The 288358-nt window shown below is 40.2% G+C and overlaps 2 protein-coding genes and 1 pseudogene across 3 annotated transcripts; 2 read left to right on the top strand and 1 right to left on the bottom strand.

Moving 5' to 3' along the window:
• The first annotated feature begins 15862 nt into the window (after positions 1-15862).
• JAG1 (jagged canonical Notch ligand 1) lies at positions 15863-51416 on the top strand. The gene is made up of 26 exons (XM_045832996.1): positions 15863-16458; positions 16888-17193; positions 25487-25538; positions 30719-30973; positions 32734-32794; positions 36650-36780; positions 37202-37321; positions 37762-37875; positions 39038-39151; positions 39747-39860; positions 40264-40310; positions 40645-40818; positions 41345-41495; positions 42361-42525; positions 42962-43075; positions 43609-43722; positions 43821-43934; positions 44047-44163; positions 44640-44667; positions 45154-45239; positions 46591-46704; positions 47350-47459; positions 47551-47784; positions 48005-48136; positions 48439-48589; positions 49431-51416. The coding sequence occupies exons 1-26, from the start codon at positions 16378-16380 to the stop codon at positions 49886-49888; spliced, it is 3657 nt and encodes a 1218-aa protein (XP_045688952.1). The 5' UTR covers positions 15863-16377; the 3' UTR covers positions 49889-51416.
• Positions 51417-65791: 14375 nt separating this feature from the next.
• On the bottom strand, positions 65792-279180 carry LOC123814674 (SLX4 interacting protein). Of its 2 annotated transcripts, XM_045832609.1 has the most exons (11): positions 279015-279180; positions 264734-264844; positions 262974-263074; positions 261818-261864; positions 258893-258947; positions 139820-139909; positions 135785-135905; positions 91643-91720; positions 88861-88946; positions 67678-67778; positions 65792-66389 (listed from the first exon to the last, which is right to left on the bottom strand). In XM_045832609.1, exons 5-11 carry the CDS (start codon positions 258917-258919, stop codon positions 65852-65854), a joined length of 1041 nt encoding a protein of 346 aa, XP_045688565.1. In that variant the 5' UTR covers positions 258920-258947; positions 261818-261864; positions 262974-263074; positions 264734-264844; positions 279015-279180; the 3' UTR covers positions 65792-65851. The 2 variants fall into 2 exon arrangements, with proteins under 2 accessions (XP_045688565.1, XP_045688566.1); XM_045832610.1 differs by lacking the exons at positions 88861-88946; positions 135785-135905.
• LOC123814687 lies at positions 259340-259986 on the top strand (annotated as a pseudogene).
• Positions 279181-288358: the final 9178 nt, after the last annotated feature.

The raw sequence follows: 288358 nt of genomic DNA, 5'->3' as shown, positions 1-288358 counted from the left end.
TACATGCAAAAGTAATTTTAATGTGGGAAACGCCATCCACAAGAAACTCATTCTTCTAAGGACTCTCCTACACTTTCTGATTTCTCCATTATTCAGTCTCAGTCCCCACTTGACAACTGTCAATGTGGCATTTTCTCAGTTTCTCCTTCACCACAACTGCAGATATCAGTCTTCTTATGTGTCCTAAAGCTTCCTCTCACCTAATTTTCCCAGCCCATTGTACCACAAAACACACATCTGATGGGCCCTCTGTGGAAAAGGAGGCTCTGGTAATGTCATTAGCTCATTCACCTACTTAGTACATGGGTGTCCAGAGCCAAATTTCAACCTTGGCTACATGTTGGAAGATTTAAACAGTTTTGATGCCCAGGCTCCAACCTAGACTTATTAAACTGGGGTCTCTGGGGGTGGGGCCTACTCATCAATACTTTTTAAAGCTTCCCAGATGATTCCAATGTGCAGCAAAATTGTGAACACTGACTATAGGTTTAACCTCCCTGCTACTGTTCTCATATTGTTTTATGTTCCTTAAGATTACAAAAACCCCCAGAATTGCCCTTACATCTATGTTTCTCCAGTGTACTTCCTGGACCATCCAGCCTTTGGAAGCTCATTAAATGTTGGGGATTGAGACTTCATGGGGGTCTTATAATAATTTTCCTCACAGGGAAGTCATCCTAAATTAGTTACCTGGGATAATTTATTCTTCAGATCTTGCTTGGGTGCCAAAACAAGCCAGAAGGAGTTTATTCTTTGACACATGAATTAAATTTCCTATGTTCTTTTGCTTTTTCTGTAACTGCATGAACTATGGAACTCTTATGCAGAGCCTTTCCCAGCCTGGAAAGACCTGAAAAAGGTCTAGGAGCATGAGCTCTGACATAAAAAGAGTAGGTTTGATGCTTACTTTGGATATATTAGTATCTTATGACCAAATTTCTTAAAATTAAAGAATTTGGCTATAAGATCACACTTCTTGGTGGCAGGGGAGAAATCCAAGATATGTGGCTGTGATTAGCAATAGGGTAAAATGTTCGTAGAGTTTGCTTTCACCATGTCTAAGACAAATTGTAAAAAATTTGGTAGGTCCTTAAACTGAATGACCCATAGGTGAAAGGTTCCTTCAGCACCCTGGAACCATTTCTGCTTTACCCCTCCAATTTTGCTATCTTTTCTGAAGTGAAATCACAGTAAAGGAAAATCCAAATGTTACTTTTCATTGAAGACCTTATTTTAAACACTCTCAAATGGAGTTACAAATCGAAGCTTCTAGATTAGAGAAGGGTCGGCTTCCAGGATAGGATGTCAAATCATGTGACCACTTTCATCTCCTTTCCAACATATGAATTAAGCCCAGGTTTACCTCAGCGACCGCACCTCAGTGAAAGAGAGCGAAGAGGATTTTCAACAGGATTAAATGATATGAATAGCTTTCAGGTTTCCACTGGAGCAGAGTTGGGAGGGGGGGGGGGTGGGGGGTGCTGCAGCAGCTGCTCCTAAGAGAGAATAAAGGATTTGCTGGAGCTTTGTGACTGGGTGTATCTGCTGAGGATTGATCTGAGAGCCTTTCTTAGCCTCCTTTTCAGGGGAGGAGAAGGGCTTCTTTTCAAAGTCACATTATCTGGCAACAAAGCCTGACCCAGGAGGGTGGTGTTTGGGGGATTGCACGCTTGCTGGGGAGAAAAGTAGGCTCAAAGCCTCGCTCATGAAGAAGGCACACAGGCCTCAACAAATGGGTCTAGAAGCTGGGAGGGGCTGGAGGAGGGAAGCCCAGCCTTCCTGACTTTCCCCAAAGAACTCTAACCTCAGCATCTCCCAGGTGGCTCATGATCCTGGTAGCTACCTCTATGAGCTCCTGAAGTGAAGGCTGTACCATGTGCCTGGGAGCTGGGGCAATGTGTAGCATGAAGATCAGAAAGATCACTCAGCGATTGCAGGAGACAGTGAAAAATGAGGCAGTTACTTCTCAAAGCACTTTGGCAGTTTCTTATAAAGATACATTTACCATCTGACCCAGAAATCCCACTCCTAGGTAATTACCTAAAAGAATGAAAACTATGTTCACAAGAAAACTTGTACACAAACTCTATTTACAAGAGCTACTTACAGAAGCTCTATTTACAAGCACACAGAACTGAAACAACCAGAAACCTCTCAGCTAGGGAGGGATTAACACACAGTGGTACATCCCTACCACAGACTCACTCCACAACAAAAAAGAATCAGACTGGTGATATACTGAACCACATGATGAATGCCCAATGCCTTATGTTAAGTGAAAGAAGCCAGACTCAAAAGGCTATGTACTGTGTTCCAACTACAGAACATTCCAAAAGGCAAAGCTGTAGCAGGAGTGTCCAACCTGCTGACCTTGAGCTGCACGTAGTCCAGAATGGCTGTGAATGTGGTCCAACACAAAATTGTAAATTTACTTAAAACAGTGTGAGGTTTATTTGTGATTACCTGTCTCAATGTATTTCATATGTGGCCCAAGACAACTCTTTTTCTTCCAGTGTGGCCTAGAGATGCCAAAAGTTCAGACACCCCTGCTAGGGCATAGAGGAAAGGCATTGACTATGAAGGGGCAACATGAAGCGATCGAGGGAGGTAACAGAATATTTGTATCGCCATTGCAGTGGTGACTACACCACTGGATCATTTGCCAAAACTCATAGAATTGTGCAATAAAAAGGATAAATTTTACTCCATGTAAATAAAGAAAATAAGTCAGTAACAGTTATGTCATGAAAGGTGTGAAGAGAGGTTTTAAAGCTCCCAGCTCTTGTAGTGGCTTTCAATATACTGCTACACTCCCTTTCCCTCTTGGTGCTAACCAGGAAAGCAGAGTTGATTGTTCAGATTCCCATCACATTTTCTTGCAGCGGGTAAACAGGTAATCGAATCTCCTGATTCTGTCCCAGAGGAGATTGTCGAGGGCACAAGCAGTGGGTATTCTGACTCTGACAGTCCCAGTTCCCTGTCTCAGCTCTTCCTCCTTTCTCTCAAGAATGTATGACCTTGGCATTCCTTCGGGGATTTCTTCTTTTAACATAAATTCTCCTTTTGTTCCCTTTTCAAATTATTCATTGGCAAATTGAAAGGCAAATTGTTTTGTGTATATGACATGATCAAAGGACCATTCAGAACCTCTACTTCCTGCCAGGGGACATCCCAGGTTGTGCCCCAATGCCAATGGGACTAAGAACCTCACTCCTCTGAGTGTGTTCCAGGACCAGCAATATCAGCATTACCTGGGTCCTCATGGGAAATGCAGACTCTCAGGCCTACCCTAGGCCTATAGAATAAGTACATAACTTTTAACAAGATGCCCAGGGACTCACAGGCACATTAAAGCCCTGTGTCAGATACAAGTGTCCATCTTAATGATGTGATCATTTGGATCAAGAGGACCTTGGGTCTCAGCCAACCCTGACTCTTAGCTCCATTGCTTACTAGCCATGTGGGGGTGATAAAAGTATATAAGCTTCTGAACCTCAGTTTTCTCATCTGTAAAATGGAGATATTAATGTCATTTCCATAGCATTGCTATGGGTGTTAAATTATGTAGTATAGGAAGGCAACGCTACTGCGCCTAGCCCAGAGCATAGGTTTATATACCTCGGTTGCCCCACCCAACTCTTCAGCCTACTTGACCAATTTGATATTCGTTGCCTTAACACTGAAGTCAAATCCCAAATCAGATGAAACATTTGAAAAAATTAAATGCACTGTGGGTAGGTGGGCAGGGGAAGAGACAGATGACTTTGGTAATTGCCTATGTTCAGGGTATGCTAGATCAGTGGTTATCAAAGTTTGGTTCCTGGAATAGCGCTACCTGGGAACTTGTCAGGAATACAACTTCTAGGGTCTTACCCAGACTTACTAAATGGAAACTGTGTTGGACCCTAGCCAATTGTGATTTAATGAGTCCTCTAGGTGGTTTTGATACATGCTAGTGACACCAAAAGCCTACAATTTTGGCCTTTGTTGAAGACCTGTGTAAATAAGAGCTATTTAAAGAGGTTTGCTGGAAAGCCAAGCTATTTCTTCATCTTAGAGAGTACTGGTTTTCAAACTCAGTACAAAAACACATTGATGTGTGAAGACATGTCTGGCTCTGTTGTGATGCCTATTGCCAGCAATTTGCAACTGATTTGTTCAACAAATTCATTCAGCAACTACTTACAGTGCTCCTGTTACATGTCAGACACTGTTCCAGGCTCCACCAATAGAATGAAACCTTAAGTGATGCAAGTACAACTGGTATGCACAGGTTTCGGAATCCACTCAAACATTTCACTCTACTTGGTAAGAGAAGTCAGTCCATTAGTTACAAGAGTGGGTAACAGTCAGTATTTATTAAAGAAGGGACAGAGGACATAGGTCAACGATTAGGTGAAGGAAAAAGGGTTACAGGAGTCTCTATCATGATTGTTTTAGGGGAGCCTGCAAATAACATTTTTAAGATAATTTGAGCAGACTCAAGATTATTCCTATAATTATGCCTCCTTAACTCACATTTCAGCTTGCTTTCTAAGCGGTGGCTATTAAGGATGGTCACCCCAGGCTAAGTTTAGCTTACAGAAGTTTACTAATGGCAATCATTACTCATTGCATGCTTGTAAGCAATTTTTGTGGTTCCATTTTCTTTAAAATTTCACCCATAGAGGCTGTATTAGCTACCTAGTACCACAATAGTGTGCATAACAAAGGAGGTCCAAACACTGACTTAAAAAAAAAACAGTTGTTATTTCTCACAAGTCTATGAGTTGGCTGGGCCAATTAGGCTGATCTCAGTTGGGCTTCCGGTGTGTCTGCAGTCAACTGATGAGTCAGATGGAGACTGACTGATTAAGAAAGATTTTGGCTGTGACCACTCAGTTCTCCACTTAATCTCTTATGCTTCAGCAGGTTACCCAACTTGTCCCTGACAATGGCAGAGTCTTGAGGCAGGAGGAAGAATAAAAGTGCACAAGAGGGGTATGCTTAGAATTGGCACCATCACTTCTGCTTAATTCTGTTGGCCAAAGTAAGTCATAAGGCCAGCCAATATCAAGGGGTGGGGAAATAGGCTGCACTCTTGGTGGTAGGAACCAAAGAGGTGTGGATAGGAGCCAGGAGTAAAGTGTTGGGGTGATTTTTGCAATTAATCAATCATAGATGCATTTGTAATTATGACAGCAGGAAAGGATAGGTGAAGAAGGTGTTAGAAGTAAATTTAAATTCTCTGAATCTAAGTTTGTAACCCTATTACTATTATCTGTGGATGGAGGTCTGAAAGAAATCAAGACATTTCAAAAAAACCTGAAGTCTAGTATCATTTGATATCAGATAGCCATATCATCATTTCTGCTTATAAAACTCAAATTTTTGAGAAAGCTAAATGGTTTATTTCACTACTTATGTGCTTATAAAAGGCTTTTTTATAAGTACCTTACCTCACCAAAAGAAGGGGCTTATATCTCATTAGCTTTACTTCTCAGAAAAAGTTTACAAAATTTCATCAACATCTATACATTTACATGAGACCTCAATTGAAAAAGAAAAGAAGAAAGGAAAGAAGAGGAGGGAGAAATAGGGGTGTATGCAGGGAGGGAGGGAGGGAGGAAGGAAAGAAGGAAGGAAAGAAGGAAGGAAAGAAGGAAGGAAGGAAGGAAGGAAGGAAGGAAGGAAGGAAGGAAGGAACTGTGTCACTGACCTGGGAAATCACAACCATGTCAACTAGAAGATTAGTGAACTCGGGAAAACTGGGCTGATCTTTGGACAGGGTGATTTGTGAATGTCTTTTGAACAAGAACAATTAAATTGTTAGGAGTTTAATCTATAATCGTTTCCTACACATGAGAATTTATTCAGTGACTCAATAAATAGTTGCTGAACAACTATTCAAAAACAAAAAAGCCACTGCACTAGATATTTAGAGATCATCTTTGGATTAAGCAAAACTATCATCAGAAAAATATATACTTGGGTCAATTTTATCTTTCCTTCATTACTTCTGTCACCACCCCTGTCCTCACTCCCACCTAGCTTTTTTTGAGCAGTTCTTCAGTGTCCTGCCCTTGATTTAAGTATGCGTCATTCTAAGAAACAATTGCATTTCTCAGCATTCCATAATGTGAGACCTATGCCGCCCCAATGTTAATAATTACATACCCACACATATGTGAATGTCTTTCATTATGAAATGCCAGGAAAAGCCTTCCTTCATCTGAGAAACTAGCTTGTTGTCTCTGCATGAGTTAAGTTAGTCTTGAGGCTGTGTTTTTTTGGTCACTCTGGTTGTCTGTGAGCTTAGCATACAATTTTCAATTCACCTAATTATGTTTGATCTGCCTGTTTCCATGTATTATTGTTCCTTCCTAATTTTGGTTTTCTACATTTAACTCTATTTTCATTAGTCCTGATATTTATTTACTTGAATATTTCATTGGAAGTTGCCTGTTTTTGTTGTTGTTGTTTTTAAATATACTGGTTTATAAATATATGCTTGGGTAAATAACTGTGAGAATTCCAGTTATAATACTGAACTTGTGATGGGATGACCCAAATGTAGTCTTGACTAACCAATACTTAGTGATACAGCATGGCATCATTCAGTGGAAGCACATTTAATAACATCTGCCTAACTGTAAATTTTCTGTATTCAATGTGGGTTAGACCTTAATGTGCATACAAATCACTTGGGGATCTTGCAGTCTCTGATTTAAAAGGGGCAAGGGGTGATTTGAGAGTTTGAATTTCTATTGAGCTTCCAGGTGATGCCTGGTCTTCACCTGAATGCTGCTGGTCTTCACATTGCATTCAGAATAGCTGGAGATAGAGTTTATACAACCAGCCAAGCTACAATGACCAGCACTGCAGCATTTAAAGCTGACTTATTTGCTACAACCATTTGGTAAATATGCAAGTGATTGGTCCTTGAAAAATCAGTTCAGAAAGCAGATGGGTCTGTGCCTTCTCACCCCTGCATGCCAGGCTCTGCTAATCCTGTCAGTAGCATCAACATCATGTTTGCCTAAAATTGAGGGAGGGGAGGAACAGGGAGTGGTTTAATGGGTACAGAGTCTCAGTTTAGAAAGATAAAGTTCTGGAGATTGGTTTCACAACAAAATGAATGCACTTAACTCTATTGAACTGTACACTTAAAAAATGGTTGATGGCTGGGTCAAGACTAAGGCATAAGTAAACATGACTCACTACTCACTTACTCATACAACCACAGCAAAAATTACAACTAAACTATAAAATAACCATTACCCAGAATTGTTAGAAAATTGAGCTGTACAGAAGTCTGACAATCAAAGAATTGAAGAAGTCACATTCATTCAGATGGTAGTAGGGGCAAAGATGAAGAACAGACCACTCCCATACCCATGTGCGGTGGATAAAACTCAAGAGAGATATCCCGGGAGCAAGGGATCCCAGTGTCACACCAGACTACCCAGCTCAGGGTTCCAGTGCTAGAAAGATAAGTCCTTATAACTTCTGGCTATAAAAAACAGAGCAGTTGAGATATTGGAAGAAACTGTGGGCTTGTTAGGCAATTTATCTTAAAGGGCCCATACCGGAGTTAGGACTTAAAAGGACTCCCTCCCTCTGGGCTCTAGCACCAGTGCAGCAGCTTAAAGGGCACCCGAAGCATACAGAGAGAAATTGAAGTATCTGGCATCAGGTCAAGGGCTAGAAGTGCGCTTCCTCTCAAACAAAACTCCAGAGGCCAGACAGTGGCCATTATCCCTTTTCTGAGCCCTTCTGGACATGAACCACAGAGCAGCTACAACATTTCTGAGACTCCACCAGCTTAGTTCAAGGGGTTGCCTGCCCTGGCAATTACCTAAGGCACCACTCCATACAGCTTCATGGGTGCACTTTCCTACATTAGGCCATGCTACTAAAATGGGGAATCAAGGCAGCTCTATTTAATACATAGAAACAAACACAGGGAGGCTGCCAAAATAAGGAGACAAAGAAATATGGCCCAGACAAAAGAACAGAACAAAACTCCAGGAAAAGAACTAAACCAAGTGAAGATAAGCAATGCAGCAGATGCAAAGTTCAAAACACTGGTTATTAGGATGCTCAAAGAACTCATTAGGTACTTCAATAGCATAAAAAAGGACCCAGGCAGAAATGAAGGTTACACTAAGTGAAATAAAGAAAAATTTACAGGGAACTAACAGTGGAGTGGATGAAGCCAAGAATCAAGTCAATGATTTGGAACATAAGGAAGAAAAAAAATTCAATCAGAACAGCAATAAGAAAAAAGAATCCAAAAAAAAAACAATGTTAGGCTAAGGAGCCTCTGGGAGAACTTGAAACATACCAACATTGTAATCATAGGAGAGCTGGAAGGAGAAGAGGAAGAGCAAGAAATTGAAAACTTATTTGAAAGAAATAATGAAGGAAAACTTCCCTAATTTGGTGAAGGAAATAGACATACAAGTCCAGAAGCACAGAGATTCCCAAATTCTTAAAAGCAGCGAGAAAAGCAGATGGTTACCTACAATGGAGTTCCCATAAGAGTGTCAGATGATTTTTTTAAAAGAAACTTTGCAGGCTAGAAAGGACTGGCAAAAACTATTCAAAGTGATGAAAAGCAAGGACCTACAACCTAAATTGCTCTATCTAGCAAAGCTATCATTTAGAAAGGAAAAACAGATTAAATGCTTCCCATACAACGTAAAGTTAAAGGAGTTCATCATCACCAAGCCATTATTACATGAAATCTTAAAGGGACTTATTTAAGAAAAAGAAGATCAAAACTATGAACATTTGTTCATAGAAAATGGAAACAAATTCACAACTATTAACCATTGAATCTATAAACCAAACTAAGCAAACAAACTGAACAGAAACAGAATCACATATATCGAAATCATTTGGATGGTTACTAGCTGGGAGGGGGACAGGGGAGAATGGGGCAAAAGGTGCAGGGTTTAGGAGTACAAATTGGTAGGTACAGAATAGGCAGGGGGATGTTAAGAACGGTATAGGAAATGAAGAAGCCAAAGAACTTATATGCATTACACATGGACACGAAGTAAGTGGGGGGGGTTCAGAGGGAATGGGAAGTACTGTGTGGAGTGGGGCAAAGAAGGAAAAATTAGGACAACTGTAATAGCATAATCAATAAAATATATTTTAAAAATGGTTGATGGCAAATTTTGCGTTGTGTATATTTAAATTACCACAATTTTTTAAAAAGTCATTCTCAGAGCTGATCAAATTTCTCAGCTGTGTGAAGGCTACAGCAGAATATGCTGGGGCTGTATTTTTCCTTAATTGCTAACCCCTTAGATTTCTAGTAATGTAGCCTCAGACTGTGTCCCTAGAGTGTTAGACTGTGACACTACTGTTCTTCATAGCTACATTGCACTATTAAGGCAATTACACATATGATCTATTAAACATTCCACCTCTTCTTCACAGGAATTACTGCTAAACTATCATAAAATAATGTAATTGACTTCTCTAGTTTTTACCTGTCTCTGAAAAAAATAACACTTCCATGGAGCAGTAACCATCTTTCAGAAATTAAACTTTCTCTTTAACAGTCATTCTAAGTTTTGCATGCCTTAGTTTATTTCCAAAAGGAAACTTTGGGAATCATTTCTGAATAATGCTTATGAAAATCTGTCATCAGTAAACTTATGTTATGACTATGTTGTATAATATCTAAGGATCTAGAAATTTACAGATAGCACTTGTGCCATTATCTCTGTGCACAAGTTAATGTTTCTTTAGCCACCCTTGAGCACTCTTGGCATAAAGACAATAATAAAAAACAACTATTTACCTTCCAAATGAAAAATTGAGCATTGCAATCATTCACTTTTTATGTTCTAAATAACTTCAAATTTTGAGAAAGCCGTCAGTAAAGAAATCATTGGCTTGAGAACAGAAGTGTCAAACACAGACACAGGCTTGTAATTTATTGAGAACCATTAATTGAAACATGAAATCCTGGGATGTAAAGTCCTGTGGCTTTTGTGCCATTGGCAGGTGTAATCACCTTTCTTTGACTCTCACATTTATGTTTTGAAATAAGTGTGAGAGTATTTTCTCAGATAACTGAATATATTTAGCTCTCCTTTTCACAAGTTCCAACAACTACTTTGATTTTTTTTTAAGATCTGGAGGCAGATTTTGGTTGGCACAAGTTTAGAAAGCTGAGTGCAAATGAGAAGAAAAGGTGCTCATGGAGTAAATCATATTGTGACAATTTCTGTGGGGGCCTAAAAAAATAATCCTTTTCCTCCACTTTCTAAATTCTTCTGGCTGGGCTAATCAAATTAACAGTGAGAAATTAACAGGAGAAAATAAAAATTTCAATACATGTGCACGGGGAATTCACACAGCAGGAAAATTCCATAGACAATGAGGCAACACTGGGTATATATGACACTTGGAACAAAGAGAGAAAGTTGGGGTAGGGGAATGGGGCTTAGATTTCAGAAGTCAGAATAAGCAATTTACAGGTGGTTGAGGAAGAGCAGAAAGCACAGGGCAGGTAAATTTTTGCTAGGCAACCCAGAAACAAAGGGACACGGGGTAGGGGGTGAGCTAGTAAACAGGCTTGGAGTCATCCTAATTCTAGGGTGAAAATGCTTCAAGTAATTATGCCAAGGTTCCCTTCCTGAAACAAGTTTTTAAAGCTCGGAATCTCTTTAAGAAAAGGGGCAAGTAAAAAACCACCACCACCACAACAAAACAAAACAAACAAAAAACCCCACAACCCCCCCCCAAAATAAGGCTTCCTGAGTTTGTTTGGCTTTAATTGATTTCAATTTGAAATAATCTGCATGTCAGGGTGGCACATTCCAGAGACACAGGCCCCCAGTTCTCCCTGCTTCTGGATGGGTAATTTCCAGAGCTTCTTAGGGGACAGAAATGTTCGTGAGAGTTCAGTCATACTTTGCAGTTATAGAAAATTGTTAGTTACATTGAGATCAGTCAACTATACAAATGAATCAATTTGGTTTTTAAAATGCTGTTCTGGAATATCTGTGACTCAAGTCATTTAGGTGTCATTCTCAGATCGGACAGCCCTCTACATTATCACCAAGAGGAAAGTGAGTGAATCATTTACAGTTGTGTTGAGAATGCCAATTTAACAGCAATTTACAGGATTTTTAATTTCAAAGAAGACACTCACCTGTAAGAAAAGAATACATTTTATAAATGGCTGGAACTTTTTCTTCCCAGCCCCAATAAAACTATAAAAGTTCATAAAGAATTTTAGGGTTTAATTCAAGGAGTGAAATGAGGAAATTAATCGCAAGGTTCCTGAATTTTGCATCTTTGGTTTTATGTGACTTTCTCTGATTGGCTTGTTAAAGGCAACGTGAACACATAATTCTGTTTGTCTTGCTAGGTTTCCAAGTAATCACTATGAGATAGGATTGAGGCAGGACAGGCAAAATTACAAATGTCTGAGCTCAAAGCAAAACCAAAACAATGTTTAAAATGAAGCTCATACAAAATTTATTGTTGATAATGCAAGAAACTCGTGGTTCTGGTTTCAAAAGAAAGTTAATTAGAATCTCTTGTGTATGTAAAATGAAGTTTTGAAAAAAAAATGGTCGGATCTATTCAATTTATGTTTGAAAGTATAAACTTGTGGCCTGGTTATGGTTGCTGTGGGAACTATAACTTAATTCTGCTTTTTTTTCATGTCTAATTTTGTCTAATTTGTTGCCCATAGGTTGTCTTTTTGTGTCCTTTTTCTTGATAACTTGTGATGGAGTAGGAAAATAATCCACAGAGGTGGATGTGTTTCCTTGGGGAGCTGGCTGGGCAGAGTTACCAGGGCTGGCATTTTCTGCCATGATAATGTGGTGAAACAAGAGAAGAGCTTGTGGGACACAACAGTATCCTTTGGTTCTTCTGGAAAAGAACAGAAAGATATCACATCTGCTTTTCTGTAGAATAGGGCTTATGAACTTGCCTTAACTTTTCTGCAATATTCAAACAAAGAAAAAGGAAGATATCAAAGGATGTTTTACATGTCCCTTAATATTTGACTTTCCTCTTTTATTTATTGGAAAGAAGAAAGGAACGAGGAAGAAATGAATGAGGGAAAGGAACCATATTTCTTTTGTTCATTACTACAATGTGAACTGTCATTGTTCCAAACATGCCCTCCAGTCTGTAGTGCTGAAGTCCCAAATTTTGAGCTGTCCACCATATTCTTTGCATCCTACACAATACCTGGTACATCAATAACTATTTTTCTTAGCATTTTTTAGTGGAACATTTCAAACATAGAGAAATTTGAAAGAATTTTATGTGAATACCAGCATGCCCACCACCTGGATCCAATCTTGAGCACTTTGCTTCAGTATCTATCTATCCATCCAGACATCCTCTATCTCTATCCATCCATTAATCCCTCTAATTACATATTTACAAGTTACAAATATTTTTTCACTTCCCTCTATGTACTTCAGCACTTTCCCCAGACAGTATGGTTCGGCTTGTTGCATGTTGTCCTGCAAACCGAAAAGTTACCAGTTCAATTCCTGGTCAAGGTACATACATGCCTGGGTTGCAGGTTTGGTCCCCCATGGCGCATATGGAAGGCTGATGTTTCTCTTTCACATCAGTGTTTCTCGCCCTCTCATTTCCCTTCCCTTCCTCTTTCTAAAATCAAAAATAAAATATTAAAAAAACGAATACTTAAGCACTCATATAATTAACTCAAGTTTAATATTACGTTTTCTCCTTTGAATATATAACAAAATACAACTTAAGTGTACCATTTAATAAATTTTGACAAGTGAATGCATACACCTGTGTAACCCAAAGCCTTATCAAGATACAGAGTATTACCCGAACCCCAGAAGTGGCCTAAAGCCCATTCCCAGCTATCTCCACGCCCCTATCTCCCCAAGTGATCAGTTTTAATTTTTATTTACTGTAAATTAGTTTTGCCTGTTTGAGAACTCCAAATAAATGGATTTTTACAGTATGTAGTCATTGTGTTTAGCTTCTGTCACTTAGTATACTTTTTGAGATCATCCATATTGCTTAACGTAACATAGTCCTCAATAATGATTTGCTGATTTTTATCAGTGTTGATTAACCAGGGGTTTATTTTAGGTTGACTAAATGTACTTAAATACAATTATAAGAGTTTGAATGTCTCTTAAGCCTTTGGAGGGGTTCAGCACTGCTGTTTTGTTAATGATTCAATAAAGGAAAGGCAAGTTTTTCAGCAAAAGAAAAATGAGGCATCATCTCTTTAAAGTTAAAGAGGATACCCAAGGATGGTTATGGTTTGAACACATGACAGGCCAGAAGTGACTGTATCTTCTAGTCACAGGTATGGTGTGATGGTACAATGTGGTATTTTTCACAGGAATGGTTTTTGGAATGTTCACTTACTCCAGGCTATACCCAAAGGCAGGATGTGACCTGGCCAAATCTGCGTGAGTTCTTTCCACAGTAGTTCCCCATTCTCTAGGGAGGGAGGCTGAGAACTGGCTGTGGGGAAGTGGAGCTTCCACTTGATGTCTGTTGCGGTAAATGTGACTGGCTTTTTGGGGGAGTACCAATTAATTGGAAGAGTCCCAACTGAAAATTTTCAAAAGAATCCCCTCAAGCTCATAAGTGTCTTCTCTAAAAGTGGGTTCCCAAGCTCAGGGAGAATGAGGGACACTGTGCTTTATGACATGAGAATTTTATTAAGGATTTGATATTTCTGTTAGGGTTAATCAGGTAGTTTTAACCCCTGGGAAATCTATGTTCCCTTTCCTACTAGTCAAGGGGGCTAAATTCACCTGTAGCTTGGAGCTGAACCTCCCACCACCCACCACTCCCACCCTGCCTGTTTACACACAGCCCAAATTACAACCGGGAGGCACCTGCGTCTCAAGTAGCCCTCTCCGGTTAAGCCAGGTGGCTGGATCTAAACTCTTCAATGAAAGGCCTGGCTCCACAGCCTCCTTCCTGAGAGGTGTGAAGGCGTCTGGGGTTGGGGGTGGGGGAGGGGATGGTCCGACGGGCCATGAGGTACATAATTAGAACAGGTTCAGGCAATAGGAACTCCAAAGTTTGCATTTTTAAGACTTCAACAGCCTTCATAAATTGTGCTTTTTCCAGCACGAGCATTTTCCTTTTAAGCCATCACTCAACAGCCCAATTGGGAAATTTAGGGATAGAGGTAAGAAGGGGCAGACAGGAGGTGGGGAACATTAGTTTATGGAAACTAGTAAGAAAAGCCTGTATAGGAATCCAGTTGACCACTGGATGCCTTTTAGGATAACTAGGGGAAGCAAGGACTGGAGCACATTAAGACAAAATGTCCAGGTTGCTACTACCTATGCCAGTTGCACACTTGCTCTGCTGTTACATATGGCCCTTTGAATTATCTCACCAATGAGCACTAGATGAGACACATTACCCTTAAGAAGGTGCCTTTCTTAGATGCACTTCTTGGGTTGATGAAATGCCAAGATTCCTAAATCAGACTTGGTGGCTTTGAACAAATCTAGAGAGGTCAGTTAGCTGCCTTATTTCCCTGCATGAAACGTAGCACTGAATATACTGTCCATATTCAGCCACCCATTAAGTGTAGTCAGTAAATGACCACAAATGACCCATCCTTTTATGCTCTCATCTCAGAATGTTGGAAACTATTTTCCCGTGACCCACTGCAGCACATCATGTCCCAAAGCTCGAGTCAGGAGCTGGTCCCTAAATAGTCACGCTTTTCTGCAGGACATACCCAATACAAAGGCCAAAACTTTGTCCATCCTTAAAGAGGTTGCCTCAAATGCGGCAGTAGGTTCTCTGGAAGAGGGGTTGAGAAGCTTCGGCCGGCCCGCAGGTGTTTGACCTTGTTTATGACCGTTGGTTCACCTCTAAGTGGAAAATAGAATTCGTTTCCACTACCACCCCAGAGAAGCCAAGTTTGGCTGCAGAACGATGGCGATAAGATGGTCCCTTCCAGACTCATCTATTGCCACCCAGAAAGCTGCTCGGAGGCCGCCTACAGGTGCAATCCCGGCACTGCGGCCAGGGTAGAGGGGCTGGGAGAATGTGAATCCAAGCCCACCAGCATCATAGACTACCCTTTCGAAAGCTCGAGCAGGGACCCAGTGTGCCCCGCCCCCACCCCGGTTTCCCGTCGCCTCTGCCCTGGCGTGGTTTGGGAAGGAAGCTATGAGCCCTGCCAGGCTACACAGACTTGGATTTGGGAGGAGGTGGGGCGCGGCCGAAGCATTCCCTCGAATCTGCCGCAAGCCTGGCTCCGGGAAAGTTTTTCAAAGTTCCCAGCAGCGCCTGCCCAGGTCGCCTCCGCCGGTCGAGCAGACGGCGGCGAGCGCGCCAGCCTCGCCGCCGCCTCTGCGGATACCGCCGCCAGCAGCGCGCTTTGGGCGGCTAGCTCGCGGGAAGCGGGCCCGGCTCCCAGCGGGCAAGCCCTCCTCCTGGGGTGAAAGCCGCAGCTGACGCAGGCAGCTCGGAAGGCGGAAGCTGCCCCGCTCCGACCGCTCACTCAGCGCGGCATCGCCTACACCTGGGACCCCCGACGAGCCCGCAGAGGCGTCCGGCCCAAAGCACTAAAGAGGGGCGGTCGGTGCGCAGGGCCCCCGGGCGTCCCTTTGCAAGGGGCACTCCTGAATTGCTGCTCACGCCCTCCCCCCATTCCTGTCTGACCCACAGCTCCCGAGGGCGGGAGTCTGAGATGGGCCCCCGGACGTCGACGCAGTCCTACGTACCCCGAACCCCCCAGCCCCTTCCAAGTTCCTCCCAGTACTCCCCCTACCCATCAACCCAGAGGGGAAGGGGAGTGTCTCTGGTGGCCACGCCCCTCATGAATATTAATAGATGCGCATGCGCCTGTCGGGCGCGCTGGGTAAAGGTGGCCAGCCGGGACTGCGGCTCCCAGACGGGCTCTCCGAGTCCCTCTCTGAGAGCCGGGTGGGCACGCGTCATTGTGTTACCTGCGGCCGGCCCGCGAGCTGGGCTTGGGTTGTTTTTTTTTTCCTCCCCTTTCTCCCTTCTTTCTGTGCAGCTGATCTGAAAGAGAATAAAAGGCCGCGCATAATCATAATAATAAAAGAAGGGGAGCGCGAGAGAAGGAAAGAAAGCCGGGAGGTGGAAAAGGAGGGGGAGTGCCTCAAAGAAGCGATCAGAATAATAAAAGGAGGCCGGGCTCTTTGCCTTCTGGAACCGGCCGCTCTTGAAAGGGCTTTTGAAAAGTGGTGTTGTTTTCCAGTCGTGCATGCTCCAATCGGCGGAGTATATTAGAGCCGGGACGCGGCGGCTCCAAGGGCAGCGGCGACGGCAGCACCGGCGGCAGCACCGGCAGAAACACCAGCGCGAACAGCGGCGGCGGCGTCCCGAGTGCCCGCGGCGCGCGGCGCAGCGATGCGGTCCCGACGGACGTACGGCCGGCCCGGGCGCCCCCTGAGCCTCCTGCTAGCCCTGCTCTGCGCCCTGCGAGCCAAGGTAGGAGCCCGCCGGGCCTCACTTTTATGGCCCGCCCTCTCTATTCCCTCGCGACGCCCAGGATGCCTGCGGTTGAGCGTCGCGAACGGGGTCAGGAGTCCTCGGTCGCCCGCCTCCCGGCCGGGCCTCTGTGCTGGGGCTGCCCCTGGGCTGCGGGAGCCCCCGGCTTCCTAAATGTACCCCCCAGGCTGGGCAAGAGGCGCGTTCGCTCCTCTCTTGCAACCCCGGGGCAGTCGTCGGGTTTATTTCGCATTCGTATTTTTTTTTTTTTTCCTTGCTCGGGAATCATGTTGAGTCTTTGCGCTCAGTTTTGTAAAATTATTTCCACTTGGCACCGAGGGCTCGTCGGGGCGGGAGGGAGGGAGTCGGCACTTACACCCTCGAAGAAAACAACTTTCCCCCGTGCTGACCTCCCTTCTTCGCCGGCAGGTGTGCGGAGCCTCCGGTCAGTTCGAGTTGGAGATCCTGTCCATGCAGAACGTGAACGGGGAGTTGCAGAACGGGAATTGCTGTGGCGGCGCCCGGAACCCGGGAGACCGCAAGTGTACCCGTGACGAGTGTGACACGTACTTCAAAGTGTGCCTCAAGGAGTACCAGTCCCGCGTCACGGCCGGGGGGCCCTGCAGCTTCGGCTCGGGGTCCACTCCTGTCATCGGTGGCAACACCTTCAACCTCAAGACCAGTCGCGGCAATGAACGCAACCGTATCGTTCTGCCTTTCAGTTTCGCCTGGCCGGTGAGTGACGGACGCAGGCAGAGAGGCCGCGCCGAGGTTCGCACCCGCGCCTACCGAGCCCTTTCTCTTGAGAGAGGGATATAAGGGCCTTGGCTTAATGCGGCGCTGAGGACTTTTTTTTTAGGGTGGGGGGTTAGGAAGCAATATTCGGCAGGCCCCATCCCCGCTGCTTTTTGCCCAGCTCACAAAAACGGGGTCACCAGAGATTTGGGGGCAAACTCAAGGAAAACGGGTTTAACTTTGCAAATTGAACGTTCGGAAGTAATCCTCCCCCCCCGCCTCGGAGGTTATTGTAGATGATCTTTGCTTAACTAATTAAACGCTGTGGAAGGCGACTCGGCTCAATTTTGGCCTTCGAACGCCGTCCAAATTGGCACACTCCCCTTTCCCGTGAACGGCCGGGAGGGCGGGTGTGTCCTTCCTGGAGGGTGTGGAGGGAACCCGTTTCCCGCTGCTCCCCAGGAGATTTTGGTGCGTGCGGGGGCGCTCTCCGGGCTGGGAGAAAGGGCCAGGGGGTGGGAGCAGCCACTGGAGGTAGGATGCTTGGGGAGGGTCTCTGGGCCTTTGCCCGAGTTGCCTCCGCCCCCTGCCGGCCCTTTCCTGCCCTCGCCCCCGCTGGTAACCTGTGGCCTAACTTCCAGTGTTTCTCAGGCTCTGGAACAGCTGTGTTTTGCAAACTTCCTCGGGAAGGGCCGGGGGTATGCCCTTGTCCAGCGGGCAAGGTCCCCACAAGCCTTCAAGAGTGCCAGGGCCTGGAAGGGGCAGGCCGCTAGACGCAGTGTTTGTGGGTGCAAATACATGGATGCCAGTTTGAGAGCCACCCGAGGCCTAGTCCCCCGCTGGCCGACCCCACAGCAAGGCCCTTGCAACATCCCGAAATGGGTGGAAGGAAGATGAGTGAGATTGCAGAAGGAGAGGAAAGGGGAAAATGTTGGTGCCCTCTGTCCTGTTCCTCCTGTCGGGGAGGCGTGACTCATTGCCAGGACCTCAGCTTGGCCCAGCCAGTGCTGGGAGGGTGGGTGGAGAGAGGGGGAGCTCTGTGCCTCAGGGAATACTCTCCACCACGTGCTCTGATGGGGTGCACTCTGCTGCCTCCTATCCGCGGGGCGGGTGCTGTGATTCCCAACTCTCAGGAGAGGGTAAAACGTCTGCCCTGGTGTGTGTGAGCTTGGGGTGTCTCTCACATTTACAGGAGCTGACTTTAGAAAGTGCCCTCTCCCCTGGGGAAGATAAGACAGTTATCAGAAACATGCCCTTAAAAGGGGTTTATAAAACCCTGTGATATGTGGATTTCTCTGAGAATGAAGGGCTGCTTCAGTTTCAGGATTTCATTTTTATAAAGCAAGTTTATCTTGTTTGTTAATTCCCTATTAGGGAGAACTTTAAGCTAAAGAGGTTAGCCACATTTTTAATCTGGCTGGGCCCAAGTTTACTGTGAATACTGACTGCCCTTGAACATGTGTTTGGAGTTTCAGGAAGGGGCCTGCAGGTGGTTCCACCCTCCAAGAATCAGTCCCCAGCCCCTGGCTTTTCACAAGACCATAAAAGGAATCTTATTAGTGATGTGGAAAAGCTGCAGGCCTGGCTGAGGTTCATTTTAGAGAGTAGGGTCAGAGGATGGATGGAAACAGGGAGCCTTGCTCCCCAGGCTGGCTGGGGAAAGTGACCTAGAAAAGGTGTGTCTGTCTCCTTCTGACACCTGGCAGAGAGTCCTGAATGGGGAAGAAGCAGAAGTAGCATGTGAGGGCAGAGAGATGATTGATTTGCTGGTGCTCTTCTGTGGTTCCAGGCCCACAGGTCACTAACCATGAAATAGACTTTCTAGAATGAAATGGGGGGTGCCCCTTGGGCTGCACTGCCCATGTGGTTCTTTTGAAGTTAGGCCAAATGTATCTATCACTCATAAACAAGTCTCCACCCTGCTGCCCCCAAAAAACCTGCTGTGAAATATAAGCTTTACTTCCCAAGAGTAATCAGAGTTCAGGTGTGTTGTTTTAGTTTATTTTTCTGAGTGTGGTTGGAGAAACACCACAGTCGGTAACTTTCAGGAATGATTTCCAGGCTGAAGTGAAAAGCACTCAGGTAGACAAACGAGCATGGAAGTAAATAAGCTCACACCTTCATTCAGTTTGGTGATTAAATGTTAATAAGCATGTCTAACTGACTTCCTTGAATAGCTAATGACTGAACTTAGCATTGAATTCAAGATGTAAAGGATAATATGGCTTAAAACAAATCGAACCTTGAACTTCCAGCCCTCTGAGTTCCCAATTCCCCGTTATGGGTGTTCCCAAATTTGCTGACAATGGAAGAGCTGTGGTTCAGAGGCATGGTCAGAGTTCATTTTAGAAGGTCATGCTACTCATGTCTTTTGTTTGGGATGGTGACCCCAATTAAACAACTGCTCCTGTCTGTAGAGGAAGAGGAGGAAGCTTTTCGGTCAGATATGAAATATAATCCACATCCCCATGTCCGTGTAGGAAGCACTGTAGAGGTGGGACTGCTCGCCGGGTACTATCAGATTATGTCCCACTTGGTGTCCACTGCCCCAACCCCAGTCTTCTGGTAGTTTTCATTGGTGGCTTGTAATCCTCATACCAATGCTGCTTGGGGCTTGAGTCAAAGCAACTAGCCTGATTTATAATCCTCCAATTGGGGACCTGGTGATAACATAACAAAGTGAGAGATAATTGGGCTTTAATGAGAAATAATTTGGGAATAATCATTTAGAAATAACTGAAATGAGTGAGTTGTCCCTCTCAAACTTAGTTTTAAATCTTAGTAGTACCTGCTTATTAAAAACACATTACCAGTGTAATTAGTACTACTGAGCCCCAAAAGCTTTGTAGGAACTCAAAACCCCTGTTTGTGGTAGTGACACACTGCTGGCTCTTGGGTGAAATAATAAATCTAAAGATACTTTGGGGGAAGCAATTGAGGTATCTGGTCTCTCAGCCTACATTTAAGTGCCACTGACATTGATGAAAGGCTTGCTGAGATCAACTTAATTTTTAAGGAAAATCCAGTGAAGTGTGCTTCTTACATGTTAGGTGCCAGCTTAAGGCCTGAATGAGCAACTGCCAACGGTTTGGGTAAATTGAATGCCACAGGTTAATCAGAATATAATTGACAGTCCTTGCCTTTATGCTTTCTGTGTTTATAGTTCCTGAGTCTTCATAGATGTGGTGTGGACATGGGGCGGTCAGAGGAAAGGGATCCCATTTGAGTTGGCGAATTTCTGCAGCCAGTGTGCGTAGTCTGTGTAGTTAGGACGCACACAAACAGTGCACATGTGTGCATGTACTCAGCAGGGGACTTTCTGTCTGTGTGTGGAGAAAACACCCTTTGCCTTAAGACACCCATCACAGGAAAGTGATGAAATGACATGTCTGCATTTTGCAAAACTGGGCTTGGGAACACAGAGCTGTGCCCACTTTGCACCGAGTGTCTGCAGCATGGTGCTCCCCAAATGGAATTCTGATTCTATGCAAGGTACTTGACTTCTAATAGCTTTTCTCTTTCAGGTGTAACCTTCTCTCTGTGTTTTCTTCCTCCTTGTTGTCTTGTTTCTTAGCAACTTAATCAAATCAAACCTCCAGTACTTACGAGTTTGCAACCCACCAACTCCCCACCCATAATTACCCATAATTCTACAGGGACTTCAGACATTTTTAGAGAACTGTGAAGCTTTTGGCAAAAGGACTTTTGGGGGAGTGGGATGGGTAAGGAGGAAACTCGGCAACCACACAGAGGTGTGTAGCCTCCTAGAAAACCGGTTATCCAAATACTGCCTAAAAGTAGTTATAACGTAAGAACAGGTAATCAGTCTTTGGATGTATATGCAATTAGCATGGTCATCCATAAAGGCAAATATTTCTGAGACTTCCCTCTTGCTGAACTTCAGAAGCACATTCCTGACCCCTCCCTACCCCCTGCAGCAACCCCGAGGTTAGGTTCTGAGAAACTAAGAAAAGTGACCCTTGACTCCAGCTTTTCTAGACATTTAAAAAATTAGAAAAATAACAAACTATTTTTCAACTTTAGGAAGATGTATTAGGATGCATGAAAAATGATGATTCTTATGTTTTCTAGAATGCTAGCAGGGCTGAGGTGTAGGGATCTGGGTTCAGAAATGTGCCACCTTTATCTTGGCTCTTGGGGCAGTGTAGCCCTGTTATGACTTCTTTGCTAGTTTCTGATCACTCGTGGACTGCCCTGTGGTCCTTGTTTTATGTGTCAGTGACATTTGTCACTGGTACAGTGCATATACAGGGAAGAAATTCCACAACATGGCTCCCAGTGGTTAAAAATGATATGTAAATAGTCAAACATTCAGAGCCCTCTACCAGATCAGCCCAGTTTTTATGCACTTTTGGTAAATAAGTAGAAAGGCTTCTTGTTCAGGCTTGCTCGGTGTGAACCAGTGGTTTTGCTTGGCTGGCTTCTCGGTATTCTATCTATTAACCTCGCCACCCTTTTGTAACTGGTGCATTTAATTATCAGTGGGATGCTTTTCAAACAGGTAAGGGTAATGATGGGAAAGGGGTGGGGGCATCTCATTGAGTATCAAATCTGGATATGAGTTCAGGGACCCACTTGGTGGGTCTTTGAGGTGGGCTTTCATGAAAGAATCACCCTTTGTAACCAGATCAGACTTTATTGAAATGTCAAGCCCTTGCAGACTAAATGGCTTTCTAATGACTAAACTCTTTTAGATTAGATGCTGTGGGGTAGTCATCCTTTCTCCACACCTTCTCACCTAGCCAGAATCCTGTGGTACGTGAATTGTTTGTGTGAGTGTATTGTGTGCCCACACATGGAATCTCTGACGCCTTTATTTAATGTTTGTGACTGGAGTATTTTATACTCTGGCCACCCAGACACAGACAGGACAATAGTGTGGCCGAACTGACTGAAATGAGGATTATGGAGAATAATATGGCCTCTCCAAAAATAATGCTAATACAGGGCCAGCAACAGGAAGTGACAGTTGAGTCAGCAGAGTACACGGCCCCAGACAAACCCGGGGCAAGTGCCTCTGTACAATGGCCCCGTGGGCACATGGGGCATTCCCAGGGTGTGAGTTCCTCGGGCCCGCCTGTCACAGTGGCCTGGGGTTTTGGACGCTGCACACGTGCAGTTTGGATGGCGGTTTGTTTGTGTCCGTCAGCTTGGCAGGAGAGGAGGCAGCCACTTCTTAGGGCTTGGTTTGGCTGCCACTGTTGCCAGGAAAAAAGGAAGCTCCCAGCTGCCAACACAATTACCTTTGTTTCTTACATCCCCCTTCTTAATGTGGCAATTAAGTGCTTACCACTCTGCCCAGTGCCAAGGTAACCACTGTGGAGTGGGATGGGCACAGCATACAGCCCTCCCACAGCCTCAGTGCTGAGGGCAGGAAGGAGGTGTTTGGAGGGGACCTGGTGGCCCTGGGATGCCTTTGGGTTTGGATGCCAGGAACCTCCTAGGTAAAATTCCACGGAAGTGCTGCTCCCCAGAGGCCATTCTGAAAGCTGACCATTCCTCCTTCCTGCTGCATGGGAATGAGAACCTGAGAACCTACCGATGTGTTGCCAGATTTCCTTGGGCCTGGAGCTGGGAAGGGACAGAAATGATTCACTCTGCAAACCCAGACTGAAGGTCTGTTAGCAACCCATTGCTCCTGAGGCTTTGCCCCCAGGCCATTCTCCTGGGCAAATTTAAGAGAGGGGAGGGAGATAAAAATCAAGTGATTCTTTATAAGAGTCTTAGATTTATAGCATGAAACCAAGAAAAATCCAGGTATTTTCTTTCTTTTTTTTTTTTTGTATGAACACATTAAGTTTGAACACTCAGTGGTCTTCTTGGCTGGGACTTTTTTTCCAAGCCCTTGGGAGAGCCTGGTGCCTCTGCTCAGGGTCAGATTTGCAGTGGCTAATTGGGTGCGATGTGATCCTAGCAGATTATTGATTTCGGCCTGGTACCCTGCTTTGATGACATAAGGTGTGCATAGTCTGGGTCTCAGACAGAGTCAATGTATATTCTGGGATGTACAGAGGTCAAGCGTGGGCCTGGGAAAAACTAAAGCTCCCTAGCAACTAATAATCATTGTCAAATTATCTTGATTGTTGATCTCCAGTGTGGGGATGGAGTGGGTGGTAAGAGTGCCTCATAATAGGGGCCTTGCAGGGAATCCTTTTGTCTGATGGCTGGCAGGAGGGATCCTCCTGGTCCAGGAGGTGAATCCTAGGACCATAGTCCCTTCCCTGAAACAAGGGAAAAGAAGAAGGTCCAGGGCACTTTAGTATATTTTTTGGCAAGGCTTTGTTGCCAATGCTGCAGTCCCCAGCCCTCACCTCACATCCGTCTCTGAGAAGACAGTTTATGGAAAATCAGGGTGTGCACCATCCAGAGCTCTGCAACTCTCTTCCCTCCCAGTGGGACAGTATTGGTTAGCAGCTTCTGAAGTCTTTCCAGTTCTGGCAGGGATGAGCCTGGTAGACAGCTTGGTCTTCCAAGTTCTTGTGCAAGACAAGGATGTCTTCTCCCTTGAGCACGAAGCAGATTTAACACAGTTGCACCAGCTCAGTCCCAGGATGCCTTCCCTTTCCATGGAGTTTGTGGGTATTATGTGTTTAGTGCTGTGTGAGTCTGTCATACTCTGGGTATCAGTGCATCTAATCAGAGGATTAATTACAACAATATGTGGAAGTGAGGAACGTGGGTCTCAACGTGACCAGAAAATGAAGGGCTTAATTATACAGAATCAGTCCCACATCTGGCCTCATTTTGACTCTGCTTGCTTCAAATCAGTAGAGAAATATAATTTCTTGCTATGCTCAGGGAAGAGTCCTGTAATCTGTAGGAAGTCCTAGGAAACTGAGAGGCTGTAGGTAAGGTATAACTTTCACTTATAAAATATTAACGACAACAACAATGAGTCTGGACCTATGGCCACTAACAGGAGAGGGCTGGGCATGTGCCCTGGCTTGCCCAGTTTTGCTTGCTTTTCTGAGTATTTTCCCACAGTTATCAGTGAACGAAATGGAATCCTGCTCTGCTTTGAGTATGAAACATATTTCGGCTGAATTCCAAGGCAGAGTCTATCACAAGATATTTTTATATTCTGAGACAGCCTGCTGTGAACAGTAAGCTAGCTTGCTTTGAGTTATGAATGAAGCTCTTTTTTGCCCCCTCCATTTTTGCCTTTACCTTGCTCGGTGCCTTTTCTTGGTGAGTGTGTTTCTGGTGACATGGCATTATTTGATCAATATACGCCCGTTTCTGATGCATTGGCACCTGCCAGTGTGCGACAGTGCAGGGGCACATAAAAGGACACATGTGCCTTTTCTCCCCACCCCCTGCAGATATATTTCTCCAGTGCCAAGACAGCAGAGAGAAAGTTTATTTAAACCCTGGTGTTTTGTGAGACTGACCTCATCCTAAATTACAAACAAAGATTTGAGTAAAAGCGGGAGAGTTTGCTAATGGCTTGGATTTTGGGGGGAGGAGGGATTCTGAGATAAGCCTGGAAGATAAAAGGTGCCTTCAGTATAATAGCTGGCACCTTGCCAGTGTCCGGGGACCTTGTTTTGTTAGGGAACTCTGATTATTCCTGGAATGTTAGACCACATTGACAGATAAGTTCATCAATAAATATACCCTTAGATATGTGGTTATTTCTCCCTTTCTTCCCCAGGGCCTGCCGCCCCAGGCACCCCAAGTTAGGCTGCTGCCTTTGTCTTGGGAGCCTCTGTACCTACCCCCTCTTGCTTCCTACAGTCACCTGATACTTGTGGGAGCCGAGATGGTCTCACACAGACAGGGCTTTCAAAGGGGTTCTGAAAAGGGAAAGGGGGCCTCCCTGGGGACTGCCCCACCAGGGCCCAAAGTGTAACCTTAGCAATACCCGGCCCTCCTGGATGGGTCCCCCTCCCCTGTTGGAAAGACCTGGTTTGGTTAGCTTAGAATAAATTCTTTGTGTGTTTTTCTCTGTACCAGAATAAGGGTCTGGGAAGTTTTGGAAAACTGTATGCTAAATGCTCACCTATAGGAAGGTGGCATTTCCAATGAGGACTTTGAGCTGCCTGCATGATGACCACTTTGGGCTCCCCGCCAGATGAGAGGAGTCAACCTGCCAGATGTAGGGTGGGTACTGCAGTGGGGAGGGGAGTTTGGTAACCTCAGTTCAACAGCAAACAGTCTTCATTTGGCTCTATGGTTTTGTTTGGTGGGGTGTGTGGGGAGGCCAAGAAAGTAGGACATTGAGAGCCGACCCCTATTTCTTCTGATGACTATGTCATTTGTCTATTTGCAGAGGTCCTACACTTTGCTTGTGGAGGCGTGGGATTCCAGTAACGACACTGTCCGTAAGTATCACAGCAAAGGGCTTGTTTCCAAGTGCATGTTTCTGGAAGTGCAGTGCTTGGCATACAGTACCTGTCAGAGCTGGACCTGACAGGGTGCCTGACAGGTCTTCTGGGTGTCCTAGGGAACTTTTACTGCACCCCGCCCCGGCTCTCCAGGGCAAATCTCTCAGTGGAGTCTTTTCTATAACTTCCCTTAGACTTGCTTAGACTATTAAGTGGCCAGGACAGATTCCCGGTTAACTCAGTCCCTGAATATGGGACATAGATTATCTTTGGAATAAAGATCTTAATGGTTTTACAACTTTAAAACCTTGTAGACTGCTGAAGGATCAAAGTAGTGACTTTTTAGAAGTCCATTTAAACTTTAAGTGAGCATTTAATCTCTCATCTGAAAGATAAAGCTGGCAAAGGTGGCACTGGGCTCTAAAGACCGACCTTGAATTTCACTTGGTGGGCAGGTGAGCTTCCAGCCGATCAGGGTTTCCCACACTGCACACGACAGAGCTTTCATTGAAGCGGAATTCCAGAGCCTCCCAGCCATTACGCTTGCCTTGTCCCTTTCTGAAAGATGACTCTGTTTTTAGTGCAGGTTGCTTTACAAAGTAGCTAAGGTTGGGTTTTGGTGGGGAAGCCGTGGAGGGTGTCTACGGAAATGGCAGCAGTCTGGCTTATAAGGTAATCTTTGCTCTTTATGATAACTTTAAAAAGTCTGTTCCTCCTCACTCGCCTAAACTGAGTTCCCTTTTTGTCAGCAGGATCTGGGTAGTTGTCATTGGAAAACTTGATTCACACTGAAATCTGAGTCTGCTCAGGAGGAAGGGTTGATCCAACTTTTTGTCTTTGCCCTCCATTCTCTGTCTCATCCCTTTTGTTTCTCTGCCTCCCTGACCTTTTCTTTGTGGTGTTACTGCTAATGACATTTCCTCTTTTGCTCACCTTGCCTTTGTTTTTTACTGGCCCAGTAAGGGCTTGGTATATGTTAGGTGAGCTGCTTCTGGGCTGTCTGAGGGGCACCCCTGTCCCACTGAGGTGTGGCAGGACGGAGGGGTGTGGGACCAGCCTTGGTTGTGGCTGATGCCAGTCAGGGTCATGGACACGTGTTTGCTCCCTGTGTGAGTGTTATGTCACTGTGACCTGCTCACAATGGTAACTAAGCATTGAGGTGATGTGGGGTGGAGAGAAAGAGAAATACATTCTTCAGAAACTCTGGAGACCTCCATTTTAGATGTCAAAACGATCTGGAGTGAACGTCCTCGATGTGGATCCTAGTTAATAGTAAGGACTGGATGAGGACACCTGTTAGGGCCTGCAAGGGACTCGTGGGCCTCCTATCACCTCGCAGGTTCAGTAGCTGTTTCCTGGGAAGCTGGAGCATGTGTAGAACTCCCTGCTGTTGTATACATTTTGGGGTAGCCCCATTTTGGAGCTCTGGGGTATAGCTCATCTGTTACAGGGGGTAGAACCAGTTCTCTGGAAGGGCACAAGGAGGACTTGAGGTTAGGGGTAGGGCTTTGTGACCTCTACTCTGGAAGAGAGGGGGTGCCACACAGTTACAAAAGGTCTGCAGGTCATTGAAGCTCACTTGTGAACCCCAGTGGGGAAAGTGAGGGTTTGCTGGGAGTGCCTTATCTACTTGTTTATTTATCTACTCTTTTGGCATTTCCAAGTTACTGAATTCAGCACATTGAAAACCAAATTTGACGTCTTCTCTCCAAAAGCAGGACCTGCCTAGGGCCCTTTATGGATGACTGGTATGGGCATTTGAACATGAGCACTGAAAGCCAAAAATCTGGAGCGCATCCTATGTACTTCTCTCTCTCTCTCTCTCTCTCTCAGCATCCTTATTTCATCTATCTCCAAGTTCTGGAAATCTCTCCAAGGCAGCAATAGGATCCTGCTGCCTCCCACCATCCCCTGCTGCTGCACTGGTCCAAGTCACCATCAGCTCACACCTGGACTGGAACAGTAGTAGCTGAATTAGTCCACCCAAATCTATGCTGGTCTGCTTCCAGTGCCTTCTCCATTCTCTAGCCGTCTTGGTCTTTTCGGAGTATAGTGTTTTGTTGCCTTTGCTAAGAGCTTCCTGTTGCTCTTGGGACAGGCCTCTGGCCCATAAGGCCTTGCAGAGCCCAGCCTTGTCTCCCTGCCAGCCCCATCTTTATATGCCACATTGTCGCACATTGTATTTGTATTCTAGTCACACCCCACCAGTCACTTTTCTGTCCTCAGGTACATCACATTCTCCTGCCTGGTGCCTTTGCACATGCCCTTTGCTCTGCCCAGAATGTTTTACTTTTCGTTCTTTCCACCCTCTGTCCCTCCCAAGGGACTGTCCTCCATAAAGGCAGACACTGAGGGATATATAGCAACCTAAACAGAGTTGGCTGCTCTCTGGGGCCCAAATAAGTTGCAGACATCGTAGCTTCAGACCAGAGGGAGAATGCTGAGTTTTGGAACAGAGGATCTCTTCTCACAGCAGCTCTGCAGTGAAGCCTCATTAGTAGGGCCTGGCCCAGACGAAACCCAAATGTTGTTCATGTGTTGGAAAGTATTGCTGGCCCTCCTGACATCAGCCCTCCAAAGTCAATTTTATTACATTTCAGGACTGCAGTATAGAAGGGTACAAATTTATCTTTCTGTCCAAAAGCAAAAGGCTTTAGTTTATTGTCCTGTTCCATAGATAGGTAAATGAGAACAGGCGTTCTCAAGACCAGGTTTTCCTGCCCTGTCTAGGTCTGTGGGTTGGCGAGGTCCTGGGGCTATGCTCAGACTTGCCTCTCATTACCTCCTCCTTGGATTGTTGTGGGTGCTTCATGCTCCACCTTCGTGCAGTTGAAGATTGCAGGAAGGCTTGGTGTCATACCCTTTTTCAGTCATGAAGTTTGACTATCAAGTGAACTACCCCAGATACATTTATAATGCCCCGAGCTGATAGGAAGTGTGATTCAGGCAGTTTAGAAGAAGCAGGCGGCAATCTTGTTTTCTGTGACCCAGAAGCCAGGAAGCATGTCACATACACTCTGCCTCTCAGCTGTTAGGAAACATGTGTCACACAGGTGTGAAGTGAGTTACACAGATCTCTTAGACTCATTGAGGAGTCTGAAATAATCGCTTCACAGCCTTTCTTCCTGGAAATTAGTGGAAAGCATACTAACCCATTGAAAATGACTAAGCTGTTGAAAATGGCATGCCAACCTGTGCCTGTCTGAATTGGTTATTGTTAATACCTGCCTGAGAGAAGCTGGAGCCTTTGAGCCATGGTGAGTGTGTTTAAATAATTCATTTATTAGTAGCTCATAATCACATGGTAATAGCTCACTATGCTTTTTAATTGAACCAGCAGAGCAAACACACAGTTAATGGAGGGACATTTTTGTCATTCTTTGGCTGGTGTTTATTTGTAAAACTTAAGTTAGTAAGTGTTTTCAGCATGTGGTTCTTTGCATGCTGGGGTGTAAGTCTCCCGGTATGCAGTCTTGTTCAAGGCTTGTCTTGCCCACACGACAGTTAAACCCAGAGGGTGAACACTGGGGTGATGTTGGAAGTGGAGTGTGGATGAAGCCACTCAGGCATTCTTCCTCCTCTGGTCACCTGTAGGGTTTGCATAGGCTTGTAAATGAGCACAGGCCCTGGGCCTGGAAAAACAGAGGTGTGGGTGGGTAAGAATCACAAAGACATTGCAAGTAGGTCCTAACAAGGTCTCTCCAAGGTGGCCTTGAATTTGACAAGGGGGTGAAGGGTTGGGGCTGGCAGGTTTAAGAAAACAAACATAAGACCAGGCTGGGGTGCTGACTTAGTGCCTTGCTTCCTTTTCACATCCCTCCCCTGGACTCCTGGCACCTGGTGTTTGGAGCTGCTTTAGTACCTGTCTGATTCTGGATTATAAGTGGCCTCAGGGCAGGGAACCACTTCCATTCCTCCTGAGAGCTGCTTGGGCCCTGGGCTGTTTTTCCTCACTAGGCACTCTTTAAGGAGCATAACTTTCTCAAAAAGCAACCCCAATCTATCTAAAAACTGGGGGTGAGTTCCTTTTTTTAATCTGTTCTCTGGGCAAAAGGTAAAAGGTGAAGTACATCAAGTTCTTAGTCTTGCTGTTTAAATGTCAGCTTAAGGTGGTAAAGTCCTGGCTGGTGTGGCTCAGTGGATTGAGTGCCAGCCAACCTGCAAACCAAAAGATCGCTGGTTTGATTCCCAGTCAGGGCACATACCTGGGTTGCAGGCCAGATCCCTGGTTGGGAGCATGCCAGAGGCAACCAATTGATGTTTCTCTTTCTTTCTCCCACTCTCTCTCTCTGAAAATAAATAAAATCTTAAAAAATAAAATAATATAGAAATCAGCAATATTTGAAAAAAGGGGTAAAGTTTATAATTTTTAGAAAACATAACTTCTTGGTTTCCAGTGAAGAGTCTGGAAGTAGATTCTTTCTAAAGCAAGACACAATACTCTTAAAACTTGAAGTGAGATTGCTAACCTTGACCTGGAATAATGGAATTTCTATAGGAGCAGCATTCCATGATGGGCTACTTCTATGATGTATAAAGAGCCTTTGCAAATCACTGTGCCCAACAGTGCAGCAGAAAACTTGATAAAGAATAGAAGCAAGTGACAGTTAACAGTAATAGATAAATGGCTCTGTAAACACATGGAAGAGTGTTCACTGTCACTTAGTTAGATGCTAATTATAAGAGATAGCTCTTTACCTATGAGGCAAAGATCAGAAAGTGTGATAACACGGTGTTGGGAAACTCTTTCCTGTGCTGGTGGGCGGACGAATTGACAGGATTCATTCTTGGTAATTCAGGGTTGTCTGGGGTTGTGTGTAACCTGAGTCAAGCACTTTCATTTCTTGGTTATTTCTTACTGATTGAACCACACATACGGGCATATATTCAAGAATGTTCGTGTGGCGTTGCTTAATAGCCAAAGGCCAAAACAACCTCACTGCATGTATGTCAGGACTGGGGAAATTATTTCATTGTCTTTCCAGATAGTGAAATACTCTATACCCATTAAAAGGGTAGATGGTAATGGTGGGGATGGGGATTTTCATTCTGTGCCCTTTTTGTGCTGTTTGAATTTTGTACCGGGTGCATCTATTATTAAAAATAGCCAAAAATGGTCAGGAAAGAAGGCTCTGATGTGAATGTTAATGCAATTAATCTTTGTTGTTTGCCTCTAGAACCTGACAGCATTATTGAAAAAGCTTCTCACTCGGGTATGATAAACCCCAGCCGGCAGTGGCAGACCCTCAAGCAGAACACAGGGGTTGCCCACTTTGAGTACCAGATCCGTGTGACCTGTGATGACTATTACTATGGATTCGGCTGCAATAAGTTCTGCCGACCTAGAGATGACTTCTTCGGACATTATGCCTGTGACCAGAATGGCAACAAAACTTGCATGGAAGGCTGGACGGGCCCCGAATGTAACAAAGGTGTGTGGGTGTATGCTGGGTGGGTTAACTAGCTCTGATGGTCGAGTTTGGTGTCTAGTTCTCACCTGCCCCAGCCCCCCTTGCCGTCAGGTGGCTATCTTAGGTGGGGTGAAATTTTGGCTTTTTTCTGTGCCCTAGCTCCCAGCTGCTCTTAGGGTTGACTGCTAACAGCTCACAGTTGCTCCTTCTCTAGAGCATTGTTGTTGGCCATACAAGAGCTACTCTATGTCCTGTCTCTCCAGCACTGTCTGAATCACTGACATTGGGGTGCAAAGGCCAGGCCCCTTTGCTTTAAATCTGTTACAGTTCATGCTCTAGAGCTTCCCCTGGGGTCAGGTGGAAGCCAGACTCCAGCTGAGGCCATGCCCTTGCTCAGCTCCTACCACCGTCCCATCTGCTGCCCTCTCCCCCTTCTGTATTGAGTCCTCTTCTCAAGCTCTGCTTCTAAGGACTGACCTGAACAGATACCAGGTGGACTGGGTTAACCCCGTCAGCATCTGAACAGATGACCCTGTAGTAAATGACAGTCCCGGGGCTCCCGGTGGCCTTAAGGCAGACTTTCACTGGGCAGTCTGTGGGGCTGTGGCACTGAGAGAGCAGGGCTGGTGGTGGGCCGCAGCGCTCGTGCTTGTGTAGAGTTGAACCCATCCTTGGCGATACTGGGGTTTGGTTCCAGACCACCACAATAAATCCAGTATTGAAATAATTCCAGTCTTAGTCTTTTTGCTGATAAAGAGAAGTGCATGACACGAGATATGCCTGTATAAGCATTCAGGTGTGCCACCTACTGCCAGCCCCTTATACTAGAATTCAGTGAACTATCACATTCACAGATATCCACAATTATCTGTGGTCTTTATACCTTTACAACATTTTAAGGCATGGCAAATTGATGGGTAATTCTAGTTAACGATAATAAGCCCTCATGGATATTAATGTACTCTGCTTGTTTCACATAATTTGATAAATTCTTTTAAGAAACTCACATTAAAAATGAACATCAGAACTGTGGTTGAGGGGCAGGCCCAGAGTAATCTGCAGGTGTTCTTGGCCAGTACTGTTTTCTTAAATAATGAGATAAGAGTTTTAAAAGGATGGCATTTCTGGGATCCAAATGAAAGACAGAATTGATAAATATATTTTTAGTTGGTATTCTAAAAACTTGGTAACAGTTTTAGCTGGTATTTTTTATGTCTGTTCAAATCATTTTTTAAAATAAAAGAGGCAGGATTGCTTTTTGAGGATACTTTGGGTTAGCTGCTGAATTAGCCCAATGAAGGCAGCCTGGTCCTCTTTGTTAGTCCCATGGGATTTTTGAGACACCAGGCAATTGGTGGGGGTGGGGGGGGGGCATTAAGGAGGCTGGGGCTCATCTGAACTCTGCCCTGATGGGATAGAGTGGGTGAGATAAGTAAGGTTTACACCTCCTTTTTTCCTTTGGTCAAGGGTGGGAACTGACAAGGAAGCAGGGTAGCTGTTGTGTAGAGAGACTGGATAAAGATCCCCTTCCCCCATCAGCTTCCCTGCATTTTTTTTTGTCCCCAAACAGTATCATGTTTTGAGGATTTGCTAGCGTGGCCTTGAAGTTTAAAGCTGGGTTTGTTATTTGGGCACCTCCCATCTTCCTCTCCTTACAATGGACTTGATATGAGATCTCTTAAAATTGTGGATTTTGTAGGCTTAATGTACTAGGCCATTCTCATGCGGTGGCAGGCCAGAAAGCGCAGAGCACTGATGCACTCCTTCTGTGTTTTTTACAGCTATTTGCCGACAGGGCTGTAGTCCCAAGCATGGGTCTTGCAAATTCCCAGGTGACTGCAGGTAAACGACTAAACTTTTTTTGTTGTTTTAAAAATAATAATTTTTTAATGCAAGAAAGGGGACTGACTTTATTGTGAATACGTTTCTTTGGAGGACGAGAAAGCTTAAAATTCAATTAGGCACATCCGAAGCTTATTAAATTATACCAGCTGTCCAGTGGAATGCACACACTTCTCTCATAGAAAAAAAGGAAACTCTTGTGGGCATAGTCAGTGACTTCATGTACTAACTCTTCTGTAAATTGATAACACGTTTTTTTTATAATCTTCCCCTTAATGTGCTAATGGACTAGATGGAGGGATGTGGGTATATTTCTTTGCGTCTGTGTCTGCACACTCCCCCCGCAGCACCCCCCCATACCCCGGCCCGGTTTTCTGTCTCCCAACCCTCCCCCACTTTTCCCATCAATAGGGGAACGTGGAGCATTCTTTAGAATGGGATTAGTACAATCTCCTGGCCCTTTTGCAGGCGGGAGACAGGCCGGTGCTGAGAGGTTAATGGCTGCGCTGGAATCTTGTCAGTTGAGCCTGATGAATGTAGACTTTGCTGCTGGCCTTTGAAGTCTGTTCTTTTATGGTCCCAGACAATGCAGAAGCCAAACCGAGACCTACCCAACTGCTTCATGATTACAGTTTTTGGAACTTTTTGAAATGTACATCATACCGATTTGGGAAAGACTTGCTTTAGCAAATAATTATTGCTGCTGTGGCATTTTGACACAATCACATAATTTGCCTTCTCTCATATCATAAGGATTAGCAGATTTAATGTGACATTAACTGGGTCCTTTGGGTCTGTTACTTTTGTCCCCAGAGCTACCCTGGTTTGAGCTAAGGGAAGTTTACAACACATACTGCAACCAGTGCATCTCAAACCGGTGTTACATGGGGCTCTTGTCACAAGGCAGATCCTGAGTCCATAGGTCTGGGGTGGGTCCAAGTCACTGCATTTCCAACAAGCTCCTTGAGTGATGCTGCTGTTGCTGGTAGGACCATACCTTGGGCATCATTGGTCCCCAAACTTCAGTAGTCCTGAATGTAATTCCCCAGGTTAACCAGGAAACTGTCAAAACATAGATTCTTGGGTCCCCTCCCCACAAAGCCATGAATCTCAATCTCTGGGTTTGGCCCAGGAATCTGCATTTTGAAAAAACAGCCACATGATGTGACTCTCAGTAGATTTTGAGGACTGCTGCTTGATAGTTATCTGTGGCCTTTGCGACCCCACCGCTGCATCTGTTCCCCTTCCACGCAGTGGGGAGCACTGGGCTTTGAGCCTGGAACCTGAAGTGGGAATGAAGGCAGCTGGAAGTAAAAGAAAAACAGGCTGACCTGAAAATTGTCTCTTCCTACACTTCAGAAAGATAAGATTATTTTCTGGATGGCGGAGGGGGTTTGCATACTAACCCCAGTGGTGGCGGCTGACTGTAACTTTTTTAACAGCATTGCTGTCAAATGTTGAGCTGGCGTCCACCTTCTTTAACTCTTTGTAATTAGGGGTGTGTGTTCTGGAGAAAGTCAGATCAGCCGCACTATTAGCGACTCTGGTCCTGCTCTGCGTCCTGCTCTGCGCTCAGATGGGTATCTGGGAGGCCAGCCTCGCGATTCCTGCTACTGTCATCAGAATAAACACTGCTGCTCAGGGGAGGGCCCTCCCAGCCAGAACAACAGGCTTTGTTTCCAGAATTTAGCCTTTTCTCTTTCGAAGTCTCACCTCCCACTCCCTGCCCAGACACGCACCAGTGCCCTTATTTACTTAAGGTGCAACTTTCCCACACGTAATTTGCATAGTCTCTCAACCCATCTCCCTGCCTTGAAAGAAAATCAAAACAGAACCTTCTAGCTGAGGAAGTTCAGGTTGTGTCCTGCACCAGAAATAGTTGAATGGCAAGTTACCTGTAAGTTGTCTTCTGGATTATGTATTACAGAAGTGTTTTTTTTTTTTCTTCCACATGAGGAAACTTGACTGGTTTTGTGGTTCCCAAGTAGACTTAGAGTCCTTTTCCTGGGCCCATATGCTTGCTTTATTGCAAGCCTGCCAATAATATCAAACTTAATTATGAATCATCATGTGAGGAAAGTCACTTCAATTTCTCATGAGAACCTTAATCATATACTATTAAACTGGGATGACTTTCTGATGCCTCTTATAGGGTCAGTATTTTTATTTGTTTTCTTTTGAAGTCATCCATGGCCTCTTGTGGTTCCTTTTTTTTATGCTTGGGGATCTAGCTCTCATTAATTAGGAGGTGAGGTTGGGTCCTTAGCTGCCTCTTCTTGCTTTTATTAGACAAATGGAAGAGGTGTAGCAATCTTTAATTTAGAAGGGAATAAGAGAAGATAAGAATATTGCTATTTCCAAATCAGTTCCCTTTTAATGTTTTTCAGGTAAAAATACCAGTTTTTAATCAAATGGTTCCTCCCACCTCCCACTGCCTTGAGTATTCAGTCTTTAAAATTTTCTACCAGATGATTAATTTAATTTTACTTCTTTAAATAGTCACTTGTTTAGACTGATGTTTCATTTTACATAAACCAGAATCCTGTCAGATTAATTTTAAACCACACAATCTGGTGGTTCTTTGTATTGGGGTGTGTATGGCTCATTGGCAAAGTTAGGAAGCAGTTAGTCAGTCTTCTCAGGGGTTAAGTTGATTCTCGGCGTGGGTGATTAGCTATTAGCTGGATCCCTATAATTTTCCCATGACAAGGATTTGCTAGTCTGCCTCCAGCTCTCTGGAAACCAAAAGCCTTTGCTTCTGGGGGATGCTTGTTTTCCAGTTACAGCTGAGCAGCTTGGGGGTGGGGGAGTTGGTTCTGACCAAGGCTTTTCCTAGGTCCCATTATGGAAATACTTGCCTCTCCCTGCTCCTCACTCACCCCACCTTCTTTCCACCATCAGGCCTTCCCCCCCCACCCCCCCATTTGAAAGCTTGATTTTTGAGAAGGCAGTTAAAGTTTCAGAAGGCTTGAAACTTGAGGGGTGAGTGGTTTAGACCCTGCCCTCTCTCCCACCCCAGGTGAAGGTTTATGTTTGTGTTTTTGTTTGGGGATCAAAGGCACCATTTGGCCTCGAAAGAGTCCGATTAATGAGGCGCTTATAAAGGTAACTCAACTCCCTTCCCCAATACTAGATAAACTGAGTTGACCTTTTTTTTTCTTTTTTTGGCAAAGTGAGAAATAACTATAAAATAAATTAGCATAAGCAGTCACAGTTGCAGGATATAAATTACTATGGAATTGGTTCTGAGAGCTCTTGCTTCCTTCTCCCTCCCTGCAGAAATAAGTTCAGGGGTCCTGTCCTCATCTGTGCCAAACGACATGCCCCTTTCCCTTCTTGTTTGAGTTCATAAAACCTCATCGTGAGGCCGTTTCCTGCTCCACTTGGTGTCCTGTTGCATTTTTGTGCGTGACTTGCTGTTTGGACAAAGGGCTGAGCCAAGCTGCTGTGTAAAAGTTGCCCAGAGTGCCGCGTTTGTGGAGACTTTCACATGGCTATTGTTGTCACCCGAGAGTCCTTCCTTCCCCTCTATGGTCTGCCCCAGGATTGATTTATTCCACCCTCGGCTCATTCCTGTGAGCCTGAGAAGAGTGGCTTTGTGAAGGGTAGTCCCACACTGGCCTCTCTCCCCAAACAGCCCTCCCTTTGTCTTGAGTCCCCTAGGAGGGGACCTTGGCCCAACTAGGAAAATGTTTGTTTAGAGGCAGCCCCAGACAAACCTTGAGAGTCTACCATCCTGTCACCAGAAACAAAGCAAAACAGAAGAACCCTGCACCATGCATCATCATCTTTTAATGGCACAGATTTCCCTGAGTGTTCCACAGACTAAAGGAGGGTCTCCTATCTGTCTCCCAGGTGCCAGTACGGCTGGCAGGGCCTGTACTGTGACAAATGTATCCCGCACCCGGGGTGTGTCCATGGCACCTGTAACGAGCCCTGGCAGTGCCTCTGTGAGACCAACTGGGGCGGTCAGCTCTGCGACAAAGGTACGCCCCTCAGGGATGGACCTGGCAGGGTGGGGTGTGTGGGAGGGAACGTGAGGTCTTGGGGGTGGGACAGAGGTGATTTGGTTTTATTGTTCTTTGTTTGTATTTTCAGGGGCTTTTTATTTTAGCTCATGAATCTGTTTAAAATTTGCCCTCAATGCTCCTGTTTGGGTTTTTTCTCCTTTTTTTAAAAGTTAACGTGTAATTGACTTACAGTAGTTAGGTGTACAACAATAAGTGTGGTTTCCACCTGTCACCTTACAACGTTAATACAGTGTTACCGACTCTTTTCCTCATGCTGTGCGTTACATCTCCTGACTTATTTATAACTTCTGGTTTTTAAAAGAGGAATGGGACTAGACTGGGGCTAGCAGCCTTTTACATCTTTGAGCGACTGACTGCTCTGGGGTCTCCTTGGCAGATCTCAATTACTGCGGGACTCACCAGCCGTGTCTCAATCGGGGAACTTGTAGCAACACGGGTCCTGACAAATACCAGTGTTCCTGCCCTGAGGGCTATTCAGGACCCAACTGTGAGATTGGTAAGTGGTCCAGGCAGAATGAAATCCCTTTGTTTAATTTTTTCATATACTCAGCTTTAAAAATATACTTAAAGGACTCATAAAAAGATGAACAGATCCTCCAGAGTTAAGACTTGTTATCTCAGCAGCTCTTTGGGTCTTTGAAACTGCCTTCACGTTGCTCACGTGTTTTGGGTGATGCCGATGAGCGTGAGTGTGGGAGGCACTCTGTGCTGCCATGGCCCCGGCTCTGAGGTGCCTTGGAATGTGGCTGGAGACAGCTCAGTGAGAGAGATGACTTCCTTTCTTTCCTGGGCACAGCAGGGTTCTATCACAGGCTTGCTTTTGTTTTTTGAAACAACCTTGAGCTGGTGGCCCAGGTGTGGGGGACTGGGGTGTGGAGAGAGGTGTGGGTAGCCCAAAGTGGTGTCCCTTGCTGACTGCCATCCTGGTTTTTGCAGCGGAACACGCCTGCCTCTCTGATCCCTGCCACAACAGAGGCAGCTGCAGGGAGACCTCACTGGGGTTTGAGTGTGAGTGTTCTCCAGGCTGGACTGGCCCCACATGCTCCACAAGTAAGTCCGGGTTTTGGCCTGTGTCCTTTCTCAAGGGTCATTGTGTCGACGTACAGGGTTGGGGCAGATACCTGGGCTCACGGTCCAGCGTCAGGTCTCCGTCGTGAGGGTCTGTCCTTGAGGGAGGGGATGGATGCAGTCTGTAGTCTGGTGGGGAGTCAGGCTTAAGCTTCCAGCTTTTGTACTTGGAAGTCCACCCATCCTCTCTGCTAAGTGAGCACACGTGTCTGCCACTGGAAGAAACTTGCTCGTGGCATAGCTCCTAACTTTGCATGTACTCCCTGCAGCTCAGCCTCCTCCAAATTGAATTATGGAGAGTCTTCCCACAGGGGAGGTCGTCACTACTGAATTTTTGTCATGGGGGCAAGTGGCCTGAAAGGGACACCATGCCTGCCAGCTTTGGCTGTGCATCAGAACCACTGGGTGCTTGACAGTGCAGTTCTCCGTGTCCCAGTTTCCCTTTGGAACTGGGGAGTCCATATTCTTTAACAAGTTCGTGGGTTTCTGAGGTACCACCAGGCCTGAGAACCACTTTCATCAGCACCCTGAGTGCAGCACCACACAGCATGCATGGTTCAGGTTGTGGGTTCTGGGGTCCGATGGCCTGGGCTGGCTCCAACGCCTGCACTAAACAGCTTGTGGAAGTCTAGCCACATAACCACCCCATGCCCTGTTTAAACAGCTTGTGAAGAAGACTCAGTGAATTCGCAGCGAGCCTGGCACTTCATAAGTGGGCAGTGGATGAATGCTTAAGAGACCTCTATAGTCCAGGGCAGAAGTGGGGAGTCCCTTCCTCCAGGTGTGCTATTTTGGGACAGCTCTGAACAAGTATAAAGAATAAGGTTTTCCGCCAGTAAGGAAGTTGTTTTTCCTTAATTCTTAGCTACCTCTGAGCCATGATAAAACTTTTCTTTAAAAATAACCAAAGGGTTGATCCTCTGGGGATCCAGCTGGCCCTCTCCCTGCCTGCTTAGGTTGGGGATTAAATGATCTGGGGCAGTGGGGGATTTCAGGCTAAAATCAGGCCTGCCTGTCATCAGAGCAGTCACTTAGAGCAGGTGTCAGGCCCTTCAGTGACGGCCCCTCGTGAGGCATTAAATTATCTTAATTGTCAAACGGATTGAGATTAAACTGCCAGCCCTCTTCCATTTTTGTCAAACAGACATTGATGACTGTTCTCCAAATAACTGTTCCCATGGGGGCACCTGCCTGGACTTGGTTAATGGATTTAAGTGCGTGTGCCCGCCCCAGTGGACTGGCAAAACGTGCCAGTTAGGTAAGAAAGTTCCTGCACCAAGGGCTTTGATACTCAGAGCTGTTAAGGAAGGTGAGCATGTGGCCGGCGCTGTGAGTTTGCACACAACATGCTAAGAAGTAATTTATTATCTAGAGTCCAGCCAGAGGGCCTGGGAGAAATCACTTGAATGCAAATGGATGAGCTCTTTTAGGCCCTGTGGGAAAGCTGTGGGACTCCGTGAACCATGTCAATCGCCTGTCCGAGGAGTGTTCAGCTGGGCTCCGAATGGGGATGATCTCATGAGGAATGAGCTGTCTGCATTCTTTTTGCCACATTTAAATCCCAGCAACTAGGTTGTGCCAGGTTTTGCACAGAAATGCCTGGTGGCTTTCTGCACTGCTGTTGGGGCCCGTTGTCCACCAGCAGCCACAAAGTTATCAATCAGCATTCCTTATTGGATAATGACAAGGAAGAGGGATCAGATCTTCAAAATAAAGGGGACCCAGTATCTGTTATTTAGCTAGCTTATCCAAATGTCTCCTATTTCACAAACTATTAGGACAGTATTCTTGGGAGTGAGGGGCAGTTTGGGGGGGACCTCCATTCCTCCCTGCTCATCCTCATTTTCTTTCAGATGCAAATGAGTGTGAGGCCAAACCTTGTGTCAATGCCAAATCCTGTAAGAATCTAATTGCAAGCTACTACTGTGACTGCCTCCCCGGCTGGACGGGTCAGAACTGTGAAATAAGTGAGTGGTTTTGTTTTGATTTTGATTTTCATGAAACTTGGGTGTTGAAGGCGTTTGCCAGTCCTTAGAAGGCTACAGTGATAAAAAGGAAAACTGTATGGAGGGGTGTTTTAGAAGCGGGAGTGATTAGTGCTGAAATGAAAACATGGCTTTTATCAGGCTCATTAGCTGGTAAAAGGGCCATATTCTGATAAGATGGCTAAAACAATGATGTGAAGTTTCACTCACTCAGTCTGGAAGAATTAGGGAGGGAGAGTTCCCACCCAGTGCAATTACCTTATCTCACCGGAAGCACACTGCAAATCTGATTTGAACAGTTTATCTATTTGAGCTGAGAAGGCTTTTCAATTAAGCCCAATTTCAATGTAAATTATCTCTTTAATATGACTTTTTTTTTTTTAAGATATTAATGACTGCCTTGGCCAGTGTCAGAATGATGCCGCCTGTCGGGTATGTAAATCTTTGCTTAAATCAAAACTTTAATGAGTGACAACCAATTTAAGATTGACATGACCCTGGGAGAGCTGTGCCCCTGTGAGATTTAAAAATGCAGGTGAAAAGTGAGTCTCTAGAAGTTTCACTTGGTCTCATGTTACCCCCAGCCTCCTGGGAGTCATCTTGAAGGCACGCAGCAGGAATTCCTCCCACATTTTGAGAGGCTTGGCATTTGGCTATTTTAGTGAATCAGCTGAACCGCGACAGTCATGCTAAACCACCGAAGCCCTGTGTTTGTGGATACATAGAAAAAAAGCATGTGTTTCTCCCCCCTCCTTCTCCTTTTCAGGATTTGGTTAATGGTTATCGCTGTATCTGTCCACCTGGCTATGCAGGCGATCACTGTGAGAGAGACATCGATGAATGTGCCAGCAACCCCTGTTTGAATGGGGGTCACTGTCAGAATGAAATCAACAGATTCCAGTGTCTGTGTCCCACTGGTTTCTCTGGAAACCTCTGTCAGGTGAGCAGGGCTGGAACCTCTGGCCAAATTTTCTTGGGGGAGTCTCTTCCTGTTCCACCCTCTCTCCTTCCCTGCCTCCTCCTCCCTCCTCTCCACCCCTACCTCCTCCTCCCTGCTTTCCCCCCTCTTCCCCCCTCTCCCTCCCCCCCGCCAACCCATTCTCTCCCTTTTCTCTCCCTTCTCCCACACCACTCTGGACTCTGACTGGAGTCTCTGTGAAATCTAGTACCTCCCATTGACTAGGGATCTCTGCTAGACAAATGGCGGTGGAAAGAGATGGAGTGATTTTCTTGGTAGTGTCCGTTGCCTGTCTACTTCACACCCCCACCTCCCAACTCAGCTCTCTTACTCTGTCCTGTTTTTCCAGTGCCTACTGGACAGTCTCTCGGACACAGCTGTGTATTATGCAGGGTGTTCTGAGATAGACGAAATGGCCAGATTCCAGTGTCTGCTGCCCCAGAGATGTTATAATCATACCTTTGTTTTACTGTTTCCTCTCCCACTGCCTTGGTCCTGGTCCTTGCAGCTGGACATAGATTATTGTGAACCCAATCCCTGCCAGAACGGTGCCCAGTGCTACAACCGTGCCAGCGACTATTTCTGCAAGTGTACTGAGGACTATGAAGGCAAGAACTGCTCCCACCTTAAAGACCACTGCCGCACAACCCCCTGTGAAGGTACCTCCCTCCCCCAGGCTCATGGCTTATCTCCAAAGCTCACCCCTGTGTCCCCACTTGTCACTCACTGTTCCTTGATACTCTGAGAAGAGTATAGGCGAGGAGATCAGTCCCCTTAACATGACTGCTTGGAAGTCAGGACACATGGAAGCAATTGAGTTGGGTCCGCTGGTGGGAGAACCATGTCCAGGTAGCCCAGGGCAGAGAATGAAATTCATTTAGCATTCCCCGCCTGGGGCGGGCTGATTTGCAAGAATGAGACAGATTCCTCAGAGCAGTACTGTCAGGAAAACTGGGGTGAAAACGGTCCGCGTCTGTGCTCTCGGGGTAGTGGTCACAGGCCATGTGTGGTCAAAGGAAGGAGCATTTAGAGTGTGACCAGTGCAATGGGAAACTTATTTAATTTCAAATGATTTAAATTTAAATGGCCACATGTAGCTTGTGGCTGCTATCTTAGGTGGCACAGTCTTGCAGGTTCCAGAAGTTTGTCCATCAGCCTTGCCTTAAGCATGATGAAGTAGGAAGGAAAGCTGGTTTTTCTTCCTTTCAGAAGCCTCTACCAAAGAGATGAAGGGCAGGAGGACAGGGGCCCACAGACATTGAGACTACTCAGCCACGTAGGGAGAAAATGTTTTTAACAAACTAATAAACTTAAAAAACTTCAGTCTGCCTGGCATCTCAGTGTTGTCACAGTGTGACAGGGCATGCTGCCAGAGTCTTGGCCCCACGGTGCCTCTTGATCTCTTCCCCTCATTAGCCAAAGGTGCCTGTGTCTGGGAAAGCAGGCTTGGCGTGTGTCCTTGGCTTAGGAACGCCATGTCTCATGGGTCAGTGGCCATAATCTGATCCTGAGTCTGTCTTCTAGTGATTGACAGCTGCACAGTGGCCATGGCTTCCAACGACACGCCTGAAGGGGTGCGGTATATCTCCTCCAACGTCTGTGGCCCCCATGGGAAGTGCAAGAGTCAGTCGGGAGGCAAATTCACGTGTGACTGTAACAAAGGCTTCACTGGAACGTACTGCCATGAAAGTAAGACCCTCTCCCTGCCTCTGCCCAGCTCAGGGAGCTTGCGGGTCTGGATTGTTTCAGTCGAGACGAGTGTGAAGGTTTGCCATTATATCTAGGCTCTAAGACTGAGTTGTGTTTAACATATGAGATCACTGATGCCTCTGAGCCTTCAGCACATTTTAGAATGTTCCGGAATCTTAGTTTGGGTGATTCTTCTTTCTGTGGGAATGTCTTCCCCACACCCACTGAGCAGCTTAGCCTGTAAGGACATCAATAAAATGCATGTGGCATTTTCAGGAGAGCCCTGCTTAGTGGGCTGCCTGCTGAATTCGAGACAGTCCTGATGGAAGTGAGGACTTTGAGGTGCCAAGCGCGTGTCCTCAGATGGCAGCTTATAGAGCAGTGCCCGGCTCTACTAGTACTTCATTTACCAGACTTCTGTTTCCTTTTCTCTTAGATATTAATGACTGTGAGAGCAACCCCTGTAAAAATGGCGGCACCTGCATCGATGGTGTCAACTCCTACAAGTGCATCTGTAGTGACGGCTGGGAGGGGGCCTACTGTGAAACCAGTGAGTCTGGTCTTCTTGGGACAGACAGCTCTGGCATTGTGGAGGGTGGGGGAGTGGGGTGGTCAATCTATGTAGCCTTTCTTTCTCATGGAAATTTCTGAAAGGAAGACCCCAGCTGTGTTCCTGCAGTGGGACAGCATGGCCTGGCTGCTATTTGTATTTCTTAATGTGGGTGACAGCCAGTGGGAAGGAATTGCTGCTGCGGAGCTACAGAATCCGATTGTGTGATTGAGATGACAGACATCCCTGCTTGTAATTGATTGTCAGTTTTGCCTGTCTTGATTTCAATTTCATGGGAATGACAGGCCTGCTCCTGACTTCACTAACTTGTGTGGGATTAAAAGTAACCTGGTTGGGGGCTCCTTTACTCTCCTACAAAGGGTAATGGTGTTAAAGTCCAGGGATTTCTCAGCTGGTCTTGGAACTTGGGGTGGAAAGCAGGGGTGGGAGTGGCCATAGGAAACGTGTGGCTCTCATGGGTTGTGTGGGGTCCTGGGTGCATGTTCAGCTGGGGGTCTCCTCTTTGGTTCTAGACATCAACGACTGCAGCCAGAACCCCTGCCACAATGGGGGCTCGTGTCGAGACCTAGTCAACGACTTTTACTGTGACTGTAAGAACGGGTGGAAAGGAAAGACCTGCCACTCGCGTAAGTGGTAGCTGACTGGGATGCTGTCCCTGGGACCCCTCTGTCTCTTCTGTGAGGGGAGCTGGCCAGGGGCTCACACTGAGGTCTTCCTCCTCCAGGTGACAGCCAGTGTGACGAGGCCACATGCAACAACGGGGGCACCTGCTATGATGAAGGGGATGCTTTCAAGTGCATGTGTTCTGCAGGGTGGGATGGAACGACCTGTAACATAGGTAACTTTCTGCCCCACTTGATCCCCTATGAGTGCTTTCCTGGCTGTGGCTTTTGCCCCTTCAGACTGTTTTTGGATCCTCAGGGAGGATGGTCTCTGCTCCTGTTTTACAGCCCGAAATAGTAGCTGCCTGCCAAACCCCTGCCATAACGGGGGCACCTGTGTGGTCAATGGCGAGTCCTTCACGTGTGTCTGCAAAGAAGGCTGGGAGGGGCCCATCTGCACTCAGAGTGAGTGTCCCCCACCCCGTGGAACTCTCCAAGGGCTGTGGGAGCACATCCTGACACCCTCAGGGACTTGAAGTAGAAACCAGAAGCAGAATAGCTGTTTGATGTCTGCTTCTGCATCACCTGGGTCTGTTCTAATGACTTGATGGGATGCAGCCCTGACCTGGGCATGAGAAAGTCGCCAAAGAGATAAGTGGAGACAGATGGCGTCTCGTTCCCAGCTCTGCTCTGACCAGCAGCCTGTCTCCTTCCATTCTCACACCCCGTCCTCAGCCCTGCCAGGGCCTCTTCCTGTGTACATGTGTCCCACGGTGAGCGGAACAAAGTGTGGTGCAGGCCTGGTTCCAATTGAGCAGGGGCCTTAAGTGCATTTTGCTGGTGTTAACTACGACGTTATCATCTGGGTATTAGGGAAATTGGCAGTGTTTTCACTCAGGGCTGAGACTGCTTTGCTATTAAGTTGTCTTTTTACTTTGCAGATACCAATGACTGCAGCCCTCATCCCTGGTAAGTGTGACTACCTTTTAAGCCAGCACTTGTTGGCTGTAATGTGCATGTGCCTCACCCAGGATCTTGTTTAAAATGAAGGTTCTGATTTAGTAGGTCAGCTGGGCTGCAGACCCTGCCTTTCCAACAAACACCCAGGGAGTGCCCATCCTGCTGGTCTGTGGACCACACTTTAATTAGCCAGGTTGTATTCATTTAGAGCAGTGGTTCTCAACCTTCACTGCCCACACAAATCACCTGGGAGCTGCTGCTGCTGCTTTTTTTTTTTTTTTGAAATAAGATCCAGTGCCTGGGCTGCAGCTGGGACCTGTCAGATGAGACACTGGGGGTGGGATCCATCAGTATTTTTAAAGCTCCCGGGCAGTGGTGAATGTGGCCCGGGTTTAGAGCTGCTGTGGTCACTGGCGAGGCTCCCTATGATTGGCTGGTAGCCTATGTCTTGGATAGGGAGGTTGGTAACCTAGGTGGTCTTTGCTCTCTTCTTAGTTACAACAGTGGCACGTGCGTGGATGGAGACAACTGGTACCGGTGTGAGTGTGCCCCTGGTTTTGCTGGGCCTGACTGCAGAATAAGTAAGGACTGCCTCTAGCTGGGTTTGCAAGGGCTTTTTTTTTTTAAAAGATTTATTTTTTTAGAGAGGAGAAGGGAGGGAGAAAGGGAGAAAAACATCAGTGTGTGGTGCCTCCTGTGTGCCCCCTACTGGGGACCTGGCCTGTAACCCAGGCATATGACCTGACTGGGAATCGAACCAGAGACCTTTCGGTTCACAGGCCAGTGCTCAGTCCACTGAGCCACTCCAAGCAGGGCTGCAGTGGCTTTATTTTCCCCACATCACCCCTCAGCCTGAGAGTTTACATCTTTAAAACAACTAAGGCCATGATGCCCTTTATTTGCCAGGCAGAGCTCTGTAATCCCTGCCCCCTCCTCCAGCTGTCTAGATCCTCAGGTACCTGTTGGCCCTTCGGTGGGTGGCACAGCCCTCCTTGTTTAGGGAAGAGAGCACCAGGCACAGAGCTTGACAATTAAGCTAGTCTGAGCCCCTAAGGAAAGAGTGTGCTTTTCGCCACAACTGACATATTATGGGCAAGTGGACGTTGACCACAGCTGTGCTGGTGGAGCACGGAGCTAACACCGATGGAAGGGACCAGGGCTGCGGTCTCCTAAGGCATGATCAGGCGCTGGTGGAAGGACTAAAACGAAAACTGGGGGCGGGCAGTGCAGTTTCTCAGGAACCTTAAAGTTTATTCTTTATTTTGAGCCTTTTCTGCTAGTTTTTTATAAGCCATATCTTTTACAAAAGCAATAGAACAGTGTTTTTTTCTTTTCCCTAACTTACTTGAAATTTTACTAGTTTGCGATCCCCTATTCTGGGACTGAGTGGACTCCAGCCCTGGGTGGGGGTGCCTTGTTTCTTTTTCCTGTTTCTAAGGTTGACATATGGCCTGGGAGCCACATCTGGCCTGCTGCCTATTTTTATAAATAAAGTTTTATTGGCATACAGCCATGCTCATTCATTTACACTGTCTAGGGCTGCTTTTAAGCTATGATAAGAGTTGGGTAGTTGTGACAGGGACCACATGGCCTACAAAGCCTAAAATATTTGCTGTCTGACCCTTTTAAAGAAATTTGCCAGCCCTTCCGATAAATTGCACTCAGAAAAAGGAACTTATTTTGGGAGGTAGCAGTGTTAAATTAAATGATCCTCAGCTGTTAAAAGTCCAGCTAATGGTGACTGGGGGGAGCAGTGACGGGTAGAGCTTTTGGAGCACTGATCCTGTTTCTTTATTTGGGTGCTGATTACATGAAAATTCATCAACGTTACACTTTTTGTAGGCCTTCCTATGTGTATGTAATGCCAGTGAAAGCTTAGGAAAACATCGTTGCCTCCAGTTGGAGCCTAAACTTGAACTCCATTTCTCCTAGACATAAATGAATGCCAGTCTTCACCTTGTGCTTTTGGGGCAACCTGTGTGGATGAGATCAATGGCTACCGGTGTGTCTGCCCCCCAGGGCACAGTGGTGCCAAGTGCCAGGAAGGTATGTGGGCCAGGCCCCAGCTTCCCGTGTGTCCTGTGGGGTGAGTGGGTGCTCCAGTCACTGCAGTCACCATTTTGACCATGAGCAGACACTGTGCCCAGGGAGAGAACACAGTGGGGACATACAGTGGGGATAACAGGGAAGGGGGGAACTTTGAGAGGTCCCCTGAAAACAGGGTAGCTGTTGCCTTGCTGTAATTGTGCTATGTAGCAAACCACCTCTACACTCAGGTGGCTTACAATAGGCATTTATTTGCATTCATGGGCACACAGAGCGGGCAGAGTGCTAGGTGCTGCAGGTTGGGCTCAGGTCTGTTCTTGGTTCCTCCTCACCCTCCCGGGCCATCAGTGGCACCTGGGGTGTGTGCTTTTTCTGGCATATGGCAGGCTTTCAGGAGGCAGAGCGCTCTGTGAGTCAACTGTGAGAGACTGCTTACAACACATCCCCTGGTGTGGCCTTGGCCAAAGCAGGTCACGTGGCTGTGGAAAAGCCAGCAGAGGAGGAAAGCATACTTGCCTCTCCTGGAAGGAACTTGTAATGTGACAAAGGCCACGGGTGTGATCATTTCCTAACAGGGAGGGAGTAAAGAATCGAGATCCGTCTACAGGAAAGGAAAGTCCTTCCACTCATGTCTCCGCCTCTCAGTTTCAGGGAGGCCTTGCATCACCATGGGGAGTGTGATACCAGACGGAGCTAGGTGGGATGATGACTGCAATACCTGCCAGTGTCTGAATGGACGGATTGCCTGCTCAAAGGTAGGATGTGAGGGCTGCTGCAGGTCACCTGAACTCTGCAACAACTGATGGGCATTTCTCCTGAGCTGCCTGCTCCTGTCTCTCCCTCCAGGTCTGGTGTGGCCCTCGACCTTGCCTGCTCCACAAAGGACATAGTGAGTGCCCCAGCGGGCAGAGCTGCATCCCCATCCTGGACGACCAGTGCTTTGTCCGCCCCTGCACAGGTGTGGGCGAGTGTCACTCTTCCAGCCTTCAGCCCGTGAAGACCAAATGCACTTCGGACCCCTATTACCAGGATAACTGTGCAAACATCACGTTCACCTTCCACAAAGAGATGATGTCCCCGGTATGGAGCTTCTTTTTCAGTTGGGAAATGGTGTGTGGCTGCCTTTACTAAGGCAGGACCATTGTAAGCTAGGATTCAGTTCTCTGTAGCCTAAGTTCTTGCCTTATGGAACTTAGTTCCTGCAAAATGCAACTGAATATAACCTAACTTCCAAGGAAACATCATCCTTTTTCTCCTTTGAGTATCTTACATATGCGTGGACTTTTCAATATTGTTCTAGGGTCTTACCACAGAGCACATTTGCAGTGAATTGAGGAATTTAAATATTTTGAAGAATGTTTCTGCTGAATATTCAATATACATAGCTTGTGAGCCTTCCTCTTCTGCGAACAATGAAATACACGTGGCTATTGTAAGTATAAGATCTATTCACATTTAATAATTAATTTGATTGCAAGATAACTAGCAACCTTCAGTTAGCCAGGAGCAAATACATCAGAAGAGAGTTTGGCCTACGTATGTTGTCAAATGATTTTGAATAAAAGTATACCTGGAACATGTAAAATAATATTGAATGTAAATGATAATTGAAAAACTTTAAAAAATAATGAAATGTTACATGAAATTTTTGAAAAAGCTACTGTTGAAAAACTGCTAGGGAAAAGCTGGTTATTCCCTGACCCTCCAGACTGACAATCCCCCCCTCCCGCCCAGTCTGCTGAAGACATACGGGATGATGGAAACCCTATCAAGGAAATCACGGACAAAATTATAGACCTCGTCAGTAAGCGTGATGGAAACAGCTCGCTTATTGCTGCAGTTGCAGAAGTGAGAGTACAGAGGCGTCCTCTGAAGAACAGAACGGGTAAGTGTCAGGTGGGAACAGTCCCTTTCACTGATGAGTGCCAAAAGGATCTTATCACACTGTGCAGTAAAACCACCAGGCGGGCAGTTACCTCAAGGAACTCCCCCGCCTCCTCCCCTGGCCCCTCATTTCACTGGTGAGGAAACAGGCCAGTTGACTTGACCAATGTCATATTGCGATGGGCCCAGGTTGGCCTGACTTGTTCCCCTGCCAACAGGCTGTGTGCTCACAAGCAGGCCCCTCTGTAGTGCATGTGCTAATCCTAGATCCTTGTGAAGCCCTAGTGCAGAGAGCTTCACGGTGCCTTGAGCTCTGGTGTGCAAAACCTGCCTTGGTGTTCTGGTGTCGTGTGACAGCCTGGCCTAAGCACCGTGAGACACTGGTTTGATAGGCAGCTCGAAGGCCCTGCAGTATGTCCAGACTCTCCTTCAGACCATCTTAAGCATCTTTGTTCTAGCAAGGCGAGAAATTGGGCTCATGACCTCTTGGGGCATCGGAGCCGTCTGTGCTCAGATCGGGTTTCTGGTAATTCTGAAAACCAGATCTGTAATGAGCTTTCTAAGTCGCCAGACTGCCCTTGACTGAACCAGACACTGCTCTCCCCACACGAAGTTGGGGAATCGGTAGGAGCTGCTGCTTTGCTCAGTTTCTCTGGGGACAATAGTGTCAGGGTCTCCAAGGTCCCAGGTCCCAGCACTGCTAATCAAGCTGTGAGTTACAATAGGCAGTTGTGAAAAGGATCGTGTCCCATGATGCCCCTTTTTAGGGACTCAGGGCAGGAGAACCACTGTTGGTACTCTTTCGTTCCAAGAGGGTAATGGGTTTGGGGCCTGCCTTGCAGATTTCCTGGTCCCTCTGCTGAGCTCCGTGCTCAGCGTGGCGTGGGTCTGTTGCTTGGTGACGGCCTTCTACTGGTGTGTGCGGAAGCGGCGGAAGCCCAGCAGCCACGCGCGCTCAGCCTCAGAGGACAATACCACCAACAACGTCAGGGAGCAGCTGAACCAGATAAAAAACCCAATCGAGAAGCATGGGGCCAACACAGTCCCCATCAAGGACTACGAGAACAAAAACTCCAAAATGTCAAAAATAAGGACACATAACTCGGAGGTAGAGGAGGACGACATGGACAAGCACCAGCAGAAAACCCGGTTCACCAAGCAGCCAGCGTACACGCTGGTAGACAGAGAGGAGAAGCCCCCCAACGGCACACCTGCCAAACACCCAAACTGGACAAACAAACAGGACAACAGAGACCTGGAGAGCGCCCAGAGCTTAAATCGGGTGGAGTACATCGTATAGCAGACGGCGGGCGCCACCTCCGCCACTAGGTAGAGTCCGCGGGCGCACGGGGCTGTAGTTCTTTAACTGTCTAGTCCAGTCTGAGGGTGTTGTTGGCTTAGAATCCCTGTGTTAATTTAAGTTTTGACAAGCTGGCTTACACTGGCAATGGTAGTTTCTGTGGTTGCCTGGGAAATCGAGGGCTGCGTCTCAGAGCTATGCAAAAACCAGTCCCATGTGCCCTAGTGCACGGTCCCTGCAGCCAACAGGTCTTGGATCAGGCGCCCAGAAGGCCCCACCTCTAGGCCTTGAGCTTCCACTTCCGCCAGGTGTCCCGAGGGTGATGCAGTCTTAGGATCATAGTTTTATTTATATTTATTGACTCGAGTTGTTTTTGTATATTGGTTTTATGATGACGTACAAGTAGTTCTGTATTTGAAAAGTGCCTTTGCAGCTCAGAACCACAGCAACTATCACAAATGAGTTTATTATTTATTTTTTTTATTGTATTTTGTTGTTGGGGGAGGGGGGACTGATGTTGGCAGTTGCTGGTAAAATGAAGAATTTAAAGAGGAAAAATGTCAAAAGTAGACTTTTGTACAGTTATGTAAATAATTCTTTTTTTATTAATCACTGTGTATATTTGATTTATTAACTTAATAATCAAGAGCCTTAAACATCATTCCTTTTTATTTATATGTATGTGTTTAGAACTGAAGGTTTTTGATAGCATTGTAAGCGTATGGCTTTATTTTTTTTGAACTTATTTTCTTACTATGTGTTGCCTATAAGCCAAAACTAAGGTGTTTGAAAATGGTTTATTTTTAAGACAATAGATGGGCTTCTGTGCCTGGAATACTGGTGGAGTATTTTTTTTGTTGTTTTTTGGGGTTTTTTTTTTTGTCCAACATCAAGATGTTTAAAACACCTCCTATAGCATCACTTTAAAACACGTTTTCAGAACCGACTGAGGCAGTTTCAGAATTAGTCTAGAATAGTTTTTTGGGGTTTTTTTTTCTGCTTTTGACTTGAAAAGAGACAGGCAGGTTATCTGCTACACAGCAGTTTAAGGGAACAAGTCGAGCTATGACCTAAAGGTAGCCAAAATGTTGAGTGGTCAAATATCATTAAAAATATCAAATTAATTGTGTGAAGTTGGAAGCGCACCAGTCTTATTTTGTAAATTCTGATTTTTTTCCCCACCATTCGTATGTAATACTGAACCACCTGTAGGTTTGATTTTTGTTAATCTACTGCATTTAGGGAGTATTCTAATAAGCTAGTTGAATACTTGAAGAATAAAATGCCCAGTGAGATCACTGTTTAGATTTGCCATAGAGTACACTGCCTGCCTTAAGTGAGGAAATCAAAACGTTATCACAAAGTTTAAGATCCAAAAGGCTTATAAAACAGTAATTTTGTTGGTTCATCATTGAGACCGTGAAGATACTTTGTATTGTCCTATTAGTGTTATGAACATAAAAATGCATCTTTGTGTTCCTGGCAATAAATTTTGAAAAGTAATATTTATTAAATTTTTTGTATAAAAACCTGGAACAGTGTGGCCTCTTCTGAGTTTATGTAGTGTGGTGCTGCTGATAGTGATCATTAGGGGCACACAGAACAAGAGCTCAGAGCCTTTTCAGCCACTAAGCTCATCTGAAGTGGGGCTGCTGGGAAGCTGAGCTGTGAGAACCCCATCTTGGAGGCCTTGATTCCCTTGTCACTCAACAGCAAGTGTGAATACTGCTTGAATCAACACCACTGGATCAATGGCCTGCAGCGTGGAGGTGAATTGTTTGTGACCACTCAGGGGAAATGCGTACCTTTCCCACTACAGTGAAAGGGTTTTTTAAATAGCTTGGAATTGGTGTTGGGGGCTGAAGAGGGAGAGTGAGTGCTTTTTCTCATTTTTTTCCTGGCTACTTGGATTAATACATTAATGTCCTTCCATCATTATAGACCTTGTAGACTTTGTTCACTTATGCCTCACTGCACAGGCTTCTGGGGTCCAGGCCCATCAATCTACTTATCACTTTGTACCCTGAAGTGAGTATTCTGTTGGCCTTGCCACGCTGCTTTGGGGTGCCAGGTGCCTGGCCTTCTATGAGGCTCCAGAGTTGGGCTGTTTCCACCTGTTAGGGGCAGGAGAGCTGTGGTTCTCCCTCTAGGCTGCTGGGCCAGAGGCCAACATGGCCCTGCCTCCACGTCATGGGTGGGGTGGGGAAGCTTTGCCTCTGGCCCCTTCAGCAAGGGATGAGCTGAGGTGACACACACAGGGCCAGCTCCCAGCAGCTGCTTGGAGTTGCCTGGTATTCGCTGCTTCTGGTTAAGACGCCAAAGCTCACCCTCCTGGGGGCACTGTCCCCAGAGCTTCACCTCTCAGGCCATCCACTCACCTCCAGTTTTCAGAGTGTAACTCAAACTGGAGCAACAAACTTTGAATGGAGAAGCCGACAGGATGTCTTCTTTCATTGGGAGGCTATTTTCCACTCTAGGCTATAGGCCAAGAGAATTGTGTTCTCTGATGGGCATCTTGGTTACGAGTGGATGGTGGGCTTTAATTACCCTATCCACACTCCTTGTGCATGAACAGAGGTCTTCAAGGGGGTCAGAGCTCACCCATGGCAGTGCATTTTGGCTTGCTGGGGCAGCAGCCCTGAAAGAGTGGATTCCCATGACATTTCCCTAGCATAGCAATACTTCTGTCACTAATCCCTGCTGGTGAACAGCAGGTGGTTCCCACAAGGTGGGGTCAGGGAGGGAGATGTGGTCTCCTAGTACACAGACCCAAGGAGCCGGAAATGGTCTGGTTTCGCAGCACTGAACTCAAACCGTCCTAAAGCAATACCTTGCTCTGGTGGTTTGTAAACTTGGATTATGCAGGACCCCGGAATTCTTCGGCTGGTTGCCAAATGCTTTTGTGCCAAGAAAAAAACAGTTAATGAGCCTTTGCAATTTTTTATTACAGAAGGGACATGATCTTGAGACTCACATGTGTTTTAAGGAGTCCTGTGTCCAGGACACTCAGCGGGAAGGTAGAGATCAGGCTCCTCAAAACCAGGACTGTAATTGTCAGAATGTTTTCCCCCTTCTTCCAGGTAGAAGGCATCAGGCAAGGGGGCCTTGGGTATCTTGGATATCCTGGGTACAGGGAAGGGGAAAGGAAGGGACTTGTTTAGCTTTCCTGTTCCCCATGAACACTGGGGGCCCTCTGTGAGCAGACCCTGGGAGAAAACTTGGCTAACTAGAACTCAGCATTAGAATGTACCATGAAACTCCAGGAAGGAATTAAGTGGAAGATGATTGTTTTTAGATAGGAAACTCTCCTGAGATTCTAGACTTACGTGACGTAGAATCAGAATAGAAAAGGGGAGGGGGCTATATCTTAATTGGCAAAAAGCCTAGTGAGACTGGGTGATAAACAGAAACAACTTGAAAGCTACACATTTATCTTAAATGCAGATTCCTAGGTCTGACCCAAGATTCACCAGGAGTGGGGCTGGGCAATCTGCATTTTCAAGAGCTGTCCCCTCCCCTCCTCTCTGCGTTTTGTATAGTTAAATTTGAGAACTCTACTAAAACCCTAAAGTATAAGCTCTTCATTAATTATAATGTTTTTCCTCCTTGTTAAACTGAATTAAGTAGCCTGGAAGCCAGTTTGTTGCTAAATTGCCACCTGACATCATTTTTATGTAAAATAATTATGCTGCCCTCTGTGCAAGTTGTGGTCTTAAGTGCTTCGTGTTTATTGGTTGATCTGAGGGGCCAGTGAGTGAAAATTAACTTATTTGTGTATATTTTTTAGGTAGCAAAGGAACCATGGTGGGCTTCCCACCTTTCTAAATGGTGTACACCTGGGTATCTGAATGCGAGGGAGCATCAGCTAAAAACTGGTTGCCTTTAAAGAAAAAGGTCTCATGGGTGTACAGAGGTTTGCAACTTGGGCTGAGCAATGTTACAGCATTTCCGTTTTCAACTGTGGGTCTCGTACTTGCCTCTACTGGGAATGAGAACCAGGAGTTCAGAGGTTCCTGGGCTGGGAAGACACAGCACATGGGTTATGGGAAGCCTCCTCCTGCTAATGTGTATTTATACTTTGTAAGCTCTGATTCATCCAAGCACTGGAACAGAAATCTGCTTCCTGAGGTTCTGTTTTTAAATAGATAGTTTGCAAAAACAACAATTATTTTTCTTAACATTTTTTTCCACCCCACAAGCAGCTAAACACCCCAGCTCAGGCTATGTCAGTCTCCAACAATGCCAACAGACAGCTGGGTATTCGGGGACAGAAGGGTACCCTGAGGCAGTTCTGTGGGGTTCTGGCCCTACAAGTCTTCAGAGTGTAGAAACCATTAGAGCAATCTTGTTGCATCACTTGAAGACTATATTTCTGGGTCTATTAAAAATAACCAATTTACCTTTGTGAACAGGTGCCTCCTGATGGTTGTTACAGTAACGGCAAGAGGGGTGGTGCTCCTGGGGCTGCCGGGGCAGCGGCGGCAGAGGGCCTGCTCACCTGCGTGCACCCTGAGAGCGTGTCAAAAGGCATGGTTCCCTTGCTTTGGACATAAATTCTACCTGTATTGCTTGCTCTTGCATGCCTGGCACAATGTTCCTGGCGTGGAGTGTTTCTTTCAAGTCTCTGGCAGCTTTTACAAGTCTTAAATTATGTGTCATTATCACTGGTCCGGTATTAACCTGTGATATGCCAGTCTGGAAAATTGGAGAGTAAAGGCTCTTAAATCCAGTAAGAACCTCGAATTGAGGCCTGCCCACCACCTCCCTGACTCCCACCCTGCCCCTCCCCCTGCAAACATCCACACCAGGGCACCCAAGGTTTGAATTATCCAGGAGCAAAAGCTAATGCCAAGGACATGAAAGCAACAGCTTTGTTTTAAAGGGAAGCTCTCCTGGCAGGCCTGTGGGGCTCCTCCAGGATCTCGAGCGGAACACAAGTCTGCAGCTGGCTTCCTAATGACTACTCAGGCCGCCACAAGAACAGTGCCCTTGATCTGAGCTGTGCCTCCTCAAGGTTTTAAGTAGAAAGTGACATCTTTGTAAATCTGAGAGCAATAGGTGTTTTCCGAACCAAAGGCAGATTAAGCCCCGTCCCTTGGTAGGTGGTTCCTTTGTTCTTGGGTAGCTTCAGATTTTCTTGTTTCTGCTTCACAGAGTTACAAAAATGAAGCACAGGAAGAGGTTCAGAAAGGAAATGGACAGTTCCACTACATCCTACACCTCCCTGTGCATGGCACACACATGCATGTGTGCACTCATGCACACACCACACATGCACACTCTATAGGGGTTTTCAGGACAACACGCTACACGCCATGGCCAGTGTCAGGTGATTGCAATTACCATCAGGCTTCATCCCACATCCCCTAACCACTGTGGCTTCCCCTGATAGGGTGCTCTGCAGTTACCATGGAGAAGTCACCTGAGCATTGAAATATACTAAAATCCAAGTAGCTTGAATGTGATTGAGTTCACCAGGTCCAGTGGGCAGTGGCACCAGCACAGACAGATCTGGGGTTCCTGAAACTGCCTGTGGGCGGCTCCATTTCCTCCACCCAACACCCCAAAAGCCAGCTCTTCCATGCTCTCCCCACCCACTGCTGAGGGTATCCCACAAGTCATCTTTAACCTGTTGTTGGGTCAGGGTGGGCCTGAATTACATGTTATGCAAAAGTTTCCTATGTACTGAGGCACCCACATTGAATGGCTTGGAAAAACCCCATCCTGAAGGCAGAAACGTAAACCCTGCAAGTTCAGGATATGAACAATCAGATACTCTCAGGGGGCTCTTTCTGGCTTTGCAGGGATGTTTTTTGGAGTGCTTTTCAAAGAATCCACAGCTTAAAACAGAAAGGAAGAGCAGTGAATGAAACAGTTATAGTTTGCACAAAACTAAGGCAGAAGTGTCTGTGATGGAAAGGAGTGACAGGAGTGTGGGGGGTGGGGGCTGGGCCTCACCACAACCTCCGGCTTTCCCCACAGCCATGGATCTGTTATTCCTGTGTTTCCTGTGAGCTCTCAGTCCAACACTCAGCAGAAGAGGTCCTGGACGTTTCCTCAGGGCGTTCTGCGTCCACATGAGCCCGGCCAGCTGCCAGGCAGTGTGTGCCCAGTGGTCAAGGGCACGCACTCTGGAGCCAGACTTCCTTGATTCCAATCGCAGCTCTTCCTTCCCAGTTCCCGGTGTTGGTAGTTTCTGCCTGCGTGGTGCTGGGGTCACCCAAGTTCTGGGCTTGGGAGTCAGACAGACCTAGATTGTGGGCTCTGCCACTTACTAACTTGGGAAAGTTTCCGAAATCCTTTGCGTCTCAGTTTCCTCATCTGTGAAATCATGATAGTGAACATGTGCTGCAGTTAGTAATCATGAAAAGGCCTGCAGGAAGAAAGTACAGCCCTCAGCATTGCTCCAAGCATCCTGTGATAGGATATAGAGTCCATTGAAAGGGTAAGGAATCCAGCTAGATTCCAATGATAGTGTCTGCTCTCGCCATGACACTGGGCCCCTGTCAGAGAAGAGCTAAGGGCTGTTGGATCTGGTGCTAGATGGAATCCCAAAGTGGCCCCTAAAGATTCTTGACCCCTGGTTATTTGCTCAAACATTTGCTCAAACATGAATCCTGGTGGTCTGAAAACAGGGAGATTATCCATGTGGAGTGGACCTGATCACAGGAGCACTTTAAAAGCAGAGAGTTTTCTCTGGCTGGTCACAGAGAGACCGAGGACTAGGGAGGTTTCTCCATCACTCAGATGCAGGGCCAGTGGCAGGGACCTGAGAACAGCCTCTAGGAGCTGAGTGAAGTCCCCGGTCTACCACCAGCAGGGCAGTGGGGCCCACAGGAACTGAATTTTGCCAACAACCTGAGGGAGCTTGGAAGTGGATCTTTCGCTGGTTAAACCTCCAGATGAGGATACAGGTGGCTGATACCTGGATTCCAGCCTTGTGAGACCCAAGCAGAGGACCCAGCTAAACGGTGTCAGAAACTGTTCCACAACCAATCTGCATTGATGTTAATTTGTTATGCAGTAACAGCAAATTTACACAGGCCTCTTCTGAAGGGAGTCATATCACACTATGTCATGTCTAGGTGCTATGTTTGGTTTTGACTCTACAGATCATTGGCTTTTTCCCAGATCAATTAATTATGTGCTTCTTATCAGCATAGCAGGAGCTCATTCAAAACAAGCCTGAACTACAGAACCGCAAGAAAACCTGGTGCCAATTAAATTCTGTGACAGTGCGTGGTCTGTGAGAATAGATGGCTCTCTAAGACCTCTAAATAATAATAGAACATAGTTCTTTCTTCTATATCCCCCCAATAGTTTTATAAAATTAGGGCTGAATGAGGTATGCTCAGGTGTCTGGCCTAAAGGATTCAAGGACAGTCTTGGGCCAGTTCTTAATCCTTATGAAACGTAATGTTTGACTCTTGTTTTTTTGATGAGGTTTTCAGTGGATTAACTATTTTGTCATCTCCCCTTCCACACCCTCAGCAGCCTCTGTCTAGGAAGAAGTTCCCTCCTTGGCTGTTCTCACTGTACAAGGGCCACTTCCCCTGGACCAAGGAACTAAATAAATGTCAAGCTCCACTTTATCTCCCACCATCTCCTCTCTCCTAGGCTCATCCTCCTATGATGGGCAGCTGGCCTAGGTGGACATGCATAGCCAGTGTCAAAAAGTTAAGGATTCTTTCAAGTTCAGTGAGTTTTTCTAAAATATTGCCAGGATCTGGAGTTAGACCCTAGAAATATGTGGAACAATAGCCAAAATTGTTTCTATAACCAGGACCCAGAACATGCATTTTGATGAACCAGTAGTAAGAAAGATGGACAGTTCACTTGTAGACATTTTAGGTAAGATCCAGAAGGTTCCTGCAGCTGGAAATTTTTAGTATCAAAATAAGAACCCCAACAGTAGATCCCCTGAATCTCTGACATGGAGAGCTCTTCCTCCCAGAGGTGCTTTCACGTTGTCTGGGCACTTGTCGCTGGGGAGCTATCCGAGGGTGCTTTTCTAGATGGTCCTGGCTCTGCCCGGGGGTCCCCACTCTTCTCTGGCTGGTCACCAAGCTGAGCAGAAGGCACAGGGAAAGGATCGCTAGGGGAGCATTTCAAGAGGAATATCCAAATGAAAGCAGTGCTGCTGTTTCACAAGTCCAGTTCACTCTGCCAGTATTACAGGAAAGTCCTTCCAGGCTCATTACTAGGACACCTCCCGAACGCCCAGCCCAATCTGCCACATCAAGGCCGGAGGTCGCTTTCATTTACCATTCCACCTTCTCCCTCTGACAACAGGAATGGATGGCTGGTATTAATCCTCCCCGGCACCCACAGTGGGTTTGGGAAAGAGCCCTCTGCATTCTTCTCACCAATTGAGCATGTTAAGGAGGAAGTGAAAAGGCCTTAAGAGCCACTGGGCCTAGAAAAATTCCCAGTCAATCCATCACCTGCCTCTTCTGCAGGAGGGCCTGCCAGCCCATTCCACAATTCCAGGGGCAGGTGGAGAGGGCAGTGAGCTGTGTATGTCTGTGAGTCTGTGTGTCCATGTGCGCTGGTGTGAGTGTGTGCGTGTGCCTGTGTGCGCTTGTCTAAGCACAGAGACAGGACTAGTAATAGAAGAGCCGGTGAGAGGGCGTGGGAGACTGAGAACTTATTTATAAAAGCTCTTCTGCCCTAAAGCAAGTCAAACTCCCCGCTGAGGAGCTGCTTTTTCTTCCTCCCTTTTGAGTCTTATGTGCCGAGCTGACCTCTCCCCGGCAGAGGTCAGCGCTCTGCTCACCCTGTGTGCACTCGGCCTTCTGGGGCTCGGTCGCCTTAGAAGCCTGAAGAGGAGAGAATTCTTCGGCTCTAATTTCTGAGAGAAAAGCTGTTGTAAATCTCGTGGAAAAGCTGGTCTTTTTTTTTTTTTAAGAAATATATACATTATGATCTTTTGGAAACTGTAGAAAACATGAAACTGTACATCACCAGAATCCCTCCCACAGTCTACTGCACCCCCTAAAATAAATCAGGCTGGGGAATGAATGAGGTCTTAAGAAATGTAACTGAACTTAAAATACAAGGTCAGCATCTCATCCTAGGTAATCCTTTGGAGGATGAGAAATTCTCCTGATTTTCCCACAGGGTTATTTCAGATGTGCTTTCTGAGCCAAACTATTTTAAAAGCATTCATTCTTCCACTGCCCTGCCAAATGTGAATTTGAGATTCACATGCACTTTTTGAGAGCTTATTAATGATATTAATGATCATGGATCAAAGGCAAACCCCAGACAATTATTTAGGTGCTTTAAAAACTCATCTTCTGTGGGAGGGAAACAATTTCTCAGTGCTGCCAAAGATGAGGCTGCGGCCTGATGTGGCGGGTCTGAAGCAGCACTACTGACTGGAGGAGCCAAACAAAATACATCTCTCTGCACGATTAAAATGTATGCTTATTCACACCATGCTACCAAAGCCTTTCCTATTCAGAAAGCAGGTAGGTACACTTCTGATTTGCAGAAAGCCCTTCTCCTAAAGGATTCTCAGCTCTTAGTGGGTCCTGCCTCTTTTAACACCCAGTATTTAGACACACACACCTCCTATATTTTTAAATAATAATTCTTAACTATGACTTTTTATGAGAATCATTATTTAAGGATCTTTTAAAATTACCCACACCCAGGACATTATCTGAAGGATTCTGATGTAAGTAGAAGCTACCCAGGTAATTCCAATGTGTGGTCAGTTCAAGAACCTGTTTTAAAACAGATGGAGAAACTAATGCATGCGAATTATATCTTTTACCTCAGGACTCTATAGAGCCAAGTATGGCACTTAAAATATTAATGATTGACAAAGGAAGAAACTGAGGCCCACAACATTAAATGACTTGTCCCAAAACACACAAACCAATCAATGGCAAAACAGCAGCTGGACCCAGGGTGTGAACTGGTAGCTGCTAGCGGAGTGGTAGCACCACTCCATTTCAGTCTCCGGGTCCCCAGCCCAGGCCCAGGCCCAGGGCAGTGCCTCTTTTCTGTGGGCTAGGCCACACAACACGCCGCCAGGGCCAAAACACAAGGAAATGGGTTTTGCTTCATCAAATGCCGTGGTTCTCAGCATTTCACGCACAGCTATTCAAGTGTATTATTCCAACCTGATACTGAAATGCTTCTGAAAAATTATGTACAGGACCCAAGGGAAAATATATTTACAAGCAACCAGAGAGGCCTGGGATCCTGTCATAAAAGGCGGTGTAGAGAAAGAGAGGGCCCAGGACTTCATTCAGTGCTGAATAAGGACTAGGTCCACTTAGAGAATGGAAATGAATCCACTTGGGAAACGTCAAGATTCTCTGGAAAGGAATCAAGGTCGCATTCTTTAACCCCTCACAAGAGGAGTCTATCTGAGCTCACAATTGGGAGCAGAAGTGGGAAATATCTACATTGTGAAGACCACCCCAAAATCCTAGAGGCCAATTTAATCACAACATCCCACACAGGGTTTCTCAAACCTACATCTTTAGGACCAATTATTCAAATGCAGCGCTCTTCTGATTATTTTAACACGGCATTCAAAACCTCAGAATTGCTTCAAGGAGGAAAGAAAAAGTCTCTAACAAACAGAATATAATTTTAAATAGCATGTTCAGGAAAGGGTATTTTAGATGTACATTCCTTGGGGTTAACTCACTTGTTTTGAAGAAAAGTGATACACACTAATTTGATTTTTTAAACAACTTTTCTTTTTATTCATAAAACAGGTTCATTTCCACTACTTTCATCCTCTAGGCATGTACCACTGTTTAAATAGTTTAAACAAATGAGAGGATAAGGCCAATGTTGAAACAGCTCTCTTGGTGATTACTACAGTATTTGGCTTATTTTTTTATTTATTGATTGATTTTAAAGAGAAAGGAACGGGGAGATGGAGGGAGGGAAAGTAGAGAGACAGACAGACGTCAACTGGTTGCCTCTTGGTACGGGGCAGACAGGGGATCGAAACTGCCGCCTAGGTCTGTAGCCTGCCTGGGGACTGAGCCGGTGAGCTTTCTGTGCACAGGGCCAAGCTCCAACCACCCGAGCCACACCGGCAGGGCTGGCTTTCCAACTTGACTGAAGAGGGTTATTCTGGGGATCTGACAAATCCACACCTGCAGTCTCCTGATCAGATGCTTTGGGGTCAAACATATGGTTTTATTGATATTTGATAAGTAACTGTGATGACAATTATAAGGTAACACGTGGTAATATTATGCTGCAGAATGACACTTATTGTATCTAAATGCAAATAATTTCAAGCCCAGTACTGAGTAGTTCTTGACAATTAAAAGCAATAATTTCCCACATTCAAGTCACCTCTGTTAAGCTACACACTGACAGTTGGTCCTTGTCTAGTTACATACAGAAACCAAATTAGAGGGAGTTCAGCAGATTTCTGAGGATTTCATTATATCACTAAGTTGTAATACCAATAATATAGATGGTTAGACTTGTGTTCTGAGTAATTAGCTGAATTAACTTCATTTTACAATGCTTAATTTATTTTGTACTAAGGAAGGCTTTAAACCATTTACCAGAAATCAGCTTAATTTTGATTTTTTACTTGCTCCCACGTGTTTCAATTCATTACTGTTTCCATAAAAAGGAATGAACTCTCTCGTCTTACCAAGCATGGACATTTCCTCAAAGGAGACAAAAAGAAGTCTAAATGACTTCCACATTCAAGTCACAGCATGCTGAAAAGGGAATTTTTGGTGGTTAGGAAAGCCATTTGCTACCTCAGAAGGAGGGCCACTCACTGGAATTTTGTGGGAACATTATAGTGGGGCCTGCCAAGAGGAACTCAAGGAAGCTAAGGACAGGGACACAGTGGTCCCAGGCCATTTTCCTGGCACAGAGTTTCCTTTCCTTCCCTGCTCTGCCCTCCAAGCTCTCTCTGAGATCAAAGGCCACCGATATGTACAACAATTCATGTGAAGTCCAAACTTGACACCAGAAGCAAACACTTGTGATCTCACTATTGTCCCCCAAATCCATCTTGAGATATCTCATTCAGAGTAACTATATTCTCCATAATTCAAACTATAGACGGCTTTTGTGACTCTTGCTTTTTATAAAATGAGAAATATTTTTCTATTTTTTCCACAGTAAATAAGTGAACAAAAAAGCTGCAGCACTCGCTCCTCTCTCACCAAATGTTTGCTCCTTTGCATTTCACAATTTATATGCATAACTGGATGACAGTTAACCTCCAGTGGCAAAGGAAAGAAAAATGTGTAAGAAAAATCACACTGACTGTTCTCAGACATTTCTGGTTAAAAGACAAAAAATGAACAAACATAGCATAGCAAAACCCAATCTATTAAAAAGTCATTTGAAAGCCCACAGAAGTGACTTAGAAGCTATGACACTGAGAAAGTTAGGGAGTTTGAAGTTGTGACATTAATCAAAGTGGATCCACATTTCTTCTAAGCATCACCAGAATTACTGGGATTTGACTATACATTTATTTTAGGTTATTAAGTAAGTGGATGAAGAACTTGTTCCTTTTTGACTAAGTATATTGACAGGATCTCAGATTTTTCAGTTGCTCAATTACTAAGATTATTTAAAATATCAAAACATACACCAGTTCCAGCAGTAGAGACCTCTTCATTTCCCACCTAATAAGCAAAAACAAACCCACCCTACCCGGCAACCATTTTCCCTTTTGTACTTCCAAATATCCAAAGAATTACATGACAACTCAAATAACAAGAGATCCAGGGGTGTTTCAGACATGTGGAAGGAAAATGCTGGAAGGCAAAATTCTTCCAACACATGCAGAAGGGGAGAGCTGTTCCATCCATTAATCCTGCTAAAATCCCATGTGCTCTCACAGGATGACTGTGAGAAGGACCGTATCAATCTGCAACCAATGGTACTATTTTTCTCTCTTACATCACAGTAATCACTATTTCCACAAATACATCAAACTCTAACGCCAACACTTTTCTTGAAAGTAAATCATTATAAGAATTGGCTTTAACCATCAGGCCCAGGTTAACTAATAAAATAAAAACTTCCTTTAAAACAACCTTCCCCTGTTGCCTTCCTGTTCAAACCTCACCTTCTAGTTCTGCAGCAGGCAGCAGCTATTGCTCTGGAATGGCTGTCTTTATTCTAGACTCTTCCAGGAAACGTATTGTTTCTTGGCTTATCTGCAGTTATTTGTGTTTAAACTGTTTCTGTTTAAGATCTGATGACATACTGTGGCCCTGTCTTCAGTGAAGAGCACACCTAGAATACTGTCCACTCTAAGAGTGGGGCCTGGATGGGCCGTAGAAATCCATGTTCTACCACTTCCTCAGGTTTCCATTCTGTGTGGTCGACCCCTACTGAGTGAGCAGAATTCTGTTGGGCTCCCACTTCTCCTATAGGAATATTTTCACTGGAATCAGTTGGAGGCAAGAAAAAAGCTAAGAGGGAAGAGGAAATGATACCAGTGGGCAAAGCCATGTTCCTAGTTGGGGTGGTGAGACTGGGACCATAGGAAGGGGACAAGTTTGCAGGCAAGGTTTGGAGCATCAAAGGAATAGTATGTACATTCATGGGCAGGTGTGGTGACCAAGACTGAACTTAATGACCTAAAATGCTGCCATGGAATATGGCTGCTGCTTAATGAGTCTTACACTACAATACAAGTAGGGGAAGGAGACATGGGGAAGGACAGAATGAGGTGGGAGAAACCACTCATTAGTCTTAAGTATGAGCTTACAGTTTCCATATTCTAATATTTTGTTGGGCTTTTTCTGGGTTATTTGTCTGTTAACTTCAGCACTTTCGGGAATACATTTGATTTTCCTTGTTAAAAGGGATGTGCTACTTGGAAGGACCACCCAATGTTGACCAGAGATATAATTGATGGGTGGCCTTTGAAGACGATTTCTTCCTATTTTAGAATGAAATTGAGGTAAGGAAATCTTTAGTGGGTATCCATCCAAAATAAGTCACTGCTATGATTCACTACATGGCATTTCAGCAAGCCCACTGGAGACAAGGCCACTGGGTGACACTGAAAATCTAAGACTTCTGCTTTAAATTTAAATTGCCCGTGAAGCCTTTCAAATGGGAAACTGGAAACTCTGGCCACCAAGTTCCCCTTGGGTTCTAGCCCATCCTGAATCTAACCAAAATCTCAGAGGTAGGGACAGGGATAGGCCTGAGCTATAAGCAAGACCACGCCTCTGCCATGCTTTCCAGTGCTGGGCCAAATTACTGGTATATGTGAAAGATATTGCAGTTCTTATGGTAAGTAACAGCTCTCTAGGTGTTGTGCCCACCATACTTAAGAACCTCAGAACAGAGTGACTCATACACTGAATTCACATGCTTTACAAGTTTGAGGAAACACAAGGGTGTATGTGTCCACCTGTGGCCCCAGCTGATAAGCCAGGCTAGAGGAAATAAACACTAGAGAGTGACCGATCAGTATGGTGGGTATCGAACTTGAGTGTGTTTCAGAATCACCCAGACTCTCATTCAGTAGGTCTGGGGTGGAGCCCAAACTCTACATTTATAACACATTTTCAGACAATGATGCTGGTGCAGGAGAACAAATTTATGCCTGCAACTCCACTGCAGCACTGTTGCACAATCCTTACATGGCCATTGCATGGTCTGCACAGACATGTGCCCAGGAGACATGTGACTGGTTTCTTCATGCACTTCTTCATGAATGGTGTTGTCCCTGACAAAGTGAATGGGTGTTTATCATTAAAATAATTTCCTGAAGACAGTTATAAAGTATGATGAGAAAGTAGCAATGTTGTTAGAACAAGCATACAAGGTCTGTCTGGAAAAAGTACAGCCACTGTTAATATAACAAGAACAGTTTGTATGACATCAATGTAACAAACAGCCAAGGAGAGTGGACTGGAATGCCCATGCATTAACAATGACGACTTCACTGTACTATTCAGTGGGGGTGTCACTGAGTGAGCATGTGTACTGTGGCTGTCACATTCAAAACGACTGAGCAAGTACAGCAATGGATCTGCACCAAACTTTGTGTTAAGCTTGAACTTTCCTCTGCGGATGATTCAGATGATTCAGAAGGCTGTAGCTATGGGCAACTGGTGATTGGCAGCTTCATCACGACAATGTGCCTGGTCATGCATCAGGTCTCCTGCAGAATTTTTTGGCAAAACATCAAATCACTCAGGTGACTCAGCCCCCCTACAGCCCAGATTTGGCACCGGGTGACTTCTGGCTTTTCCCAAAACTAAAATCACCTGGGAGGGAAGAGATTTTAGACCATGCACGAATTCAGGAAAATACGACTAGGCAGGTGATGGTGACAGGAACTGTGTGAGGTCCCAAGGTGCCTACTTTGAAGGGGATTGAGGCACTATTGTCCTATGTATAATGTTTCTTATATCTTGTATCTTCTTCAGTAAATGTCTCTATTGTTCATGGATGGATACTTTCTGGACAGACCTTGTATGTGCCCCTGAAGGCAATTGCTTTGAAAGCTAACCCTAACATAGAGACATATTTTTCTATTAAAAAGTCATTCTAATTCCTCTGAAATCACAGCATCTATACACCCTTCTCATTTTTCATAGGTTTGGCCACTATATCTCTCAACCTCAATTTTGCAATCCTCCTTGGTAAGTTAGTGGCCTCTTTTTAATATTTCTTCCTTTTCTTGGTTGGGCTGCCATGAATTGTAGCTAAGCTTTCAGTGTTTGTGGCTGAGCCGGTTTGCTCTGCTAGCCCTGGCTTATTTTTCATAAGATGTCTGGAGGAGAGATTTTCCAAAACATGCAACTCTTTTTTTACCCACATTTTTGATTGTTGTTCAAGTACAGTTGTCTCCATCCCCCCACCCCCCATCTCAGCCATCCCCACTTCCCACCCTAGATCCCCCCTCCTTTGGTTTTGTCCATGTGTCCTTTATACAAAAACATGCAACTCTTCATTAGACATGGTTTTTGCCAAATCTTATTTCAAAAGTAACCCCGGATCTGACAGCTCTAAAGTTGGTAAAACTCTGACAGCTTTGCTTTTTTCCACTATTATTTCTCTCGGGGCTAATCGATCACTTCCAAAAGAAACTCTCTTGTGGTGGTCGAAGTCTTCCACAGAGCCACAGTTCCTGCGTTTCTGTTGTGTTCTGGCCCCTCGTGGACTTTGTTTTGGACATGGTGATGCTGACTCACATCTCCAGACAGGGCTCCCGCTTAGAAGCCCTGTCTCTAACCACTCCCCAGGATGAGGTTTTTGCTGGCTGCTAGTGCCTTCTGGCTGGGCCCGATGAACATTTTCCAGCTTTTGAGCAGGAAGCCCCCAGTGGCTCTCAGCTGCCTTTATGTAATCCTTTGCTTGTCCCATGGCCTCCAGTGGGGCACTGGATGAAGCTGGACTATCACCTCTTCTCACTGCCATCTCTGCAATCACTGAGTCACTAGATGTTCCCACAGAGTCCCTGCTGCTCTGTGATTTGCTCATGATGCTGCTTTTTGTTTCAGCTCTTTTCACACTAAAAGAAAAAAAAATTGTTTGTAAAGCTGTAATGTTATGGTTTCCTCCAAATTCCCCTCACCACATCTCCTACACCTGAAATAAGAAAGCATGCACTACGTCCCCTTTTCCCTATCTCCCTGGCAGATCTAGAAAAATACCCGAGTGTACGTTTAAATGCAGACTGGTTCAAGAAATAGCAGTCATTGGGATACACCAGGGAACACTTTATTTACCGATCACTGGTATATTAGTGGAGTTCATATTTTAACAAAGACAGACAAGTATTCATTTCAGATGTTAAGGGTCAACTTGATATATTGATTTTCATCCCCAGAAGTAAGTGTTCAAATACATCCAAAGCAGAAGCTGTATTTATGTGTCTCTGTATATATGTGTACAAGAACATGCACAGAGATACACACAATCTGTATTTGTAAGTAAAGAACAATCTTCTGGAATTTCTCTCAGGCCATTTCAAGGTATTATTCAAATATAATCACCATTTAGTTGGTGTCTGCCTTGTTCACTAACTATTGGAAATTGAGGATTCAGTTAATATAACTTGAAATATTCTGGGAAAAATCCCACAGAGTATGCAAGGAAAGAAAGTAGAAACACGGCAGACGCAAGAGTGTGTGTACATATGTGCACATGCGTGCACACACACAAACCCTTTTTCTACAGCATATATAGCAGTTAATGTAAACTTCGCTCTGGTTGAAAATTACTCTGAGGGGCAGGATAAATACTTCGTGGGAAGATTTAGAAACTAGAGACTTTTACTTGGGTGTATATTTATTTGCAGGCTTGTGAATGGCAAGAAATTTCTTAAACTACCAAGCTCACAACAATGAAGCTGAAATATTTATTTTGGATAAGGGTTGGTCCGGAAAGAAATACACAGATTCATGTTCTTACTATTGCTATCTGGGGCATGAGGATTATCATAATTATGTTAGGGTCAGAACAAGAGTCTTAGAAAGGAAATGTATTTTCTGAGATCTGTCTATAGTCATTCTGCAAGTTGTATGAAACACACCACCAACAGGTGCTTTTCATCTTCAAAGTGCTTGTAATTAAGTGCTCCTTGCAACACACCTGTGAAGCAAGAGCTTGACTCCTGTTGTCCAGAAAGCAAGAGAAAGAGAGGAAGGTGGAAGAGCAAGTATGTCTCTTAAGGTAGGCTCAGTGCCAGGAGGGTTGTGATTAAGTTCCATGTACTCGTGTTGAATTCTAGATTTCTTGTTATATATCCATACATATAGGCAGTCAAAAATGAGAAAAAGGAAACACATTGGACCTACATTTCTTTCAGAGCATTTCTCTTGAGCTTTGCACTGGGAGGAAGTGGACTCTCTGCGTGCTCGGCAAAATAATCAGACACTCCACGGAGAGCTCTTTCTGTCTACTCCAAAAGATAACAAAAGTTCAAACAGAAAAATCTATGAGCTGAACATGACAAAACAGTGATACTCTAAATGTCCCAGTGAACAGATTTATTTTTGTGAGGACGAGATGAAACTGCTTAGTGTTAGGCATTTTAATTTTTTTAAATTTAGAACTTTTTGGTAAATTGTCACGTCCCAGCCCACACACTTCATACATTGATGTGCAGCACAAACATACACAAGACTGTGATGGAAAGGATGGTGATTCCAAACCACCTGGGGACTCTTGGCCAACGTGTGGTATCTCTGAGTTCCAGACTGTGCCAAAGCCCAGAATCTTGAAGCCAAGCAGCAGCATGTTTGTGAGCTTTGATCTTGCAGAGACCTGGTGGTACAGTGGCCTGTGCCCTGGCTATCCTCACAATTCTCTGCATTTCCTCTTGTTACAAAAATATAGAATATGGCCTTTGCAATACTCAATAATGCATCAAGTGTTAAGCCTTTTCATACTAATACTTAAAAATGGGAATTTTTTTTCTTAAATAAACAAGTATTACCATGGTTTTATATAATTCATAGATTATGTGTCTACCTCTCCTTATATGTTCTTGTGAAGACATCATTAGGAAATAATTATAAAATGTAAAAATCTCCCAACCTTCACCAATGTTGATCCATTTCATTCTTTGGAATTGTTTCCTTTTTGTTAGCAAATGGATAATCCAGACAAAGTGTTAACCTCTTTCATTTTCCAGGACACCAAGTACCTTTCTCCATCAAATTCCACAGTAAAATGTTGCAGCCACAGGAACAGTTGCTTTAGATTTACATTGGAACTAACAATAGCCCCACGGGAGAGCCAGCAGTATGCCTGGGCGTCCCACATCCCATCACTGCCCTGCCTATGGTTTCAGACACTGACCAGTGTTACCCAAAGCCATATCCAGTTACAACCTACGTCAGTTTTAAGAGTTAGTGAAGGAAATGTTACAGGTTTTATTGGGTGATACTGCATTTTGATGCTTCTCCCTTCCCCCCTTTATAAGACTTACTAGTTGACCAAAAAGAGTCACAGTTGAAAAGTTAAATGAGAACGATTGAGAGAGGTTGAGATTTATGTGTGAAACACTTCTAAACATGCCCTATAAGTACAGTAGATTTCCCCCTCACAACCACACCCTGTAAGTGCTGTATTTTCAGAGCTGAACAATTAACATAAGGAGCATGAGTCAGGCTTTGAACAACTCTGTGGGAACCAGAAAGCCTTTTGCTATTAGGAATGATGTAAATTCCCCAAGGCTGGAAGAAGTCCACAATGGAAGGCAGACAGGGTCATAAATAACAATGGATGCTGTGGAGACCACAGAGAGTAGGATGCCGTGATAGTGACACTTCTAATCTCATACTGGATTCAATCAAGACCCTTATTTATTTATTTTTAAACTCAAAGAGTACTATGTATTTCCTATGGGAACTTCAAAAACTTCTTTAAGACACAGGCTGATCCACTCTCATCCCAAATTCCTCTGACAACAAACAATGGGGCAAAAGGTCTTTGGAGGAAAAAGGACAACAGAAAATGTGATGGAGTGACAGAAAGAAATGTCCAGTTCAAAAAGTGCAAAACCTGTGCCTTCATTTTCAAAAAAAAGAAAAAGAAAAGAGAAAAAAGGCAACGCAGGGTCTCCTACTCACAAATTAAAACCACATTTGGCAATTTGTTGAAGGAGGCATATTTACATTTGTATGGAGACTGGGTGGGCAGGAAAAAAAAAAGATTAGACTCCTTCTTCAGCCCTTGAACTGTCAGATCTCATTAGAAATCTCTCATTCTTATATTTCTAGGGTCAATTCAGTACCCTTTGTTGCTAAATCACAGCCTCTGGTGCCCCCCAAACAAGTTCTCCAGAGGAAGCAGCTTCCACCTGGGAATGGAATTTCCTAAGGGAGTTGTCCTGATTACTAATGGCTTCTCACATATGATATCAAAATGCAAATCCATGGCTTATCCAGAGGCAAAACTCTCAGGTGCAGACAGTGTGTGCTGGGGTTTCAAGTGTCTCTCCAACATACCTGGATGACACTACTGGTTTTTAGATTCTGCCCTGATATCTTCTGCAAAGATACAGAAAAACTCAACATAATGAAAAGGCTACCAGTTGGCCATCCAACGTCCAGAGTGAGCAGCCCATGGATATTTAAGAAATAGGTTAATCAAGATGACCTTTTTGGGCCTACATAAATGATTCTTGACAACCTGGAAGCTAGCTCTGAGTCTGCCAAGGACTAAAATTCTGCAAATATAATTTCCTGGTCACCTGCCCCACCCTCCAATTTATTAATTTTTATTTTTGGTAATACTTTGAGGATTTTAGTTATAAAACTTTCCACTTGTAAAAAGTGTCTAGATATAATTCCAGGATAGAACAGAACAGAAATAAGGCAAGGTCACCAGCCCCAGAAGGAATCTCATCTAGAGGGATACCCTCCTTGGCAGCTTGAGCAAACCAGACAGGCTGCCAGACAAGGCATCAAGCCTTATCCCCACCTCTGAGGATGCTCTGGAGACCACGCGGGTACCCTGTGTTGAGGACAGCCAAAGCACATGTGCCCCAGTACAGGTCTAAGGAGGAGGTCGAGTAGGTTAGAGTCTGAGTATGATGATGGCTAACATTTCCCCAATGGTATTTGGTCTGACATGGGAAACACATTTTAAATTTCTGGACAGAAGGGACTGTAAAGAGAGCCATCACCAGAATTAGCTGGGCAACTAAGACTCACTTCCTGCCTCTAGTCAGAGAATGAGCTAGACTGAAATGTAGTTATACATACTGGTTAATATTCAAGTTATGAAGGCAAGTTGAAGTTGTGGATAAATCCAGGCATTAAGTCCATAGTGACTTATTGGATATGTTTTTTTTTTTAACAGAACACTGTTGGATTAATGTGGGATAGGAAGAGAAGCTGGCCTAGAAAGACATAAAAGCACCAGCTCTTGAGTTTATTGCCTCTTCAAGGAGTCTATAAAACATAGCTGGGAATCCCAAAGGCTAGTGAGAAGACTGGCTATCAGAGAGTCAGTATTAGAAGCACTGAAGGAGGTTTTTAAAAGTATACATTCCCAGGCCCCATCCCTGCAACTTCTGATTCACAAAATCTGGGGTGGGGCTAGGAGATCTATATGTAGGTTCCCAGGTAATTCAAGAACTGCTGGCACACATGAAACAATACTCAACAGAGCAGAGAAACATAAACAAATGCAAGCTGGTACACTGAGGCAACTTTTGCAACGTGTAGTTGTTATCTCAGGCATCAAAATCAAGTGGGGGGGCTTGTTCAAAAATGTTCTGGATTCTCTCCCAAAATCTACTGTGTTTGCACCACTGGGGGTGGGTCATCAGGGCATGTGCATTTTAGGCAAGCACCTCGGTGATTCTGATACCCAGCAGAGTTAATTAACTTCTGTCCTAAAGGAGCAAGGAACTGGTAACTGAGCAGAGTCCAGCAGAATCACTGAACTCTGTACCAGGTATGGTTTTGTGTGTTTTTTTAGAGATTCACTTATTTTGAGAAGGGAGAACAGGGAGGAAGAGAGGCTAACATAGCTGCAATTCCCAAAGGCTAGTGAGAAGACTGATGTTAGAGAGAAACATCAATTGGTTGTCTTTTCTGTGCACCCCGACCTGGGACCAAACCTGCAACCCAGGCATGTTGCCTTGACTGGGAATCAAATGGGTGACATTTTGCTTGTGGGATGACACCCAAGCAACTGTGCCACACAGGTCAGGGCTGTACTCGGCATTGTTTGAGGACCTTGTGGGATAGGACACAGACCCACAGAAATTGTCTTTGCTGTCATGAAGACTCCATCCCAATGGGGAAGACAAGAAACAAACAAGCATAGGTTAGGTGATGTTATTAAGAAATATAAACCTCTAAGGGGTCATAGTGGTGCTGTTTTAGACACTAGTCAGGGAAGGCTGTGGTAAACAAGGTAAGCTTTACCCAGAGACCTGAGTGGAGAACAAGCCATGTAAAAATATAAAGAGCATTTCAGGCAGGGAGAACCATGAGTACCGAGGCTCTGAGAACAGACGCTGCCTGGAAGCAGGGAGGTACAGGAAAACAAATCAGAGGAAGGGGTCAGTGAGCAGGTAAGAGGGGTGGGGGTGTGTATGTGTACATACCTGTGTGCACATTGGTGGTGGTTGGGGCAACAAATCGTATATAGTTTTTTTTTAAGGATGGCATATTTTATTGTGAGGAAGTTTATTCTTCTCTGGAAGTTTCCAAGAAGAAAGGAGATTTAACATTTTAAATGGATCATCTTGGCTAAGAAAACAATCCTATTCACAACTTCCAAAAAAATAAAGGTGACTTCCAGCCAGGATGGAGGCATAGGTAGACATACTGTGCCTCCTCGCACAACCAAAAGAAAAACAACAAATTTAAAAACAAAGAAAAACCCAGAACTGACATAAAATTGAACTGTATGGAAGTCCCACAAGCAAGGAGTTAAAGAAGAAACATTCATCCCGACTGGTTGGAGGGGTAAAGACGGGCAGCCAGGTAGAGAGAATTAGCGGCAAGGGGGCAGCTGGAGGACCGGGTGGAGCGGCTGCTTGTGGACTGGGAGGACCCATATTCGCTTGCAAATAAACCAGGAGGAACAACTGGGGAGCAAGTAACCCAGGGTTCCAGCCTGAGGAAATAAAGCCTCAAAGCCTCTGACTGAAAACACCTGTGGGGGTTGAGCTGGCAGTGGGAGAAACTCTTAGCCTCACAGTAGAGTTCACTGGAGAGACCCACAGGGTTCTAGAATGTACACAAACCCACCCACACAGGAATCAGCACCAGGAGGGCCCAATTTGATTGCGGGTAGTGGAAAAAGTGACTGAAAACTGTCTGAGAGAGAGCAAGTGGCACTGTTCCCTCTTGGATCCCTTCCCCACATACAACGTCATAACACAGTGATGAGGTATGCCCCACCCTGGTGAAAACCTAAGGTTCTGCCCCTAACTATGTAACAGGCACGCCGAGACAAAAAGGAAAATGGCCCAAATGAAAGAACAGATCAAAACTCCAGAAAAAATATGACTAAGTGATGAAGAGATAACCAACCTATCAGATGCAGAGTTCAAAACACTAGTAATCAGGATGCTCACAGACATGGTTGAGTATGGTTGTAAAATAGATGAAAAAATGAAGGCTATGAAAAATGAAATAAAGAAAAATGTACAGGGAGCCAAGAGTGATGGGAAGGAAACTGGGATTCAAATCAATGATTTGGATCACAAAGAAGAAATAAACTTCAAAGAGAACAGAATGAATAAACAAGAATTCAAAAAAATGAGAAGAAGCTGAGGAACCTCCAGGACATCTTTAAATGTTCTGACATCTGAATCACAGGGGTGCCAGAAGGAGAAGAGGAAGAGCAAGAAATTGAAAACTTATTTGACAACATAATGAAGGAGAACTTCCCCAATTTGGTGAAGAAAATAGATTTCAAGGAAGTCCAGGAAGCTCAGAGAATCCCAAAGAAGTTGGACCCAAGGAAGAACACATCAAGGCACATCATAATTGTATTAGCCAAGATTAAAGATAAGGAGAGAATCTTAAAACCAGCAAGAGGAAAGAAGAGCATTACCTACAAAGGAATGCCCGTAAGATTGTCAGCTGACTTCTCAAAAGAGACTTTAGAGGCAAGAAGGGGCTGGAAAGAAGCATTCCAAGTCATGAAAGGCAAGGACCTACATCCAAGAATACTCTATCCAGCAAAGCTATCATTTAGAATGGAAGGGCAGATCTAGTACTTCCCAGATAAGGTCAAGTTAAAGGAGTTCATCATCACTCAGCCCTTATTATATGAAATGTTAAGGGGACTTATCTAAGAAAAAGAAGATAAAAAATATAAACAGTAAAATAACAACAAACTCACAGTTATTAGCAACAGAACCTAAAACAAAAACAAAAACGAACTAAACAAACAACTAGAACAGGATCAGAATCACAGAAATGCAGATCACACAGGGTTATCAGCAAGAGAGTTGGAGGTGATGAGGGGGAAAAGGTAAAGGGAATAAGTAGCAAATTAATAGAAAATAGACAGGGGGAGATTAAGAATAGTATAGGAAATGTAGAAGCCAAAGAACTTATATGTACGACCCACGGACATGAACTGAAGGGGGGGAATGCGGGTGGGAGGGGGTGTGCAGGGCAGATGGTAATAAAGGGGGGGAATGGGACAACTGTAATAGCATAATCAATAAAATATATTAAGAAAAACAGCTAGGAATAAATCTGAGGATGTAAAAGACTTATGCTCAGAAAATTATAAGAAACTGAAGAAAAAAATGGAAGAAAATGCAAATAAGTGGAAGCACATACTGTGTTCATGGATAGGAAGAATTAACATTATTAAAATGCCATACAACCTCAAGCAATCTATAGATTACACACCATTCCTACCAAGATACCAATGGCATATTTCACAGAACTAGACCAAATATATCAAACATTTATATGGGACCACAAAAGATCCCGATTAGCCTCAGTAACCTTGAGAAAAAAGACAAAGTTTGTGGAATCACACTACCTGATTATCAAAAAATACTACAAGGCCATAGTTATCAAAGCAGCTTGGAACTGGCATAAAAACAGACACATAGAGATTGGTGGGACAGAACAGAGAACCCAGAAATAAACCCTTTATGGTCAATTAATATTTGACAAAGGAGGCAAGGACATACAATGGAGTAAATATAGTTAATTCAATAAATGGTGTTGGGGATATTAGATAGATATGTGCAAAAAAAATGAAACGAGACCACCTTCTTTTTAAAAAAGAAATTTTTAGCCCTGGCTGATGTGCCTTAGTGGACTGAGCACCGGACTGCAAAGCAAAAGGTCACCAGCTCGATGCCCAGTCAGGGCACATGCCTGGGTGGCAGGCCAGGTCCCTGGTAGGACGTGCATGAGGAGCAACTACACATTAATATTTCCCTCCCTCACTTTCTCTCTCCCTTCCACTTTCTCTAAAAATAAATAAACAAAATCTTTAAAAAGAGACAATTTTAACTTTATTTATTTTAGAGAGAAGGGAAGGAAGGGAGTAAAAGAGGCAGAGAAACATCAACTGATTGCCTCTGTCATGGACCTTAACTGGGGACAAGGCCCACAACCAAGGCATGTGCACTGACTGGGAACTGAACCACCGACCTTTGGTTTTGTGGGACAATGCTCAACTTACTGAGCCATGTTGACCAGGGCTAGACCACCTTCTTACGCCATATATAAGAATAAACTCAAATTAGATTAAAGACTTAAATGTTAGACTTGTAATCATAAAAATACTAGAAGAAAACATAGGCAGCAAAAACTTGGACATTTCTTGTAGAAATATTTTTTTCTGACATATCACCTTGGGCAAGGGAAACAAAAGAAAAAAAATAAACAAATGGTTTTACATCAAACTAAAAAGTTTTTGCACAGCAAAACAATCCATCAATAAAATGAAAAGACAACCCACTAAATGGGAGAACATTTTCACTGAGGATATATCTGGTAAGAAGTTAATATCAAAATTTATAAAGAACTTAGAAGACTCAACACCAAAACTAACAAACAAAGAAACAACCCCAAACAATCTAATTAAAAAATGGGGAAAGGACCTGAATAGATATTTCTCCAAAGAGGACATACAGATGTCCAACAGACATATAAAAAGATGTTCAATGTCATTAATCATCAGAGAAATTAAAGTTAAAACCACAATGAGATATCACTTCACACTGCTCAGAACTGCTAGTGGCTATCAGTAATAAATCAACAAACAACAAGTGCTGGAGAGGATGTGAAGAATGGGGAATCCTTTTGCACTACCGGTAGGACTGCAGATTGGTGCAGCCACTGTGGAAACCAGTATGGAGTTACCTCAAAAAATTAAAAATGGAACTGCCTTATGACCCAGCAATTCCACTTCTGGGAATTTATCTGAAGAAACCTAAAACATTAATTTGAAAGAACACAAGCACCCTTATGATCATTGTAGCTTTATTTATAGTATCCAACATTTGGAAGCAGCCCAAGTTTCCATCAGTAGATGAGTGGATACAACAACTATGTGGTATGCTTACACAATGGAATACTACTTGGAAATAAAAAAGAAGAAAATTTTACCATTGTGACAGCATGGATGGACATGGAGAACATTATGCTAAGTGAAATGAGCAAGCCAGACAAAGACAGATAACATATGATTTCACTTATATGTGCAATCTAATGAATGAACTAAACTAACAAGCAAAGCAGAGACAGATTCATAGATAGCGCGCAGGCTAACAACTCTGGGTTGGGGTTGGGGTTAGGGAGTGTAGGGATCAAGGAAAAATGAAAAAGGACTCATGGACATGGACAATACTGTGGTGATTATAGGAAAGAGGGGGTGTAAGGGGGAGAAATGTAATGGAAAAATAAAAGAAAAACTCCCACAATGAGGTATCACCTCATACATAGCAAAATGGCGATCATCAATAAATCAATAAACAAGTCTTGATGAGGATGTGAAGAAAGGGAACTCCGGGGCATTGCTGGTGGGAGTGCAGAGTGGTGCAGCCACTGTGGAGAACAGTATGGAGTTATCTCAAAAAATTAAAAATGGAACGGCCTTATGATCCAGTAATGCCACCACTTCTAGAAATGTATTTGAAGAAACCTGAAAGATTAATTTGAAAGAATATATGCACCCCTATGTTCACTGAAGTGTAATTTACAATAGTCAAGATTTGGAAGCAGCCCCAGTGCCTGTCAGTAGATGAGTGGATAAAATAGCTATGACACATTTACACAATGGAATATTACTCAGCCATAAAAAGAAGGAAATCTTAGCTTTTGTGATAACATGGATGAACCTGGAGAACATTATGCTAAGTAAAATAAGCCAGTCAGAGAAAGACAAATACCATAAGACTTCTTTCATAGGTAGAATCTAATGAATGAAATAAACAAACAAAATAAAACAGACTCATAGAGAAGAAGCTGAGAGACGTCAGAGGGGAGGGCTGTTGTGGTGCTGGGTGAAAAAAGTGAAGGGATTTAGGAAAAGGAAAAAAGCCCTAATAGACATGGACAACAGGATGGTGTTTACCAAAGGCAAAAGTGGGGGTGGGGGGGGGCAGGTACGGTATGGAGGAGGTAGAAGAGGGTAAAAGGGGAAATAAATGGTGACAGAAGGAGGCTTGACTTAGAGTGGTACATATACAATATACAGATGATGCATTGTAGGATTGTATACCTGAAACCTATATAATTTTATTAGCCAATGTCACCCCAATAAATTCAATAAAAAAGAAAAAGAAGGATTATCTTGGGTTTAGTAGAAGGACAGGTGGAAGTAGGGAGACCAGTGATGAAGATACTGAAATATTCCACTCAGAGATGATGGGTCTTGCAGGAGGTGGGGGTGGAGAATTGGTTGGATTAGAAATAAAATTTGAAGGGAGACCCAAAAGAATGTACTGATAGATTAAATATAAGAGATAAGAGGAAGAAAAAAGTCAAGGATGACTCCAATTTTTATGGTTTTATTTGGAAGTACCCTTCACCAATACAGGAAGTACAGGGGGAGACATAGGCTTGGGGAAGTTGGAACCAAGAAATCAATTTTAGGTATGTACACTTTAAGAGTCCTCCTGGATATCCATGTGGAGAGCCTGAGCAGGCAGTTAAGATACAGGTTGCAGAAGAGAAAGGTCTGGCCTGCAGACACAAAGCTGGGAAGTCCACAGAGATGGTATTTACAGATATCAGTCAAAATGAGCTACACTAGGGAGTTTGGATGAGAAAAGAAGTTGGGAATGAGGATGATTCAGGAAAGGATACTATGAGGAAAGAGAAAAGTCAAGATAACAGGATATCCCTAGAGGCAAGAGAAGAAAGTGCTTCATTGAAAGTGGCAACTATGTCAAATGCTGTTGACTGGTTAGAAGTGAAGCTGATCAGGAGAAGGTGACTTAAAAAAGTTGTTTTTGGTGAAGTGTTGCAACCTGAGCTCACCTGGGATGGTTTCAAAAGCAAAGCACAGAGTGGAGACCAGAACAATCCAGTATAAATGTATCATGAATGGTCATGTAACTTTAAATTTTATACAGACCCATTAAAATTGTAAAAGGAAACTGGTAAAATTAAATTTCAATAACATATATTATTTAACTTGATATGTTAAATGTTATTATCATAAAATGTAATCAGTAAAAAATATTGAGATATATTTTTATACTAAGTGTTTGAAATCTGGTGTGTATTTTACACTTACACTACATCATTTCTGACTTGCTGCATTTCAAATGCTCCACAGTCAACTGTGGTGAAAGGCTACAGTGTTGGCCAGCACAGGTCTAGACAACACCTTTGAAGGGTTTGCAGTAAAAAGGAGCAGAGCTATGGGATGGTAGCTGGATTGGAGGAGGTGGTTAATGGAGGGTGAGTAAGTGATGACTCTGCAACAGGCATATTTGGAGAGATGTGATCAGCTACTGTGTGTCGACCTCTGACTCTGTGTCAGGCACTCTTTCACATATTTACCAATGTCACCTTCAAAACAACTTGGTGAAGCAGGTAATAATATTACTACACCCCAGGGACGTGATTCAACATGGACAAACAGCATGGGTGACAATGCCACTACTCATCTGACAGACATGGCTCCTTCTGGGAAAATCTCACTGTCTGCTCTGAAGCTCTTGGCTGCAGGCCCTGGGACGCCAACATGAGTCTAGGTTGCAAGAGAGAGGGGCAAATCCTCGGGGCCATGATATCAGGCTGCTGGTCACTCCAAGAGACCTGCGTGTGCACCACGATGACAGCTTACCCCAACCATGCTGCCTGCCAGTGTAGTGTTCCTAGAGCCCTGAGTCACAGGTGGAAGGTTAGGCAGGAACTAACCCACCAAGCTTGTTTCCAGGACTGCTGAAAATGCTACCTGATAAGAGGGCAATAAATTGAGAAGGGGGAAAAAGCTCTTTAATGCTAAGATTTTTCTCACAGTAGTACTTAATGTAGTAATGACTGTGGTACTCTGCACCCTTACCTTCTGAGACTTGAATCTATTTTCTTATGGTCGTGTACATGAGTTTCTTCTCTGTTTTATTAAAATAAAATTAATTAATAACTCACCCAAAGTATTTTACAAGGAGGTAGTTCATAGTAGAATATTAGAATATACAGTTAGGTCATGTTCTAAAATTGCTGTTTCTGAATTTCTTGTGATCACATCTGCTGAGAATGTTATACCCAGAGTGGTTCAAATCAGGTGAACACTCAGAGACTGAGAGGTGAGGCACAGAGGCAAGGGGGAAGGAGGCAAGGTCTGTCACTCTTTGACTGCTTGTCCCAGAGACAGTTTCTCATCCCCCGATGGGTGGTTTCTCATCTACTGGTCAGGATTGTTTGAGAAATTTAAATGGAGTGAGGTGGATGAAGCACACTTAGGAAACTGGAATGCACTGAACACATTTTCTTGACATTACTGGAAGAGAAAACCTGATGCCTGTACAAACCATGTGGAATTTTTACAAAGGCAAAGAATGCCTTGCACCCACGGGGAACTCACATGATTAAAGTCCTTCCACCCTTCTCATCTCCTCGGAATCTTATTGAATATTCAGCAGAAAGGCATTGTCTCTATTTGACAGACAGAAGAATGAGACCTAACAGACTAAGTGTCTAGGGCAGCACAGTTAGCTAGGGGCAGAAATGAGCTGAGAAGGCCTAGCCCCTGTGCAGGATTTTCTCCACTGTGTTCTGTGGGTCATTGCTGTCATGGTTAGAGATGGAGGTGCAGAAAGAGTAGAGGACCCTGAGTTGTCCCTGGGTTCTTGGTTCCAGGTCCCTCTTGGCCACCACCTCACTGTGAGATCTGGAGAAGCCACTTCTCTAAACATCAGTTTCCTCATCTATGAAAAAAAGGGATGGTACTAATATCTTGGCAGTGGATACTAATTCACATCCTGAAAATACTCAGATTTTCTTCTAGGGAATTATGTACCCACTGTCCATCCAATGTCCATGCTTTCAGGAGGCCTTATCTCCATGCCTGACCCAGTCCTGCTCAATCAGAGTGCAGAACTCTTGAGCTGCAAAGAGATGTATGAACTACAGACAGCCTGGGAAGAGGCCTGCTCTCTTTTCCCATGGACCTGGAGCTGCCAGGAACAACTACCACATACAGGCTGAGAATGAAGCCAACACAGTAAAAGGCAGAACCAAAGGCAGATGGTGAGAAACAGTCTTAATGATAGTCTTTGCGCCTCTGATCAAGCCATACCTGAATCCTGGACTTTTCAGGCACATGAAATCAAAGCCTTCATTTTTTGCTAAGCCATGTATAAAAATTTTTATTTATTGATTTGGGAGAGAAAGGAAGAGAAAGAGAGAGAAACATTGATTTGTCATTCCACTTATTTATGCTATGCCTTCAGTGGTTGATTCTTGTGTGTGCCCTCACTGGGATCAAACCCTCAACCCTGGCATACTGGGACAATGCTCTAACCCACTTAGCTAGCTGTCAGAGCCTTGCTAAGCCATTCTGAGTTGGCCTTCCTGTCCCTTGAAAACTAAAAGGTTCAAGACTGATACAATCTCTTTTCAGATTTGTTGCCTTGAATAAGTTATTATATGCAACACCCCCTACAAACAACAAAGGCCTTTTGCAAACAATAAAAGCAGAGTAAAAGTAATATGTTATCAGTTCACTTGAGGGCCAAAAATAATAATAAAATATAAAGCTGGAACTACTTTCAATTCTCATGACTTTATGTTGAGGCAAAAAGGTTATTCTTGTATGTTAGTGTAATACCTAATGATTTTCAGGAGCATCAGTATTCTGAAATGTGATGAACGGCTGAGTTACTTATAGAAAAGCAGCCCAAGTAGAGCCAGAAATATGACAACCACCAGAATGTCAGACCATGATGCAAGGTGACCACATATAAGCCACACATCTTAAAATGAGGAAGAAGTCTCTCCTTCCCATATTTCACTTCTAATATTCTCTTAAATTACTTGATAATAAGTTAAGGAATTGGAATGTGTTAAACAGGCAGGATAGAGTAGTAATGAACAATTAAAAGAAGAGAAATGCATATGTGTATTGACTCAAAGGAACTGAAGCAAGAAGAGGTAAATAAAAAGGTAAATGGTATCATATGAATTCCACTGTGGACTGAAGTCGTTTTCTGTAAAGGTAATTAATGATGGAGGATATCTGAGACATATATCCTGATGGAGATACTGAGACAACAAAGAAAAAGCACCTGGTACAGAGACTAGCACCCAGTAAGTGAGTCTTCATGGATGCCCATGAGGCAGACATGACCTTCCCCATTTCAGAGATGAGGAAACTGATGCCCTGGGAGGCTAAGTCATCTGCTCAATTCCCACCATGAGGGGCAAGTCTTTTGTCTCACTTGGTTTCTCTGGTCCCGTGTCCCTTCTCGGCCTCCCTATGAAAGGATGGGTCCTCTAAGTGGAAGTGGAGGCATTAGCAGGCTTGCTAATGCTGCTGCTGCCTGCATTAGTGGGTACCCTAGGTTTTTTTAAAATATATTTTTTTAAGTTTTGTTCTCTTCTGAATTATGACTACACAACTGTATTATGTAGATCTAGGGAAGTACAAATAAACAGTTGCAAAGAATGTTAACCTGAAAATATCAGTGAAAAAAAAATCAAGGAAGTTATTTAGTAGGAAGTACATATTTCATAGGGATTTTCCAGTTTATATTCACGTACCCTCAAAAACCTAAAAATAAATCCTGAACAACCTTAGGCCCCATAGTTGGGTCTCCAGTGCCACACAAGTGTGACAAAATTTGGATGTTTTAAGAATTTGACAGTTTGGGGCTAGCACTTCTTAAAGCTGGGGAAGCTTACTGACCACTCTGAGAATTGAATGAAGGCTATTTAACTTTGACTAGAAAAACATAAAAATATATACAACTTTTTTTTTCAGTTTTAGGGAATTCATGAATCATAGGTTAATAATGTCTAGTTTAAAAATAGAAAGGAAATATGTGTGAAAAATGGAGAGAAACTAACTACAAATTGCCCCAGTCAGAACCAGCTCACCTGTGGGGGTCTCCTTATTGGAAAATACCTCCCTCACAGAAGCGTGTAGTTGAAAAGTGCCAATATCTGCAGGAAGGATTATCATCCTTCATTTAGGATGATAGTCTTTCCCCTAACATCTCCTGTCAGCTGAGCATGTGGGCCTGGGAGGGAGAAGGTGGGTAAGTATGTAGTCCAGCTTCACAGGTAGTAGAGCCAGCCAAAAAAGGGTCCGTTGTGGCTCTGGTCACTGGTGGGAAACAACTGTCAGAGCCAAAGAGAAGACATCACAGATGACTGTCTTATTTCAAAATTCTGTTCAGAGCTGGCCCTCTGCCCAGGGATGCAGAAGAAATAGCTCTTCCAATTTTCCTTGAACACAGACAGCAAGACCCCCTCATTCCAAAAACTCCATTCTCACTAGTCTGGGAACCTTACCTCATTTATGAGACTGTTTCCTTGGGAAAATAAGTACTGAATTCTAAATCATCTGTTCACTAATGAACTTTCCAAACATAATCCACTCGCATGTCAAACTGCTATCACTGTGGGTGTCCTGATGATCATGTGTGCTTTTAGGAATTCAGGCCTGAGGAGTTTGCTGTCTCCAAACTCCTATGTACCTTAGAGAAGTTAGTGAGTCCTTTCTCCAGAGCTGTATTTCAGTGTGAGTCTATTGGCAACTACTGGAAATAAAAGGCATTTTATCTGGGTGGTCTCTACTCTTCCTTTTCCTCTGGATGTTGGTTAATGGAATTGCCACTGAAGGTCACATATTTATGCTATAAAAGCACACAATAAATGTATCCCCTAGACTATTATATTCCATCATTGACTTGCTGGCTAAATGGGGGCTTATCATTGAACTTTTTGGTACTTTGGTTATTATAGCTGCACGATGAGTCTGGGCTGGCAAGTGGAAACAAACAAAACGCAAGGGTCCTGAGCCTCTTGGGAAAATATGTACAGATGAATATTATCAGGTATTTTTCTCATTTCTAGCAGGGAGGGAGACATGAGTAGCCATATGCTCATCTGGCATCAATAACATTTACATTAACTCCTCTTTGGAAATCATGGATATGGTGACAATAATAATACCACATAAGTGCTTCAGAGTTTACAAGACATTTTCATATTCATAATCTCACTTGATCCCTAAGAAATGCTGGGAAGGCCTCACTTTTCCTTCTGCTTAACAAGTCAGGGAGCCAATGCTCCAAGAAACCAAATGATTTGTTATTCAGTGAGTGAGGGGAAAGGCAGTGGTGAAAGCAGGTCTTATACTTTGAAGTCTGATCTGTTTTCTACTTTTTCTATTCCCTGCTGTGGTTTTCCTAATTCAATCTATCATCTAAGTGGTCAGCAAAAGGGGATTAAAGGTCTCTGCATAAGTAAAGGTGCATTATAGGGAGAAAAGCACAGAGGGCCCAGATACATGTCATCCTATTCTAATTCAGCAAAGGGCACGTTCCTTTCGAGCACTGGAGAGGAAGACATGAACCATCTCATTTAGAAATCCTGTTAATCATTTAGGAGAATTTTATTATTAGAAAAAGAGAACAATATCTTAGGTTACTGTAACACAGAAGCAAAGGATAGTTAATCTTTAAAAAAGTGATTTTATCTGAGAAAAGTATTTTCTTACCTTCTTTGTCAGAGTCCAGAAAAAATTTTCTAGATGGACCAAGCCAACCAAGAAAATTTCATCCCCACCACCAGCATTTTCACTAGCATCATTGACCTGCGAGTCCACATAAAGGCTGGTGGGGATGGTGGATGCTATAGTTCCTGTCCCTGTCCAAGGAAAATAGCCTGCCTGTAGCCCTTCTGAGGGTATGGCTAATTTGTCCCTTAACTCTCTGCTGACTGTGTGTTCTGACCACGAGCACTGGCCACAGATGACTAGAAAAGGTAATGGCAGTTAGCACAGGGAGGTGGCACGCAGGATGTTGAGCAGCAGTTCAGTCCTGCTGCCACGGGGGCCAAGGGGTACTGGTCTCTGGCAAGGCCTCCTTGTCTTGTGTGCCCCAACAGTGAGGCCCCATTAGCACAGGCAGGTTGAGCAAGCTATTTTCCTTGAGGCACAATATGGGTCAATATGCAGAATAAAAAGGAGCTTGAATCACAAGCTAAATTTCATAAAAATGCCAGAAGAAAATATTAGTAAATATTTATCCAGTTAAAAAAATGAAACACAAAGATCTCTAAAGCAGTCAACATTATGGAAAAGATAAAATTGAGGACATAGGCACCTACCACACAACAATGTCATACAACTGAAAAGTAAACATTAAATTCACAAAGTTACTTTCCTTACCATGTAAGAAGTTTTTATACAGGGAAGAGTTTGCAAAATAGAAAAACACTAATAGAAAAATGGATACAAACATAGAATTTATAAATGACTGAGGCTCTAGTTAAATACACACAGACCTCAGTTATCAAGTATGAAGTATGGAGGGGTATAGACCAGATCATTAACAGAGGCTATCTTTGGGTTGGGAGTTGTAGATATCTTTACTGTATTTGTACATATTTGGATTCTAAACTTTTCTGTACAATGTACATGCATGGTTTTGGTAAGCAGCTATTAAGTAAAAAAACAAGTTCAAAATGCGGTGGGAAATGTGGAATATGGAAACGGCCTCCTCCCACTCGAGGAACATTTCCTAGTGCTACGGGCATCTCTTGTTTATGGCTTCCATGTAATTTACCACTAACATTGTTTAGGAAATACAGTAAGATGAGAAGAATGGATTCTTACAAAGACTATATACATCATGAAAAACCTAGAAGAAACCATCCACTTCTTATTTAACTTTTTTTCATACAAAAAGGAGTTCTTTTCTAATTTATGCTTAGACAAAAGTTGCCTTATGAAAGTTAAATAATTCTCTCATCTGGGTATATAAGTTAGTGCATAGTGAAATTGTTCAGTAGTTTATTTCTTCTATTCTAAAAATGTATGGACTAAAATGTTTCCTTATAATTTCTATTTATCTTTCCTAAGATAAAATATAATTGTACTCCATTTTCTAATCATCATTTAAATATTTACAAGTTCTCTTTTGTGCAAAAATATTTAATGAGTTTATTTAGCTATATTTTCATTGTTTCCTCTGACAGAAATTCAGTGTGAGAAAGGATTTTTGAAATAATTTGATACCCTTCCCCTCGACTGAGAGGAGAGCCACGGTCCACAGAGGTTCAATTACATACAGCTGAGAAACATGAAAGCCAAGCTAAAAATAACCCATACGAGGGTAGATTACTGCTTCTTCAGATTCATTTTCATTTCAATTTTATACTCATAAACTAGGAGAATTCTTTAGCACTAAAAAAAGTAGTTTGACTTAAGTGTTACAGTTGGTGCTTCAGTGCTGGCTCTTGTCCGGGTGTGCAGGGACCCTGCGGATGTGATGCTGCCTGTAGCGCTGTGTGGCCAGGGCACGTCTGTACCATCTCGCCAGCGGTTTTCACAGATTGGACACAACACATAGGACCCTAAGTATCTTACGTACAGACCCACTTTTAGGTAGCATGAGTACTAAATGTCAGTTTTTAAATTTCCAAAAGAATAAAATACTTTTACCACTTAGATTTATAAATAAGAAAGTAACTTGGAATTTTGCACTTTGCTTCTGAACAGTAGACAGGATCCAGCTGAACCACAACGGTGCAGAATAAATACATCTTTAAGAAAAAAAAGAGGCTCTACTTAATTACATTTTTAGGTTATCAGGATAACATTCAGTGTCCTTGATCTGCCAAACTGTAAGTTCTTTGAAGGCAAGAGAACCTTCTTATTTTTCTTAGTTGTCCCAGGCCTACCAGAGCTCCTGGCATAGAGACAGCACTCAGCAAATGGTGTCAAACGGTGACAGTAAGAACAAATGGGAAGGGTCTGAGGAGACCAGAAGGATTGGCTGCAACCAATACTCTGAGATAGTAGCTTTATGCTGACCATGAAATGTCAGATATATACATATATAAATTGTGTACACACAATAACTTTATCACTTTGTAAAGTTTATTGCTTTGGTTATTACTGGTTATTTACTTTAATAGAAAATAAAAATAATAAGTAATTTTTAATTTCCCAAAGGCTCTTGTGCTTCATATCTGAGAAAGAAGTTTCTACACAAGGACTTGGGTTTGTAAATGAGAAAAAGAATACTGTTGGAATAAAATATAGCTATGTGTGATACAAGTTTTATTTTATACTCTTCATATTTCTAAGGAAAAGAAAGGAAAAAGAAATTAAAGGTAAAAACTTCCCAAATGATGACCCAACACCGCTTCTAGCAATAGGTCAAAAACTGAGGCTACAAGAGCTTAAAGATTTCTTATGAGAAACTGTAGTAACAAAAATATTTTACAATGACTCATCTCATAATAATGCCCTCTCTCCCCAAAGTACACATCACAGTTCCCACATCCCTGGCACATGGGCACTTGGTGCAGAACTATTGCAACATGAAGCATCTTCCTGCACCAATGTCCTTCAATGTCCCGCAAGGTGACAGACTTCCCTAGAGCTGCAGGGGGTAGGGGGGAGGCAGGGCTGTGCTCATTCTGCACCCCTCCCGGCAGAGGGGGATTACTGCCTTTGTACTGCTTGATCTGAACAGCGGTTCTTTTGTGCAGTCACCTTTTTAAGAAAGTGCAGCTGGCTTCCCTGTGTACAGGCTGAAAGAATCCCAGGCAGAGCAGTCCTGAATAGGCACTCCTAGATTTCCTCACCAACTGTCGCTTAGACACTGAGGATCCAAAAAAATGAAAAAAGAGAGACGAAGGAAAGAGGAATACACTACTCAAGGATACAGCACAAGTAAGGCGGCCAGGCTGTTGCTTAGGTACTGGCTCACTCCCTTGTCACTTCTGTGTCTGGCAAGAGAAAGTTCAGTAAAGTTATTGGAAAGTAACTGAAGTTTAAACTGCAGAACAATCTCCAAAACAGCTACTCAGGAAGCCAATCCCTCAGGCCTTGCCCAGTCAGATGGTCCTTGAGAGCTGGATATCACTGGGTTTGGGCATTTGAAATATATAAAGGAGTAAGAATGCCACCTCTGGAGCACAAGGCAATTCTGGGAAGGAAGGATTGTTTATTGATCCTTAAATAGCTGAGATAGGAGTGCTCTGCAGAGGTCAAATATCAATGAAGATAAAGCTCCAAGACAATTGTGGTAGAAGGACTGCTTTGTTGTTGGCTCGCTGGACTATTTGTAAGAGATGGCCCTTTGCTCGACCCAGATATTTTATTGTTGGTAGGGACAAGCTTGGGGAAGTGGCAGGCTGGAGGCCTGTAAGGAGGGAAAACTTATAGGAGAGCAAGCCAAAGGGAAGGGTGCATAAAGCCTGCATCCAGGGATGGAGCTGTTCAGTAGCACCAGGCTTTAGCTGACTCCTGAATGGGAACCAGCATGAAGGGACGATCAAAGGTGGGGAATAAGTGCAGCTGAAAAGACAGAACTGGACCACATTGAAGGAGAACCACTCAAAATAGTGAAACAATCCTTACGATGTAATGGCATTTTTCTTAGAAGCTAACTTGGTCATCTCTGACAGTGTCACCACTAGAAGTCAGAACATTCTGAAGATAAGAAAACTGAACTGGCTCATGTGAAGGGCTCACACATTCTTAGTCAATAAGAATGAAAATTCTTAACATTTAAGAAGTCCTTAAGATTACAGGATTTAAATGACAGCAGTTATAGAAAATTTACATCTGTATAAATACCAGTGCACCTAAGAAGGATAATATTTTATTTGCACTGGGATATTTTAATTCACCCTTACTAATTTAAGATATTAAGCATTAATATTACATGTCATACAAGATCCAATTCTTTCTGTATTCCATCTGAAAGCAATATTACTTTCTAGTACAGTTAATTGTTTTCTTAAACCACAGATCAATTTCTACATTGCTTTGACTCACATATGCTATTATTACAATACATTATACTTGTTTGCCAACAGCATTACCACTTCAGTATTTATTTGCTCCAGATGAAGGCATACTAAATTTAGATAAGAGTTCTCTGTTTCTTACTTTTTCTGGGTCTCCATTCACCCTCATTGCCTCTAAAAGACTCTCCCTATGTATTTATTTAAGATGAGATAAGAAGCTGGTTTTAGACCATGTGAGCCAAATTTCAAATGGATTAAAAATAAACATAAGTGGTAAGTTAATATTCCCATAAATTATTTTAGAAGCATAATGTCATACTTCATGTCCACAGTTAATGTCTGCTACGTTTTTCCTCTCATTGTTCAAGTTTTAAGACATATGTCCAGAGAATATGAAAAAAGTTTTGTACAGAGGTAAGTTCAAACAGACTGGACTGTGACTGCAGTAAGATAACGCACAAATGCAAAAGGAGACCCTCTTCAAGGTACATGTTAAGCTTAAAAGATAAAGCTGTAAGCTGTAACATTACTGGGCTTTTCTGTATCTATTTGTCTGAATAGAGAACTCCAATGAAAGCGTAACAGGATGTGATGGAGATTAATACTTAGCATGAGAAAAGAGAGGAAGAAAACCAACCATATCAGCTAAGAAGTAACACACTGGGGAAAAGTACTGGTTCTCATGAAAATGTCAGTGATTCACTATGGAATAAAATCCAAAAGCCACTGACCCCAATGAGAGCTTCCAGTGGAAACATGTGGATTTTGCTTCATTTCATTTACAGACTTTGCTTTATTTCATTTAAATCACACAACCACAGTTTTTGTAAAATGTTGCTTTCTCATTTAAAATTGATAGGGAAAAACACTGCTGATAAAACTAAATTTTCAAGAGGTCTTAAAAAAACCCTCATCAATTAATCAATATTATCATGCAAAATAGGTAGGATATTTTTGGTCCCTGAAGACACGTATTAAGTGCTCAGTAGTTAAATGACAACAGAAAAAATTCTTTAAGAACTTTTTTTTTACAATAAATCAATAGTTATGCAGCTTTGTTTATAGAATTTTTTTTGTATATACCAGCTCTTCCTTCTGTGTTGAAAGATCATGACTGAATGAAAGCTGACTTACACAGACCACAAATCTGTCAGGGAATACACGAAGTTCTGTACAAAATAAAGACAACCAATTACTAGGCATCAAAAACAGAAATGCTTGGTCCCAGATTTTTAAGTTATAGCAGTAAGCATGTATGTGTGAAACACATGTGTCCTTTCCCTACCTTTCAGTCTCTGTCACCTGCAGGTTAGGGCAAGTACAAAACTCTAGGAAATGCAGGGGAGGCTGCAAAGTGGTCCACCTGAGCCCCTGGACCATTACATCACATGAAACCCTCAGGCAGGGCCTTTGCAACCCTTCTGCTGTGTCAGTTTACTGTTGTTCTGTCCATAACTCGAATTTGGGAAACAGGATCAATGTTTCTAATGTGAGTGCAGGCTTAAATAGGAAGAGGAAGAATATTAGAATCTGAAATTGTGACTTGTGAACATTCTTATTAGTTTGCGTATTGTATCCTTAATCAACTGGTCTTAGAGAGGCCCCTAAAATGGGGGGCAAACTCTCAATCTGAATCAGGCTATATAAACAGGAGTTTCATTAATTAGGAATTAATAATCAAAATATTAAGGAAGTGGTTAACTATACAGCAGTAAAGATGACACAACTACACCACAATCACAGTAATCTAATTATTACAACTTCTTAAAGCAAAAGACTTCTGGGTGGGGAAGGCTGAATGTCACCTGTATCTCTACTTCTCTCATCTGTCTGTCCCTCCATCCGTCTGTGGGTCCATCTATCCATCCACCCAGCCTCCACCTATCCCTGGAGTGATGTTAAGCTGGTGCTAACTGAGTATTTTCTGGGTGGTTGGAGAGGGTCTTTTCCCTTCTCTATATTTTGTTGTATTGCTTGAATATTTTTTATAATACACATATATCACAGTTATGACAGAAATAAAGCCCTTTTTCTAAAAGACAAAACTTCCCTTTTAGATGTGACCATGTTTTTAAAGACATAAATCAGATAAGAGAAACCGTTTACATACATTGCACATTCCCAACAATGAATGACAATGTGAAGGCACTAAGGTCATAGCATATCTCAATCTGATGCACACAGAAGCCAAGCATGAAGGTGTCAGTTATGCAAACAGAACTTGAACACAGTTAACACCTTACACCACTTGGCTAGGTTAAATCATAGCAAAAACCTAATGAGTTGATGTTCCAGTAACAGCCCTCTCTTTACCTCTCACCAGGACCATTGCTGTCTCCTTGGTGGTAGCTACTCTTCCCTATTCCAACTTATTCTGCTAAGCACAAGCAAGTTACATTTCTAAAAGTAGCTCCACTTAACCACATTCAAGCCCTTCTATGGCTCCTTAGCACACAATACATACCATACAAATCATCAAAGCTCTCCATGATTGGGACCTAACCTGTAGCTTTGGTTTTACCCCCACAAGTCTTCTTCATATAGAAACCCCTATTTCAGGGATCCTGAATATATGCTTAAACTTTGACCTCTCGTGGATGTCATATTTGGTCAGGTGACCAGGAATGAACTTTGAAAAGGCAGAAAACCAAAATTATAAAAGCAGATTTTATTTATCCATTAATTCTTAAACTATCTTACTGAGATGAGTGGTAAGTACTCAGCTTCCCACTTTAAGGAAGGAGAAACAGAGTCACAGAGTTCATTATTTGCCACTCACCCTCCTCCCCAATTATCGTTAACACTGAAGTACAACTGTTGGTGGATCAGAATTAAAATTCAAAATGATCAGTTTTAAATTATTAGTGGACCAGAACCAGAATTCAAAGTTAATCCATTCTATCAAATAATTCCTCTGTTTTGTTCTTCCACTTCTTTCTCTGAAAAATTAGAATGATAGAATGTGGATTCTGAACATTTTGGTGCTGGGTATTGTGTAAACAGAAAGCAACTTCTGTATTCTTTAATTAGGTCACATTTGAGATTTGCATTACTTTAATATATAAATAAAGATTTAGGTAACAGCAATCTCTACCATGAAGAGTAGCTAGGCAGAATTTTAACAGATTCGGGTTAACTGGCTTACTTTACTAAGAGAACTGAGGGAACTGGAAGGCCCCATTAAGAGAGTAATATGTTCGAGTGACATGTAAAGTTAAGAAAGTACATATAATTGTGAAGATTCCAAGAGCAGACCTCCATACAGTAATGTTTAAAGTCCCTGTGTCAGTTTATATACTAAAATCATCCAAGGAAGTTGAACTAGATTTTCTTTCCAATGCTCAGATCAACCAGGAGAATGATCATTAGCATCTGACTTTATTGTTGTTGGCTGGACATGTTTGACATCATTTCCTTAGTGGACATCTTGACTTGGGAAAATAAGGGGAAGCTGGCCTCGCCACACACCTAGGAAAGGCTCTGACGGCTCCAGCCTGGGAAAGCATCTTCTTGTGCACACACTTGCTCCATATCCCAGGGCCTCAGTGTGCAGAGGCAACGATGAAGTGATGCATAGTTTCACTCCCTGTGAGTCACACTGGAAGCTCAGTGAAAGTGCTGAGAGTGCAGAGATGCAGCAGGAAAGCAAAGTATAATGTGACCCAGCTCACTGTTCTCAGGCAGGCAATAAACAGTAAAAATTAAGAAAGAAATAATCACAAATGTTTGGAAATATTTTTACTTAGTACTTCAATATCATGAAGGCAACGAAGCAGGTAGGAATCTTCATTCCTTAATTTTCTTCCCTTCCTAGGGCAAGCTAATTGTACAAAATGTCTGACAGTCCAAGAAATCAGTTTCTTACCAGGATTCTGTGAACCCCCAAAGCAGCGAAGGCGTATACCTCTCTTGAGGAAATAGGCTGTGATTTGAAAACCAAAACCTGTACAGTAAAAGAGGACATCATTAGGTTACAAGCTTGCTTGCCACTGAATCCCACGGGCCAAGCCCAGTGCCTGCAATCCAGTAAGCATTCAATAATTATTTAGCTAATGAAAGAGTACAAGAATCAATAGAGGGCCTTACCTGAGAGGAAGGGGTGAAAATTACAATCTTGGCTCTTCTAGGAGGCCTGGCCGCAGCACCTGGGATGGTCCCTATTGCCTGAAGTGGCTCAGTCACTTCATTGGTAAAATGTAATAAATGAGGAGGCATGACAGGCCTAAAAACCAGGAACTTCATATGGGGTCATTAATTTAGACTAAGTTGGTATATAGGTGTTGGCCACCTTTTGGTACTCATTATTTATGATCTTACAAAAGAATCATTTAATACGTATAAATAAGTCATTCTAATTCAGGTACAGAAACACCTTTATAAGGATGAGATGAAAAAAAAAATGAGCCAAAAAAAAAAAAGAAAAAGAAAATCCTTCAATTCATGAGAATAACATAATGAAATGGACCAAGAGCACCAAATATTGGCAAGAATGTGGCAAAGTAGAATTCTCATACCCTGCTGACAGAAGTACAAATAGATGCAACCACTTTAAAAATCTGCTTGACTATCTGAAGTGGAACTTAAGTGTGAATATACAGGTGGTCATAGTAACACTTTTCACAATAGTCCCAGTCTGGAACCAGTGCAAATATCTACCAATAGAATGTTTATTATTAAAAAAAAAAAAAAAAGGTGGGGGAAGCCAGTCACATACTGAAATACTATACTGCCCCTAAAAATGAACAAGCTAAAACAGTGGCTATATCAGAAACAAATCTCACAAACACAATGTTAAATGAAAGGAAAGAAGATTAAATTCCATCTATAAAATGGACATATTACCATTCATCTTACAGAGTGGCAACAATTTCAGGTGGTTCACAGAAAATATAAGCTGAGTTCCTTTCTTTCTCCCTCCCTCCACTTTCAGCTCCCTGTACGTAAAAATTACTCTTGATTGATGACTTTCCTGAAAATATTAAATAAAAGTATTCCTGTTAACATGGTTGAGTACTTGGTGGAAAAACCAGAAGTGAAAGGCCTGGAAAAGAGAGGTGAGGGTCTCCAAGTTCTAAAATAAACTCAGAGACAGTATTTTATCCATGAAATTGGAGAAGCCAACAGTTTCAAGAGGTGGTCTCCAGGATGTTCAGATTCTTCAAAGTCCATGACTATGAGTTTTTTAAAATAACTTGTATATAAAGAACACGAAGAAGTTTCTACTTTTACATTCACTATTCTTCTAACACTCCTGTAGAAAGATCTAGAGCACCAGTGACCACAGACTAAATGTCCTGTCTAAATAAGTACAGCTCTGACAGCACAATTGCTTTAATCACAGGGGTTAAGAAATAATAGCAACATCTATGATAGGATAATCTCCAGATTAACTGAGATGAATTTTTTCCTAACACACTTGAAATAGATTACATTTTGGATATGTGTTTCCTCTGCTTAACATGTCAAAATATGCACACCTGTGGCATTATTCTGAGTGCTTCTAAACAAATACTTCATTCCTCAGGTCACTGAGAGTGGAGAAGTGACTTCCACATCAGTTTATTTGTCCTATCATAGAGGGGAGAAAAACTGTAGGAGAGAAGTCCTTTATAATTTGGGATTCACGAGCACACAGAGAAAATTTTAAAGTGATTTAAAAAATAATGATTTATAATGTGAGTCGTCCAAAGCACTGAACAACAATAAAAAAAGTGCAACATCTAAGTCATTCTGCCCTTGTTGGCAGATCACACTTAACATTTCTAACTCTCAGTGATTAAGATCCAGATGACATGTTTGAAATGTCAAAAATCTTCCCTGTACAAAATCCCCAGCAATAAATATTATTATTAGGAAGAGGTTAAATCTAAAGTTGACTATGAAAGCTACAACTCTGAGTTCAGGAAGTCTGGTATCTGGAGATACCACTTGAGTGATAACTAAATCCTACTTGGTTGGCTAAAGAATAAATAAATCTCAATATGACACCTTTCCCTATAGAAAAATAAAGCAGCATAAAGCAAATTCTAACTAAATGATTTATTACTGGAATTACTAAGAGAACTGAATTTATTAAAACCTTTTCCTCTACATTCTCCACCCTCAGGATGGGATTAAGTTAAAAAGAATCATTCCTAAATTGGTCTCTTGTTTTAGTTTAGATGAAAAGCTCTGCCTAATGGCACCTACAAGAAAAATGGCAAGTTTCACATGTGAAAAAAAATTTGCACCTACTTATTACAAATTCCACTGGCCATAGGAAAGTTTATTGTTCAAAGAGAAACTTAAGGAGAGATTAAACATAATAGGTTCTTGTACCAGTTCTTATGGCAAACTGATTTTGATATAAAAGCAAAAAAAAAATCATTGCTGATGAAAAATCACTGCTGATGAAATCCTTAGGGAGAGGTATTTAATTTATTCATAGATAACAGGCAATGATAAAGACTATATTCTTATCTTTGCTCTTTAATGAAAGCGGTATCACAGAGTTCATCAAGCCACTGAGATTCTGGACTTATCCAGGGCCAAAGCAAAGCTCTACTATTCTCTACAGCTAAATAGCAACTTGGCGAAGAATCCAGGAGGCCCTGTCCTTTTCCTTCTAGGGGCACCAGCTCCCGGCTTGCTACACTGGTGTTCTAAATGCACAGATCTCCTGTTAGTAGAAGGTTGGCTGGGCGGGGGGGGGGCGGGCGGTAGCAGTGGTTTGGGGGTGGGGAGCAAGATGAAAAATCATAAAATGAAAAAAACTTTTCATTTGAAAATTACTTGACAATGGCATTCCAAGATGTTTAGACGCTTGTAAATCATTTTTAAGTGTGCCCATTTTCTTGCTAGCTCCTGTGGTTCTCCTAAATCTGAGGACTGTCTTTAGGCAGAAGAGACAGGGCAGTTAGAGGAAGGGCAGCTTTGTGGTAGAAACATCTTTTTACTAGCAGTCTTCAGGTATGTGCATTTCAAGAAATAATTTATATTCCTGCACTAATGTCACAAGATGTCCAGTACAAGCAAGAGTCCATTTCCCCCTGACCTCTAAGCAGCCCCATAAGTTTCCACTCGCTATGCCTCTTGCGTTCTGTAATTTGCAAAGAGCTGCTTCTCTCTACCTTGCTACAATCTCCCAACACACAATGAAGCCCAAAATGACCTGTTATCACATTAACTTTCTTCTGGTGTACCTAGTTATTCACCAAAGAACATTAATGTCCAAGAAAGAAAGTCAGTAATATTTATGAGGGGAAGAAAGGGTGGTTCATGTATAAGGACAAATCAAAGTTCTGCATATTTTTATTTTCTGTTCTAAAATAAACTCCAAAATAGCTTTATTAGAATCTCAGAGATTTTATGAATAGAAAGGAAAAACCAACAATAGCAACATAATCAAATATGAGTTGAACAAATTCCATCCTGGCTTTACAAGGCAGTAGATTAGTTTTTAAGTCATACTGTGCTCCAATAAGTAATACTTTTTGAGGGAGTGGTCATTTATTGGGATTGTTTTATTTCATAGTCCCAAGACACTGAGAGCAAATATCCAACATGCAGAGTTTACTGTGAAACTATCCAGCCTCACTTGTTTTCCAGGGGACTCATGGCCAAGGTGACTTGAGCTTTCCCCAAGGCTGCCAAGAAGAGTTTGTGGTACAGTGGAAAGCCCTTACCCATGGCTATTCTGAGACCATTCACAGGGAGCCTGAGAAAATGCTTCTCAGTGACCTGGCAGGTAAGCATCACTTCACAGTGGGCTCTATCCATCACTACATGGCATTTTTCCCAAAACATAAGGCAGGTTCAGGAAGACTTCTCTCTATGAGGTGACTTCTTCATTAGTATCATCATTCACAATGATGAAAAATTTCAAACATCTAGAAAAATAGTGTGAAGAACACTCTAAACTCACCATCTAAACCCAATAACAGATAATATTTTGTCATATTTCATATACACATTTAATAAACCATTTCAAGATAATTAGACATCATAACACTTTACTGTTAAATATGGAATCAGACTCTCACACAATGACATTCTCCTGCAATACCTACATCATCAAAATTCTGAGATCACAACTGACTATGACATTATTGCTCAAATAACTAATCCATATTCAAATTTCTCAAACTATAGCCAAAATGCATATTGCTGATTTTTCTCCTGAACTGGGATCAAGCCAAAGACCATGCAATGCATTTGGTTATGTCTCTTACACCTCCTGTGATGTAGATTAATCTCCCTCTCAGTTTTTTTTTTCATAACTCTGATTTTTTTCAAGATGATGAATGAACCCCCCTCCCAATTCAGGATTTAAATAGGTATTTCAAAAATCTCAGTTGCCTAAATACAAAATTTCAACCTGCACACTCCTTTTGAATGCCAATCATTTATTAATTTTGATGACTTGTTTAGCTGCTGCAGGAAAATGTAAGTTCAGACTGAAGCTATAATTATAATTTGAAGTCTGGAACATAGATGATTTGAAGATTTAGTTCTAAAAATGATTTCAAAGAATCAAATCTTAAATGTACAGATTCTTAAGTTTTTAGCAAAGGTAAGCTTACCTAAGCAGTTGGATAGTGGTCTCATACTTGTTTTAAGAAAGGGTACTTGGTGGCAATCAGATGACAATGTGCTGACCTAGAAGCAGCTTGGTACTGCATGCCAGCCTGTTTGGAGTGACTGTTTCCAGTCTGAAACCATGAGTCAGTTCTCATTCTCCATCTTAAGATCTGGGTGGGGTTTAATAAGAGGGTAGGATGGAAGGAGCTGATATCTACCAACTACTGAAAATGTCTTACATGCTACACTAACTAGACCAGGCACATATAAAGTATTTAAAAGAAGGAGTGTTTTAAGGCTATTCTGTTCAGGAAAAATGAAGTTGTAACTCATTACTTTTGGAACTGTGTCAACTAGGAAAGTTACACCTGTCTTTATCAAGAGGCCAAGGGTAAAGATGACAAGTTTAGAACATAAAGAAAGGCTAACGGTGAGAGAGAACTTTTGAAAAAGCCTTGATGGGACCTCCTGATACATATGTAGGCCAAAGTGTGACCTTCACCATTTCTGGTGATGAGCAGGATTGGAGAAGAGGAGCTTGCTCTATGGGAACCAGAAAATAAAAGTCCTGTCATAAGTTTAAGAACACACTCAGGATCCCAGTATAAGACCACAATTGGGAAACAGTATGGGTGGCTAAGTGGAATATTTGGTCCTGAGCTAAAAATTTCACTTATTATTACCCAAAACATTCAGAGATTCCAAAAAGGTTCCCTTGAGATAACATTTCATGTCCTTAAATAAAGACAGTACTGGATTCTGAGTCACAATAAAGCTATGTCTATTTGTTGCCAAAACAAATGGGGCAAACTGGTTAGCTCCATTTTAAAAAAACAAAAACTGTAAACAAAATAATTAGTTGAGGCCAAATTTACTTAGAAAAGAAACCATATTTTCTGCCTGTCACCTTACTGACTTTGTATGTAATACCACTGAACATGTGCTATTAATTTTATTATCTATAGAATCCATCACAGATTGTTAACAAAGAATGAGAAAGCAGCTGTTTTCGAGGATGAAGTCTTGAGGGAGCATTTGTCATGGAGGAATCTAGAAGGTATACACGGCTAAACCCAGTATCTGAGAGAATCCAGATGTCCTGCTATGTGGCAGCCATATGGAGAGTTACAGACTTCCGGTCAAGATGGAGGCATAAGTAAACACAGCTCACCTCCTCACACAACCACATCAAAACTACAACTAAAATATATAACAACCATCACTAAGAATATCAGAAATTGAGTTAAATGGAAGTCTGACAATTAGGAAACTAAAAAAGACCACATCCATCCAGACTGGTAGGAGATGCAGAGACATGGAGACATGGAACAGGCTGGACCTACATCCACATATAGTAGATAAAAATTTGGTAGGGTTATTTTAGAAGCAAGGGGTCCCAGCCCCACAGAAGCCCCCAGCACAAGGTTCCAATGCCAGGGAGATAAGCCCCCATAACTTTTGGCTATAAAAACCAGTAGAGATTGAATCGGTGGAAGAAATTACTGGATTCCTCTTAAAGGGCCTGCACATGGACTTACTCTCTCTGAGCTCCAACACTGGGTAAGCAGCTTGAAAGGCACCAGTGGCATACCGGGAGAAAGTATTCTGGTGTCAGGGCAAGGGTTGAGGAGAAAAGTTTTCTCCCAGAAAGAAAGATGGGGAAAAGCCATTGTTCCTTTTCTGGTCCCTCTTCCCACAGATCTTGCAGGTGGGTACCATATCTGAGACTCCATCAGCCTACCACACACAGTTAGCCCTGCCTTGGTATATCCTGAGGCTCCATCTCACCCAAATTATATGCCCATCCAAGCTGATAACAGTGGTTTTCCATATGAATGTCTTGTTTCAGCTCAGGCTTCACACCTTTCTAAATCCTCTCAAACAAACAATAGCTGGCCATAGTGGGTCCCCAGCCTCCACACCTCTTGCTAAGTGGCCCCAGATCTGGCACTAGTAGCAGCCAGATTTGGATTATAACTTAGCTTTGCCTGGGGACCTCCAAGCCCAGCACAAATAGCAGCAATCTGCACAGTTCTTTGTAGCTCATGCTAGGTGGTCTTGGGCAGAACACAGGTGGTGGTTGACCTTGGCTGGCACCACCACTCTGCTCATGCACAGCTGATCCTCCATGGAGGATGGTGGTCAATGGTCATGGCCAGTCCTTGCAGCTGACTGGCCTGGGTAGATCCCTCCCACTGATCTGCCAACAACAATCAAGGATCAACAATAAGGTAAGGGTGTATTCAGCACACATGAAGGGTACAAGTACCTCAAGTACCCAGCTTGGGTAACAGGAGATGCTGTGCCCCTGGTCCCTATAGGACAGCTACTATATTAGGCCATACTTCCAAGACAGGCAATCATAGCAGCTCTACCTAATACATAGAAACAAACACAGGGAGGCTGCTAAAATGAGGAGACAAAGAAACATGGCTAAAATGAAAGAACAGAACAAAACTCCAGAAAAATAACTAAACAAAATGGAGATATACAAGCTACAGATGCAGAGTTCAAAACATTGGTTACAAGGATGCTCAAGGAACTTAGTGAGGACCTTGAAAGCATAAAAAAGATCCAGACAGAAATGAAGTATACACTAATTGAAATAAACAACAATTTACATGGAATTAACAATAGAGTGGATAAAGCTGAGAATCAAATCAATGATTTGGAACATAAGAAAGCAAAAACAACCAACCAGAACCACAAGAAGAAAAGAGAATCCAAAAAAATGAGGATAGTGTAAGCAGCCTTTGGGACAATTTCAAGTGTACCAGCATTCACATCATAAGGGTGCCAGAAGGAGAAGAGAAAGAGCACGTAACTGGAAACCTATCTGAAAAAATAATGAAAGAAAACTTCCTTATTTGGTGGAGGAAATCAACATGCAAGTCCAGGAAGCACAGAGAGTCCCAAACAAGATATATGCAAAGCGACCCACTCCAAGACATATCATAATTAAAATGTCAAAGGTTAAAGATAGAGAGAATCTTAAAAGTGGCAAGAAAAAAAGCAGTTAGTTACCTACAGGGGAATTCCCATAAGACTGTCAGCTGATTTCTCAAAATAAACTTTGCAGGCCAGAAAGGATGGGCAAGAAATATTCAAAGTCATGAAAAGTGGGGACCTTTGGCCAAGATTGCTCTACCCAGCAAAGCTATCATTTAGAATTGAAGAGCAGATAAAGAGTTTCCCAGACTAGAAAAAACTAAAGGAGTTCACCATCACCAAATCATTATTATATTAAATGTTAAAGGGACTTATTTAAGAAAAAGATCAAAACTATGAACACTAAAATGGCAATAAGTATATATCTATGAACAATTGAATCTAAGAAACAAACTGAGCGGACAAGAACAGAGATAGAATGGTGGATATGAAGAATGTTTTTTTGAAAATTTTTTTTTACTGTTGTTCAATCATAGTTGTCCCCATTTTTTTCCCCATTATGCTCCCCTGCTGTGCCCACCCCTACCCATATTCAATGCTTCCTGCTGTTGTCCTTGTTCATGGGTCTTTTATACATACATGTTCCTTGACTTGACCCTTCCCCTTCTTTCCCCCATTATCTCCCTCTGGCCTCTCCTCTGGTCACTGTCAGTTTGTTCTTTATTTCCATGTATCTGGTTCTATTTTGCTTACTTGTTTGTTTTGTTGATTAGGTTCCATTTATAGGTGAGATCATATAGTATTTGTCTTTCACTGCTTGGCTTGTTTCACTAAGCATAACATTCTCTAGTTCCATTCATGTTGTCATGAAGAGTGTTTTGATGGTTCCCAGATATAAAGTGGGGTTTGGGGGAATGGGTGAAGAGGTGAGGGGATTAAGAAGTACAAATAAGTAGTTACAGATAGCTATTGGGATGTAAAGTACATCCCAATGGACATGAAGGAATACAATATAGGAAACAAAGTAGCCAAAGAACTTAACCACATGACCCATGGACATGAAGAATAGTATGGGGGTTGCCTCAGAGTGTGGGGGGTGATGGGTAAAGGGAGACAAAGGGAAAAAAATTGGGACAACCGTAAAAGTATAATCAATAAAATATAATTAAAATATTAAATCGCAAAAATAACAAAAAAAACTAAGCAAACAAGAAGAACAGAGACAGAATCATGGATATGGAGAGTGTTTTGATGGTTACCAGATAGGGGGGCATTTGGGGGAATCGGTGAAGAGGTAAAGGGATTAAGTGGTACAAATAGGTAGAGATTCACCATGGGGATGTAAAGTATAGTATAGGAAATGGAATACCCAAAGAACTTACACATATGTCCCATGGACATGGACAATGGTGTGGGGATTGCCTGAGGGAGTGGCACATGCTGGGTAGAGGGGGGCAAAAGGGGAAAAATTGGAATAACTATAATAGCATAATCAATACAATAGAATTTTAAAAAGAAAGAGAAAGCTTCTCAGGGAATACAAAAATTAGAATAAAACAAATACAGAAATTATCACTTAAGATTTTTCCCATATCACTTTCCTGCTTTTCGTTTGTAAAAATATGCCCTTAACATTAAATATAAAAACCATGCTTAGGTTATAGGCAAGCACAAATGAACTAATATTCAAAATGATGGCTCCCACAATTGTAACTCTGCTAGACTATGTGCAATGATGAAACTAATATAATATTCTGTACTTACAAAAGTCAAAGCTCTCTCCAAAACCCTTCACTCACCTTTAAATAACAATGCTTAAAAGAAACAAATTTCTAATTAAACATTCTAAATAAGGTAGTTGGGCCCTGGCAGGATGGCTCAGTTGGTTGGAGCATCTTCCTGTGCACCAAAAGGTTGTGGGTTTGATCTCTGTTTGGGGCACATACTAAGGTTGTGGGTTTGATCCCCGGTTGGGGCACGTACAGGAGGCAATGGATCAATGTTTCTCTCTCACATAGATGTGCCTCTCTCTCCCTCCTCTCTCTCTAAAAAATCAATGGACATATCCTTGGGCGAAAGTTAAAAAAGAAAAAAAGTAATAAGGTAGCTGATTTTTTAGAACTGTGTTTAAGCAGGCTCCTCTGCAACAGCTTTCAAACTTCCTGTGCCTAAGATGAGGTACACCAGATGAAACAACTTTCCTGTGTCCTCCCTGTCTTGTACCAGGTTCACTCCAACTCTGAAATTCTCCAACCAATGCAATGAGAAAGACTTCATTTACCACTGACTATTCTAACAGAATCGTGAAATCACAACAGATCTTTAACCCACTTTTGAGTCAGGACCATATTTAAATCACATATATACTTCATTTTATTAAATTTATTGGGTGACATTGGTCAATAAGATTATGTAAGTGTTAAGTGTACAATCTATGATATACCATCTACCCATGTGCAACTCAGTTTTTCATTTACCATCTCAAGTGAGGTTGCAAACTTGAATACTTAAGGGGCAAGACAGGTAACAGGAAAAGGCTGGGTCCTGACTAGAAAACTGGAGAAAGCAGACACCTGGTTTAAAGGGAATGACGGTTCCTGAATTACAGCTATCAGCTGCTACTGAAAACTAGGGAATAGAGTACCAGATTTTGGGCCTTTCCAGACAGGTTGGAAATTTAAATTTTTACATGAACTCTCCAAAATATAAATTAGCAATGAATTCAAATTTTAAAAATATACTGTGCAGTCCAAATATAATATTTCTGAGGGCTGCTTTAGCTTTGCACTGCCAGTTTGCAACCATTAATTTAAATTCCTCACACTTTAGGTGAAGTTTATTTTCTTGGGCTCTGTCCTAGGCAGAGCTTAAGGAAAATTGGCTAAGACCAAATGCTTCAAGATAGGCAGCCAGTTTCAATCTAGTAATTTAAACCCAGGTCCTTAACCTCACTACACAGGACATGTTTATCTAAACTCTTCTTTCTGCCACTTCTAAGACCTGACAACAACAATACACAGTTAAGGGTTTGACTTTTATGTGTGAGGAAATGGAAAGATTATCCTATTTTAGAAAACACTGACAGTATGAATCTGTGAGATCTGTATTTTTCCCTTTTTAAATATATCTTATTGATTATGCTATTATAGTTGTCCCATTTTTTTCTCTCCTTTATTCTCCTCCACCCTGTACCCACCCTCCCACCATCATTCCCTGACCTTAGCTCATGTCCATGGGGCATACAAGTAAGTTCTTTGGATTCATTATTTCCCACACTATTCTTAACCTCCCTCTGTCAATTTTGTACCTACCAATTATGCTTCTTATTCCCTGTACCTTTTCTCCTATTCTCCTCCCTACCCCTTCCCCTTCTTGCTGATAACCCTCCATGTGATCTCTATTTCTGTAAATCTGTTCCTGTTCTAGTTGTTTGCTTAGTACATTTTTGTTTTTGTGTTTGATGTTTGGCTGTTGATAGTTGTGAGTTTGTCATTTTTTAAAAAAATATATTTTATTGATTATGCTATTACAGTTGTCCCATTTTTTTCTCCCCTTTATCCCACTCCACCCTATACCCCCCTCCTACCATCACTCCCCCACCTTAGTTCATGTCCATGAGTCATACATATGAGTTATTTGGCTTCCCCATTTCCCATACTGTTCCCAACCTCCCCCTATTTTGTACCTACCATTTATGCTTCTTATTTCCTGTACGGTTTACCTCATTCTCCTCCTCCCCCCTCCTGACTGATAACCCTCCATGTGATCTCCATTTCTATGAATCTGTTTCTGCTTTATTTGTTTGCTTACTTCATTTTTGTTTTGCTTTTTAGGTTCAGTTGTTGACAGTTGCGAGTTTGTTGTCATTTTACTGTTCATAGTTTTGATCTTCTTTTTCTTAGGTAAGACCCTTTAACATTTCATATAATAAGGGGCTGGGTGGTGATGAAGTCCTTTAACTTGACCTTATCTGGGAAGCACTTTATCTGCCCTTCCATTCTAAATGATAGTTTTGCTAGATAGGGTAATCTTGGATGTAGGTCCTTGCCTTTCATGACTTGGAATACTTCTTTCCAGCACCTTATTGCCTGTAAGTTTTCTTTTAAGAAATCAGCTGATAGTCTAATTGGAACTCCTTTGCAGGTAACTGTCTTCTTTTCTCTTGCTTCTTTTAAGATTCTCTCCTTATCTTTAATCTAGGCTAATGTAATTATGATGTGCCTTGGTGTGTTCCTCCTTGGGTCCAACTTCTTTGGGACTCTGAGCTTCCTGGACATCCTGGAAGCCTATTTCCTTTGCCAGATTAGGAAAGTTCTCCTTCATTATGTTGTCAAATGAGTTTTCAATTTCTTGTTCTTCTTCTTTTCCTTCTGGCACCTCTACTATTTGGATGGTGGAACGTTTAAAGATGTCCTGGAAATTCCTAAGACTCTCCTCATTTTTTTGAATTCTTGTTTCTTCATTCTGTTCTGGCTGAATGTTCATTTCTTCCGTCTGGTCCACACCTTTGATTTGAATCCCAGTTTCCTTCCCATTACTGCTGGTTTCCTGTACATTTTCCTTTACTTCACTTAGCAAAGCTTTCATTTTTTTTCATCTAATTTGCAGCCATATTCAACCAATTCTGTCAGCATCCTGATTACCAGTGTTTTGAACTGTACATCTGATAGGCTGGCTATCTCTTAATTGCTTAGTTGTATTTTTTCTGGAGCTTTGATCTGTTATTTCATTTGGGCCATATTTTTTTTTTTTTGTCTTGGCACACCTGTTATGTAGTAAGGGGCAGAGCTTTAGGTATTTGCCAGGGTGGGTAGTGGGAGGAGGCAAAATATATCTACCTACATCTCCAACTTGGCCAGAAGTCCATATCTATATTTTTTAATAATCACAGAACTTATATGAATAATAACAGGGCTTGGAAAGATTAAGTAATACAGTATGTTCTTGGGTAAAGGGGCTAGCCATTATAAAGATGAGAATTTTTCCCATATTTATTTAACAAACATGTACTGAGTGACTATTATGTACCAGAGAATTCCAATCAAAATCACAATGAATATATTGTTTGTTTGTTTGTCTGTGAGAGGAGGAGGCAGTTTGGAAATTGCTAAAAAGAATTCTGAAATTCATCTAGAAAAAGAAGTAAAAATAGTTAAGGAAAAAATTCAAAGTAAAATTTTTTTTCTGGTTAAAAGTAATATACACAATACTTAATGTACCAAAAAGAACCAGACGAAAACAAAAAGGTGTAGGGAGAAAGCTAAATCATCAACAATCCAACTGAGTGACAGTCACTTTGTCACCTTAACTTTTGATATCCTCCAGATCTCTTCTCAAGATATATAATCACATACATTATTATTTTTTATAAAAATGGAGCCATATAAATGCTGCTTTATAACCTAATGTTTTAAAAAGAATTTATTTATTTATTTTTAGAGAGGGGAAAGGAGGGAGAAAGAGAGGGGGAAAAACATCAGTCGTCTGCCTGTAGCATGCCTCCAACTGGGGACCTGACCTGCAACCCAGGCATGAGTCCTGACTGGGAATAGAAATGATGACCTTTGGTTCTCAGGCCTGTGCTCAATCCACTGACCCATACAGCTAGGGCAGCACATGAAATATTTTAAAAACAATCTAGTCTTACAATATTTGACTATCATTACCAATAAATTTGGGTTAATATCTAGTATGTATTTGGTTATTTGTTTCACTTTCTATGTTTTTTAAAAGATCTTTTATTGTCATCTTTTGGGTTGATTTATTTGTTTTTCCTTCCTTTATTCCATTTCCCTCTTCTACTCAGAATTTTTTATCATCTTTCTATTCTTACAGTGCTTACACTATAACTTTTAACATTCATATTTAACCTAAGAAGTCTCAAGTTAGCCTACATTTTTACCCCCCTGCACAAATGTCAAGGGCTAAGAATGCTTTAATTTCAATTGTACATACCCTTGACCAACTACATATCTGCTAATACTTCCCAAGATTTTAGTTTTATCTTGGTTTTTATATATCCTAAAAATTATTAGCCCCATCTACATGGTTATCATGTTCTTTGTTCACAACTGCCTGTCTCTCAGACCTCCTTCTAGGGATCATCCTAGAGAACAACATCCTTTGGAAGTTCTTCATTGAAGTTTTGTAAGTAACAAATTTTCCAGCTCCCTTTTGTCTGAATGCCTTTACTTCACCTTCAACCTTGAAAAATAATTTCAGAGAATATAAAATTCTAGGTTGACAATTTTTTCTCAGCACCTGGAAGAAATCATTCCAGTGTTTTGGCTTCCATTTTTACTTTTAATTGATCAAATTTTTAAAAGATGACCTGCCTTTTTCTTCTGGCAGTTTTTAAATCTTCTGGCAGATCTTTTAAGTCTTTGGATTTTTTTGGGGGGGGGGGATCTTTTAAAATAATTGTATTCTGCTGGGATCTGTTGGGCCTTCTTAAACCAGAAAATATATTCTTCACTAATTTTGGAAAGTTGTCAGTTTTTCATTTTGATTCTTCCTCCATTGCCTTTCTCATTGTTCCCTTTGAACTCTGATGTTTCTAGAGTCATTTTCTCCTGTCCTAATTTGCCAGGATCCTGTTGAAACCTTGACAATATTGCCACAACCCATTCCAGAAGAAAAAAAAAACAAAAAGCAACAAACGTAATTTATGTTCCTACCAACAGTATAATGTCATGTTTACTTCCCCATAGTCACACTGACACTGAGCAATATCAATCTTTACCTACCTAACAGGTTAACAGTTATACATAACCCACTGCTTATGTATTTTCATTTAATTTGACTGAAAGTAAGGACAAACTTTATTTTAGATATTTATAATTAATTTGTATTTCTAAATCTTTTTGTTCATTTCTATGAGAGTATATAGCTTTATTGTTTTTTCCTTGTTTTGTAATTATGATTTTATAATAAATGTATTAACTTTTTATCTGAAAACATTTTAATCTTATGTTTATATGAAAGATCACAAACTAGTGGCCTACAAATGTGCACATGGTGTAAACTTTTCTAAATTATATCAGTTACAAACATTTTAAAGATTGGGAAAGTTTACATGAAAACATGGATCTTTGGCTTCTCCTGAAAGATCAGAATATGTAGCAAAAGGACCTGGATTTCTACAATAGCACAGAGTGGTTCAAATTGGTGGAAGCTATGTAAAGCAAGTGGGTGAAGGTGAGGATCATTGGTAGTTGTAGGGCTAATGAGAAAGAGACACATGCAAGGGACACTTCAGAGATAGAATTTGAGACTGGTTTGGTCGTCAACAACCAACACGTGCAGAGATGATAAATTCCCATCACAGTTTTTCTATCTTTGATGAGTAGGTGAATGGTGGCTTGCTAAGGAACAGAGAGTGTGGGAGAGTTGGTAAGATAGAATTAATCTTTAGACAGAATGGTCTATGAGGTATCTGGGTGAAGCTATCTGGGAAGCAAGTGGAAATAAGGCATGGAGTTCAAAGAAGTGAATCCTGGAGATAATATATATACTGAGGCAACTCTGGCCAAAGGGCAAAAAATCCCATGGTGGAATATGTGAAGTGAGAAAGGAAGACCAAGGCAGAATCAACTTGAGGCTCAGCAGAAAAAGAGGAGTGCACAAGGAGGAGTCAGAAAGAAAAAAGAACAATCAAGTGTGTCAAGTCTTGGAAGTCAAGGAAAAAGAGAGTTTAATGATAGAAGGTAGAAATATAACAAAACATTAAAAAGTTGACAATGAAGAGATAGTTGATAGCATTTTTGAGGTAGCTACATGGTAGAAGAATGAATGAAGACAAGAAAGATGGCACAAAAAGGCAAACATCTGTTCTAGGAACTCTGTAAAGATGAGAAGCAGAACACGACATGGGAGCTTTAGGAGAACTATTAAATAAAGGAAGATCACTGTGCCTTCCTCCCATGGCACACTCCTGCACTAACTTCCTCAACAGGTACTGGATTATAGGTTTGTGTTTAGCACTTTATAGTGGCTTTTTCCTTCATGACAAGCCAGTCACTGCTTTCTCTTCTGATGCATATGTAGTCTGTTTTCTGTTTATATTTTCTGTTCTGCACTTGCCTAATAACATACATTCCTGTCAGTACTGTCAGTTTTGGTGGGTTTGTATCTCATTTTATAAGGTACTAGGTCAAGGTAATGTGTACACACAAGTCATGGCTGAAAACACTAAATATCCCCAAAGTTCATCATCAATCCTACTGTGTCTTCCAGTTATTTAATAAGCCACTATGAAGTTTAAGTAACCATCTACTAGTACAGCGTCTTTCCAATTCCTAATCACAAGTCCATTGTCCATATCTAAAACATGTGGAGAACTTGAATCCCCAGTTGAAGTTGTGTTATAACTGTACAGATTCCTGTATCCCCAGTACCTGAGAATTGGATGTAGATCTGGGGTGGGTGCCAGAGAACTGCATTCTTTTTAAAGAGCTCAAGGGGATTATGATGTACAGTTCAGGTTTGGAAGTCACTGCTTTAAATCTTACTTTGTTGATTTACTGCTAAAATAATAAGAAAATTAGTAGCTAGAGTAATGGTGGTACTTTAGAGAGTTCTTATAAGAGCAAAACAAACTGCAAGCTCAGTAAATGAATATAAGAGAAATTACCCTAGTTCCTTAAACACAAACAAATAGGCCTTTAGCAGGAGTACTATAGCAACAGTGAAGAGGCATGGGAAGAAAGCTAATTTCTGAGGCACTCAAGGCCCAAACTCCCAAGGCAATTTAAGAGAAGCCAATGCATATTAGCTCAATTTTATTATTACACCTCTAGAGGATTTCAAAGAATATGTCTCATACCTTCTTTGTTTTCTATTCTTTCTCTCTCTTTTTAAACTGTCTGTTAATCTATCTTTTCATAGAAAAAAAAATCACCACATACTTTTCATTTTTTATCTTCTATAAGCCCTTAGAGCGCACATAAAATGTATGACTTTTTGACATGTAAAAATTAAAGTTATAGGTATGCAATGACTTATAATCTTAATTAAGATGCTAAATCAAATCCCACATTGACTCAGATTAAAAAAAAACATGTATGCTATGACTCAGGTTTTATTACTTACAAACACTATCTTGATATTCTAAATGGACTAAATGAGGCAAAATTTAAAAGAATATGTAAATGGGCCCTTTAAATTTTGTTTTGATTAAAAAGTACTGATAACACATAAATGTCAAATAAACAAATCTAAAATACTGATTAATGAAAAATCATAAAACAGAAACTTTGTTTTCATCAGACATACACTGTTAATATAAAATTAAAGAGATATAACCAGACATCTTGTGCCATGTGCTGCCCAATGACATGCAACAGGAAATACACCCCATCTACCACAAAGTATTCTTGCACAAGAAACAACAGGGGACCTGACCTCATCAAGCCTGTGGATCTAACTACCAGTTTACAGGAAATACAGGGGCTGAAAGAATATGTTAATACCACCATGCAGATGCAGCCAGCCAAACCCCAAATGTGGGAAATTCCAGAGAATACTTGACCCAGTTTCTTCAATCAGTAAACAGCAAGAAAAAAAAAAATTCGGAGGGGCGTTACCACAGGTTCAAAGAGATATTCATCTAAGGCAGTGATTTTCAACCGGTGTCACCACAAGAGGCACATTGGTGTGCCTCAAGAATTTTTAAGACATGCAATACCTAACTATTTGTCAGAGGAGCTGAGCTCTTTTCCCTTAGATTGTCAAATAAAAAAATGACAACAACCAATACAACAACAGACGTCTAGTGTAAGCAAATAAAAATTATACCTATTTTTTTTGTCAGATGGGCAAAAAATACATTTTTTGGTATGAAACAGAATTTTAGTCATTAATTTATGTGTGCCATGAGATGAAAAAGGCTGAAAATTGCTGGTCTAAGGAAAAGACAATTAACCAAATGCAATAAATGTATGGACCAAACTTGTCTAGAACCTGATTGAATAATCCAACCATAAAAGAATTAAAGAGATATATTCAACTCTGGCTGGGTGGCTCAGTTGGTTGGAGCATAATCCTACACACCAAAATGTTTCGGGTTCCATTTCCAGTCTGGACATGTGCAGGAGGGAACTGACGGATGTTTCTTTCTCTCTTTTTCTCTCTCTTTCTCTCTCTCTCTACCCTCCTTCATCTCTCTCTAAAAAATCAATAAATATATCCTTGAGTGAGGATTAAAAATAAAAACAGAGATATATTCAGAAAAATCTGAAGATGACTATATATTTGATGACACCAAGAATTTTTTCCTCCTTGGATTATTAAAAAAAATTCTTACCCTTCAGAGCTATATATATTCAATCATTTTATGTAAAATAATATGATATCCAGGATTTACTTTAAAACAATGTGAGGGAGGGTAGGCAGGATAAAGCAGGTAGGAGTAAAAATAATATTGGCTGTATGTTAAAAACGTGACCCTGGGTGATGGATAAGTGGGAGTTCATTATACAATCCTATTGTTGTATGTACTTGAAATTTCTAGTAATTTAAAAAATGAAAGGAAAAATTCTTTTGAAGAAGGCTTAATTTTTAAAAAGAAAAACCATCATTTGATGAAAACATTCCAGAACCTTAAATATGATGCATTTTCTTTTAAATATTTGCATTAATATCCTTCTTTCAAAGTCTCAGAACATAAATTACAATAAAGCTTGATTTTCTAATTTGCTAATTTTGAACATAATATTTCACAAGTAATGCAAAAGTAGTCTTTATGTTGTGAATTGTAACCATAATCTTTAGAATAATTTCTGTAAGTAGATAACAATTATAAAGCAACCTAAACAAAAGTGATCTAATAGGTGGTTGTAAAACTTTCATCTTCTTTAAGCCTCAAGTAAGCATATTATTGCACTTATATTAGGGCCAGTAACTGCACCTTGAGATTCTTTAACTGCTAGTAGTCCAAAAGTTGAAAATATAACTGATATGGGTATGGGTATAGATATAGATACAGATACATACTGTATCTATACAGTATGGGTATACTATACCCATATAGAGTTATGAGTATAGATATAGATACAGATACATACACTTTGCAAACTCAAACCACATTACCAACCTGTGAAGTATAGAGAAAGAAGTGCACCATCCTCTATTAAATATATTAAATATTGGTATATTAAAAATATAGCCTTGCAGTAAAAAGAACACATCTCTAAAAGCTGAATCTGGTAGGTTGAAATAAAAAACCTCCTGCTAAAAACAAAGAATCTGGATAAAAGAATAAACATGTTTAAATAGGTAGCTGAGTTCAAAAGAAATGAAAATATCAAGGAAATACCAGGAATGGAATGGGGCAGAGTAAGAAACCAATGGATTGAAGCTCTAATAGTCTATGGAGAAGTGTCAGATCTGATGTACACAGGTGAGGACTGAAGGTAGGGCCTGTCTGTAATCCCAGTCCCCACAAGCCCCAGGAACAGATGCTGCTCTATCATTTCAGGAAAACCTCTCTCCTTTGACTGATATGTCTTTCCTTTTGTTGAGTGCTGAGAATTCACCATCCCCTGAGGCTCCACAAAAGCATCTCTTATTTCATTGTCGCAAGTCTCCCAGTTTCCTAGATATCCATACCACAGAACCACTTTTCTTCACTGTTCTATTACCACCTTCCAAATGCAAACATTTTCAAGGTATCACTCAGCTCTGAGTCATTTGACTAAAGCTGAAAATGCTTCTGGTCACAGTTCTTCTCTCTTCATTGCTACTGTCTCTTTTCCTTTGTTTCACTGGAGGTCCACAGGGTAGGAGGCCTTTCCACTTTTTAACTGAAAATACTGGATCCTGAAACCTATATAATTTTATTAGCCGATGTCACCCCAATACATTCAATAAAATAATTAAATAATAAGAATAAATTAATTTAAAAATCTGAAACAAAAAAAGCAAGCAAGAAAAAGATAATACTCGATACTCTGCAATGCTTTGGGGTCTCTTAACGGGAGTCCTAGAGATAGCAGCAGGGTCCTGGAGCAGGCTGTGAGTCTCAAAGCAATGTCTTCCCAGGCTAGGCATACACACATTGCACTTTCTTTCACCTCAAGCATTCCTCTGTCCTCCCTCTTCCCCCCCGCCCCAGCATTATGCTTCTTTCACGTTTATAGTGTTTTGTTTTCATCTTTTCTAACTGACAGATCGCTTTCTCTAACTCTCCTACCACTGAAGTTCTACAAGAAGCTAAATATCACTTCTTCTCAGGCTTTTCCTCACCCTAGCCTCCACACCCCCATCCCTTAGTCTTTCTTTGTGGTCTACTCAAGCTTATGCTCCATGGACCTACTTTTCCCTAGGCAGCTACACACACACCCTTCTACTCTGCTGATTTCAATCATTAAAACCCTTCCCATACATTGAAGCAAGTCTCACTCTTTCTTAGCTCTCTTCTCAAAACACAGCTTTTCAACAAAAAAATTTTGTAGGCTCAGGAAAAAATGAAAGATTCCTTAGAAATGTCAACATTGTTAAACAAGTTTGGGCTGCAAATCTTTGTCTGGGAATTACATGTTAGTCATATAACATAAATTAAATATCACACTGATGATGAGCTGTTACTGAGGGAGCAGGTTGGCAGCAAACTGAAGAATTTCCATGTAAGTGAGGCATTCAACCAAGTAGGGATTGTACTCTTTCTGACCCTGAAAATGATCTCAGTAAAGGAGTTACAGGGACCAGTGTGAACAGGAAATGGTTACATTTTTTTTCATTTTGTCAAAAGCTGGGTGTTCCTCTAATAGTAATAATACAACCAGAGTCATCCAACTCACGCTAGTTGTGTATCTACTACATACAAGTACTATGTGAAGTCCTGGGTGTGCCAAGAAAACTGTTGTGCTTCTGAGGGATTCAACTGAGGTCAGAGGGAGAGGCACGGGAGTTAAAGGATGATGGGTATAATATAAGTGCTACAATAAAGATATGCATTGGGGCTGTAGATGCCAAGAAAGGGCACGCCTAATTAACAAGGGAAAGTAACAAACTAAACTGAGAGGAGGGAGGTCCCCAAGGAACGGAAACATTCAAGCAGAGTTGGGAAGCATCAGGAAGATTCTGCCAAGAGGACTGAGGATGGGAGGGTATTTTAGGCTTGTCTGTGTAAATCACACACAATTCCTGTTGACTTCTGGGAACGCTGGTGGGGTAGGTGAGGTTTAGACTTCAGAATGCATAAGAGTAAGGGGAGAGATGGAGGATGAGGCCAGAGGGATAAGCAAAGGGTGTCAAACTTTCAAACCATAATCAATTTCATGACCTACAGTAAAGGATTTTGACAGGAGTTAGTGAGACCCAGGAGCATCCCTTGTCATACAGTGCAAATACTGCTAACTCACTGCAGTTTTTCATTAATATGAAGACCGTGACTCAAATAGGGATTGTTTTACTCTTCACTGATTTGGTTAAAAATGAAATAACTAAGGTTGATAAACTTGTGAAAGGTTTTAAAATTAATTTAAAACCCTAGAAAAAACCTTTGGCAAAAAACTTTTGTATTTAGTTATTTCACTAAAAACCTAGTGTTTCAAAATGATGGGACTTCTGGCCAATAAGGAGGCGTGGATAGACACACTGTGCCTCCTCACACAACCAAAAGAAGGACAACAACCATTTAAAAATAAAAAACAACCAGAACTGACAGAAAATTGAACTGCATGGAAGTCCGACAACCAAGGAGCTAAAGAAGAAATATCCATCCAGACCAATAGGAGGGGTGAGATGCGCAGGTGAGTGGAGAGGACTCACAGCAAGGTGGTGGATGTGCGCAAGGCAGCGGCTGGCCGGCAAGGCAGCAGCTAGTGGAGTTGGCGGTCCCATATTTGCATGCAGATATACTGGGAGAAACTATTGGGGAGCGAGACAGACCACACGACCCAGAGCTCCGGCCAGGGGGAAATAAAGCCTCAAACCACTCACTGAAAACACCTGTGGCGGTCGAGACGGCAGCGGAAAAAACTCCCACTCTCACAGGAGAGTTCACTGGAGAGACCCACAGGGTCCTAGAATGTACATAAACCTACCCACCGAGAATTAGCATCAGAAGGGCCCACTTTGCTTGTGGGAAGCAGGGGAACTGGCTGAAAACTGGCAGACAGCAGAGCAAGCGCCATTGTTCCCTCTCAGACCCCTCCCCTACATACAGTGTCACAAGGTAGAGAGGAATATCCGGCCCTGGTGAACACCTAAGACCCCACCCCTCACTACATAACAGGTGCGTGAGGGGGAAAAAATGGCCCAAGTGAAAGAACAGGTCAAAACTCCAAAAATGCAACTAAGTGACGAAGAGACAGTCAACCTTTCAGATACACAGTTCAAAACACCAGTAATCAGGATGCTCACAGAATTGATTGAATTTGGTTGCAAATTGGATGAAAAAATGAAGGATACGCTAAGTGAACTAAAGGAAAATGTAGAGAGAACCAATAGTGATGGGAAGCAAACTGGGACCCAAATCAACGGTGTGGACCAACAGAGCGAAGAAAGAAATATTCAACCAGAACAGAATAAAGAAACAAGAATTCAAAAAAAAATGAGGAGAGGCTTAGGAACCTCCAGGACATCTTTAAATGTTCCAACAGCTGAATTATAGGGGTGCCAGAAGAGGAAGAGCAAGAAATTGAAAACTTATTTGAACAAATAATGAAGGAGAACTTCCCCAATCTGGCAAAGAAAACAGACTTCCAGGAAGTCCAGGAAGCTCAGAGAGTCCCAATGAAGTTGGACCCAAGGAAGAACACACCAAGGCACATCATAATTATATTACCCAAGATCAAAAATAAGGAGAGAATCTTAGAAGCAGCAAAAGAGACAATTACCTACAAAGGAGTTCCCATTAGACTGTCAGCTGATTTCTCAAAAGAGACCCTGCAGGCAAGAAGGGGCTGGAAAGAAGTATTCCAAGTCATGAAAGGCAAGGACCTATACCCAAGATTACTCTATCCAAAGAGTGGAAGGGCAGATAAAGTGTTTCTCAGATGAGGTCAAGTTAAAGGAGTTCATCATCACTAAGCCCTTATTATATCAAATGTTAAAGGGATTTATCTAAGAAAAAGAAGATAAAAATATGAACAATAAAATGACAGCAAACTCAGTTATTAACAACCACACCTAAACCAAAAACAAAAGCAAACTAAGCAAACAACTAGATTGGGAACAGAATCACAGAAATGGAGATCACATGGAGGGTTATCAACAGGGGAGTGGGAGGAGGAGAGAGGGGGGAAGTTATAGAGAATAAGTAGCATAGATGGTAGGTAGAAAATAGACAAGGGGAGGTTAAGAATAGTATAGGAAATGTAAAAGCCAAAGAACTTATATGTATGACCCACGGACATGAACTAAAGGGTGGGGGGAATGTGGATGGGAGAGGGTGTGCAGGGTGGAGGGGAATAAAGGGGGGGAAATGGGACAACTTTAATAGCATAATCAATACAATATATTAAAAAATGATGTTTACATTGACTAGTTTAAAACAGATTTCTGCTGGGGAGAAAATGAAATAGTTCTGTTAAAAGAATAGGAGGATGATTTAGATGTCCCAACAAAATAGAGGTGTAGGTAGATATACTTTGCTTCCTCGTACAACCAAAGGAAGGATAACAACCAATTTAAAACCAGAAACAACCAGAACTGCCAGAAAATCAAATTGTATGGAAGTCTGACAACCAAGGAGTTCAAGAAGAAACATTCATCCAGACTGGCAGGAGGGGTGGAGATAGGCAGCTGAATGGTAGAGGATGAACTGTAAGGCAGTGGCTGGTGGACAGGGATGGCAAGGCAGCAGCTGGTAGACCAGATGGTCCCAAGTCTGCATGTGGATAAACTGGTAGGAATATCTGGAGAGTGAGACAGACTGAGCAACCCAGGGTTTTAGCACTGGGCAAATAAAAGCCCTAAAACCTCTGGCAGTACAAACCTATGGAAGATGCAGCAGCAGGAGAAACTGCCAGTCTCACAGGAGAGTCCACTGGAGGGGCCCACAGCATCCTAGAACATCCACAAGCCCACCCATGTGGGAATCAGCACCAGAACAGCACCTGAAAAGGTGCAATTCATGTATGGGAAGTGCGGGAAGTGACTGAAAGAAGGTGAGAGGCCAAGCCAAGTGGGATTGTTCCCTCTCTGACCCCTCCCCTACAGACAGCACCACAACATAATGAAGTGGGTTGCCCTGTCTTGGTGAATACCTAAGGCTCCACCCCTTGCAACCTAACAGGTGCCTAGAGACAAAGAAACACAGGCCAAAATGAAAGACCAGATTACAACTCCATAAAGAACTAAGTGAGAAGGAGGTAGCCAACCTATCAGATGAAGAGTTCAAAACACTGGTAATCAGGATGCTCACAAAAATGATTGAGTATGGCTTCAAAATAAAGGAAGAAGTCTATACTAAGGGAGATATTTTCCTGTAAAGGAAAATATACAGGGAACCAACAGTGAAGGGAAGGAAACCAAGACTCAAATCAATGCTTTGGAACAAACGGAAGAAATAAGCATTATTTAACTAGAACAGAATGAAGAAATGAGAATTCAGAAAAATAAGGAGAGGCTTAGGAACCTCTGGGACAACTTTAAATGTTCCTACATCCAAATCATAGGGATGCCAGAAGGAGAAGAGAAAGAGCAGGAAATTGAAAACTTATTTGAAAAACTGATGAAAGAAAACTTCCCCAATCTGGCAAAGGAAATAGACATACAAGTCTAGGAAGCTCAGACAGTCCCAAACAAGTTGGACCTAAAGAGGAACAATACCAAAACACATCATAATTAAATTGCCAAAGATTAAAGATAAGGAGAGAATCCTAAAAGCACTAAGAGAGAGAGTTACCTACAAAAGAGTTCCCATAAAACTATCAGCTGATTTCTCAAAAGAAACCTTGCAGGCAAGAAGGGGCTGGAAAGAAGTATGACTTATTCCAAGTCATGAAAAGCAAGCATCTACATCCAAGATTACTGTATCCAGTAAAACTTTTATTTACAATGGAAGGGCAGATAAAGTGCTTCCCAGATAAGTTCAAGTTAAAGCAGTTCATCATCAGCAAGCCTTTATTATATGAAATGTTAAAAGGACTAATCTAAGAAGAAGATCAAAGGTACGAATAACAAACTCACAACTATGAACAGCTGAACCTAAAAAAAACAAAAACAGAAGCAAACTAAGCAAACAACTAGAACAGGAACAGTATCACAGAAATAGAGATCACATAGAGGGTTATCAGTGGGGAGGGAGAAAAGAGAAAAAAGGTGCAGGGAATAAGAAGCATAATTGGTAGGTACAAAATAGAGAGAGGGAGGTTATGAATAGCATGGGAAATGGAGAAGCCAAAGAACTTTTATGTATGACCCATGGACATAAACTAAGTGGGGGGAGAATACTAGAGGGAATGGGGGTACCAGGCGGAGGGAGATAAAGGGAAAAAATGGGACTATAATAGCATAATCAAATATATATACTGAAAAAAGAATAGGAAGATTATTTAAAACTTACTACAAAGCTACAGTAATCGACAGTGTGGTACTGGCATAAGGACAGACATATAGAAATAGAATTGAGAGTCAAGAAATAAACCCCCACATTTACTGTCAATTTCTTTTTGACAAGAGTACCATGAAAATTAAATGAGGATTGAATAGTCTTTTCAACAAATAGTCCTGGGCTAACTGGATCTGCACATGCAAAAGAATGAAGTCAGATCCTGACCTCACATCACATACAAAATTAACTCAAAATGGATCCAAGACCTAAATATATAACTAAAGTTAGAAAAAAAATAAATATAAAGCTTCATAGTTCTGGGTTTGGCAATGGTTTCTTTCATATGACACCAAAAGCACAACAATAAAAAGAATAGATAAAATAGACATCATAAAAAAAAACTATTCTCTTTCAAAGCATAAAATCAAGAAAGTAAAATGACAATCCATAGAGGAAGAGAAAAAGTTTGCAAATCATATACCTGATAAGAAGCCTATAACTAAAATATGCAAAGAACTCCTAAGAGTCAATAATCAATAGATACCCCAATTAAAATATGGGCAAAGAATCTGAGTAGACATTTCTCCAAAGAAGATATACAAATGACTGACAAGTATATGAATAGATACCATTAACCTTCAGGAAAATGGAAATCAAAACCATAATGAAATACCACCCCACACCCACTAGGATGTCTATAATCAAATTGACAGATAGTAAAAATATATTTGGCAGGAATGTGGAGAAAATGGAACTATCATATACTTCTGGTGGGAATATAAAATAGTGCAGCCACTTTGGAAAACAGTCCAGAAGTTCCTCAATGTGCTAAATACAGAGGCACAAGATTACGTCGAAATTCCATTTCTTATGTATATACTTATGAGAAATTAAAACACACATCTGCTCAAAAACCTGTACAAATGTTCACAGTAGCATTGTTCATGATTGCTAAATAGTAGGAACAACCCAAATGTTCAACTGATGAACAGATAAACAAAAATATAATATAATTATACAATGGCATATTATCTGGCAATAAAAAAGTAAAGTACTATGAGTGCTACAACATGGATGAACCTTAAAAACATTATGTTAAGTGAAATAAACCAGTTACAAAGATAACATATTATATAATTCCATGTATATGAAATGTCCAGAATAGGCAAATCGACAGACAGAACATAGCCTGGTGGTTGCCTAGGGCTGGTGGGTGGGGGTGGGGTATTAGGGCAAAATGCTAATAGGTAATGGATTTCTTTATAGAGTGATGAAAATGTTCTAGAAGTGATTCTAGTGATGGTTGCACAACTTGGTGAGCATATAAAAATCAGTAAATTATATACCTTAAGTGAGTGAATTGTATAGTATCTCAGTAAAACTTGTTGCTATGAAAAGTTTCTCAGCTAAATGGATGCGAACTCTGTATTCTTTCTTTTAAAGATTTTATTTATTTATTTTTAGAGAGGGAAGGGAGGGAGACAGAGAGAGAGAGAGTGAAACATCAATGTGCAGTTGCTGGGGGTTATGGCCTGCAACCCAGGCATGTGCCCTGGCTGGGAATCAAACCTGTGACGCTTTGGTTTGCAGCCCACGCTCAATCCACTGAGCTACGCCAGCCAGGGCCTGAAATCTGTATTCTTAAAGCCCTACATCACATATGAAGAATGATGTTTTCCCGCATCTGAAAATGTCTGAGGCCTATAGAATGGAATATATGATCATTTGGTCACCCCAGCAAATGCCAAGAGGCTACATAGAAGCAATTAATGCTTCCCATCATCTTACTAGATTCAACATATATACCAATGAGCATTTGATGTGTGAATCCTACAATTCTCCAACAGTAGGTCTCCAAACCCCACAGCTATCATAATTAAATTTCATTGTGTCATTTAGCTTATTAGAATACCATATTACTACTACAAGCCCCTAAAGTTCAGCCTAGTTTTTACTTTTCTAAAGAGGTAGGGAAAAAAGATATAATAAAGCTAGAAATGGTAAAAAAAAAAAAGTATGAAAAAGCCTCCTCGTAACAGGACTATTTATAAACTATGTCCCTGCTGTTATGAAGAAGTTAATATTTTACTAAACTTAGGATAAACTTACACTATGCAAAATCTTAGTCTTCCAAACGTTCACATTACCTTGAAAGGAAATGCAGAAGCTGTTTTATTTTCAAATATATCTTATAAAGAAAGATTTGCTAAGTGTTTCAAAAATTTTTTCTATTTAAGAGAAACCTTTATAAGTCATTCTTATAAATAATGAGAAATTTCTTTTCCCTCAAGGGAATAATTTCAACTTCACTGTTTCTAAGAATATACAGGGTTAAAACTGTGTAAAACAGATTTTCTCACAGTTGGGGGAGAGCAAACCACCGCAAATAGGAAACCAGACAGCTAGGGGGTCAAAACACTAAACTTCCAGGTCAGACTTCTGGTTGCAATTAAGTAAAATTCCTTCAAATATTTGTAAGGAAATCATATTTTTGGTGTCTCCTTTCAGGCCTTGTAACTGTTATGTTCTTTAGTAGCAACTTATATTTGTAGGTATATCCAGATTATTATTAAATACACACAGAGACACACAATCGTACACATTTACATGCACATACACACCAATCTCTGACCCTAGAACTACAATTTGATCTTGGCCTCCAAGTTGAGACTAGCATCTCTTCTGGGCATTCTTTTTTTATGTTTGAGATTATGTGGAGCTCATTTGGTTTTTGCTTAATGTAGAGAGGTAACTTTCTCAAGACATTTCACAAAATAGATTAAGCCAAGTTTCCTATTAAATAAACAGTTCTTGATCAAATAGTTAAAATAAATTTGCAAGTGACTAGAGTTTAGGCTCTAGGTAATAACAGCACTGTGTTGGAACAACAAATATAAACAAGCTCCACAACTAAATGTACCTGAGCAGTTATTAAATGTGCCTCTACTCAACTTCCTGGAGACAGCCCAAGGGTTCATGATGATTCACAAACACCCACCTCACTCAGAAGTCTGTGGCAAATTCACTTAGAGGCAATATAAATGTCTACTCTACCAAAGGGAATGGATTCTCCCTGCCCAGTTTACACCAGTTGTTATAGTGAATATAAAATTGTTTTGATTATAAACAACTGAAATCGTAAACCAAATATGGTAGGTATAAAAATATAATTTTAGACTCTCCACTTTTGTTCTAAATAATTAGAATAATTAGGGTGCCATATTAGGGAATTTGAAAAAGAAATCTCTCTGGTTTTTAATCATCATTTGCATTGTAGTCACCAAAATTCCCCAGCGAATCTCATTCCCAAAGTGTTTTAAACCAGCATGATCTCCTACACTAGAGTCTCTTCACTCGTCCTCTGTACCCTTCAAAGTTAAAGGTTCTTAATTTTTTAGTTATGTAATGTGTTAGATAACTACTATCTGTTTTTTCTCTCAAGTGTCCCAATGGCTATTAATATCAGTGATGTGAAACTCATTTATTACAAATTTTAAAATCTTGGCATTGTGATTGGAGAGCTGGCCAAAGGAAAAGAATTTAAAGGGAACATACAAGCTGGTAAATGCTATAGGTAGTTCCCAGACATCAGAGGGCTACTGCTACAGCGTAATGACCAGAGACCTCCCAAGACACAAACAGTACATGCCCAGTTAAATAGTTTCCACTATACTTTGTCATCTCACACATTAAAAAATCATATGCAGTGCCTCTGGGAAAAGGCGACAGCTTTATGAGTAGTGGGACTGGAGAGGTTCCTCATTAGTATCTGTCAAATACAGGAGAGGTTGCCACTAGTTAAAACTCTATCTGGGATGTGCCAAAGGAAAGTACAGCCTTACGGGGACCTCACTATTTTTTTTGTGCCTCCTTTCCCTCACCTCCCCCTCCCCCAACACACACACACACACACACACACACACACACACACACACACACACACACACACAATGTTGCAGGCAAACCATTCAGACAATATAAAGCCAGAGCTCCAGTGGAAACATTCCCAAAATGCTGGAATAAACCACAATATTCACTGAGTGAACTGGGAGAACCACAGGCCTCCCATCCAGTTGTTACCATTTGAAATACTGTGACAAAACAAACGGATCACCAATAGAATGGTTTACCTCATCTCTATGATCAATTTAATAGGCAAGTGACCTTCTCTCTCATTACTTCTCCCACTTCTAGCAGGGTAGAAGTGCCTACCAGTTCTACCTAACCACCAAATGGGATTTGTCTTTGAAATATCTAGTAATAAATCGTCAGTCTTCATAGACCTGGTAAATGGGCAGGACTCTCAGCCAATTAGGACAACTCCTAAAAAAAGTCTTGTGACCACCATTTAATCATAAAGATTTTTCTAGAATCCAAGCAATCTGTATTCTACAAATTTGGTAAAGTTTCTTGGACTTTCCAGTTTCAGAATATGCAGAAATCTGGGAGCAGAGAGTCTTCATATAAATATGAATAAGCCCAAGCAGACTCAAAAGTAATGCTCAAGCTGTAACACCATAAAACCCCCAAAAGAATTGGCTTTGCAATTTGAAACCAAACAATGGTGATACAGATTTTATTTTATGAGGGAAAATCCTTGTCTTCTTTATGAGTGGGTCAGGTGGTTAAGGGAGAGGGGCAAAGTGGGAGAGAAAGCAGTTTACTCACAGGTGATTAGAGTCAATCTAGTAAGGTCTAAACTAACATTGAAAAGGTCTTGTAGGTGGTTCAAATCGTCAACCTCTTGGTATGGTAAAAATGTGGTAACATATTTTGAAGATTTGTACATCAAGTTTTCTTTTGTTTGAATTTCTTGTAAAATAAAACAGTAAACAGAAAAATCAGTCATTGCTATTCTGGCAATGCCCATAACAGGTGACTATAACAAGTTGCAACATTATTCTTAAAAGTTTAGGTATTTTGTTTTCTTTTCATTTATTGGAATAATTTATTAGCCAAGTCTCCCCAATTTTTGAGAATGCAAAGCACTGTGTGCTGTCATTGCTGCTTTACCACACCTTGTGTTATCATTGCTGCTTTAGCACGCTTTTTGTAAAAAGTATAAAACTTTTAGTTTTACAAATTGCCCATTCCTGGAAAAATAATCTTTGCTGAAACTGTGGCACATTCATCACAACCCTTAGAGGCACTTGTTTTCATTATTGCCTGTTTAAGCTTCTCATGTGTGGATGAAAGGCTAGAAATGTTTTGATTGAGTACATTATGGGAAGAAATGTAAATAATAACTAAAGCTATTGAAATACATGTGTAAAGAGAAAACATATGTTTCCACTGTGCCCTAGGATAGGTCTAGTGAAATCCATTTCTATTCGTAAAGAGCTGTGAATAAAAAAAACAATGTCTAAACATTAAGAATAGTTACCAGAACATCAGAAAATTAAAAATATGTTGTGCTGTTTACTGCTTATAAAACCCCACAAGCGTCCAGTCTTTCCTCTTTCAGCCATCCATGTCCAACTCTGAAAGGCAGAGGAGTCCCTGCATCACTATGCCTGTGACTGGAGGGTGGCTCCACTCCTGTAACGGGCGTGCAGAATGACGGGGACGAATGCCATCGCTCATGGCAATGGCTGACACATTAAAGTGACTGTTGAGGTTAGTAGTATTTGCCAAGGGCCTGTGTTTTGTCAGGGTTACTTATTGAACGTACAATAATTTTTATTCTTGCTGATATGTAAGAAATGAAGGTTAATGTTAATAGGTAAGGATGGTGATTCAGGGCAAGATTTCACTGTCCTCTCTGAAAATGCCTGATGGTTTATATGGAGGAAGGGCTGGGTTCAAAATAAAAAGTGTTTCACTTCCAAAATTTATTTTAAATAGGAAAAGGCCCTGTTTTCAATGGGCTAGGAAAATAAATACAAACCAAAACAAACAGCACATACACAAATCTGCACCCATGGGGACAATGAGGAGAAGGGCTCACAATCAAGCCTGTGTCTGAAGAGCAAAGAGAAAGCTTTCTTTGGCAGGTACCAGGCATCGGGTGTGGGGGAAAGGAGGGGAATATTTCTCAGACAGAGGGAAGAATAGGAAGAACTTGCTTGCTTTGGCAATTCTCATCTTTTTCTTCTCCTGTTATGTGAACACCCACTGATTTCCTAACATGGTGGTAATGTGCCCCACCGCAGAAGGCTGCGTGGGTGTCGATGAAGAGAGAGGAAGCCTGGTAATTCAGCCCCGAACATTCACAGAAGATACCTTGGATGCCACAGTGGAATGAGGAGACGGCTATACACTTTGGCTGGAGCTTTAAGCTAAGATTTTAGAGGAGTGTTCAGCTTCGAAGAAAAGCCAAGGGGCCGAGGGGTGGGGGTAGGGAGGTGGGGCAACCACTGCAAACAGAAACCACAGTACCCAGGAAAATTTAATTTATTTTATGGCATTTTCCAAAGGACTGGGTTTCTTAGATGTTAACTGTAAGAAAACGGTTATACAGAATAGAGTAATAGGCAGTAAAAATTTTACTGCTCCACAAACACAAAAATGCAGTGAACCCTTTGTATCTAGACAATGCATTAAAATAAGTGTTTGGAGCTGGAAGATGAGCTCTGTGTTGGAATCTATCTTTCCCTTTGCAACTTGTGATCAGAAAATAGGAGATATAAAATCTAAAATAAAGATATCCACATGGTAGTTCAAGCAAGACAATGCTTAGTTTCCCCGTGGTTAATTTAAAGACGGCTTGATTTTCATGATTAGAGAAAATTTTTATTTAAAGAAAACACACACACACACACACACACACACACACACCCTCTTCTAGTTATGTGACCCTGAGCACACTGCTAAAACCCTGAGTCTGGTGCTCCTCTTTAGAAAAGGGTTAAGAATTCTGGTTGGAAATGGCTGCCCCAAAGACCTGCCATGGCTATGTGGGAGACCCAGCACCTAGCAGACTGAAGCTCAGTTATGGGTAGGTAATAACACTCAGGGACATGAGCGTTGTTAAGACGGGGAAGAGCTGGAGGGAAGGGATGTTCAGTCCCTAGCTAAAGAAAGGTCAGAAAATATTGCACCTAATCTTATACTGGGGAAGGATGTGGTTTTGACTTTCTGAAAACCAAACAAGAAAAACCACCTAATAATTTGTAATTTACAGACCACTTTCATCTCTGCCTTTTGTTGAAGGGCAAAGAGATGTTGCAATGGAAGCATGCCACAAAGGCTTGGCAAAGAAGCACATGACCAGTGAGTAGAAACTATAATCCATTGCTTTACCTCTTCCAATGTGTGTGCTCCTTCTGAGTAAGACTCCACACTGGGTGCTGAACAGGGCAAGAGCCTTATTCTCTGGGAGTCGGGGGAACAGTGAGTGCTGCTAACAGTCCAGGGTGGACCAGGCAAATAAGAAAGGAAGAACCAGCTTCTTGAGAAAGACCATGCATGGAATCAGATAAGGCTCCTCAGGAGAAGTAACTACTGAGCACCTGCCTGTAGGGTGATAAGGAGCTGGTCCTGTGGAGTGAAAGGAAAATAAGAGTTTCAGGGAAAAGCAGCAGCACGTGCAAAGGCCCAGAGACAAGAGAGCAGTATGTTTAGGGCCCATCACGCTACAATGACAAGCTGATAAATGACTACAGGAACTTTGTTTAGAACAGGGTTGCCTGGCCAAAGCTATCTGGGACCACTGAATCTCTTCCCTATAGTGAAGAGAGGCTCCTCCTGAACTCAGCTTTCCAAATTCTGGCTACAGAGCCACACAAGTCTCTGGGTACTAGGTAGTTGGCTTGCCCAGCATTCTCTTGATAGCCAGCCCACTTGGTGCCTGAACCTGAGACTAAAATGTTTGCCACCTCTATCCTTACAAGATCATCTTCATGCTTGCTCAATAAAATGTTTGATCAGTGGGAAAACTGGGGTCCCTCTGCTGGAATGCAGCTGCAAGGTACATGGAATTGTACCCTGGCCAAGCATACCTAGCTAAAGCATGCTAAGAGAGCAGATGATCTGTAAGCATGCTGATCTATGTAAGACTGTCAATCTGTGCCAAGCAATTGCCCTGTGTTCCCAGAGAACCTTGGCATAATGGTAGAAGCTCAATGTAGGGAGAACTCTGCTATCAGGGCCATTTCTCTGCTATCAGGGTGGATGGCTACCTTGGTAGTGAGGGATACCCCTCAGGAAGTGAGAAATAGTTGCTGGGAGGAATGATAACCAGGACAGGTAGGTTGTCTGTAGGCCTTCTAAGCCCCAGAGAGGGTGGGTCAACCTGATAATGAGGTTGCCCAAAATTTGCAGTCAACTAAAGAGGGCCATGACCTAAAACCTTGGTAGGAACCCTGTCAATGGCCTGACTCACACATTTTTGGCTTATTGGTTAACTGGTTATGCCCATAACTCAAAATAAGGTGGAGAACATACTAAGGCTCTACTTAAACTGTATGTCATAGGCTGAATTATGTCCCTCCAAAACTCATATGTGAAGTCCTAACCCTTAGCACCTCAGAATGTCACTATTTGAATACAAGATCTTTAAAAAGGTAATTAAATTAAATGAGGTCATTAGGGTAGTCCCTAATCCAATATGATTAGTGTCCTTTTTTAAGAGGAGGAAATTAGAACACAGATATATATACAGATGGAGAACCATATGAAAACACCAAAGGATGATACACAGAAATTTGGCTTCAGTTAATCTCACAAAGGGCCCAGCAGGTCCGTGAAAATCTCTAGTTGTTTTCTCAGTTGCTGAGTATATAACTGGAATACATTTATTCTGATAAAATACACACTTGAGTTCCATGTCTCATGGAGGGAGTGTTATTATGGTAATGGAGGGCCAGAAAAAAGTTTCTGGAGTTCCCTTCTGCATCAGAGTTGTAAACTAAAAGCAGTATTGATCTCTAGGAAATCAAAGAGACTATGCCACCATCAAAAACTCAAAATGCCCAAGAACATATTTTTTCATAGAATTTTCTTATTTAACTTGCTTCTTTGGCCTAAGCAAAAGACACATAGATGTTGGAGAATTATGGGGGATTACTGTAGGTTTAGTTAAGCATGGATTCTTCTAGAGGTGGTCTCTCAGCCGGAGCACTATAGCACCTAGCATCAGCAATATAGAGATGGTAAAATCTGAGGTTTCTATCAAGTGAGCAGAGAACTCAGAAGCAAATTTCTATCTATGGAAGGAATACCACACAATTTCGCTGTTGTGCCTCATTGCTCTGTTAACATTCTGCTTCAGTGACATGATTAGTCCACAGGGACCTTGATTATCTCAATGCCTTGTACAATATTGTTCTGGTTTATTACATTGAAGGCATTATGGACTTAAAGGCCAGGAGGAGGCATGCACTCTAGATGTCATGCTAGGACATAGGCATGTCATATATGGTGACAGATAAAACCTATAAAAATACAGTTTCTAAATATCCAGTGGTCTGGGGCATGTGAAAGAGTACATCCAAAAGAGAAGTTAAGTTTTTGTACCCTTCCTACCACTAAGAAATAAGCACAAACATTGGGGGGTATGTTTGTTTGCATGTTTCTCTGACCTATATACATGATCCGAAAGGTTGAATGACCAGTTTGCCAGCAGAGAAAAATCTGTGCCTGGTTTATTAATGCCCCTTCCCAATAGAGGCTATCAGCCAGAAGTGAATGAAATTGATGATATAACCTCAGTTGGCATAAAGAAGAAAAATCTGACCAGTGGGCAGAATGGTGAGCAGTATATTTTGGGTCCATTTGAGGACTGTAAGGAGAGAGAGCCTGAAACAGAACTCAGAAGGCACAGTGACAAGGACATTAGGGGAAAATTCAGGCAAAGTGAAAGTAGTTGTATCTTATGTGAATATTCTCAAAATGGCTGCATTAAGGAGAAGTCCTTATAAAGAGCTGGACAAGATGACCTGCCCCATGGATCCTGGCCAGTTTCTTTCCCCAGCTTCCAATTTACCTGCTCAGAGGGCTCCTGACCCATGTGGCCATGGGTGGCAAGGAGGAACAACATGCTTGGACTCAACAACACAAACTTAACTTCATCAAGGCTGAGCTCTGCCAAGCACTCAATTTGTCAGCAGCAGCAATTAATATGAGTTTCCCCACCAGCTCTCATATCATAGGGAGATGGATTAGCAGTGGTGAGTAGACTATATTTGACCTCTTTCATCACAGATAAGGCAGTAACTTATCCTCACTGGAAAGGCCCCATCAGGATTTGAATGTGTCCTTTTTGCCTGCCATGTTTCTGCAAGCCACATCATCCATGGACTTACTGAAGGTCTCATTCATCATAACCACCACAGTGCTTCTGATCAAGAAACTCATTTTATAGCCCTGGCTGGCGTAGCTCAGTGGATTGAGTGTGGGCTGGGAACCAAAGTGTCCCAGGTTCGATTCCTAGCCAGGGTACATTCCTGGGTTGCAGGCCATAACCCCCAGCAACCGCACATTGATGTTTCTCTCTCTCTCTCTCTATCTCCCTCCCTCCCTTCCCTCTCTAAATAAATAAATAAATAAAATCTTAAAAAAAAAAGAAAGAAAAGAAACTCATTTTACAAAATAAGGCAGTGGACTCAAAATTCAATGATTCTACCAAGCAACCATGCAAAGCTCAAATGCAGCTGGCCTTATACAACGAGGGAAAGGTCTGCTGAAATTTAGTTATGATACAAATGGCAAGGCAGGGCCTTGTAATACTTAAGATAAAGTTATATTGACATGGTGTGTCAATAAAACAATGTGTTTCCTTGGCCAAAACACATGGTTCCTGGAACCAGAGAACGAAAATGGAAAAGGTAAACAATGACAACCTCACAAAGGCTGGGACCACTGGTGGCTCAATAAAATCCCTCATGAATGAAGGTCCAAATCACTTTGCCATGTAATAAATTCTGATCAGCTGACTTACTGGCTATGGACAAAGGAAATATGAAATAAATGTTAGAGGAGGGAAGATAGCAATATCAGATATTTATTTCTTGTGACTGGTTACAGAAATTAGAATAGTAGCATCTCCCTATATTGTCTTTGTTGCAGTACCATGTATATATAGTTATATATTAATTAAGTTTTTGGATTTCTGTTTCCTTACTATTTTGCTCAAGGTATGTTGACAATAGTTAAGGATTTAGTCAACACATTAGCAAATACAGACTGTGAATGAACTAGTGAAATTAAACAGACATTACTCAGAAATCTTGGACTTGGAACTAGGACTTGGTACTTTGGGTTATCTCTCTTGCAGGAGATGCTAAGCACATTTCCTTGTAGTTGGGAGAGTTGTGTAGTTGGCAATAGCTTGATGTTATTGTTTGGAAGTTTATGAAAGAGGAAAGCTTCAGTGGTTATTTGTAACTTGTGGCTACCCACTCCAAATTTTTGACCATCTCTTCCTGTGTTTTGGTAACTTTCCACATTTTTTTAATTTTAAAAAACTTTTTAATCCTCACCCAAGGATATGTATTTTTATACTGATTTGAGAGAGAGAGAGAGAGAGAGAGAGAGAGAGAGAGAGAGAGAGAAACACCAATCAGTTGTCCCCTGAACTGACTGGGAATCGAACCATTTTGGTGTATGGGACGATGGTCCAACCAACTGAACCACCCAGCCAGGGCACTTTCCTTTGGGGATGCCCCGACCTACTGGGATCAAATCCTTTTGGTGTATGGGAGGATACTCTAACTAACTGAGCCACCCAGCCAGGGCACTTTCCATATTTTATAAGTCCCACTTTCCTAAGGTAAATGATAAACATTTTGCATCCCCTGGCTCACCTACAACTAGGGTACATGTAGCCTTGTAGAAATCTTATAAGGAGCATCCAGGGCTTTGGCCACATGCCAGATAGTCAATCATCTGCAGGCAGACAGCAGAGGCTGATCCCTGGTTCAGAGCATCATAGATAGCAGCTGAAATGGTGCATGTACCAAAGCTGTCCCCACCTTGTGGCTGAGGCTGTGCTGATTGTGTAGCTTGAGAATGTGGCTGTCTGGTCCTTTCACATGTAGATCCTGTGAGCTACCTAATACTGTTAATCAACTTCTGAAGAGCCAGACCCATTTTGGTTAGTCTCAAGCACAAATGAAATTAAATAAAGGATATTAGGCAACTAAGATTCCAGACCACAAAAGGTTTTAAGCTGGAGACTATTACATTTTTGTTTTCAAAAGATCACTTTGGCAACAGAAGTGTGGATGAGTTGGAAGAAAAATCAGGAGGCTCCAATGGCAAGATTCCAAGAGTTGTTAATAAGGGCCTTGACCAAGGGATCGACAATGGGAAAGAAAGAAAAAGACAAACAACCCAATGCAAAGATTAGCAAGGGTTGTAAATATTGAGTTCAGTCAATAAATACATAAAAACAGAAACATAAATAAAAATCAAAGAGCAAGAGATCTTTTTTAAAATTGTCCTGTCAGACTTGCAAAAATTAAAAACACTGGTAACACCCAGTATTGGCAAGGCTAAGGGGAAAAATAGTAATGAGGTAGAATTGACAGAAGTTGACAGTGAAGTCTTTAAAAAAACTTTCTTATATTAATTTTTACTGAATCTATTGGAATAACATTTCAGGCAACCTAAAAAAGATAAAGTTATTAGCAAATGTCTGTGCTATGCTATTTGCTGTTTGAGTTTATGAATAGTCTTTGTATTCCTTTATATTATATGACTAAGGAAATGGTCCCATAGCCATTTATGCTGTTTTTTAGAAAAAAACCTCAAGAACACAGAAAATTACTTTTATGAGTATAATCAGCAAAGTTACCAGCCTAGAGACTTCAGGTCATCCAGCATTAAGTGCTAGGTATCTGTGCCATGATAAAGGTGTATTACTGTTACATGTATTTGTAAATGAAAAAGAAACACGTGCAACTGAGAGAAGATATTCAATTTACAAAAAAGCATGAACCACCCACATTCATCCAAGCCATCAATACAGTAATGACAGTTCTTTCTAGTTTTAGGGATCATGAGACACAGAGTTGAATTCTGAGAAGGAAATAGGAAAGGCCTTATGGTTAGTGGCTCTGAAATTACTTTTGAAAAAGACATTTAGATAAGATTACTGAAGCAGCTAAGAACAGGCCGTTAGATAAACGTCTACAGAGACATCTTTGGCTCTGAGGAAAGAGTAAAAGCATGTATCTAGTTCCCATTTTTTGTGAAGCTGTTAATAAGCAGTATAAGATAGCAGTATAGTATTGCTTGTGCACTTGGTCCCTGCATGTATGTAGGGCCTACAACATGATGAACCTTGGGCATCTGGGAAAAGCAATCCTGTGGTAGATGTGAGTGAACAATAAATACCCTTACCTTTTAGAAATGAGTTACTTTAGTATGAGGTTAAGCACTTACAACTGTCAGCCTAGTTATCTGTTTATGCTCGTGAGTTACATAGCAAGGTACTGGAGAAGAAAAGAGGCTCTGGGGGTGGCAAAGAATCCATTTTTACCATTAAAAGGGAGGGAGAAAGGCAGGTAAACAGGTTATAAAACACAATTATGGTGGGAATGCAGATTAGTGCAGCCACTGTGGAAAGCAGTATAAGGTGCTCTCAAGAAATTTAAAATGGAACTATCTTATGACCCACTTTTCGGAATTTATCCAAAGAAACCCAAAACACTAATTCAAAAGAATATATACACCCCTATGATCATTGCATTGTTATTTACAATCACCAAGATTTGGAAGCAGCCCAAGTGTCCATCAGTAAATGAGTGCATAAAACAGCTATGGCACATTTACACAATGGAGTACTACTGGGCCTTAAAAAGAAGAAAGTTTTACCCTTTGTAACAGCATCATACTTGGTGAACATTATGCTATGTGAAATAAGCCAGTCAGAGAAAGACAATTATCATATGATTTTGGAATCTAATGAACAAACTGAACTAACATGCAAAAGAGAGACAGACTTATATATAAAGAGCAGGCTGACAGACTCTGGGTGAGGTAGGAGGTGGAGGGATTTAGCAAAAAATAAAAAAAAAGGAGAAAGAACTCAAGTACACAGAAAACAGTGTGGTGGTGGTGAGGCAGGGTGTGGAGGTGGAAGAGAGTAAAGGAGGGATAAATGGTAGTGGAAAAATACAATTAAAAATATAAACAAACAAACAAAAAACCCCACAATTACAATACCATGTGATGAATGTCATAAAAGTGTTTTAGGTGCCAGAGAGGAGAAACTAAAGACAACTTGGAGAAGTAATATTTGAGTTGGGTCTTAAAGGTTAAAAAGGAGTCATCCAGACAAAAGAGAAACCTGTAAATGCAAAGGCACAGAGGTATATAGAACGTAAGTTTGCAGGAAATAGGAAAGAGAGTAGCAGGAGGAGATAAAGCAGGATATGTAAGTTATGGCAGGGCTTGACCTTACTAGAAATAGGAAAGACATAACCATGCATGCAAGTTATCACATGAACAAACACTTATTAAGTACCTACTGCCAGCCAAGAAATGTGTTCCATGCTGGAAATATAGTAGATAATAAAAGAGGCAGAACTTGTGTTTGGGTAGCTTACACATTTTGGAGAGATAAGGCAATCAAATAGTGTGAATAAAAGTTCAGGATGCTTGTGTCCTGGAACAAGGAGACCTGTCTACAGAATAAGCTTCCTTAAGGAGTAAAGGAAGATTCTGAGCAAAGAGCTGAAGGAGGTATAGGAAAAGGGGAAGACATGGGCAGAGGCTCCAAGACAAGCAGAATTGAGCTTTGGAAGAAAGAAGCTTGCTCTAGGTGGAGAAGTGGTACAAGATGAAGCTGGAGAGGTAGCCACCCCTGGTATCTTGGCCTTAGATTTTAAGAAATTACACCAACTGAACTGTTGACAGCAGGTGAGGCACTGGCCACAGGAGACGCAAAAAAGCCAGCTAGGGGGTCCAGGTGTCCAGGTGAGGCAGACAGATGGACTGGTTGGTGGCAGCAGAGAAGGGGATTAAGATGTGAACAAAAGGCATGGTCAGTTAAAGGTTAACTGTTATTAGAAGTAGGAAGGAGAGGAAAGATAATGCTTTCACACCAAGTTTACTTTCAAAGAGGGATACTTAGCACAATATTTTTCTAATCAGTGGTTGCATTAGCATCATCCTGCCTCCTCCCACTGGCAATAAACTGTACTACTTGTCTCACTACAAGGAAGTCCAGCATTCATCCTGCTGGTGGTCACTGAGCCTCCATGAAGCAAATAAAGGCTTCTTGTTTGGGGTTGTACAGTTAAATAAACTAAGTCAAAGGCAAATGACAAACTGAGAAAAATCATTTGCAACATATAACATACAGAGCATTAATAGCCTCAACAAGTTCTTACAGACCAATAAAAATAGACACTTTAAACTAGAAATACTATAAAAATTTGCAGTTTACAAATATGTATATCATCAGGATATTTGCAGCACCATGGTTTACCACAGTGAAAATAAAATGTTGCATGCAACCTAAATGAGCAATAAATCAGAGAATGAACACTTAATGAAATCCTGTGCAGTCATTAAAAATGGTCATATGAACCCCCAAATGGCCAAAACAATCTTGAAAAATGATAACTAAGTCAGAAGTCTCACACTTTCTGATTTCAAAACTTACTACAAAGCTATGGTAATGAAAAGAGTGTGATAATAGCATAAAGACAAACATGTAGACCAATGCAATAGAAAAGAGGACCCAGAAATAAACCCCTACTTTTATGATCAAATGATTTTTGATAAGAGAGCCAAGACCATTCAATGGCAGAAAAGACAGGCCTTTCAATGGGTGATGCTGAGACAACTAGATATCCACCTATAAAAGAATGAAGTTAGACTCTTACTTTAACCCATATATAAATATTAAGTCAAAAGGGATCAGGGACCTAAATTTAAGAGCTAAATATATAAAACTCTTAGAAGAAAAAAAGCATCATGACATTGGATTCAGCAATGGCTTCTTGGCTATGACATCAAAACCACAGGCAACAAAAGAAGAAGTAGACAAATTGGCTACATCAAAATTAAAAACATGTGTGTGTCAAAGGACACTATCAAGAGAATGAAAAGGCAATCCCCAGAATGAAAGAAATATTTGCAAATCATGTATCTAATGAGAGATTAATATCCAGAATACATAGAGAACTCCTACAACTCAAAAACAAAAACCACCATAAACAATCCAATTAAAAAATGGGCAAAGGGCATAAACAGGCATTTCTCCAAAGAAGATGTACAAATTGCCAAGAAGCACATGAAAAGATACTCAACATCACTACTTACTAGGGAAACACAAATCAAAACCACAATGAGGTATTACTTCATATCTATTAGGATGGCCATAATCAAATTAACAGAAAATAAATGTTAGCAAGGTTATGGAGAAAGTGGAACCCTCTTGTGCACTGTTGGCGAGAACATAGAGTTGTACAGTTGCTGTGGAAAACTGTCTGGCAGTTTCTCAAAAATATTAAACATAGAATTATCAAATGATCCAATAATTCTACTTCTAGATTAGGTATATACCCAAAGAAATGAAAGCAGGGACTCAACCAGATATTTTTACACTGATGTTCATAGCAGCTTATTCATTCACAACAAAGCTGGAAACAACCTAACTACCCAACTACTTCATTGACAAATGAATGGATAAACAAAATGTATATATTTTTATAGGTACAGTCATATGCTACTTAATGACAGGGATATATTCTGAGAAATGTATCCTTAGGTGATGCTGTCATTGTGCGAGCATCACAGTGTACTTACACAAACCTAGGTGGTACAGCCTACTACTATAACTATATGTGCTTTACCTTTATATAACTGGAAGCACAGGTTTGTTTACATCAGCATCACTACAAAATAAGTGAGAAATGTGTTGTGCCAAGACATGAGTATGGCTATGACATGACTAAATAAGAGGAATTATTCAGCTCCATTATAATCTTACGGGACCATCACCATATATAGTCCAAAGCTGATCAAAATGTCATTGTGGTACATGACCATATATTTATATATTAAATACACATTTATTTATTTACTGGTGGTTACCAAATATATATTAGTAGAACAGTGACAGCCAGGGATTTGGGAAAGGAATAATGAGTAATTATCCTTTAATGGGTAGAGTTTCAGTTTGGAATGATGAGAAAGTTCTGGAGATGGATGGCGATGAAGGTTGCACAACAATGTGAATGTACTTAATGTAACTAAATTATATACTTGAAAATAGTTAAAATGGTAAGTTTTATGTTATGTATAGTTTACCACAGTAAAACAAAGTTTTTAAAAATGGTGATTATGTGTTTTTTTAAAATATAGTAATCTCTCATTTTTAAAGATTTTATTTATTTATTTTTAGAGAGGGAAGGGAGGAAGAAAGAGAGAGAGAGAGAGAGAGAGAGAGAGAGAGAGAGAGAGAAACATCAATGTGCAGTTGCTGGGGGCTGTGGCCTGCAACCCAGGCATGTGCCCTGACTGGGAATCAAGCCTGCAATGCTTTGGTTTGCAGCCCACGCTCAATCCACTGAGCTACACCAGCCAGGGCTTTGATCATGTGTTTTTAAAGGATTTCTGTACTATGTAAGGTGGGAAAATATAGGTTATTACAAAATTATACAGTATGATCACTTTTTTTAAAAAAACAAAGTTCTTGCCCACATGAGCCCAAGAAAGGCTTTGCTTTTCATCTTGGGGCCAGAACTGTGTTTTCCACCTGTGACAGAGGCTGGGGATCTGAGTATTTAGCTTTCTTCACTCCATAGGAAAGGAAGGCTACAGCTGACAGACTAGGCCACTACCATACCAAAGAAGGAGGACTCAAAACCTGCTGTGTTCCTTTCCTTTTGTACCAATTAGAAAGTGTGGCTAGCCACATCTGCTCAAGTCCACAAAGAATGCAATCTACTGTGACATTTCCCAAGATTTATACCACTACTAAGTGAAAAGCCAGAAAGTTACCACCTAATACAATATTGTTTGGTCTAAAAATTCCATTTGTTCGAGGCTTTCAGTTTGTGTAAAACTGTCTGCCTACATATCAGCTGTGCTGGGTAAACACTTTAGATTAAGTATGCCTTCAATGGGGTGTACTTAACACAATACCTTTCCTAAATAGATGTTGTATTAGCATAATCTAGTTCACAGTAGTCCAGCACTGTCCTCTGAGGATTAACACAGAGTTGACTGTATTTGTGTCACAAAGAGTGCTATGAAATGCTGACTTAGGAAAAAGACAAAAAGACAACAGACCAGAAAGAACAGTGGGCGGGAAGTCAGAAGAACTGGGTCTAAGTCAGGTTTTGCCACTTGCCACCTGAAATACTCTGTCATTCAACATGTCACTGAATCTGTGTATCAGACTCTGGGCTAAGTATGGTGAGGAAAAGGGAGAATGAAAATGCCAAATACATAAGACAACCTGTCCTCAATAAAAGGTCTTTTATTTGGGCAAGCCCTCTTCTCTTGCACATCTTCAGCTTCTTCACCTATAACTCAAAGACATTACCATTCCCAAAGTGTTATTAAGAAATAGGGCAGGACATTTCAACCTCAGTGCCCTTGACATTTTGGGCCACACAATGCCTTGCTGTGCTGGGAGGGGTGGGGTGGGGGCGGGTAGGCTACCTTGTGCATTGTAGGATATTTAGTGGCATCCCTAGCCTCCACCCACTAGATGCCAGTAGTTCCTAGTCCACTGCTCCCACTCCAGTTATGAGAACCAAAACTATCTATAGACATTACCAAATGTCCCCTGGGGCAAAATTCTCCCCAGTTGAGAACCTCTGAAATAGGGTGATATATATGAAAACATCTAAAAAAACATAAAGCTTTAAATCAAGTCAGTATTAAAATAGATCCATTTATAAGATTATTTCTTTAAAAATCCTTTTAAAAATTTAGTTTCCTTAGGAATGTTTTATTTTCTATTTTTATATATTTTGCCTACTGTTAAATACCCTTCAGGGCTTTTTGGTTAATTTTCTGTACCCAAACAAAGCATCTTCATTAGAACATATTTTTTAAATGTGTCATTGTACTAACATGACAGTCACAGTCAAACATAATTGCCATCTCTACAAAGCAGATGTTTTATCCAAAATCAAAGTACTCTTTGCCTACCTTTTAAGGACAATGGACTGGATCTTGTGAATTCTATATTTGATGGCTTGCGCTGTTTACGAACTTCCAAGTACTCCTTAACTCTCGAATCAATGGTTTCTTTTAACAGTAAACAGACCTCCTAAAGTAAATTAAAAAATTAGGGATAACTTTCTAATTTAATGCAATGCAAAAAAGTCAACATTGTGCACATTAAAAAGTCAACAGTGAACATTTCATTTTGCTTGCTTTTTTAATGAGCTATGAATGCTGAAAGGAAAGTTTTATGTGCTCATGGATAACACTGCAGATGCAAATTTGCTATGAGGTTTGTTGGCTCACTCTGTGATCTGAGACATTCATTTAATTTTCCTCTGCTTTAGTTTCACATTTCTGAAAGGGAGATAAAACACCTCAATGTAAAAATTAGGGTCCCAAGGCGATGAAATCAGTGAGGTACTATGTCAGCAGGAGCCTCAGGGAAGTGCTCACTGGGGCAGCCAGGGGACTGTGGATGAGGGAAGAAGCCAGAAGCCAGGGCATATTCAGAGGGAATCCTGACACCAACCAGTCAATGGGGGCAGCCCCCACGGCTTCACATGGGGGTAGGTACAAAGCACAGTGTCACCAGATCTTCCAATTTGTTTAAGAGCAACCAGAAACTGATATTTTATACAACAATTTCTCATTTTTCAAATGTGGTTCAAAACCTTAAAATCTAAACACCACCATTTATTTGTTTCTGGCCTCAGGTTTACAAATCTATTTTTAAAAGGAATAGCATTGAGTAGTGGGTTGAAAACTGGAAATCAGTAATCTCATTTTCTTACGTATTCTTGTTAATGATACTGTATATGCCCATTTGCTTTTGTGAAAACTGACTATATTCACTTATTAATAGTGAAAATAATTTAAATTATCTTATTTCTCAAAAGTAGATTAATATTTATTAAGCAACAGAAATATGTGGTTTTAATTCAATGCCAACACACCATACTACTAGCAAATTTCTGGAGTTGTCTATTGTTTTATGTATCACTGTTATTTACAAAAAGAAAAATAAAACTTTAAAAGTACAACCACTCACTGGGCAGACACTGTCCACTTTAGCTATACTACCAGAAAAGTATAACTTGATGTAGAAGAGGGAAAAATGCACACAAATCTGAATTTCTCAGATTAACAAGTGATGCAGAAGGACTGATAATTCTGGTTTAATTCCCAAAGACTCTGAAGACAGCTCAGAGTTGCCGAGGTCACCTCAAACCTGTTTCACTGGTTTCCTGCAATGCCATCTCAGGTTGATCTCTTAGAATCTTTATAAATTAAAATAAGAACAAAGTTTTAATTTGCTTCAAAGGGCAATGAGAGCCAAACTTTACTTTTATTGTAAACACATGTACTCCTAAAACAGTACAGAAAACATTTGACTTAACTCAGAAATGTGTTTCCTGATAAAACACAAATACTGGTCCCCTCTCTCCTGCTCTCATTTTGCAGCCCAAGGATGCAGTCAGTGCCTTGTGGAATACAGAGATATCCACTTACAGTTGAGGGTTTTAGCATTGTTCACACAACAGAAAAGGCAGCCTTGCCTCATACTGTTGTTTTAACAATTAAAGAATTTTGCTTCACATGCAGGGTTCAACTATGACTGAGCCTGAAAATATGTGAAAGACATACATGGAAATAGGATTGCTAAAATTTGGCCATAAATGCCCTATAAGGCTAAACCTAAAAATAGTATGACAAAAATAAAGCGAAGGCCATACACATAAACTTTCTCCCTCTAGTTTACGGGCTTTTCTTTGATAAGCCAGGTTTGACAAATGGAAGGCAGGCCATGTGCAATATACTCAAGATACTCTAGTAACTGACCACACCACAGATAACAAAGCATTCTCTTCAGAACCAGAGCAAAGCAAGAAAAGACAAACTCCCAGCTAAGCTGGAGGGGCAGATGAGAAGACCAAAGTTAAAATCATCGAGCAAAAGAGAGTTACATATGGAATCTCTAGGCTAACAGGGGCTCATGTCTGCTTCTTGAAGTTTACAAATGGGAACAGTTTGAGTTCAACTGTTTGGGTACACAGACTACTTTTGCTAGAATCAAAATAAACATGTTTAATACATGTAATTAGTTCCTTTTTCTGAAAAGAAACTGTATATTCTTAAGACTTTTACTATATAAAGTGACTAAAACAGAGTCAAATTGATTGCTCATGAAATCTCAACCATGAGATGATCTAATGACAAAAGAAATGAAAACACTGAGACACTGAACATAGGCTGAAGTCATACACTTTTCCTGACTAGCTCCCCCCAACACACACACACAATTATCCCAGAGCAATTTTAATGTCAGTAAACATATTTTAAAGGAACTTTGAGAGCAAAGCTCGACTTGTTGGCACGACCTTCCCTCTTGCAGCTGCCACTGCAGCAACCTCTGCAGGTCCAATCATGCACCTTTGCTAAGTCATGCCCTGCTGCCCGGATGTAGGTACTAGGTGGAGCAGCACAGCTGCGTGCAGCACCCTGGAAAAATCTAGCCTCATGCTTTGGCTACAAGGTGATTCACATACTCACAGCTTTATTTCAAAGCCTTCCAAATAAACGGACTCTTGGCAGAACTGACTGAGTATCAACAAGAAAAGTCTAAGGCTGAGGTGGTAAAGCTGAGAGAAAATGGAGGAAAATCTGGATTGTAGAATATTGCCAATGTAAGTCAAGTCAGAAGATTTTTGGGTGAGGTCCCCTCAGGTGTATATTAGTCACTTTGGGGAAATGAACTGTTTTGAATTGAATCATGGGGACATGTGTTGGTAGCCCAAAGCTTGGAATTATATACAGGTGAGTTGTAGTAGGAGATGCTGGCCTACTAAATATTAAGTCTTGACCAGAGCAGCATATGGTTATTTACCTAAATGATAAATTCTCCCAGTTTCAGGCCACCAAATTTCTTTTGTGAAATTATGACAGCAAAGTCTTGATAAGTTTATTACCTTCTGATTAAAAATGTATTACCCTATAAATTTTGTTTTGGGGAAATTTTGTTCCCAGTGATCTCCAAAAGCTGATTGAAAAGCTATCACAGTAATAGTATGTGTGTGTGTGTGCATGTGTGTGATTAGCACTAGTGTCTTCTCAATGTACCACCTTTTAATAAACCTTACTTTTATTTCTAGTTCTAAGAAGCTACTGTGACAAAAAATACCATGGACATATGAAGTCTGTATAATATTTTGAAAATTATGTAAAAGCCATTGACTGCCTCACTATCTCTGCTCTCTATCTCTAGTGAGCAAGGATCTGAAGAAGGAAGCAAAGCATCTGATGAGAGCTGATACACTTTCTAACCCTCTACCAAGGCAGTACTTGGGTAGGAGAACAGACACCAAGAGTGACCCAGGCAGCCTCTGGTGGAACCCTTTCATTATAGATGAGGAGGCTGAGGTCCAGAGAGGTCAGACATCATGCTCCCCGTCCAACAGCTATTCACTTTACTGACTGACCATCTAAGTAGTGATTGAGTGACCAACTAGTGACTTACTCTCGAGTAAGTAAGGTGAGAGAGGGGACACTGTCAAACATCTCTGCACTTGTTGTCACAGACTCATGCTGATAAAAGGATGATGGAAGATAAAAGTGCATAAGACTGGGATTTCACACAGGTGTGACAGATCAGCCTTGTGTGAACCCCCACACCTGCTCCAGGTACTTGGTCTATCCTTCACAACCAGTCAGATTAAAATCCCTGCTTACCTGCAACAGTCACTATAATTTTTTTTTAATATGGAGTACTTCTTACCCCAAACAAAGAGGTAGGAAATTTCTGATTTAAATAATAGAGTAGCATATGAAATGTGTGAATTCATCAGTTTCTGAAGAAAAAAAAAGTAGGTGTGTATCTGTCACTGGGAAGATAACAACTATTTTTTAAGGGTTAAATATTACTCAATATTCTTGCCCACTAATTAAAATGAAAACTTGTAAAGCTAATATTTCTTCTAGCAGTAGCCACTTGCATTTAAATAGTGAAAATTTTTGTGGTACCTCTTTGTTCTGTTCAGAAAACCAGCTGGTATCTTTGTTTGAACCTTGTGGCAAAACATGAAGATCCACCAGGACAGCAAAATCCCCACACTGAAAGACATTAATGGCAGAGTTAGCTCACGCCCAGCAAACAATGAGATAAAATCTCACAAATTCCTATGTGGTTGCTCATGAAATGGCAACAAAGTTCACTACTAGACACAAATGTTCACAGGGGTCAGGACTACAAGTCATAACATACTACTCTTTGAAAATTTAATAGTTATGGCAGGAATACTAGGGAAAAACATCATTTAAATCAGAATAGACAAGACAAAATATTTATCTCTGGGCCAGCCATACCTTGAAAGGGGATGCCCAGGCATCCAGAGGCAGTTGGAAGACTATCAAACACCAGAGAAGGAAAGTAGGTCAGAGCTAGATAAGCTCCAGAAAAGAATGATTCAGTGGACAGTCAGGGGAATTCTTTCTCCTAGGTAGGAGAGAATATATAAGCTACTGCATTTGTAGACAGACAAAAAGATTGTCTGGGACAACACATCTTAGAATAGGAACAGAAGCACGAACAAATGAAAAGAACCAACGAGAGGAAGGCAGATGTTGAATGACAGTTATTAAAACTATGTGAGTTTCATTCATTAAGATACACTGTAAAATAACACAAGGCCTGCCTTCTTTCTTACTCTATAGGCTAGTGCTGTCTAGCACTTTTGAAAAAATGTAAATACTATATATACATACCAGTTAACAGGGTAGCCAATAGCCATATGTGGTCACTAAACACTTGAAATGTGATTGTGACCCAGAAGCTAAATTTTAAAATTTTATTTAGTTACAATTTAAACAGTCACACATGGCTAGCAGCTCTGTGGTATAGCTACAGACTCTGTAAAAAGCTACAGACATATAAATTCTCAACCTTTGAGTGAAGTAATTTCTGAGACTCTTAGGATAGCTGTGGAAGACCTAACTTAGAAAGGACTAGAAGACCAAGAACACAGGTTGAAGGTGGTCTAAGAGGCCCAGAGGTTCTGTCTATGGCTGACAAGAAAAAGTCACTTGTACACCTCTTTGGCTGAACATTTTTTCCCATTTTAAATTCTGTGTTATAATTCAATGGTGAAAAAGTATTTTCAACTAATGGTCTGAGAATACCAAGTATAAATATGGAAAGAAAATAAAACTTGACACCTAACTCACGCCATACACAAAAATTATTTTGAGATGGATCATTGACACAAACATAAAAACCAACAATCTTCCTGACTTGGAGTAGGAAAAGATTTCTTAGATAGGACCCCAACCCAGAAAGCACTAAATATGGAAAAAAAAATGGTTCAACTAGAATGGGGAGAAAATACGGACAACTGTAATTTAACAACAATAAAATAATTTAAATAAAAAAATGGTTCGATTAGACTTTGTCCAAATTTAGAACTTTTGCTCATCAAAATACACCATTAACAAAATGAATATGTATATCATAGAATGGGAGAAAATATTCATAAATACCTATGTATCTGACATAAAGGATGGGCATATTTTGGATACAAATAGATATAAAAACCCCAAACTTGAGCAGACACTTCACAAATAAGGTCAACAAATACCTAATAAACACATGAAAACAGTGTTCAACATCACCCATTGGCAAATGTAAATTAAAAGCACCAAGAGATACAACTACATACCTACCAGAGTGACTACAATTAGAAAGACAGACACACCAAATATCGGTAATGATGTGAAGCAATCTAAACTCTCACACATTGCTAGTGAAAATATAAAATGGTCAGCCACTCTGGCAAATGGTTGGTCAATTTGCTATAATCAGTTTCCTATAATCATACATTTATTTACTGACTAAGCCAGCAATTCCATTTCATGTATTCACCAAGAAAAATAAAACACATGTGCCCACACGCGTGCCCCCCAAAACTTGGAAGCAAATGTTCAAATAAGTTTTATTTATAGCAGCCCACATGGAAGACAATCCAAGTCTATCTACAGGAGTATATTCATTCAGTGGATATATTTGTTCATTCAACTAGACTATGATACACTTCAACATGGACTAATCTCTAAAACACGTTAAGCAAAAGAGGCCAACCTAAAATGGTACATAAGTGTATGTTTCCATTTACATAAAGTTCTAGAACAGCAAAATTAATCTATGGTCAAAGCAATCAGAAGGGTGATTGCCATAAAATACACATAATACACAAACACATAATAAAATACATTAAAAAAAAAAAGACACAGTGATTGCCTAGATAGGAACTGACAGAGAACGGGTACATGAGAACTTTGTTAAATGCCTTGATACGGTATGTGCCTAAGAGATCAGTCCCTTTGCTTTTCTAGGAATAATACATCAATAGTAAACTATTTTTAAGTGCTGAGTAAAAAATGTTCATATATGTTGTTATTTAAAATATAAGTATTATATCCCTGAAAATGTGTGGGTATTTTGGGGGAGACAAAAGTGAAGTTCACTGGGAAATAAATCATAAGGAACAAGGAAAGATGATCTCCGCTGATGTCAAACGGTGCAGCATGGCTTACTGAACTGCCGCTGCAGGTTAGTGTGTCGCAATAGTTTTATTTTAATGAAAGAGAATTAAAGAGAATACTAAATGGGATTAAAAAACATCAATGGGCCAAATGGAAAAGTTAAGTAGTGTTTTGTGAAACTTCTGTATGAGTGTACTGAGTAATAACGTAAAGCCTATTTCTTACTGTGGGTTGTGGTCAAAACTGTTTGAAAGCCATATTCAAATATACTGTTATTTAAAAATTTTTCTTCACAACTGTTGATTATAGAGTTAACCTGTAAGGAGTATGCTGCCACCAGGTGGAGGTCTTTTGCCACAACTACCTGCTCTTAGCCAGGAGTTATTAACCTTTCACGTACCATGGATCTCTTCCGCCAGCTGTGAAACTGATAAAATTTGCTTGGAATAATATTCTTAAATGCATGAAACAGAATGAATAGAATTCAAAAGAAAACCAATTTTACTAAAGTATGGTTATCCAAAATTTAAAAATAAACTAGTTTGTGATACAGTAATGTATATACTTGTTTAAGGCATTGGCTCTTGTCACAGAGTTGTGGCCCTAATAACTACTATAAATCCAAAATAGTGCTAAACATAAATGATATATTCAGATATGTGCCACAACTATAATATAATATATGAAGAGATATGATGTCTAGTGGTGACAAATATAGCTAATACTACTGTGTTCTGCATATTTCATAATAAAAATACACTTATTAGAAGTTGGTCAAAATAAAGATGTTAACTTTTTTCCCCACCCAAGTTCACCAACCCTGTGATTTCTATCACAGGCCTGTTGAGGCTCCATGGATTGTAGAACAAGACCCCTCCAAAGCAGTGGGGTGTGCCTTACACACTGCTAGTGGATGTGAAGAGTAATGCAACACACAGTGTACTGGGTTTTCCCATTGGTGTTCAACTCTAACGCCTCAGTCAAAGCAAGTTCTTTGTTATTCCTTCTTCATTAGCAAAAAAAAAAAAAATTTAAATAGAAAAAATAAATAGAAATAGTGATGCTTCCACAATCTAAACTGATACTATATAATAGTAACTTTCTAAAGAATTAAATAGCAAGGTCCAATTTGGTATTTTCTCATCATTTTGTTAAGTTTGATCCTAAACAGACTGATTAGAATGTCTTTTTAATTTTTTAAATAAATCATGAAGTCTTACTCTGGTGCTCAAACCTCCCAGGATTTCTGCCAGATTGCCCTGTGGGCATGCATGCAGTCCCCCTCCCCCACAGCAGGGTTCTCCCTCTGCAGTTAGCAGTTCGCTGGAGCAAGAGCTCTCTGAAACTCCCACACTAATCAGAGGTATTTTGCCTTTCTAAAGTTCCTACTTTCAAAGCTTTGCTGCTTTTCTCCCAGGAGTAAACAGAAGTTAAAAAAAAAAGCCTCTCACTGCTGCTAGTACCACAGCCTCTGCTTCTCCTCCTTAATTAAGCGGAGGTTATTTTTACTCTCAGCAGATACTTCAGGTCTCTTCTGAGAAGAGCAACACACTCCCCACCACTTTTTACACAGGCCCAGTTACCTCTTTAACAGGCCAAAGGCTACTTGAAAAAGCTGCATATCTCATGCCCTGGGGTTGAGAGGCAGGAGGTAGGCCAAGGTCTGGTCCAGCTTCTAGCCCTCTCCACCCAGAGGTTTTGGCCAAAAACCTGGAACTCAACCCTAACTCCTCCCTTTCCCTAACCCTCCATAATCAAATCCCCAAGTCTCTAGATTTTACTTCTTAAAGAACTAAATACATTCCTCTTCTGTTATTATCTGTCACTTGGAATAGGGCTGCTTCTCTTGGTGTCGCAGATGAACTCTCAATGCCCCTGCCAGTGTAATTTCAAACATAAAATGGGAGCAGTGCACTCCTTCTGTGGCTATAACACTCAAGCACCTCAATGCTCCTGTGCTTACCAAATTCCAATGCATCTTTGAACCCTGGCAGGAGTGTGGACATCTCCAGGGAGCTTTTCTGAACAGCCTGTCCCTCCTTCCTCCTGTTCAGGCACATGCTTCATGTGCTTATTTCCATATTAAATGGCTGATCCATGTAGGGGCTTCCCCTACTGCTATTAGCTCCTTGGTGGAGACCAGGTCCATACCTCAGTGGACTCTGCACCCTGGGATTAGCACACTACCAGCTCACAGTAAGTGCTTAACATTAAATGACAGAAAGAAAGAAAAGAACAAATGCTGAAGTTTGGGCAAACCACAGCCTTATCTGCAAACTGAGGGCTCTAAGTTCATTCTGGCAACAAGACCATTCTGATTCAGCAAGCACACTGATGTGTCAAAGAACAACTTCCTCCCTCCCTATTTTGGAGTAGCAACAACTATGTCATCAGCAGTGACAACCACTCATTTTCCAGATTTTGAAAAAGAAAAAAAAAAAAAGGTGTACGAGGATCCTAGGATTACCTCATCCTCAAATCATTGCCAACCAAGCTTTTTTTCCTACTTCTTTCCTAAGAATCCCACAGCTGCAACTTAACTTGAACATTTCCAATTCTCCAGAGGTGGGTGATCTTGTCTTCTAATTTTATATTAGGTATAAAACAAAGGTAAAATGCTAATATGTAGACATCTCGGAAACATTTTCAGAACTCTAAGATATATGGAAGGTTTCCCACATTCATGCATTCATTCTTCATAGGGGGTTCATAGGGACATTGGGCCAGACCCTGAGAAAGGGAGGGGCAGCAACAGAGCACAATAGAAAGGTTGATCACATAATACACTAAAGGGCCAGAAGTAGTCCGGTGGCAACTGTGCCTGATGGAGGACATGGAAGAGAGCATGTCTCAGCTAAGGCCTGAGGAATGGGGCAAATGGTAGAAAAAGAAAAACAAATAGCACCCACAAAAGAAAAGAGGCCCAGATAGCCAGGAGTGCTCTGGGGACAGAAGAGTTTGGTGATGCAGAAACAGAGCAGCAATGAGGCCAACAGGGCAGGAAGGTTCAGACCCTAAAGGAGCCCTGTAAAGGCCAAGGGGGCCAAGGAGACCTGCTGGCCAGAGAGCTATTTCAGATAGGAGTGTGGAACATAGCCTGATGGGGTGAAATCACTATAGCTAGGCATACAGGTTTAAAATCACCACAAGAACTCAAACAGGAAACAATGGAAGGTGATCCTGAGGTGAAAAGGAAGGGGCAGATTTGAAGGATACTGAGAAGACAGAATCAAGAACCACTGTTATACTTCTGGTCAAGATGGAGGCTAAGTAGGCAAGCTTTGCCTCCTCATGCAATAGCAAGAAGGATCACATCTAATCTCAAAAGAAAAGACACCCAGAACTGCCAGACAATTGAATAGCATGGAAGTCTGACAACTACAGATTTAAAGAAGCTATATTCACCCAGATAGGTAGGAGGGGTGGAGGGGACGCAGAATGGCCTGGAGAGGTGGTGGTGGAAGAATGGGTGGTCCCACAGTCACATGTGATGGATAAAAATCAGGAGGGATACCTTCGGAGCAAGTGATCCTAGCCCCAGAGCACACTGCATAGCCTAGGATTTCCACACTGGGAAGAGAAAGCCCCATAACTTCTGGCTTCAAAAACTAGTGGGGGTTGAGGCGGCAGAAAAAACTGCTGGTTTCTCAGAAGAGTCTGGTTAAAGGGTCCATATGTTATTAAAACTTATACAAACCTACCCACTCTGGGATTCAATACCTGGGCAACAGCTAGAAGGGTGCCAATCACATAAGGGGACTAGGGGAAGTGACTGGAAATGGGGTGAGTGCTGGACAAGGCTCTAAAAGCCAGGCAGTGGCAATGTCCCCTTTTTGACCCCTGCCCCCCACACAATGTCACAAAGTGGTGAAGTGGGTTCCCCTGTCCTAGTGAATACCTAAGGATCTGCCCATACAACTTAACAGGTGCACTAAGACAGGGAGTCAAAGCAGCTCTGCCTAATACGCAGAAACAAATACAGGGAGGCTGCCAAATTGAGGATACAAAGAAATATGGCCCAAATCATAGAACAAAATCCCAGAAAAAGAACTAAATGAAACAGAGATAGCCAACATATCATATGCAGAGCTCAAAACACTGGTTATCAGAATGCTCAGAAAACTCATTGAGTACGGCAAAAACATAAGGGAAGAAATGAAAGCTACCCTAAGTGAAATAAAAAAAAATCCACAGGGAACCAACAATAAAGGGAAGGAAGCCAGGATTCAGATCAATGATTTGAAACATAAGGAAGAAATAAACATTCAACCAGAATAGAATGAAGAAACAAGAATTAAAAAAAAACAACAAAAAACAAAAAAAAACACAAGGAGACGATAAGAAAACTCTGGAACATCTCCAAAAGTGCCAACATCTGAATCATAGGGATGCCAGAAGGAGAGAAGGAAGAACAAGAAATCAAACACTTATTTGAATAAATAATGAAAGAAAACTTCCCTAACTTGGCAAAGGAAATAAACATACAAGTCTAGGAAGCACAGAATCCCACACAAGTTCGACCAAGATACATCATAACTAAAATCCATACGTTAAGATAAAGAGAGAATCTTAAAAGCAGCAAGAGAAAAGAAGACAGTTACTTACAAAGGAGTTCCCATAAGACTATCAACTGATCTCTCAAAAGAAACATTACAGGCAAGAAGGGGCTGGAAAGACGTATTCAAAGTCAGGAAGAGCAAGGACCTACAACCAAGATTACTCTGTTTAGCAAAGTTATCATTTATAATGGAATGGCAGATAAAGTGCTTCCCAGTCAAGGTAAAACTAAAGGAATACATCATCACCAAGCCATTATTACATGAAATGTTAAAGGGACTTATTTAAGAAAAAGAAGATCAAAACTATGTCCATTAAAATGATTACAAACTCATAACTATCAACAATTGAATCTAAAAAACAAAAACTAAGTAAACAACTGGAACAGGAACAGAATCATAGATATGGAGATCATGTAGATGGTTATCGCTAGGAGAGGAAAGGGAGAGAATGGGGGAAAAGGTACAGAGAAAAAGAAGCACAAATGGTAGGTACAAAATCAACAGGGGGATGTTAAGAATAGTATAGGAAATGGAGAGGCCAAAGAACTTATACGCATGACCCATGGACATGAACTAAGGGTGGGGGGATTGCTGGAGGGAAGTGGGGTACGGGGTGGAGAAGGTAAAAACGAGACAACTATAATAGCATAATCAATAAAAAATACTTTAAAAAAAATGACCGAATCAAGAGGATGTGGTTAGGTGTGAAAGGAAGTGCAAGGATGATGCCCAAGGAATATGAGTAGTTTCAACCATGTCCATGAGACTGTCTACAGGGAGCTCATCTATATGCATCTGTTATGATTGTCACCAGCATTTTACACCCACCTGGATTAAGAATTTAAGGCATCTCAGATTATAAAGGCAAAGATTAAAAATGGAGGAAATAAGTAAAAAATTTTAAAAAAGTAGGGTAATACAAAACGAAGCTAGCAATAGGCTTGCACAAAATTCCCACCATAGTCCTAAACCTCTGTAACATTTGGCTTTGAATTTGCTAGTTAGAAATGTAAAAGGCCAAGTGGAGTCCATAAAATGAGATTGATTTTGTGCTGAGAATAACTCAATCATTCTTAATACTAAATCTAGAAAGATACTTCTTCTGAATGGCTTCATGAAAAAACATGGCAATTATCCTCCTGGAGTATGGACTTTAAAAAAAGGCTTTAGGAAAAACATTAAATACTTTCATATCAAAACAAATTGCACATATTTTAATATCATACTGCAGTATGATATTAAAAAGTCATGTGGCTTTTAAAGAAAATTTAGTACTGTTTACACAGCACCTGTGTTCCAGGCTTGTGCTAAGTTTTACCTATAGTATTTAATTTACTCTTCACCACTTGCTTGTGAAGGAACACAACTATTACTCACATTTTATAAATAAGGAAGTAGAATCAGAGAAGGTAAGGACTAGTCCAATATTACACAGGCAGTGAAGAACAGACTCAGGAGTCAAATCCAGAGCTGTTAGACTCTCAACCCACTGCCATGCTTTACTTTGAAGAACGATCCCTTCTGTGGAAAGAGATTCAGGATTCCCTTCCAGACTCCATGGTGGGGGCACACTTAAGTCTGCCTGGCCCAACACCCACTCCACTATACTTGGGAACTAGCCCCCCCTTCCCTCTAGGGTGAGCCATGACAGCCATGTGTGCTCATTAGCACCAGATGAAGGCACCAAGGATTCTAAACAGGGTCCCTCAGCTCCCTTCCATGGGCAGCTTGACTGCTGCTTGAAGGGAGGCACCAAGAGTTCAGATACTGAAGCTGCCACTGTAGAGTAAGTACGCTGTTGGAGCAAGAGAGCAGGGCAGTGGCAAAAGCCCTATCACAGAGAGACTGGAAGAGTGGTCAGGGAGAAGAAAGGATGAATGGGGCGGGGTGCCAGGGGAGAATGGAGTAGAAGCCGACAGCAATACATCACGTGGAAGGTGAAGTGGGGTAGTAAGAGATGTCTCCTGACATTAACAATTCTACACAAAGAATTAAAGCTGAGGAAAAGCCAACACAAATATTTTGTTGATTTAACCCACCTTGACCTATTATTCCTCATTAAAATATTTGACCAAGAAATAGGATGGCATATACAATAAACCAGCTGACAGGATGGAAGAATAACAAGTCATTCTATTGGAATACACTCTATCTTTAATCTAACTGCAAAAAACTTGCTAGGGGTGAACAAATTGGCAACAACAGTTAAAATTCATGGAGCACTTGTGTGCCAGGTACTGTGTGTCAAGCCTTTTCAGTACCTTATTGCATTTCATTCTCATGACAACTCAGAGAGGCATAAACGATTACCACTCAGTGTTCTGGAAACACTGAGAAACTTAAGAGCTTTCTTTCTCTTTTAGAAGATCCCTGGTGATCCTGGCTGGGTTTTGTTTGGTGTGGTGCCTTGCCAACCTGGCAGTACTTGTCAGGCCAGGTACAAGGAACACTCTATAATCTTAGTAACAGAATTAGACACAGCCTGAATTTGAGATCACAGCACTTGGAGAAAGCCCTCTAATGAATGACAAATGGGAGAATGGCCTGGCACAAGTCCAAGGCTGCAAATCTTTTCAGACACTCCCCAGTTGAGGAGTGGTGTGCTACCTCCCTCCTCTGGGTGTCAGTTTCCCTCTATGTAAAATGAATGGCCACAACTAGATCCAGGTGCCTTCCTCTTTAAGATTCCACCTCCTGGTTGTGTTTTGGTTGCAACCATTTGTTTGGATTCTATTTGCCCACATAATGATGACCCTCCTGTAAAGGTTACAAAAAAGCCACATGGAGCCTAGCACTTTCTATCAGTTCACTATGGGCCACACAAGCACAGCAGCACATTCCACCATCATTTTGGAATAGAGAACAGGAGGGCACACTTTCTGTTGTGCTAACTTCTGTGGGCATGATTTTGACTTGGCAACCAATGACAGAAAATGCCAGTCACATGGCTAGAAATCATAGTATAAGCTGTGAAAAAAGAAAACACTCAATGAAGTTGACTGAGGCAAAAATCTTAGTAACCAATGGGCTCTTCCCCAAAGCGTTCTCCAACACCAACGGGCAGGATTAGGCTCTTCTCTGCTGCCACAGCACTTTATTCCTGCTTCTGTTATGGAACTCATCACAGGCTGTAAACATCCATTTCCATTAGTGGCCTCTGAGGAGATGCTGCTAATTTGTTACCTTGTAGTTGTCAATGCCTAGAACAGGGCCTGGCACACAGACGGCAGTAAAGAATGCTTGTTAAATGAATGAAAAAATACAATAATGAAAATTACTTATGTATCCATCCGCCTGGCCTCTTTCTGGGAGGGATTACCATTATCTCACCTGCACCCTGTCCTCAGAACAAGGAGCACCACAGATTTAAGTTTATGGTTTACAACTATGGTTGCCTCACCTACTCACAGAATACTGCTATCACAGGAAAATATGGTCACCCCAGAAAATGAGTAATGATGCCCACTGCTCCATATTAAATGGTTATTCTTCCAACTTCCCATCAGATGGAACAAGCTGCAAAACCTGGATGACTATATGAAATCAGATCCATTAGAGAAAACTTGTGAGGCTTCCTTGGTTGCAAACAGATGGCTATTTCTTTGAGCTCAAGTTTTTCTGGTTGAAAGAGATACAAGAGGAGGGTGTTGCTTATCAAAATGAAAAGGAATCAAGAGGGAGTGTTTCTCTCGTGTTTGGTGCTTGTTGTGAGACGTGACTACAGGTAGGGGATGTACACCTTTCTAGTCACTTGTTTGTTTTGCTTAACAGATGTATTGCTATGATTGGGAAAAGATTCTACACGGGTAAGGAGCAAATTACAAAGCAATGAGAAAGATAACGGAAAAGCAGAGTTAATGGGTTTGATGACAACTGCTAAAAGGAGGGGAAAGATAGAATAAGAGGCTAATGTCCTTCAGTAAATTATCTCTTGTTTCCTACTATGAAAGTTTTGGGTGCTCATATAGTGACTAGAGTCTTCCTGTATAAGACTTGGAAAGGGAAGCTAAGTGCTGCTAGAAATGAAGCAAAGACAACCAAAGTGCTTTTATGAAGGGATGCTAAAATTTAATATATGCCACTAGAACTTTGGGTAGTATTTGAGACTGATCTAAAATCCAATGCTGCATCGAGATGCAGTTTAGGAACAGGCCCCCAGTCACCCACTTTGAAAGATAAGAAATGGCTTCATTTCTTTAGATACTTTCCCTAATGATTTCCAAGTCATTATTCCTTCAAATTAACCTAGAAGATACTAATGCTCAGGAGACCGGCCTGTAGATGTACAGAGCATGTACAGCAATGAAGCACAGCATGCCTTGGGGGCAGCGCACACTTGACCTCAAACCCTGCCCTGCACCTCAGTGCTTCAAGATACTGGAGCAACGTAAACTAGGAAACTGTAAGTTCCTGCAATGTAAAATAATGAAAACACCTTATGGAGCTATTTGGAAGATTAAAAGAAAAAATGCAGACACATGGTTTCAGCACAGTGCCAACCATACAAGGGGCTCAAGAAAGAAATATGGGCTGGGTTTTCTTTCTTTTTTTTTTTTTCTCTGAAGGTAGAATTTTGTCTCAAATTTCAGGGCATTTTAAATGAACTAAATTGTCAGTTCTATTGGGACATAGGTTTCCACCTATTCCTACTAAAAGCTAATGAATGCCTCATATTTCTTTTGTAGTTTTACTCTGGCCACACACTGCTTCTTAGAAGAACAGATGGTTTGTAATCATGCTTGATTACAGGTAAAAATATGAATTCTCCTTTTACGTATTTCTCCAACAGAGAACATGAAAGGAAAAGATAACCTGACGGAAATTATGGTGCACTTGTCTATAGAGAGCTTTGGTTGAGATGGTCTTAAGTGGCCAGGAAAACAAGAAACACTGATAGAGAGCACCTTTAGACCAGTCAGGAGCATGTTCAGGACTACTTAGGACCAACTTAATTGGAAATGGAATTTGGTAAGCAAGAAGAGTGTTAGTCCCCACAAATTCCACTTACAATTTTATCCAGCGTGTGTTATCAAGAAGCTTTGGAATGTGGGTTTGAACTGTAAGAAAATATTCTCTTACATCCCTGAAAATCTTGATATTTTTCAAGGTCAAGAATAACAAAAGAAAAGCAGTGCAGCCTGGCTATCTGGGCCTCTTTTCTTTTGTGGGTGCTATTTGTTTTTCTTTTTCCACCATTTGCCCCATTCTTCAGGCCTTAGCTGAGACGTGCTCTCTTCCATGTCCTCCATCAGGCACAGTTGCCACTGGACTACTTCTAGCCCTTCAGTGTATTATGTGATCAAAACAGAACATGAATGAGGACTCCTTGGGGCCTATTACACATGAAAACTTTCCACTTCCATAGGACTCACAGTTACCAGACCCTCTATGAGGCCCAACCAAGTCAAGTGGCAGACCCCTCTCCACCCTGGGCCATGCTTATCATCCTGATTCTGTTCAAAAAAGCTCTCTGTGTATACAACTTTAAGGATATTTGCCTATTGGAGCCTAGAACCCTAGCTCTCAAAGTACCAGTAGTAGCATCAGCATCTTCTGGAGCTTGTATATGCACATTCAGAGTTCCCAATCAGAAATTTTAGGGGTAAGCCCAGTAATCTGTGTTTTAACAATCCTTCCAGATGATTCTGGTGCATGCTCAAGTTTAAGAACCACTGTGGTAAGCTAGTATGTATCCTTGAGGACTACTGTTATTCTGTGCACAATACAGCAACATTTTTGGAGGTTACAATAGAAAGGAATATATATATATGATTAGGTTTAATAATGTAACACAATAGAAGGTGATAGCTCTCCAGAATCAAATTATAATGCTAAAACTCACAAGTAAAGAACATCACAATTTTATCTTAATAAGAAAGTAATTCCCTTACAGTTGTGAGAAACTCAATTTATGCGTTTCCTTAAAAAGAAAAAACAAAACACCTCCAGAGGTGAATGTGATGTGCAGGTTTGACAACCACAGATATAAGAGTGCCTCACTGAGCATCTTAAAAAATCCACCTTTGGTCCTGGCAGGGTAGCTCAATTGGTCAGAGAATCACCCCCATATACCAGGGTTGTGGGTTCAATGCCCGGTCAGGGCATATACAAGATTCAACCAATGAATGCCTGAATCAGTGGAACAACAAATCAATGTCTATGTCTGTCTGTCTGTCTGTCTGCTTGTCTGCCTCTCTCTCCCTCTCTGAAATCAATCAATAAAAATTAAAAAAAATTTTTTTCATTTAAAAAAACCCCACCTCTGGATTGGGATAATAAAAATGCTGATGAAAACTCAAAGGAAAAAAGAGATTAACTGCCAGATTGTGGTAGAGTCTTAGGAAGAAATGAAAAGAAAGGCCAGAAATGGAAAGGAAGAAGTTTGTAAGCCCAAAACAGACAGGGAGGTCATACAACTGCACTTAAGTCCTTTACATGAGTTCAATTCACTGGACTCAAGGGAGCCCATCCCATAGCACGAAGAGGATGGGCACTGCACGTGGTTGGCCACTGGGCTGATGAGGACCACTGGAGTTGCAAGAGATCCTAGGGAGGGTCAAATGACATCACACTCTGAAGATGGGAGAGAAAGATAGACTTTGTAACTATAAATTCAATCTTTAACAGATTTTTAGAGAGGATCCAGAAGAAAACTCAAATTATGAAAAACAAACCTAATTTTCTTTCTTGATGACATTCCTAGACTGCAATAACTGGTAAAATGTGATTGACAAAGAAGATGTAAACACTGCCAGTTCTCAGGCAAACTTTCCCATGACCACACCAAAACAGCTTTTGTCAAGGATACCAATGACCTTCCTGTACCCAATCCAATGGTCAATTCTTGGCCTTCATTTTACCTGACCTCTCAGTGCCATCTAACAAAGTGGTTCAATTCTTTGATCCTCACTTTCCTGGTTCTCTTCTCTCCTCACTGTCTGCTGTTCCTCAGTCTTCTTTGCTGGCTAGTCCCCAGTGCACCAACACCTGAAGAGGGGTCCTATCTCCACCTACACACTCATCAGTGTCAAGTTTTCAGATACTGGCAGTTCACATGCTGATGACACCTACTGTTTCTGCTCCAGCCTGAACCTTCCCCAGCTCCACATGCACATATCCAATTGCCTACTCTGTATCTCCACTTGGATGTCAAATAGAAATCTACAAGTCAGTAAGTTTAAATCCACACTTCACCCTCAAACTTGATCCCACCAGGTTTATTTAAACTGGCTTGGTAAGTGAAAAACTCCATTGTTCTAGTTGTTTAGGTCAAAACCTGGAGTCATCTTTGATGCTTTTCATCTCATATTCTGCATCCAATCTATTAGCAGACCCTTTTGGTTGTACTTTCAAAAGGGCCTGCCTGACATACAGTAGGAGCTCAATAAATATTAACTGAAAAAAAATCTATGAATAAACAAATGAGTCCTGGTGAATAAAAAATAAGGGTGAAGGAAATGACAATTAGATGGATTCATAAGTACTTCAACAGCCATACCTACAGAAGCCATTAATGGCCAGACTACCAGTTGAAGGGAGAGAATAGAGTGTTTTACTTAACGCTTGTCTTGGTCCACATTCTTAGCAGTAGCATGAATAAAGACATAGTGGACACACCCACAAAATAGGTGGATAATACTACACAGAAAGGGACAGTGAATATCTAGCATGGCAAAAACTGAATCTGGCAAAAAGAAAACAAGGAAAAGGAAAAAAAAGGATTTTTGTGACTCATAAACATGAGAATCTAACTAGATGGAATTTAACAAGTATATATGTGAGGGCCAGCACAGGCAATCCTTAGTCAGGAGTAAACTCTGCAACTGGCCAGCACAAGGTTATAGCCATCGATGATGGTAATTTCATTTTGGGCTACCTTAACAGTAGCAGCTAGAATAAGCATTATGATGCCTATGTGTTATGCATTTACTGGTGAACTATACATACAAATTGAGACATACTCTCATGTATCAGAATAAAAGTGACCTGGATGAGTAACACTTAAAATTATGTTATGAGGATCAGTTGAAGGTAGTAGAATGATTTATCTAAAAAAGAGGGAAACAAGCAGGATAAAAGAATATCGTCAAGACTTTTACAGATGCAAGAATGATCTTTTTAGTTCTTTAGGGCTTTCAGAGATAAGCAGATGACAGCAGAGAAACCACATGGAGACAGGTACTGGCTTCATGTGAGAAAGACTTTTGAACAGACAGGCTTTCTAACTGGGAAATGATCTGCCATGGGAGGTGGCGTGCTCACCACTCAACCCAGCAGATCAAACTGTATTGACATAAAACGTAAAAATGGACAACCACATCACTATAGCATTGTTACCACAGGACAGCTCTAGTTGTGAGGAGTGATAAAAACCACAGAAAGGACCTGCTACTGACTTAGCTGCATTTTAATGATAGTGACTTTAATCATCTAAAGCACTACTGGCTATTGGTTTTTGTTTTTTAGTGCACTCCTAAAAATGTGGGCTTACTGACCTCAAGAATCAGAGAACTTGTCTTCTAAGAGGCACTTTAACATATAAAGCATGGGCTTTAGAATCAGGCATATGTGGGAAACACTGGCTGTATCTTTTACTGGCCATATGGCCTGGAGCAAGTTTCTCAGGCTCTCTGAATCTCAGTCCCCTTGTCTGTAAAATGGGAGTAAGCATGCCTGCTCCCACAGAGATTTCATTAGGACTACATTTTAAAAAGAAACAGACTACAGTAGTAGTTGACAAGTAGCATTTAACTAATAAATTGGGAGTAGTTAACAAATAATGACATCAGTCCCAGTAAGCCCAACTAATGAGGGTGGCAAAATTGGCCAGTGCTGTACAATAACTTTCTGTGATGAAGGAAATGTTCTATATCGGCACTACCCAAACCTTAGTTACAAGCCACCTGTGGCTACCAAGCACCTGAAATGAGGCTATGCAAATTCTGAATTTTATTTCATTGTAGTTAATTTAAATTGGTTCATTAGTAATTATTTATTAATTAATTTAAGAAGCTACATGGTACTAGAGGCTACTATACCAGACAACATAGATACTTCCCTAAAGTGACTCCTGGTTCAGAAATCCTGGTTTTATTATTTCAGTGAGAAACTAAAACCAAAAGAGCAAACAAGAGTTCAAACTCCATAATAGGAAGTGCCCGGTGATGCAAGGGGGATTCCCATCCCGCAGGGAATTCCAGAAACCTCCTCAGGACTGCATGTGAGGGAATGATAGGGACTAACCTGGTAAATTTCTATGAACTTTACCAAGGACGCTGCTGATCCAATAGAACTTTTATTTAAAGGTGTTTTCCTTGTAAATAGAAAATGGTGCAATAAAAACTGTTACTGCCAATTAGAGGATTAAGAAGTTTAAGTTTCCCTTCACCTTTCACCCCTTTAACCACAACCCTGGTTTATCAAATCCGAAAACAAAATTCAAGCAGAATTCTTAAAATTATTATTGCAGCCACTATAATCGCTCCTAATCCCTTGGCTTTTGCAGAAAATGAAACTTCAAGTTTGGTGCTGAATTTCTCGTCTTACTCAGCTCTGCTTCTCAGAGCTCAGGAAACAATCCTATAACAATACTTTCATCACTGCTTCATCAAGTTTTTACAAAATGAGCAGGAGTTCAAAGGGAATTTTTAACCAATTCCTGCCTAAGGCAGGAAATTGAAATACCAAATGGTATAGACAAATGTTAGACAAACACAGGTGAGGTCAGCTGGTAAGAGCCACAGTTTTTCTTCTCCTGACCCATTTTTAGAGAACTACAAAGAGGAATAAAGGGAGGTAGCTAATTGGTCACAGAACTTGTGGAAAGCCACCTCTACTTTCCTTTTCTAATTGAATACTGGGAATAACACCCTCTTCAAGCACTGCTCAAAGGGGAAACATGCTGGGACAGGAGACCACTGATGAAATGGCTTCAGAAGCTGAAGATTATTAATTAAGAATATTGAGAGAGAGGTTGAAAGCTTAGCTGAAACTAGTGGGAGGGACAACTCGAAATCAGCTGCTACCTACTGGCAATTAAGCCTCAGGAAGGTTCTCAGTGGAAAGTTACAGCTCCCAGGCATTCCTCCTTGGGTAAGTGAAGAGTTTCCTGAGGTGACTGAGAGTAATGTTTCCAACATCCACTATTGTGTGCCCTTGATTCTTAGGATTCAATGTCTTCTAAGCACCACTTCCCACTGCCTGAAATAATGTTTCTCAACCTTGAGTGTGCATATCAGATTCACTAGGAGAGCATGTTACAAACACAGATTGCAAAGCTTCACTTCCCCCCGCCCCCCGCCAGGGTTTATTTCATAGGATGAAGGTGGGGCTGAGAATGTGCATTTCTAACAGAATTCCTGGTGATGCTGATGCTCCCAGTTTGGAGACCACACTTTGAGAATCAATGGCCTAGAAATAAGGGTTGGCAACCTGGCAGCATATTACAATCACCTGGGGAATTCTGAAAGACTACTTTCAAATTCTACCCCAGACCAATTAAATCAGACTCTCGGGATGGGGCCTAGACATCAGTACATTTTAAAAACTCCCTACCTGAGTGTAATACGCTGGCTGGGGTGAGAACCACTGTAGAAAAGACCTCCTTCAAACTATTTAAATTTGGAGCTTACATGTACTCTACAAATTAGAGATAGGGAAGCAGATCCTTGCATCTGCTTGATTCCACTTACCCTTGGTAAGTGGAATATTTTGTGGGTTATTTTTTTCCCCACACCAAAATATAATGATCTTCCTTGTACGAGCAACTCTCTCTCCCTCTCTCCCCAAGAATTCTCTGAAGATTCACTAATTAGAGCAACCGAAGATCTATGAACACTGATATAACTGCTAATCTCTCGGACACATGGTAGGTAACAAGTGATAAATTTTGAAATGAGAACCCAACAACTAGATGAGCAGCAGGTAACAATTTTTAAAACATTAAAAAATCACCTCGCATCTTTCTTCCTTAATGTCTTTTCTATTCTTCTCTAATTCCTTTTCCTTCTTTCCAAATCACAAAGAAGGAAATTCCTTTTCCTTCTAATTCCTTTTCCTCATCTTTATACATCTATCATTTGCCTGCTTCTACCCTTCTTTCACCATCTCTGCTTTAATAATACAAGTATGAAGTTTAGTTAGTTATTCCTATGAAATAAACTTTTATGATGCCTGTTCCTAATTTAACAAATAGGGGAACTAAATATTTTTCTTGGTGAGAAATAAGAAACTAAATTAAATTATTTTTGGTATGTACCTCCTAGTGAACTCTGCAGTGGGCTTTAGCCCTCAACAGGAAACCTATTCCCCACCCTGAATTCCTCAAATTAAGGAATCTTCAGGTTAAAATATGCCATGTGCCACACATCAGCACCTATTGATGAAGTATGACAGTGCCGTTTACATCTAAGTAATAATGAAAAGAAATACATCATTCATAATCTAGAACTGCGGTTCTGAAGCAAAATCACCCTTCCCCCTCCCACCCACCCACCCCAATGTGCAAAATCTGGAAACATTTAGGGTTGTAAAGACTGGCACCTACCGGGGTTGAGTCCAGGAAAGCAGCTAAACATTGTACAATGCACGGGGTAGCCCACAGCAAAGACACATCTGGTCCGTACTGTCATTAGTGCCCAAGTAGAGAAATTCTGCTCTAGAAATTGCTACATGAAATCAGCTGACTTCTCTGGTACTAGAGAATTTGCCAAGATTAAGGCCAGCCAGGAGGAGGAAGAAAAAAAGGAGCAAATGGTCCAGAGTTGAAGAGAACTAGGGTTGCTGCTCATCCTCCCAACTGTCCAGGCAACACAAAAAGGGTCTTCTTAGCCTTGACCTTGCCAAAAGTGTCAATGAGGGTTTTTTATCATGGGGTTAGAGATTTAACTTGGTAATAGAAACATTTCATGATTCACATCTGGCCTACTGACAGACTATCCCCACTCTATAGAGCATTCTTATATCACTGTTAACTTTTTTTTACAAGATTTTAGTTTATTTATTTTTAGAGAGAGGGAAAGGGAGGGAGAAAGAAAGAAAGAGAGAGAGAAACATCGATCAGTTGCCCCTTGCATGCCTGCAACTGAGGCATGTGTCCTGACAGGGAATTGAACCAGCGACCTTTTGGTTCACAGGCTGGCACTCAATCCACTGAGCCATACCAGCCAGGTCGTTGTTAACTTTTAATAAGGACTAAACCAATGAATAAATGAATGAATGTAGAAATTCTGAACAGATAATATTTTAGAAAGAGACTGTATCATTCATTACTTTTATAAAAATCTAAATGATAATGTTGCTCCTTCTCTTGAGAAACAATTAACCATTTTTATTTTGGCCAGTGGTATGGGGTTTTTGCATAGGAGTAGATGGGGTAACACTTAAGTTTTTCATGCATATTAATATCATAATGAGATCATGACTATTAAGCATATGTCCTGTGACTATTAAATTCCTAGAAAAATTAAACTGATTAACAGAGCTGTAAATATCACATTGATTCAGCTTAAAAAGATCAACATTGTGTTTAGATCTTTAATAACTAAAACTAGTATGGTAGCTAGCTTTCATTTGTGATACTTTTCAGGTTTTAAATGCCAAATAGCTACTTAATGGGGCATTTAAAAAATTTTAAATGGAGTTATATTTATAAAGTGCTTAAATTTCTTTAAAAATCTTATTTCCTTTCTAGGTGTTCACTACAGGATTGATTTAAACAGCAAAGCCCACTTAGCTTTCCCGAATTCTTACCTTTTCCCAGTTAAGGAAGGAAAGAGGGGTTGCCAATCAAAGATTGATTAGAAAAGAATGAGCACCAGAAGGAAAAAGGGAACTGTCTTTTGGTTATGGCAACCTCATATTCTCATTGCCCCTCCCAGTGGAATGTTATCTTAGCACATTCTTAAGTTTTACCATGTAACATAACTTATCTCTAAATTAATAATTGTGTGACTATGCCACCAAGAAATGCTAAAAGGGTTCTATTGTATATGAATAGTTTATCCCAGGCCTATAATGTTCTATGTCCTAATGCTTCAGAGATACTGACATTCTATTAAAAACATATTCCTTGGATTTGCTGCATTTATCAATGCAAATTCACACATTAACCGATGAAGCAGCCAGACACAGAAATGGCTGAAAGAAATCTTTTTTGCTAGAGATAAAGTACTAAACTACGGAAAATGATATGGATATCTAAGGTAGTCCCCACAAGCCAAACTGTAAATAAGGTTAGACCCTCACATGGTTCCATGGTATGAGTATACATTACAACATTTTAAACCAAATGTTCATTTCATTATAGGGATTTATGCCAGCTGGTAAAGCGTCATTGACCAAAGTGCAAAATGAGCTTGAGTTTTCCTTCCTTGTAAAACTCAGTACATTTGTAGCATTACCAGAAGAGGGCAATGGTGACCCAGCTAGCATTACGCAGGGCCACGAGTTACCTGCAGTCAAGGTAATACTTCCCAAGAGACTCAGACCTCAGGAAATAAGCCTGCAGACTGCTGGCTTCTAAGTATTGTGCATGCAAAGACACAAGGCTCTCTGCCTTTCCTTTTTCTGGAATTAATTAACAGGCAAATGCAAGACCACATCATTCCAATATTTCCAACTGATTATGTAGAAATACTGCTCTTTCAACCCCAACCAACACATTTTAAAGCTGTCATCTTTCCCTGGTCATACAAGCCATAAAACTCTTTATATTCCAAAAACAAGAGGGTGCTTTCTGAATGGAGAAGGCTATTATTATGTAAAAAGTGCACTAGAAGTCTGCAAATTACCATAAGGGCCATTCTAAATTCAGATTCGAATTTGCTGTGCTGACCCCACCCTGGCTTTGCAGACTCCTCTGGTGGATTCTCCATTCTGTGTCCTTTTTTACCCTCGTGAGTGTTTCCAAGTTCATCTTCCCAAACATCGTTTTTCCAGCTCCTTCAAATGTTTCTAAACAAGGCATTCTCCAACTTCCTCTCTCTGACACACCATTCACTCTGTTGTACAGGCTTATTCAGAAGTTGCTTTTTAAACACATTTACTTTTAATGATGGAAATGATTTTGTTTTCAGTTAATAAAATTTCAGGCATAAGCAAGCAGTGAATGGGTGGGATGGTCTGGGGGTAGCTGTAATGGGGGTGGGACATGAGTGCATGAAACACTGGTGGAGTGCCCATATTCTCTCTTAATTTGGGAATCCACAAGCCCAAGGATGAAACCTCGTAAGTTCACACCTTGACTTCTCAACCTGTCCAAAACTACACGTTCTTCCCAGACCTGCTCCTTCTCTGCTCTGGCTCAGCCAGCAGTGTCAACACCTATCTAGTTCTGAAACCTTGACATGCCCCTTTCCTCTGTAGTCACATACAACCCATCACCACACCCTGTGTTCTCCCTCACTCATCATACTGGCCTCCCATCCAAGCCACCATCTTCTCCTTCCTGGCCCCTAACTGCAAGTCTCCTAGGATCTCCTAATTCGACCCACCTTCAATCAGTTACCAGCTTCATCAAGCTGGTAATTTTTTGAGGGGCATACCACTGCTCTCAGGAAAACAAAAGATAAATTCCTTATGGTATCCTGTAAGAGACTGACTGACCATCCTAGTTTGTACAAGTCAGTCTCATTTTATGTCTTATTGTCCAAACATAATTATTTATAGCACCCCATTTTGTTCTAAAAACTGTCCCAATTAGCTACAAAGCCTCTGTTGAGGTCTGGCCCCTATCAGCTCCTCCATGTCAATCCACTGCCCCCTGCACTCTCTGCTGGCCTTTGTTCATTTACTTAATTTTTATTAATGAAAGCACACCAGACACCTATCCTGTGCCAGAAGCTGAACACAGATCAGAGAACAAAGCAGACAGAACCGTAGGACTGCTGGAAGGTGCTCCCCCACTCTGCCTGCACCTACCTCCCCCTGTACTCAAATCAGGGTTTCCTTCAGCCTTGGCTCAAAGCCTCTTCCTCGTAGAAAGATTCTGTGGGCTCCAGACCAGGGTGTCCCACCCTTTACCTTGCTGGCAGCATCACATGCCACTTTTCCAAACAATAGTTCAAGACTGTGATTTTTCCTGCATCTGTGTGATGGTTTGACTGCCAGATTCTTCTAAGAGATGAAGAGGTCTTGCATCTATTTTTGCTACTTACTGAAGCCCTGATACTCAGGAGTGCCTGGCCCAATAAAGGTGCTCAATGAGTGTACTGAAGGAAGGAAGGCAGGCGGGCAGCAGGGTGTGTAGGCCCACTCCTCAACTGGGCCAGTTCTCCTTCATGGATCTCAGCGTGACTCTGATGGTGCCTGGTGTCTCATAAATCTTGTGATGGCCTTGGCTTTTGGCCCTGCTCAGTCCAGCCCTGAGGCTCAAATTTGGTGGGAAGGGTCTGGTGGGGAGCAGAAGCCCCCATCCCCTTCATCACTGCCACTCCTGCTCAACTGAGACTCACTCTGTTTTCTGCACAAAGACCTCACTCCGGCAAAGGTCTGGAGGAATTTCAACGTGGCAAACTGAAGCCAAAGTAAAAAGGGAGGACAAGGTGAAAATTGGACAAAATAGAATTAAAAGCCAAATTTTTCAAAGAAATAGAGAGGTATTTCACATAAGAGGATCGAACCATCCAAAAGGCATGTCATAAAGCTTCATGCATCTAACAATATTTTTCTCCCTATTAGAGTGACCTGTCCAATCTTCTCTACATTTCAAAGGGGATCCTTGCACAAATACAAGGCTCATGTGAGCAGTTTCCCCAAAGAGGTTTTGAAATATTGAAGTTTCCCCCTCTTGACCAAAAAATGTTCCCTGTGGCTTACAAAGTCCATATTTTTCCAGATTTTACCTTAAAAGGGTATAAGCCCCTGTTCAAAACGTAAGTTACTGCCACCACAGGGGATGGGGTGAGGTGGGGACTAGAGACCAGCTACATTTTATAAAATAACCACACTGACAACACCCTGAAGCATGCAAACACATGTCCAGGCTGTGAATTTGAGCCAGCAGGTGAGGATGCCACTGCATCCTTTCCTCACTCTCGTCACATTCCCAGACAGAGGACCCTCGGATGTACCCACCTAGTAAGGGTGCTGACAGCAATTTTTTGATTCATTTTTTTTTAATCAAATTCAATATACACACAAGTTCTAAACTTTTTCCACATCATAGTGGATTACTTAACTCTTCTCCTCATCTTGGAACATGCACATAACTTTGGAGACCATTGTATTCAACTAAAGAAACATCTAAATGACTCAGAGAAGACTGGGAGTTAAGGCAAAATTCTGCCAGCAAACAAGCCAAGCAATGTCAGGGACCCTATACCAGAAACTGTTAACATGGCAGCAATGAGAATTAAATGGGACAATTTTAATGGTAGAGGACAAAAGCTATAAAAAAATTAAAACAATCCTGAGAATCAAATGTAACAGACAGCATACAAATGCAGAGAGAAAAAATGGCAAAACCTGCTTCTCTAGGTTTCTCTTTCAAAGTCTTTGCACCTGCTGTTCCCTCTGCTAGAACTCACTTCTACCAGATTCCTAGGGAGGTCTCGGTCTCCATCTCTCCATCTCTGTCTGTCTGTCTGATGTCTAGTAATGTTATTTTATTTTTCAATTACAGTTGACATTCAACATTATAGTAGTTTCAGGTGTATAGCGTAATGGTTAGACACTTACATAACCTACAAAATGTACCCCCCAATAAGTTTAGCACCCACCCAGCACCATACACAGTTATTACAATAGTATTGATTATAGTCCCTATGCTGTACTTTACATCCCAGTGACTATTTTATAACTGCCAATTTGTACTTCTTAATCCATTCCCCTTTTTCATCCAGGCCTCCCAACCCACCTTCCATTTGGCAGCCATTACATTGACCTCTGTATCTATGAGCCTATTTCAGTCTTGTGTGTCCATTTATTTTTTCTTTAGATTCATATAACTGACTAGGAGTTTAACTTGAATGCTATTCCCTTGGAGAGGCTCTCTGACCATCCTGTTTGAACTGGAACCACCTCCAGTCAATAGTCATCAAATGATCATCTCTTATTTTCTTCATCACACTCCTCGGTATCTGAAATTATCTTGTTTCTTTCTTGTGCAGTATCTGTCACCTCTATGAGACCAGGGACCTTGCTGGTCTTATTCAAAATTGTGTATCCACAGCTGAGCACCATTCCTGGTACATGGGAAGCAAGCAATAAATGTTTATTGAATAAAAAAAATGTTTAAAAACAACAAGAGGAACACAAGAGTCATAGAGGATGGAACCCGCTTCTTTCAGACCACATCAGATCAAGGAAGCAAAAATAAATATGACCACAGAGGGCATAAACGCATAATGTTGAAGTGCAAGTCACATATCAAACTGTACAATGAAAACAGAGAATACATCATCTACCATCTCATGTATTCATGAAACAGTCTCTGTATCCCTCAGTCTAAACATCCAATTTCCCAAATGAATCTGAACTTCTGTAAAAAGGCACAGCAAGCAGGAGGTGGGGTGAGGGTGTGATCCAATAACATGATATAGCAGCCAGGGGTGGGGAGTCTGATTCCAGAAAAGGAGTCAAAACCACAAGCTGGGTGTCTGCCTGGTATGTGTTTAGTAAGCCCCCTGTCTTCATATCACATTGCTCAGTGGACTCTCATGTACAGTCTAAAAAGAGACATGCTATAACATACTTAGCCAGGAATAAACCTAAATATGTGTTTAAAGCTGAGGACTTCACAAATATATGCTCTTAAACCACTGATGTATTCACTGTAAAAGACATCTCATCATGCATCTAACATGATAAACTGCGTTAATCAGGGCTCTGCTGTTTTACTTTTTTGTAGAATCCAGGGCAACACTGGTTCTTTGGAAATTATTAGTAACTGTTCATTGTTTTTTACCATAAAGTAACTTTAGGAACTTGAACATGCCCCTTTAAAAATTTTGTTTCAATACCAAAATTAACAATTTTCTCTTTCTAATCAAATCAGTTTTTGAAGCAAGATGGAAAAAGGTGCATAGCCTCATATTACTTATGCTCATGCATAAGTAATATGCATATTTATAATTTATAGCAAATGGTTGCTTCTCAGCAGCAGGCTCAAATTCCCATTTTAATCAAAACTGATTTTGAAATTTATTTCTCAATTTACATGTGGTCATGGAGCTTCTTACCACATGAGCCCTCAGACTCCATGGAAATGCACACTCTTTCCAAATTCCTAAACACTGGACATTATTAACCACTGGTAATCATTTTCTTCTACACTCTGATGCTCTTCAATTTATCAAAGGTTAATGGCATGGTGGTGCTTCAGAGAGAAATGAAAAGTTCAAAGAATATCCAGAATGCCACAGAATACCCAGGGTACTATGTACACAGATATTTCCAAATGTGTAAAGAGACCTCACAAAGAAAAAGCTCAAAGATTCACTGAAACATCTAAACACATAAACTTATACCAGAAACATATAACCAATAAACAAGAGTATCAACCAGTGCTTTACATCCCCAAAGAGTACATCCAAGTCTACTTTGCCTCTGAGTCTAAGGTTACATAGGAAAGTCTTTCTATACTACTTTTGTTTCCAAAAATGGTCTTTACTCATCCCCCTTGCAAAGCTTTTAAACATATTTTTTGTCTTTTTTTAGTAACTTCCCTTAAATTAAATATTGACAGTGTCTCAGCCTCTTCATAACTGGCTCTCCAATATGAATTCCTAAAACTTAAGATAAGCACTATTACTCTATGGCTGACTGAGTACTGGCAAGGAAGCAAGACTGCAATAGAGAGAACTAGTCTTCACACTGCCAACTCTGCTAGTCAGCTTTTCAAATGGTGCTCCATAGGTGGGAGCTGTATAGACTGCACTTGGTCTTGGACTTCTCCATTAGCAGAGAAATAAAACAATTGCCAGTCTCTTCTGGGGGCAGAGACCCAAATGGCCTCCTGAACTCATGAAATTCTCCTGGCATCAAGAATATTGCCAAAGCTTAAATTAGTTTATATCCAGGTAGACTAGAATTGAAAAGAACATTTTATATGATAGCAATTACAGGAAGGAGTCCTTGAATTTTCAGTGATTTTGTTGTTCCTCCTTTCTTAGTGATATGAAATTCTAATAAGACTAGGATTTAAAAAAAATGTGAGTTATCAGTATCGCTTTTCAATAGCAAGCTATTTATTTTATCTTCCTTTACTATAATGCTGAAGAATGAAACATAGAATTGAATTGTAAAAATTCAGTATCTCAATGTATTAACATGACAAGAAAATTATGTCTACCCATTCCTCCTAAACTAGACTTACACTGGTCTGTCAGGAAAAAAAAATTCAGCCATTGTTAATGCAAAAAATGGTTTGTGCAACATCAATGTAACCTGGCAGCCAAGGGGAGTGGACTGGAATGTGCATGCAAGAACAATGATGACTTCACTGCACTAGTCAGTGGGTCAGTGGGGAGGCAGACGCTATTGAGTGAGCATGTGTACTGTGTGGCTATCACATTTAAAATGACTGAGAGAGTAGAACAACGAATCTACATCAAATTTTGCATTAAGCTTGAACATTCCTCCACAAAAACTATTCAGATGATTCAGAAGGCCACAGCTATGGACAAATGGTGATCGGCAGCTTTATCACAACAATGTGCCGTTCATGTATCACAGCTCATGTGGAGTTTTTATTCAGCAAAAACATCAAATCACCCAGGTGATTGACTCAGCCCCACTATAGCCCAGATTTGGTGCCCTGTAACTTCTGGCTTTTCCCAAAACTAAAACCACCTTTGAAAAGGAAGAGATTTCAGACCATGGATGAGATTCAGGAAAATATGATGGGGCAGCTGATGGGGACTGGAAGAACTGGGTGAGGCTCCAAGGTGCCTATTTTGAAGGGGACTGAGGTGTCATTGTCCTATGTATACTGTGTCTTGTATCTTGTATCAATGTCTCTATTTTTCATATTACCTGATTGGACACCTTCTAGACGGATTTTGTATTATCCTTGCACAGATCCAAATGAAATACTAAGTACTACCATGTTTGTAAGTCAGGTACATAAAGGCAAGTTCCAAGAGTCTCTAAGTGCCTTGAACTTGAACTGGGATGCATTTGGTCACATAGTTTGAGGGCATCTGAAATGTTTGTATCTTTGTTTAGGAAAAAAGTACCAAATTGCAAAAACATCTAACATGACCAGTCAAACATGTCAGTCCTGAACAACATGACTAGTTGGGCAAATAACAGCCAGCTACCTCACCCTGGGTATGGGTGTTCATGTGGATTCAAGGGTTTTCTCTTCTGGGTCTTCAGATTGGAACTAACAAGTCTAGGCCCCTTTCCCTTGTCCTGGTATAAAAGGAGACAAGCGGGCTCACCCTAAAGACATAGTCTGGTAAAATAATAGACATTCCTAGGAGTTTTTTAGAAAGGAAATAAAAACCAGAATAACCTACAAATATAGTAAGGTCAATGAAGCTTAGTCTATGAGCTCTTTATCTCTTGCAGGTAACTTAAGTAAAATAATTTTCTATTTTATAAATGTCAGTTGGTACTTTTTTTAATATTCCTGAGTATCTGATAAAGAAGAGGAAAATAGAGGGGCAGTAGGACGAGTGACTATGGAAAGCACAAATCCCACTGAATGATTCAATCTCACCATGAAAATGAATTACATTTCAAAAATGATGATATTTATCAAACTAATGTCATGTTCCCATGAAGGGACCAATTCTTGTAATAAGCACAAAGTGTTTAAAAATTGCTTTCACACTCTTTTGATATAATTTCAAAGTTCAGAAAAACTGTGAGAATAGTACAAAGTTGAAGAATTTCTTAACACATTTTGAATTATTTTCTAAGAACTTAAAACTATTTTTAAATAAGCTTCAAAAGTTAAAAATAAAATCAATTCTACTCTTACTTGATAGATGAATGCACAAACTCATAATGATTAATTAATTGGGAAAGGCAGAATACCAGATTTGTCAGCATTTTTTAATTGGAACATGAAAGACGGGGGGCGATATTGGTAGCCCACTCCCAGGAGTGCACAGATAAGGCAGGCTGTTGGTTATGTGCAATTACAGAGATACCAGCTGTCCTTCCACACACCCCCACATGAAAACGCAGGATAAAATGCAAATAAAAAGGAATATTATATTAATGGACAGAGTCTTGACTGTGTGTCAATCTTTTTTTTCCCCCTAGTAAAGAGATAACTGACACATTTAGGTCCTTTATTCATGATAACAACTTGTCTAAAACACTTGCACTGGAAAGAAACCTTGGATTAGAACCTCTAATTGAGGTGATGATTTTGGATTTGCAAATTATTATTCGTTGTTACCTGAGTCCAAGAGGGCCTTATAAGAATACCCTGCAGCAATGGTTTTCAGTGTAATCAAGAAGCCTAAAACAAATAATAGCAATATAGCATTTCTGAAGTCTGAAAGAGTACCTCCCATTTGCTTTGCACTTCATAAAAGGGGATAGAATAAAGTTTTAGGGCAAGAAGCAAAGGGGCTCATACTGAATAAATTGAGGGGATTCTACAGCAAGTTCCACACCTGGCTTTACCAAAAAGTTCATATTTGTATCATAAAGCGAGTTGCACACTAAAAGTCTGCTCAAAACATTTCTGATTGGTAAAGCATGAAACTAGTCCTTTGCCGAGTTCTCTCTGCACTTTTCACATCTCAGTGATAGCCCCTAATGTACATTAATTCCCAGACCTGTGAATGTTACCCTATTTAGAAAAAGAGTCTTTGCAGATGTTATTAAGGATCATGATATAAAGAGATCATCCCAGATAATCTGGATGGGCCTTAATCTAATCATAAGTGCCCTTATAAAACCACACTGAGGAGCAGACAGACACAGAGATGAGATGATGTAGAGACAAATCAGAGGGATGTGGTCACAAGACAAAGAAACTGACATCCACCAGAAGCTGGTAGGTACAAAGAACAGGTCCTTCCCTAGACCTTCTAGAGGAGCATGGATGGCTCTGACAACATCAGATTCGATTTCAGACTTCTGCCTTCCTGTGAGAGAATAAACTTCTATTGTTTATTCTCACCTGGTTGTTAGTAATTTGTTATGACAGCCCAGAAAACTAATACAGAGGCCTACTAAAAACATATCAGAAGATTAAAAGAAATTGATGAAAACAACATCCTGAATGGTAATCTTAAAGATATATTTCAGACAGTTGGCATTTGTTAGTTGCTTATTATTTCTAAAATTACCGGAAATTGTCTTCTGAGGAAACTTATTAAACTGTGTGTGTTAAAGAATTATTCCTTTGTGCATTCCAAAAAGAATCACGGCAGTTACAAAACCAAATCCTACTTGCCACAACACCTACTTGAAAACTGTCATTTCATGCTTTGCTATACAAAAATAATGTTCTTTCCCAACTATAATTTTATCACCTGAATAGACAGAGTTCGAAGACTAGAATTTTACAAAAGAGACAATTGGAGAAGAGCCCTCCAGTCTGAGGGAACAGCATGAACCAATGCAGAGGTGTAAAAGCACACGATGATGTTGAAACATGTGGAAGGGACGGCGGGAAAGACAAGGCTCTAAACATAGGTAAGAATAGACAGGCTTAGCCAGTGCACCCAGCAAGAAGTAGAGGAAAGGACATCAATGGACAGTGTGACCCTTTTGATGCTCAGCTGCAGGAATGCTGGTAGGAGGCATTTACCATAAGATCCCCAAGTCCTTACCCTCTGTATCTACATTCCTTTCCCAAGAAGTTACTAGAAGTATGGTCTACCACACAAAAGAATAAACCAAGAGAGTGGGAACAGTAATGTAAGAAAGAGGATCTTACATGGGAGAGGACTGAAAATAAATCGAAGCTAATGTCTGTGCACTGAGCCCCAAATGCAGTCAGTCCAGAAAGCAGCAAGCTGACATGAACATTAAAGACAGACTTAACTAAACATTATGATACAACTACAGAAGACACAGAGGGGACATTTCTATGTGAGTTGGTGGGAAACAAGAGGTATAAATAAGAGTGCTAATTGCCATATACAGAAGTGAATAGAAAATGTCAAAAACAGGCAAATCAAAAAATTACAATACAAACAGCTAAAAAGAATCTTTTGGGTAGAGGATTTCGAGATGGGGATTAGTGGATGACAGCAGCCTGCTACTTCCTTTTTAACCAAATTTGTCCAGTGGGATGACAATAGTTCAAAAGAATCATACAGGCCTCAAGCATACAACTCAACGAAACATCATCTGCATACAGCACCATGTGCCCAAAACCCCAAGCAAAGGCTCTTTCTGTCCCCATCCTCTACCTCCTCATCCAGACAAAATTTAATGAAATTTGTCCAGAAAGTATCCAGCCATGCACTATAATAAAGTGAGAAATTTATTGAAGATACAAGGCACAAGAAATACTATACATAGGACAATGACGCCTCAGTCCCCTACAAAGTAAGCACCCTTCCAACAAAAAAAAATACAGTTAACATGGTCTTGATCTTGCTGCAACTTTGCTGTTCCTTCTTTGGGCATGGAGAACCAGGTGACTTCTTTTGGGACGACTGGACCTTCATTTCCTGATCATAGCCATAGACCCATGACTGATCTCCAGTGTGGCCTTCTTAAGGAAATTTGGCTCATTGGTAGCAGTTTGAATCAAGTCATTAGCAACTGCAGCACAATGTTCCTTCTGCTCTGGTAGCAGAAGTTGTGGAATGAATTTTGCTACCACATGTTTCATGCCAAGATTCTGCATCAAAATCTTGAACATAGTAGTTTTTGGAGTTCCCAGATCAGGTTCTAGTTCTCGCACTGTCAGTCGCCAATTTTTGTTCATTGCAGCCTGGACACATTCAACATTCTCACGTGTTCTACCTGTTGCAGGCCTTACAGAACATGGATCACTTTCAACAGATTCTCAACCATCTTTGAAGTGTCTGTGCCACACTTATATTTGCGCTGTACTCATTGCATCATACCCAAAAGCCTTCTGAATCATCTGAATAGTTTTCACAGAGAGATATTCAAGCTTAATGCAAAATTTGATGCAGATTCATTGCTTTATTCACTCAGTCATTTCAAATGTGACAGCCACACAGTACACATGCTTATTCTATGGCGTCTACCATTCCCTATGACTAGTAAAATGAAGTTGTCATTGTTCACAGATGCACATTCCAGTCCACTTTCCTTCACTGCTAGGTTACATCGATGTTGCACAAATTGTTCTTGTTATATTAACAATGGCTGGAATTTTTCCAGACAGACCTCATACTGTAGCAAAAAGTAAGATTGCCTTCATCCTTTTTATGTCTGTGTAGTATTCTAATGTGTAAATGCATCACAGCTTTTTAATCTACTCATTTAGTGATAGGCACTTGGGCTGTTTCAGTATCTTGGCTACTGTAAATAATGCTGAGATGAACATAGGGATGCGTGTATTCTTTTGAATTAGTGTTTCAGAATTCTTAGGTTATATTTCCAGAAGTGGGATCACTAGATCTAAAGGCAGTTCCATTTTTAATTTTTTGAGGAAACTCCACACTGTTTTCCACAGTATCTGTACCAGTTTGCATTCCCACCAACAGTGTACTAGGGCTCCCTTTTCTCCATATTCTTGCCAGCAATTGTTGTTTACTGATTTGTTAATGATAGCCATTCTGACAGGTGTGAGGTGATATCTCATGGTGGTTTTAATTTGCATCTCTCTGATGTTTAGTGACATTGACCATTCTTTCATATGTCTATTGGCCACCAAGTGTCATCTTTGGAGAAGTGTCTATTCAGGTTCTTTGCCCATTTTTCAATTGGATTGTTTGTCTTTCTGGTGTTAAATTGTATAAATCCTTATATATTTTGGAGATTAACCCCAGATCAGACATATCACTGGCAAATATGTTCTCCCATAGGGTAGGTTACCTTTTCATCTTGTTGATGGTTTCTTTTGCTGTTCAGAAAATTTTTAGTTAGATGTAGTCCCATCTGTTGATTTTCCTGTTTCTCTTGCCTATGAGACATATTGGCAAAAATACCTTTCTTAGAGATATCTGAGATTTTACTATGTTATCTTCTAGCAATTTTATAGTCTCATGACTTCCATTTAAGTCTTTTATCCATTTTGAGTTTATTCTTGTGTATGGTATAAGCTGATGGTCTTGTTTTAATTTGCTGCATACACCTGTCCAATTTCCCAACACCACTTATTGAAGGAACTGTCTTGACTCCATTGTATGCTTTTTCCTCCTTTGTCAAATATTAATTGACCATAAAGGTGTGAGTTTATTTCTGGGCTGTCTGTTTTGTTCCAGTAACCTATATGCCTGTTCTTATGCCAATACCAAGCTGCTTTGATTCCAATGGACTTGTATATAGTTTGCAACCAAGGGTTGTGATACCTCCAACTTTGTTCTTTCTCACCATTGTTGAGGCAATTCAGGGTTATTTTTGGTTCCATATAAACTTTCGGAATATTTGGTCTAGGATTGTGAAATATGCCACTGATACAATATTTTAATAGGAATTGCATTGAACATAAAGACTGCTCTGGGTAGTATGAACATTTTAATGATATTAATTATTCCAATCCATGAACACAGTATATGCTTCCACTTATTTGGACCTCCCTCAGTTTCTTTCAATTCCCTATAATTTTCAGAGAATGGATATTTTACCTCAATTAAATTTATTGCTAGGTAACTTTTTTTTGCCATAGTAAATGGGATTGTTTCCTTCATTTCTCCAATAGTTAATTATTAATATATAACAATGCCACTGATTTCTTAATATTAATTTTGTATCCTGCTACTTTGCCAAATTCTTTTACTAGATAAAGTAGTTTTTTTCATAGAGTCTTGAGGGTTTTCTATGTACAATATCAAATCATCTCTGAATAATGATGATTTTACTTCCCCCTTTCCAATTTGTATGCCTTTTATTTTTCTTCTTGTCTTAGTGCTATGGCTAGAACTTCCAGCACTATGATGAATAAGGGTGGTGAAAGCAGACATCCCTGTCTTGTTCCTGATCTTGATGGAAACACTTTAAATTTTGCTAATTGAATTTGATGTTGGCTGGAGGTTTGTCATATATAGCCTTTATTGCATTGAGGTATAATCCCTCTAATCTAACTTTGCTGAGAATTTTTATCATAAATGGGTGCTGGATTTTATCACATGCTTTTTCTGAATCTATTGACATGATGATGTGATTTTTATTTTTTATGTGTTGTGTTTATGGATTTGCAAATATTGTACCAACCTTGCATCCCTGGAATAAATCCCACTGGATCACAATGTATGATCTTCTTAATGTATTGCTGGATCCAGTTTGCTAAATTTTGTTTAGATTTTAGCATATATGTTCATCAGGGATATTGGCCTATACTTTTCTTTCTTTGTAGTATCTTTATCTGGTTTTGGAATTAGGATGATGTTGGCCTTGTAAAAAAGCTTGGAAGTTTTCCCTCCTGTTGATTTTTTGGCAATAGTTTGAGAAAAACAGGTGTTAGTTTTTTGAATATTTGGTAAAATTCACCCATGAAGCCAACCCAGCTGGGACTTTTTTGCTGGGAGTTTTTTGATTACTGCTTCAATTTCATTTGTTGTAATAGTCTATTCAGGTTTTCTGGTTCTTTCTGATTCAGTACTGAAAGACTGAATGTTTCCAGGAGTTTATCCATTTTGCCCAGGTTGTCCAATTTGTTGGCATATAGCTGTTCACAGTATGTTTTTAAACAATCCATTGTATTTTCTATGATTTCAGTTGTTATTTCTGTTTCATTTCTGATTTTTTTTAAAAAAAATTGTCTACTTTCTCTCTCTCTCTCTCTCTCTCTCTCTCTCTCTTTTTTGATGAGCTTGGTTAAAGGTTCATGATCTTGTTTACCTTTTCAAAGAACCAGCTCTTGATTTCACTGATCTTTTGTACTGTTGTATTTTTTTTTTGTCTCTGTCATTTATTTCCACTCTGATCTTAATTATTTCCTTCCTTCTACATATTCTTGGCTTAGTTTGTTGTTGTTCTTTTGGGTGTGGGGTTAGATTATTTATTTGAGATTTTTCTTAGTTTGTGAGGAAGGCCTGTAATGCTACGAACTTCTGTCTCAGATGTGCTTTGGCTGTGCCCCATAGATTTGGGGTTGTTGTATGTTCATTTGCATTTGTTTCCAGGTAATTTTTTTTATATGCTCTCAATATCACTGTTAACCCATTCATTGTTTAATAACATGCTAGTTAACCTCCATGTGTTTGAATGTTTTCTGGGTTTTTTTTTTGTTATTATTGTAGTTGATTTCTAGTTTCATATTATTGTGGTCAGAGAAGATGCTAATATGCTTTCAATCTTCTTGAGTTTGTTAAGACTTATTTTGTGTCCTAACATGTAGCCTATCTTTGAGATTATCCAAGGGCACGTGAGAAGAATATATATTCTGCTGCTTTGGTATGAGTGTTCTGTAAATAGCAACTGAATACATCTCATCCAGTGTGTTGTTTAAGGATACTGTTGACTTGATGATTTTTTGGTAAGATATATCCCTTGATGACACTGCAGTGTTAAAATACCCTACTATACTGTATTGCTGTCAACCTCTCTCCTAATGTCCACTGAGATTTTTATTATATATTTAGGTGGTCCTATGTTGGGTGCATATGCTTACAAGGGTTATATCTTCTTGTTGGATCAATCACTTTAGTATTATGTAGTGAGCTGCTTTTCCTCGTTATGGCCTGTGTTTTGGAGTCTATTTTGTTAGATATAAGTATTACTACCCCACTTTTCTTTCCATTTCCGTTTGCATGGAGCATTCTTTTTCCATCCCTTTACTTTCAGTTGTGTGCATCTTTTCTTCTGAGATGGGTCTTCTGTAGACAGCATATACACGTATATGGGTTATGTTTTATTATCCATTCAGCTACCCTACACCTTTTGATTGAAGCATTTAAATCCATTTACATTTTAATTTAATATTGATAGGTACTTATTTATTCCCATTTTATTCTCTATATCTATGTTCTTCTGTCTTTCAATTTCTCTTTTTGTTTCCCCTTTTTAAAATAGGATCTTCAACATTTTTTGCAATGCTGGTTTGGTGGTAATAAAATCCTTTAGCTTCTTTTTTTTTTTCTGGTCTTGGAAGCTCTCCATTTTGCCTTAAATTTTAAATGTTAGCCTTCCTTGATAGACTTATATTGGTTGCAGTTACTTGCTTTTCATCACTTTGAATATTTCATGACAACCCCTTCTGGCCTGAAGTGCTTCTGTTGAGAAATCAGCTGACAGCCTTATGGGAGTTCTTTTGTTGTTAACTAATTGCTTTGCTCTTACTGGTTTTAAGATTCTCTCTTTGTATTTAATCTTTATCATTTTAATTATAATGTATCTTGGTGTGGGCCTTTTTGTTCATCTTGATTGGGACTCTCTGTGCTTCCTGAACTTGTGTGACTTTTTCCTTCATCGGGTTAAGAAGTTTTCTGCCATTATTTCTTCAGACAAGTTTTCCATCCCTTGCTTACTCTTTTCTTCTTCTTCTGTACCACTATGATGCAAACATTATTATGCTCAATGTTGTCCCAAAAGGTCCCTTAGGCTTGCCTCTTTTTAAAAATTCTCCCCCCACCCCATTTTTTTTGATGCTCTGCTTGGGTGCTCACTGCTATCTTCTCCTGTAAATTGCTGATACAATCTTCTGCTTCATCTAACCTGCTGTTGATTCCTTCTAGTGTATTCTTCATTTCAGATACTGTACTCTTCATTTCTGACTGGTTCTTTTCTGTGGTTTCCATGTCCTTTTTAGTGCTTACTATCTCTTTTTTTATGTTCTCACTGAGATCATCCACTCTTCCCCTAAGGCCTTTGAGCATCTATATAACAATTGTTTCAAAAGCAACCTGGTATTTAAGTAAAGTTACCCTTACTCAAGGGTAAACCTCAATCACTGTGTATGAGATGCTGTGCAGGGGCTGCCTCCCAAGGCAGAGTTGTTCCCAGCAGGGTCTGGTGCATGTCAGAATCTCCCTTTGAGTGTGCCACTTGTGTGGCTAATTGGGTTGAGCTGTGGTGTGGCCTGAAGCCCACCAATGGTTGTGTTGGTAGGCAGGATTCAGGTACAGGTCAATGTCAGGTACAGGATTGTGTACAGGTTACACAAACATTTTGTGTAACCAGCCTTGGTCTACCTGTCTGGAGCTACCATGCTGTTCACTGTTTTGGCTGTGTCTACTGGGCCTCGGTTTGCATGGGAGGGGTCAATCTGTGTATAAGGGTCAGCTTCCTCCAGCTTAGAAGTGGGGACAGATCTGTAAAAGGACTGAGGCTCCCTGAGGTCTGCCTCTACCAGTCAGCTACTCTACCTGCCCCTGAGGTTGCCTGGTCTTTCTCAAGAGCCTTCCAAAGAATGACTGTGGAGTGGGACCAGACTGGCTGCATCCCATAGACCTTGCCACAGGTTGTGAGCTTAGTAGGGCAGGGCAACTGGGGTTGGGAGGACAGAGATAGTGACTCTCTTAGTTGATGAAGTCAGGCACTCAATGAGGGCAAAGTGGCCCCTACTCCAGAGCCAAACCACTCAGTCTCTGCCAGTCTCCCCAACTCTAATTCCCCCAAGGGAGTGTAAAACAGGTTCAGGTTGTGTGCAGCCAGTTGTCCCCTCTGCAGGAGCAATTTCAGTAAGGCAGAGCCACTGGGCTCAGTGTGACAGATCAAAATAATCTCCCATTTAGGGTAATGCCAGCCCAGCCTGCAGGAGGGGGGCAAGCACTTCACCCTGATCCCTGACAAGAGCCTCCAAGGATCTCACACTTTGAATGTCCCAGGTCTCAGACGCTCTCCTTTCCTCTTATGGCACTGAGCCTAGCGGGGTGGGGTATCCAGGATTTGGCAGCGTTGATCCAAGCAGTCTGAGATTGGAGGTGGTGCCTGCAAGCCTGTAGGAGGCAGGCAGGCAATTATTCCCCTTCCTGGGGTTGTGTGGGCTGAGTTCACAGGGGAAATGAGAATTGCCCCTCAGCAATGTAGCCACACTCCCCACAACTGCATATCTGGTTCCCAAACAAAAGCTTCCCTGGGAGACACACTCCAAAAGTTCCAGCTGTAAGCAGCATTCTGGTCCCCTTGCACAGCTGAACTCAGCAGGACGGAGCTGGTCTAGTGATTCAACAGGTGTGTGTTTTGGGTGAGAGGCATGTGCTAGCTATGCGCTTGAGGTGGAGGAAACTGGTCCTCTTTCCAAAGCTACACAGCTTAGTCACTGAGTCTCCACAAAGAGCCTCCCCAGAAAAAGAGGGCCCCAAAAGTCTCTGCTGGGTGCAGCCAGCAGACCCCTCTGAAGAATTGAGCATGGCAGAGTAGCCTTACCAGCAGTCAGGGACCAGGAAGTATACTCCATAGGCCGGTGCTGTAATAACAGGAAAGCATGTCCCTGGGAAAGTGGTGTCTGAGTCTTACAGGAGGACTGGATCCCCACTGATTTTCACTAGCAGATGCTATGCAGGCTCCCCTTCCTGTTTCTGTTGCTCAGGGTTGGGGATCCCTGTGTGGGGTTGAGATCCCATGTCCCTGGGGGAGGGAGTTTTGCAGCCATGATATCCCTCCAGCTTTTTAGCCACTGCAACTGGGTGCGAGGACTAGCCCTTTGTGCATCCCCACCCTTATCAGTCTCTATGTGCCTTCTTCTGTACATCCTTGCTTAAAATATTTCAGTTCAGCTAGACGTCAGTTGGTTAGTCAGGTTGATTGCTCTATAATTTAGCTATTATTTCAGGGGCTGGGAGAAAATGAGTGTAGCTTCCACCTACTCTACAGCCATCTTGAAATCTTCAGAGGCCTCCTATTATACTTTTCATTAAAATCTTTGTAGTATTGCCATTTACTACTTAAAACCATATACATAAACAATATGATTTTAAAAACAACGATAAAGAAACCACATTTGAAAGAAAACAAAGGCAGACAGACATGACTGTAAAGGTTTTCTTTTGATTTCCTTCTTTTTATATTAAATAGTGTGCTAAGGACTTTATCATATAGGATAAACATAGAGATATACCTATACTCTCATACACACACCACACACACATACAGAAATATCAAATATCACCCTGGCCCCAAAAGGAAACATGGGTGCAGAAGGGAGAAACTGAAGTCATGAAAGCAGCTAAGTGGCTACTATAGAGTCTGGCAGCATAAGATGACCTGAACCAAGACAATGGATGGCCAAGATGAAGAGGGGAGAAGGGAGGAATGCCCAAGAAATACACAAGAGTGACAGGGCAAGAGATCATGTTTCTAGATCCACTGAACTTCAGGTGGTTGATGAAGAGGTTTCTCCTGAAAATTTAGATTAGATGTACATATCTGAGGTCATCAGATAAAATGTACTTGTGAGGTAATAACAGAAATAGGAAAGAAAGAAAGACACTTAGGGAAAGTATACAGAATAAGAGAAGATAAGGGTTGGGGGCAAAATGTTACCTAATCTTCATCAGAATCTTAAAATATGGGCAAGCACAAATCATTATCCTCATTTATGAGAGCTGTAAACTTAGGCTCTGAAAAGATAAGATCAAATGGCCAGTAATTGGTGGTTGCCTAGTTCTTCTTAACACTGTTTTGCCATCTTCTGAACATACATATCTTGCCTAATACTTTTATAGCACCACTACCATCTTGCACCCCCACAGGTCAAATAAAAACTTGAAAGTAACTCACAAAAATATTAATTATTTTAAAGATCAAAGACACTTTTTATGTGTATAGTAAACTGAATTTCCAATTAAATATCTTTCCTATGACTATTTTCTCATCATCACTGAGTGGGCCTCTGGGAGCCCTGTGTGTCTCTGACTTCATCGCCAGGCTTGGCCATAGCTAATGGAACAGTCACTTCATGTTTCTCAGCAATGTGGAACTAAAGCAAGGTGGGTGGTCAAGAGTGTCACTCCCATGGCCATACCTGTAACATATAAATCTGCAACTGTTGGGGCTGCATCAGGGTCTGAGAAGAACCAAGCTAATGACCTTAGAGAAGATAGGAGACACTCTGCAGAGGGTCAACCCCCACACCTCCACCCTCACTCTGGAGCTCTGTGAACCATCCCTGTAACTGGGTAGTAAATGCCAAAGGGACACAGCCCATCCGCTTTACCAACCCCATGAGGCCTGAAGCTTTCTTCTCTCACATATAACTGGGCCTACCCAGGCCTGCTGTCACCAGGCCTTTCTATTTTCTTCATATGCCTAAGCCAGAGTCTTCAGGCCATGGGCCTGCTGGCCCCCAAGCCAGCATTTCAGGCTCTATGTTGCACCAACCGGACCCATGCCAGGCAGGAACAAAAACAAACCACCAAACACCACTGCCTCACGCTCCTAATTCATAAACAAAACAAAACAAACCCTTCATCAACTGTTCCCATCCTTTAAAAATTGATGTAATAGATTCAGATAAGAATTCAGTTTAGCTAAATGGTAATGTGAATTTTTATTTATATAATGAAAGGTAACTCTGTAAGATTTCTTAGTCTGCTCATGGTTCTAAAGCTTAACATGAGCTTCCTCTCACATAATACATCCTCTAGCAGACAGTGTAAATGTATCATCCCCTGCAATAAATCCTTCTTTCATTCAGTAAGGCAGCACTGGGTGCTTTGGTGCCAGGGACTGTGCCAAGCACTGGGGAGGGTGATGGGAACAAGCAGTTGTGGTCCTTATCTTCCTTGAGAATCTCATTTTAGAAAGAGTTTTTAGAGTATAATGTCACACTTAAACAGGTGAAGGGGCTATTGCTTTATTTAATCCCATAATTAATTCATCTATCCCTATAAAATCATACCTGTATAGATAGGGATACATAAATACAAAAGTATTTCACTACATCCACATACAGGTATCAGTTGAAAAGGCCAATATGATGAGACAAATATGGCTAACCTAACAATTACCATGAAAATCTGTTAAATGTAGTTTAAATGAATTCAATTCCCCTTCCCTTCATGAACTGGCTTAAGTGCAACTTTATCATTAGAAACAAATTTAATATAAACCTCTACCAGGAGTAGAAAACTATCAACCATTTCCATCTCTCAGTAACTATCACAACATCTTGTGACAGAGTGTTCCTTCTGGGAAGATCTGAGCTTGGGGTCCATCTGGCCAAGGAGGCAATGACCGCCACTTTCCCCATACCTTTGTTCCCACTGATCCATCCTATGCCAAGAGCTTGAATGCAGAGGAAGTATCAGACCTCTGTTTGCACTTGGGGTTCAGACACATACATACAGGCATGTCTAGCAAAAGCAGGGGAGGACAATGTGTTAGAGACTTAAGAGGCTAAATGGCTGGGAGAAACTGCAGGGTGATTGGATTCAGTGACAGCTTATCGGGTTCAGCTTGGTGGCTGTGACCTGCCATCCTACCAAACTCTGTATTCACAAAAGGCCTGAGCAACCCTGTGGTGGGATCCCTTCCCCACCAATGGGGTGCACCATGGGGCTGGAGAGATGTTCCCATCATCATTTTGCAGCCAGGCTGTTGTGGCATGGTGGGTTATGAATTAAGAGCTTCCATGGCTTGGAAGAACAAGGGAGGTGCTCTGTGGAGAAAAAAAAACCAGTAGCACCTGCCCAAGCTGACAGGAGGGTACATGTGAGCACACTTCCCCTTTTCCCAAGAAACACATACCTGGGTGATGGAAGGATATTTTGATTGGGGTGAGATATGTGGGTGAGAAGCAATAGGTCAGCAAATTCAGATTTTAGTTTCATGTAGTATTACTGGTACACACAGGCCCAGGAGGCCAGGAGCCATGTATCTCCTTCCCTCCTTCATACTCTCCTTGCTCCCTGTTGAGTGGCCTGGGTGGGGTGGGGGAAGAAAGGGAGGACAAGTTCCTACTAATAAAGTATACCCCCAAACCTCTGATCTATGGGGCGGGGGCTTTAATAAGTCTTTACAAAGAGATCTAAGATACTCCCCCAAAAGGTAACACTAAGGGAGAACTAATGATCCCATCACATTAGCTGTAACAACCTACATTTTCTACTGACAGCAAATCAAAACAGGAATTTTCAAGTTTTAGCTTATTAATAAACTCTAATGCTTGCATGTCACAACACATTTAATCCAACTCCTATTCAACCTCCCTGTAGTGCTGAGCTCACCTCTCCCCCGCCTCCAGCTGCCACTCTGTCTATCTTGGTGATCTCCATCACTTGCCACAGAGGCTTCTTTCTGTCCCAAGATTGTGGTTAATGGAAGCTCTAATTAGTCCCAATTACTACACAAGAACTTGGTCAACCCCCTAAATCAGGCTGCCCTTTCTTAATGTCAAAGACAGATGGCATAGCTGGGTAGATTCCTGTTCTACTTCAGTCCTGTATTCACTCAAAAATGCTTAACCTCCATCTCCTCCTTCGGACAACCTGAAAGGGCTGGTCCCAATCATGGCTAAGACCATTTCCAGATTTTTTTGTTCTAGGAAGCAGTAGGACTTGAAGATAGTTCCCCAACATACACAATCAGTATACAGTATATTTTTATTTCAACATGTTATACAAAACTCCTTTTTAGAATATAGACATGTTCTAATAATGGACTCCCTGGTAAACTAAGACAATGTTATACATTAAGACAGAACAGGGCCAGAGAGAGGGAGAGAAGAAGAAAAGGAGAAGAGAATGCAGATTTTTAAAAATATCATATGTACACACACACACACACACACACATAAATGTTACATATGTAGACACTGTTTTAACTTACTGAACACAACTAACTTTTAGTGTTCATTTATAGGAAATGCCATTTATAGGAAAATCACTGAGGTGCTTTTATTACTTATTAAATTTATAATTTATTGAAGTGATATTGGTAAATACCATTATATAAGTTTCAAGTGTACAATTCTGTAATACATCATCTGTACATTGTACTGTGTGCTCATTACTACCCAAAGTTCAGTGTCCTCCTGTCACCAAATACAGGGTCTGGCAGAAGTAATGCCATTGAGTGTGGTTGGTAGGGTACATGACTGTCTCCCACGAGATGGACAGCAAGTTGAACAATTTTACCTAAAATGTCATATAGTGTGCTTGAGTGTGATTCTGTTATGTTACAGAATTACATGCTTATGATTTGGTAATAAAACAGTTTTATGTAAAAAAAAAAGAGGTGTTATTTGTGCTGGACCCTGTATTTGACTCCCTTTATCCTGTTCATCTCCTCTACCTTCTTCCCCTCTGGTAACCACCATAGTGCTGTATGTATCTATGAGTTTGTTTTGTTTGCTCATTTGCTCATTTGTTTGCTTTCAGTTTTACATCCCACATATGAGTAAAATCATATGGTTCTTATCCTCTAATTTATTTTGATTAGCATGATAATCTCAATATCCATCCATATGGTCACAAAAGGCACAGTACTTCATCCTTTCTATGGCTGAGTAGTATTCCATTGCATCTATTTACCATACCTTCTTTATCCAATCACCCATCAAAGTACACTTAGGTTGTTTCCATGTCTTAGCTACTTCATAGCATACTGCAATGAATAAGGGATACATATTCCTTTATAAATAAATGTTTTCAAAATTTTCGGATACCCAGAAGTGGGATTGCTGGGTCATATTCTAGCTCTATTCTTAATTTTTAAGGAACCTCCCTACTGTTTTCCATTGTGGCTATATTAGTATACATTCCCACCAGCAGTGTATGAAGGTTCCTTTTTCTCCATATGCTCCCCAATACTTGTTATTTCTTGTCTTATTGATACCCTTATGAGGTGTTTTTAAAAGCAGATAAAGGGGATTAAGCCTAGGTCCCAGCAGACATTTTATTCACATAAGAGTATAAAGTAATACTTATTTTATTTGTAATTGTGACAGATTATTCTGCATAAAATTATTTTCTGGATAATTAAAACTTACTCCTTTAAAAACACTGTGTTGAGTGCTGGCTGGTGTGGCTCAGTGGATTGAGCACCAGCCTATAAACTGGAAGGTCACAATTTCGATTCCTGGTCAGGGCACATGCCTGGGTTGCAGGCCAAGTCCCCAGTTGAGGGTATGTGAGAAGCAACTGATCAATCTCACATATGTTTCTCTCCCTCTCTTTCTCATCCCTTCCCATTCTCTCTAAAAATAAATAAAAATGTTTTTTAAAAAAGTAAAAAAAAAATCAGTTAAAAAAGAAAACACTCTGTGTTCACAAAGAACGCCAGACACAATACCTAGCACAAAGGAGCTGTTTAATAAGTATCTCCAGAAGAAAGGCAGGAGGGAGGCCAGCCACTACAGAGTGCCATAGCTCTGTGTGATCCTGACTCATATAAGACTTTCTATAATAAAATTAAATGATCTATATACTTCATATCTTTACTAATTATATGTTAACATTTAAATTAATTTCCCCATTTGTTCCTTAACTAACTGTAACCTCTAACTGTTCACAGTGTGCCTATCTCTAGCATTCCTTCTGCTCCTAATTTTTAAAATATGCAATTTATCTTTTGTGCCCTACAAAGCCAAATGATCAAACACTTTAGAACTGTATGTAAGTGTGAGGCTGATTTGAATGAAGACAGACATGGTAAGGGAAGTGTTTGAGCTTTGGTGGCCATATTGGGGATTCAGGATCACTTCTGGTCTTTTCCTGGTAACTTCTTGGTTTCTAGAATTAGAGTCCTAATAAGTAAGACTGCTTTCTGGGTACATAAGCTATTCTTGACTCAGGATTCTTATTTAATTTGAAGTCATTTTCAGTAGCTGTGAGTAGAAAAATGAGTATAAATTACCTTGAGTATTGACAAGGAGGTTCCTTAATCTGGGCACCAGGGTCCTTGATTATATGTAAAGAATCTCTGACAGAAAACATTTATGCTGAGCTAGGAGGCAGGGAACCCAAGGCAGAGAGGTGAAGGGAACTCCTAAAGAAGAGCAACAGAAAGTCCCTGGAAGACAGCAACTTGGACAGAAACCAGCCTGGAATGAATGGAGTAACAGAGGAATACAGGAGGGATGAAGCCCAGAACAAAAGAGAAAGAAAGACAAACTGCTGGGTCTGATCACAGGGAGAAATGTAATGACAGGGACTTCAAAGAGCAGCTGGAGGGTGAAGAATGGACCAACCAGGCTACTGATGAGAACAAGCAAACGAAAACAAAAAGGGGAGAACAGGAATTAACTCAAAGGAAAACAAAAATGTTACAGAAAATGAAATGTAATCAGAGTATATTACCTGGCTCAGCAGTAAATATTGTTATAATGAAAACAATATGGATTTATATAAAAATGTGTCAAAACTAACTACTGAATTTTTCATAATATTCAAGAAATCACCATATAAGTGTGCTATTTGGAAATACGGAGGTAAAAAAGTAACAGAAGAAACTGCTAAGAGTTTAGAGTGATCACTTCTGGGGAGCAGAAACAGGATGGAGAGGAATGGTACAGGGAACTATTGTCTTTCTTTCAAAGTCTATAATGTGATGCCAAGACAATTAAATAGGGGAAAATTTTAAAAAGAAAACATATGTTCATACAGATGGTATTGGGACAACTAACTATCCACATGCAAAGAAATGAAGTTGGACCCATTCTTTAAACCATACATAAAAATTAATTTAAAATGGACCACAGACCCAAATGTAAGAGCTAAAACTATGGAACTCTTAGAAGAAAACATAGTAGTAAACCTCCATGATCTTGGCTAGGCAATGGTTCATAGACATGATTCCAAAATGACAAGTGACAAAGAAAAAACTGATAAATTAGACTTTATCAAAATTAGGAACCTTACACTCCAAAGCACAAAGAAAGTGAAGAGACAAACTGCAGAATGGGAGATAATATTTAATCAAGATTGACAATAAGTGTGGACATGCATGTGGAGAGAGCTGGAACCCTCCTACATTTCTGGTAGGAAAGTAAAATGGCATAGCCACTTTGGAAAATAGTTTCGCAGGTTCTCAAAAAGTTAAACATACAGTTACCATGTGACCTATCAATTCCACTCCTAGGTATGTACCCAAGAAAAATAAAAACATACAAGTGTAGATGGAGGCACAGGTAAACAGCTCACCTACTCACACAACCACATCAAAATGACAACAAAAATACACAACCATCACTCAGAACCATCAGAAATGAGTTGAATGGAAATCTGACAACTATGGAGTTAAAGAAACCACATCCATACAGACTGGCAGGTGAGGCAGAGAGGCAGAATGGGCTGATCCCACATCTACATGTGGTGGATAAAAATTCAGGAGTTACATATTGGGAACAAGGAGTCCCAGCCCCATACCAGGCCCCCAGTCCAGGGTTCCAATGCCAGGAAGATAAGTCCCCATAATTTCTGGTTGCAGAAACCAGTGGGGATTGAGTTGCTGGAAGAAACTTCTGGAGTCCCAAGCAGTTTTCCTTAAGGAACCCACGCATGGACTTACTCCCACTGAGCTTCACCACCAGGGTAGCAGCTTGAAAGGCACTAGTGGCCTATAGAGAGGAACTGAAGTATCTGTCATCAAGGTGGGAGCTGGGGGATAGCTTTCTCTTGGACAGAAAGGCAGGCAGAAGCCATTGTCCATTTTCTTAGTCCTCCCCCAACACAGCCACAGAGTAGGCAGACTGGTGCCATATCTGAGATGCCATCAACCTTGCTAATACTGTTTGCTCTACTCTTGAGATCCCTTGAGACTTCATCAACCCAACTTATAGGACCACCCAAACTATTAACCGTGACTTTTCCATATGAATGGATGGTCTTCCTTAATCCTATCAAATAAGCAACAGCTGACCTCAGTAAACCCCCAGCCCCATACCTCTAGCTAAGTGGCCCTAGGCCTGGCTGGCACTAGCAGCCACCAGCCTAGATTCACAGCTTGGCTTTGCCTGGGAATCTCCAAGCCCAATCTGAGGTGGCTACTACTTGTAACTACTACTTGTAAACTATAAGTAGTAGCCACCTCAGACTGCTTTGTAACGCATGCAGGGTGGCCCTGGACAGAACACAGGTGGGGACTAACCTTGACCTGCACCATTGGGGAAACCCCAAACCTGCAAAACCAGTGCACAGCTACAGACCATGTCAGAGTACCCTGCACCTGTACAGTTCATCCATGACAGAGGGCAGAGGGTAGTGGTCAGTGGTCATAGGCAGTCCTTGCAGCTGACCGGCCTGGGTAAAGCCCTCCCATTGACCTGCCAATAACAATACAAGAGGAGGATATATACATGAGGGGTGCACCTCAAGGACTCAGCTTGGGTGATAAGGGAGACTGTGCTACTGGACCCTACAAGATACCTACTACATTAGGCCATGCTATAAGACAGGGAGTCATAGCAGCTCTACCTAATATATAAAAACAAACACAAGGAGGCAGCTAAAATGAGGAGACAAAGAAACATAGCCCAAATCAAAGAACAGATGAAAACTCCAGAAAAAGAACTAAACAAATGGAGATACACAATCTATCAGATGCAGAGTTCAAAACACTGGTTATAAGGATGCTCAAGGAACTTAGTGAGAACCTCAACACCATAAAAAAAACATCCAGACAGAAACGAAGGATACACTAATTGAAATAAAGAACAATTTACATGGAATTAACAATAGAGTGGATGAAGCTGAGAATCAAATCAATGATTTATATTAACACATAAAAGCAAAAAACAACCAATCACAACAACAAAAAGAAAAAAGAATCCAAAAAAACGAGGACAGTGTAAGCAGCCTCTAGGACAACTTCAAGCATTCCAACACTCACATCATAGGGGTACCAGGACAAGAGAAAGAGCAAGAAATTACAAATCTATCTAAAAAAAAAATAATGAACGAAAACTTCCCTAATTTGGTGAAGGAAATAGGCACACAAGTAAATCCAAGCAGCACAGTGTCCCAAAGTAGATGGACACAAAGAGGCCCACTCCAAGATACATCACGGTTAAAATGCTAAAGGTTAAAGATAAAGAGAGAATCTTAAAAACAGTAAGAGAAAGGCAGTTAGTTACTACAGGGGAGTTCCCATAAGACTGTCAGCTGATTTCTCAGAAGAAACTTTGAAGGCCAGAAGGGACTGGCAAGAAATATTCAAAGTCATGAAAAGCAGGGACTTACAGCTAAATTGCTCTACCAAGCAAAGATACCATTTAGAATTGAAGGGCAGATAAGAAAAAACTTCCCAGACAAGAAACAACTCCAGGAGTTCATCATCACCAAACCATTATATGAAATGTTAAAAGGACTTATTTAAGAAAAAGCACTTAAAAACTATCCACAATAAAATGGCAATAAATATGTATCTGTAACAACAATTGAATCTAAAAAACAAACTAAGCACACAAGAAGAAGAGAGGCAGAATCATGGATATGGAGAGTGTTTTGATGGTTGCCACATGGAAGGGAGTTATAAGGGGATGAGTGAAGAGGTGAGGGGATTAAGGAGTGCAAATGAGTAGTTACAGAATAGCCATGCGGATGTAAAGTACAGTATAGGAAATGGAGTAGCCAAAGAACCTTCACGTGTGACCATGGACATGAACAGTGATATGGGGATTGCCTGAGGGGAGTGGGGGTTGCTGGGTAGAGGGGAGAAAAGGGGAAAAAATTGGGAAAACTGTAATAGCATAATCAATAAAATTAAAAATACATAAACAAACATAACAAGTGTACATATTTACACTTTGTGTAAAGTATACATCTTTACCACAAATGCTTAGTAGTGACATTATTGATAACAGCCAAAAAGTTAAAAAAACAAAACAAATACGTATTTCCTGATGAGTAAGTAAACAAAAGGTGGTTGGCCCATACCATGGAATATTATTCAATAATAAAAAGAAATGAAGTACTGACGCATGCTACAATATGGATGAACCTTGAAAACAATATCCTAAGTTACAGAGCCTAGTCACAAAAGACCATGTATTCTACAGTTCTATTTACATGGAATGTCCAAAATAGGCAAATTGCTAAAGAAAGCAGACTGATGTTTGCCTACAAGTGGGAATGCTGGGTTACAACTGGGGGCAGAGGTAGGTCAAGGAATGAATGACTGCTAATGTGTACAGAGTTTCAATTTGGGGTGGTAAAAATGCTCTAAAGTTACATTGTGGTAATGGTTGCACAAGTCTACGAATATACTAAAAACCACCAGATTATACAATCTCATAGGATAATTTTATAGTATGTAAATTATGTACCAATAAAGCTGTTTTCAGGTCCATAAGGGAGTGGTTATTGACAAACCAATGTTTGTCAAGGCTCATTCAACTGTACATTTAAATGGGTTAATTTGATTTTGTCAATTATATCTCACTAAAGTGGACTTTTAAAATGTTTCTCATGCAATAAATTTATTAGTGAGTTTAGACAAATGTTACTTTAGAACACTGAACAGGGAAGAATATCAAACTATCTTTCTGTCACCAGCATTAATCACCCATGCTAGGCAGACACCCTCTGCCTGCCTTAGAAAGGCCTCTGATGCTGGTCAAAGAATCACCATCTGTCAGAGAGATATGGTTCAAGTTCCAGCAGGAAAGTGCTGATGTCAGTTTAATTAACATTGGCCTAAAATTAGCAAGCATACCTTCCTGGCAGAACATTTATTTTTTCCAAACAGAATTATTAATTATTATACTTGCTCAGGATCACACTGATGGTGAACTGACAAAGGTGGAGCCAGATTCCTTACTGATAAGCACCAGCACAGGTCACTTACTAGCAACCCCAGAGACAGTGGCTCCACAGTCAGCCCATATTGGGGGCTTTTTAAATGCCAGGTGCTGCCCTAGTACGTGAAATGCTCTCTTAACTTATCCTTCTATTGACACTACAAAGCAAGGACTATTTATTTGCCCACTTCTGCCCAAATTTACTGATGAGAAATTGGGTGCTAAGCAGTTAGTGAGCAGCCTACAGTCAGAGCCAGGAAGAAAAGTGCCAGGAACTCCACTCGGGCTTGTCTATCTCCAGAACCTGAACTTCTAACCAATAAGATATGCTCACTTCCCTAAAGCAAGCACTTAACATTTTCCTTTCTTTTAATAAATGTAGCATTTTGTATTTCTAAAATGGGAAGATACTTCCTGACGCATCGTTTCTGATTAGGCCACCTGTTTCTCCTTACCTCACATGAAGTTCTGGCCCATGTCTATCTTTTGTTTTGAACCTAGTCCCTTCTTTCCTTCTCTCTCTCTGAATTCCCCCCACCCCCATCAAGCCAGACTGAGGGCTACAGTAGTACCTTTGGCCTTTGGCAGTGCTAGGCTTTATAACTTAGCATGGCATTGACCACCTGAGGACAGACGTTACAGTGCACAGCTTTTGTGTGTGGTATGTATAAAAACAGAGAACCAACAATAGGTGAAAGAAAAGACTGGTTTAAACAGTTTCATGAATTTTTAGGAATGCTTTCTTAAATATGATGAGTTGACAATTTAAAGTGATCAGAATGAACATACATAGCTCCTCCCATGCTCACTCTCAACTATTATTTTACTAACCACATTACTCTATCTGGTTTTAAGTTGCAGGTTGACCCAAAAGATACTCTTGACCTCAAAATAAATCTATTAAATATTGTATAGATTGAAGGGAAAGGAAAAGGAGACCTCTCTGAGAAGCAATACCATATTTGGTCTCAGGAATCCACTGGGATGTAAAACATAGACAAAATTATGGGCCACTTTAGAACAAAGCTGTAACTGCCGAGACAGTTTTCACTGTTAACGGGAAAGATGGATAAAAGGCAATGAAGATGACCTAAGCCACTTTAGGATTTTCTTTGCTAATGCCAGCAAATTCCTTCTAAAAAACAAGGCAGCAAACTTAATGTTTGATGTTTGTCTCACAGCTGTCTTCACTGGGGTGAGCTTTGGAGCTTTTCTGTGTTAGAACCATCTTGATGATGAGCCATTACGCAAGAATCTGACTTGTTATAAAATATCCCAGAACTGACACATGCAAACAAACACACATCTTAGAACGCTGCCAATGCGTGGGAATTTCTCTTCTGGAACAGCCCCCGGAGTCAGTTTAGAAGCTTCACAGTCATACCTCAAGTTTTGCTCAGTAATATTAACTACCTTATCTATCTACCATAGTAAACAGCTTGTTATTTTCTCGAAATCAAAGATCTAAATCTCTCCTCAAAGATTAAAAACTTGCCAGCATGTACATTTTGTGTGTGTGTGTGTGTGTATACAAGAGCACCTCAATATGCAAAGAAGACACCTCCAACCCATGCACCATGATGCAGATAAAAATAACCTTAAGAAGAAAGAGATCTCAGGTGACTAACAGCAAAATCTAAAAAGACTTTATTGCTCTTAAAATACTGACTTTAGAGAACGAATTGATAGTCTTACATTTTCAAAAACACAACAAAGTTTTCAAATTAAAAAAAAAAGATGCCATTCAAGTACAGTAATCAGGCATGTGAACTGAAGAGCCATGCTTATGTCATGAATTTTATTCAGAAGACATAATTTCCTTCCAAATACTTGAAAATATCAGTTTCCTAAGTCCTTAATTTATGTACATTATAATTTTCAGTGTTTTGACTGGAATTCATTTGGAGCAAGGAGCCAAGACTATTTTAAATACACAAAAACAAAATAAAACTGGTAATTACATTACTGGACTTGGTCCCTATTTGGTCTTTACTGCACTTCTGAAAGCAACTGCATCCTTTCAAGTGCACACCTGTTTCACCAAGAACAATTCCTTTAAAAACGCTATAACTAAGAAGTAAGTGTAAAGTCAATTTAATACAATACATATCAACATTTGATTTTTCCCTCCAAAGGTCCTGGGGGGATTTTTTTGTTTGTTTGTTTTAGCACTGTGATAATTTAATGGACTGCCCCCCATGTTGCTTCAAGCTACCAGCACACCAACCCCTCCAACACTATTGATCTTCTCAGCTCTTCTGCTGAAGAACTTGGCCTTTACAATGACTGCTTTGGGAGCTTTCCCTTCCTCAGAACTTTGTAGTAGCCTGCTAGCACCACATTGATGATAGAAAGCAGCAGTCCCAGTCTTATTTTGGGCAGCATTTACCTATGTCTGTTCACTGACCAAGGTCCATAGTGTGGCAGAAGCTCTGGTTTCTCCTTAAGTGGTAATGCCTCATACCAACTTTCCCAAAGTAACCTGGGTGAGATTTGTCTAAGTTGATCCTGCGATAATGCAAGCCACCAGTATTACCTCAGCCTCCTGGGTGCTTCCTGTGTTGCCAATCAGCCATGGCTGTGGCTCATGTGACCCAGAATTTTCCGAGTCTTCCTCAGTCTGGATGGCATGTTGGTAGCCAAGATGCAAGAGCAAGATACTGTATTTTTAAAAATGTTTCAAGAGGAACCAAACAGCCCACATTTCTACTCCCAAAGTGAAAGGTCTTGGGACCACAGAGACTGGTCTTCTGTCTTGCTGGTCTTGATGCTAACCCCACTCACAATCGCTTAATCTAACACATAGCAGTTGCACCATAGTGGTGGCATACTTCTCCCCAATCTAAAAGTATTAGCTCTCAGTTAATAGTCCCTCTACTTCTATTGTCTATTTTACATTAAAAATTACTTTCAGAATATGCTCTTTGTTTCTAGGCTTATAAACTTCCAACCCCTAAAAGCTGTTTTGAAGAATTTCTCTCAATGTGATGAAAATTAACTTGACAGTGAAGAAATACATTTTTACCACATTAAGGCTCCCGTGTGGCCCATTAAAAGTGTTCAGGATTATTAGTACAGTTATTAAATGTTTAATGCATTATACAGAGGGTGATCTTTCCATGCTATGAAAACTTTAACTTTGGTATGCTCCAACCAGCATGCTCAAACATGAAAGCTAACTGTTTGCAGATTTTTGCACTTGGTGCCCTAATGTCAGTTAAAATTCAGAATACTTAGCCAAGAGCTTAACAGAAGAGAGAAAGAAGTTGGGGCAAGAGTCAGGCAAACAGGAAACATTCTCTCATTTGTCCTGATGCCAAAATGAACTTAGACAATTGTCCTGAGGCAACATCGAAAGTCTGGGAAAACACAACAACTATAATACACCTCGAAGAATACATGTTATAAAACTGGGGCCAGGAGGCATACCCACTGGCTCTCCACTCTCACTCCCATTCCTGGGAGAAGTTTTATTACCAAACCTATAGGCACCCTTCTTTGCACTTTTCTCTGAGTGAGAAGTTCCCAAAATGACTGTCCTTACTGTGGTTAGGGTCACTGTTCTGGAAACTATACAAAAAAATACCACCCAGAAATAATGAGTTGATGGGAATTATTTTTAAAGATTTCCTTTTGGCACAGGTTTATCTAAAAAGGCAACTCCCTTTGAAAATTATATGCAACTTGATGTTCTCTTTAAATCACTGAGCTAGAATGGAGGTCTAAACATATAAGAGCCTAATGTGGGCTGCTCTCTCTTCACTGTCCCAGGGAAATACACATCTTAGTTCCCAGGCAGATTCTGTGCTGACTTTTTACTCAGCTGCAGAGGAGTAATAACCAGTGAGAGGCAAAGCCAGGATTAAGATTCTCTTGTCCTTTTTACCCTTCAAACTAGCTAGAAAAAGTCCATACTATGCCAGAGGCAGCTCTCATGTAAAAAGTAGGCTCCAAGCCCCTCCACAAGCCCTATATCTCTCAAAGTCCAGAGATGCCCACCTGGGATCTTTTGGCCTCAAGTTTTTCCAATATCTGGAGGCTTGTTCCAACTAGAAGGCCTAAGGATTTTGCACTTTTTTTACTCCCACTGAAAGGTCCCATCAAACACTCACTGACCTCTATGATGTTCATACTTAAGATGGATAAGGTAGGAGGTGTCTGACCTTGAGTACAGAGTATGATTCCATCTACCTCATCTCAATCTTGTCCTGCTTACACTGGAGTGTTTTATTAGATTTAATTATTTCATACTTAATCACCAACAGAACTTGCGTTCTGGGGTCAGACAGTCCAGGTTTGAACCCAAAACCGACCACAAGGTCAGTCCAGAAAAAGTCCAACCATTGTTAATGTAAGAAGAATGGTTTGTGCCACATCACCGTAACCTGGCAGCCAAAGGGAATGGACTGGAATTCACATGCATGAACAATGTACTGTACTTCGCCGTAATAGTCAGAGGGGGCGGTAGACTCCATTTAGTGAGCATGTGTACTGTGTGGCCTTGCATTCAAAATGACTGAGCGAGTACAGCAACAAACCTGCATCAAATTTTGTGTTGAGCTTGAACATTCCTCCGAGGAAACTATTCAGACGATTCAGAAGGCCACAGTGATTGGCAACAGGTGATTGGCAGCTTCATCCCAACAACACTCCTCCCTCAGGCATCATGTCTAGTTCAGTTTTTTTGGCAAAACATCAAATCACCCAGGTGACAGCCCCCTCTACAGCCCAGATTTGGTGCCCTGTGACTTCTGGCTTTTCCTGAAACTAAAACCACCTTTGAAAGGGAAGAGATTTCAGACCATGGATGAGATTCAGGAACATATGACAGGGCAGCTCATGGCAACTGGGAGAACTGTGTGAGGTCCCAACGTGCTTACTTTGAAGGGGAATGAGGCATCACTGTCCTATGTACAATATTTCTTATATCTCTTCAATAAATATCTCTACTTTTCTTAGTACACGGATGGATACTTTCTGGGCAGACCTAGTATTTCCTGAGATAGTGTATATGAAGCCCTCGGAAGAGTGCCCAGAACACAAGCAATACTACAAAAAGGTGGGCTATGGATACTTCTCTAGGAAGTCTCTGTACCCTCCCTCCTGGTGCTTCTCTCCACTGCCAGGCCCTCTTCCTGGACTGGAACACAACAGGAATCGTATGGAAAAGTTACCTGATGCAGAAAAGTCCTAGCTATTGTAACACAAAATAACTGAATGAACGAAGGACAGGAATCAGAGTTTCTACCTCACCTTAGTCTCATTAATAACCTTAAAGTCATATAATACTAGGGTGACAATATATTAACTTACTGACCAAGGCACTTTTGAAACTGAAAGGTGGTGCTATTAATAATTATGCAAAAATAACCAGTAATGTCCTACTTAATGTTCACCTGTAAATATTTTCTAACCTTCAAGGAAATATTGGAAAACCCTTTAAATGATTCTGGTTTCAAACCCAGATGTTGCCTGTTTTTGGAAATACTTTTACTAGAACACAACCATGCTCATTTGTTTATGTATTGTCTATGTCTGCTTTTGTCAACAATGGCACAGTTAAGTTGATGCAACGGACTTGTATGGTCTGTAAAGTCTAAAATATTTAGTATCTGGCTCATTACAGAAAAAGTTTGCAAACTCCTGTTCTAGGCTTAACTAATTCAGAGACACTGTCTTCCAAGTCCACAGTCACATGTGTGTGCTATTGTCTGACAAGAATAAAATAGTGCACGACTTTTTTATGATAAGTATAGATTTTTATGTGTAAATTCTGTATTTAAAATGAAACTAAAATTTATAAAAAGTACACCTCCCTCATGGGAACCAAATTTTCAGAGGACTCTGTCAAACTAAAAGGAATCCAAAGAAAGTAGGAATACCTGAGTGTCATGTTTAAGAATATGCCCTGGCTGGTGTAGCTCAGTGGATTGAGCACAGGCTTCAAACCAAAGAGTCATTGGTTCAATTCCCAGTCAGGGCACATGCCTGGGTTGTGGGCCAGGTCCCCAGTGGGGGCCATGTGAGAAGCAACTATACCTTGTTTCTCTCCCTCTCTTTCTCCCTCCCTCCCCCTCCCTCTAAAAAATAATAGATAAAATCTTAAAAAAAAGGATATTACTGTATGTGGAATGGTCAAAGGAAGACGACTATTTAACATGTAAATAAAAAAAAGATGTGGGTTGGGAAGGACAAAGTATGATGTTGGGACACAGGAAGGGCTGTCACCTGAAGAGCTGGGGCCAGCATGATGTGGTGACTCACTGCTCTGCTCTTGAGTGTGGCCACCTAACTGGAGTCCTTATGTTCTCTGAGCCTCATCTGTGAAACTGGAATAATAACAGAACCTTCCTCACAGGGAGGTGTTAGCATCAGATGAGATGGAAAGTGCTCAGCTGCTGTTGCTGCTTTTGTTAAATTAGTCATTTGTATTATTGGTATTGTTGAAGAGCTAGAAGGCATTATTCTCTTAACAAAATTAAAACAACCAGGCTTATATTTCAGGTAGGCAGATTTCAGCACAACTTAAGAAAAAGTCTTATCACCTTCCTGCCTGGCAGGTAATCAGATGAACAGACATTCTTATAACATGGAGATTCAAAATCCCTGACACTGCCCCCAGAGGTGATGTGACCCTTTAACAGTGAAGATGCAGGGGGGTCTGCAGGAGAGTGATTAATTTGTACTGAATGATTTCAATGTTTCTTTCTCCATAAATATGTTTAAGAAAATTTTAGGTATGCATGAAAAATGAATACATATCATCTTATTGATAGGGGAATATGATACACCAGAGATTAAATGGATATCAGCAGATTATTGCAAGTTTCTTAAGGTTTAAAGGACAATAAGCAACTCAAAATAGAATAAGAAAACAAGCTGGTTCCATTTTGCCAGAAAGGTAACTGAAAGGACAAGACACAGATTCAATGAATGCTACATGCTGATGGGTTTAACCCAGGAAGTGTCCTGGTCCCAAACAACAGACCCAGTGGTTTAGGCTGGCAGGATCCTGCAGAGGCACACTGTGTCCAGTTCCTGCTGGGTCCATTCCACCTGTGCCTACTGACAATTTGCCAGGTACCTGAGACTAGGCCCAGGCTCCCTCTTGCTGCAGCCTGTCTTGTCTTTAGCAGACCTGAACATGCTCTGATTCACTGACCATGGCAGGTGGGAAGATAGCTGATTTTATAATGGCCTGCAGCCCCACTGCCTGTTATCCAGGATGAAAAATAAAATAAGTGTGGCCACAAGGAGAATAGACTCATGCACACCAACAGCAAGCACATTCATTTATTGGGCACACAGAGTAGAATGAGAGCTTACAATGAGTGCATTCTAAATCCACGATGAATGACTGTATTAAAAATTACTTCTGAGGGGTGGGGGGGGGCTGGATTGGGAGTAAAAAGGAGAAAACTGTAATTGAACAATGATTAAAATAAAATTTAAAAAAATTACTTCTAAAAATATCTTAAATGCAAAAAGAAATAAAACTCAGTTTAGTACTGTCTGTATGTAAATCAATCTAACGTGCCAGTTTTCTTTCCCTCCCAACACTGGAACAAATCACTTTCTTTGGTTAAGTATCAGGTGAAATAGCTGGCTTGCATTCAGGGGCGATGGGGTAAGAAAAGTAATTCTAGACAAGATGGGGCAAAAGTAGGTTTATCGTTGTGACTATATGAAACACAGAGTTTATTCTTGTATTTTTTATTAATTCTTGTATTATTTTCCATACAAGCAACTCTAAACCTCCTTTTGCCCCACCCTGTATATTACTTTGGTGGCACAATGCTCAGTGTGGTGTGGTTGTGGCATTAGTGTGGGCTATGCAGCTTCTCTCTACGTTGTCAGGGAAGTTTACATATGGTTTCTTAACTTGTCTCCCTAACCTGAATAGCTTTTCCCCTAAACAACCTGCTGACCCACTACCCCATCACCACTACCATTACCGTTGCTCTCTCCGTCGCCTTTCCCTTTCTCCATCTTGACCATAAGGCAGTAATGGCTCTTAAGGCAGACTGGGTTCAAATCATGACTCCAGCATTAATTATCTGTGACCTTTGGAAAATTAACTATCATATTTGACCTTGAATTTCTCTAATAGAAAATTCATAATATCCCAAAGGATTACATCATGATAAAACTCTGATAGCAGCATCACATACATTACAAACAGTGACAGCCAGTACATAGATGGTACACAGTGTCTCCCTTTATTGGCAACCAGTTAACATTTTGGCTATTTTCTTCTTTTAAAAAGGAAATTTAAAAACAAATTAAAAATTTTTTTTCCCTGACTGGTGTGCCTCAGTAGGTTGGGCATCATCTCATAAACTGAAAGGTAGCTGGTTTGATTCCTGGTCAGGGCACACGTCTTTGTGGTGGGTCAGGTCCCCGGTTCAGGGACTGTGAGAAACAACCAATTGATGTTTTTCTTTCACATTGGTATTTCTCCCTTTCTCTCTCCTTTCCCCTCTCTCTAAAAAATAAATAAATAAAATATTTTTAAAAATTTTTAATTTAACTTTAATTTTTAATAGCTTAAAATGAATACATTTTAATTTATAAAAATATTATATAGGTATTCTAGAAATTTTATAAAGTGTAGAAAGGAAATAATAAAAAGAAAGCTCTCCAAAAAATGGTAAACTCATTTTGGAATATTTTCTCTCTAGTCTTTTTAAACATTTTGCATAGTTAAAGTCATACTGTATACAATTTTTGTACTGCCTTTCTTACGTTTTAGTTCTGCCTTAATTTTGTAATATTAGGCTCAAAAATAAGCAGTGATTTTGTCAATGTTCTTTGTTATTAACAACTCCGGACATGTAATTTTAATGGCTGCAAAACATTCAACTACATGGCAATGTCAAAATTTATTCATCAACCCAACACTGGATCCACTGTTGCCAGTTTTTCATTATTGTAATATAAGGCTGCACTGAACATCTTCCTGGATAAACCTTTGTCCACACAGTTACTAGGTTCCAAATCACTTTTTCTAAAAAGTAGGAAATCTAGTATGCACTAAGGTGATATCCCAGCAAGCTTGGGAAACAAGGCAGAAAAGAGAGACCACCTACTTCACACTGCTGCCAAAGCTGTACCACTTACTAGCCACCAAGTTCAGATGTATCACAATAAACAGGAGAGCATCTCTGACCATGGTGGCCAGACTGTCCCACGGTGGGAACACTGCTCAGTTAGCAACCACAGACTCAGTGATCTGGATCAAGTCACTTTCCATCCAAGGCTTTGTTTTCTTCAGCTATAAATCTAGAAGCTGAAATGAAATTATTTCAATATCCCCTACCACCTTTAGAACGGAACAACTTGTTTTAGACAAAAAGAAGAAGCTTTAGAGACCCAGTGGTGACTTTCCTCAAAAATTTTACAGTCGGATTTCTCTAATGCTGAATCACAACTTGAGGCCAGCCATTGCAGCAGTTACTGAGAGGCCCTGGCCCTGAGCCCTCAGTCAGGCTCTATGGGAAGTGTCTGAGGGAAGGAGAAACGAAGCTCTGGCTTGGTGTGGAAGGGAGCACATGAACCTATTGTGGAGAGTACTGAAGACTTACAGAGCCTCATACGGCAGCACTGCTTTTTTAGCATTGTCTGTTAGAAACCACATGTCCAAATGTGTTTACTGGTCACTATCAGGCTGTCAGGCTGGGAAGTCTAACAGACACCCTGAGTTAGGCCCTAAGGTCCACAGAGAACCCTCAGCTGAGAACCACTCACGTGAGTCTTCTTTGGCCTTACTTAAAATTTACTTAATTTGATTATCTGCTTTTCCAAGCCAAACAGATGAGAAACTTGTAGGTCAGGAAGGAGAAGTGAGACTGAAGAAGAGTTAAAGGCAGGCTGACTAACAACAGCAAGAAAGGAGAGCTGGTGTAGGACTGCAAAAGAAAGTAAAAACAGGCAGAAGAATTATTTTAGCAAAGCACTCAGGGGTCATTTACTGTAGGAGCAAGCTGTTGGTGTCCCCTGGAAACATTCATGGATATAGCTACTGGTGTTCAAAACCATGATCCTGGTTAACAGACATCATTGAAGAGGATAAAGAAATCTGAATTTGTAAGACATTCAGTTTAATTTCCATCAAACGTGTTTTAAATAAAAAAGAGATAAGCTTTAGTTATCTGTAAATAGAGTCACCCATGTTGAGTATCTTGTCTGAAGAAAATAGCAGGAGGACAAGCTGATTCAGGACAAACCCTGTTGAAGTGTGCTTGCTGAGCAGGGTGTATGCTGCACAGCAGGGTCTGAGCGGGGAGACACTCCTACTGACTCTGGCCTGCCACACAGCCCCCTAGTGAATATTGGCTCTCCTCTCTACTTTCCCCTTTCCCAAATTCAAACCAGAAACAGAGGATCTGCTATAACATTATTAGGCCAACTTACAACACAGCTACCTCTAGGGTGGGGAAAGCAAATGATGATGGTAATTAAAAAGAACTTTCATACATACTCACACACACACACAATAATTTTACAAAGGCTAGAATAGGCAAAATGTTATGGACTATAAAGTCTGGGTGTCTTGTATATAAGTGCTGTTATAATATTCTTGGGATTGTGAGTGTGTAATGTCTGTATTTTCCAAATACCTCCAAAAACAAAAGATAATAAGCTTCTGTCCCCTCAGGCAGAATGGCACTGAATCATTTGTCTATGTGTCCATCTATTGCAGTGATTTTCAACCTTTTTCATCTCATGGCATATATCAACTAATTACTAAAATTTTGTGGCACAACAAAAAAATATTTTTGCCAATCTGACAAAAAATAGGTATAATTGTGATTCACTCACATCAAAAAGCTATTGTTGTTTTGGCTGTTATCGTTTTTTTATTTGTCAATGTCCCTCAGTAACTAGTCTGGTACTGCATGTTCTTGTGGCACACTGGCTGAAAATCGCTCATATATTCAAACACCCCCTGCTGTGCTGTGCCTAATATCAGCCAGGTGCAGGCCAAGCCACTAGGACGCAGTGGTGATGTAGCAGAATAAGTCCTAGCCCTTATAAAGCTTCCAGTACCACCATGCAGTTTATGCTGCATTTTTCTTCCATTCTTTGAAATCTTAGAAGACAGACAGAAGGGAGTGTTTCATCTCATTCAACATCTTGTTTCACTCAGAATAAAATCTGTACCCCTGGCGCTAGACCACAGGACCTTACCTGAGAGTCTCCTACCTCCCTTCCAACCCCACCTAAGGTTCTCCCCACATTCATATGGCAGCACAGTGGCATCTTTCATGTCTTAGGCCCTTAGTCCTTGCCTGAACACCCTTATCTTACCCTTCACATGTCAGGCGCTTCAAATCCTTTGGGTTTCAATTCACATTTCACAGCCTCATCAAAAGGCCTTCCCTGGATCCTGTCTAAAATTCCAATCCTCATCACTCTGTCACACCACCGGATATGTTCTCATACTTATATCCTCAGTGGGTTTCAATGGCCCCGACACTCTCCTTCCCTTCCCCATGCCACTCCAGACACACATGCCTCCTTGCTATTCTCACACACACTGATCTCCCACAGGCTTAAGACATTCTTCCTCCCCTTTCACCCCACAGCACCACTGAGCTGACTCCCTTACCTCCACAAGCCTTCTCGGTGAAGCTTTCCTGGATCGCCAATTTAAAACTGCAGCTGGTCCTCTCCCCTGCCTCACCCCTCCAGATACCTTTTATCTTGCTTTACTTTTCTTTATTGGATAGCACTTAGCACCTACTAACACACTACATAATTTAAGTATTTATTTTGGTTATTGCTTATTGCCTGTCTCCTGCACTAGAATATAAGACATACAAGAAAATAAATTTTTGTTTTGTTCACTGACGTATCAACAGTGCCCTTAGTAACCATCCAATATTGAACAAACCCATTTCAGAGCAATCACAAATATCACCTTTCTTGTGTACCTGATTACTCATTAACTCTTTCCCCTGAGACAGCCAGAGAGCAAGAGCAAGCACCATGAGGCCACAGCCTTCTTGTTTAATCTGCATGCCCAGCATGTAAAAGAGAATCTGACACATCTGAGGTGCTCAGTAAATATTTGAAACAAAAGAAGACACTGCCAGGCTGGATCCAATGTGAGTTTTTCTAAAAAAGGACTTCATGGCGAATTTCAGCTACCCATTTTCCTCTGATTCCCTGAAAGAATCTAAGCCATCTGAGAAGGAATCATTATTTTAACTAGCATAATCATGACACAAAAAAATAATTATTTCACTTATTCCATATCCCATATTTGGAAATCAGCTTCAGACTATAATTGCTGCCTAAATCCCAGTAGTAAACAAACCAGCTTTGCATTTTATATGTTACCATGAGGTTCTCCAGGTTTGCTCTTTCCAGCCAAAGAAATGTTGACACAGTTGCACACCAAGTTTCAACATGCTGATCATGTTAAAATAGTGCACAAGAAATATTTTTCCACTTTATAAAAAGCCAGACTGTTTACATGCTCAAGTGGCCAGAGACTTTGCTATCTGTGTGTGGTCCTGAAGTTTCAATATCATAACCATGAACACGAAGTGGAGCAGCATGCAACAAACCAGTTGATGTAGTTCCACAGCCAAATTCGGAATCAAGATGTTACTAACATCATAAACAGGCAGGATAAATTAGCAAGAACTAACTCATAAATAGGTAGGTTAAAGGGGAGGGGGACTTAAAAATAAAATTTTAATAGACCTTTAAAGAAAAAATAATAATTTTATATAACTGGGTTATGTTTACACATATATAATATAGCAAAATATATATTAAGACAAAAGAGACAGCAAAAGAGAAAGAAAGAGCATGAGAGAGAGGACAGAAATAGCCCACAAGGTCTTCAGCCTACAGATTTCTAGTCAAGATCACATACAAATATGGTGAGCACAGTATTAACTACAAACCCAGAGTCAAGTGACAGAAAGATCTATGAAAAGGTTCCCAAGCCTGGGTCTTCATATGAACACTTGGGAGGTGAGAGGTGTTACTTAGGCTTGCCCTAGTAGCTTCACCCTGGCCTTGAGCAACCTCCCAGGAGCACTCATCAGAACAGGGGCCCCAAGTTCACAGCCCGGCCAAATGCAAAGAAGACATGCCCAGCCTCCTTTATCTTTTCCATTTTCCAAGTAGCACTAGCTTTGGGCTACAATACTTCAGTCTTTCTCCAAGCTAGAAATAGAATTTAAGCAAGGCTCCACCCTGTGCAGACAAGATGTAAGTGAAAAAAGACCTCACGGAAAGAAAAATTGTCTATATCTCATGAACTGAAGACATGTACACATTCCCAGAGTTGAGGATTTAAATGCTCAAGACAGTTTCTGGATTCTGGGCTGTCTGCATCTATCATTCCTCTTAAGTCTCCAAGTGCTTCAGGTTAGTGAGGACTGCTGGTTCTCACATCTTTAATAGCTCTCCACTTGACGAAAGTTCTCAGTACATGGTGTCTAAACAAAAAAATAAATCACTTAATGTAAGCAGGTTCATGTTGCAACATGAAATACCACTTCCCATTTGAATGCCAAACACATGAACTGTTACTCTCAGTTGACTGAATAAGTAAAAGAATGGTACTTTATTACAATTATTTTCCTGGCATTATTTTTTTCTTTCTACAATTTCTTTTGCAGTCTTACCCAGCTATAAGTCAGAATAGTTTCCCTGTTGCTATGACAATGATGTAAATAAGTCAACTTTAAAATTCACTTTGGGGGTATGGAGCTGCCACATTTCCCGCTACCTAAGCCAGGCTGGGTGTGTGTTGCACACTCTTCCCTGCAGACAGAGGATCACAGCCACTTCATTGGCCTCCCTCGATTGCAGCCACCACCTTTCAGGCCAGAAAAATCTCACACGCTTCTCAGAGGCCCCTTTCTAACTGCTGAAATTCCTACATATAGATCCCGTAATGGTTTCCTGCTATATAAGGAGAAGGTAAGCCCCATGCTACACTTCTCCATATGCAGAACTATGATTAGAACAGCATGGTATCCATGTGCCTCCTCAACACCAAGCATCTGCAGTGCCTCCCTCTTGCTATACAACAATGCCTCAGAAAAATGATTACTGTAAAGAGCCCTAAGAATGCCTTTGGAAGAGCAAAACAAAGGGTCTGGGAGAGCTGTTGAGAAAAGGGTCTTTACATGCAAGTGGCATTTTCCCATATTTCTGCTGTGTAGCCTTCCCAATCTACCTCACTGGATATCCAGGAGCTCCCACAAGGGAACAGTACTACATCTGCAGGAGGTGAGTTCTACCTGTATTTCAGGGAATTCTCCATTCATAGCTGATCCGCCCATTTTCCCAGAGCTCCTGGACCTCAGAAAACTAAAGTACACATAACTCACTTAACTGAATCCCAGTCGGGGGCCTGGAGATGAAAGACCCTAGTCTTCAGATAAGCCAATCATCAAAGACAAAAGTATTTAAAGAATCTTGTTACTACTGTCAAGAAGAGATCAACTCTGCTCTCCATTCTTACAAGATTTGTAGACCTTTTTTCCTCATAGCATGGTAAATTGAACTGTGTCCCCCTTAAAAGATACGTTGAAGTCTTAATTTCCAGTACCCGTGAATGTGACCTTATTTGAAAATAGGGTCTTTATAGAAATAATCTAGTTAAGATGAGGTTACTATGGGCCCTTGCAATATGACTGGTGTCCTTTGAAGAGAAGACAGAGACACACAGAAAAAGATGGCTGTGTGATCATGGAGGCAAACACTAAAACGATGTATCTACAAGCCAAGGAATGCTAAGGATTGCCAGCAAATACCAGAAACTAGAAGACATCAAGGAAAGATCCAACCCTAGAGCCTTGAGAGAGAAAGCATGGTCCTGAGGATACCTTGACTTTGGACTTCTAGCCTACAGAACTATGAGACAATAAATTGTTGTTTTAAGCCACCAAGTTTGTCATACTTGGTATAGCAGTCTAGGAAATTAATACAAAGAACAGTTTCTGTCTTGAGCTAAAAGAAGGTTATGACATTTGTGAATGGAGGTCTCCTTCAGATGAAAGCAAAGCTGCTTGTGAAAGCACATGGATACACATCAGATCCTCAAGTGGCACTGTGGCAGTAGGCTGGCCTATAACAAGGACACCTTGAAAGGCCTGCAACACGAAGGCTGGTGAGGTTGAAGCCCCATGGACTTGTGGGTGTGCACGCTTATGCACAACATGGACAGTCAGACCACAGAGGGCTTGAGAACATGGGCTTTGCCTCTGGGAGTGACATGATCTGACAAGTGTTTAACAAGATCATTGGCTGCTATGTGGAGAACAGGAAGAATGAGGGCAAGGGCATAGGTAGGGAGACCAGCTAAGAGGCTCCTGCAGTTACTGCAACAACTTTGCTAGCACCAAAGATTATAAATCTTGGCCAATGGGATGCAGTTAATTAACTCCTCTTCTGAATACATATCCTAAAGGAAAAATAATAAACTGCTATTTCAGTTTTATCTAATGAAAAATCTGTCCATTCTTTGCTTAGTGAAACTACACACAAATCAAAGATCACATCTATATTTATTTAAGGAGATATGACCTTGATTATTCATCAGAATTCTCTAAGCACTTCATACCCATTACATTCTTATAGGCAGTCAAAACCTTCAAAAGCAGAACATGTTCTAAAATAACAAAGTATTCAATTTTTTATACATTCTTAGTCTCTTAGATGGAAATGAGGAGAAATTAATACTTTAGGACAATAAACTTTTCTTCATGGTGACAATTCTCATTCACCATCAGACCTTTTTTAAGTCAATTTGCCTGGATAAATAGAAGCAAGCATAACCGGCCATCTGGCATGACCACCATCTCTTTGCAGCTATGTAATGAGCTCTTTGACAGGAGAGGGTCTCTGGCAGCCCTGCCCATAAGCCTCAAGAACCATGAGGAATGGCAACAGTGAAGAGGAGATAAAACAGTGAGACTTCTGAGGAGAGAAGTATTTACCAATTAGCAGTTACGCCCCTGAAGGAAGGACATTTTCTGTGGTACATGAGCACTTCATCCTTAGAAACCCAGAGAGGCTCTACCAGCTCTATGGCAACTTGTAACTCTTCAGTGAAGGTGGACTCAATTTATGGATAAGGACAGCTCCTTTTTAAAGCTCGAGTTCCTTCTACTTACTAGCATCTTTTTTGACATCAAAGACCATGGGAGGAGGGGAGAATAAATTAAATTCAAATTTAAATAGAATCACCAATGTATGGTAGAAATTTTTCTCCAGTGGCTAAGAGCACTGGTTCTGGAACTAGACAAGTGGGAGAGCAAGAGACTGTTTCAGTGTATTAGTCAGAGTTCTTCAGAGAAACAGGACCAACAGGATGTGTGTGTGTGCTTGTGAAGAGAGAGAGAGAAAGATTTATTTCAAGAAACTGGCTTACATGATTGTGGGGGCTGGCAAGTCTGAAATATGCAGGGCAGACCAGCAGTCTGGAGACCCTGGGAAGAGTTCATGTGGCAAGCTTGAGTCCAGAAGGCAGTCTGGAAGTGGAATTCCTTCTTCCGCAAGAGACCACAGTCTTTTCCCTTAAGGCCTTCAAGTGACTGAATGCAGTCCACCCACATTATGGAGGGTAATCTGTTTTACTCAAAGTCTACAAATTTAAATGTTAATCTCATCTAAAAGTACCTTCATAGCAACACCTAGAGTGGTGTTTGACCAGACACGGGCAGTATGGCCTAGCCAAGCTGACACATACAATAATCCATCACACACAGTTTCTCATCTGAAAAAAGGTCAAAATGACACAAAATGGCTGTGGCTCTTACATGAGATACTCATGGTGCATGTGAACAGACTAGTATACATACATGCTAGTCACATTATCATTTGCACTGCCACTACCACTAGTGTTTATATAATAACTATATAGAGTAAGTGCAAATGTTGCACCTATTTTAGCCACCATCGATGCGAGCACATATGGTAAACTAGTACTTTATATGGCAACCTTCATGGTTTATATATACAGTACTTCCTTCCCAACCCCACATCCACAGAGATACAGTCCAAGACCCCCCAGTGGATGCCTGAGACCTGAAACCTCAGTACCAAACCCTAGATATACTATGTTTTTTTTTCCTATAAATGCATATATTTTCACTTACAGGAAGCATTTTATGGCTTCTCTTTGACATATCCAAATTGCCAGCATCACTAATCTCCCGCTTTGGAGCCACTATTAAATTAAATAAGGGTTACTGGAACACAAACACTGTGACACTGTGACACTTGATCTGATAACCCAAATGGCTACTAAGTGAGTAACAGGCAGGGAGCACATACAGCATTGGAGACGCTGGACGAAGGAATGATTCGCATTCTGGGCAGGACTGCATGAGATTTCATCACAATCCTCAGAAGGGCATGTTATTTAAAATTTATAAACTGTTTATTTCAGAAATTTTTCTTTTAATATCTTTGGACCACAGGTTTCAGTGGGTAACTAAAACCACAGAATGTGGAACTATGTATAAGGAAGGCACTGCTATAGGTATAGTCATGTAAACCAAACCACCAACTGATCTCATCAAACACCATCTGGCCATTGGAGAAGGAGGTCCAGGCCAAATGAACTTGTGAAAAAACTGACTGATACCAGAGTGCTCTGATGTATTATCATCCCCGCGTAGACCTGGCCTTAATCGGTGCTTATGTCACACATTCTGCATTTGATGCCTGGGCTTACAATTATCTTTACCAAAAACACGACACCATAAAACAAAGTTGGCTACAAAATAGAATCTTGAAATCAGTGTGGTAACTGGTGCATGGGCCAGGACAAAGGATATAATGGTAGACCCTTAGAAAAGTCCATCTCTTTCTCACACATGCAAAATCAACATGCAGACTCTTCACACAGAACATGATTGATGCAGGCCTTCTCCTAGCCCCAGAACTCAGACAATAATGTCTAATAAAGAGGCAAAATTTTTAAATAATCAGGTGATCTTCTGACAGAGGGGTATGTATTTCTTAAATTAATCATCTCAGAATTGTACAATAACCATGTTTTAACCATGGCTTTTTTTATTCATCCTGACACGTGCCATTTCCTGAAATCCAGTTACCAAGTTCACTCGTACCTTTGACAGCAGTCGTCAACCCTGTCAGCTATGTTAACTCTTGGAGAGCCACTGAAACTAGGTTATAGTTTATGATGAAAGTGCAGCATTTGCTTTTTATTGTTTTGATTTTTAAATATTAAAAACCTTTTTTAAATTATCTTTTATCTCAAACAGATTCTTATCTTACCATCTGTAAAAGGGTGGAAATAATGCCTTTGTTCTCATGTGCCATCATACCTTCTAGTATTTTCAGAGATACCAGAAAATTTCTCTTGTTCCTGCATGATGTGGACCCACTGAGCCTTGAATAACATGGGAGTTAAGGGCACTGACCCCTACACAGTGGAATATTCATGTATAACTACTAATAGCCTACTACTGACCAGAAACCCTACCAATAACATAAGTCAATTGATTAACACATATATTATATGTTATATGTATCATACACTGTATTCTTACGATAAAGTAAGCCAGAGAAGAGAGAATATTAAGAAAATTGTAAAGAAGAGAAACTAATTTACAGTATTTATTGAAAAAAATTCACATATAAGTGGACCACACAGTTCAAACTTATGTTGTTCAAGGGTTAACTCTACTTTTAATATGTCTAAATATTTCCTTTGCCAGTAATACAAGTAAGAAGATGAACCATATTTAACTTACACAGAAATCATTATACATACAGTAGAAACTGTTTTCCAAAAAGTAACCTATTAGTGAGTCCTAAAATCAGCTTACTGGTTAACAGTCAACATTTTGTTTCACTGAAAATAATGAATGGTCTAGAATTGAATAAAGCAAAGTATACTACATACTTAAAAAGATTTTAAAAACAATACAAAAATTAAATATGGTTTGTGACATGTTTGTTTGAATTTTGTTTGTATGAATGCATGTATACATATATGTTGTTTCTGTTCTAGTTTATGCATTTATTGGTTGACTCTTGTATGTGTCCTGACTCCAAGTCAAACCTGCAACCTTGGAGTATCAGGATGACACTCTAATCAATTGACCTACCTGGCCAGGGCCATACATATTGTTCATGTATGTGTTTGAGTACTTAAAGTCATGTAAAATTTATTTTTTATTGTAAGTAGAATCAAAGTTTGAAGGTGGACAAGTGTCCCCACTTAATTAAAGAGTGTAAATCTCACAGGTCCAAGCCACATATGATATAAAGAACCAAGGGAGAAAAGTTGTATTAAATCCATAATGTCTGTCATCAAAGAAATTAATAAGATCACTAAATACATAATAAACATTTGTTCATATATATAGTTATGATAATAACTATACAAAGATACAAATTAAGGAGCAAAGAAGTCTAAAATTTAAAATATGTTTTTCATTTCTAGCTAAAATCACTTCAATAAAAGCCTATTGTCTGATTACTTAAGTTCTTTTTTCCAACTTAGAAGGAAAGAAGCCAGTAAGAATTGTCATTACTATAATCATTGTAACCTATACAAAGGTAGATGATATTATCACAAAATAAATTTGTCTAAAGCAGGAATTGAAAGTTAGATGACTTTTTAAAAGAAATTTTAATAGTCAATAAAACTGCAATAATGACATATGATGCCAGATGGGTATTAGACTTACTGGGGAGATCACTTCATAAGGCATATACCTATCTAATCACTATGTTGTACACCTGAAACTAATATAATATTATATGTCAACTATACTTAAAAAATAAATTTAGCCCTGGCTGGTGTGGCTCAGTGGATTGAGTACCAGCCTGCAAACCAAAAGATTGCTGGTTCGATTCCATCAGGCCATATGCCTGGGTTGCAGGCTAGGTTCCCAGCTGGCGGCGTGTGAGAGGCAACCAATTGATGTATCTCTTATGCGTCTATGTGTCTCTTCCTCTCTTTCTTCCTCCCTTCCCCTTTCTCTGAAAATAAATGAAATTTTAAAAAAATAATTAAAAAATTTAATATGGATATTTAAAAATGTGAATCCTGATAATCACTAGATTAGCAGAATGATCAGTGTGAAGTATAAAAATGTCAAATCACTATACAGTATGCAGGAAACTAATATAATATTGTATACCAACTACAGTTAGGTAAAAAAGATAGTTACAAAACAGTATTATTGTATGATCCTAATTTTCATTTAAAAATATTTACGTTAAATATTAATAAAGACAATAAGATGCTAAGAGTAATACATCTAATTAAGGCATAAGGGTTACTTTAATTTTCTTCCTTGACATATTTTTAATTTCTGAATTTTTCATAATACACCTCTGTAAGGTTTAAAATTTTTAAAAATAAATCTTTTGACAACCGGCCAAGATGGAGGCATAAGTGGTCGCACTGTACCTCCTCACACAACCAAAACTAAGGACAACAAGAATTTACAAACAAAAAACAACCAGAACAAAGAGAAATGAACCGAACGGAAGTCTGAATACCATACATCCAGTCTGGTAAGGAGGGGCGGAGTCAGAGGCCTGTGGAGAGGGGTCGAGGGGTACTGGCAGGAGAAGTCGGTGGCTGCCAGACGGTGGCTGGCAGACATGGGCGTGCAGGGAGCAGACGGCAGTTGGCGGACAGACCCCAGAAGCACAGGGGCAGCTGACAGACCAGTGGCAGACCCTGCGCGTGGGAGACAAGGAGCAGACCCAGGGAGGCACGCAAAGCAGCTGGCTGTCCACAGTCACACATTCGAGCAGACAAACTAAGCGAACACGGGCAGCGACACAGATCGTGCAACGCAGGGACCCAAGCACTGGGAAACAAAGCCTGAAGGCACCAACTGAAAACACCTGTGGAAGTTGAGGCCAAAAGATTCTCTCAGCCTCACAGGAAGCTCTTTGGAGAAACCCACATAGTCCAAGAAAATACACAAACCCACCCACCAGGGAGCCAGCACCAGAGGGGCCCAATTCGCTTGTGAGAAGCAGCAAAGGGGATTGAAGTCCTAGTGAGAGTGGAGCAGGCACCATTGTTCCCTCTCGGACCCCGCCCCCACATAAACGTCACAATCCAGTGACTGAGGTGCCCTGCCCTGGTGAACACCTAAGTCTCTGCCCCTCATACATAACAGGCGCAACCAGACCAAAGGAAAAAAGTGAAATAAGAAAGATGGCTCAAACAGAGTTAAAAGCCCCAGAGCCAGTTTTTTTTTTAAAGCAACCGAGAAATAGCCAACCTATCAGATGCACAGTTCAAAGCACTGGTGATCAGGATGCTCACAGAATTGGTGGACTTTAGTCATAAATTAGATGAACAAATGCAGACTACAATAAGAGAAATGAAGGAAAGTGCAGAGGGAACTAAAAGTGATGGAAAGAAAACTGGGTTTCAAATCAATGGAAGGGACCAGGAGGAAAGGAACAACCAAACAGAAAAGAGTGAGGAAACAAGAATTCAGAAAAATGAGGAGAGGCTTAGGGACCTCCAGGACATCTTTAAATGTTCCAGCATCCGAATTATAGGGGTACCAGAAGGGGAAGAGGAAACACAACAAGCGGAAAAATTATTTGAACAAATAATGGAGAACTTCCCCAATATGGCAAGGGAAATAGACTTCCAGGAAGTCTAGGAAGCTCAGAGACTACCAAAGAGGTTGGACCCAAGGAGGAACACACCAAGGCACATCATAATTACATTACCCGAGATAAAAATGAAGGAGAGAAGTCTAGAAGCAGCAAGAGATAAGGGGATAGTTACCTACAAAGGAGTTCCCATCAGAATGTCAGCTGATTTCTCAAAAGAGAACTTGCAGGCAAAAAGGGGCTGGAAAGAAGTATTCCAAGTCATGAAAGGCAAGGACCTACATCCAAGATTGCTCAATCCAGCAAAGGTTTCATTTAGAATGGAAGGGCAGATAAAGCATTTCTCAGATAAGGCCAAGTTAAAGGAGTTCATCATGACCAAGCCCTTATATGAAATGTTAAAGGGACCGATCTAAGAAAGAGAAGATAAAAAATATGAACAGCAAAAAAAGACATCAAACTCACAGTTATTAACAGCCACACCTAAAACAAAAGCAAACTAAGCAAACAAAGAAAACAGGAGCGGAACCACAGAAATGGAGATCACATGGGTTAGCAACAGGGAAGTGGGAGGAGGAGAGGGGGGAAAAGATATAGAGAATAAGTAGCATGGACAATAGGTAGAAAATAGACAGGGGGAGGGCAGGAATGGTGTGGGGAATGTACGAGCTAAAGAACTTATAACACATGTACATGAACTAAAGGTGGGGGAATGTGGGTGGGAGGGGGTATGCAGGGTTGAGGGGAGTGAAGGGGGGAATGGGACAACTGTAATAGCATAATGAATAAAATATATTAAAAAATAAATCTTTTTTAAAATAAAGGAATAAAAATGTGGATCCTGAGAATAAAGAATATCGCCTCAATCACAATGGGGTACAAGTTCCAACTGCGATTGTCAAAAAAAAGTTGTTAAAAGTTCCAAAGAACCTCCCATAAAGATGGCATAGTAAGTTCTAATTTTGTAGCATACCTGTGGCAATGATCAATTTTTAAAAACTATCCACACACTATTGCAATAATAAATAAAGCTAAATTCAAAACTGAAGAGAACAATGTCATGAAATGAAATGAAATAAGACATGAAATGAAGGAAGGGGCAGGGTAAAAAGCATGGACCGGCTCCTGCAGAGTAATGGAAAAGAGAACCTCTTAGAGTGGATTGAATGGGTTTGGGAGACACTACCCAGAAGAAAACTGCTAACAAGTGACCTAGGGCACTAGCATGAAAGGAAACTACTATCACAGGGAAACAGGAGAACACTAACACAGTCTTGGCAGCTGAAGAGAGGTGCCCATTGGCTCAGCTAATGCATTAACATCTATTTCATTGCAGGAGAGATGATCTGAAATTATATTGCCTCTTTCATCAAATATAAGATGCCATCGATTATAAGGCATATTATTACTTTACATACCACTAAGAAAAATATTGTCAACTAAAATTATGGTTTAGCATGCATTATAGATGTACTGCAATCTGAAAGATTTTAAAACATGAAACTAATGAAACATAGTCTATGACTTTGTTCTAGACCCCATGCCGAAGGAGTTGAGAGATGAAAGCTGGCTGTCAGTGAAAAGCAGCAATTTTTTAGAAAATGAGGATTAGGGGTAAGGATTTCATACAGAGGACAGTAAAGGAAAATCAAACAACCAAGAAGAAGAAGAAGCCAGTACTGCCACCCACTCAACATGAGCCTATAAATCAAAATTCCAAAATATATGAAGAACTCTAATGTTAAGAAAAGTGAGCAACAAAATCAAAGACAAATAATTTTCTGTAAAAGTCTAGTAGATTAAAAAATAAGTATGTATGAGAGGTTGGAAGAAATAAAAGCACAGTTTTCATTAAAAATATTGAATTATAACAGAAAAAGAAACAAAAGAATACCAAAAGAAAAAATTAGAACTCTTAGAAAGTATTTTTTAAAATATTTACACAAAGTCTAGACTGAAGTAAATTAACAACAACAACAACAACAACAAAAAAAACCAGTAAACCAGTAGATATCACTGAGGAACTTCCCCAGAACATAGTGGAAAGAGAAACATAAACGCATATAAATGAGACAACACATATGCCATGGAAGATAATTTGAAGGCTGCAACAAAACTGGAATAACCATTCCAGCAAAGTAAAATGGAGGGAGTGGTGGAAAAACAATATGTGAAGAGAATATAGTGAAGAATGTTGCAAAACTAAGGAAATGATTCCTCAGATGAAAACACCTTTAGGTACAAAACAAAAAATAAATTCACAAGTGGACACACTATAGTGACACCATAAAATAACAGGGATAAAAAAATATGGAAAGCTTAAAAGCTGTCATAATCTTATAGAAGATTTCTAATCAGCAGGCAATGAAATAGTAAAATGCTCATGGAAAAGTCATTGTGTAAAACCATTTCTGATATCAAACATCTAATACAGTGTATTATCCACAGACCCCCACAATCTCTTACTAAGAGGACTTCCAAAGGATGTCCATCAATTGGAGGAAAAGCATGGAATACATGATGCAATGAGTCCACATACTGATTTTTAAAAATGACAAACACAGAGGCATATAAATTTAACTAACTTCTGAATGAAAAAATAAATATCAATGACTTATTCTGTATTTAAAAACCTGTGGAAGTTGTCCAATGTCTAATAAGATGTACTCAGTTGTGATCACATATGTAAAAAGGCTAGAAATGCTGCATAATTTTAGAATTTGTTCAAAAAATTTTAAATGAAATATGTGTGAGAGTCATTGTGGATGGTCTGACCTCAAATCCCATTCTCAATTTCTTTCCAGTTTCCTTCCAGCTGTGGGAGGCTCAGGGTGCAGTTCTGGCCAAACTAGAAGTCTCTAGGGTGGCAGTCTCCAAAAAGTCTTATTTTTCTGACAAAAAGAGGAACTCCTCTGTAGGGCACACCTTTCTTTGCCAATTTGCCCTTTCCCAACTTTTTCCTGCCTGGTACATGTGATGCCTGGAAATGCAGCAGCCAGCTTGCAGCCTTGAAGCACCAAGAATGAGGAAATGCCCATGTGTTAAGGATGATGGACCAGAAAGCTGGAATGAGCCTGGGTCCCAGGTGGCACATCCACCTGCAGATTGTGTGTTGTGCAAGAAAAATAACCCCTATTTGTTTGTGCTTGTCTAATTTAGGATTTTCTGCTTATAGTTGGGTATGATTTTAAGAATACAACAAAAAGAATTATGAATAAGCTCTATAAGAACAAAACTACTATATATGTATTCCAAACCAGATAAGAGACTTCAAATGGGAAGGAAACATTAAAAGCTTTGATTACTTCAGCAGAAAGTAGGAAAGGGGAAGATATAAAGAAAATAAACGGTAAGCAAAAATACTGTAGTTGAAATAAGCCCAGATATATCAATATTTGCAATAAATATAACCAATGTAGAGGTACAGGTTATTACACTGAACAAAACCAAACAAATAAAAAGAGCTATCTGCTGCTTACAAAAGAGAAGATGTAAAAAAAAACCCCACTTAGGAAAAGCAAATGTTTGCCAACTTTTAATCAAAATAAAAACTGGTAAAAATATGAATATGATTCAGGTTGGGAAGATGGCAGCGAGATAGATGGAAATGGAGTACACTTCCCCCTGCACACGGATGAAACACCCAGCCAATCTTCTGAGGAACAGAGTGAACAGCCAGCAGTACCTCAGCATTTATGAAGACTGGAGACCAAAAATTGTAGAGGACATTGAAAAATCAGACAATAAAACCTAGAGCTGTGAAAAAACCAGAGCTGGACCCAAAGAGGGATCATCCCAACAGCTTAGATAAGTAGGTGGAAGCTGTGAACACCAGGATACCTGCTGGAAGAGGAAACTCACCAACAAAGGTACCACCAACAGATAACAGCTAAAGAAGGTGAAGGAGGGAGTGGAAGCCACACTAATTCAACCCAGGACCTATCTGGAAATACAACTACAAGGTGGAGAAATTACTCAGAACAAACAACTGAACAAGAGTGAGAGGCCACAAAACCTTGTACACACACAAGAACCAGCTTCAACACAACCTGCCCACACCTGCACAACAGAATACAACACGTGGTGACCAGAGTGACCCTCAGTTAACCACCTGGAGGGAAGGACCCACAAAAGAAAGACCCAACAACAATCAAAACCCAAAGACATACAGAGAGCTAACATAAATGACAGCCCAAGACCAGCAAGCTCAGGAGATCAAGGAGACTGCACCGCTGAATCTCACAGGTCTTCTACCATAGAAGTTCATACCATAAATCCAGGAAGTCAGAACACAACAATTTAAAAAGCAGAGGCTAAAAAGAAGAGTCTCACAAACAATGGGAAGAAAAAGGAACAATACCCAAATAAAAGGACAGGAGAAATCCACAGAAAGAATGCTAAATGAAATGGAGGTAAGTCAACTATCAGATATTGAGTTCAAATCAATGGTTATAAGGAAGTTCAATGAGCTCACAGAGAATTACCAAAAACTACAGGGAAATTACAATGAACTCACTGCAAACCATATCAACATGAAAAAGGAAATAGAAACTATCAACAAGGGCCAAGACCAAATAAAGAATCCAATTTCTGAACTGGAGAACACAGTAGAAGGAATCAAAAACAGGCTCAATTGAAGCAGAGCTGCAGGACAAGGTAGAAAAAAAAAAAACCACCCAGAAAGAGCAAGAAAAGGAAAAGAGGCTCAGAAAGAATGAAGAGAGGTTAAAGAAAATGCAGGACAACATGAAACATAATAATATCCATATAATAGGGATATCAGAAGGAGAAAAAGAAGAGCAAGGGATAGAAAACCTGCTTGAAAAAGTAATAATAGAACACTTACCTAATTTGTTGAGAGAAAAAGTCACACAAATCCAGGAAACACAGAGAGTCCCAAACAAGAGGAAACCAAAGAGGCCCACTTCAAGACACATCATAATTAAAATGGCAAAATTCCAAGATAAAGAGAGAATCTTAAAGGCAACAAGGGAAAAACAGAAAGTAACATACAAGGGAGCCCCGATAAGACTAGTAGCTGACTTCTCAATGGAAACACTCCAAGCCAGAAGAGAATGGCAAGAAATATTCCAAGTAATGAGAACCAGAGGCCTGCAACCAAGACATATCAAGCATTTTCTCTGACCACAAGGGACTAAAACTAGAAGCCAACTTCAAGGAAAAAAAAACCCAAAACACTCAAACTCATAGAGAATGAATACCATGCTATTAAACAATGAATGGGTCAAGAATGAGATTAGGAAAGAAATCAAAAAGTTTCTGGAAACAAATGAAAATGAACTCACAACAATCCAAAACTTGTGGGACACAGCAAAGGTAGTACTGAGAGGGAAGTTCATAGTGATACAGGCCTACCAAAAAAAGATAGAAACATTTCAAACAACAACCTAACCTTATACCTACAAGAATTTGAAGAACAACAACAAAGACAGCCCAGAGCAAGTAGAAGGAAGGAAATAACCAAGATCAGAGCAGAATTAAATGACCAACAGACTAAAAGCATAATTCTAAGGATCAATAAATCCAGGAACTGGTTCTTTGAAAAAATAAACAAAATCAATAAGCCTTTAAGCAGGCTCAAGAAAAAAAGAGAGGGGACTCAATCAGAAATGAAAATAAGCACAATCAGAAATGAAAGAATAGAGATTACAACTGATAGCACAGAAATACAAAGGATTGTTAAGAAATTCTATGGAGAACTATATGCCAAAAAATTTGAAAACCTAGGAGAAATGGGCAAATCTCTAGAAAAATACTCTTCCAAAACTTAATGAAGAAGAAGCAGAAAGCCTGAACAGCCCAATAACAGCTGATAAAATTGAAACAGTAATCAAAAAGCTTCCAACACACAAAAGTCCTGGACCAGACAGTTTCACAGGTAATTTTACAAATCATTTAAGGGAGAGCTAACCCCCATGCTCCACAGATTATTCCAAAAAATTTGAGAAGATGGAAGACTCCCAAACTCTTTTTATGAAGCCAGCATCATCAGAATCCTAAAACCAGATAAAGATATAACAAAGAAAGAAAACTTCAGGTGAATATTGATGATGAACATAGATGCTAAAATCCTCAACAAAATATTGGCAAACAGCATCCAGCAATACATTAAAGGGATCATACACCATGATCAAGTGGGATTCTTCCCAGGGATGCAAGGATGGTACAATATTCGCAAAACAATAAACATAATACACCACATTAACAAAAGACAAAAATCACATGATTGCATCAATACATGTGGAAAAAGCATTTGACAAGGTACAGCACCCATTTATGATCAAAACACTCAGCAAAGTGGGAATAGAGGGAGCATTCCTCAACATAATAAAGGCCATATATGAGAGACCTATAGCCAACATCATGCTCAATGAGCAAAAACTTTGAGCTTTCCCACTAAGATCAGGAACAAGACAAGGATGCCCGCTTTTATCACTCCTATTCAACATAGTACTGGAAGTCCTAGCCACAGCAATTAGACAAGAAAAAGAAATAAAAGGCAACCTAATTGGAAAGGAGGAAACAAAACTGTTATTGTTTGCAGATGACATGATAGTACACATAGAAAATCGTATAGACTCCACCAAAAAGCTACTCAACCTAATGAATAAATTTGGTAAAACAGCGGGATACAAAGTCAATATTCAGAAATTGAAGGCATTTTGGTACACCAACAGTGAAATATCAGAAACAGAAATCAGGAAAAAAATCCCGTTTGATATAGCAACAAGAAAAATAAAGTACCTAGAAATAAACCTAACCAAGGAGGTAAAAGACCTGTACTCAGAAAACTACACAACACTGAAGGAAGAAATTAAGGAAGATACAAACAAATGGAAGCACGTACCATGCTCATGGATTGGAAGAATTAACATCATTGAAATGGCCATACTATCCAAAGCGATTTATAGATTCAATACAACCCCTATTAAAGTACCAATGACATATTTCACAGATATAGAACAAACATTTCAGAAATTCATATGGAACCATGAACGAACCGGAATAGCTGCAGCAATTTTGAGAAAGAAGAAAGCAGGAGCGATCGCAGTACCTGAAAACAAATTATATTACAAGGCCACTGTAATCAAAACAGCCTGATATAGACATAAAAACAGACACACAAACCAATGCAACAGAATAGAGAGCCCAGAAATAAACTCAAGTCTCCATGGTCAATTAATATTTGACAAAGGGGAAGGGGCATAAAATGGAGCAAAAATAGCCTCTTCAACAAATGGTGCTGGGAGAGCTAGGCAGCTACATGCAAAAAAATGAAACTCAATCACCAATTTACATCACACACAAAAATAAATTCAAGGTGAATAAAAGATTTAAATATAAGTCACGACACCATAAAAATCCTAGAAGAAAACATTAGCAGGAAAATCTCAGACATTCCATGCAGCAACATCTTCACTGATATGTCCCCTAAAGCAAGGGACATAAAGGAAAGAATAAACAAATGGGACTTCATCAAATTAAAAAGCTTTTGCATGGCTAAAGAAACAGTATTAAATTAAAAAGAGAACCAAATATATGGGAAAACATATTTGCCAATGATACCTCGGACAATGGTTTGATCTCCAAAATATATAAAGAACTCACACGACTCCACACCAGGAAGATAAAAAACCCAATTAAAAAATGGGCAAAAGACTTGAACAGACACTTCTCTAAGGAGGAGTGTGCATACAGAGGGCCCAGAGACATAAAAGATGCTCAGCATCACTAGCCATCAGAGAGATGCAAATTAAAACCACAATGAGATACCACCTCACACTGGTCAGAACGGCCATCATAAACAAATCAATAAACAAGTGTTGGAGAGGATATGGAGAAAAGGGAACCCTAGTTCACTGTTGGTGGGAATACAGACTGGTGCAACCACTGTGGAAAACAGTATGGAATTTCCTCAGAAAACTAAAAATGGAACTGGCTTTTGATCCAGCAATTCCAGTGCTGGGATTATACCCTAAGAGCCCTGAAACACCAATCCAAAAGAACTTATGCACCCCAATGTTCATAGCAGCACAATTTAAAATAGTCAAGTGCTGGAAGCAACCTAAGTGGGGATCAGTAAATGAGTGGATCAAAAAACTATGGTACATTTACACAATGGAATTCTATGCAGCAGAGAGAAAGAAGGAACTCTTATCCTTTGCAACAGCATGAATGGAACTGGAGACCATTATGCTAAGCAAAATAAGCCAGGCGGTGAGGGACAAATGCCATATGATCTCACCTTTAACTGGAACCTAATCAACAAAAGAAAAAAGCAAACAAAATATAACTAGAGACACTGAAATTAAGAACACTCTAACAATAGGCAGAGGGGAGGGGGAAGAGGACAGTGGGGAAAAGAGTTTTCAGGAACTAGTATAAAGGACACATGGAGAAAACCAATGGGGAGGGTGGAATCAAGGGAGTGAGGTGGGTTTGGCTGGGATCAGGGGGAGTGGTAGGGAGAAAATTCAAACAACTGTAAGTGAACAACAATAATTAAAAAAATAAGTAAAAAAATATTAGTATGAAATGAATATTATCTAGAGAAAAACCATTAATATCACTAATATGACTATCTGATGGTAAAAACAGAATACAGAATAAGAAAGCAATCATTTATTTGTACTTAGCAGCATGATTTCAAAATACATGAAACATAAACTGACAAAATTATAAGGGGAAAATGATAGCTCCATAATCATAAGAGATACTACCAGAAGCTTAAGGAATCAGGAGGAATATCTGAGCAATACAATTAATGAGCTTGATCAGCTATTTAAATAAAATCATGCATTTAATAAATGCAGAATGCCAATTAGTTTCAATTATACATGGAACATTTACAAAAACTGACCAACTGCCAGGTCAGAAAGGAAGTCTCAACAAATTGCCAACAATTGCTATCATTTAGATCACATGCTCTAACTATAATGTAGGCAGTTAAATTAGAAAATAAATAATAGAAATGTTTAAAAGTATCTGAAAAATGTAAGATGTAATCCTAAACTAAATCAGGAATCAAGGAGGACATCACCATGAAAATAAAAAATATTAAAAAATTAACAAGTACTATGTATCAAAACATACAACATACAGTTAAAGTGATACCTAGATGTAATTTTCTTATATGGATTTTTTTGGAAGGAACCAAAATAAATTCAATCTGCAACAGTGTCAGAGAGGGTGAAGGAGAAAGTGAAAGAAATTAGCAATTAAATAGAAAATAAAAAATAGCAAATATTGACAGAACCAAATTCTGATTCACTAGAAAAACTAATTAAGCTGTCAAACCTCTTGAACAATAAATTACATTGGATACAAAAAATGACATAATCTTAAATTCAGTAGAATTTTTTTAAATAAAAAGAGAAAACTGACTCAATTCTATGTCAATATATATGAAAACATGGATGAACACCCATGCCCGGCCAGTTTCACAAGAGAAGTTTACCAAGTCTTCAAGAAATAGGTAATACCAATCTTATGCTAACTATTATAAAATATTTTAAAAGGGGTGATCTACTCAACTCACTTAGTGAGATTAGAAACAAAGTACAAAAAAAAAGAAAGAAAATTAAAGATCAAGCTCAGTTGTTAAAAGTAGTTTTAATGATCCTAAATTATAATATAGTATTGGCAATCAGAGCAGAGTTTATCCCAGGAATAACATTGACAATATCAGAACATCTACTAATATAACTTACTAAAGAAAAATATAACAAGTTCAATAAACTTTTTAAAAATCTTCAATATAGTTTAATACTCATTCATGACACAACATGGTCATAAACAAGACCAATAGAAAACTTTTTTTATTTGAAAAGTGGTAACTAAGCCTAAAGCAAACACTAGTCTTAATAGTGAGGCTTTAAAATTCTTTCCCATGAAGTCAGACACAGGACAAGCATACACTACATCTTCTACTCACCATCGTACTAGAGGCCCTACCCAGCTCAATGATTCAAAAATTAGAAAACAAATATATAAAAAATGAATAGAAGAGAAAAAGTGACCATATTTGTAGACGAGTATTTAAATTTTAAAAATTAAGAAAATCTTAGAGAAACTATTAAAATACAAAACTATTTAAACTATTAAAGCTATTAAAACAACAGAGTTCAAGAAGCTCAGTGGTTTCAATATCAATCTATAAAAATAAATAATTCTCCTAAGCCTTGTGAGAACCCATTTCATAATGTAATAGAATAAAAGGTCCTACTTACAGTTAAAAACAAAATGCCCAGAAATAAGCCTGATAAAAGATATTGCTTAAGGCTTTATGCATTTCAAAGATAAGACAGAATCATAAAGACAACAATGCTCTCCAATTGATTTCCACCTCACCATTACTTGAATCAACCTCACTACTACTTGAATCAAAATCTCAGTTTGTTAAGAAAGATCAAAGACCTCAGAATAGCCAAGACAATTGTGAAAATGAAGAAAAAGGCAGAACTTGTCCTGTTGGATGAAAGACTCGTTACAATAACTAAAACAGTTGCCACTGGCATAGGAAGAGATAAAAATGAAGATAATAATATATCAAAAATACATCTATGTATTATCTAGAATCATAGTATAGAACAAAAAAACATTACAGATTAGTGGGGAAAGCATAAGTTTTGGGGGGACAATTGGTTATCCATTTGGAATTAAATAAAAGTAGATAGCCTACTTGATGTCATATGCAAAACTAAATAACAGTTAGATTCAAGACCTAAATATGAAAATAAAAATCCTTAAGTTTTCAAAGAATATAACCTAAAATAGGTTATATTTTAGTGGGATAGATATTTTAAATCAGGCCAAAAACTGCATAAGCCATGAAAGAAAAGACTGATAAATCTGATCATAGAAGAATTAAAAACTTCTCCTCAACAAAAGACACAAGAAACAAAAAAACAAGTCACATCGGTATTTGTAACAGATACAAATGACAAAAGATCAGTGTATAGGATAAAGGTTATATCAAAAAATAAAGACAAACCATCCTGTAGAAAAATAAGACGAGGATATGTGAACTGTAAGACAGCATTTCACACCCCATTAGATAGGTAAAGGTAAAATTTCTGGCAATACCAAGAATTCTAAGGATATGAAGAGGAGGAAATTCTTATATATTATTTGGGAGAGGGAAAACTGGCACTTTGGGTAGAGATCAATTCCTGGTGCCTAGTGAAAAATAAGCAATAGTCTTCTGCAGGCCAGCATTTCCAATCCTGGGCATATCCCCTGGAGCAGCCAGCACCTGTATAAACCCATACCACCGGCCACCACACAAAAGGAAACAAGAATATTCATTATAAACTGTTGAGCATAGCATAAAATTAGGAAAAACTTAAATGTTCAACAGAGAAATAGATAAAGAGCATATAGTTACAAAAGAAGAAACTATAGAGAAAACCCATTACTAGAGCTACATGTCCCAATGTGGCTGTACCACCAACATAACAATGAATGGTGAAAGCAAACCGTGTGATACTGTGCACAGCAGAATACCATTTATATTTTAACACATGCAAATCAACACTATGTGTTGTTTATGGACACATTCAATTGAAGAAAAGGCATGAAAACATATACAGAAATAATAATACCAATCAGGAAAATTATTTTTTCTGGGATGGGTGAAGAGTTACAGGTTGAGAAGAGGTACACAAATTCAAATGTGTCTATAATATTTTTTTAACCTGATGATACTGGCACCACACTAGCTATTATGTTGGGTAATGAGTTCATTAATTTTTGTTGAATTAGTGCTTCAAAGTTTATGCATATATTACATGTATTCTTTTGTATATATATCAAATTATTACATAATAAAAAAGTTTAAAAATTTAATAGATGAAACTGCTTCTGAGATTAAGAAAGAAAAATCTTAATATTGAAAATTATATCATGTTTTGGGGAACTGATACAGAGTAACTGCTTAACAGATGTTGAGGTTATAGAATTCAAGTATTCTTTAACAATACACGCAAAAAAAATCCAGCTGCAAGGGGGGACATCTGAGGTGATTTAAAATCTCATCACACTTGGTTGACGGTGAAGACAATAGAACAAAGTCCAAAAGCTCTGAAGGAAAGATTGTTAGACCCAAAAACATTACACCCATTTAAGTTGCTGGTCCAGAATACACACAAGAAGAAGGCATATGTTAAAAAGAAAAAAACTAAAACCCTCAGGGAATATGGAATCCAGGAGCCCCTCTTGAAGATTATTCTTGAAGATTAATAACTCCAGCCCACTGAGAGGTAAACAGAGAAGGTGTAGTAAAGGTGACGGGGCTAGAGTTAAACATGAAACTCATTTACACAAAAAAACAAGACCAAACAATGCTATGTTTATAGGGGATAAATATTTACAATCTTAGCTGCATAAAATTATAACATAAAAATTAGCGAAGTTGAGTGAGAAATAGGAGAAAATGTGAAAGTATTAATTCTTTAATTTTCTTAAAGAGAAGTTGATAGATTATCTAATGTTTGGCAAAATGCTATGTTTATATTGGAGATGGAGTATAAAGGTGTTCCTTATGTCACTATACATTTTAGTAAGTATTTCAAAAACAAATTGTTTTTAAGAATTCATTAAATCTGCAAATGACTAAAGCAATAGGATAATCAAGTTCCAAAGTCTGTAAGGATCTGCTGTTTTAAAAAGTGGAGCCCAGTGTGGCTCAGTTGGTTGTAGTGTCGTCTCATAACCAAGATAATAAATTGTTGCCAGTTTGGTTCCAGGTGGGCACATACCTAGCTTGCAGGTTCCATCCCCAGTCCGGCTGCCCATATGATTCCCCTTCTCCCTTCTCCACTCCCATAGCCCCCAATCTGGGCCCAGTAGGATCCCCCTGGATGGGCATACAGGGAAGGAGCCAATCAATGTTTCTCTTTCCCTTGTGTTCATTCTAAAAGGAGGGAAGTGCACCTCGGGTAAGGATTTAAAAAAAAAAAAAGAAAAGTGAAAGTGGGGCCAAGTGACAGCAATGTGACCAAACATTCTACTTCACTTGCTTTCTAGTATACTACCCTGAATGGAAAGGAAAGGGGTGGAATTACAAGTGGCTTGCTTGAAATTCTGCATAACCCTGGATACACCCATGAGTTCATGAGGCATGTGAAAGCCATCTGTGTTAAAGCAGAAAACAAGTTGAAAGCCACTCAATTAGAGCATTCAAATCAAATACTGAATGCAAACTGGACTCTAACCATGAAAGGCTATGTTCACAGCAAGAAGGAAAATTGACAGATGTAAAATCTAAGTCACTATTTGGTCCATAATTTTAAACTGCAGACCCACCAAACCTTTTCAACTTCTATTAGTTAAAGCAACACCAATGGGTTGGGTTTCAAGTCCTTCCATTCTTTTTGGTTCCTTTTGAAAAGGCACAAAGTAAGAAATAAAATGCCAAAACACTAGGTCTCCAGAGAAAAGGCACTGGAATTAAGAGTTGGTGAATTCACAACCTAAGTGACTAGTTCCACTAATGTCATGCGAAAAGAATTTGAGAGACTGTGAGTCTTAATCTAAAGGGAGCAGCTTTATTTATTTTCAATTCACATTTGACACCATAAGAAAAAAATGTTACAGGAAACCACATGGACAAATGAGCTGAACATCTACTTTGCCACCACTGTTCTGCTTAAGTCAGTACAGAGGCATAGAACCAGCATGAAAGAAGATCCAGGCACAGAACCAAAAAGGGAATATTTTATTACTATACCTTATTGAGGAACAAAATAAAACTATGAATAGTCACAAACAATAACTGCATATAATTATACAAAGAAAGTTTTAATCTTTAAAATAAGATTTCACTACTTAAGATACCAAATACATATCCCTTCAAATCACATGTTTTTAGGTTCACATGACAGAGACGGCTTCTTACAGCTTCTCACAGAGATAGTACTTTGCCAAGGTGTGCCATTCTTTATAATCCATACAGTGATTCAGTGGAGCCTCTTTTGAGTGGACATTAACACTAAGGACATTTTTAGGCCCTTCCCTGTGTTTTAAACTATGAAAGAGGAATGGGTGGGGTAGAATTAAGTGAAGAAAAAAATTCAATCAGACAGGATTTCCAAGAATGAGACATCATGCGTGAAAACATAGTATGTGTTAAAACTTCAGAAGACAGCACGGTAATTCTTGAAGAATGAGATAAGCTTCACTAAACATGTAAATAACATTATTACCTTTAATTTGGCTGAATATGGTCCTTAGTTAACCACTTCTCTATCCCTTTCATTAAGGGGTATAAAGAAAATAGAGCCATTAAGGCCTTCAAGGCACACCCTACCATAGCTAATCCCACTGTTTTTAAAATCCCCCTAATTTGACCCCTTGGTCTTTTTGTACTAGTAGATTGAGGAGAGGGAATATTCTAGTAAAGGAAGAATATATAAAACAGATCTTCGGAAAATAGGAAGACCATGAGAGAGTTTCAGATAGGAAGACAAGTGGTATCAAACATTTCATTTATCTTGCTGTAAATTTTTTTCTTTCTGTACTTTAAATCATATATATAACTTTTTAGGAAAAAAATATTTTTATATTACTTATCTTTCCTTAAAATGCTTAAGGACTAAGGGAGAAGAAAGAGAAAAAAATCTACACAGAAGGTCCAAAGGTAGCATTATTTCAAACATATCTTAGAGGTTTTAACCGCTGATTTTGTAATGAAAGATACTGATAAAAACCTAGGTGACTGTTTCCTCACTCTATTCACCTAGGACAGCAGCAAACACAGTCTTAATTTTATTGTATCAGTGGATCCAACTGTAACTTACTGACAAGTCAAAAAGGAAGACCAAACCCTATGCACACCTTAACTCCACATATTCAAAGTCTGGTATGAAGAACACTCACTCCACGATGTGCAGTAGTGCTGCTGCGTACTGATGGGAGGCATCTAGCAAACACCTGAGTGGCCTTTATCTATGTGGCAGGTCACTTTGGGAAAACTAAAATAGCCCTGTAGATATCTAAAAGAAATCATTCTAGAAATGTAAGGAACAAATGGCACCTAATATATGCTAACCCCCAACCAGCAGAATATATCTATATGCTTTTAAGTGATATGTACTTTGGTTATATACTGCATAGGGACTAGACATGTTGTCATTTGTTAAGTGTGTCAACTTAGAAGAGACAGCCTTGCCCAATATTTAGCTTAAAGGAAGTATCATCAATGACTCCTGAATGAAAAAAGCAAAATTGGGAACTGGGGGAAAAAAGGATTCTTTGCGTATTTTAGCTATATTAGGTAATTTAACAACAATTACTTTGCTGGAAATGGAGTGTACTTTTTGAAATATTAATCATCAAATGTCAGAGCAGGAAGGTTCTGACATAATCTACTCCAATACTTATTTTACAAATGAGGAAGCAGAAATCTAGAAGGTTGAGAGGCTCACTCAAAGTTCTGTGGCTTTTGAGGGATCAGGACTATATTCATTTATTGGGGCTGCCATAGCAACATACCCAAAACTAGATGGCTTAAAACAACAGAAATGTAGAGTCTCACGGTTCTTGAGGCTAGAAATCCAAAATGAAGGTGTCACAAGGTGGGTGCCTGCTGACAGCTGTGAGGGAAAATCTATTCCATGCCTCCCTCCTGGTTTCTGGTAGCAGCATACATTTCTTAGCTTGTAGGAAAGCTTTCTCCCAGTGTCTTCACATCACCTTCATCCTGTGTGTGACTGTGTCTAAATTTCCCCTTTATATAAGAACATCAGTCATACTGGACTGCCACCCGCCCTAATGACATCATTTGAACTTATAAACCCTATTTCCAAATAAGATCAGATTCTGACCTGCTGGGCCTTAGAACTTCAATATACCTTTTTTGGGGGAAGTAATTCAACCCATAACAAGGATTATAAAGAGAAGTCTCCTCAGGACCTGAACAGAATCCAGGTCTCCCAGCTTTCTTATCGAGTTGTCCAAAAAGTTTATTTGTTTGTTTGTTTATGTAAGATGGCTCTAGTAGTGCTTAGCTGTCTTTAACTTCATTAGAAACAATTTTGTTAGATTATATTGTGACAGCTGTCATCTCAGCATGCATTAAAAAAACTTACCAAAATTTGAGAATTTTTGTGTAGCCATTTTAATATTGAAGATAGAAGAAAATACACATTTTCAGCATATTATGCTTTATTATTTCAAGAAAGGTAAAAACGCAACTGACACCCAAAAAAGGACTTGTGCAGTGTATGGAGAAGGTGCTGGGACTGATCAAACACGTCAAAACTGGTTTGCAAAGTTTTGTACTGGAGATTTCTCGCTGGATGATGCTCCATGGTGGAATAGACCAGTTGAATTTGACAGCAATCAAACTGAGAAATTAATTGAGAACCATCAAAGTTATACCACAAGGGAGATAGCCAACATATTCAAAATATCCAAATCAACAAAGATACTGGTGAAAATAAAAAATGTGTCTTTTATTTTAAGAAAAAAACTAAACAAACTTTTGGCCAACCCAATATTTACAAGATTCTCCCTGCTACTGGCACATACTGCATGTTGCAAGGTACACAGGTGACATGCCCTACTTACAAAGTTATATATGACTTCTCCCACCCAAAATAAACTGTAGATTTATAAAAGCCAATAATACCTTCAAAAATGAGCAAAGGGAAACATCATTCCATTTGGTCACTAAATGTTCACCAATGTATTTTAATTTCCTCCCTCATAAAAAATGCCTGAAATATTTCTGGGATAGGCTGGCCCTCATCTCTAAAATGTCTACTGTTCAGAGGAGATTACATGGAAATATGACTGGAAGAAAAACAAATTAAATTTATTCTCCCATTTTGTCCAAACCCACCCCTCTTACGCATCTTTAGCCTGCCTTGAAAAGGACAGACACATGGAATTTCCTTTCTGAGAAGAAACCTCAAGGGTCCAGGGTTTCCAACAGGCCTCAGTTTCTTTCTGCGACCCAAGTTACACAGCAAATGGCTGGCTAATGAACCAAGCAGGGTCATTCTTCAGTTAGTGCTTCATCCTGGCAGTGCCATCTTGCAGTAGCCTCTGTTTTAACTATTCAATCATCACTCACCCTGCTGTCTAAAGTATTCTTGAGTCTAAAGATAATTGTCATACTGTTTCACCATTTTCCATTATACACTAATGACATCTGCATTACTGAGTCATAAAAAAGTCTATCCAAAGAACTGTGTTAACAATTACATGGAACTGATTTCCTTAAGTGGCCCCTTGACAAACACACACTCGCCCTTTTCTATTAAGGCCTTTAGAATCCTGATCTACAGCTGGTCTTGGAAATTAGAAATTACGTTTTACTGCACAAGATCTAACAAGTTATTGTAGTTCCAAAATACTTTTGAGTAAATAAGAGCTGGGCAGTATGAGCCGGGATGTTGTTTTGGTTGCTGTTTTTGTTTTTAACACTCAAAGAGCTCTTGCTTAAGAAATATTTTTCTACAGTACAGGACAAAGAGTTCAGAGCTAGAATGGTGTGGGGCTGCTCTAATCCAAACCTTTTTTTATCAGGTAGTACAGTAAGGCCCATGCTGAAGTGAATCAAAAATCAATGATGAAGTGAACTAAATCAACACTTTATTGTTCCCTTCATTTGGTCATTCAAAAGAAAAAAAAATTGAATGTACAGATTCTAGCATTACTTTGTTCCAACAGGAGAAAATTTTTTCAGACTAGAATGCTTTCAAAGGGCAATTTTTAAATATCCTGAAAATGCTAAGGTTGGATGATGTTTAATATAACTAGCTTGATGTTAAATACTATTTAAAGGACTACTAATTATCTTAGAGTTTAATATTTTCTGAACAGTGACAAAGAGTTGCACTATTTATACCTCTGCTTGATCACTTATCTCAGGAAAGGTCTAACAACACTGAGTTATTTTATAAGACCTGATTCTCTTTCCCACCAACATTCCTTCTATCAGCAAATTCATCTAAACCTGTAACTAATGCTCATGTTCATATATATCAGCCCCCCAAGCCGCATTTCTCCTCTGTATATAGAGATTAAAATTGTTACCAGCGAAGTACAAGGATTAAAAGAAAACACATAGAAAGTGCCTAGACACAGGTCATCTTTCAGTTTCTGCTTTCCAAGCAGAAAGTTTTACCTTTCCTCTCCACTCCAGCAGCATCTCATCACTATCTTTCTAATCATCTAAACCCTACTCAGTGTATCTCTTCAGCTCTAGACTCCCACTGTAGGACTTAATATTGTGCATACAACACACCCTCAATGAATTTCTGCCTGAGCATTTTAAATAAAACATTTTTGTTCTTATTTGCAAGACTGTGTTAGAATCCCTATTCAGTAAAATGAAAGAGTTGATAATTACACTGCTTAAGGTGCCAAAAAATGCAACAACCAAATATATACAAAACTTCTTAAATATATAAGCATCTTGCACATAAAAGATGCATAAAACAGCCAAATTATCCATGTCGTCAATCGATAATTTTAACAGTAAGTTTGCAAATTTTTATCTAATCATTTCTTGGCTCAAGAACACATTGATTCCCTAGTGCCCAACAGAAGTCCAATCTCTTCTTTTGGGCTTAAAAGTCCATAGCAAATTTAAAGCCACTCTCCCCACCCAATTTTATTTTCCAGTCCTTCCCTCTGCTTCTGTCAATCTTCTCTTTTCATGGTCTCACATATACGGCATCTTCGTCTCTACCCTCAGAACCTCTATGTGCAGCACCCCCAAGTACATACTCAGTTACTGGTCAGGGATTCAGGTGTAGCTGCTTGGGTAGAAATAACTCCACAGGATTTTCTTTCTTTTTTAAAAAATATATTTTATTGATTATGCTATTACAGTTGCCCCCCTTTATTCCCCTCTACCTGGTACACCCCCTCCTACCTGCATTCACCCCCTTTAGTTCATGTCCATGGGTCACACATATTAGTTCTTTGGCTTCTACATTTCCTATACTATTCTTAACCTCCCCCTATTTTCTACCTACCATCTATGCTTGTTCTCTGTACCTTTCCCCCTCCCCACCCACTGCCCCCGCCCCGATAACCCTCCATATGATCTCCATTTCTGTGATTCTGTTCCTATTCTAGTTGTTTGCTTAGTTTGTTTTTGTTATTTTTGTTCTTTAGCTTCAGTTGTTAATAGCTGTGAGCTTGTTGTCATTTTACTGTTCATATTTTTTATCTTGTCTTGGATAAGTCCCTTTAACATTTCATATAATAAGGGCTTGAAGATGAACTCCTTTAACTTGACCTTAACTGGGAAGCACTTTATCTGCCCTTCCATTCTAAATGGTAGCTTTGCTGGATAATTTTGGGTATAGGTCCTTGCCTTTCACGACTTTGAATATTTCTTTCTAGCCTTCTTTCTAGAAGAAACCTTCTTGCCTGCAAGGTTTCTTTTGAGAAATCAGTTGATAATCTAATGGGAACTCCTTTGTAGGTAACTGTCTCCTTTTCTCTTGCTTCTTTTAAGATTCTCTCCTTATCTTTAATCTTGGCTAATGTAATTATAATGTGCCTTGGTGTGTTCCTCCTTGGGTCCAACCTTTTTGGGACTCTCTGAGCTTCCTGGACTTCCTGGAAGTCTATTTCCCTTGCCAGATTGTGGAAGTTCTCCTTCATTATGTCTTCAAATTAAGTTTTCAATTTCTTGCACTTCCTATTCTCCTTCTGGCACCCCTATAATTCAAATGTTGGAACATTTAAAGTTCTCCCAGAGGTTTCTAAGCCTCTCCTCATTTTTTTGAATTCTTGTTTCTTCATTGTGTTCTGGTTGAATGTTTATTTCTTCCTTCTGCTCCAAACCGTTGATTGAGTCCCAGTTTCCTTCCTGTTACTGCTGGTGCCCTGTACATTTTCTTTTATTTCACTTTTCACAGTCTTCATTGTTTCCTCTAATTTGTGACCATATTCAACCAATTCTGTGATCATCCTGATTACCATTGTTTTGAACTGCACATCTGATAGGTTGGCTATCTCTTCGTCGCTTAGTTGTATTTTTTCTGGAGCTTTGATCTTTTCTTTCACTTGGGCCATTTGTTTCCCCCTCATGCGCCTGTTATGTAGTGAGGGGTGGAGCCTTAAGTGTTCACCAGGGCGGGATATCCCTCGTGGCTGCCTTGTGACACTACATGTAGGGGAGGGGTTCGAGAGGGAACAGTGCTGCTTGCTCTGCTCTCTGCTGGTTTTCAGTCACTTCCCTCAATACCCACAATAAAATTGGGCCCTTCTAGTGCTGATTCCCAGGTAGATGAGTTTGTGTACGTTCTAGGATCCTGTGGGTCTCTCCAACAAACTCTCCCGAGAAGCTGGGAGCTTTTCCCACTGCCACCTCAACCCCCACAGGTGTTTTCAGTCAGAGGCTTTGAGGCTTTATTTCTCTGCACTGGAACCCTGGGTTGTGCGGTCTATGTAGCTCCCCAGCTGTTCCTCCTGGTTTATCTGCACTCAAATGTGGGACTGCCCAGTCTGCCAGCTGTCACCTTGCCCACCCCAGTCCTCCAGCCACAGCCTTGACATGAGTCCTCTCTGCCTGGCACCCATCTCTGCCCCTCCTACTGGTCTGGATGAATGTTTCTTCTTTAACTCCTTGGTTGTGGGACTTCCATACAGTTCGATTTTCTGTCAGTTCCACTTGCTTTTTGTTTTTAAATTTGTTGTTGTCCTTCTTGGTAGTGTGAGGAGGCACCTTGTGTCTACCTACTCCTCCATCTTGGCTGGAAGTATCATAGGCTTTTCTGAGCAGTCCCAGCCACCACCCTCTTCTTTCTCAGATACCATGTGGACAGTGTTAACACTTGGGATTTTATATGGGGTCCTGTGTTAGCTATCTTCTTCATGTGCCTGGCTTAGTCTCCTAACGAGAAAATACTACTCTTGAGGATAAGGAGTACATCTTATTCTTTCACTCAAATTAAATATGTACAGGATACCTGTCCTATACAAATGACCAGAGATATAAAAAAAATTAAAAGAATATAGCCTTTCCCTTAAAGACCTCACAATTTTAATATGTCCTGCTGTGCCTCAGAGAAAAGTCTTGAAATGGATTTACTATAAGGCTGACTGATGGGAAGCTTGGCATATCTCCTTTTCTGTCTTCCTAGTTGATTATCAGAGTAATGAGCACCTAATAAATATTCCTTAGATAAGTGAATAAGTTGCTGCTAAAGGAAAAGGAAAGGTTATTTTTTAATTCCTTCAGCTATACTATATCTTTTTAATCTAGATCTGACTCTACAAGACTCTATATTTTAGTATTAGAATGAAATAAATAAAATTTTATCTCACCAAAGAATATTTTTTAGGAAAACATTAATTTTTTCCTTTTTGCTACTGTGTTTTCAAATAGCTGGTAATTAAAATTTAATCTGCATTTTATAACATTTAAGTAGGTCTTTTATTTTTTCATTTACATATCATCCAATCAATACTATAGAGCCTTCTTAATAACCATGTTATTTTCTAATAAAGCTAAAGAAAACTAACTCATTCCGTACTAATTATAACACTATCTTTCTAGTATTAGTTATCCATGGCAGTACCTGTTATCTAAATGAATTAATAAATATGAATGATGAATGGTTGGGATTTGAGTCATCACATCACCATTCTAAAAAAATTTTTTAAATTATTTTATTGTTGTTCAAGTACAGTTGTCTGCATTTACTCCTCACCACTCCCCTGCACCCCAGCCATCCCCACCTCACTCCCCTGCTTCTACCTCCCCTTGGTTTTGTCCATGTGTTCTTTATAATTGTTCCTAAAAACCCTTCCCCCCTCCTTATCCTCTCCCACTTCCCCTCTGGTTACTGTCAGATTGTTCTTAATTTCAATGTCTCTGGTTATATTTTGCTTGCTTGTTTGATTTTGTTGATTAGGTTCCACTTAAAGGTGAGATCATATGGTCCCTCACTGCCTGGCTTATTTCACTTACCATAATGCTCTCTAGTTCCATCTATGCTATTGCAAAGAGTAGGGGCACCTTCTTTCTTTCTGCTATGTAGAATTCCATTGCGTAAATGTACCATAGTTTTCTGACCCATTCATTTACTCATGGGCACTTAGGTTGCTTCTACCTCTTGGCTCTATCTCTAATTCTGAAAAAGGCACACCAGGTATGTTCTTTTAAAAAATAGCTTTATTAAAATTTATTTTGCAAGCCCTGGCTGTCGTGGCTCAGTGAGCGTGGGCTGCGAACCAAAGTGTCACAGGTTCGATTCCCAGTCAGGGTACATGCCTGGGTTGCAGGCCATGACCCCCAGCAACCGCACATTGATGTTTCTCTCTCTCTTTCTCCCTCCCTTCCCTCTCTAAAAAATAAATAAATCTTAAAAAAAAATTAATTTGCATACAATAAAATTCATCTGTTTTAAGTTTCTAGTTCGATGAGTTTATTAGTAAATTCATACAGCTGTCCATCTGTCATTGTAATATAGTTTCAGAGTATTTCTATCTCCCCAAAAAGTTTCCTCAGCGCATTTGTCTACTCTGGCAAATATGCTTTTCTTTCTTTCCATGAAGTATGAAAAATGGCATTTAGAAAGCAGAGTTAACAACAGAACAGGCCCATATAAGAGGATCCAGCCTATGCCCTACTCTTCCCCAATCAGAAGTGAACTCTAACATAGGACCTCTAATAGGAGCTCAGATGAGAGTATAATCCAGGTGCTCTGGTAACCTCCTCACCTCAACTGAACCTTCCTCCTCCAGAGACCATCCTTTACGGCTACATAAAAGTAAACTGGTCAAAGAGACCAGTGCTCAAAATATAACTTGAAGAAGAATAAAATCAGCCTCAGGTACAAAGGGAAGAATATAAAAAAGTCACTCAAAGTATAGAAAAGCAAATAGAATGTATGAATAGAGCCACACAAGACCAAGGTTAAAATAGATGGCATGACTTCAATTATGTTTCTATCAAAAAGCACAATACAAAAAAGGAACAAACATGCAAAAGCACAGGACCAAAAGGAAACGTCGTGTGAAAAATAGGAGCTCCTAACTGCTTTTGGTAACAGAGCAACTTTGGGCTATTGGAGGAAAATCATTAATTCAAAGGCCCAAAGACAAAAGATAAAACAGAATAAAATAAAAAAGAGGGTACAGTAGGCAGCACCTGAGATGGCCCCCAATCATCCTCAGTTCTTGCTTTTCACGCTCTTGTATAATCCCTCCTTTGAGTGTGGGCACAGAATGTGGCAGAGATGGTGATGGAATATCACTTTTAGGTTGATACACAGAAACCTGGCCTTTCATCTTGGGCACCCTCTTCGGTTCTCACTGAGGAAAGCTAGCTGCTATGTTGTGAGCTGCGTTATAGAGAGGCCTGCATGTTAAGAAATGGATGTCTCCAGGTAACAATGAGCTAGCCCCTGAGAGTTCCTACCAATATAATGTGAGGGAGCTTGGCAGCAAGGTGTCAAGGTGTCATCTTGTCAGAGAACCTGAGCAAGAGGCACCCACCTAAACTATGCCTGTATTTCTGAGCCACAGACTGCTAGTTGGTAAATGCTTGTTGTTTTAAGCCACTAAATTTTGAGTAATTTTGTGAACAAAAATATCTAATGTGGAAAAAGTAAGGAAACAAATTGAGAACCAAATCAATCACTATGGAATTAATAAATAAGTGAAAATAAGGCAGATAAAAAACTGAGAACCCTAAAAATTGATTTACTGACAGTGAAAAGGTATTATGGTTTGCATATCATGGTGGTATGGTCTGGATAATCATTTTTCAGATTTAAAAATAAAAGTGATAAATATAGAAGACAAAAAATAATTTAATTGAAAGACATATCCCTCAAGTAGATAGCTGAAGAAATGGAATAGGCAACGGGTTTCAAGATAAAAGATGATGTAAGAATATCTCTGGAATGAATAATGAACAAAATTTGCAGACCAAAGTAGTACATGTTCCAGAAAAAATACTGGATGCAACAATACTTGATGCAACAATAATTCACACTGAAAGATATTTATAGAATCTTTTAAGTATCCAAGGACAAAAAAAAAAAACACAACAATTCTATGTAATGGGGGAAATACAGGCTAGTTTTACATTTCTCCAGAGCAATACTCAATGTCAGAAGACACTGGTAAAAATTCTGAGGTAAAGAAAGGTATCACTCAGATACAAAGAGACATTCTCAAAAACGAAAGAATTTAAGAAACAGAACACCATTAGCCTATCTTTGAAAAAATAGTGCTGTCTGAGAGCACTTTCTGCAATACATGAACTATCCCACTAGCCACCTGAGACTACTGAGTACCTGAAAAGTGTCTAGTGAGACTGAAGAATTAAATTTTTAATTTTATGTGAAGGTAAGTTTAAAATAATAAAGAGCACCACACAGCTAATGGCTACTATACTGAATAGCACAGGACAAGAAAATGAATAAGAAAAACTGAAACAATAAAAACAACAAAAATTGGGAGGTAAGGGGACAGGAAACAAAGGATGAGATGTTGTTCCCCTCTTTCAGAGCAAGGGGTCAGTCAATACTAGGGCTGAAATTTGGTTTTTAAAAAATGTTTATTTTACAAGCTACTTTTATCTTAGAGGAACCTTTTGGAAGTAAAATGTAATGAGGAAAAAATATTTGAGGTTCAACAATTCCTGAAATTTCAATTCAGCTTCTTTTCCGTTTTTCTTCTGAAGAATATTTTATTGATTATGCTACTACAGTTGTCCCAATTTTTTCCCCTTTTGCCTCCCTTTGCCTGGTACCCCCCTTCCCTCTAGCAAGACCCCCCAGTTCATGTCAGTGGGTTGTGCATACAAGTTCTTTACCTTCTCCATTTCCTATACTTTTCTTATCATCCCCCCTATTTTGTACCTACCAACTTGTGCTTCTTATCCCTGCACCTATTCCCACATTCTCTCCCTTCCCCCTCTCAGCTGATAACCCCTCCAAATGATCTCCATATATATGAAGCTGTTCTTGTTCTAGCTGTTTGCTTAGTTTTTTAGATTCAATTGTTGATAGTTGCGAATTTATTGCCACTTTAATGTTAATAGTTTTGATTTTCTTTTTCTTATATAGTTCCCTTTAACATTTCATATAATTATAGCTTAGTGATGATGAACTCTTTTAGTTTTACTTTGTCTGGAAGTATTTTATCTGTCCTTTGTTCCTAAATGATAGCTTTCCTGGATAGAGTAATCTAGGTTGTAGGTCCTTGCTTTTTATCACTTTGAATATTTCTTGCCAGTCCCTTCTAGCCTGCAATGTATCTTTTTGAGAAATCAGCTGACAGTCTTATGGGAACTCCTTTGTAAGTAACTCTGTGTTTTTCTCTTGCTGCTTTTCAGATTCTCTCTGTATCTTTAACCTTTGGCATTTTAATTATGATGTGTGTTGGTGTGGTCCTCTTGGGGTCCAACTTGTCTGGGACTCTCTGTGCTTCCTGGACTTGTATGTCTGTTTCCTTTACCAAATTAGGGAAGTTTTCTTTCATTACTTGTTCAAATGAGTTTTCAATTTCTTGCTCTTTCTCCTCTCCTTCTGGCACCCTTAATGATTCAGACGCTGGTACACTTGGAGATGTCCCAGAGGCTCCTTATTCTATCCTCATTTTTTTTAAATTATTTTTTTCTTCTTGCTGCTCTGATTGAATGCTTTTTTTCTTCCCTATGTTCCAAATTGTTGATTTGATTCTTGGCTTCATCCCCTCCACTGTTGGTTCCCTGTAGATTTTTCTTTATTTCACTTAATACAACCTTTGTTTCTGCCTAGGTCTTTTTTGTGCTGCTGTAATACCCAATGATTTCTTTGGGCATCATGATAACCAATTTGAACTGTGCATCTGATAGGTTGCTTACCTCCATTTCATTTAGTTCTTTTTTTGGAGTTTTATTCTGTTCTTTCATTTGGGCCATATTTCTTTGTCTCCTCAATTTGGCAGACTCCTTATATTTGTTTCTGTGTATTAGGCAAAGCTGCTTTGACTCCCTGTCTTAGTAGCATGGCCTACTGTGAAAAAGGCACCTGTAAACTGTGTGGGGCAGAGCCTTAGGTAATCGCCAGGGTGGGGCAACCCACTTCATTGCTTTGTGGCTCTGCGTGGGTGAGAGCTCAGGGAGGGGACAATGCCACTGCCCGGCCTCTGGAGGTTGCCCAGAGGGAAGCACTCTCTCTGTACTCACTCCCTTACCAGTCACTTCACTTTCTCTCCTTCTCCCCGTATACTACTTGTGCCCTTCCAGCTGTTGCCCTGGTGCTGAATCCCAGAGGGGATGAGTCTGCATGAGTCCTGAGTCCACTGCAGATCCTTTGATAAGATCCTTATCCTTAAAGAATCCTGAAGTTTCTTCCACCGCCCCTACCCCCACTGGTTTTTAAAGCCAGAAGTTACAGGGACTTATCCACCTATCACTGGAACCCTGGGCTGCGTGGTCAGGTCTAGGGCAGGGATAGCTGGCTCCCAAGGTATCCCTTCTGATTTTTACATCTGAATGTGGTGCCATCCATTCTGCCACCCCTCTTACCCATTTGGATGAATGTGGCTTCTTTAAATCTTTGGTTGTCAGACTTTCATACAGATTTTTCTGATAAATATGGGTGATATTTGCTTTGTAGTCCAGTTGTAATTTTTGCTGTAGTTGTGCATGGAGGCAAAGCATGTTTAGCCACGCCTCCATCTTGTTCAGAATCTCAATGCAGCTTCATTTTCAACTATAAAAATAAAACTACATTTTATGTTTTTAATGAAAAGAACAGCTATAATATCCCATATTTAACAAAAAGGTTTTTAGCTTTTGCTGTTATCATTCTGACTGTACATAGGATATGCCTAGAGTAGTCATCTGGAATGATGTTCACCTAATGCTAAAAGAGTAGTTTCCATATGAGATTTGGAATAGAATTTTTTTCACCTTTAAATTCTTCATAATGAAAAAATAATTTTTTATGAAACAAGTCTGACTGTTTTTAGAGTAAGAGCCTAGAAGTTAATTCTGCAAGATGTTGACAGTAACGGGAATACTTACTGTCCTCAGTAAGGGGACCGTGAAGGGAAATGGGAATCCCCTTCAAAATAAAATCAGAAATCTAAGGAATACTGATATCTTCAGAACCTAAGTAACCGAAATCAAGTTTTAGTGACTGCTTTTGTCATGGGAAAATCCATATTATCACCCTAATAAGACCTTTTATTAAACTTCTAATAATTATTCTCAGAATTTAAACTGAAGTCTAAAGGTAAGAGCTAAGGTTCTTTTGGTTTGGTGGAGAATTACTAACAGTGCTGAAATTTGGAATATTCAGCTTAAAGAATGTTAACATCACATGATACTACTCACTTTTCTTCAAACTGGCCTTCAGTCAGCTTAAATTACTTAATTTAAAATTGTCCTCAATGTTGCCCTGGCCAGTGTAGCTCAATTGGTTAGAGCATCGTCCCATAAACTGAAGGGCAGGTTCCATTCTTGGTCAGGACACATAGCTGGGTGGCGGGTTTGGTCCCTGATTGGGGTGCCTACAAGAGACAACTGATTGATGTTTCTCTCTCACATAGATGTTTCTCTCCCCTTCTCTCTTTCCTTCCCCCCTCTAAGTAAGTCCTCCAGTGAGGACTAAAAATAAAATCATCCTCAATGTTGAAGATAGGTAATGGGTAAGTACATCAATGTTCATTATACTCTTCCCCTTTAATAATTTTAAATTTTTCCACAAAAAGTTTTTAAGTCTATACACATACACATACACCCCTCCCATGATCCCTGCAGAGAAGCTGATTCATGCAAATTTTAGAGAAGACACCCTTCTCTGGATAATTTTAACTTTTCCTAAAAATAAACATTCTAGTCACCACCAGTGTGGGGGTGCACTGTCAGGAATGCACTGTCATGGCAGATGGAGAATAAGTCATTGTGGGAAGTGAAACAGACTCAAGCAGCACTGGAACTGATGCAGTGACATCTGACTCCATCAGGCCACCTTTGAAAAAAGTAAGCATTTCATCAACTGTTGAAGACTTTGCACAGTGGAAAGCAGCACAACTTGGTAACAATTAAAAATACTAAAGCTACAATGCAGTTTCTGTTGTTTCAAACACTGAAGGAAGTAAAATGTAATGCTGAGTCAAAAGCAAATATGCAGACTCATAGCTGACTAGCAACTCACAGGAATGCATTCAGGGTTTCAGAATTTAAGATTTAATGCCAGATTCGTGCTACTGAAGGCTGGGTTCCCTCCTGACTAAGAATGTCATCTGTAGAGTAGATACTCAGAAATTCTGGTAGAATGACATGCTCTTTAGTACTTTTCTTGACTGTTGCAATATTATGGTTTAATTACCATACCATATACACACACTAAAGAATATGAACCACCTAAAAATGCCTCAATGTGCACACCAACAATAAAGCAAGTTGCAAATTGTTATGTACAACAATAATTATGATCATCCTCATCCCCAGTAACAAGAGAATCTTCTCAAGGGGTCAGATGATTTTAGTTATTTTTTGGATGACCCCGAGGCCTCTCTACAAACTTGAAGTATTCATTATTATGTTCTACAAGAAAGTCTGTCTATGGGATTGCCAAGGAGGAACTTTATAATAAAGTCTCTAAGCCATAAAGCACTGCTATATTAACTTTCGGGGTAATCTATACCCCTTTTTCTGACTACTACCATGCCCAATGATGTACAGAGAGCCATGTGTGCACTAAATTACACTGCCCCTCTGCCACAGTCATTGGAGCAAAGACCCACCCCCTCCAGCAGTTTGCTTGTTGAGGCAGAAAGCACAGCAGTCTTATAAACATGTCCTCTGAAAGGTGAGGAACCATATTGACCTACCATATGCACAAGGTGTGGAGAGATGCCAGCAGGGGATCAGGTACAGGAACAGGCAGAGACCAGGGCCTACTTCTCAAAGAGCTCACAGTGGAGCTGCCACGGTAGCCTGGTGCTATTCACAAAGCTCAGTGCCAAGGTACTTGTGAGACACCCCCACTCCCTTATCATAAAGTACCCTTTCTAGTTCTGGCAGTTTGCAGAGGTTTGTTTCTTCCTCCAAAAAGCCTTGATTAGCACCAGCTCAGTACAGTTCTTATGTCTCAAAATAAGGCACTAAGTTCTCTTGGGCAACTTTTCAGATCCTCACCTTCTGTTCCACAGGGATTCTCCTCTCTTCATGAAGGAACTGGACTATATCAGCACTTTTCAATGTGTTTTATGCTCCCCCTTGACCCCAGTTAAATTCTATGCAGTACTTCAATACATCAAAATGATAGATAGAGAGCCATTCAGGGACAGAAATGGCTTGGGCCTCCACGGGAACCGAGCACTTCCAGGGAAAAATGTTAAAAGCCCTGATGGTGATGAGATACCCTGGCTCTCCCTGGGTATCCCATCCTCCAGGGAAAAAGGCTTGCCCAAAGAAGGTGGGAAATAAGAAGATAAGGACCAATACTCAAGCCAGGACTAGTACACATAGGCAAGATAAGCCATAAATCACTGAACCTGTGGCATCCTCAGGGAAAGCAAAGCTTTCAGTTCTGGAAGGAGGCACCAGAGGGAAGCTGGGGTAAGTTATGTTTGACAACGCAGTGGTTAGACAGTGACACCCCAGAGAGCACCCGTGTCTATGAATCAGCAGAACACAGACAAATACACTGCATTTCACTTTGGAATTTGGCTCAAGCATAGTGAGTGGTAAGGAGGAGAAAAGAGGAAGTGAACAAGGCAGCAGGCTGAGGTGTAGAGGCTCCAGCCCCTAGCCACACCCCCACAGCCCAGGCCCCCATGGCCCAGCTGGCCTTCCTTTTGGGGTTAACCATGTTCCTTATTTGACCACAAATGAAAAGAAAAAAAAATCCATATAAAGACTTGTTTAAGGACATCAATACCTAAAATGAAGAAAGAGGGTCTAGAGAGAGAATGACTTTTAAAAGCAAACTCCAAAGTTCAGATATTGCCTGGGGTCTCATTAAACATGGCATTAAAGACTCTCACAAACATTAAGGTTTTGAACATACTTCCATATCTATCTTATATGGTTTCTCAATGTCACTTCAGATTGAAGAATATCTCCTTTGAGAGTACAGGCTTTTATAAGAAGCACCTTCAAACTTTGCTTAAAAATGTCTTCATTTACTTAACAACTTGAAATATTGTTAGACTAACGGAACGTTCAGAAAAATTTTAAAAGCACTAATAAGAACTCTAGTAACTTTAAGAAGCATTCCAAACTAAGCTGCTTTATAAAATATCCTGGAAGAAAAATTAATCACAATGATTAATATTTATTATGATTATATTACTGAGAATACCTAAAATTTATTTCAATGTTTAACCGTTCTAAGCACTTTATATTCATTGTTTGATTTAAACCTCACAAGAGCGCTATAATAAAAATATCCTGCTGATCCAGGAAACATACATTCTCAACTTTAGAGAATACATTCTATCTTTTCTCTTAGTCTGAGCTTTTGGATCCATTCAGTATGGTAGAAGTACATGGCCCAATCTCACCTGCTCCACAGGCTAGCACCACCCACAGTCCAAAGCAGCCAGAATGAATGCTATCTGCCCCACATGGCTTTTTCTTTCTTCCAGAGAAAACACACTAGAAATGCAAAAAAAGTCAGATATTCACAGACCAAAATGCATTTCAAACTAGTTATCTTTAAGCATGCTTTCTAAATATTTTTGAAAGATTTTGTTTATTTATTTTTGAGAGAGGGAAAGGAGGGAGAGAGAGGGGGAGAAAAACAATGATGGGCGAGAGAAACAGTGATCAATTGCCTTTCTCTTGCCCCCAACAGGGGACCTGGCCCTCAACGTAGGCACGGACCCTAACTGAGAATCTAACCAGCAACATTTTGGTTCGTGGAATGACGGCCAACCCACTAAGCTACCCCTGGCGGGGCAAGCAGGCTTTCTAAATACAACAATGTTCTAGGGATAAATTTATAACACCAAAGTCGGTGAACAAACTGAACAGTCTTCTTAGACTCTGGCCTCAGAGAGTACCACAAAACACAATTAAATACTTAAACAGCTTTGTATTACAATTAAATAAAAAGAACTGTAATCAATGTCTTCAACTACTGTCAGCTTTGCAGGGCCCATATCAGGTAACAAGAAAGGGAAAGGGGAAAGATGCTAACACTTTCTAAGTGATGATTCCTTGCTAAGGTGGAGAATAATCCAAGAAGTTTGTATTAATACCATTTAATTAATCTTATTTAACATAGATACAAAGCTCAGAAAGACTTAAGTCACTTCCCAAGTGCAAGTCAATGTTAAGGCCCTGATCCAATAAACCCAGGCCTTTCTGTCTCCAAAGTCCAAATTATTTCTATATATAATATACAAAAAAATCCTCAAAAATAAAGATTTATAGAATTATAGAAATGTAGGGCTAGAAAGGTCCTAAAAGTCTCCATTATTCAACACTTCATTTAATAGATAAAGGAAGTATGGTAAACAATCTCCAAAGATGGCCACTAACAATTCCCACTCTTTTTTTAAACAAACACTGTTCCTCCCCATCAAAAGGTGAAGTTTATTTCCTTTCCTCTCAACCTTGTTGGAGACCTAGATCTCCTTGCTGTCCAAAAGAGTATGGTGGAAGAGACACTTTGCCAATTCGGGACACAGACCTTACAAAGCCTTGCAACTTCCACTGTCACGTTCTCTGGAGAAGTGAGACACTATGTTGTAAGGAAGCTCAAGCTAGACTACTGAAAGACAGGACAACCTGGGAAGAGAGATATGCATCATGGAGAAGAAATGAACATTTGAGTAAAAAGCCTTCTTGAACTCTCCAGGCCAATCGTGATTTGAATGCATCCAAGTGAGTGACCACCACCCAGCCAATGCCATGTAAAGCACAAAAACTGCCCAGCTGGATTTTCTGACCCCCCAAATTATAAACTGTTGGAAGCTGTCAACAGAGCTATAGATACCTAAAACAAAAGATGTTAACTATCCATAATCAGGAACCAATAGCAAGGATTAATCTAAGAATCTAAACCTCTGACTTCTAGCCCCAGCCACCTGCCACTATAGCCCACTAAGAAAACTGACACACAAACAGGGAACCCAACAGATCGCTGTCTATGGCTTTCCAGTGTTCCATTCAGAAAGAGATCTAAACAAAATTATTGTACTCATTTGTTTGTGACTCAGCTACGCAGGGCACTCTCTGGCATTTCTGTTCCAATAAACTACTGTTATTTAAAGTTTGCCATATTAATTTCTCATTGCAAATTCCCCTAAGCATAGGGACAGATGATCACCAGCCTTGTCTGTATCTAGTGCCTAACCCAGGGCCTTGCATGCCAGGGATAAATGAAGATTTGCTAACTGACACCTCCCATATGAAAAGAATTAGACTAGTGTTCACTCCAAAGAATTATGAGACCAGGAACAATTAAGACACTAAGATCAAGTCCCTCTAATACTGTAAAGAATGTCACCATAAAATAATTACTGAGGGCCCATGATACGTATAAAATGTTATCTTCCCAAATGCATTCAAAGTAGAATGTCATTTATTTTTTTTAAAGATTTTATTTACTTTTTTTTTAGAGAGGGAAGGGAGGGAGAAAGAGAGAGAGAGAATCATCAATGTGCGGTTGCTGGGGGTTATAGACTGCAACCCAGGCATGTATCCTGACTGGGAATCGAACCTGCGACACTCTGGTTCGCAGCCCGCACTCAATCCACTGAGCTATGCCAGCCAGGGCAGAATGTCATTTATTATTAATCTGATACCCACAAGAAACTCTGTCAAACATATAGTACTATTATTGAAGAACTGGATGCTCAGAGAGGTGACAGGATTCACCCAAAGTCATATAATTTTCACAAGTAAAACCATAATATGTGTAGACCATTCTGTGTGGCATGGGCCCAGCTCCCACTCAGAGATGCACAGGACCCATGCCCATGGATAGGTTCTCCCGTGGGGAATCAGGCCTGCAATGTATCTAGGCCACTATGAGTCTTGCTTTTTGCTAAAACTCTCCCACCCTGAATTGAGGATATTTAATGCAAAGCAACTTCCTAAAATCCATGCTAAACCTTCCAAGGATGAGTGTAACTGGTCCAACTACTCTTACCTTTTCATTTGCAAATATCCCTCTTCTGTGATGTGATCAGCAGCATTGGCTCCTTTGTTTTCTGTAAAAGGTAACCACCTAAAGCGAACCTGTGCATAGTAAATGAGGACCATCATGTAATGTGCCGAGAAACTCAATAAAGGCTGGTCAAGTTTTTGCTCCCCTTGAGAGAAAAGCCATGCTGTCCCTTTTCCTCCACCAGATTAGGTAATCCATGTGAATGTCTCATTTCATCCATAATGACTCGGACACTGTGGGCAGTGCCTGCATCAAATGTGAATTCAGGAAACCTAATTAAAAGTCTGAAGCTAATTCCATCTTCTAGAATCCTTTCCTGAAAAAACTGATGATCCAACTTTCAGGTACTATTAAAAAACAAACAAACAAACAAACCTAGAGTCACATGAAGAGAATATAGAGAACCATAGAAATTCAGAACTATACATGATCTTAACATTTATCCATAAAACAGACAGTTAGCCCTTGAACAACATGGGTTTGAACTTCACAGGTCCACTTAAATGTGGATTGTTTTCAATAAATATACATAGTGAATTTTTCTGGTGATGAGAACTGGGATGCTAGACCTGCCACATACCTTGCCAGAACCTATACAACACTGTACCTTTGTGAACCAAGCAGAGTAACATTATTTCTTGGATCACACTTACAAAATAGAGCATGTGCCTATGTGAATGTATAGGATCACTATTAAAATTTCATTACCTGATGTTTCTAGTAGTCCTAAAATGAAAACGTTATTGTCCCATGCTACTCACATGCAACAAGGTGGTGTATACATACATACACACACAATGGCTTAGTTTCCTATATTACTTAATCGTGGGTATTTCAAGAAGTTACTACCAGAGAAGCATTTAAAGGATAACATGTGGATACTGTGCATCTTTTTACAGTACTTGGCCAATGACTGGATTATTGTATACACAGGCTATTTCAGTGAATTGTATAATGCAAGGAGACTCCTCACCTCTTGGTTCCTTAACCACGAATCCCCCAAACTAACAGTAATGATAACAGTAAGGAAAGGTGAGGGGAAAAAGGAGTAACTATAATAACATTGTGATGGCAAGGACTTCATCCCAGTCCCAGCGGAAACTTCCCTCCAGTCTTTACCACTAGGACCTGAGCTGGGCTGGGATCTCAAAAGCTTTCCAAGAACAAAGGGGATCCTCACTCTCAGCCCATAGATTCTGGTTCCCAAATCTGGAAAAGAAGCATGCCAGAGGCAGTCTTTGTCACTCTGGGAATGCTTTCTCTGAGGCCACTTCTGATATTTTGGGTTGTGGTGATTGTTTTCTCCAGCTGCAGTCAATGGTGTTGTTTCCTGGTAAGAACATAGGACAGAGCAATCTAAATATCCACAGGCTATGGATGACAGCATGCACAGAACTCCCAGGAAAACAAACACAGGCATTTAGGATATCAGATAATTTAGGAGTAGGCTAGCAATTTTAAAAGCACTTCAGTTGCTGTGCTTCCTTGGATCACAATGTCAGCAGTTACTTTACAAAACATGGAACAACGATGCCCTCTACAGCCCTCAGAGAGAATCCGAGGAACTTAATGAATTCCCATATCTGTGAGACATCCTCAGTCTACCTTCCTACTAAGAATTATATTTCACTCTACAATAAATAATACAAATGCTGTCCATGTATGTTGGAAAAATTAAAGTATCATGGTCTAACACTAAGTGTTAATTAAAATAAAATATAATAATGCCAAATAATTAACATTATTATACTAATGCAATTTACTTTCCTAAAGGGCATATGGACACAAACTCTACATATTGTCATTTTGGCTATTAACAGAACTTTTTCAACAGAATTACTTAAAATATTTTCAAAGTGGAACTGTGGACTCCTAAAAGGAGAAACAGGTTGAGATGAATTTTTTTAAAGAAATACACCACAAATTAAAGATTACAACATTCTCTGTCTGGAACTGAAAAAAAGACCACTAAAAAATAACTTTAAGCCTCTGTGACTTCCCTGTTTTCCCTGAACCATGAGGGAAGAAACTTCTCATCTTTGTAATAAGGAAAGTGAGGGGTTCTGAGCACCAGAAATGCACCAGATTATACAAGGCTTGTATAGATACAGAAGAAGCACAGCACAGGTCCTTCTTCTCATAGCATGTGATTGAGACAGTATGTTGTAACAGTTCATGTATGTGTGTATATAAGCAATTGGAGAATATACATAAATACAACAACACAAGCTATATATAATGGTCAAAGAAACAAAGTCAGAGGGTAATCAATTAGGAAAAATTTGGATTGTGTGTCAAAGGAAAGCAGTCATTGGTCAAGGATGGGCAAAGTTGATGGGCAAAGACTGAGGAAGAAAAGATGAGAGAGAACAGGAAAAGAGAAAAAGCACAGGCCAGATCACTGCAGGAAAGGCAAATGCATCTGTTGCATAGAAATAGGTAGGCCATGTTCCCAAGTTCCAAGATGAAAACATTGGTCAAAGTTAAAAAGTAGTTATCAGAGTGCTTTAATCTAGCTGAAGAGACTGGGTTAGCTCTGATTAAACAAATGGAATTACTGGATCACTTAAGCAAGGAAGCAGCATGATGAAAATAGTGTTAAGCAAACATTATCACTTGTCTAGATGAACTGAAATGGCAGGACAGGAAAGGAATAGAGATTAATGCAGAAATACAAGCAAGAAGAATAACAAAAGCTGGATTTATAAGAAAAGAAAAGGAGCAAGTCCAAGACACTCTACAAAAGGTAGATGCATTAAATAGGTGATTATAAATACAGAACTAGACGTCATAATTTGAAAAGCCCAGGATGTGTGAGAGGAGTACCAGGGACACTCAAAGCAAAAGCCAGTTTAGAAGGAAACTAGGACAAACGAAATTCAGTTTGAGGTTTTACGGATCATTTTAGGAAGAGACTTCATGGTGGCAGCTAGCAAGTTGAAACTGAAAAGAGGATGAGAAGCCAGGGTTGTACTTAAATACTTCTAAACATCCAGAAAAAGAAGAGATGAGCTTATACACATGGGAAAGAACTGAAAAAATAAAATGCCAAACTGCGTGTCTGGCCAGAAAAGCAGAGAGAATACTAGGAAAAGGAAGTTTCATCTCAAGTACAAGAACTTTGTTTCAAAGTCATCAGCACTCAGAGCAAATGCCCTATTGAGAAGTTACCTAAAAGCTTTATGCCTGAGGCAGAATTAACTGGGTAACTGTTGGTAAACTTTAATCAGCACACATTTAGATGAACAGTTTCCAGCAACAGATAATATGCAGTGGGGAAAAAACAGCATCCTCCTTTATTAAATTGGAGCACATCATCAATCACTAGGCAAACTCTTACTGATCCTGGTGTCTTTAAAACTTAAAGCTCCTCAAGAAAAACAGAATTAAGAAGGAACTGAATATGAAGAGTTTAACTACTATGAAAAAAAATGCAGAGGTTCTTCTTTCACTTTGAAAAGTTTCACAAAGAAAAATAAATGCCTTTATAAAAACATTCTTAGGGATAAATGTTGCACACTCCTGAAATTCATTTCTAGCAAAAAAAAAAAAAAGGTAACCATTTCAAGCTTTCATGATTTATTCTGTTAAGACACTTCAGTTTTACTCTTTCTTAAAATTTAGTAGAAAGTCATTACTAAGAACTCAACTGCTATGAAAATATTTGCATAAATCTTTTTCTCAATAATCACAAAATCGATACATCTATTTTCAAATGAGCACAGATGACAGTCATTACCACATTCCCCTTTAGGTAACTGAAAACCCTAGGACACAGAATTGAAATTATTCACTGAGGCAAACCAGGAAGACAAAAGCCCATTTGCTATTCAACTTTCTTTCCATGGAAGTTCAAAGCACTGCTCTTCACTTTTACTTTTACAATAAAGGGAAATCACTGTCAATTCGTGGGCATATTTCTCTTTTTGTGGTTGTTCTAAGGAATGCAAAGACTAAGGTTAACTGAAATGCACAGCAGAACATAAAACTATAATGGCTACAAAGTAGTGGAAAGAAAAACATAACTAGTAAAGATTCAGAGATATTTTAAAAATGTAAAATCTCCTCATTAACATTAACAAAATATGAAGCCTATTATTTTAGATTTAGAAAAACTCATCCTTCCTACCCCAAAAATACATCTCCCCACCCCATCCTCACTCTCCACCTACTTAATAAAGTAGACAACTATCAAGAACAAAAGTTAAAGCTTTAAGTCTCCTGGAATGGATGGGAAGGGGGGGTTGGTGGTCATTACACATTCCCTGTGGAAGAAGACAAAGCCAGATCCACATTCCAGGGAAATCTGGCTGGTTGGAGTTTTTCCTTAAATACAGATTGGCCTGTCACTAAGCCAGGCTCTGTAATCTTCCCAGGCTGCCAGAGCTAGGAGCGCCAGGAATCCCTTCTAATTAATCAAGCTCTCTCAACAAAAATTTTCCCACCCACAATAAAGTGCACTGGGGGGAGGGGAAGCAGCAGAGCAAGCTTTGTAGCTAAAAGAAATTTAGACTTTGGTATATAATACCTAACTAATCCAAGAAAACAGATGCAGGAAGCAAAGGAAATGATCTGCAGTGAAAGACAATGAGATAGGAACCTTTCATATTACTGCTTCACTGGAACCCAAGTTGAAAATTTAAAATCCTAAGAGTGAAACCTGAACGCATTACATACACTTTTAAAAATACCTATAAAGCAGGGGATGGACCCATAAACTTTTCAGAGGGAGATGCCATGCATATTAATTTGACACTTTTGACAATAATTTATTACTAAAATTTGCTTTCTTTTCATTCAAGCTTTGTGTTTAAATGGATAAAAGCCCATAATTAATATCATTATATGCCCATGTCTATTTCTTGCTTCCACTTGCAAAGGAAACAGCCCTGCCTTGGCCTTGCTAATTTACCCTCCCTTGCAGCCAGTTTAACCCAAGGTAACTTCATTGAAAGTTTACTCTGACTAGCTGCAAGGAGGTAGGTGTCCAGAGGATGCAAACATTTAGACCCTTGTGATGTCCAATAAAGCTGCTTCTAGCCAAGTGCTTTAAGAGGTACATGTACCCAAATCAGCATTTACACATAAATATTTCAGACTTTGCAGGCAATGAGGTCTTTGTTGCAACTATTCAACTCTATCATCTTAGCATAAAAGCAGCCAGAGACCATACCTAAACAAATAGGAATGGCTATGTACCAGTAAAACTGCCTTTACAAAACAAGCAGCTGACCCTTGGCCCCTAAGGAACTTATCTTTGGGAAATTCTAAAACACTGGGGTACATGTAGAACTAGATCTAGAATTAAGATCACTAAGGAGCGTTGAAGAGACAAGTCTGCTATCACCACTACTTTCAACTGAGAAAGGAGTCACTAAGGTACTGTATAGGAGGTGTCTCCATGTCACAAGCATTAGTGGCCCAGAAGTCAAGAGTCCTTGAAAGCTGTAGTTCCAAAAACTTTCTCACCTCACCCACTGTAGCCATTTCCAGGAATTCTGGCATAGAAGAGGTCAAGGCCAGAGCCACAGCAGTTGGAAAACAAAAACAAAAACAAAAACAAAGCACAAACAAAAAAACCCTCTCTTACTTTCTTACTTGCAGGAAGGTCAAAAGACCTTTCTTCCATTTGAAGGATAAGCTGTTTGCATAATTAATGTCATTCCAAGGAAAGGTAGAGAATAAACAACTGAGGTGCAAGAGGCAAACCCTTTGGTGTTCATCTAGTTTTCTGCTACTCTGAGAACTATCCTTTATCCAAGTAGTTTTCAACCCAAATAGTCAAAAGTAGATGTATCCATATGAAAATCTGCATAAGTTAATTCCTTTTAAATTTTATTTATCTATTTAATTTTTTTATCTTAGTAATGCACACACAGATTAGAATGACATCAAAAACAGGCCTCTTCTGTTCCATTCCGCCACCACTCCCACCCCAACTCTCACTCACCAGGAGCAATCACACTGAAAACTTTAGCTATTTGATCTGGTATTCTCCATCAAATTACTAAATACCATGTTTACACTATAATTTCTTATTATTTCAGTTTTACATAGTTTCCATTAAAAACAAGGCAATGCTTACAACCCACCCTCCCACACATATTATCCCTAGCCTTCCAAATTTAGAAGTTAACTATAATGAATTGTATGCTTTGTTCAAAGCAGAGCCATGCTTACTTTGCTATCTTGCACAATCTTTTGTTTGCTTAAAGTGTTGCATCATTCTTCTTTTATTTAGTTTCTTATATTACTATCACTAAATTGTTCCCATACTCTGACAGACCTAAAAAAAAAAAACCTCTTCTCAATATATTTAAATACATGAGGTATTTTATTCATGTTCTTTTTTGTTGGAGACATCTTTCGTGGAGCCTTCTGTCCTGGTCCAGTCAGACTGGCTGCTTTGTAGCCAGGATACACAGTTGATCATCGTGGGATCTGCTTATGCCCTCACCTGTTAAATTCCCTCCTTCCTGGATCTCATGTCTCACGGCTTCCCTGTTGATCCCCTCATTTAGGAACATCACACCCTTCCTAAAATAGGATACATTCGAAGGAAATTACTTAGAATTTACATCTCTGAAAATGTCTCTATTCTACAATAACTTGTGATTGAAAGTTGGGCTGTGAAGAAAGTTCTGAGTTAGAAACCGATATTATTGGAATATTGGAAGAATTTGTCCACTGTCCCCAGCTGTTGCTGGTAAGAAGGCTGTTCCTGCTGAGAAGGCTGTTCTGAGTCTGATTCCCTGTACATGACCTTTTTTTCCTTTAGGATGTTCTATACTCCCAATGTTCTGAAATTTTAGGATGATATTCCTTGGTACAACTCTTCTTCATTGACTTTGCTAGGTACCCACTCACAGTAACTTTCAGAAGGAAACTGTCCATTCTTTCTTGAAAATTTCATTGTATAATTTCTTTTATGACTTCCCTCCCCACTATTTTTTTCTTTTCTAGAATTCTAATTTTTCATATCCTCTAATTTTCTTATGATTTATAATCAAGTTTTGTCTATAATTTGTTCTACTTTCTGGGCAGTAGGCCTCAACCATCTTCCCATACTTTACTGAATTTTTAATTCTTTTTTTAATTTATTGATTTTAGAGAGAGATGAATTGGGGGAGAGAAAGAAATAAACATCACTTGTTGTTCCACTTATTTATGCATTCATTGGTTGATTCTTCTATGCATCCTGATGGAAACTGAACCCCCGAAACCTTGGTGTATCAGGTCAATGGGCTAACCAACTGAACTACTGGGCCAGGGCACTGAATTTTTATTTCTATTAAGCATTTTTAATTTACAAGAGTTCTTCCTATTCGCAGGAATTTCCCTTGTTTACAAAATCCTGATCTAGTTACACGGGTATAATTGCTTTCTTTACTGCTTTGAGAATACTAATTACAGTGTTTGAAAAGTCTTCTTTTGCTCCCTAAAATCTCTCTGAGCCTCTGAGTTTCTTTGTTCAATTTTTCTTCTCTTTCTCAAGTCTTCCTTAAATCTCTGATGATATATTCTTTTGTCCATTCATAATTAACAACATACAAATGAATGCTGATTAGGAACTTTGTGTACAGGGGTGGGATTTATTGACAGGTGGAGTTTGGAAACTCAGCAGGGACTCAAATATTTGGTTGGAGATCCCAAAATACAGGCTCTACTAATACCAGACAAGTAGACTTCAGGTTAAAAAGTATGACTAGAGCCCAGACCAGTGTGGCTTAGCTGACTGGATGGCATTCTGCAAAGCAAAAGGTCATCAGTTCATTGCCAGTCAGTGCACATGCCTGGGTTGAGGGCTCAATACCTGGTTGGAGCATGTATAAAAGGCAACTGTTTCTGGATGTCCTCTCCCCTTTTTTCTCCCTCCCTTCCCTCTCTCTAAAAATAAATAAATAAAGCCTTTAAAACAAAAGTATGATCAGTATGACTAGACATAAAAGGGACATCTCATAATATTAAGGGTTCAATTCAACAGAAAGGTAAAACAATCATATATTTGTACATACCTATTAATACAGCCTCAAAATATAGATAGCAAATAGCAATGAAAGAACAAATATACAGATCTAAAATCATAGCTTGAGATTTTAATACACCTTTCTTGACTGAAAGAACAAGTGGACAAAAATATTAGTAAATACATAGCAGATTTTTACAACATAATTAACAAACCTGAGCTAAGGGACTCATGTACTTCAATGCACCTGACAACTATTACATTTTGCAAGGGCTTATGGAACATTTACCAAAATAGACAAGAGGAATTATGCTAAATACCAATAACAAAATCATCATTAGGAAATTCCCAAATAAGTAGAAACAGTATAAGAGGTTTTGATCATGAGGTATTTAAATAACCCCATGATCAAAAATACAATCACAATGAAAATTATAAAATATTTTTATTTGAAAAACAAAGTCCCTAAAAAACAAGAAGGATACAATTAAAGTATGTTTGCTTAGAGAGAAATTTATAGCTTTAAGCATATGTACTAGAAAAGAAGGTTCACAATAACTTAAAGCATCCATCTTAAAAAACTAGAAAAAAATTAAGCAAATTTGTTCAATGGAAACAAAAGGAAGGATATAATAATTAATAAAACAGAAAACAATTATACTACATGGTTAAAAAAATCTGTTCATTCTTGGGGGAAAAAACTAGTAAATTAATAAACACCTAACAGTAATAATCAATAATTACTCCTTTGACAATGCAAATCAATAACATACCTCATACCTGTCAGAATGACTATTATAAAAAGACAAGAGGTAAATACTGGTGGGGTTATGGAGAAAAGGGAACCATGGTTTGTATGGATTGCTTGGAATGTAAATATTGTACAGCCATTATGGAAAACAGTACAGTGATTTCTCAAAAACTTAAAAATAAAAACTACCATATATGATCCAGCAATCCCCACTTCTGGGCATATATCCAAAAGAGATGAAATCACTATGTTGAAGAGATATCTGCACTCCCAACTTCATTGCAGATATTTTTTTCATTGCTTTTACAGAGAGAGAAAGAGAGGGAAACATTAATTTGAGAGACAGATATCGATTGGTTGCCTTCTCATACATGCCCTGATAGGGAAGGAATTGCAACCTGACTGTGTGCCCCAACCAGGAATCAAACCAGCAACGTTTCAGTCTATGTGACAATGTTCCAACCAACTGAGCTACAACAGCCAGGGCCATTGTAGCATTATTCACAACAGCCAAGAGATAGAAACAACCTAAGGTTCTACTAATGGATAAATGAGTAAAGAAAATGTAGTATATACACAAAATGGAATATTATTTAGCCATAAAAAGAAGGAAATCCTAACATTTGTGACATCATGGACACTTTGAGGGCATTATGCTAAGTGAAATAAGTCAGACAGTAAGAAAGGCAAATACTACTTGATCTCATTTATAGATTTTTAAAAAAGGGAGTTGTGGTACACTCATACAGTGAATTATTACTCAACCATAAAAAAGAAACCTTACTATTTGTGACAGCAGGGATGAGCCTACAGATTTTATGCTAAGTGAAATAAGTGAGAGGAAGACAAACACCATGTAATTCCACTTATAAGTGGAATCTAGAAAACAAAATAAATGAACAAACAAAATAGAAACAGACTCATAGATACAGAGAACAGACTAATGGTTGCCTGAGGGGAGGGAGGTTCAGAGGCTGGGTGAAAAAGGTAAAGGGATTAAGAACTAGGAATTGGTAGTTACAAAACAGTCACAGGAATGTAAAGTACAGCACAGGGAATATAGTCAATAACATTGTAATAACTATGCCTGGTACTAGATGGGTACTTGAAATATCAGGGGGAATCACTGTAAAAGATATGACTGTCTAACCACTACACTGTACACCTGAAACTAAAACAAAATAATATTGAATGTCAATTGTAATAAAAAATAAAATTAAAAACAAAAATAAATGAAAACATCAAACTCATAGAAACAGAATAGAAATGGAAGGATGTTAGTTGAAGGATACAAACTTCTAGTTATAAGATGAATAAGGATCTAAATGTGACTATACTTAACAATACTGTACTGTATACCTGAAAGTTGCTGAGAGTAGAATTTTAATGTTTTCATCATAACGACAACAGAACACTAATTACATGAGGTGAAGGATGTCTTGACCTTATTGTGATAAACATTTCACCATATGTATGTTTATCAAATCATCATAGTATGCACTTGAACTTAACAATGTTACATGTCAATCATATCTCAATAAAGCTAGGGGTAAAAAATAATCACCCCTTTGGAAATTTCAGCCTGGCTGTCAGAATATTTGTGAGTCAGGATAGCTTAGAGCTGGTATCCTAATGCTCCAAAGGGGTAGAAGGGAATGGCAGTGAACCCATTCTAGTTAAGCCCAGATTTGTGAAGAACTTCAACTTTTGATTCTTTACACAATGCCTGACACACAAATGAGTACTCAATATGTAGATATCCTCATTTAATACTCTCTGGTTCACATGGGTAAGCTTGCTTATCATTCCTTAGAACAGTAACTATTCAATAGAACTTTTTCCTTCATTCTCAGCCTTCATGAAAATGCAACTAAAAAAACCTTCACTTGCTAACCAAGGGAAGCAATGTGGAAGCTAGCTGTCTATACAGGGCCTGGGGATGGGGAAGGGAAAAGGAGAAAAGCAATAAAAATACAGGAAAATACTAAAACACCAGCCTTGTGCCAAAATCTGTTTAGAGTTGCAAAGTTATGCTACCCACAAGGTGGTGGAATCCCCAGACATGAAATTAACATAAAATCTCATCCAAAAGCACTGAAGTGCCAAAGGCTCCAGCAGGAGTAAACTTGAAACTGGTTAACTGTTCTGTGGGGCTCACAGGTCTTTCCGCCTATGTGTGTGCAGCATGTGCCTGAAAATCATAGCACAATTAAAAAGTACACACATAGACTTCCAGCCAAGATGGAGGCACAAGTAGACACACTGTGCCTCCTCGCACAACCAAAAGGACAACAACAAATTTAAAAACAAAAAACAATCAGAACTGACAGAAAATTGAACTGTACGAAAATTCCACAACCAAGGAGTTAAAGAAGAAACATTCATCCAGACCGGTAGGAGGGGTGGAGGCAGGCAGTGGGGCAGAGAGGACTAGTGGCAAGGCAGCAGCTGGGGGACTGGGGCAGGCAAGGTAGCAGCTGGCGGACCCAGAGAGGTGGCAGCTGGTGGACAGGGCAGGGTGGTATCCTATTAGCATGCAGATAAACCAGGAAAAACAACTGGGAAGAGAGATAGACTGCACAACCAAGAGTTCCAGCATGCAGAAATAAAGCCTCAAAGCCTCTGCCTAAAAACACCTGTGGGGGTTGAGGCAACAGTGGGAGAAATTCCCAGCTTCACAGGAGAGTTCATTGAAGAGTCCCACAGGGTCCTAAAATGTACACAAACCCACCCACCCAGGAATCAGCACCAAAAGGACCCAATTTGATTGTGGATAGCAGAGGAAGTGACTGAAAACCAGCAGAGAGCAGAGCAAGCAGCCCTGTTCCCTCTCAGATCTCTCCCCCACATACAGTGTCACAACACAGCGATGTCCGTAGCCCCACCCTGGTGAACACCTAAGGTTTCACCCCTTACTACATAATGGGCCTGCCAGACCAAAAAAATAGCCCAAATGTAAGAACAGATCAAAGCACTAGAAAAAATACAACTAGTGACAAAGAGATAGCCAACCTATCAGATGCATAGTTCAAAACACTGGTAATCAGGATGCTCATAGAATTGGTTGAATTTGTCACAAATTAGAGGAAAAAATGAAGGCTATGAAAAGTGAAATAAAGGAAAATATACAGGGAACCAACAGTGAAGGGAAGGAAACCGGATTCAAATCAACGGTTTGAAGCAGAAGGAAGAAATAAATATTCAACCAGAACACAATGAATAAACAAGAATTCAAAAAAATGAGGAGATGCTTAGGACCCCCAGGAAAACTTTAAAAGTTCTAAAATCCAAATCATAGGGGTGCCAGAAGGAGAATAGGAAGAGCAAGAAATTAAAAACTTATTTGAAAACATAATGAAGGAGAAGTTCTACAATCTGGCAAAGGAAATAGACTTCCAAGAAGTCCAGGAAGTTCAAAGTCCCAAAGAAGTTGGACCCAAGGAGGAACACACCAAGGCATATCATAATTGTATTAGCCAAGATTAAAGATAAGGAGAGAATCTTAAAACCAGCAAGAGGAAAGAAGACAGTTACCTACAAAGGAGTGCCCATAAGACTGTCAGCTGATTTCTCAAAGGAAACCTTGCAAGCAAGAAGGGGCTGGAAAGAAGTATTCCAAGTCATGAAAGGCAAGGACCAATACCCAAGATTACTCTATCCAGCAAGGTATCACTTAGAATGGAAGGGCAGATAAAGTGCTTCCCAGATAAGGTCAAGTTAAAGGAGTTCATCATCACCAAGCCTTTATTATATGAAATGTTAAAGGGACTTATCTAAGAAAAAGAAGATCAAAAATATGAACAGTAAAATGACAAGAAACTCACAGTTATTAACAACAGAACCTAAAACAAAAACAAACTAAGCAAATAACTAGAATAGGAACAGAACCATGGAAATGGAGATCACAGGGAGGGTTATCAGCGGGGAAGGGGAGAGGGGATAGATTATGAAATAAGTTACTTTAAAATTATGAAGGACATAAAAAGAGGAAATGGAAACAGGTTGAAAAATAAGAGAAGTATATAAAAAAAGAACTGGCAGAATTTGAATTAAAAAGAAATAACCAAACACATTCTCAAATGAAATATACAGTAACTAAAAATACACAAGTTAAAGAGTACATTAAATGCAGATTAAATAGCAGGTTAAACATGGATGAAAGGTTTTAATTAACTGAAAGAGGTTTGACAAAAAGAACTCTGAATGCAACAGAGGCATACAGAAGGGAAACAATAAGGCAAATAGCCTAGCAGCATTCATATAAGCCCGCTGGAACAGCATTCATCAGAGAAGGCACATAGTAACAGCATCATTAAGTGTATATGCCTCCTTCCAACCATGACACTCTAGGCAGTGCATAGCACTCTGGCAGGGTGAGATGTCATATTCAGAATGGGATCCCAGTGCTTGGGTTGTAAGGCTTTTAAGCTGCATGGTTAGGAAAGCTCTGGCCCCTCTGCCTGTGTGATCAGAGGCAGGCATACAATCACAATGTGAAGTGTAAAATGTTTCACATGTTTTAGAACCCTACTGTTATCCCTAACCTGCTAGCTTGATACTCATGGTTAGGTTAACTGCCCTGTCTGGCATGAATTAGAAGCTAGGTTCTAAGCATTCATGGTATGACTGTGAGATGGGAAAATATGGTAGAGAATTTGCCACATTGGTGGGTATGAACTGAAAGTCAAAAGACCCATCCATGGCATAATTAAGGGTTGGGGTCCAAACTTTGGGATCATCCAGGATTGTCTGCTCTACTGGGCCATAGCCAGTTTGGGCAGAGCTTTGCAAGAGGTCCAGTCCTTTTCTGAGAAGACAACTCACAGGGGCTCAGTCCTGGATAAGTTAATTTATCCCTCTAACACATAAGAAACTATTATATGAGACTATCCAACAAACTCTATAAAAGACTTCCAAGTTCTTCTTGGCTGAAACCTAGATTATGCAGGCAGAGAATAAAGAGAAGCACTACCCAAAGAGAAAATGATTGAGATTCCTCAAAACTGATTAAAAATAAGAATCTTCCAAATGAAGATGTACAATATACTGCATCCCAAGCCAGCTAAATAAACACAAGTCTGTATCTCAAGATTTAATTGTAGAATTGCAGAACATTACACAAAAAAATAAATCTGAAGAGCAAGACAGACAACCAAGAAAGGAGTCAGAGTGAGGTGAAGAGCACATTTCTGTGGTAACTAGTTTGCAGAGATGCACCCAGCAATCTTCCCCTTCCCTGTAAGTACATGTTGCTTCTTATATGGAGAGTTGCAGCTTCCTGTGGCTGTGCTTAGAATGCTCTGACCAACAGAATGCAGCAAAAGTGGCACCTGAGACTTCGGATGCCTTCAGAGGACTGGTAAATTAAACTTCTTCCTTCTTGCGACTCTGGCTGTGGGTCACCATCCTTCAAATCTCATAAAATCCTTCAAAATCTCAATCACCATGTTAGGAGAAGCTGAATCCACATACAGCAGCCACATACATGAGAACTGGAAGGGCAACAATTAACAGGCCCAGGTATGATTCCACCCATTTCAAGTATCAACTAACAGCAATGTGAGTAGTCATCTTCAATGTTCTATTTAATTTGAGAGCCAATGTAATTACAGCCCCAGGCAGCAGCAAAAGGACAGACCACTGATACAAGGTAACTTACAGAATCACAAGAAACAAAAAATGGCTCATTTTTAATCCACTAAATTTAAATTTATAATTAAAACATTTTTCAGTTGCAATAACAGGTTCCAGAGATAATGGGAAATATCTCTAAAATGCTAAGGAAAAAATAATGTTCAACCTAGAATTCTAAAACAAACTACATATTTTTCTAGAGTAAGATCAAAATGTATTTTTAGACAGGCAAATAGTAAAAGTTCACCAATTTATCTCTCACAGAGAGAAACACTACAGAACACATTGGGATAAAAGAAATAATTTTAAGTAATAAAATTTATAAATATGTTGTAAGTTTAAGTACTGACATGTTAAAAAGATACGGCTACAATATTAAATAATATCTCATCTGGTTAACTAATTTGCCTATTTTGTTTTAAATTCATACTTAATACAACAGTAACATAGAGAAAATGTCCTAGAGAAGAGCCACTATATATACAAGCATCTCCTAAACCTTACACTCACTATTTATCAGTTCTTCCTCCATCCTTCCCTCATATGTGATCCTCCCATGCTCTTACACCTGAGAAGATACCAACCCCAACCATTAAGGGATAGAAAAAAGCCACTTGTAAGAGGAAAGCAAAGAGGGCAACCACTCAAGAGAACTCTCTCCTGGCATTTACCCAGTGCAGCATTTAATGCCTGCTACTTTATCTTCATCCACTTTATCAGAATCAAAAATTATGTCATGGACGTGCAATGTCAATAACAATTTTTAAAATTAAAAACCAAGTTATGCCTTCTGGTCAGAAGCAAGCAACTCCCATACCCATATGAACTACTAATTCTCTCCCCCACCTCCTTCATAACATACAAATTTTCAATCACCTACTTAAAGTTTTCAGTAGAGAACCAAATTTACAAATTGTTTTTAAAGATTTTATTTTATTTATTTTTAGAGAGGGGGAAGAGAGGGAGAGACACATCATGTGCGAGACATACATCAAGCGGTTGCCTCTTGCATGCCCCCAACTGGGGACCCAGCCTGCAACCCCGGTGTGTGCCCCTGACTGGAAATTGAACCAATGACCCTTTGGTTCACAGGCCAGAACTGAATCCACTGAGCCACACCATCCAGGGCAGAACCAAATTGAAAGACAAGAAAAGTTCAGAGCTTCTATTTTCAATTAGTATAGAACTTAGTTATACTAGAAAGTGATTAACCATTTTAAAGAAGGCTATTAAGCATTACTTACTTTAACAGCAAATTTCTTTGATGCCATGCTTAATGATTCCAAAGTAATTACAGACCTTTAATGGAAAAAAGAAAAAAAGAAAGTTAAAATCTCTTTGTATTTGAACACTATATGGGAGAAAAAGGTTGGCTGAACAGTCAAATATCAATAGGTATTTGGAAGATGAATGTTCATTTATAACTAGTCTTAACAAAAATACTATACTGAATTAGTAATTTAAAACTGCCCATAAAGAAAAGCACAGGCCCAGATGTATTCAACGAAATGTTTAAAGAAGAATTAATACCAATCCTTCACAAACACTTTTTTTATCCTCACACAAGGATTTTTCTTTTCATTGCTCTCACATAGAGAGGGAAAGAGGATGGGAGCAAAGGAGGGAGGGAGGAAAAGAGGGAGAGATAGACATCGGTGGGAGAGAGAAACATCAATTAGGTGCCTTCCCATATGCACCCAGACTGGGGCTCAAACCCGGAACCTGGGTATGTGCACTGGCTGGGAATAAAACCTATGACCCTTCAGTCTACAGGACAACACTACAAGCAACTGAGCCACACCAGCCAGGACCACAAACTCTTAAATAAACAGAAGCATAAGAACTTTTCAAGTCCAAGTGGAGTAAGCAAGCTGAGTGGTTATGTGGTCACATCTTATAGATCAGTAGCACTTGCAGCATGGCTGACCAACTGCAGAATTCAAAGCTTTTTCTATTTGACAAGGATGGCGATAGAACTGTAACAACACAGGAATTGGGAATTGCAATGAGATCGCTTGGGCAGAATCCTACAGAAGCAGTTACAGGACACAATGAATAAAGTTGACTTTCTAATATTTCTGACAATGATAGCAAAAAAAAATGAAAGACACAGAGGGTGAAGAAGAAATCAGAGAAGCATTCTATGTGCTTGTTAATAAGGATGGCAATAGCAATATCAGTGCAGCAGAGCTTTACCACGGAATGACACACCTTGGAGAGAAGTTAGTAGATGAAGATGATGATGAAGTGATCAGGGAAACACACTGATGGTGATAGTCAAGGAAACTATAAAGAGTTGGTAGAAATGGTAGAGCTAGAAGAGCTGACAGCAAATTGAGTGTGTTAAATTTCTGGTACAAAATTGTTTATTTGCCTTTCCCTTGTTTATAACTTATCCATAAAAGATTTCTCACTACTGTTAAAAAAATATGCAAGAATAGTAATTAGGACTTCATGCCTCCATGTTTTCTTTCCTTATCTTACTGTCACTGTTCTGAAACATTTCAGAAAAACTGATCAAGTAAATGTTGCTTGTCATTTACTCTAGATATACCTAAGCCCGTCTGCACATCTAAATTCAGATGGAGTTGGTCAAATGAGAAAACACCTGGGTTGTGCCCTTTTTTTAAGTAGTTTTCTTTAGGAACTGTCAGCACGTTGTTGCTGAAGTGTGGGGTTGTAAATCTGTGTGACCTACGGACAGTCAACAATATGTACTTAAAAGTTGCACTACTGCAGAATGGGTGTATTATCCTGACACTCAAACACTATTTTTTTGGACTGCTGGCCCTGTGCCAGAAACATTTTCCTTCATTGTTACTTGCTCTTTAAATTTTGTTTAGCCACAAAGAAAATCTGCTTATGGCACAATTTGCATCAAATCTATCCCAAGTTGCATATTTGTTTTCCAATAAAAAAAACTTTACCCAATTTTGCACCCCCAAAAAGAAAAACTTCTCAAGTCATTCTTAGAAGACACTATTACCCCAATGCCACTACCAAATAGAGACATCCCAAGAAAATTAGGTATACCAATATCCTTTATGGAATAAAGACACAAAAATCCCCAACAAAATACTACAAATCAAATTTAACAACATATTAAAAGTATTACACACTATAACCAAGTTGGATTTATCCTTCAAATATAAAGTTTGTTTAACATTTGAAAATTAATCAATACACTATACTAATAACTTAAAAAAAACACATGATCATCTCGAATTCAAAAATATTAACAAAATCCAGTTTTGATTTAAAAAATCCAATTCACTAGGAATAAACATCCTTCACCTGATAAACAACCTATATAAAAAATCCATAGCTGAAATCATACTTGATGGTGAAAAACTGAATGCTTTCCCCACTAAGATGAGTAAAAGACAGAGATGTCTGCTGTTGCCACTTCTACTCAACAGTGTTAGAGGTTCTAGCCATGGCATTAGGCAAAAAAGGAAGGAAGGGAGGGAAGGAGAGAGGAAGGAAGGCAGGAAGGCAGAAATAAACAAATGAATAAACAAATAAAAGACATCCAGACAGGGAAAGAAGACATAAAACTATATCTATTAACAAATGACATGCTCTTGTATGTAGAAAATTCTGAAGAATAAAAAACAAATTACTGAAATAAACAAGTTCAGCAAGATTGTAAGGTATAAATTATTATTAAAACATCAACTAGCCCTCAGTGGATTGAGCACCAGCCTGCGAACCAAGGGGCCGTAGGTTGGACTCCCAGTCACGGCACATGCCTGGGTTGTGGAACAGGCTCCTGGTTGGGGGCATGTGAGAAGCAACCGCACATGGCTGTTTCTCTCCCTCACTTTCTTCCTCCCTTCCCTCTTCTCTAAAAATAAATAAAATCTTTACAAAAACTCAACTATATTTTTATATACTACAATGAATAATCCTAAAATGAAATTAAGAAAACAATTCTTTTTACATAAAAGAATACTTACAAAAATATTTTTAAAAATAAGAACAAGATCTGTACACCAAAGCCATCAAATATTACTGAAATTAAAGACTTAATAGACAGGAATCCCATGTTCAAAGATTGGAAGGCTAAATATTGTTAAGACAGCAATACTCCCCAGATGGATCTAAAGATACAACACAATCTCTACCAAAATCCCAGCTGACTTCTTTATTAAAACTGACAAACTTACCTAAAATTCACGTGAAAATGCAAGGAATCTGGAGTATTCCCAACAATCTGGAAAAGAAGAACAAAGTTGGATGCTTCATACTTTCCCATTTGAAAACTTATTACAAGGCTACAGCAATCAAGACAGTTTAGTATCAGCATAAGAAAAGCACATAAATCAATAGAATAAAATTGAGAGTCCTGAAATAGACCCTTATCATTATAGTCAATTGATTTTTAACAAATGATACCAGGACAACTGGATATCTACATGCAAAAGAATAAAGCTGGACCTCTATATCACGCTATATACAAAAATTAACTGAAAATGGATGAAAGACCTAAATTCAAGGGCTAACACTATAAAACTCTTAGAAGAAAATATTTATGTAAATTTTTGTAACTTTGCATTAGGCAATAATTTCTTAAATATAATACCAAAGGCACAGTGACAGAAGAAAAAAATGGTTAAGGCAGATTTCATCAAAATTTAAAACTTCTGTAGTTCAAAGGATATTACCAACAAAGTGAAAAGACAACTCACAGAATGAGAGAAAATATCTATTAAATCCTATATGTGATAATGGATTCATATCCAGAATATACAAGGAACTCTTACCATTCAGCAATAAAAAGATAAATCACCCAATTTAAAAATGGACACAGGATTTGAATAGACATTTCTCCAAAGAAGATACACAAATGGCTAGTAAGCTAAAGATAAGATGCTCAATATCATTAGTCATCAAGAAAACAAATCAAACCACAATTACCACTTAACATGATCATGATGGCTAAAATCAAAAAGACAACAATAACAAGTATTGGTAAACATAAATGAGAACTCTCATATATAGCTCATAGGAACATATTATGAAGTGTTGCAGCCTCTTTGAAAAAAGTTTGGCAGTTCTTTAAAAAGTTAAACATAGAGTTGCCATATGATCTAGCATTTCCATTCTTAGGTATGTACCAAAGAAAATAAAAACATATATACATACATGGATATATGTATATATATAAAAAATTTATACAGGAATGTTCACTGCAGTATTATTCAAATAGCCAAAACATAGAAATAACCCAACTGTCCATCAACTGATGAATGGATAAACTACATGTGGTTACGTACCCACAGTGGAATACTATTCGGCAATAAAAAAGAATCAAGTACTTACACTCCCTTTTACTGTGCACAGCCAGGCAACTGCTCTCTCCCACACTTGCAGAAGCCTGGAGAATTATTTTCTGGAGAAGGTAAGACACAAGGATCTCTTGTCTAGAAAACAACAGGCAAAGTATAAGGTGTGTTTGGGGGGTTGCGGGGGGGGGGGGGGTGGGTATCTTACTGTAAAAAGATAAACAAGGGAATATTTATAAACTGACTGATACCTTCTCTAGCCCCTGTGCCCCTTATGATGATTGATTTTGTGTGTCAACTTGTCTGGGCTAAGGAATGCCCAAAAAACTAGTAAAACATTTCTGGTGTGTCTGTGAGGGTGTTTTGGGGGGACATTAGCATTTGAACTGGTAAATGTGTAAAGCAGATGGTCCTTCCCAATGTGGGTGGGCACCACTGAATTCACTGACAGCCCATCAGATCAAAATGGTGGAAGAAGGGTGAACTGTTGATCTCTTTGAGTTGGGACACCCGTCTTCATTCTGCCCTCACATTAGCACTCCTGGGTTTCGGGCTTTTGGACTTGGACTGAATTATACACTGGCTTTCCTGGCTCTTCCAGACAGCTAATCATGAGACTTCTTGGCCTCCATTATCACATGAGCCAACTCCCATTTTATATATATATACACACACACACACACACACACACACACACACGTATATGGATATGCATATGGATATGTGTATGTGTGCATTTATTCTACTGGGTCTGTTTCTCGGCAGAACACTGACTAATACACCTTCTCTACCCTGCCTAGCCTCTCCAAATGGGAGACTAAAACCTTCCCACTCAGGGAACTGGACTAACCTAAAAGGCAGGGTTTAAGTACTGACGTCAGGTATTCCCCAAAGAAAAGAGCCTAGACAGACGGCTCTGAAGTGAAGCCCACACCCATAAGCTCCACATCTGTGTGCAGAACTAACTTTTCCATCTTTTTAATGTCCACTGTCAAACACAAGTAAACAATCAGGAATAACCTGCCATCTAAGGAAAGAATCTTTTATGAAAGAAGCAAAACAAAGAGAAAGAAAAAAAAAAACACTATTTGGCTGAAACCAAGATTATGCAAGAAAAACAAAACTTTTTTAAAAAAAGAAACTAACATTACTATCAGGGAGACAGGAGATATTGCACACATAAAGCAATAAATAACTTTTAAAAAAGGAACTTTTGGAAAACAACAAATTAAAACTATGATAGCTGAACTTAAAAAAACTTAATAGAAGAGCTAGAAGATCAGGTTTAATAAGTCATTCAGAAACTTCAGCAAAAATAAGAGAGACTAAATTAAAAATTGAAGAACCAGCATAAGAGGACCAACACATGAAAATTAGGATGGAATCTGACCCATACTGGGACATATATCACAGTAAAATTTCAGGTACTGGTGACAAAAAGTATCTTTAAAAGCTGTGGGTGGGGGTATGAGGGATAGGGAGAGAGGGTGGTAAGAGAATATTTGGCCACAAATTGCTTACAGCACCTCTGGAGACAAATATCCGCAAATTTCTGAAGAAAATTGTTTCCAACCTCCAACTGCACTTAAAAATGAAGCAGGGGTATTTTTAGACATGCAAGGTCTTAAACAATTTAAGACTCAAGCACCCTTTCTCAGGAAGCATAAGATGTACTTCGCCAAAATGAGGAAATTAACCAAGAAAGAGGAAGATACAGGAAACAGGAAGGCTGAAACAGGCTAAAGACAGAGAACATCTCAGGATCACATGAACACAGATCCCTGCATGAGACCATACCTGGTGGGCTCAACCAGGAGACAACCATCAGTGCAGGTTAGAGCAGGGTACAAGGTTCCAAGAGATGTATCTTCAAAAGTATCTGCATGCATACAGATGAATTTTAGACAACTGGTGAGAAATATGAAATTCAATTAGGAGAGTTTCATGGAAAACTAAGCAACTGAATAATAACAAGGCAATTACTGATTCCAGGATAAACAAAAATTGTGCAGAAAATAAAAAATAAAGAGTTCTTCATACACAGTTCAGTTACAACCAGCATTTAGAATGATGATCACACTGAATCCTGAGCTAAAGAATATTATGTTTAAAACAGTATCATGAAGATGGGGAGCAAGTAAAGGGAGCAAAACCTCACTTTAATGTTAATGGAATGTTTCAGAAGCAAGGCCTAAAGCTAATAAAAAAAAACAATAACCACCACAACAGTAGTAATAGAGCAGAAATACAGTATGTAATTTAGTGATAAAACAAATTCTTAAGTGTGAAACTCTCCTCCTACCTGAAGAAAGTTGAAGAGAGCTGATACAAAGAAAGAAATGGGGTGGGAAGAATGACACAATTTATTTGCAAGCCTTGTGCATGTAACTGTCTGCCTGTTGAAATTGTGTGCAAATACTTTTGGAGCAGTACTGTCCAATAGAAATACAATGCAAGCCACAGGTGTAATTTTAAGTTTTCTAGTAGCTGCATTTGATAAAAAGATAAAGAGAAAGAAGGGAAATTAATTTTAACACTTTAATCCAATAAATCTAACATTATCCTAGCATGTAATCAATATAAAAATAGTTACACTTTTGGTGTTTCAGCTAAGTCTTTGAAATTAGGTGTGCATTGTATATTTCCAGGACATCTCAACTTGGACTAGACACAGGTCACATGTTCAACAGACACTAGTGGTTTGTGGGTACCATAATGTTTTAGAGAACTTGGTTTTATTACAAGAAAAGCACTTATTTCTGTGTCCCAGATTACTTATGCTACATACTTATAGACTAGGGATAGTAATATCGAATTTGAAATTACTGAAAGGACTAAGTAAAATGACATATGAAGACCCCCAGTATAATCACTTATAAACACTAGGCCCTTGACAAATGTTAACAATTACTATTACCTACTCAATGATTTTTTGAAAATCTGGTAACATTTTATTCTAATCTAATTCTTTAAATGGAGAAAAATATCTTTATCCAAGCCCTAAATCATTTAAATTCTTCATTTCTATTTTCTGAATAATGTAATGCATATGGATTTAGAAAATGTTGTACTGATGTTCACCTAAGCAAACCCATTTAGACACAGGTGTTACTCACAAAACTAAATTCCTGGAAAATCAGCAACATGTATTTGAAAACAATTTATGAAGGATGTCCTGAAAACTTTAGATAGATCCTTAAAATTATACTATTTGAGCCTGGTAAACATAAAATCAGTTCCCATAAATATTTTAAATTGGGCTTAAATAACTTCTGCTAAGAATTTAGGGAGTCCCCTACTACAGGGGAGTACTTTGAGGATACTCAAATGGTTCAGCTAAACAGAGAAAAAGAAGGGAGCGTTTTGTCAGCAAGTGCCCAATGAAAGCTGAAGCACGTGTGATATGTTTCAAATTATATACTGGTTTTCCTATATGTACTCTTTTCCTGAAGGACACGTGGACAACAATGAAGGCTGTGGCAACGCTTTCAGATCTTATCTGCTAGTAGATAGATCACAAGCCATATTGCAGTGCAAGTTACATTTTCGACTTACAACAAGGTTTTAGTAGACTCTTTTTTAAAATACTTTTTTTTTTACTTTTAATTTTTATTGGTGAAGAGCAGCTGCATTTACTTTTTAAGAACTGGATTCTTTAAAAAGTATCACCAAAGTCCAAATTTAAAAATGGAATCTGTAGGAATCCAGAACTAATCATATATAAAATAATGTGGTTTGCAAATATAAAATAGGCTGATGAGAAAAAGGAACTGTATAATACATTTTGCATATGTTTAATTCATTTTTAAATGACATGTGGCATTCTGCCTCTCAATGTATATATTTTTTTCATTTGTTTCTACAATGTCTGGAGCCTCAAAAAATCACATTTTTAGGACCAAAAGAAGCCTTACAACCATCTGCTCCTAGTTCTGCCATCTGTTCCCCTAGTGAGAATTTGGGGGACCAGGCCAGGGTCTCACATCTGAGGACCAAGGAGGAGAGAAGAGTCTTGTCAGCTCACTGAGGGCAAATGAGCACCACCTGTTACCTGCAGCACTGCCAAGGTCAATTGTTAACTGGGCCGTCAGAGAGCTGTGCACTTCCTCCCTAAGTCCCCTGCCAAAGCACAAGTCCCAACACAGAGTATGACTTCAAGTAAAACCATGTTAGTAGTGTTTCTCTCCTGCTAACCAAAGAGACAGAGTTGTGGGGGCAGGGGGATCTATAGCTAAGGAAAATGTGGTTTGAATTAATTTAATTTACCACAGTGGTATGACATGGCACACTTCTTCATAAACAAAAAATAAAGTCTACCAAGATAAAGCCTATAACATACCTGGACAGGCAGTTGCATAGACTTTGAGCCTGCATATTTGCTGAAGTCATTTTAGGTAAAGAAGGCACATTTCCTTTGTTTCACTATAGCATTAGGTACACACAGGTGGTGGAAATGAACTACGTGGTGAACTGAAATCTGAAATGAAAGGAACCAATTTGCTAAGTCCCAAATAAGGTAAAATCACACTAACCTATCGTGGAAAGAGTGGGTTCTCGACAGTAATGAGCCCTTGGAGCAGTCTTGAACACTACAGGGTGTTCCAGAAATGTCTGTTGGATGAAGAAATACTCCAGATAATAGGAGATGAGTCATTTATGCACTCCATCATTTATCTTTGCTACTTTTAGGAAAATTTTCCAAAAATACATTAACTACTGATTTTCATAAATATGCCATATGTTGAATATTTCTTTGATATTCCAGATGAAAATGATCATCCATCATCACAGTGGGCAACATACATCTTAACAACGCTCTGAACTTCTGTTTCATACACAGATCTACTCCATTTCGGGGTCTGTGAGGTTGCCGTCAGTCTCTCTCCTGGGGTGCCCTTTCCCAGTTCTTCAACTTAATCATACAGGCCTAGAAACCTAAGGGACCAAGGTGTGTCAGTTTAATGGGTTGTTTCCCAAGCCTCTTTTACATAGATTTGTATGAGCTTCAGCATGAAGGGATTGGGCACTCTGACTTAGAAAATAAAACCATTGTTTGCTTTACTTCAGGATTAGAATTTCTTTAACAATGAAATCACTGGGTCCTAGTACCATTAAAATCATGTTGTAAGGTTGACCTTTAAGATCTTCTCCATTTCTATACCTCTCTGACCCAAAATCCAACAGCAGTTTAGGAAACAAATAATGCTAGTATACAAATTCTTCCAGAAAAGAGAGTAAGAGGAAAAACCCTCTCCCAACTCATTTTTGAAGCCCTGTTAGCAGAACCAGACAAGGGCAGTATAAAAAAAGAAAATCACAGCCAATTTTTTACATGAACACAGAGACAAGAATGCTAAACAAAGAGAAGTAATCTGAATTCAGCAACATACAAAAAAAAATACCAGAAACAAGTGAGCATTATCTGAAGAGTGCAAAGTTGGTTTAACAATAGAAAAATCATATTAAAAGATTGAATTAGAAAAAAAGCACATGATCACTTTAATAGAGGTAGATAAAAATAAAAATAAATTAGAAATGTGAGAATAGAAAGATATTTCTTAATCTAAATAAAGCAGTAACCAAAACTGGAGCAAATGTGCCTGATGGTGAAACTTAAAACCAATTTCTTTGAAACAGGTAGAAAACGTAGACATTACAATATCATCCCACACATGTAAAGTATTTAGGAATTAGTTTAGCAAGACTAATGTGCAAGATATGTGCAAGAAGTCCTCAAGTTGATCTTCAAACTTAACTTAATTCTGACCACAACCTTGAATGGGAAATCTAAGGAAGAGCAAAAAGACTTAGCAAAACTACTACAATGATAGTAAATAAAATAATATACTGGCAAAGGGGTAAACAAACAGGCCAAAGAGACAGATTACATAGACTACAAACGAACCCATGCATTTGTGGAAATGGATGACAGAAGCAGCACTGCAGATCAGTAGAAAACGAAGAGATTATTTATTCAATAAGCTGTAGTCCAACAAGTGCTTATCCACTTGGAAAAAAATAAAATTGGATCACTATTTTACACAACACAAAAAATCAATTACAGATGGGCTAAATAGAAACTCAAAGGTAGAAAACTAGAATCTTTGCAAGGCTTGGCCCTGTCCTCATGGCCATTCTAGCTTGCACTTTGTGTCCTGGACCCCAGAGGAGCCTTGCTCCAGCAACAGGGTGCACACCCTGGTCCTCCGCACAGGTGGTGCCCCCACCACTCCGGCACCTGGAGCATCTTCCTCCACCTCCTTCAACGATTCCTCCTTTTCAACCAACACCCCTCTACCCTGGCCCCACCTGTAATGTGTCAGCTAAGAACGTCCTAAACTGTAGAGAACTTTTGTAAGAATTTGAGTCAAAAACAATGTTTCTGAGAATGAAAAAAAAAAGAAAACTAGAATCTTTGCAAAAATATTTTCATGAATTCAGAGTAAGGAAGAAGTTTAGCTTTTTTTTTTTTTGAAGGTTTTATTTATCCATTTCTAGACAGAAGAGAAGGGAGGAAGAAAGGGACAGAAACATTAATGTGTGGTTGCCTCTTGAGTATCCCCACTGGGGACCTGGCCTGCAACCCAGACATGTGCCCTGACTGGGAATGGTACTGGCAACCCTTCAGTTCGCAGTCTGGTGCTCAATTCACTGAGCCATACCAGCCAGGGCAGGAAGAAGTTTTTTAACTAGATTAAAAAAAAAAAAAACAACTTCAAACCACAAAGAGAAAGAATGGTAGATCCAGCTATATGAAAATTAAAACTTCTCTACAGACAGGAAGGAAATATTTGCAGTCCAAATATCCAACAAAGGATATACAAACTAGATCATATAAAGAACTCTCAAAACTCAGCAATCCAGTCAGAAAATGGGCAAAACAATGAACAGATATCCCACCAAAGAGGCCATACAGATGATAAATTCAACAAACATATGAAAAGACAGATATTCAACGTCATCTTTGCTATCAAGAAAATGTAAAATAAGACCACAATGAGCTACCAATACACCCCTAGCAGAATGGCAAATAAAGACTAATGATAACACCACATGATGAGGATGAAGAGAAAAGATTTCTCATGCATTACTGGTGGGACTATAAAAGTGGTACAGTCACTCTGGAAAGAGATTGGCAGTTTCCTATAAAACTACACATGTACTTACCATATGATCCAAAAATTTCACTCCTAGGATTTATCCTAAAGAAACAAGAACCTAGTCTCACATAAAAATCTATTCACAAATGTTCATAGCAACATTATTAATAATAGCCAAAAACTAGAAACAATCCAGATGTCTTTTCATGAGTGAAGGCTTAAACAGATTGTGGTATATCTATACCATGGGATATTACTCAGCAAAAAAATAGAATGATACATGCAACAACTTGAATGGATCTCAAGAAAATTATACAGAATGAAAAGAAGACAAACTGAAAAGATTATATAATGTATGGTTGCATTTATACAATATTCTTTAAAAAACAAAATCACAGAAGTAAAGAACAGATTAGTGGTTGCCAGGGATCAGAGATGGAGGAGGGTATGTGGCTATAAGAGGAAACAGGAAGGAAACTGTGGTGATGGAATTCTATACTGTGACTGTGGTGTTGGTTACATACATAGACACACATGATAACATTGCACAGAACTAAATGAATATATGTAAAACTGGATAAACATAGTAAGCTCTCCATATTGTACCAGTGTCAATTTTCTGGTTTTACTATTTGCATTACAGTTATGCAATGTCACTATTGGAGGAAATTGAAACTGAGTAAGGCTACACAGGATTTTCCTTTTTTGCCAACTTCCTGTGAATCTATATTATTTCAAAATAAAAAGCTTAAAGATATAAAAATTCTGTTCATCAAAATACACAGAAAGAAATGGGAAGGGAGCCACAAACTGGGAGAACATATTTGTAAGATATATAACCAGAAATGGATGAGTATGCAAAATAAAATAATCCAACAGAAAAATAGGCAAAGACAGGGCCCAGAGCAAGGTACCTCTGCCTCCCAGTCAGGCCTCTGGCAAGATGGTAAGGGGTAGTTTACTGATTCCTACTATGATATATGCCTTGACAAACACTGTGCTACCTCCAACCACTAGTCTCTTACCTCCTTTGGGGAGGAGAGGGGCATGTCCATCACCATTCTTTTATAAACGCTGGGAAGTATGAAGTCTAAATACAGAAAGATAATTTACCAGGGAATCTGGAGGACAACACACTCTGCTCTCTTCTCTTACTGCATGCACACAGCTGTCATCTGAGAGAGAACAGATGACAATGACAGACTGCCCCACAAGGAAGACAAAATCATCTGCTAGGAGGTCCCAGACCCCAAAGATCTGGTTATCCTACAGGTTCTTCCACAACCATGTCCTTTTAAAGTACCTTCTGTCTCCACCTTTGCATTTTTCCATCCCCCTAAACCATCACTATAGGCACTGAAGCAGGAGTCTCCTACTCAAAACTCCTCACTGGGGTCACCCCAGCACCACAGGCCCTTGGTCAGCTCCTGCCCATGCCTCCATCTCACCCCTCAGGCAACTTCACAGCTTCAATGCCTCCACACTGCTAAGCTTTGATATGTGTTCTTGAATATGCCGGTCCAGCTCGCCCCACCTTCACCCAGGCATGCTGTACTACAAGACATCCTCTCTCCTAAAGCAAGTTATCCTCTAAACCCAACTCAGAAGCCACCTGTTCCCTGGAGCTACCCATGAATCTCCAGAGCGAATGACGCCCTTCTCCAAACCACACCTGCATCTTACACTACCTCTACTCTCACACTTAGTTCACCAAATTACAGATAACTGGGTCTTCCATCTCTCTCCCCTAAGGGGAGCTTAAGCTCCCATCTCTCTGCCTAAGAGGAACTTAAGCTTCCTGAGGTCTGTTCTTGTCCTCTTTGATACATGCTACATGGCACAGGTCTGCATCAAAAGTTTGCTGACTTGATTCTGTTGCTGTTACTAAATCAGCAGCTATAGACTGTGCTAATTTATTATTTTTTTAGATATATACCTATTTATCTAATGCATCTTTACTGTCCCCAAATCCCAAATTCCACATTAGGTCTTTCTAAAGGGAAGTCAAAGCACTGGACCTATTTCAATACATAAATAACACTTGAACTACATGTATCATGAAGCCAAAGTTCAGAGACTTATAGCACATATAAATATGTAAACAGAGACCAAAGTGTTTTGTACTGAAAAGAATGGGCAACAGATCAGAGGTGTGGTTTAAGTTTAGGCCATAAATGTGAATTTTTCAGTATGTAATTTCTTTTGACTTTAAAACACTGGCATTCTGCCCTGGGTAGTGTGGCTCAGTGGACTGAGTGCCACCCTGTGAACCAAAGGCTCACCAGTTTGATTTCCAGTCAGGGCACATGTATGGGTTGCAGGCCAAGTCTCAAGGGAGGATGTGAGGGGCAACCAGACATTGATGTTTCTCTCCCTCTCTTCCTCCCTTCCCCTTTCTAAAAATAAATAAATAAAACCTTTAAAATAAAATAAAATACTGGCATTCTAACATTCATTTGAACAGAAAAGATATTAACAGCCTCTGCATTAAGTTTTAAACCTGGGAACATCCTGAGGTTTTTCTAGACTTGTCTTACTGATCACTAAAAAATAAAATGTTCACACACACAAAAAGAACGAATGCATCTTAAAATTTTACTTGGCTAGGCCCTTAAAGCTGCTTTCAGGAGGGAACAGCATGCTTTCTGCCAGGGGTTTAAAGGATAAAGGTTAAACAGCCTCGATATCGGACCAGCCAGTTCAAGACTAAATTCAGAGGAATGTTTATTTTATTGCATGTTTTTCAAAACATCAGGACAATCTCCAAAAAGGTCAATTTTCTAAATATCTAAAAGCACGTAATTTGCATAAGCATGCCAACAAGTTAAAGTATATTGTAAATCTTACAAATACTGTCTCATCTATTTTTCATCCCCGAACGTACTTTCTCTGGCCTGAAAACAGGCATTCTTCTACAGAGGGGACTCTGATAGCGTATGACCCCACCAAAAATACGTGTGTACACATGTCTTTAGTAAAAAGGGAAAGATCTTAAGATCCTTAAGAAAATTAATTTGGGGAGGGAGTGGAAATAGATTAAACAATATCACAAAACTGGCCTGTCATTTAAATACAAAGCAGAGATAAACTCTAATAAAGAAAGTCAATGACCTCCTAGATTATTCTGTGGGAAAATCCAAGGCACTCTGAAATTCACATTTGTCTTCTTTTAGCACTGCTGGCTTGTGTCACCAGCCAAAACAACCACTCCAGATTAAAAAGACCAGAAAACAACTTTAGGTTTCTAATCTCTGAACTTCAAATTCTATCAAGAAAATTATTATACCGCCTCCTATCATCTTAAAAAATTTTTCATTATCTATGGGAGCAAAACCGAAAACAACAGACGTCTAGAACTTCTGAAGGAACAACCATAATTCAAGAATGAGAAATCATTTCATTCCCTGTCCCCTTCTTTCAAATTTATCACAAAAAAAGTATCAAGGAAGAAATCATAAACTTTAACAAAATACCGGGGGAAATGACAAATGAGCAAAGGTCTCACTGGCGACAGCCTAGATAAAGTTTGAATAGGCAACTTCAGTGTAAAACAGAATCAACTTTTCCTATTATTTGTATGGCAATTTTGAAAGCCAAAGTCAGTTTACAAAAAAGGGAAAAACAAAATGAAACAAATAGGGAAGCTCCAACAATGGGAGGGGTATATTGCAAAGTGGCAAAAAAAAATTAGGACTTTTTTTTCTTTTCTGCATCTCTAAATGTTGGTCAAATACTGAATTCCTCTACTATGATTAATTCCACGCAACAGTTTTTAGTCACTCTATACCCTTAAGCCAGTCAGTAGACTTATCGTATGGTTCTCCTCTTCCCCTGTACCCACAAAAAAAAAACCCACCCAGAGCTGTAGAGGATGCTTCACTAACAGACAATGTCTAATTTTTAATATTGGGTTGGCCAAAAAGTCCATTTATTTTTTTCCATAAAATAAAAGAAACATCTTTTTAATTTTATTTATTTTTACTTTTATAGAGAGGGGAAGGGAAGGAGAGAGGGAGAGAAACATCAATGTGTGGCTGTGTCTCACACATCCCCTACTGGGGATCTGGCCCACAACCCGGGCATGTGCCCTGACTGGGAATTGAACCAGCAACCTTTTGGTTCACAGGCTCAATCCACTGAGCTACACCAGCCAGGGCAAAAGAAACAGTTTTAATTTTCACCAATAACTTTATTGATTTAGATATTTTTAGTATGTCAGCTATCTCCTGCTATTGGATTCTAGTGGGTAGAGGTGGGTAGTAGGGCTAGGGGTGCTGCTAAACATCTTCCAGTGTATCAGCCCCACAACAAAAAGTTATTTGGCCAAAACATCAATAGTACCAAGAAATTTCGCAAACCACTTTTAACACATCTGATCCATTGCGGCACCTTCTCCATACACTGCACAAATTTTTTTTGTGTTTCATTGCATTTTTACCTTTCTTGAAATAATAAAGCATAATATGCTGAAAGTGTTGCATATTTTCTTCCATCTTCAATATTAAAATGGCTATACAAAAATTCACCAGTTTTGATAAGTTTTTTTAAAAGCGCACACTGATATGACAGCTGTCACAATACAATCTAACAAAATTGTTTCGAATGAAGTTAAAGACAACTAAGCACTGCTAGAGCAGAGCCATTGTATGGAAAAAAACTAAAACTTTTTTGGCCAAGCCAATACTTTGTCAGAAACAGACATAGGCACTACCACATGGGGCAGTCTAGTCCTCAGGTCCTAGTAAAACACACATGTTCAAAATCTGCCCCTTCATGTGACCTCCAAAAGGCTAGTCAACTCCTGCAAGTCTTTTTTGTTTGGTTTTCAATCTATGATGATTATGAGTGTCTATCCCAAGGGAGGTGAGGATTATGTGAGATCAGATATGTAATAAATATTTGGCCCAGTGCCTTCAGCTCAGTGAGTGCTCAGTCTCTGTAAACCATAATCATTAGAAACGTGGAGGGCACAAGACAAAATACCATCAGTCCCAGTTCCACGCTGATAACCACTGTTTCCAGCCACCTTAACCATAAGGAAAAAAACTTCTGATAATGACTAATGCAATCATCTTAAAATCTAATCATTTCAATGCAAAAACTATAGAGGTGTTGACTGCCATGTGTGGAGTGGTGAAGAGTTACCACTGGGGGTAGCAGAAGGGAATTGGGAAGGGGGATGTTGTAACTGTTCTGCATCCTGGTTGAGATGGTGGTCACATGATCAATGCATTGGTCAACACTCATGAAATTTACATCTAAGAGTAACTTATACTACATGTAAAGTAAAAATATTTCTAAAACTGCAAAACAAAAAAATCCAATCTTTTATATCTTGAAAATAAATAAAAATAATGACCAAAATAAACTTTTAAATGCCCAAGATACTATAACTGTAATATATATATTATCCTATGATTAATATAAGGCATATTCAATTTTAGTTACTGGCTCTGATTTATTCAGGCACAAAATGTCAATACCATAATAAACACAAGGCACTGCTTTGCTAAAATAGAAGCAAAAAAACTTTGGAAATGTACCTACATCAACATTAGATGTGAGTGGTACTCTCCATTTATGGACAAAAGGGAGTTTTATGACATTTTAAGATTGACATCATAGATCTCGACTGTACTGTTTAATGAGTAGGTTACTTAACGTGCATGAGTTACTATCCTCAATCCCTAAAGAGTAATATATAAATAGTAGACTTTAAAGATTTAATAAAGCTTAAAGTAACTAGACATGTACACATCAAGAGAGACAATCCACTAAAAAGTCAGTGCATACATTTTGTATTTTTAAAAAGCTATGACATGTTTTACTCAGAAAACAATTCATAAACCACAATGGCAAAAGTAAAGTCCCAATACAAACACATTTTATTACTGTGTATGTAGAAGGTCTGGCCACTAAGTCATGAGCCTTTTTCCCCCCTAAGTCAAATAAACTGGAGAAAAACACAGCAATGTGAAAAGAATGCTGTGAAAATAAAAACAACTCAAATGCCCTTCCACTGGTTAAGGTAAAATAAGTCACTTTATTTCCATGCAGTGAAATACTGCTGGGTGATTAAAAAGTAACTACTGATACAAAATCAAACATGGCTCTCAATTACAAGCAAGAGAGGCTCCTCTACCACCACCCATACCACCCCCCCAACCAAAAAAATCCAGCTCCTACAGTAAGATTCCATCAGATAAAATCCTAGAAAATGTAAACTAATCTAGAGTGACAGAAATCAGATTAGTGGTTGGCTAAAGGACAGTGGTTAAGGAATTACAAAGGGCAAGAGGAAACTTTTGGTGGTGATGTTATTTTGATTGTGCTGATAGTTCTCACTGGTGTATACATCTAAAACACATCAAATTGCACACTTTAAATATGTGCAGTTTATTGTGTGACAATCATACCTCAATAAAGTTGTTTAAAAGAAAAAGACCATTAACAAAGTACATCTTTGCTCTGGCTGGTGTGGTTTAGGGGATTTAGTGCCAGCCTGCAAAATGAAAGGTCGCCTGTTCGATTCCCAATCATGGCACGTGCCTGGGTTGCAGGCCAGGTCCCTAGTTGGAAGCCTGCAAGAGGCAATCAATCGATGTATCCCTTGCATATAGATGTTTCTTTCCTTTTCACCCTCCCTTCCCCTCTCTCTAAATGTAAATAAATAAAATCTGAAGGAAAAAAAAACAACAAAAAAGCATCTTCTTGGCCTGGGACAGGTATACCTCAGAGATAATGCAGGTCAGATTCCAGACCTCCAAAACAAGCACATATTGCAATAAAGCAAGTCATAATCTTTTTGCTGGTAGAAAATTTTGTCTTCCATTTGTAAAAAAGCAACAATATGAAAACCAATAACATGAACCTCAATAAAACAAGATATGCCTGTATATGAAAAACAGAAGCAATGAACATTGCACTTATGAAACACTGTCCTTCCTCATATTCATAGGATATAAGTATTCACTATGTTGTGCAACACTCATATAAAGCTAAATAAAAAACAATAGGGTCTTCATTTTTCTTTTCCCAATTAATAGATGGAGGAAGAGACAGAAAGGCTGAATACCTTACTTAGGACACAGACTAAATAAATGCAAGTTAATTGGTTACTGGGAAGCTGATTCACCACATTCCCAGTCCAATTCTCTTTATTGCCTTCAAATTCAACATACAACAATATGGAAAATGTAAAAGTCCTTTGAAGTTTCTCTAATACCTTAGTGATTCCTTAATTCCATTCATAGGTCTCAACCTCTGCTGATACTGGGCTGGAGCTTTTTTTTTCTTTAGAGCTCCCCAGGTGATTTTCATGAGTACACTATTAAGAACTCCAAGATAAGTCAGATTCATATTTCTCATTAAAGGAACACAGAAGAAAGCAAGGTGCCACAAAAAGCTTTGGTAAACCATGGCCCAAGGCTTTTCAAATCAATATTGAACTGTTGAACATGCAGGCTTTTGAGTTCAACATTCAATAAATTAAAAGTAAACATATAAACATAGGTGTTATCATAACAGAAGTTACAAAACAATAAACCAGACTAACAAATTCTCTTCAACTTTTTAGAATGCTAAATTGGCATCTTGACATCAAAATGATGAATGAACTAAAAGCACTGAAAAAATGTGCCATATGTCCACTGCATTTAAAATATGGAATTAACTGTGTCGCAGGTTTGATTCCCAGTCAGGGTACATGCCTGGGTTGCAGGCCATGACCCCCAGCAACCACACATTGATGTTTCTCTCTCTCTCTCTCTCTCTCTCTCTCTCTCTCTCCCTCCCTTCCCTCTCTGAAAATAAATAAAAATCTTTAAAAAATAAAAAATAAAATACGGAATTAACTGACAATATATTGTGAACTGTTTAAGCAGCACAAATTGAAGAGACCATCTTTATCTTTAGTCAGTGCCCTAAATGAGTGCTCGCTACTCTTCAGGATGCACTTCTTCAGAAAGATTCTGACTCTGGTTCTGAGGATGTGATCTAAGACAGAATTTCTGGCAAGTACACAACTGACAGCGATGCTGCTGGTAGGTAGACCACTTTTAGAGCAGCAAGGCCCTAACTAACTACAATTATGGTTATGTATAAGTTCCAGGATATAAGTGTCCAAAGGAAAAACACGTGGCGGGTTTTGGGGGAAAGTAGGAGCAAGTGCATACTTAAATACCTGTATAGTCTAGCAGTGCTAAGCACCACAGAATACAGACATACCTCATTTTATTGCACTTGGCTTTATTGCGCGTCACAGATATTGCGTTTGTTTTTTTGTTTTGTCTTTTTGTTTCTGTTTTGTTTTGTTTTACAAATAGAGGGCAAGACCCTTCACCAGCAAAATGATTACAACTTGCTCCCCCCCGCACCCCCACCCCCCCGCCCCCCCGCCAACAACCTACATGATTATGGTGGTCTGGAGCCAAACCCACAACATATCTGAGGTATACCTGTACTATTACTTGCCCCAACCTAGTAGTTGTCAAGGTTGATAGAACGTAAATTCCATGAAGGAAAGTGTTTTTCAATTTACTACAGCATTCTTATGGCCTACAACACATTAGGTACTCAATAAATGTAACTGAATAAATGAATGAATACATACAAACACAACCTGTATTTACGTCGCAACCCAAAAACGTTTGCAAGGGGGGCTAAATATGTGCATATAGATGTTTGATACAAATAACTGACTCACTAGTTGTATTCCATTTTGTCCTTAAACAAACAAAAAAATGTTCCAGACCAATACTTCCAACTGTAAAACTTTAAAGCTCAGACTTCCCGCACCCTTATGTTTAACGTCTTTCTAGTTCTTTGAGGACAATGAAGAGAGGTGGGAGCACAGGGAGAAGGATTCAGGAAAGGCTCAAAAATCAAAAGGGAAAACAAACAAACATGGGAAAAGACGGGCAAACAATTCGGTTCGAGTGAATGAACATTTTAGGTTGTCAGGATTTCCACGTTCTTACCTATGATGGTGGCAGGGTTTGGGTTCGGGCTTTTATTTGTTTTGTTAGTGTCCAGGGTCACTGGTGTATCTAGTTGTAGAAACTCAGAGTAAATCACCCTTCAAAAGCTTTGGAAATTCATACTTCAGGCTCCCTTTCCCCTTCCCAGAGTCTCTCCGCGAGCTGGTAATCGCTGCCGGCGCTCAAACAAAACGTCATTTGGACAGCGCCCCTCAAGGCTTGAAGCCAGCTTGAAGTTATAACCAAAACTTAAGATGGCTACAAAACACTAGTCAAGAAGCCTGAATGTCGCGACAAGTCTGCCCAAAAGAAAAATGGCCTCTGCCCATGACCTTGCGTCTCTTAAGAAGGGACCAAAACAACAATGGCAGCAAAGGCGGGCTATTCAGAGCCTGTGAAACCAGTAAATACGATTGTCAGGTTTTGAATCACGGTTACCTACATTATTTAACAGCAGAGATAATTGAAAGAAAAATAGAACGCAACATTTCTACAGTAAAGTGTTTCTCGACACTGGATGTGAAGGATGTAAACATTCTTCGACTGGGAAAATTATAGAAAAGACAGGTTTGAAAATAAAGGTGACTTTTACAATGTCAGATAAACTTTAAAATAGCCATAAAATAACTTCCTCAATAACTCCTTAGAATGGTAGAGGAGATAAAAGTTTTGTCCTCCAGCTAAACAGCAAAACTTCAGATAAGGAGCGAGGGTAGGAGTGGCTGTAGTTAGACCACTCGCACTGCGCATGCCCGTTTCCCAACCCAATCCGGAGTAGAGGTATGAGACCTTTACTCCTGGTTTTCACGTCAGCCACGAAATGAGGTGAGTTGGCGCTGAACGACAGAAACAGGAGCTTTATGATTGGTCAGATCTGAGAGACCTGAGACACTGAAAACCTTTGATTACTTTTTTATTAGCTAGATAAGTGCTTCTAAAACACATACCATAAAGAATATACTGTGTCAATCTCATCTGTTATTTAAAATTTTCAATTTCAACAGTTTACTGAGAGTGATGCAGAATAAACCCTGCCCTCGGAGAGAGTTACGCTAAAAAACCTGTCCTCAATTCCTTCCGGCCAAGGCCAACGCTTTCCCGCCTAGCCGAGAACTTCTCTAAAACCCGGAGAGCGGATCTTAGAGTGGGTCCCGCGACAATCGCGGTGCCGCGCAAGCTCGGTCTCCAAGCACTAGTGAGGGGTGCGTGGCTGCGTGAAGCTCGGCCGCTGAGGCCCGCTGGTGGCGGCGGCCTAGGGAGGCGCAGCGTCTGCTGGGTAGGTGAGAGCGCTGAAATCTCAGGTGGAAAAGCCAGCTTACTACCTGACCGAAGAGAGGTGACTTCTAGGTGCTCCTCCTCCCCCTTCCAGAAAGGTCACGGGTGTCCTCACAGAAGGACATTTCGGGGTGGGGATAAGAAAGCTGGCTCCTTTGAAAACTAAAGACCTACCTTTAAAAAAGCTGTAGGCAGGCCCTGGTGGGGTGACCTAATTGGTGGGAGAGTGCCCGGTGTAACAAAAAGGTTGCGGTCAGATCACGGGTCAGGGCACACGCCTAGGTCGTGGATCGATCCGCCCTCGGGCGTCTACGGGAGGCAATCAGTCCATGGTCATCTCTCTCTCAAATCCATAAACAAACTCACTCTCCAGTGAGGATTAAACAAAAAACCAAAACTATAGGCAGTAAATACTTGTTGGTGGCAAGAATGTGGATGATGAGGTTGTGTTCAGTATTGTGGGTAGGGTTCCAGATGTGGCGCCTCCTCACTGTCCCATCTGCTCGGCCACACCGTGAAGTAGGTGGAAAAGGTTTTCCGAGCACTGATTGCACTTGCGTTGCCACCTTCTAGCAGGACCCTGTGATTCGTCGGTTATTCCTGTTTCTCTGGGGTGGCACTGGCTGCCTGTGTCTATCTGGGAGGTGGAACTGGACATCAGAACTGTCGTACAGCTAGCGTGGTAATGCCAACCGTGTGAAAGCAGGAGGAGGGCTCAGCGCCTTTGAGTTTACAGGGACTGAAATCCTTTTTAAAGTGTCGACCTTCTGAGGTCATGTTCATCTTTCTTCCCAAGGAGACCATGCCTAAGATCCTATTGCCGTTTTTTAGAAGCTCTCAATACTTGCAGTTTGATTCATTCATTAACATTGTCAGTATATACATACTACTCATAGACTACCATATTTTGCCATGTATAATGTGTACTTTTTTGCCCAAATTTTTGAAGGAAAAATAAGGATGTGCATTATACGAGGGTAGTACCTGAAATACCTTGTATGTGTTCCTGTGTTTTGTAATTATTTGTTACATAAAAGTTCATGTACCATAATACGTACAAAAATAAATGCTAAAATCCCTTTATAATACAAAAAACATGTATAAATGTCTAAGTATAAGTAAAAAATAATTGAATTAAAAAATTAAGACAAAAGTTTTTTTCCCAAAAGTATGAGCCAAAAATGTGGTTGTGCACTAAACCTGGGAGCACATTATACAGGGCAAAATACAGATATTTAATATATATACTATAGAACTTATATATACTACCTATGTATACCAATATATATCTCTCGCTGTATTAAGTTAGCAGATATAGCAGTGACCAAAACAGGCATGAAGCTTATATTCAGGTGATAGGAAAAGAAACAATAAGTCCATTGATAAATGAATGAGATATTTCCAGATTTTCCTAGGTTCAATTTCCTAGCAAGCAGACTCTCAGGAAACTTGAGAGCAGGATATTTATTAGGAAGGACTTTTGGATCATTAACTAAGGAAGAAAGCAAGCAGGATTGGGTGAATAGAAAAAGTTGAGTTACTATGCAATCCAAAGGAAGGCCTCCACCTGTCCCACAGGAACACTGGTGCTTGATTGGCACTTCAAGTTTGTTCCAAGTTGAAGCGGGGGCTAACCCTTTATACCCCTGCATTGATCGGATGGGTGCCTGTTGCCCTGGAAAGAGAGTATAACTTCAGCTCTTACTTTTTTTTTTAAGATTTTATTTATTTATTTTTAGAGAGAGTGGAAGGAAGGGAGAGAAACACTGTTCAGTTGCCTTTTGCACGTCACCAACCTGGGACCTGACTTGAATCCCAGGTATGTTCCCTGACGGGGAATCAAACCAGCAACTTTTTGGTTCACATACCAGTGCTTAGTCCACTGAGCCACACCAGCCAGGGCTTCAACTCTCTTTAGCATAGTGTATCCTGGAGGGGGACTGACCATTGAGGGCTACCTCAGCACTCCCAGGAGCTAAGGAAGTGTCTCATTCTTAAGGGGAATCAGGGTGGCACATCACAGCATTCACCGCAAAGGTATGTCTTTGAAGGTAATAGGTAGATGTGCTAGAGAATAATGGGGGCGAGAGAGGGAAAAACTTTAGAATAGGTGCTCAGAGAAAGGTTCTCTAAAAAGATAACATCTGCACCAACAGCCAAAGCGCTGGAACAAGCCACCTTGTGTAGGACAAAGGGAACAAAACTCTCCTTTTCGCTATGCACTGAGAATATAGCAGAGAAACAACAAATGACTGCTACCTTCTGTTATAGAGGGTGGCACTTACCATTTTTTATAGATAGTGACTCCTTGCTGTAACTAAAGATGGAGTAAGTAAAAAATGGATTGAGACTAATTCAGAGGAAGATAGAGGAGAAAATGAGGAGTTTGGAAAAATTAATCAACTTGGTCAAGACTTTTAATCTATATGGTATTTTTTTTCTCCTGTAGAGCATTTAATTGTGTCTCAATAGGATCGTGCCTCTCTTTTCTCAAGGCTTTATTCTCTGGGAGGTCGGGAACCATGCCTTATTCATTTCAGTAGTCTCACCTCCCCACGTCCTCCCAGCCTGATGGCTTGCTAACACTTAATTGACACTAAGTAAACATTTGACTAAAATTAATCTCACACATATTTGAAGTGAAAATCGATAATCCCTAAAAGAAATAAACACTGTAAATATGACTGTATTTGGATCTGTCTTTTCATTAGTCCCCAATTATATGTTATAACCAAATATTTGTTGAAATATTAAATGTTAATATACAATAGCTTTGTTCAAACAGGAATCTCCAGAGGTGACTATTTTTATATGTGATTTGTATGAAAGATAATGTACTTCCAAAAATAATAATAGCTGTTGTGTATTGAATACTTTCCACTTATTAGACACTGTACTAATAAATACATAGGTATATATACAGGAATCTTCATTATGTAGCCCTATATTACAGATTATAAAACTGAGTCTGGAAAAAAGTAATTTGCCCAAGATCATAACTAATTTATGGTGGAGGTTAGAATTTGATTCCCATCATTACTCAAAGCCTCATCACACTAGGACTCTCATCTTTAATCAGTAGGCAACTTTATTAACTGTTTTCAGAGAAACAAATATGAAATTATTCACCATCTTTGCTGTTTTACTCTGTCCCTGAGTGTTCCTGTTTTCCTTCACAATTAGCTTTCCTGGCTCTCACTTTAGGAGCTTGTCTCTTACCTTTCCTATGACATTGTGGAATCTGACTATAGGTCCACCTCACTCTAAAGAGCCCCAAAGACTTCAGAGCCTCTCTTGAGAATCTGGGTATATTTATTGACATCTAAGCTAAGTGAAACTTTCCAGAGAAGTGGGCCTCCTTCAAGGGGACCACTTCCTTAGCCATTCTAGTCCTTTCCTCCAGGTTGACCCCTAGTAATATTTTTTCCCTTTTAAAATAATAATAATAATAATAGCTAGCAATCACTGAGTCCAGACTAAGTGCCAGGTATTGAGCCAACCACACAATAATCTTGTGATATGGAAGTCATTATTCTCATTTTACAGATGATGGAACAGGCATAGTGAGGCTAAGTGACTCATCCAAGATCAGTTGTAAAGTGGTCAGTTGTAAAGCCAGCCCGTTGTAAAGTGGTAAGGTAGTGGTTGAAAGCCCAGGCAGGAGGATTCCATAACTCATCTCCTTAACCACCACAGGACAATGCATTCTTACCAAAATAATTGGCTGTCCTTTACCTTCTGATGCTGGTATGGCAGAACTAGATCCTGATGGGCTTTTATGCTGTACTAAGAAATTTAGACTACACTTCCTAGTCAAAAATGTCACTGAAGACCTTTAAGCAAAGCAGCAACATGACCAGATTTGTTGGGAATTTTTTGCAAGATAACTGTGTTAATAGTTTAGAGAATGGATTAGTTGGGAATAGACTAGAGCAGTAGTTCTCAAACTTTAGCTTCAGAACTACCTAACAATTTGTTAAAATACAGATTGCTGGATCCTATCCTAGAGTTTCTGATTTAATAAGTCAGGGGCAGCCCAAGAATTTGCATTTCTAATTAAGTTCCCAGCTGCTGCTACTGCTACTGGTGAGGGGACCACACTTTGAGAACCTCTGGACCAGAACTAGCCAGGAGGAGGTAATGTGAGGTAATGAGGACTGTGGCTCTGGGAAGAAGTTTCATGGAAGAAATGCCATGCCAAGTGGCAGGACTGTGTGACTGGCTTAATGAGTATAAGGAAAGGGGTAGAGTTTGCTGTATCTAGACTTCTGAATTGAATGAGTTGGTAGGTAATGCTTTTTTTTAAAAAAATTCTAACCAAAACAGGAAATATAGATTGAACAGCAATTTGGGAAGAAAAGAGATTTATTTTACATGAAATGAGTTTAGAGTCTTTATGGGCACAGTTAGGTAAAGGTGAATAGTAGCACTTGGATATACTGAGTCTAAGCTGGAGAAGTAGATGCAAGAGTAATTAGCGGATGTGTTAGTAGAAGCTTTGGATGTGAATCAGACCACCCAGGAAGCAAGAACTCGGGGACAATCCGGCCAAGGACAGATCTTTAATAAGGTTGAATAGGTAGGTGGAAACTGAGGAGCTATTGTAAAGGAGATTGAAAAGGAATAGACAAGAATCCAAGTACTTGAAGAGTTTCAAGAGCACATCAAAATGCTTAGAAAGATCAAATAAGGGGGAGAGATTGGTGATAATTGGAGCAGTTTCCATAGAGAATGGAATGAAAGCAGATAACTTGGGTTTGAAGATGGAAGTCAGAAGTGACTCTGGAAAAAGGTGCATTATTTGAAAAGAATCAGATTCTATAGTAGTTGGAGGGAGACTGATAAGAGGCAGCTGCTTTAGGGAATTTATTTTGGGTTCTTTTCAGTGAAGAAAAATGGTCAGGTTATGCAGAGGAGGAAGATTCATTACCAGTAACAGGTGAGGGAAAGAGAGGGGTCAGAGGAGTTACAATCTGAAGACACAGTAGAAGGTGGCACTAACTGGAGCATAATCAACAGGTCCTTCCTCTAAGTTCGGGAGGAAGGGAGTTAAGGTCAAGAGTGAGATGGAGAAGTTTTTACATGAAGGTATAGGAAGGCGAAGGTACTAATGCCCAGTAGCCACAATTTCATCTGGCTGACAGGTTGGGTATCTGCAGAAACAAAGGTGGAGAGTGAAATAGAAATTCAAAGATGATAAAGAGAGCAATTGGCTCTTTGGGGATTGAGAGCTGATCAGGGGTATGAGGAGCCACCTCTGAGCACCACAGGCCCAGTCAATTGCACGTTGAATGTGGAACACTTCAGCTATCTGCCTCTTTCCTTCCCCACACCAACCCCAGCATCCAGTGGCAGCCAGGTATAAAAAAACAGCAAAAGGAGATAGAAAGATTTTCATATAACTACAAACTTTATAAACTGTAAAAACTCTATAAACAACACATCAACCTTTCTGATAAGCCACAGTCTGCCAATAAACTGATTTTCTCTTCCTCATTAGTTACTAATCACTCATTCTTCTTATTCTGGAATGCCAACTATTAGTAGAGCTCCCACATAAAACTCATGATGCTTTCAGTATATTATTTATTTGTAAATGCATTGACTTCACAGTAATGGAGGATGGGGATAGCAAAGACCATAAAATACTTATGCATAACCGTGTTGACCTTCACTGCACTGTGTGACTACTTCTGACTAGGCTGTGTTGTCAGCAGCCCAGCTACTGAGTGTAGGTCAAGCTGACCTTGATTGAATGTTGGAGCAGGGAACATGGTTGGATTTTTGCTGAATGGAAACGTTAGAATCAGATAGGATCCATTTAGTTCATCAGGAGTTGACAGTAATGTTTCATTGTGTGTGTTTTTACAAGAGTAGAAAAGTTCAGCAAAATCATTATTTTAGGTTATATAGTTAGAAAAAAAAGGAAACTATTGTTCTCCTTAGCATGTCAGTTGAATGGTCATAAAGACAATATGCAGTCCTTTCCAATGTGTATACATAAAAAATTGCAAGAATTTGAACTGCTATATTAAAAATTGATGATGAGATTTTTAGCATCAACACTTGGAATTCAGGAATGAAGAATTCACAAATTCCTAAAGCAAACATGGTCATTGTACAAGAAAAAGTATACAATTTCAATACACTTTATCAGATATCACTATCACAGAGCTGGCTCAATTAATTGTTTAGCAATCTGCCACGTGTCCTCTGCATGATTAAAATACATTGGGTAGAAGTTTTTAAAAATAGTTTTTCCAAATACTTGAAGCAGAGCAGCAATAAAGACAAAAAAAAAAAAAAGAATCTGCCTAACACTGTGTCCAACAGACCAGCAGATGGCGCCCAGCAAACCCAGTAGGCAAAGAGAGAACCATTTGCAGAATATTTACTGCATCCAGGTTGTTGTAAACTTAATTTGGCATTGCCAATAGCAACCTTTGGTGGTTTTACTTGACATGATGCTACATAGAAGGAGTAATCTGATAGCTATAGCCAGGCTGTTGAGGATTTTCTAGGAAGCTTACTGGTAATTGCTTTTTTGCCTTTCACCATTCTGTACAATGCTGTCACCCAAAAACCTTCATTTAGCTTCCAATGTAACAAGTTGTAGTAAGCCTGTCAGGCCTTAGTGGTAGAAATTGAAGAGATAGTAATCTCTAATACAAATTGGGGGGAGGGAAATTTGCTATTCTAGACACGGTAATGCCTTACCTTTAGAGAGTATCTGTGGTCAGAAGCATATAACTCAGTGTTTTCTTGGCTTATATTTATGTGTACTCAAAAAGAATACAGTATTTTAGTGGGTGAGATACAACAAGGTTCTCCCCATTCTGTTCATTAATCTCTTGCTATTCTGTGCTAAGAACTAAGCTAAAGAAAACTGAACTAAAATTAGTCCAGTTAATCTCAACTATTAGTAGATCCCAGATGTTGTGTTTGGAGAATAATAGACACTTTTGCCCTGTCATTTTGTACAAAATGACATGAGATTACAGTTAACCTCTTATATATCTGACATAAGAATCAGAAGAATGTGCCAGGCTTAATACACTGGGTAGTTGACCTCTGTGACCCTCACAAGCATGTACTGTGCACTTAGAATTTTCTTCTTGTCCACCACCATGCACTGGAAATTCTGATTGACTCTGTTGCCAAAGCTAAGACACTAATTCCTAACTTTTGAAAATTGCTTAATAGAATATCAGCCAAGACCTTTAGGACTCTGCCATCTAAATCAAGTACCAAAATTAACTGACATTAGTCTTGGAATCAATCATTTATTATTTCCTTGTTTCCAAAGCAGTATCATAAAATTGTTATGAAAACAAAATAAAAAACATGAAACCTTTTCAATAATGCAAGGTATATATTTTTGAAAGAAGAGTGTAAGAAAGCATAATCTGTTAAGATTGCCCCTAACATTTTCTAAACTTAACAAAAGACATTTCAATGTATAGAATTATAAATACCTACTTTCTATTTTACTTATCTAAAATTCACTAATTTCATTTGTCTTGGTTTAATGAGTCCCAAGCCTTCTTTTTTTGTTTGTTTAATTGTTTATGAGTGTGTTTAAAGAAGATTCAGAAAAGATAAGGAAAGGGGAGTGACAGGTACATAAGAGGAGTGGAAATATCTTCTGCTGTCATTTCTGTTGCTGCTTTCTTCCCAAGAAAAGCTCAATGAACAACAAGCGCTAATTTATCTTAGGGACCAACCTGAAATTGCTCACCAAATCTGATCATTTTGAGGGCATTCTTGAGAAATGCTTGTTTCAGATGCAGGGATCTCTGGTGTCCATAAATTCATTCCATACTCCTGGAATGACTTGCTAAGTGTTTTGAGGGAAGAACCATCTCAAGATACACTTTATATAGCTTAATTTTCCATTTCCAAATTGGATTCCTAGTCTCCATGCTGCTCAGCACCATAAACCTTTGTAAAAGTCAGGATTTTAAAAGCTTGTAAGCTTCGATATGAAAAATGAATTGTTAAGAAATCTAGTAGGTCTTTATCATGTCCCTTGAAGCAACATATATTGACTGTGAGCATAGGCTCTGGAG

Source organism: Phyllostomus hastatus, unplaced genomic scaffold, assembly GCF_019186645.2.
Source record: "Phyllostomus hastatus isolate PE091 unplaced genomic scaffold, TTU_PhHast_1.1 phas_contig_17, whole genome shotgun sequence".
In the NCBI taxonomy this organism is placed as follows: Eukaryota; Metazoa; Chordata; class Mammalia; order Chiroptera; family Phyllostomidae; genus Phyllostomus; species Phyllostomus hastatus.
Note: the sequence above shows the minus strand (reverse complement) of the source record. Positions and strands in the feature narration are given on the sequence as shown.

Bases quoted from the DNA above. Each gene is read 5' to 3' on its own strand.
- LOC123814674 (XM_045832609.1), bottom strand. From the start codon at position 258,919: ATGGCATCAAAGAAATTTGCTGTTAAA. The intron at 135,906-139,819 runs GTACCACAAAAA...AATTTACTTTAG, and splicing joins TTTCTGAACAGAACAAAGAG to GAGGTCTGTTTACTGTTAAA. The intron at 88,947-91,642 runs GTAAGAAACTGA...TATTTTGTACAG, and splicing joins TGGGGGTTCACAGAATCCTG to AACTTCGTGTATTCCCTGAC.
- JAG1 (XM_045832996.1), top strand. From the start codon at position 16,378: ATGCGGTCCCGACGGACGTACGGCCGGCCCGGGCGCCCCCTGAGCCTC. The intron at 42,526-42,961 runs GTAAGACCCTCT...CTTTTCTCTTAG, and splicing joins TGGAACGTACTGCCATGAAA to ATATTAATGACTGTGAGAGC. The intron at 47,460-47,550 runs GTAGGATGTGAG...CTCTCCCTCCAG, and splicing joins GACGGATTGCCTGCTCAAAG to GTCTGGTGTGGCCCTCGACC.